The 288,358-nt window shown below is 35.2% G+C and overlaps 11 protein-coding genes and 1 non-coding gene across 17 annotated transcripts in view; 8 read left to right on the forward strand and 4 right to left on the reverse strand.

Moving 5' to 3' along the window:
- The first annotated feature begins 63 nt into the window (after window positions 1-63).
- LOC144440645 (dnaJ homolog subfamily C member 2-like) lies at window positions 64-15,813 on the forward strand. The gene is made up of 17 exons (XM_078130034.1): window positions 64-210; window positions 1,436-1,629; window positions 2,871-2,946; window positions 3,439-3,540; window positions 3,924-4,068; window positions 4,645-4,725; window positions 7,550-7,707; window positions 8,283-8,404; window positions 9,174-9,242; window positions 9,597-9,677; window positions 10,275-10,363; window positions 10,827-10,893; window positions 11,437-11,606; window positions 13,110-13,210; window positions 14,239-14,352; window positions 14,694-14,878; window positions 15,490-15,813. The coding sequence occupies exons 1-17, from the start codon at window positions 153-155 to the stop codon at window positions 15,565-15,567; spliced, it is 1,890 nt and encodes a 629-aa protein (XP_077986160.1). The 5' UTR covers window positions 64-152; the 3' UTR covers window positions 15,568-15,813.
- Window positions 15,814-17,364: 1,551 nt separating this feature from the next.
- On the reverse strand, window positions 17,365-17,555 carry LOC144443362 (U2 spliceosomal RNA). The gene has a single exon (XR_013481686.1). It is a non-coding gene; the product is annotated as a U2 spliceosomal RNA (small nuclear RNA).
- Window positions 17,556-22,706: 5,151 nt separating this feature from the next.
- LOC144436938 (tumor suppressor candidate 2-like) lies at window positions 22,707-92,830 on the reverse strand. The gene is made up of 3 exons (XM_078125809.1): window positions 92,585-92,830; window positions 74,606-74,726; window positions 22,707-24,103 (listed from the first exon to the last, which is right to left on the reverse strand). The coding sequence occupies exons 1-3, from the start codon at window positions 92,791-92,793 to the stop codon at window positions 24,035-24,037; spliced, it is 399 nt and encodes a 132-aa protein (XP_077981935.1). The 5' UTR covers window positions 92,794-92,830; the 3' UTR covers window positions 22,707-24,034.
- On the forward strand, window positions 32,083-109,064 carry LOC144436901 (uncharacterized). Of its 5 annotated transcripts, XM_078125776.1 has the most exons (3): window positions 32,083-32,378; window positions 33,042-33,086; window positions 105,419-109,064. In XM_078125776.1, the coding sequence occupies exons 1-3, from the start codon at window positions 32,336-32,338 to the stop codon at window positions 106,705-106,707; spliced, it is 1,377 nt and encodes a 458-aa protein (XP_077981902.1). In that variant the 5' UTR covers window positions 32,083-32,335; the 3' UTR covers window positions 106,708-109,064. The 5 variants fall into 5 exon arrangements, with proteins under 5 accessions (XP_077981902.1, XP_077981909.1, XP_077981925.1 ...); XM_078125783.1 differs by lacking the exon at window positions 33,042-33,086; XM_078125799.1 differs by lacking the exons at window positions 32,083-32,378; window positions 33,042-33,086 and adding an exon at window positions 92,369-92,564.
- Window positions 109,065-125,411: 16,347 nt separating this feature from the next.
- LOC144449752 (protein BTG2-like) lies at window positions 125,412-126,717 on the forward strand. The gene has a single exon (XM_078140359.1). The coding sequence runs from the start codon at window positions 125,800-125,802 to the stop codon at window positions 126,247-126,249; it is 450 nt and encodes a 149-aa protein (XP_077996485.1). The 5' UTR covers window positions 125,412-125,799; the 3' UTR covers window positions 126,250-126,717.
- A 5,428-nt stretch (window positions 126,718-132,145) lies between these two features.
- On the forward strand, window positions 132,146-147,035 carry LOC144440656 (inositol-pentakisphosphate 2-kinase-like). Its single transcript, XM_078130044.1, has 13 exons — window positions 132,146-132,296; window positions 133,493-133,558; window positions 135,844-135,948; window positions 136,741-136,926; window positions 137,381-137,476; window positions 138,505-138,563; window positions 139,711-139,783; window positions 140,600-140,733; window positions 142,083-142,240; window positions 143,141-143,153; window positions 143,229-143,354; window positions 144,343-144,510; window positions 145,814-147,035. The coding sequence occupies exons 1-13, from the start codon at window positions 132,234-132,236 to the stop codon at window positions 145,971-145,973; spliced, it is 1,407 nt and encodes a 468-aa protein (XP_077986170.1). The 5' UTR covers window positions 132,146-132,233; the 3' UTR covers window positions 145,974-147,035.
- A 132-nt stretch (window positions 147,036-147,167) lies between these two features.
- On the reverse strand, window positions 147,168-171,212 carry LOC144440635 (uncharacterized). The gene is made up of 25 exons (XM_078130023.1): window positions 171,074-171,212; window positions 169,631-169,846; window positions 167,785-167,957; window positions 167,143-167,361; window positions 165,144-165,275; window positions 164,420-164,548; window positions 163,776-163,901; window positions 163,381-163,506; window positions 162,369-162,500; window positions 161,762-161,905; window positions 161,433-161,622; window positions 160,770-161,020; window positions 160,216-160,354; window positions 159,870-160,051; window positions 159,415-159,481; window positions 159,203-159,258; window positions 157,769-157,955; window positions 157,022-157,080; window positions 156,337-156,471; window positions 155,883-155,952; window positions 154,679-154,754; window positions 152,802-152,907; window positions 151,356-151,480; window positions 150,586-150,697; window positions 147,168-149,038 (listed from the first exon to the last, which is right to left on the reverse strand). Exons 1-25 carry the CDS (start codon window positions 171,100-171,102, stop codon window positions 149,025-149,027), a joined length of 3,195 nt encoding a protein of 1,064 aa, XP_077986149.1. The 5' UTR covers window positions 171,103-171,212; the 3' UTR covers window positions 147,168-149,024.
- A 3,636-nt stretch (window positions 171,213-174,848) lies between these two features.
- Window positions 174,849-197,819, reverse strand: LOC144433538 (uncharacterized). Its single transcript, XM_078121850.1, has 16 exons — window positions 197,780-197,819; window positions 196,252-196,390; window positions 195,542-195,604; window positions 194,721-194,799; window positions 193,849-193,993; window positions 189,907-193,164; window positions 189,139-189,246; window positions 188,744-188,905; window positions 188,056-188,134; window positions 187,028-187,211; window positions 186,561-186,641; window positions 185,978-186,135; window positions 184,956-185,121; window positions 176,151-176,242; window positions 175,363-175,445; window positions 174,849-174,976 (listed from the first exon to the last, which is right to left on the reverse strand). Exons 2-16 carry the CDS (start codon window positions 196,382-196,384, stop codon window positions 174,899-174,901), a joined length of 4,869 nt encoding a protein of 1,622 aa, XP_077977976.1. The 5' UTR covers window positions 196,385-196,390; window positions 197,780-197,819; the 3' UTR covers window positions 174,849-174,898.
- LOC144442610 (toll-like receptor 2 type-2) lies at window positions 180,428-184,090 on the forward strand. Its single transcript, XM_078131992.1, has one exon. The coding sequence runs from the start codon at window positions 180,428-180,430 to the stop codon at window positions 183,212-183,214; it is 2,787 nt and encodes a 928-aa protein (XP_077988118.1). The 3' UTR covers window positions 183,215-184,090.
- Window positions 197,820-201,912: 4,093 nt separating the features above from the next.
- On the forward strand, window positions 201,913-212,675 carry LOC144433546 (centromere protein P-like). Its single transcript, XM_078121863.1, has 8 exons — window positions 201,913-202,015; window positions 203,220-203,510; window positions 203,892-203,973; window positions 204,721-204,885; window positions 205,734-205,946; window positions 209,189-209,268; window positions 211,498-211,589; window positions 212,554-212,675. The coding sequence occupies exons 1-8, from the start codon at window positions 201,960-201,962 to the stop codon at window positions 212,673-212,675; spliced, it is 1,101 nt and encodes a 366-aa protein (XP_077977989.1). The 5' UTR covers window positions 201,913-201,959.
- A 12,449-nt stretch (window positions 212,676-225,124) lies between these two features.
- Window positions 225,125-240,886, forward strand: LOC144451039 (uncharacterized). The gene is made up of 2 exons (XM_078141840.1): window positions 225,125-225,994; window positions 235,980-240,886. Exons 1-2 carry the CDS (start codon window positions 225,809-225,811, stop codon window positions 239,154-239,156), a joined length of 3,363 nt encoding a protein of 1,120 aa, XP_077997966.1. The 5' UTR covers window positions 225,125-225,808; the 3' UTR covers window positions 239,157-240,886.
- A 13,367-nt stretch (window positions 240,887-254,253) lies between these two features.
- The window catches only part of LOC144440244 (isoleucine--tRNA ligase, cytoplasmic-like), a 38,484-nt gene continuing 4,379 nt past the window's right edge, over window positions 254,254-288,358 (forward strand). The window contains exons 1-25 of one of the 2 annotated variants that reach the window (XM_078129580.1): window positions 254,254-254,276; window positions 256,270-256,408; window positions 257,326-257,482; window positions 257,940-258,059; window positions 258,527-258,661; window positions 259,993-260,077; window positions 260,434-260,650; window positions 260,967-261,027; window positions 261,352-261,447; window positions 262,217-262,336; window positions 262,563-262,753; window positions 263,246-263,446; window positions 263,981-264,073; window positions 264,903-265,007; window positions 265,330-265,500; window positions 266,123-266,267; window positions 266,967-267,087; window positions 267,378-267,469; window positions 267,854-268,053; window positions 268,952-269,054; window positions 270,008-270,091; window positions 272,211-272,495; window positions 272,936-273,031; window positions 275,005-275,181; window positions 278,762-278,872. In XM_078129580.1, coding sequence (XP_077985706.1) covers window positions 256,290-256,408; window positions 257,326-257,482; window positions 257,940-258,059; window positions 258,527-258,661; window positions 259,993-260,077; window positions 260,434-260,650; window positions 260,967-261,027; window positions 261,352-261,447; window positions 262,217-262,336; window positions 262,563-262,753; window positions 263,246-263,446; window positions 263,981-264,073; window positions 264,903-265,007; window positions 265,330-265,500; window positions 266,123-266,267; window positions 266,967-267,087; window positions 267,378-267,469; window positions 267,854-268,053; window positions 268,952-269,054; window positions 270,008-270,091; window positions 272,211-272,495; window positions 272,936-273,031; window positions 275,005-275,181; window positions 278,762-278,770 — 3,183 coding nt within the window. In that variant the 5' untranslated portion in view covers window positions 254,254-254,276; window positions 256,270-256,289 and the 3' untranslated portion in view covers window positions 278,771-278,872. Of the gene's footprint in view, window positions 254,277-256,269; window positions 256,409-257,325; window positions 257,483-257,939; window positions 258,060-258,526; window positions 258,662-259,992; window positions 260,078-260,433; window positions 260,651-260,966; window positions 261,028-261,351; window positions 261,448-262,216; window positions 262,337-262,562; window positions 262,754-263,245; window positions 263,447-263,980; window positions 264,074-264,902; window positions 265,008-265,329; window positions 265,501-266,122; window positions 266,268-266,966; window positions 267,088-267,377; window positions 267,470-267,853; window positions 268,054-268,951; window positions 269,055-270,007; window positions 270,092-272,210; window positions 272,496-272,935; window positions 273,032-275,004; window positions 275,182-278,761; window positions 278,873-288,358 lie in introns of those variants that run through there. The other variant, XM_078129571.1, reaches the window with a different exon arrangement.

Here is a 288,358-nt window from a genome sequence, read left to right on the forward strand (position 1 = left end):
CAAGATCCCATAACCTTTGACCTTCCCTCAAACCGGAAGTTTGTTAGTTCGTCACACGAGGTTGCGAGATTGGAAGTTTGGCATATTTCTGAAAGATCTCGGCATTATATACATCGTTGATTTGTCGTCCATACAGAGCAATAAAACTAAATATGTTGCTTCCAGAGGCAACCGAAGAAGACTCAACTATAGTCGTAGGGAAGATTGGGGGTAAGTCACGGAAATATAACGTGTAATAATTATTGCGTTGTTCTCACATGTGTCAATGTCAAATGGTGCTCAGGAACAGTTTTGTTGAGACCATTGTTTTCATAGCTTTTACTTTCAATACCCTGTGAAGTGGTAAGACTTCAGAAATGGGATATATAAGCAATGATAGGGTTATTAGTGATGTATTTTAAAACAGTTGTTTAAAATGTTAAGAACTGTGGAATGCTGACAATCTCGATTCTTGGCACATTTTTGTAGAACATTTGCTAGCTTGGCAATGATTAGTTCATTCGTGGAGGATCTATGGTTAATCATCATGATGGTATCGTTAGTTAGATCATGGATAGATCACCTTCCTACCCTCCATGGCTAGATACAGTTCGTATATGACGTAGGTGATCAAATCACCAGTCCAAAATTTAACAAAGCTGTCTCACTAATGATGAAATAATTTACAATGTGTTACAGGTTAAATCCGATAACATTTTTTTAACAATAAGGAAGTGTTATCTATCATTATATTAAGGGCTCGATAGAACATAATTATTAGCAGAGTAAGTTGTGTAAACTTTGCTGCAATAGTTCTTGATATTATACGTCAGACATAAAACTCTTTTTAGACATTAGTTTTTCTCATTACATGCGCATATAGACTGTAAGATACGTCGTGACGTTTCGCCCTCACCAGCCTCCTCTCTGTTAGGGGTTGGCCGATGGTTGAGGGTGCCCCGTCATGGCATACTTTACAGACTAATGCGCATACAGTTAATATTTTACACGTTTAAGTTTGTTATTAGAGTAGTATCTATTTTATAACGTGACCATGGCTTTGATTTTGTCATTTGATTAGAAGATCAAATGAAGATGTATCAGACATTAACACAAGATTTAAAGAAATGTATATGAATTATATGTTCAATGTAAATATTAAATCACTTACGAATAAAGAATTTTCTCTAGCAAATTTGAAATACCACCCCTTGTTAAAAATTTTTTCATCAATTTATATTTGGATTGATTCTGTGAGAATACACGGACCTGTTTAATCAGAAAGCAACATAGATGGATCAATAATATGATATCATTGACGTCAAGTAAATGGAGATGTGGAAATGTGATCGATGTATTGATAGATTTGTTGTCAATTTGTATATAGCACCAATATCAGTGAAAGTAGAACCAGTAGGTAGATGTATTGATAGATTTGTTGTCAATTTGTATACAGCACCAATATCAGTGAAAGTAGAACCAGTAGGTAGATGGTACCAAGCTTACATCACCAGACGACATCACAAGAAGACATTATCTCACAGTGAAGCTGATTACACTTCTAGTAGTTCTGATGAAGAAGAAAATGATGACTTTATCGAAGAAGAGAATGAAGCATTTCTACTGTCACTAGATCCAGGTGAATGGAAGGTAAGTATAGCATTCACCCTAAGCAGAATTTACAATAGAAAAAAAAATGTAATTGTTTGACTGTTTATCTTTAGAAGGCATCTGAAGTGTTAACATCATTATCTGTTTACATTTTTATCTGTGCCACTAAACAAAACAAAAAAACACCAAATCATGTACAACAAATGTAAATTAAGCTGTTGTTGATTTGAGAAATGATGGTTTGCTGCTGTTGATGGTTCAGTGATTGATTTATCATTTTGTACAAATCACAGACAAGGAATGTGTCTGTGTACAAATGTTTTGTCTCAGTGTACATGTATATTGTGTACCGGTAGTAATGTAAGTGTGAAGACGGTATAATGTGTGCATGCAAAATACAATATTTATATATAATCCCATGAAATCAATGTTAGTTTTACGTCATAATGCTCCGAGTATGATTCCGCGGACTACGTACCACTACTTCATCGCGTATTAAAAATTGGAGCCCGACGGCTATGCAAATTACATAATCGCGTGACCTGTCGCGAGGTCAAGCTTACCATGGTATCGGTCGGGCCGGTCGCGGTTCTGTGGTTTCTCAACCAAAATTATCGGTTATAACCTTGCGATGTACATGTAATATCGAATTTAGTTTAAAACGTAAGTAGAATTTGTCTGAATACGACTTTTGTGCCGTCATTTTAATCATATTTTCTCGGGTTGTGTAAGTTCGGAGATCTGAGCGACGGAAAATCGTAAGTAAGCTTGCCGGCTGCTACATCGATAATCTACGTGATTTTTAAATATAATAAAATGTATCAAATAAAAATAAAAGGACTTCTACGTATCAAACTCATGCCATCCAAGGATATATGTAACGTAATGTATGCATTTACGTTTTGAAAGCACGTAATTATTACGATAAACTTGATCGTAGCGTAGGATTGACTCGAACAGTACGGAGAAAAAATAGTTCGGTAGAACAGGGGTGATATGCTCTGAAATCACCCCTGTTTGACGTCACACAGTAGAAGATATGCACGTATTTATGTGATAAAGTTAAATACACAAGAAGTTAGAATCTACTATGGTTAAAGTAATGTATGTGACATGATTAAATTTTGGAATTGATTTTAAATTTGTAGTTGAAGTAATGTATATTGTAATGTAGGGAGATTATATGGATAGCTTTTACAGAAACAAGTTCCTTCTTCTACTCATATGATAATGATCTTTAGACAGACCATAATGTGTTCAATGTTGTTCTATCTTGCCAGGATCAAGACCATTACAAAGTTTTAGGCATAAGTAAATTGAGATACAGAGCAACAGCAAACCAAATCAAACAAGCCTGTAAGTAACAACTCTTTTTTCACCCTCAATTTACACATTGTAGACACAATGCCAGAGTCCCCTCCAAGATGATATATATAGTACTCAATGCAACCCCACATTTTAAATCATAATACTAACAATGTTTACATCAATCCAGAGTTGGAAAATTAGATATTATTTTTCTTTGTTCAGCCAAGGTTAATACAAGTGACCTAAGGGGCCCTTGTCATTATGAGTCACTAGACGAGTAGTGACAACCCTTAGGTCACGAGTATTTTCCAGCTGAATGAAGAAAAATATTGGAGAATAATATAATTATACCATCGCCAGTAATATTGTTAAAAAATCAGGGAAAGTAATGGCAATTTTGAGGATTTTGACTCATATTTCAAACACAACAGAAGAATCAGTGATGTCATGACATAGATGCATAGAATGACCAAGGTATATATTTCATATTTTATGTTGAATCTGGCTCATGTATGTTGTTTTTACTGTCCTATTTTGTAGATAAAAAGAAAGTTTTAAAACATCATCCAGATAAACGTGCATCAGTTAAAACTGAACCTAGGAAAGATGGTGATGATGATTACTTTACGTGTATCACTAAAGGTAAGATTTTTTTGTCATGAGGTAAGATTTTGTGTTATGAGGTAAGTCTCATGAGGCAAGATTTAGTGTCATGGGGTAAAATTTTGTGTTGTGAGGTAAGGTTTTGTGGCATGCGGTAAGTTTTTGTGTTGTGAGGTAAGATTACTCCAATATCACCGTTGAATACTTTTGTGTCATGGATAAATCAAAAGTGTCAAATATTTGGTATAGCTTATCGTATGATGACTAATATGTATACCCTACTACTACAACTACTACTACGTACCACTACTATGGCAACTACTACTACTACTATGACTACTACTACTACTACAACTACTACTACCACTACCACCACCACCACCACCAATAAACTGTATAAATTTATGGGTTTTGTTCATTAGCATATGAAATTCTTGGAAATAAACAAAAGAGAAGAGCTTATGACAGCGTAGATCCAGAATTTGATGATGCCATTCCATCAGCAAATCAGGACTCTAAGGACAATTTCTTCAAACTTTTCACAGATGTAATTGACAGAAATGCAAGGTAAGAACTGTAAGAACAGTGATTTCAAGTCATTTTTGTGTAATAAGGAAAGGTAAGAGCTATTCTTGACTGCAGAGTGACACCATGGTCAAGTACCATAGTTCGCTGTACATTTGTACAGGCCAGCCTGACTATAGGTGCTGTGAAAGACAACAAATCTCATTATTTAAATTCTGCAATAATTCGTTGCAGTAATCCTTATATCTAGCAAGACAGGTTGATAGTACAATTAATTATCAAACCTGTACCTGCTGAGCTGAGAGGTGTTTTGGAGAGTATGTTTTGGGCAAATTTATATACCTAGATGACCTGTGGCTAGGCATGAGAGTAACAGATTACACATTTTCCTATTGAATTTAATTCTTGTACAGATGGATAGTTAGACAGCGTCCGTCATAACAATGGCGCTTGAGGATAAAATATTCACTGACAGTTTAAGAGATGTCGTGGCAAATTAAGAGTATTATTTGTAAAATATATAACATTCAACAAAAATCCAATTACCACATTTTTAATGCACAGTCTTTGCCAAATGTATAAAGAATGTTTGATTCACTTTGCCCATTGTCCTTTCAGATGGAGTACAACAAAACGAGTACCAAGACTAGGTGATATGAACTCTTCTATAGATGATGTGGATGACTTCTATCGGTTCTGGTAAGATTTATACTAGTAGCTTCTCAGTATTGTCTCTGGTAAGATTTATACTAGTAACTTCTCAGTATTGTCTCTGGTAAGATTTATACTAGTAACCTCTCTCTAGTATATCTGGTAAAATTTATACTAGCAACCTCTCTCTAGTATCTGTGGTAAGATTAATACTAGCAACCTCTCTCTAGTATCTCTGGTAAGATTTATACCAGCAACCTATCTCTAGTATATCTGGTAAGATTTATACTAGCAACCTCTCTCTAGTATATCTGGTAAGATTTATACTAGCAACCTCTCGCTAGTATATCTGGTAAGATTTATACTAGTAACCTCTCTCTAGTATATCTGGTAAGATTTATACTAGCAACCTCTCTCTAGTATATCTGGTAAGATTTATACTAGTAACCTCTCTCTAGTATATCTGGTAAGATTTATACTAGTAACCTCTCGCTAGTATCTCTGGTAAGATTTATACTAGTAACCTCTCTCTAGTATATCTGGTAAGATTTATACTAGTAACCTCTCGCTAGTATCTCTGGTAAGATTTATACTAGTAACCTCTCTCTAGTATATCTGGTAAGATTTATACTAGTAACCTCTCGCTAGTATATCTGGTAAGATTTATACTAGCAACCTCTCTCTAGTATATCTGGTAAGATTTATACTAGTAACCTCTCTCTAGTATATCTGGTAAGATTTATACTAGTAACCTCTCGCTAGTATATCTGGTAAGATTTATACTAGTAACCTCTCTCTAGTATATCTGGTAAGATTTATACTAGTAACCTCTCGCTAGTATCTCTGGTAAGATTTATACTAGCAACCTCTCTCTAGTATATCTGGTAAGATTTATACTAGCAACCTCTCGCTAGTATCTCTGGTAAGATTTATACTAGTAACCTCTCTCTAGTATATCTGGTAAGATTTATACTAGCAACCTCTCGCTAGTATCTCTGGTAAGATTTATACTAGTAACCTCTCTCTAGTATATCTGGTAAGATTTATACTAGCAACCTCTCTCTAGTATATCTGGTAAGATTTATACTAGTAACCTATCTCTAGTATATCTGGTAAGATTTATACTAGCAACCTCTCGCTAGTATCTCTGGTAAGATTTATACTAGCAACCTCTCTCTAGTATCTCTGGTAAGATTTATACTAGTAACCTCTCTCTAGTATATCTGTTAAGATTTATACTAGCAACCTCTCTCTAGTATATCTGGTAAGATTTATACTAGCAACCTCTCGCTAGTATCTCTGGTAAGATTTATACTAGTAACCTCTCTCTAGTATATCTGGTAAGATTTATACTAGCAACCTCTCGCTAGTATCTCTGGTAAGATTTATACTAGTAACCTCTCTCTAGTATATCTGGTAAGATTTATACTAGCAACCTCTCGCTAGTATCTCTGGTAAGATTTATACTAGCAACCTCTCGCTAGTATCTCTGGTAAGATTTATACTAGTAACCTCTCTCTAGTATATCTGGTAAGATTTATACTAGTAACCTCTCTCTAGTATCTCTGGTAAGATTTATACTAGTAACCTATCTCTAGTATATCTGGTAAGATTTATACTAGTAACCTCTCTCTAGTATATCTGGTAAGATTTATACTAGTAACCTATCTCTAGTATCTCTGGTAAGATTTATACTAGCAACCTCTCTCTAGTATATCTGGTAAGATTTATACTAGTAACCTCTCTCTAGTATCTCTGGTAAGATTTACACTGGCAACCTCTCTCTAGTATCTCTGGTAAGATTTATACTAGTAACCTCTCGCTAGTATCTCTGGTAAGATTTATACTAGCAACCTCTCTCTAGTATCTCTGGTAAGATTTACACTGGTAACCTCTCTCTAGTATCTCTGGTAAGATTTACACTGGTAACCTCTCTCTAGTATCTCTGGTAAGATTTATACTAGTAACCTCTCTCTAGTATCTGTGGTAAGATTTATACTGGCAACCTCTCTCTAGTATCTCTGGTAAGATTTATACTAGCAACCTCTCTCTAGTATATCTGGTAAGATTTATACTAGTAACCTCTCTCTAGTATATCTGTTAAGATTTATACTAGCAACCTCTCTCTAGTATATCTGGTAAGATTTATACTAGCAACCTCTCGCTAGTATCTCTGGTAAGATTTATACTAGTAACCTCTCTCTAGTATATCTGGTAAGATTTATACTAGCAACCTCTCTCTAGTATATCTGGTAAGATTTATACTAGTAACCTCTCTCTAGTATATCTGGTAAGATTTATACTAGTAACCTCTCTCTAGTATATCTGGTAAGATTTATACTAGCAACCTCTCTCTAGTATCTCTCACAAGCCTTCATATGAAGTACAGAGTAATTGGCACGACAGCAATCACTGTCAGCATTGCAGATATTGCTGTTCATTATTATCACTGTCAGTGACTTCTTTGTAATACACAGTGACATATTTTTTTTTGCAAAACGTCCAGATATAACTACTGAGAGAAATGTTACATTTAATAATAATAATGCTTTCTTTTCCCAGATTCAAAAAGGGCATAATAATCAGATGCAAATATATAGGAAGAATTGTACAATAAGATGAGAAAATGGAAATTAGTTGTCATGGCATTTAAGGTTTTATGTACGCTAAAAGTGCTTTCTTTACTGATTATGAAACCATACAACATACAATACATGAGAATGTCTTAAATGTCAGGTATGTCATGGTAACAGAATTTCAGTGTGATGATATCTATGTGTAGTTTTTTTTGGGAAAAGAGTGTTCATTTCAACAAATCTAGAACACTTTCACCTGTATGTGAGTAATGAGTGTCTCTTTAAATTCCCTGTAGGTATGATTTTGAATCGTGGAGAGAGTTCTCGTATCTGGATGAAGAAGAGAAAGAAAAGGGACAAGATAGAGATGAAAGAAAATGGATAGAAAGGCAGAACAAAATCGCAAGACAAAAAAGAAAAAAGGAAGAAATGGCAAGAATAAGACAACTAGTTGGTGAGTAATGTCTAGGCCAGAATGAGTGAGTAAGAGAGAGAAGTGAACAAATGGGTAGATCAGGGTTTTAGTTAAGGGTGGTAAGTAGGTAAAATCTACCAGAGTTCCCCAGTCATTTTACCAAGGTTCCCACCCAATGTATTGGAATGTATATACAGTGTATTGGAAACTATGCCTGTTTTACCACATTCTCCCATATTGTTACCAGGGTTCCCCAACCATAGCAAAAACACTGGTAGGTGGATAGATTGATCAGTCGATTGAGATTGATTGATTGATTGATTGATTGATTGATTGATTGATTGATTGATTGATTGATTGATTAATGGCTTGATGGCTTGATGGGTAGTAGTAAGGTTGGTAGTGATTGGGATATGGTGTATCAATCCATAGTCATTGAATATGTATCCAAAAGGTGTCCACGGATTGGCCGAAATATGGAACATTTTGATTGAATAGTTGTGTAATAGCCAATAAGAGATGGGATTATGGCCGTATGACTATGAACAACACCACACAACAAAAGTTCTGAAATTGTTCTAATTATCATAATGTCCATTTTCTTTGTTGAACAGACAATGCATATACATGTGATCCAAGAATCAAGAAATTCAAAGAAGATGAGAAGAGAAGGAAAGAAGAAGAAAAGAGAGCCAAGCAGGAGGCTGTAAGGTTAGCAGCAGAGGAAAAAGAAAGGGTAGGTGTCCAGTTGATAAGACTAATGACAGGTCATTTTAGTAAATCAACTTACTTGAATCATTCCTCTGAGGTGCTAGACCCATCAAAAAAATTCAGCCTGTGTTTTGTAGTCATTACCGACAGAGACTCAAAATGACAGGATTGTTTCTCAAGTGATGATAATGAATGTAATGAGAAAGATAGTTGTAATATGGTAAATATTTTGAAATATGTTGATATAGTTATGAAATTTTGCATCAATTACTAATGATATGAAACACGACTGGAATAAAGCTTGCCTACAGTTTGATCAAATAGGGAACTTGCAAACCAAACTGAGCATGCTCAGATGCAAAGCACTATCGGATTATCTGTTGTTATCATAATACCTAATCTGGCAATACTGATAAAATAAACCTTCCACAATGATCAGGGTGACTATGAATTGATTATTTGTGGTTAAAAACAATGTCACATTATTGTTTACAATACTATTTGATTAGTATTTATTATCACATTTCCCATGATGCAACATTCAACATGGTGGGTTTGCAAGTTCCCTATTGTGAAACGTAACTTGAACTAAAATTTCTAAGCAAATGAATTGTGTAGAATCTAGGTAATATTACCAGTGTTGAAATCTTTGCAACTAGGGCTGTTTAATACTTATAGTGTGTAAGGAACACTGTGGTGGGGCGCCCTCACACATGGTGATGGCATAGCGACACACATATCTTACAGTCTATATTTTACGTACTGATATCTATATTGTTCATGGATCATTTCAGGAAAGAAAAGCTAAGTTGGAAGCAGAGAGATTAGCAAAAGAGAAAGAAGAGGAAGAAGCAAGGGTGAAGGTTAGTCAGATTTACTAAGATCCTGTGATGTGAACCAGCAAAGTGTTTGAACTGACTAAATAAGAATGGTAGAGGTTAACTGTCCTTTGTATTATGGTCATTTAAATATACTGTTAGTGAGCAGTTTGCCATTAAATGACATTGCCCAAGAATTAGTCTGCAAGATACAGACATTCATGCCACACTATCAGCCAGAACTAAGAAGCTTGACAGGGCTGAACAACACGACGTATCGTACAGTCTACCCAAGAATGGAATGAGCCTGTATTACAAGCAATGTGGCTGCAGAGAAGCACAATAGAGTAACTTGTAGTGTAACTTTTAACTTTATTGTTGTTTGATGACTACTACTAGGCACAAGCAGCAAAGAAGGAAAAAGAAGCTCTGAGGAAAGCACTGAAGAAAGAAAGAAAGTTTTTCAGGGACACTTGCAAGGTGAGATACGTGTTGATCAGTCACTGTATTGAAAACATTGAAAAAAGCACCTACATACACTTCATTGAACAGTAATGGCCATAGACACTTAACTAGGAACAACCCTAAAGCTGTTAAAATGTCCTAACAAAAGTGACTGCAAAAAGATGGGTTTTGAATTTCTCAAGAGTGAGTGACTGATGTAGTTTAACCAAGATAAAAGCCAGTACATGTACACAAAAACTGCTACCACAGGGGACAAAAATATTCATGTTTGAACATCAACATATGAAAATACAATTGATTACAACAACCTAATACACTATAGACAACAGGATTGTTTTCTTTTTGTTTGGCCCTACATTTGAAGGTGGAATCAGAAGTGGAATCAGATCCACGACATAAACTTTAATTAGGTTTTTTCTGTTGTCGAAGCATATCTTTTGCATTGGCATGTGTATTGTACTTATGTTGAATTGGGGTTGAAGATTCATTGTATGATTTAAATATCAACATGACTGATTTAATTTGAAAAATATTGGGACCCATTCCATGATGTCAACCATTTAATCTCAGTATGTCTATGTTATTGATACATCTTTGTTCTTACCTCAACAGAAATATGATTATTTTACAACAAATGAGACCGAAGCTGTTCGGCAAATGCAAGAAGTTGAAAAAATTTGTGAAAAACTTAATTTACTTAGGTATGTCATTCTAAGTATATTTATTTTGTTATTCTAACAGTGTAGTTCCATTCTATGATAATGTGTCCTATACAATCATACATATTATTCCACATCTTGCAATGAATTATTTTACATCCTCAAGTCAAAGGTAATTGGGTAGATGACAATTTTGTGAATTACCAAGGTTTATGATGTGTATTATTGTAAGTTAACTCACACATATACCAGTACATTGGTAGTATTATGTGTTGTGCATGTTTAAACATTTTTAAAAAAAGACACGAAACTTGTTTATATTTGTTTACAAACTTACTAGTCTAGTCGGGTTTATTAAATTAACAACTTTAAAAGCCAGCAAAAACAAAAACAGAAATGTATGAACCACTGAATCCTGTGACATAGTATCTCTGTTTATATCAGTTATCGCAAGTTTTACTTGTTGCAATACCAAGTTGAATATTTTGTATTTTTGTTTGTGTAGTTTACAGCAACTCAATGCATCTCTAAAAGGTTCTGAAGAAGATGCCAAAACTGCATACTATGAACAGGTGAGAGACACAACAAGTATATATGTGTTTCTAAGTAAGCTTTTGGTATTTACAGAGCATTACTGTAGCTTTTCCTCACTGTATAAATGTTCATGCTCTTTCATTTGTATTCATATGTAGTGATTTGCATGGATAATTGCTAAAATGAAATCACATACTGATTCACTGGATTTATGAATGCACTGACATAACAAATCAGTGTGGGAACCTTATAACTAATAACAACAAAATGATTTGCAAAGTAGATTCATAAAATAGTTTGCATGTAGTATGTTAAGAGCAAGTGTTGTCAAATTTATTGTACGTTTATATTAACAAAGACCCATTTTATTAGTTCACAGTTCTTTCATAAAAGTTCTACAAACTCAGAAAATTGACCGAACAAATTCTAGACACTGTTAACACAGAAATTACATTTATTTAAGTTTTACAAAGTCATGACGTATAGACTGACATGTATTAAACTGGTAACAGAAGGAATTAATGATTATGAAGCAACACTAAGATAAAATTGTTAATTTTAAATATGTTCTGTCTGTACAGGTAAAATATGTAAATGATGAAATTGAAAAAGAAAAACAAGAAATGTTACAAACTAAGAAAGGATCTTCAGCATCTGGTGGACGTCAATCTTCTTCCAAACAATGGACTGATGAAGAATTACAACTTTTAATTAAAGCTGTTAATTTATTCCCGGCTGGAACTTTGTCAAGGTAAATGAAAGTGAAGTGGTACATCCTTTTTAGTCCCCGCGGACGAAGTCCGGAACAGGGACTTATGGATTGGGTTCCATCTGTCCGTGCGTCCGTCCGTCCGCAGCCGTTTCTTGGAGATGCCTGTACCGATTTTTTTTCAGACTTGGTACAGGGTCAACATGCTATGGCATACATATGCAAGTCAATTTGTTTTATGATACGATCCAATATGGCCGCCTAGCAGCCATTTTGTTTGCGAATTTTCCCTGTCTAAAGCAACAACTCAGACATGCTCAAACAGATCTCATTCAAAATTGGTATTAGGACAGTGTTCTATGGCATATATGTGCATATTCATTGTTGTCATGATACGATCCAATATGGCCACCTAGCAGCCATTTTGTTTGTGAATTTTCATGTCCAAAGCCATAACTTAGACATGCTTAAACAGATCTCATTCAAAGTTGGTATTAGGACAGTGTTCTATGACATACATGTGCATATCCATTTTCATTGTGATACGATCCAATATGGCTGCCTGGCAGCCATTTTGTTTGCGATTTTTCTAAGTCCAAAGCCATAACTCAGACATGCTTGAACAGATCTCATTCAAAGTTGGTATTAGGACAGAGTTCTATGACATACATGTGCATATCCATCCATTTTCGTTGTGATACGATCCCCCATACCCGACCCATCCTTTATTGTTGTAGGCATGTTCCATGTCCAACAAGCAGACACAACATATCTAAGTCTGTTTGATTTAGGTTCACAAGTGTTGTTGCGTGATCAGAGTAGTGATAATTCCTTAAAACCCAATCATAGCGGGGACTATGTCATTCTCAATGACTTGTCTATACAGTAAAATGTGTGTAGAAAATAGTTATGAATGTAGAATGCACCTTGGAAATAAACTTGTGCTGTTACTTTGCTCAAAAAAACTCCAACCTATTCTCACAATTACATTTGTAAAAAAAAAAATCATTGAAATAGAGGTCAAAATGATATCAAAATTGAGTCATTTTAGAATCCAATACGGCCACCAAATCCAATATGGCTGCTGAATACTGTATTAACTCTGGGAAAAGTAAATATTTACAATTTCCTTGAAAACAAGGTGATGAACCCCAAAATTTCTTTTATTATTTCACAAGGGCCAGACACAAATTTTCAAATGGCAAAGTTTGGAAATAATTGAAGAATTTTGATATTCAGGGAATGGTTCCCAAAACACATTTTACCTTAAATCAGTATAATTAGCATGGATGTTACAGCCATGAAATATCACACGTGAAACACAAGTGACTCCTGTCATAAATGACAGATGCTAAATCTTCCACCAAGCATCTACTGCAATCGGGATACTTTGAAAACATTTTCCAATGTTTGCTATTATTCAGCACATTGATAATATGTGTGATACATAGTCCCAGATGGGATTGAACATTTCCCATTTAATAATAATATTAGCAATACCAAAGTAGTCACTCTATAAGATCATCCATTTTTTCTCTACCATAGATGGGAAACTATTGCCAATTTCATCAATCAACATTCCTCTACTGATGTTAAACGGAATGCCAAAGATGTCATTAACAAAGCTAAAAATTTACAGAAGTTAGGTGAGTTGTTTGCTACATACAGTACTTTGGATGATGGTGGCTAATTTGCATACTAATTAACATATACATGACATAGTAATTTGCATATTGGTTTGCATAAAGATCAGCATATGGGAAGTTATCAAGATAATGGATTTAGAAATGGTACAATATCAAATTATAGCGTTTCATGATGTGCACCATTATAGGTGTTTAAGCCTTCATGAAATGGACACTCTTGATATTGTAACATCTAAAAGTTAGTACACAGGAATGAGATTTATGGAATGTCCACAATGCTAGAATTATAAAGAATGTACATGAATTGAATGTTACTGGGGCATACAGTGTATATTTTATCATCAGAATATTAACATGTGTGTTCGAAGGACAATTTTAATACCAGACTTCAGAAAGGTAACTTTATTCCTAGTGACAACTTTCTTACTATGCAATAGATGTTTAACTTACAGGATTTAAATCTACTGTAATTCGTTAATAAATCACATGTGATTGTCAACAGCTAAGTAACCATGGACTTATAGTATACAGTAATAGGGTCATGCAATAACTGCTGTATGACAGGAAAAATAAGGATGCCTTGATGTTTCACTCATTTTTTTTTTTTACACACACACAGACAACTTGAAATGCAATAGAAATAATTCTAGAGGTGCCACTCACAATGGGGATGTAGAATTAGACTGTTAAATATGTTTTATTATCAAGTTGGAAAATAAACAGTCGAAGCAATTCAAATCATCAAGTCCATTTTTCAGCAGAAGCTTGTTTCTTCTGCACTAATTGAAGAAAAGCAATTCTGTATCACTTTTCAATGTGATTGGGTACAGGATCGTTTTGTGTGTGTGTTCAGTCACTGTTATTGTTTGATATTCTAAAGTTGAATTGTGTCATATCTTTGTGTTGTAAACACATCATGTCTCATGAATGAAAAACTAAGGTAACTTCATATCTCCTGTAATAGCATGTCTTACATTATCTATCAGACACAGTGTAAAGCTAACTATCTGTGTATCTGATCTGTACAGATCCATCATTGAAAGATGAAGCCAACAAGAAAGCGTTTGATAAGTTTGAGCAGTCCAAATCTAAGAAGGATCCAGCATCTGTAGACAATGCAATGCCATCAACACGTTTCAATGGTAAGTGTTGGATATGTCAGTGTCCATTTTGTACATGTAAGTTCAATTAGTTGTAACATACTAGTGTTGCACACGAAAAGCCTTTCAACTCCTCAGGTTGCTTTATTACACATCTGTTTGTTGTTTTGTTGTTCACCACACGATGGTTGTCCATTGATTTGTTGTTTCATGTTTACTATTAGATGGTGGTCCATTATTATTTTGTTGTTTACTACATGGTGGTAGTCCATTGATATGTGTCATTCACATGGTGGTAGTCCATTGGCATATATCGTCCACATGGTGGTAGTCCATTGACATGTTCTGTCATTGTTCACTTTATGGTTTGTTGTTCCTTTTAGGTGATGGTACTCCAGTCAAAGGTGACAACCCAGTAGTAGAACAAGAGAAACCATGGACTGCTGATGAACAAAAATTACTAGAACAAGCACTGAAAACGTTTCCTGCAAATATTCCAGAGAGATGGGAAAAAATTTCTGAAGCTGTCCCTACTAGGTCAAGGAAAGAATGCATGAAAAGATTCAAAGTAAGATTTTGCATATAAATGTTGAAAACCACATCAGTAAAAAATGTATTAAAATAACAATGCAAAGTATTTTTACTCGTCAAATTTACATGTCAAGCAAGAATCCAAAAAATCTAAATGCTTGTACTGATTGCTATTAGACAGACAACTTGATGAATACTTCACTCAGAAGATTCCAGCACTCAGAATATGGTGGTCTGTATTTAAAGTGCATGTGACTGACTGACTGAATAACTGATTGATTGATTGATTGATTGATTGATTGATTGATTGATTGATTGATTGATTGATTGATTGATTGATTGATTGATTGACTGAATGACTGATTGATTGATCGGATGATTGATTGAATGACTGATTGATCGGATGATTGAATGAATGAATGATTGATTGATTGGATGATTCATTGATTCATTGATTGATTGAATGAATGAGTGACATTGATTGATCTAATACTAATTCAATTTTTGGCTATGTAGTACATGGAAACCAAGACAAAGTCTTATCATTCTTGATTGCAGTCATAGCAAAATTAGCCAACCCATGTGATTTATTCATAATTACGTGTACAGATATCCCATCCAATCATCATTGTCACCATTCTTTTGTAGGTTTTGGTAGAAATGATCAAGGCCAAGAAAGCTGCCCAAGCACATGCACAGGCTACAAAGTCTAAGAAGGGTGAATAACTAACATCCCAACAACCATCATGAGAATGAGTTTCCATGGCAACAATGTAGTGGTTTTTTCCAGGCAAAACAATAAACATTATGGTGTTACTATTCACCATGCTTTTGTACTTTGATAGTACATGGGTACAGAACTATGTATTATGATGATGACACATTCAGTGTTTTGAACTATTTGAGTCACATATTATAATCAGCTAGTCAAGCAGTAGTAAAGCTGTCAGTTCTATTGACATCCATTTATGCAGCGTGGTTATTTCAACCATTTTTGTGAACTTGTACTGTAAACAATAGAATTGTGTTACCATAAATGTTTGAATCCTTCTTTAGTTGTCTTTCTTCAGTGGTGCGTATGTGTGAGTACTGTAGTTGAATGTTTTTTGGCGCTAGATTTGTTGTTATAGCTGATTATGTGCAAAAGCTTTCTGCAAAAAATAACTCCTGCTAACTTAGTTAACAAGTTGTCATATTTCTATATTCAATTGTTGTTAAAAGATGTCAACAACAGTTGCACTAAATAGGGTGGACTGACTGAATGAGTTATTTACAAGTCGTGTCTACTTTTCACTTGCGATATCTCATTGTGGCAAATTAAAGTGCACCTGATGCTTCCTAATTGCCATCTGCCAAATTTTTCATACACCAAAATAGATGTGACTACAGTGTACACCTTTTAGTGTTAAAGAAGGTTTCATTTTGTGTGAGTGCATTATATATAAGTGGAAGGAATGTCTGGATCTTTCAGGTGATGTGTGTTGATGTACGGCTGCAGTTTGATTTCAACAAGTGTCATCTTGTTTGTAAAGGTGTACACAGATAGTAGCATTAAGACAACACAATAATTCATTCGGAGTGTGCTCTCGGATGAAAAACAACAGTGTTGGTCAAAGTGATCCAGACCAAGAAAGAAGCACATGCACAGAAAAGGTGGAGTTATGGCCAGTTGCTATAGAAAAAGTTGACCCAGAGTGACAATAATCCTATCTAAGCCTCATGGCTCCACTGATAAGATATAATATGAGAGCCTGGGATTGAAACCCTGGCCTTTAAGCATTAGCTGGCTAAACTTTGAGCACTAATTTTTTTCATGCCCCGCCCCTCCCCAATTTCACCCAAGCTCCCCCCCCCCCCCGCCATAAAATCTGATCGCAGCCTATCCTGTTATTAGAACAAACGTATTGACAATACATGATATGGGTTTTTCAAATCAGAAACAGCTTTTCAACGGTTATGAATATACTCTAGTAGCTTATATCATAGACCCTCCACCAGTTATGAATATATACTAGTATTCTAGTAGCCTATGTATTCTAAATTTCAGCCCAAAGTGGTTTTGGAATTAAAAGATTTTTGACCAAAAAGACGCAGTTTTAGCCTTAATTTGCATATCACGTCGTGAATAACTCTTAATCTAAACACCCTTAAGAATGTTCCCACTAAATTTTAAACCGATCTGCCCAGTAGCTTTTGAGCAAGTTTTTTGACCAAAATCACGTGTTGACCCAAATTACACACCGGTGGTAAGATTATTTTGATTTGAACAATTTCCCAACTAGATACCCACGGTAATACACCCACAAAAATATCATGGCAATCAGTAGAGTGGTTTTGACTTTAAAAGTTGTTTACACACAACCACACAGACAAACACTTTGCCATGCATATAGCACTACTGAACATTATCAGTTCATATTACCAAAAACATGTTTGATGGTTGTGTTGCTTCTACAGTATTTGCCAACTTTACAAGGGGAGCAGGCATATTAGGAAAGACAGTTTCTGATTTCAGTTTTCAATAAGAGGTGGACCGTTCCCGGAGGTACTGCAATACCGGGTCGATCCGTGGCCAGGACGGAGCAAGCCCCTATTCCATGGCCCGTTTCCAAAAATCAGTTTAATATCGAGCTGCTCGATGAGCAGCGTATCAGATATTAAGCTGATAAGAACAGATACTACACATGATCTTAGCCAAAAGGCCGAGAAGCGATAACCGTGGAAGGGTGGCGTCAAACGACCCCATCTGAGATAACCAAACTTTTAGTACGGTTTATACACGCTGTACTTTTCAATTCATGCTATCCATATGTTTATCCTTATTTTTCCAGCTCATAAAAACAGGCTACTCCTACAGTTATATAAAATGTGTAAATATTGGTAGGTATTGTAATTATTTATAAATATATCCGACATTTAATGAAAATAACTTGCCATGATACGCTTTTCACGGTAGCGCTATTGATATGCAAATATAGTTGTGTCCTCAAGAGGGCGCTTTATACGAATTTTCGGACTACGATCGAAGTCAATGTCGACGCGTCGTTTTGACGTACGTACCACTACCAGCAGGGACGTTTAAACGGTATCCAGTCAAAACGTCCCCGGGTCAAAACGTCCCCGGTTTCCATAAGTCAAAACGTCCCCGGGTCAAAACGTCCCCAGGTCAAAACGTCCTCGTCTTTCCATTTTCCTCGACCCAAACTATTTGTGTGTGAGTGTGTGAGTGTGTGAGTGTGTGTGTGTGTGTGTGTGTGTGTGTGTGTGTGAGTGTTACATTATATCCTTATTTCTTACTATTTCTTACATCACAATACAGTAATGTGACTGCGTACCCACCTCAGGTGCCCAAAATACGTTTATGCGGCTCCCATGGATCGGCTAACACAAGTGCTAATTAGCGACACAAATGAAGAGGGCGGTAAGGTTTGAAGTCACGCGTGGCGACGCTTCAAATACTTGAATGTTGCGATTGATCAATGTATTTAGCACATCATGCAAATATAGTTAATCGTGATGAACGAAAGTAGTATGCACTGGCAAGTCGGTGAAAACTAAATTGTATCTTTCACGGTAAATCACGAACAGAAAATGGTTCGGAATATGGGTATCGATACTTGACCGTGTTTTAGGGAAGGAACGGAAACTGTTACACAGTCAAGTCTCTTGGTTAAATTTTGGTCATACCCGAGGACGTTTTGACCCGGGGACGTTTTGACCCGGGGACGTTTTGGTCATACCCGGGGACGTCTTGACCCGGGGACGTTTTGACCCGGGGACGTTATGACTGGTAAGCGTTTAAACAGATAGACTCCCTGGTACCAGGGACTATTAAATATCAACTGTTTATACGTCCCTGTACGTACTAACGTAACAGTTAACTATAAAACAATCGCCAATAATATACAACACATCTAAAGAATGACATAATTCCAGAGCAAAACGTCATTGTAGGTTATATGTAAGCAATACAGTCTTATGACGGTTGCGTATGATCAATGCAGTCGTGGGGACTTGGGTTCAGGGACAATAATTATAAAATAATACTAAAATGAATTCGAATGGCACGAAACTCTTCAGGTATAAATGAACTAGCTAATGGTATACTTTTACTCATCAACATAAATCACAATTCCTACGAAGTAAGCGTTCAATACAGAAAAGTAAATATCATCGAATCCGTTCCCAAAGATTAATTAATATCGAGCTTACAAAAATTAAATATTACAATAAATCGTCCTAAGTTGATTTATGCAAATGAAATAATATTACAATAAATCGTCCTAAGTTGATTTATGCAAATGAAATAATATTACAATAAATAGTTCTAAATTGATTTATACAAATGAAATAATATATATTTCGTTTGAATTATACTATATACCGTTCGACTCGTTCACAGAAATAAGCTTATCTACAGTACTGTAGCGGTTTCGCTATGCCGCTCTCGGTAATACGCTACATACGCTACAGATCCCGCAGCAACATGTTATATTTAGACGAAATTATAAGTAAAAGTAGTTCAGAATTTCTAGTTTAATAAAAGTCACGACGCGAGAGAGAATAATTAACCGAACAATTCATGGACTACATACACAATATCACGTACTTCTAAAGTCACGCCCTTTACTTTACCTTCCTTCATTTCCCTTAGTTTGTTTCATTGTCACTTTATTTGGTGTGCATTTCGAAGCAAATTTCAAATCCAAGTTCACAATATCCACATTTCCTTAAAAAAGATACTGTCATAAATTATTGTGGCTGGACCAAGTTTAGAGTTACTTTTTCTGTACTTGCCAATTTTGTATTCTGCAATGTTGGAGAATACTTTCTTTCATGTTTTGAATTACCACACTTCTTTGGACTAACACAATGTGGAGATCCATTTAAAAGATATGCTGACATTACTAGGGGATGGGTCACACCTTTTCAACCTTCGATTGTAGTTGTTCGTGTTTGACCATTATAGCGCCCTCTTGTGACAAACATAAAGTTATAAAATCAAGTTCTATCTTGATTGTATTGACTTCAGACAGTTTACCATTACATTTGAATCCTCTATATAGATATATGTTCCGTATAATAGTTTTTGAGTTGGTTTTTAGGATAAAAATGGAGTCATTTGGAAATATTTCCCTTACAATAATCATAATATTTGTAGTACACCATCTTTGTACATTTTATAACGCTAGAAAGTCAAAAGGCAGAAAAAATATTCTGGCAAGGGATTGTTGAGTTTGCTCTGATATTGAAATGTTCAAGCAGATACCTATGTAAAATTTTCGTCAACACAAAGCAAGGGCAAATAATTTTTTTAGCTTCTTCATACATCACCAACACTGCTGTACAGCGCCATCAACGGCATTTAATTGTGCAACTTTATTGAAATGGACTTGTTGAGATCATAGAAATATGTTTGATCCACATTTTCTATACAGTCATTTAGGAAAAGTGTGTAACAATGTATCCAGTGTTTGATATGATAGAAATAATACCTATCTAACAGTGTGATGAGTTGATTCAGTTTATTTGTATATAGACTAATATAGTGTAGTTTTTTAAATCAGATCTTAAAATTGTCATTTCAATGAGTCTCATGAAAAGGAGTGTTCTATGCAGTCAACACTATTTTGACTAATTAAACAATTGGCTGGAAAGTGTATCAAATATTTTGACGTGTTGCCACCTCATACCTTACTGATAGAAATGTACTGACATGTGAACATCTAGAATCAGAGATTATTATACTAGAATAATTAAACCATAGACGCTGGATAGACCTCTCCCCAAAAGTCTATGGCTAAATTGAGATTTTATTCCTATGAAGTATTTCACCCAGGCAAAAAAAAAGAGTTTATAACCTCAGCCTGTGCTGCTGTCAGCAGTGAGTGGGGTAGGTAAAAGTCTACAATGAGAGATCTCACAATGTATGGTCTCAAATATCTTGTTTATTGCTGATCAAATAAAGTACACAACTACAGAATACAGGTAAACAAAATAAACACAGATACATCATTATTTTATATTTGACAAGCTGAATTGAAAGGATCAAAGACATTATTTCTGAATATGAAGAATTGTATTTTATTTCTGATATCTAAACACATACAATAGTACAATTGGCAAGAAAGAAACACTGGAATATATTATAATTATTAAGTCACGTCACTTCATAATGGGCCAAGCTTTTAGAGTTTGTCAGGATGTATTACCAAATGTAAACTGAAATGCCTTCCGTAAGGGTAAAACCTGAAAGAATTTTAACTATCATACATGATGTACCGTTTTAATTGGCAAATTGTAATTATTCCAAACTATATGACATTTGAAACTTGCATACTTATGATATTGCTAGTACTTACCGAAAAGTCACCAATTATGCAAATGAATCATTAATCATTAAAAGCTACATCAAGTTTTCTAGGAGACATGCACTTTGTTATCATCAATGTATTCCCCAAATTGTATCAAATTTGAAGTTTGCTTTCTGAAGATATTGCCCAATTGTATAGCCAAATTACCATACGTCATCAATAATGCAAATCAACACAGCTAAATTACCATAATTCATTAATTATGCAAATATGGAAAAATTACAATGTATTAATTATGCAAATTAATGTAGCCAAATTACCATAATTCATTAATAATGCACATCAATATAGCTAAATTACCATAATTCATTAATTATGCAAAGATGTGTAGCACTTTGCATTAGAATTGATGCAGATAATAACATAACCTTCCCTAATACGGCAAGTAAACCTGAAAAACACTCTGCCAGACAGTTTACACCAGACAGACACAGGAAGAGTAATTTTCTTTGATGAGGTATAGTAAAGTTCGTCAGGCAAGTGAACCATACTGAACCATGCAAGAGTACTTTATACTTTGAAAGACTTATAGCTTTAAATTAGATTGCAGTGGAAGTCTCATTTTCTTCTTTCTACCAAAATCTCTTTGAAGTACATGATTAAGACGTTTTGTCATGATATAAATTGAAGGCTTCATAAATCTTGTGTACTCACTTTGATAGTACTTTGGTTTTACAGCAGTGTACATGTACATGGTTAGCTCAAATAATTTGCCGTGCTACTCACTTATTCTGATTTCAATCTCTGACTTGCATTACAACAGGCCTCCTGTTAGTTCTCCCCATACAATGCACTGTATTCTGTACACACAGGGAGTTTCCACGCCTAAATCCAGGGAATGGTTTTGTCACATGACCGTATCCTGGATTTACCAGTGAAATCTAACTCTTTCCTTGATGGCATTTAGTCCTAATCACTCACAATTAAAGAGGTCAATATATCTTTCCATCATGTAATGATCAAAATATTATTGTAAATGTAATAAAGACAAAACAAAACATAAGCATCCTGAAACTGGAAAATCAACTACTGGTTGTACTTTAGTTTTCGTCTCTGTTACAACCTTTATTTTTTATACAAAATCATTCATTTGTTGTGTGACGGTGCACTTCTATGATCTGCAAAGAATCTTACATTTCTGACGAGAAAATACTCTCATGAACAATTTGAGATCACAATTCTGCCATTTTTACAGATTACAAAAAAAAATTCTGAACAAAATCTAACATTATATATAATTTCACTGGTACTTCTGGCGTAACAGTTATTTCTAGAAGATGGAAGATAACATGAATTGAAGTCAATGAGTTGAAGTCAATTCACGGGGACGAAGGAAAGGTGTGAAAGACAACAAATACTGTACAATTGGAAGCAATTTACACGGTTTGATTTTTAAGAATCCATTGGAATTAACAAATACATACATTTACTTACAAGTTACATATATATGAGTGCATCACAACCATACAAATAAATTGAAACTTTTCATCGTTTTCAGGAGGGCTGTTACAGAATACTAAATCTATAAATCTATTATTTCATCAACATGGACATTACAGCTTCCATTTTAATGAGTACTATGACTATAGTCTTTATTGAATTGCCGAGATGAATATGACACTGGGGAATTCAGTTAATGCTAGACGAAAGGAGAAAATCATCACATCACAAGTATGAGAAATTATTGCCTACTTTTCGCAGTGAATGTCTTAGAACACATGCAGTCACTGTTTTCATTCCCTAGATTAATCTTGATTTGTTCTTTTCCTTGAACCATGGCACGGTTCGTTCATCTGTTGTCATGGGAACCGACATCAGTTGTAATCCCAACACCTACATAGGAACAGCTAGCTATTCAGCTCTCAGACTTAAAACACTGAGATGCACAAGAGCATGTTTCCGACAATGCATGGTAGTATAGGTAAAGAGGATCACTGCAGTGACTACTTCCAAGACAAATATACTTCAATAGAAAGATACCCAGAACCACACCACAAACACTGTAGTATGCAGCACATTCAACAAATTGACATATTCTGAGATTGTATTTTAATAAGTTAGATTTTTCAAAACTTTGTGACAAGGTAACAATGGAAGAAATATCTATCTAACAAAGTACAAAAAAAATTAACAAAGACAGTTGAATAATGTTCAGTTGAAGAACATGTCAGGAACAATCTCAAATATCTCAACATGGATGGAAAGTATGTATGGTAATACTGTATGCATATATGTTTACTGGACGACAAACTGTTAAATTCTGACAAGTTTCTCTTGAATGTGATTCTAAAAATCTATTGGAGTGCATGTATTGGATAAATTGACACAGAAAAGAAACCTCAAATTCTCTTGCCAACTAAACTCAACCATCTAGGTTTGAAAATTTATTTGCCATATCTGATGTCCTAAAATGTGCATTTCTTGAACCTTGTAAGTTGTAGTGAGTCACTTGTACAGAGAAAGTAAATATTGTTACTTCATAGACAAATTAAACATTCTGACAAAAGTCACCTAATTTGATACGTATATGCAAATGAGCTCATTGATATGCAGATATATGTATACAAATTAAACATTCTGACAAAAGTCACCTACTTGTATCTGATATATTTCTGACTAAAATAAATATACAGACAATAGACCATGTCAGATTGTTTAACTTAAAGTCCACAATTAGCAGTATCTTGCTTCTCATCTCTCCCATTGGTTGGTCAGGTTTCTTAGGTGAGGTCACAGGTCACATCTTCCACAATAGTTCAAAGATAATAGTCATGATTACAGGTATCAGATTCTATACAAGCCTATTGGTTGAACCACTGTCATGTGATTTGGTATATCACTGTTGGTATATTGGGGTGCAATCGGGGTACTTCATATTCTATTGTGCCCTGAAACAAAGCAGAGAAGCAAACTGACACTTTAGTTTGGTTTCAAATCATATGATGCGTGTGTAATACTTTGATACTTATATGCAAATTAGCTCATTGATATGCAGATACATGTATACATGTACATGTAGGTGTTCTTTCATGACTAAACAGTAAATAGAAATACCTGATACTAACTATGCAATACTAGATAACATTTACAAAACGAAGCATAGCAATTAACCATAATTTATAGTTTCATCTCTGGCATAACGATAAACTATACTTTATAGCTATAATCTACAACACTCGTCACTCACACGGTCAGCATTCTGGAAGGATAATAATGTATGAAACGTGTTTTCAAAGCACACTTAGTAAAGCTGACCATTAACAATTTCAATAAGGGTGAAAGAGTCTAGGAACCATATGTTATCATCCAATCTGTTATTTCTATATGTTAATTCACTCATAGCAGTAGAAGGGAAACACAGTCTACGGTGATTGACCGAAAGATTAAAATTGATTACTATTATACTACTCCTGTATAGCAAATGAAATTTGTGTTTTGCTTGCAATTGCTTTTCAAAGAATCCTCATCAAATTGGGACTTCTGTTGCTACATGCTGTGCTACATTTTGTGTATTGAAAATGTTTTGTATGCGTGTCCATGTTGTATGATTAGTGAACGTGTCAAAACCAAATACAAGAACAATATATATACAGTGCCAGTGATAGAAGTCACAGTGTAATCTGAGGGAGAATTAATGCCTGCAAGATATACCACAGAAAGCACTCACTGGAGTCACATACAACTGATAGTTTACCAGCTGGATGCTGTTACCATGGCAACACATTAAAATTTAAATTGTGGGTATTTTGTGTATAGAGCACCCATATCTTGTGTTTCTGTTGGTGACCTTCATAATACTCCATATCAAAATGAACATAATACCTTCACTTTTATTTCCAATCTTTTTACCATGGGGTATACTGTGTTTTCTGTTTCCTCTGTACCATCTTTGTCTGTTTCCCAGGGTCTGTTTTTGACACCTGGGGTCCTAATGTATCATGCATTATCTATGCATGATGGATATGATATTAACATACACTGTACATGAACAACAAAAATGTAGAGACAAATCTGCATTGACCTTTCAAATACCTTTTTGCATATTGACAGAATATGACGAACAAGAATACTGAAATTCATTTTTAATAATTTTCAATGTTATAAACATTGTATTGTTTGCCTTCTTGTCAAATACAGTCTAAGGGGTTATCCCATCACAACCAGACACATGTTCAAAAATACAACTCCATTTTTTGTGACATTCTCTTTAAATGTGATTACTTTCTACCAACACTTGATATCAACTCTTACATAAGGATAATATTTAATATGTACATTCTTACCATCATTTTAAAAACCATAGACTTGTTTGTGTATTTGGGGTTTGTTACAGCACTTTATCATTGTTAGTTGAGTCAGTGGAAAACATATGCTCGCAAGAACGATTCTTACAAAATGCAAAATGAAGTTGTACCAAAAAAAAAAAGTTTAGTGCATCGTAGTTCAATGACCTCAATATAGGTTTGGGATCACTTGTTTATATTTCTATAATAACATCTGGACTAGTACTGTTTATTTTTAATATTCAATTCCACTCACTGATTAATACGTATATCATATATTATTCATATATGTCACTTTCAGTCTACTTCTAAAGAAACAATGACTTCACTGCTGTCCTGGTGTGAATGAAGATGATCAATGTGTGGTTAATTTCAAGACTTACATTTCCCTATTAATCGTGACGATGATTTGAGTTGTCTAGCAAGATCTGTACAGTATTATGACCCCCTCAGGCATTGCAATATTCACTTTACATTATTCAGTATTTTTACTATGCTTTAGTGAACCTTGGTAACATGGGGGGGGGGGGGGGCCACTTGGCACTTTTAAAACATTCATAGATTTACAGTCTGATTTAGATACCTTGTTCTGTAGTTTGGGAGGAAAGGGAGCCCAGCAAAAATCTGTTTGTGTGCTGGGCTTTGCATTGAGCAATTTCTTTTTTTTTTACTTTAAATAACAAACTGACATACACACAAACACATTTCTACAGAATTCAATTCAGGTTTGGAACAATACAATATGACAGGGCTATATTTGCAAACTGACTATCACATTAGTCTATGGAACTGCTAGTCAGTCAGTCCACAGTCTATTCCAGAGTCACCCAGGCCCAGTAATGCATAGAACCTGTGGGCTATGTGTGAGTAATCATCCCCTATAGTATTCATGTCAGGAATAAACCCAATGGCCTCAGTGCCCCCCCCCCCCCCCCCCCACTGCCTATATAAAAGAAAACAGTGTGTCATTCAAAGCATTACAAAACAATATTATCATCATTAACAAATTAATATAATATAAACTGGAGATGGAAAAAGAGAGACAGTTGTCTGAAGTTTATTCCCGTGGGAAATATAGAAATTGTACTAGGTCTATTAAAACTTTTGTGGTGATGCTACTTAGCATTGTGGGTAATGAAATTTTTCATTTGAAATATTGTGGATGAAAGTCGTAAACCTACATGAAGGACAGAGATGAAAAACTGACTCTAAATAAGTCATCTTGTTTGTAAATCCTATTAGTATAAAACCTAGCCTGTCTATGTTGCTGACCTGTAACTACGATAAAAGCTGGCCAGTGTACATTGCTGATCTGTAACTACGATAAAAGCTAGTCTGTCTATGTTGCTGATCTGTAACTACGATAAAAGCTAGCCTATGTTGCTGACCTGTAACTACGATAAAAGCTAGCCTGTCTATGTTGCTGACCTGTAACTACGATAAAAGCTGGCCAGTGTACATTGCTGATCTGTAATTACAATAAAAGCTAGTCTGTCTATGTTGCTGATCTGCAACTATGAAAGCTGTCACCTCCACACATCGTCGCCAACCACAGCCTGTTTTACGGCAACGTTCTTAACGAGCCTCCCACAGAAATATTATTTCGAAATGAAGTGGTAGAAATAATAATGTTGGAATCATAACCTGTACCTGCCCTTTTTTATACATCCAATCAGCACTGGTAACATAGCTGGTCCATGACTGTGAAAACTACCTGTTTAAGTGATACACACAATAGCTGGTACATGGCTGTGGGTAAATCTGGAATGTATTGAATATTGGTACAAAATGCAAACCCTGAACCACGACAAGTGGATATAGTCTTTCAAAAAAACTACACTGCTTTCATGTTGTGTAATTGCCAAAAACTGTCACTGTGGAAGTTATGGTTGATAAATAATATACGTATTACCTTGGTGATGTTAGCTCAGAGACTATCTGACTTGAAAATGTAATTCACCAAAACTTTCAAGCCAGTATGTTGAGTCAAATAGCAAGCTCACATGTGGTTCAGTCCCTGGACTTACTGACTATGTTAACCCAGAGAGTAGACTGTAAGAAACGCTGTGTCGTTCTGCCCTCACTGGTCAAGAGGGAGAGAGGTTGACCAATGTGTGAGGGTGCGTTGTCACACAGGGGCGTGTAATATTTCATAGATTGTTGTTTTCCAGGTCTACAGACTAAATATAACAACCTTTTGATTAATATATATTCCCACATGTAAAGGGAAGAGACGTAGTATAGAGATTGATACATTTATAGCAGCAAGATTCGTACGATATTTTCCTAAGAAAACGGCATTCTAAGCAATAAGAAAACAACAATCTATGAAATATTACACGCCCCTGTGCGTTGTCATGGTGTACCTTACAGACAACCCAGAGACTTGGCTATTTCACCACATACCATTCTGGCAAATGACATTGTCAAGTCAAATAGCCAAGTCCCTGGGCTATGCTGAAGTCAAAGAGAAAAGTTATGAATAAAGTTAAACAGCATTAATTAACTTCCCCTCACAGTTGAAAACTTGACATCCAACCTGGTAACGAAGTACCTTTTAAATAAATCTTCTATCACAGGAAATGAACGAATCAATATGCATTTTAACTCTTTCCAAGAGTCACGACTCTCCTTCACAATGTACACAAGTAAACTAAAAAAACATTACATTTCTTCACAAACACTTAAGACACTGACACTTTAAAGTATCCACTTTCATCATAACATGACACAGTGTAAAGCAAGTGTAAATGTTCAACATTTACTTTTTGACATTAAAACCTAACACTTGATATCCCTATTAGCTGCATTTACCACATTGCCTACATATTTACTGTGTACATAACCAGGGGTCTATGAAACACTAGCTGCATCTTCCTGTTAGGACATTTCGGGGTTTTTAATCAAAATATAGCTCCGTTATTCACACAGAACCGATACTTGTATTTGTGTTGCCTTGGTAACTTCAGGACACTATAAACAACCAATGTGTTCTATGAACAATATATAGTGCTAAAGGTGTTGTGCACAACTGATATAGAAATCCCAAGCTGTTATTTTATGGAGAAGGTTTTCAGGTGAAGGTATTCCTTTTAAACAGATCTGCCAAGTAGTTTCGAAGTTTGAGTTCTTTACCAAAATTCAGAAATAATATGCATATTAATGATTGTAATTTGTATAACTTGTTTCATCAACAACTCTTCATGTACACCCCCAGAAACATAATCACCAATCTTCAGAAAATTAGCCAGGTAGTATTTTGAAGCTTTCACTTTTTGACAAGAAATCACATTTTTTAGGCTTCATTTGCATATCAACAATCAGGTCATATTGTCTTCAATAATTCTTCATCTGGACACATCTGCGAACATTCTCATCAATTTTTCAGAAGATTTGGAGTTCAAAGTTTCAACCAAATAACACATTTTATAAGTTGTAAGTGCTATAGTGTAAACTGTCATCAGGCCATCATCACAATTGAAAATCCTAGCTGTATCACTCCAGCTCGTTTTACATGTCTCTTCTGAGATACATGATAACAACCTACTGTAGTACATCGCTGATGATGTCAACGATTCACTTCCAAGATTTTTTGACTGTGAGTAGAAATTTTCATTTGATAGTATGAACCATCAACATTCATTCTCGTTCTATTCACATGTTATACTTTACATTGTAAGAAAGTGGACAAATAAAATCACGCAATTTCTGTTCACTGCTGGAAGGACTGACTAATAAATCTAAAACTCGAGAATAAATATATGAATATTACATTGAAATTAAAATTTTTGAAAATCCATCATCTCTCAAAACATTAAAGGTAAAAAGTACTACCATGGTAAGGTCAAACCCTTTCCCATAGACTTCATAGACATAATGACAAAAAAAAGTAAGTCATTCAACCTCTCAACAACCAAACACTTTCCTGCAGACAATTTTTTACAAAAAATTGGGGTTTTTTCATAATTTTGGACAGATTTTGCTCTAATTTTACACTGGAATCAAAAAGATACACCAGGTTAAGATGTTGATACCAAAATTATGGTTTAAAAAAGATAACATTCACGAATATTATCATAAATATGAAATTTTACACTCTATAATACTGTGCAGTTATAGGAATGATGGACAAGCTAGAGAATGAGACTATAAACTTATGCCACTCTTGAACAATAAATTACAACTGCTAATTTAATATTTGTATTCATACATCTGTTCTCCTAACAATGCTGTCAGGCTAACCTAGTTTCCCTTGATAAAAATATCTACCCTTCCATATCTATATCAAGAATTCCTTTGATGAGGAAATCAATATGCATGTTTTTAATCATACCACGCATGAATGCAATTTTGTTGCAGGTAAACAATTTTTTTCATTATATCATGTGACTGTGAACTGTACATGTTGCAAATGAAAAGCAAGAAAATTCAATTGCTGACCCGTTTGATTGAAAACACAGTCTGATGAATAATCCAATTGGAAAGTAGTTAGTTGTCATCCTATTCGATAAGAGAAAGAAGACCTTGCAGCTTAATACTTCATTGTATGGTACTACTTGGTAGTATTGTTCCCCTGTTCCCATAAGAACCTTGGCTTTCTTTTCATTAAATTGAATTTCAATGACATATATCGTACTCTCAATTAGTGCTTGACACAACAAATACTCCACAGAGGTGTTAAGCATACTGGACTCTCTCTGAAGTTTTAATACACAGGTAAGTGTGGAGGGGGGAAAAGGGTAATCTTTTGTTGTGTTTTGTTTTCTTGTGTGTTGGGTACTATTAATACTACATTCAATAATTGGAAGTGGTATGGAATGTCAAGGAAGTTACACTGGTTGGATATTTATTAGTGTTTATGTACACTTATGTTGGGGTATTAGGGAGGACAATAAAATAAACAGACATGGTTGTTAAGGCATACATATCAAAGAACCTAAAGTAGTTGGTTTTTTTGTTGTTGTTTTTTTTGTTGTTTTTTTTTTCCCTGGGGGGGGGGGGGGGGGGGGGGGGTTGATTTTTTGTTTGTTTTTTTTGGGGGGGGTATTTCCTAGTGTTCACAGGACAATAAAAATAAACAAATGTAGTTGTTTAGGCTTGTGTGCATGGTGTGATGAAGGAGAGCTATTTACTAGATTTCACTTACACTATTATATTCAAGTCTGGGTACAAGAGCAATAAAAATAAACAAACTTGGTTGTTAAGGAGTGGTATGAGATTATGATTGGAGGTGGTGGGAGGGGGGAGGAGTTATTCCAAGTGTTCACTGACATAACTACATATTAAATTGATGTTGGGGACTTGGGGTACTACAGCAACAAAAATAAAACAAACTTGGTCATTATGGAGTGGGTGTTGAAGAACTTTATAACTTTTGCTGACCCAAGCAATTTTTAGTACAATTGATATTTGCATTAGAATTCTTCCTTTCTTTGACAAGTTCTTTGAACTGTTATTCAAACAGGTGTGTGGAATTGTTGAAAATGGTGAATGAAAACTGGATACCCATATTAGTCCCAACTTACTGCTTATTTTCAAAGCAGCAATGACACTATGACCCCAAGACAACAAAAAAGCCATTCATCTTTTCAGTAACACACTTTCCCACCAAAATTTCTTAGTTACATTTTCTGTAAAAAAAAAAAAAAAATTTACACAGCTCATCTTTCTTTTTGACAAGTATCATAGAAGTGGTCATCATCAACACATTACTATAAATTAAACTAGAAAAATAACACAAATAAAATCCTAAAAATAGACAGACTATATACTTGTGAAAGATCTATTTTAAGTGCTACTTCATACTGTACAGGCATTGCAACATGAATACTACAGAATCATTGGTATCAGTAATAGATGTACACAAATACATGTGCTAATATCAGTTCATAGATTACATCAACTATAGTCAATGGATGAAAAAAAAACAATATTACTACCACAAAAGTTGAAAAACAAAAGAAATAGTATAAAAATTATGACGTTACAACAAAAATGACAGATTTTAAAAAAAATTTAAAAATTTAAAAAGACTACATTTACATGTTCTGATGTCTTGATCCAGCATTATTGTAAGCCTAGTGTTAAACAAGATATTAACATAATATTACAAGCATTATTACAAAGTCGAAAGGCATTGTCATGGTACTTATATAGTTACCAGGTCTATTGTTGTCCCCTAACAACATAATAGTATAATAAACAATGTCAACAGCTTGCTTTCCATATGTAGCTTTGCCAAATTTATTTCTCTATCGTTCCATAAATCAACCCTTCATGTTCAAATACAATAGATACATGACATATGGACTGTACCACTCATTCATATTTCAGGGGTGTAAGGCTATGTATTGTGAGGGACCATGCTTGATGGGTATAACAACATCCCCATCTCTTGTGCGTTGACAGTGTGTCCTTTTTATCAAAATCAAAGGCACTCTCAACGCGGGAACTGTATCATTTGAAAGGGTTTTTTGTATACCAAGGGTGATTACTTTAAGGCGAATTTGGAACGGACCTTGTTAACTGGTTGTGTATTATAGCCAAGCTGTATTCATTACTACTATTCTTGTTCACTGGGTTGCGACACACATCACTGCTCTACCGGTGTGTTTTCCACGACTTGTTTTGGCTGGTAACATATACCCTCCTTCTAGATGTTACCACTGAAGCATTCACACTGAGTGACAGCCGGGGTACACCGAATACACTGTCAACATACCACAGATTAAAACTAAACTAGATACGTATTGTACAGTGACAGAAAGAAAGAGAGAGTGGAAGACAACTGTTTACATTTGATGTTAACATAAGACCAGGGTTGACCGGACTGCCATCATGTTTCACCACTCTCTACCTTCAGAGCCGTACCAGCGTAAAGGTAAGAATTACTGCACAACTAAATAATACTTCACTTGTCAATTCTACAGTATGAACGATGACATGTTGAAGACAAAGATGACCCTCAGTACATATCATATTACATCATTGTCTTGATGTGTGTCACCTACTCCCACTCTGTAGCAAGGTGGTTTTTGAGAGACCTCCACTATCAATATTGACTCTACTTATTATTGGCTCTGAGTTGCAAAGAATCTCTCTAAACATGAGCCCTTTCACTGTGTTACACTCACAGATCAAAGCATTTGCCATCTTCCCATTACCCATACAATTGACAGATTCGTACACAATCTGATTGCATTGCAATCACATAGTGACACCAGAAAAGAAATATTAATAACAGTTTCCATGACAACTTCATATCCATCTCTCCAAATATCAAACGGGTTATAATCATATTACTTTGCATTTCATGATTTGAGAACATGAACTATAAAAAGTACTACCTTTGCTATTTCCATACTCCAGAGGCGATATTCTATTTGTATACAATTTTGTGCACAAAATAAAAACATAAATACATCACATATTTGTCCCTGGTTAAGAACATTTGGCATTTGTCGACGTGATATTTTTATCTAACCTATATTCATCAAAACATTCATATTGGGTAATGGAGTCAATTTTTTACATTAAATTGCAGAGTATCCTCGGTTCTCGCAAAATGAGCCCTGTCAATCATTCACGGGTACGTGCTCATGAATTTATTTCTATGCAAACTGACACTTGATAGCCGTAGTAGTGGTATTAAAAATTGGGTATGCAAATAATTGCATGCTAGTCGGTAATCCTTGAAAGTGTAACCCCCTTTATAAAGTAGTGCAATAACATCTATGTGTGTGTGTGTGTGTTCGGAATTCTTGCCCTAGTTCTTAGACCGCAATGAATTCAAAACAAGAATTAATCCTTAGAAAGCCTTTTCCTACTAGTAGTAGAAATAGTAGTAACAGCGTCCTTGTGTAACATTTTTTTTTAGTAACATTTAACTGTTATATAACTAACAACCTGAAAGGATGGCTTTTCTTTCCAATGATTAAAAACTCACGCCACATTTTAATCACCACTTATTAAAATTGACTGACTCTTATCTGTGGTAGCAATATGGTTATTAATGAGCACAAAGACTAATTCGCTGGTTGTTATTAAAAGCACTAAAAATAAACAATGACCAAGTTCTACAGATGCTGGCAGACAATGATACAGAAAGTCAGCGAAAGGACAGCTTGAGATTTGTCCTCAGCCATGCATGCAATTTCAATAATCTATTGAGATTGGACTTTGCAGCATAAAGAGGCTTTTATAATAGTTCTCAAATTGGGTCAGTTTACTTTTGAAGATTGTCAAAATCGTATAATTGGAAAGGGGAAAACAGTTTGAATTATTCATTAAGAAACACAAGTGACAATGCAAAAGAAGAAACCTTCACACTCTGAGGCGATATTGCTTTGACATTTACAAATCATAATATTCACCAAGCAAAAATTAGACTAAGGTCAGCCCTTTATCAAAATTGCCGAAATAAATAGACAAAAAACAGCCATTTCTAGTTATGACACTTTATCACAGTACCAGTCTCTCTCATTTTTCATTTTCTCTTGTAACTTATAGCAACATGTTCATATATAAAGATCTCACCTTTTCTTGAAATATATGGATACAGGGAATGTTATGAAAAAAATTCCCAAGAGATGTATACTTGTCTTCTATCTTTTAAAAATGATAAAATTGGTAAATACTGCTTTTCCAAAAAATTTTGAAAATTTGTATAAAACTGTCTTTTCTCACTTTGTATATACCATCTTCCCCATGTTAGTAAAATAACAGACATACTCAAAACCTTCAAACAGACTACATTTTTTTACACTAAAACTTCAGAACAGACATATTTTTGTACACATATTCATTTATACTATGACATCTGCAAGCATCTCTCGCCAACATCTATGATGCAAGTGGTAAAACACTGACAGGGAAATACAAGAGAGAGACAAGCTTTCAGTGTAGCAATATCTGATAAAAAAATGGATGCATTATCACTTTTTAAACAAGGTATCTGATGGCAAACTGCAAATGGCTGGCTAATACCGAGTACAACCTGTGAATTCAGTGTACATGTACACACTTCCTGGCTAATGCCTGGTACGTCATGTAGCTGTGAATTCATTGTACATGTACACACTTCCTGACTATTGCCTGGTACCTTGTGTAGCTGTGAATTCAGTGTACATGTACACACTTCCTGACTATTGCCTGGTATGTCATGTAGCTGTGAATTCATTGTACATGTACACACTTCCTGGCTAATGCCTAGTATGTCATGTAGCTGTGAATTCAGCGTACATGTACACACTTCCTTGCTAATGCCTAGTACGTCATGTAGCTGTGAATTCATTGTACATGTACACACTTCCTGGCTAATGCCTAGTATGTCATGTAGCTGTGAATTCAGCGTACATGTACACACTTCCTTGCTAATGCCTAGTATGTCATGTAGCTGTGAATTCATTGCACATGTACACACTTCCTAGTACGCCATGTAGCTGTGAATTCATTTTACATGTAAACATTAGCAGGCAGATTGACAAGGTAGCTTTCCATCAAATTACCAGGCTTTTGAACTACTTTTATCTTCATCTTGAGGCCTACAGATATAACTCATTGTTATTAGTTCAAGAATTATATCCTCCTTAATCTCCATGGCAACAGTGGCCTGATGGAAGCCGGCAATCTGGGAGTCAGACCACCTGACGTCGTTGCCATGGCTTTTGTTTCAAGTTACAAATTATGTGTGATGACTATTAAAAGGGTGTTGATTAGGCTAATAAATGCTACTAATTGATCCTTGAGTGTGTTAGTTTTCTCTGTCATCTTGGCAAATAGAATGCAAGCTATGCTATCTCATAGCTTGCAGGCTATGAAGCTTGCTGTGTTGCACAGAGTAAGGAGATGGTGATACATTTCCACAAAGGTGACAGAGAGTTAGACACTTTATTTCTCCAACAGTTACTTACCACAATGGGATGTTTATAACAGATTCTAGAAAAGCAACAGACTGTGAGACAATGATTCTAGAAAGGTAACAGACTGAGACAATGATTCTAGAAAAGTAACAGATTGAGACGATGATTCTAGAAAATTAACAGACTGTGAGACAAGGATTCTAGAAAAGTAACAGACTGTGAGACAAGGATTCTAGAAAAGTAACAGACTGTGACACAAGGATTCTAGAAAAGTAACAGACTGTGAGACAAGGATTCTAGAAAAGTAACAGACTGTGACACAAGGATTCTAGAAAAGTAACAGACTGTGACAGACAAGGATTCTAGAAAAGTAACAGACTGACAATGATTCTAGAAAAGTTACAGACTGTGAGACAATGATTCTAGAAAGGTAACAGACTGACAATGATTCTAGAAAAGTAACAGACTGTGAGAGAAGGATTCTAGAAAAGTAACAGACTATGAGACAAGGATTCTCAATGATATACGGAGAAGGTTTATTTTTTGTACAACTTCATTTAGTAGGACATTAACCATTTCTATCTTCAGTTTCAATGAATTAATCCATTTCTACTACCCAAACTCAGAGAGAAATTGTTCTTTTCTAGAATGAAGTTACTTTAAATGATGAACTAGTCCCTTGTTAAACAGTTCAACTAAGATAAAAATAGCAAGTTCAAACACTTCCCATGGTGATAAATCTGTCACGCTGTAAAACAGTCTATTCTAGACATGCTGTCGTGCATGGAGTAAACTACTTCTATTGTATTGCAGCTAGGTAATAAGGCTGACTTATTTATGAGGCCACAAATCTCCACTCTCCACAGACAGCTATATTTTCAAAAGTAGAAATTATCCATCAAACCACTAATTACTTTATCAGAGGGTTATTCAACTGCTAGATTATATCTTTCTAGCCACTAATTACTTGATCACACAGAGTCCAAACTCATCTTAAGAGTCTATTACTCATACCACACAAAGTGTTGAATTCATCAAGTAAAAGATGAAATAATTTCATAAGTTGACTCGACCAACACATCACATTTCTCCACCACTGTACATGCGACATTTCACACACAAACATGAAGGAAGATATTTTCATTTTCAGTTTTGAAGAGTGAAATACAACCCATAACATAACATCAAAGTAAAACATTTTCTGTATGTACCACAATCTTTTTATAGCAATCAAACCAAGTGTAAAAGTATACTGTTTCATTTGCTAGTTGACAACACTAGAAAGGCCACATGCTAGGCTTGTAAATAAACCAATTGAAACAATATACTTTTACACTAGATACGATTGCTATAAATGAGTGTAGCACATACAGAAAGTGCTTTACTTCAGTATTACTTGTTGTTGTAGAATTTCACAGAACAACACCTAGACAGGCAAGGTTTATGAAACAAAATCTAAGTTGTTTTCTTTTTTTTTTAAAGTTGTGAAACTCTTGTGATATTAATACCATACCTTGTTCTTCCATGGAAACTCAACAATATGAAATGCAAAACACATGCACACGCATGCACACACACATACACGCACACACACACACACACACACACACACACACACACACACACACACACACACACACACACACACACACACACACACACACACACACACACACACACACACACACACACACACACACACACACACACACACACACACACACACACACACACACACACACACACACACAAAGCCAATTTTCTGACCAAAGACTCAAAAGAAAGAGACTGAAACAATATTTCCAGGACCACAAGATTTTGTTCAATTTAGAAATGTATTTTGCATCTGGAGTTTCAAAAATATTTGAGATACACATCATTTTTAACGAATCAAAATGATACTTCTTCCAATCTGTAGATTTGAGGTCATCTAAATTGAGGCTACATCCTATATTCACTGCTTGCTCACAAGAATTGAAAATAAATTTGGAAGCTAACAGCGGGAAGGCACTTGTTACAACATACAAGTATTTGACAGTCTATGCAAATCTATTTATTACACACCTTGGACAAGGACATCAACCTATCACAATAGATCATATGATGTCATACTAAGACCAAAAATTCACCTCAATAGAGAAAAGTGGGGAATGGGCTGCCGTCAAATACTGGACAAACTTCATTCATTCAAAGCAATTTAGTTTTGCTTATTTCCTTGGCTAATTTAACAACATTCATCAATAATCAATATGTTATTAGCAAAATATTAAGATCAACATCATCAATATAACATGTATCAATTAATAAGCGACAGCTCGTGTAATAAACTCTTCATTTCATAACTCCCCTAAGAATACTTGAGAAAATGTTGACTCACTTTTATAATGGGTTTCATCAACAGAGTGACAGCCTACAAGAAGCATACTTGAGTGTTGCACAACTAGAAGGGTTTTCATACACTGGTACAGATACATATACACATATCGTGCTGAACATTTCAACCATATATCAATGTTACACTGCTAAAAGGGGCCGTCATAAAGATATAGTAATACATACAATGCTGGACACTTGAGCCATACGTCAATGTTACAGAGTTAGAGAGAGTCTCATACATATAAAATATGTAGTGCTAGACACTTGAGCCATTCGTCAATGTTACAGAGTTAGAGAGAGTCTCATACATATAAAATATGTAGTGCTAGACACTTGAGCCATTCGTCAATGTTACAGAGTTAGAGAGAGTCTCAAACATATAAAATATGTAGTGATGGACACTTGAGCCATTCGTCAATGTTACAGAGTTAGAGAGAGTCTCATACATATAAAATATGTAGTGATGGACACTTGAGCCATTCATCAATGTTACATAGTTAGAGAGGGTCTCATACATATAAAATATGTAGTGATGGACACTTGAGCCATTCGTCAATGTTACAGAGTTAGAGAGAGTCTCATACATATAAAATATGTAGTGCTGGACACTTGAGCCATTCGTCAATGTTACAGAGTTAGAGAGAGTCTCATACATATCTAGTGCTGGACACTTGAGCCATTCGTCAATGTTACAGAGTTAGAGAGAGTCTCAAACATATAAAATATGTAGTGCTGGACACTTGAACCATACTTCAGAGGCACGCGCAGCTAGAAGGGGCTGTCGTACAGATAATACACACAGTTCTGGACACTTGAGCCATACTTCAGAGGCACACTCAGCTAGAAGGGCGCTGTCGTACAGATAATACACACAGTTCTGGACACTTGAGCCATACATAAATGTTAGAGAGCTTAATAGAGACTCAGAGGTTCTCATATAGATAATATATGTAGTGCTGGACACTTGAACCATACTTCAGAGGCCCACTCAGCTAAAATGGTTCTCATACAGATAACACAAGTAGTGATGGACACTTGAACAATACTTCAGAGGCACACTCAGCTAAAATGGATCTCATACAGATAACACAAGTAGTGATGGACACTTGAACAATACTTCAGAGGCACACTCAGCTACATGGAGAAAGGATCCTATACAGATAATATGCATGTAGTGCTGGACATTTGAAACATACTTCTATTAAGGCACACTCAGCTACAGAAGGGGTCTCACACAGAAAATACACATGTAGTGAAGAGTTCTGTTGCACAGCTTCTATGGCACATGAGCTGTGAGGTTGGTCAAGTTCAGTATCAGAGGATGTCTCTTACACAAAAAGACATAGAGCTGGACACTTGAGCCACATTTCCATACGATTTATTTGTAGCCAGCCATTATTACATTACTTCAAAACTATGACAAGGAAAGTTACAACCGCAGCTTTAGAGAAGAAGAATCTCTTTACAAAAATAAGCGTGTACCCTGTTTACAAATATATATTGCCTGTTTAAATATACTGGTAGTTTGTGACTTTCAAATACCTTTGCTTGAAGAGCAGGCACCTCTAGACATCACATACAATATGCATGTACATGTACATCACTGAAACCATACGGTGAGCTCAACAAGGGTGAAATTGCCAGCACTATCAGATGAACAGTTGATGAAAACTTGCACTCAAGCTATACAAACTGCCTTCCTCATCTGTCAGTATGACAGTAATCAATCACAAACCATATGGGAAGTGAATGTTGTATCTACTATCTTTGAGACAAGCATTGTCAGTTTAACTTTTATAATCATTTTGCTGCTTTGTTTTGTTATACTGTTTCCTGATAAAGCATATTTGCAATCAATCTATTCACCATGTCAAAAAATATCACCCATCCTGATTTTTCTTACATTTTTTAATAAATGTGAAAATCTTACAAAATCAAACCTATCAACTTACTTACCCCAAGTCCTGATATCGTTACATACAGAAATATATCATGTCTTGATATTTTTCATAATTTACCTTTTATTTCACCATATGTATCATACTATAAAACTTATATTTCTTGATTTATAATATTATTGAATGAGAATGCTAAGCCATTTTACATGCATGAGACACAATAACATGAATATTCCTGTCAACATATTACCTTCAAACCATTAGCAAATTCCTTCTTTTTGCTTCCACTATTAAAGTAAAACTTCACCCTATGACATACAGTTTTATATCTCTGCTGAGTAATACAGGTATATATACTAGTTATCTGTGAGTCCAGCTTACAGACAGAGTAAGGCATGACTGTATGCTGACATTGACCAGTCTACACCGGCTTCAAAATAGAATCAAAATAATGAGCCTGATCCTAACACACCAGCATGGTGCTTGGTATGCCATTAATGAATAATATCAAGTGCCGTGGTCAAATATTAGCGATCAAGTAACTACTAGTATCTATTTATTTCACATTTCTTACAACAATAATTCCCACTTGGATGACCAAGAATGTCAAAATCTGATCTTTTCACAAATTTCAAACATCCCTCCTTTCATGTGAGTATATGCCACCATATATTGGAATATGCTTTCCAGTATACTCTAGATAAGGAGGGGCATACGGACTCAGCATTTGAAATTATGAAAATGTCCAATGTCATAACTCTGGTTATCAGAATGGGGACTATTATAGTCAAAGAGATGTCAAATGAGTAAACAATCAATCATTTGCTAATATTTGACTGCTGGACCTATTAATTCTATGATATTAGGCAGTGCTAGGGTAGGTTATGATTCGGTGTACAGCTTTTTTGCAGGACGGAGAAGAAATGGGGCATTGTCACACTCCAATATTCTGTCAGCAAGCAGGACTAGTAATCTATATGTTGCCACCTACAGTTTACCAGTATCATTCGTTACTGTCTTGTAAACCAATCACACGGTATCTTGTTTTGTGTTATACCGCAGGGATATAATGTAGCTTTATTGAGTTAAACTATTGATAAACTTTGTTGGTTCTTCTGTATTGCATGGGAGCTGTCAAGTAAACAGTACATTGTATTTCACTTGACAAATACTTCCCTGAAATTCAAGTGCTTGGTACAGTTTGTATGTACATGTTGAATGGCAAATGTGGGTACATTTTGGAGCATGTGGTACAGTATCTGCAATAATTGTAACATTTGTTGTGATTTTAAGGTTGTTTTTTCTGTTTTGTGCTATTTTTCTTTCGAATGTTCAACTGGAAGCAAATGCTACAATTCCTGTAATGTTAATGCAAATAGACAAGATCACAATGAAAAGTTGCTACTTTTGCCAATTTTGAACATTTTGAACCTCTGAACATTTCGTGGGTCCTGAAGGCTACGTAATTAATGTCGGAGCTAAAAAATGTCTGAGTTTTTGGCAGATACGGTGTAATTTAGCAGCACCCAACTTAGCGATTCAGATCTGAATCGCTTCTGTCTATTTGCATTTACATTTAGAATTGTAGCGTTTGCTTCCAATTAAACATCTGAATGAAAAAAAAGCACAAAAACCCTCAAAACCACAACAAACACTACAATTACTACAACTAGTGGTACTGGTAACAGATGTGTTCTCCATTTTTATAATATAACAAAGGTGTTATTTTTAATAGCCCTCTTGTCATTTCTGAATATCTGATGAATAACAATGAAAATTGCTCTCAGAAACCATTTCATCTTGTACCAAAAACGATATCAAAACAACTACCAGATAGCCTCTACCTGGTATTACCAGTCTCTCGTGAGAATATTATGAAGATTCTGTAAATATTTTAGTGGAAAACGCAACACTTCCAGAGAAAATGTGCTCAAAGTAACAAAATGTTTGTATTTATAAAGAAGTAGGTTGTTGCCTTCGGTATATACTGGCTTCATTATTGTTTTCTTATATTCATGATGCTTTTAAGCTATACTGCTTTTTTATTAGTGTAGCCATGGCAACCAGCATTCGTCAGATATGCAAGAATTGTAAACACAAAAAATCAAACTCATGTAGACATTAACATTAACTATAACATTACATATTGGTGCTGTATATGAACCAGTTATGAAACGAATTAATTTTCTACTTTGCACAGGTCACATCCAATCTCTCACTTAACATAATCAAACATTTATTTTTCATCTAATGAAATAATAATTGGGAATAATTCACCCTAATCAAATAAGCTTGTGGATTTACAGTTTTAACATAGTCATAAAACTTAAACTGTGCTGACACAAATGTACTCCTGTATCAAAAAACAAAGATATAAATTCATTTGGTATCAAATTCTTGCTGATTTGCCAAACAAATGTGTTTACTCAGACAGAGTCTACAACTGTACAATTTCCATTTTTAATCTAATAGTTTAATGTCAAAGTTAATATTGACCTGGTCACATTTGTCACTTTCTCAGTAAAAGCACTTGTCAGCAACTGATTCAAGCCGTCCTTTCTTCCAAACTCGATTATAGCAATGCACTTCTTTACGGACTACCATATGAACACATCAAACCATTACAACATGCACAGAACACAGCAGCTAGGATCATCACACTGGTAAAGAAACGTCAACATATTACACCAATACTAAAGGAACTGCACTGGTTGCCGGTACAATACAGAATTGATTACAATGTTCTCCTGACCACCTATAAAATATCGCATGGTCTTTCACCGCCTTACTTATCGGACACTCTCCGTGAGAAGCCTAACCTCCACACACCTCGGTCATCGAACAAATATTTACTGTTTGAACCCAATTGCAAACTTAATTCCTTTGGTGGCCGTGCTTTCTCTTGTGCCACACCACGTCTTTGGAACAAATTGCCACTGGAGCTTTGACAGACACCCACAGTCAATGCCTTCAGGAAGAACCTTAAAGCATACTTGTTCGTGAAAGTTAACTGTACAGCGCCTCTGAACTCTACTTCGTATTGGATACAGGCACTCTATAAAATTTCTGATTGATTGATTGATTGATTGATTGATTGATTGATTGATTGATTGATTGATTGATTGATTGATTGATTGATTGATTGATTGATAATATTGATAGTTTACCATCAAATAATTATGTCTTTGAATTATTTATTTATTCATTATTAATTATTTATTATAGTTGCAACTGAGAGTTATGTAAGAATCAGATGACGATGGGTAAAATAATCTAGGTACATGGATAGGAAACTGAAACGCACAGAAAACCATGAATATCTCTTACAGTAGTACCACCCTGACGGTGCTCACAAAATGTCGGCAAAATTTTGGGATTCGCTCCAAAGAAATATTTTGACTGAGTAGAAATTTCATTACAAAGTATGAACCTAGAGTCCCATAAAACATTCCTTCTCATATATCTTGTCATTTTAATTTTAATTTTTCAACAATAAAGTTCACCCATGATAAATTTCAATTGAATAAAATTGTCAAAAAGTTCCCATTGATTTGCTATTTGTTGCTATAAATTTATACAAAACATATTTCAAGAATGATCTTAACCTTTCGGGGAAGTGAAATTATATTCTATTTCATATCTACACATCACACGTGTCACCTGTCATGTCATATTTGTCCTATTACAAAATGCTATCAGTAAGGATCAAGACTGAACTCTGTGATTCCTACTCTGCTAGACTTAAAGCCCTTGCAATCTATGGATCGAGACTGAACTCTTGTGATTTCCTACCCTGCTCAACGTAAAGCCCTTGCAATCTACGGATCGAGACTTAACTCTATGATTTCCTACCCTGCTCAACTTAAAGCCCTTGCAATCTATGGATCGAGACTTAACTCTATGATTTCCTACCCTGCTCAACGCAAAGCCCTTGCAATCTATGGATCGAGACTTAACTCTATGATTTCCTACCCTGCTCAACTTCAAGCCCTTGCAATCTATAGAATACCAATACCTAAGTCTTCAGTGAGCACAAACACAGATTGAACCCCTGACTATAAAATTCATACCACAGCAGGGTTTTTTTCACATATTTCATCCCATATTACTGAAACCGTCACCTCAAATAATCATAGCTAAAGAATACCGATCAAACGCTTTCCCCAAATACTAACGAATCCAAATACTATGTGATATAATCCTCACTCCATCTGTTATGATAGGTATATATTGATTAAAATCGTATGACCTATACCAATCCATGGATTTCCTGCAATATTCAACCGACTATTAAAATGACAGCATATTTATTGAGGCCGAGAACTGAATGGTGTTTAATAGATCTATTAATTTGATTGTAGTGTTCATGAACTAATGACTATCTCCACACGCTACACATCTATATGTAAATGTACGGAGGATACAATAACTATGTACCAAGTGTTGAATGTTTACTGCACCAGTTATTACACACGCAATAGAAATGTCCTCACGCTGTGTGTGAGTGACATTACTATAGAAATGCTTACCTACATGCAAACATTAATGCAATGCATTTTAATCTCATTCTCTCATATCAGACTAATTTGACAGTAAAAAAGCCCAGTGTGTACACGTATTAAGCTTTATGAAATAGCTTTTCAGAGAAAAGCGAACAGACCTGCATGTTGGTTGTTTGCCAGTGGCTTTATGCGTATGCACCATTATCTATCAAATATTGAAAACATTAATGTCACAGGGTTGTATAAAATATGGTCCAAATTTAAAATCATATTTTTCTGTTTGTGTATACGTTCTTCATCATTTTTCTCTATTTTGTGGTTGTGCTTTCATGAGCATATTTGTCCAAATTTGGGTAACACTGTAATAACAACATCCCTGCACTTTGGTTTCAAAACTTCGATATTTCTATCATTTTCTGCACTCATAATTTCCATAACAACGTATACATCCTAATTTATAAAATTAGAGTAGATGGGGAATCCTGAAAAGGAATAGTAACATCTACTGTGTACATTTTTATCTTTCTTTAGTTTCACTTTTCATTTTTTGTTAGTCAGGTCCAAATATTACTCACATTACTCACTAATTTGGCTCTTTCAATATCCAATAAAATGAAAGCAAACACAATGTTCAAACACACTAAATGCTCAGTGCTGTGACAATAAATTTCAAAAATCACTATCATAACATGATGGGATGAATATTTTTGTTGTCATGGTAACCAACCTACTTTTGGAGTTTATGCTTGACATCAAATGAAAAGTCAACAGTCTTTGTGTTTGTTTATCAAAATCATCCCTTCCATCTCAACAAAATATCTTGTTCAAAGCAAATACAAATATGGTGCCATTTTAATAGATAAATGTATTGGAGTTGTACAAACATAATATGTACAGGGTAGAAGTCTACAATGACAGAGTGGGTATAGAAAGTTACAATAAACTGAACAAGTACAGTGAATAATTTTTGATGTTTTAAGTTCGGTGCTAAAACAGACTCATATCTTGACTTCATACAATTTTATCATTGTAGAAATAGGTACAGTTGTTCCAACTGAGATCCAGGACATACACATGTATTATTATTATTATTAGTGATAACAGCCTTGCAAAGAAAGAGAATGCTTCCCCCTCATATCAGAAAGGGTATTGTTCAAAATCTATGCAATAACTGGCAGCATATAAATCATAAAACCCTAAAGCATTGTGAAATTGGTCAATTATTTCAAGCTACGGCATGACATTTGAGATACATAGCCAATTTCATTAAAAGTAGATTGGGCTCTGATTCAAGCAAATACAATAACCGTCTCATATCATTTTCAAAATCTATCATAAGTTTTGCTTTTTACAATGCCTTGGCAATTCTAAAATCAGATATTAGGATAACTTCGCCGCAATATCTAACTGGTGATACCAGGTTTGTTTGGATTTTGATGTCAAATTCTTGTCTGAACATACAGCAAGATGATGACGCATGCAGAATGAAATCGATCTTAATCCCTTCTCCAAAAAAATATCAGCTAGGCGTCAACTTTAATAATTGATGATAAACCCTGGATTCTAAGCTTCTCAACAACAGTCTACTGGGTTACTGAAAACAGATTATGCAAATCAGGTAATTAATATGCATGGCATGCAATAATCTACAAAATTAGCTAGATTTCTAGTTTTAGATTAAATTGGAAACGTACAGATTTGAACTGTGTGTATGTGTGTGTGTGTGCATGAATACATATCACTACTTTTAAGCCACCTGCTTAGAAAAATCTATTCATACTATCTCTCGATCTGTTTGTTCTATGATGTACAGGTTGAAGTTTGTTATTTATGCAGACACTACATAGAAAAATATGGTGATTTGAGGCAGGTTAAGTATATATATAATGCTGCCACAATACTGCACTGCTTGTCTATAAAGATTAGATTCTGATGTGCCCTGAATTTTGATTTTCACAGAATATTTTCTACATAATCATAAAACTCCATACTGCTAAGTACATGATACCATATACATGTAAAATATGTATGTATGCAAATTACCTATTTTGAATAACAATGTGTCCAACTTCACTGTTACTTCACTGTCATAGCTTCAGATGAGATTTTATGCATGAGATACATGCATCATAATCGGATGAGTAGACACTTTGATAATGTTAAAATTCTTCAAAACTTCAATAATCTCCTCTGATCCCATAATCATGCCATGTTATCAAATTTTAGTTAAGATTTATGAATTAGAAGTCATCAATCAAACTAGACATGTTAGAATTTTGATTTCTGATTTCTGATTTCTGATTTCTGATTTCTTGACACACAGTGTTTCATTACCCCTAGCATGTCCCTTTGGTCCATATCAGATACTTGTCAGCATCAGTGAAAGTTCAGTGCTACGATACATATCTAGTAACCAGCTGTCAATACATGAAATGTACAACTCCATAAATTTTACAGTTTCAAATTCTTAATTAATAAAGTTGGCATGTTTTAACAGCTGTTTTTACAGAAAAGTTTGATTTCCAATACAGTAGTGAAATTAATGCAGAATCATTATTGATTATAACACCTTGGAGATTTGCTATATCAACCACAGTTGGATGGGTTTGGGTTTCATTACGGTGTTTTCACTCTGAGGATCCAACTTAAAGAGTATAAACTCATAATGCCGTTTTTAGCTTCACATGATTGAGTAACTGTCGACGTTTGTGACTTTTCAATAGCGATTGCATCAAATAATTCCACAAACTATAATTTATAAATACTCCTTTCATGTTCATTTTCACTACTTTAATTAGATTTTTGATGACCTGGTGATGCTGTGTCAACTGTCAACGGTGGTGAAAGCTAGCCCAAAACTGTGGAAACCCTTTGCGATGAGTTTTGTTGAGACCATGCAACCCTAACAATTTTCATTTGTGTTTTTGCACTCCTTTCAGTTTTGGTAATTTTGCAAATACTGAGCAACATGTTTACATTGACTGTGATTCCAATATCTGGTTAGAAATATGACGACAATGACAACAATGACGACAGCAATGACAACAAGTTACAACAATCAGAGTCACAGTATACACTGTAAACAGGCTAGTCTAGTAAATGCTGTATTACATGTATATTGTAGTAGTTAATACTAGCTTGAATTCAGCTACTTTCAGCATTCCATTATATTTTTCTAGGACACTTCATTTTCCATTAAAAAAACAAGTGAAATCAAATCGTATGATATGAATAATCAATACTTGTAGAATGCATCATAAAATGAAATTAGCATACTGTAAAAGGAATGTCAATATCTGTGAACCACTGCACTGGTAAATAATTGTCAGTATTTTAATTTGTCTGTCTGTATTTAGACTTCCCTGGGATATTATTTTTATCTTAATTTTCCTTTATTTGAAGTTGTAATATCGTAGAAAGTCAAATTCTGATAGTTCAAACCACCACTGTGATATTTCTTTTAGTATGCTAAAATCGAACTATACAGCTCACAGTACTGTAGACACTGTGAAAACACACTTTTGTAATATCGAAGTAGGACTTAATATTAAACAACTGCTGATCAATGGTCTATACATGCATTATTACCACAATACTTCATGGCATTATTACATACTTATGTTTTGGGACTATGACAATCTTGACAAACAATTAACGCATGGGGTTTCAGGGCTTCAAATCAACAGTCCCATGTCCACAGACTACACCAATTCTTGTCACGGACGGAGCTACCATAATTTGCAGCTGGTAACCCACTCAGGCTACCACTGATTCTGCAAAGATTTAAAGGATGGAAGATTTACGGACATGAAAGTATTTTAATAACACACACATATTTCCAATAGAGGATATATTTCAGTTCAGGAATATCGGACTATTGGTCACCATCCTTGAAAATGGTAGCTGACTGGGACTACCAAAAAAAAGTGAATTTCAAGCCCTGGGTTTTCATACACACAAATGTTCATGAAACATGTTAATAATAATATATAGTTTTTGATATACAGGTACAAAGTATAAACCCCACACTATATGCTACATATTTCCACAAAGAATATAAATCTGCTATTTTTAATAAGTACATTAATATTATTGGATGAGTAACCATAAGCTCATACATTTACAGTATAACATAAAATTTGAATACAACCTATATCATTCTATTATAAGTAGAGAGATATATATTACACAAAAGGTCAGGTAATTCTCATATATCCTGGTATTAGCTGACACAGCTATATAAATTGAAATATCATTAACCAACAACAGCAGATTAGACAGGTCTTTATATTGGGCCTCTACATGTAAATTGATATAGGGTACCAGCTGGTATTGACTTTAATAGATGGTTTACATGTATTGTATTCTCCTTATACAAATCTGTGCTCCCCCCATACACATGTTTATAACACCAGAATGCGGCATTGTCCTCAATGAACTATTTTTTTTTTTCAAACCATTGACATCACGTATACTGTAATTCCATCACCATTTTCTATGTTCTAGTCATGCACAGATGTACTGTGTGTGGCTTGCAAATAAGATTATTAGCTCTACATATGTCATATCACGATGTACAGGTGCCCCGAAACTGCTGCTGTAAGTCTTGTGACACATTAAAGGCTCACGATTCAATCCCAAGTTAGTGATATCTTGTCAGTAGAGTTTTACAGATTCGATAATAGTTATCATTCTGCTCTTCAAGACCAATTTTTTCTATACGTCTGCCAGACAACTTTTTCTTTAAGTCTACCCAACCTTGGCCAGGTATACACATGCTAATAGCTGCTATAGAAAATATCATTATTTCAGACTATCTGAAGATATATATGTATATACTCTCAAAACAAGTGGGGAATTTTTAGCTAGGGGCTCTGAATACAAGAGACACTTTGGTAAGGCAAGTCTCTGATAATATATAATTTTATGTATCCTCTCCAAGACATACTCTGTAACATTGGTCTAATCAGGGAAATGACCAGGGCTTTGAAACCTTTGAACAACACAGGACTGTCAATTCATAAAACTCTTTGCAACTTCTCTGACAGTACAGGAAAATGACCAATACCATAACTGGCACTTGGATATTGGAAGAGTTAGTAACTCCCTGATCTTGAAAGATGATTTCCATTTATCTACTCAATTTGGCAGTGTTTCCCAAGGCTAGGTAATAATGTATTCAATTTGAGGAGGCGGAAACAGTCTCCTTATGTTCAATAATACACCAAAATCCATGCAATAATTATACATTTTTTACGACACACCTCCAGCAAAATTCTGTGTCTTAAAACTGTACAGATGCACCAATTTCATTTACAAGCATGGCTACTTATATCTAGTATTACCAAAATACATTCAAACATTTGAAGTATTAAACAGAATGGTGTGTACAAAATAGCTGACATTTTTATTAATACCAAAACTACAAGTACTACACAGTCTGTACAGGTCACACGACACAAACTCTATTATTTCATCCCATTTTTTCATAACTCAGCTCGCGGTATAACAGCACATTTCCACCTACACAGTCTATTTCTACCCACCTACACACTGTTCAAAAGAAAAGGATATTTGATAAAGTACCACAAAACCATATGCCCTTTCATATGCAATACAATAATTAAACTACATACATACATACATACATACATACATACATACATACATACATACATACATACATACATATACACATATGCATGCACACACACATACACATACATACATACATACATACATACATACATACATACATACATACATACATACATACATACATAAACACACACGCCCATACACACACACACACACACACACACACACACACACACACACACACACACACACATACACATACACATACACACATACCTATATTACTTCAGACAATAAATCTGCAGTGTTACAATTCATTTTTTCTGTATAGATAAATTCAACCTTTAAAGAATGGTATGAATTAATCTATAATAAGTTTAATATACAGCATCACACACGTGGGTGATATTCTTCAGACCATAACTTTCCAACAACACATGTATTTCCTAGCAAAATACAGCTATATAATTCTGATGTCTTTCAAAACAATGATGAGTGTGTATGTGGGTGTAGTTTTGAGTTAGTGGCTGGCAAGTGGCTTTCAATTATACTTGATAGTATCATTATCTTCAGATCACATATTTCACAGATAGTATCATTATTTTCATGTCACATATTTCATCCACAATTTGGCATACTATTCCATTGTCACATTGCAAGATACATTGAATATTTTGCAAAACTAAAAATATGATACAGGTTGGAAGGAGTACATTCCCTAGTCCAGTATTTGGTCAGAGACAGTTTGTCTGATACTAAAAAGTCCTCATGTTATACTTTATTACTAGACTTCCATCATATTCAAGACCTGCAATGATAGTAATATTTAGAGATATGTAACAAAGCAACTTTTTAAGGTGTCCAGCAACTTGAACTGGTAACCTAATACAACAAGTAACACTGAAGTAAAGCACTTTCTCTAACATTCATATAAAGTGTAAAAGTATACTGTTTCAATTGGTTTATTTACAAGCCTAGAATGTGGCCTTTCTAATGTGGTCAATTAGCAAATGAAACAGTATACTTTAACACTTGATATGGATGCTATAAACGATTGTGGTACATACAGAAAACACTTTGGTGTTACAGGTTGTATTGAGCACAGAAGTGAGGGCCGGAGTGCAGTCACACTGTCAGAACCTTTATACATATTTTTGTTTGCCTATCAATGTATGTATTAATGTGTCTCATGGTTGTGATGTCCATTATCATAATCAATTTATAAAGGCAACATAAAATAATGAACTTATTACATCACTTTTTGTCATAAATTAGAAAAATTAATGAGTTGGACAATTATTTCTCAATGCAATTTCATTTGGCACAATTTGAAGTAGAAAGGTACCAGCATAATTAATTTTATTTATCTAAGTCTGAATGTAATTAGCTTTATTATGTATGTACCAGAGATTACTTGCACCGGTATACATGCATACTAGTGACATTGCACTGCAGTGCAACACCATAAACCATTATTATTGCATACATTTATGCAAATGATATAGCAAAGTGAGGGTATGTTGTTTTCTGTACACAAAAGCATGTGATCACCCTGTATCGTTTCTATGGCAATTTGCTGTTTCCAATAAACATATATGTAATTTAATAACATAATCCCATGCCACATGAGTGCCAGCGGACACTCAGGGATATTTGTTTTGCAATCGTGTTTGAAGTGTTTTTGTCTGCACTTTCACTCGCTATGCTCATGAAGGTATAACTGCTGAGAACACTGCAATCACTAGTACAAATACCCTGAGTATGCCATACTTGCACTCTTGCATCATGGGGTTGTGTCATATTAATTTTCCATCTATTAAACAAGTCCTTGAAGCTTCATTGTACCTAGTATTCATAAAGATAATTAGTTACAATAAACAGCCATTGAGAAAGAAGCTTCAATATAAATATATTCATGTTAGTCTGTGTACCCTACCAGTAGAATTTCATCTGTTGTTATTTTTAAATATGTAATTCGTACAAGTTCACCTTATCCTGCCTGCTTCTGGTACATATACCTATTTTGGATTTGAACATTTTTATATATTAAATAATATACTGAAAATTAAATGTATAGTTTTACTCGCAATTTCACTGACTTACAAGTTATACCACTTATACTAATTGAACAAAATGTATATTACACAGCTCTTTCCGAGTTCTAAAGCTTCTATCGTGACTCGGCACCATGGTGTCAAAACACACACACGCATGCACGCATGCACGCACGCACGCACGCACGCACGCACGCACGCACGCACGCACACACACACATGAAGAAACCATTCTAGTGTGGTGGCACAGAATTTACAAACCTTCCCCTTTGACCATACAGTACATGTACATCACAGTATGTATCATTGATACACATTATTATGAAGGCAAATATTGCAATCAACACCCATGGGAACAATTTCATCACATTGACAATGTATACCTACCCCTGACCGAGATCCATAAAAAGGTGATATCGGTACATCAATGGTTGGATTTTCAGTATGCAGAAAAGAGAATATCCGATATATGGTGTTCTCCTATACTGGTATCTTTCTGATCATCAAATTATCACAACTTGTTGGTTCAAAAAAAATATATGGCAGGACAAAAACAACTCTTCTAATTCTGTGGGTAGACTTTTGTAATTAAGTATGCCTTCAATCATAATGTTAAAATGATGTTTTTAATCATTTTCTAGCTTACAAACCAGTTTTAGCTCCTGCTGGTCAAATTGTACTTAATTACAATGACTGGAAATATCACGACCTACGTTTCATATATGTGTAACACACTCAAGATACTACGAGGATACTATCTCTTCCCCCTCCCCTCCCCTCCCCTCCCTCCTCCAAACCTGGACACAATCAGACAACTAGTACTACCCCATCACCAGATGGTTACATTTAAACAACTTCAGCTATGATACATGTATACAGTGATGGATTCATTGTCTGACAACTAAGAAAATCAAGGGATGGAGTAACTTCCTTTTAAGGAACTAGGAAAACCCAAAGGTGTTCAAATAACAAGTTTAGGCTCTTCTTTCAGCTGTAGAAAAAAGATACTTCAAAGGATGCCTACAATTAGCTGGTATAGTTAAAAGAACGTTATGACATGGCACGCAAGGGCTATTAGGAAATTAGCCTCCTCAGTATTATCGCTCTTTTCAAAAGCGACACTCAAAAGAATTCCTCTTCTTAGTTTCTCGGGGTAAAAAATTGATGAAATAGTTGAATGACTGAATGGCTGAAAGGTCTTGAATAGAGAACAACAATAATAGAAGTCGGTTAATGAAATCAATTTTCAATATCCAACAGCGATAATTTCTATCATCTAAGTATTGATAGAGATGCTATCAAACTATTTATTAAACTCTTCTATTTAGGAAATCTATAGACCACATGTCCATGACTCGTAGTCTTGATACCAATCATTCAACCTAGCTTTTCATGCTAAGTCTAAAACATACTGTTGTTCACTGACTACACAATTGCGTGGAAACTAATGGACTTTTAATCGATTGAGGAACAAATTCTATCTGAGTCACATAATAAATGACATTACAGTTGATTGGGACTCAATTAAGCATCATGCAACTGTCAACTTTTTTTCGTTTTCTTTTTTTGGGGGGGATGTACTGGACAAAGAGTTCCTGCTGTATAGTCCATATGATAAAATAGGTAATTCTATACACATATATAAAAATACCATCTCATCAAAATGACAAAATACATACACATCAGACAAGATAGATATATACAGCTGTTTGCATACATAACTTGGTGACTGTCTGCATCAAAAATTTAATTTGAGCCTTGAGCAAGTATGGAGAACTGCCACCGCATTTTCTGGTTCAGCAGGCTTGAAACTATAAACATTGTCTAGGTATGTATAAAATCAGATTTGTTCTCATCAAAAAAAATTCAGATTTGCTGGATTTGGTTCAGAATTTTTCATATGTGCTACCCACAGGCGATACTGTTTTATTAGCTATATCAGCCATTGTGACACAAGATGCTATACTGACACAAATTTTCTATGCCGTGTCTAATCTTTATGCAAGGTTTGAAAGCAATTGAATAGGACAAATGAAAAACCTAAATGTGACTTCAAAAAAAAAATGGCCAGGCACAGAAAGAGACAGAGAAACATAACTCAATTATACAGCACACGTTCTGACAAACCTCAAAAAGCTTGAAGTCTGTTGGTAGCCAATTAGTCATCAATATACTTACCCCTCTAGTTAAAAAGAAACCAATAATCAATTTTAAAATGTACTTTTTCTCTGTATTTAATGAAATTGTTCTCAAGTACTGCTTAAAACTCATCTCGGCATATTGCAAGTGGCTTGAGGCTCTGGCTACTGCTTGCAGTACAGGATTTTCAATAGAATTGTAAACCAGCTGTTAATAATACATGTACTATACATGACTGGTTGAAAACTTTCCTTCACTGAACCAAGAAACTTGTGATGCTGTTCACCCAACACACCAGGCATCATGCAATAGACTTCAAACTGTGTATATGCAAATATCCATAGTAAAAGGGTGTGACACTGTCAAGCTGGTAATCCATCAAATATTGACAACTGCCTGTGAGATTTTGTTGTTGTTGTTTTTTTCATTCAAACAATCTTTAATATTCAGTATAATAGTCTGATTGTGTTTGTTTTTTATGGCTCAACTCCATCCCTTGTTTCTAAATGTACACTAAGTAAGGTGGGGGATGTGATGATGTCATAGGTTTACATCTCAATGCTGCAATTGCAGCTTTTGGTTTCTGATTTCAACATTTAGCATAGATTTCTCTGTTTACAGTGTCTTGAGGCTTGGCTACTTGGATGAACCACAATGCACACAACAGCAAAGTTTCTCTGATTGGTAGGGATGGAAGAGTGGCATTAGATTTATGACTTACATCACATAACCATAATTGTATATACAAATTAATAGTGAAGCAAAGGCACCAAGAGACTGTTGTAATTAAGTCTAGCATATCCTAGTGGAACAATTTAATGACTATGATCCAAAACAAGTAATAGCAGATTCTGAAAAACAAAGGACATCACTCATAGCTTGCTTGTCACTATGAAGTTTAAAATCCATCCACATAGGATATACTATATACTAAATGAAGGCAAATAATCATGTCATGTTCTGTACGTCAAATATGATTAATAACACATCATAATTGAAATTTTTTATTGATGATGATAAATTGTTTATTATTAATCTTAAAAAATGTAACAATACAATATATTGCTACAGCTGGATATGTTATTCAACCATCAATCATTTCACATTTACATGTTGCTTTGATTACACACAATGTAAATTCAACAGAACTCTGGGGCTTTTCTTTCCACCGGTAATTTGTTATTCTAATATTGGTAAATTACGAATCAAAATTCCCATAGGTGTCTCTATCAATTATCGATCACAATGGTTGACATTTTATGTTCATAAAGTTTTTACCCAATTCTATTTTCCTTTTGAAAAACTTTTTGTGGAAATGTATTCGTCAAGAATGATTGGGTTTAAATATATAATTAACATCAAAAAAAAAAAGGTCCTGTTTACACGATGCGATTTTTAAATGAAAACATGACTTTTTTTATGCATTTGTATGTACATTGTATTACTGTTAATACACGGAGAAGTCAAAATGCACATGAAAATGCAACAATTTGAAAATGCTGCCACAAGTGGATCACTTACAATATAATCTGTTTTCAGTTGAAAACTGAGTCCTGGTAAAAGTGTGAAAACAAAGATTCAAATATGGAGAATATATGTAAACATATGGTGAAAATGCAACAAAAATTCATAAATGTATATAGGTTAATTCAGGGATGACCCCGCCCCCCACCCCCACCCTCTCCATCAATGACATACTTACGCTTGTACTATGAATGAATGAATTCACAGCCAAACCAAATTTTAATAAGTTCATTAGACTGATGATGAGAACAAACGAACCTGAACTTTCTGACTTTGATATATTTGTTCATTTCTTACTTGTATTTGGGCCGGAGGCCTTGAAAAGCAATAAACATAATAATATAGCATGGATGTTATGCATGTGCTTAAACTGTTATTACATGTGTACATGTGCAACAGCATCATTTTCAAAGTGTGCCATCTGTAGTACTTTCATGTACATTTGTAAAATGGTGAAACATGTTTGTTGGTTTATCATGTAAACACGTGACAACAAAAACATTATTATTAATTTTTAGTGTTTTTATTTGAAAACATTCTCAGGTAAATGGAGGCTTACATATACTGTATAGTACACAGGGACCATACATATAATTTGAAATTGTTATCTTGTCCGTTAAAATCATTGTCGCAAACCATGGCCTGTTTTATGACAACGTTCTTAACGAGCCTCCTACATTTATTTCAAAATGTAGTGGTAGAAATAATAATTCTGGTTTGCGAGAATGGTTAAAATCTATGGCATAAGATTAAAAGGTAAAGAAATTAAATCAAAACCATAATCATCATTTGTGTTTCAATGGTAAATTTGGTGTATGACCTAATTTCAATACCGGTACTCACATCAACTTTGTTGAAATCTGAATATTCAAATAGGATTATTTCCACTGTATACAATGCGATCTATTCCACCATTGAGTACTTATCAGTAATTTTTCTTGATTTCAAAATTACATTCATTACATGTATCTGAACTATATTCTGTATCAAAACCTTACAACAACTTAAAATTTATTCAAGTAAAATGTTCGTGTCTGTGTCCATTTCCATGTCCATGTCCGTGTCTGTGTCTATGTCCATGTCTGTGTCTGTGTCGTGTCCGTGTCTGTGCCCATGTCTGTGTCATGTCCGTGTCTGTGTCTGTGTCTGTGTCCATGTCCGTGTCTGTGTCCGTGTCCGTGTCCGTGTCCGTGTCCGTGTCCGTGTCCGTGTCCGTGTCCGTGTCCGTGTCCGTGTCCGTGTCCGTGTCCGTGTCCGTGTCCGTGTCCGTGTCCGTGTCCGTGTCTGTGTCTGTGTCCATGTCCATGTCCATGTCTGTGTCCGTGTCCGTGTCATGTCCATGTCTGTGTCTGTGTCTGTGTCCACGTCCATGTCTGTGTCTGTGTTCGTGTCTGTGTCCATGTCCTTGTCCGTGTCCGTGTCATGTCCATGTCTGTGTCTGTGTCTGTGTCCACGTCCATGTCCATGGACGTGTCCGTGTCTGTGTCCATGTCCTTGTCCGTGTCCGTGTCTGTGTCTGTGTCTATGTCCATGTCTGTGTTCGTGTCCGTGTCTGTGTCCATGTCCATGTCCATGGACGTGTCCGTGTCTGTGTCTGTGTTCGTGTCTGTGTCTGTGTCCATGTCCATGTCCATGTCCATGTCCATGTCCATGTCCATGTCTGTGTCTGTGTCCATGTCCATGGACGTGTCCGTGTCTGTGTCTGTGTTCGTGTCTGTGTCTGTGTCCATGTCCATGTCCATGGACGTGTCGTGTCCGTGTCTGTGTCCATGTCTGTGTCATGTCTGTGTCTGTGTCTGTGTCTGTGTCCATGTCCATGTCTGTGTCTGTGTCTGTGTCTGTGTCCGTGTCTGTGTCTGTGTCTATGTCCATGTCTGTGTCCATGTCCGTGTCTGTGTCCATGTCCGTGTCTGTGTCTGTGTCTGTGTCTGTGTCTGTGTCTGTGTCTGTGTCTGTGTCTGTGTCTGTGTCCATGTCCATGTCCATGTCCATGTCCGAATAGAACTCAACTCATGGCCTTATAAAACTAACCAGTTAGGACCTACACTGGCTCAAAGTAAAGTCTACATAAACCTACTCAAAGTTCCATTTCTAATAATCATGTTTCTACTTGCATCACTTTTGTAATAATCTAAAAATGAAATTAGTTCCATTGACGGAATAATAGTGTTTGATACTCAGACCATGCATTTTTTCAACTTTTGATATCACCAGCTGTCTCATCCTTTAACAACTGTGAGTTATATTCTTGATTCAACCATAACGCCCGCTGTTTATCTGAACTATTTGTCATATAATTCCAATTTGAACGATAACTGCTAACCAATTCATGCATACGATATAGCAACGATACCAGCTCATGGCCTTTTTACACTACTTATTTCATGAGCTCCATGGGCTCACAATAAAGTCTACATAAATCCAATCAAAGTACAATTTCTCATATAATTCAATTTCTGATATTGAGTTCAAATATGCCAACATCAACTTTAGTGGAATGATACTGCCACCATGTTGTGAATAACTTCATCGCTATTAAAACTTTTTTTACCGGGGGTTAGAAAAGGTTAACGCCAGTTGACATAGTTAGATAACTGATTACAGAGTCTTAATCCCAGTTCAATGTGACAAATCTCCCCATTAATTATAACATCTTTAAATGGATAGAAATCATACAATGTAATTAATGGCAAAGGGTGAATGGATCACTAGTTGACTTTCATCCTTAAATCCACCCTGGATTATCTCCAACAGTAGTTGGTCTAATGATCTGTCAACCTCACTTGTCATCATCTGCACTGTTTTTGACAATGCCATAAAGATTTCACATTTTGACAAGTACATCACAATTTCAATGGTAAATTTTGACAACTCCATCAAGATTTCAATAAATATTTGACAACTACATAAAAAGAGTTCTGTAGTAAATTCATGTAATTCAAATTTCAAAGGTTGTCCCCATTACAAAGTAATCAAACTACGAAGGCTTTTAACATTTCACATTTAAATGATATTGCTGTAATCTGAAATGAACCACTGGTCTAATTGATATGCAAATTGCAATGCAAGGTAGTGGGTATGTAAAATGTGTATGTACCATTTAACGTGGGCTCCCCATCAAAATATGGTTTCATGAAAAAAGTGCACACTTTTAGTAGTAAAACCAGAAATACAGGTACATGTACATTTGAATGTTTCCAATTTACGGTAGACTTTTCTATTGGGAGATTTGTTATCTGTAACCTACAGGAAAGCTGTATGCTGGTTCCTAGCTTGTCTATAGGTATCTAAATACACTGTTTTTCCTCTCACTATAGACAACCCATCCTGCTAATGCTATAGACTGCAACAATATCTAAACACAAAGCTATATAGATATTGGTTGTCATTACAACAGCATCCTCCCTGAACAAAGTTGCAAATTTGTCCGGTAATTCCGTCATAAAAACCCTATTTCAAATCACTTCTGAATAATTACATCAATGTCAGTGGATCAAAATAGTCACCATGTATTGAGATCCAGTAATGTTGGAGTTTCTTTCCAAAAGTTTGAACACACTCAGTCTTTTTTGTCAAGGATGGGTATGAATCAAGTAAAATCTATCTGACCTGAGTTCTATAGGTATTTAACCGGAGATCCCCAGTCAAAAATTATGGTAAAAAGTAGACAGAAATCTATGCTTATTTGACCAGATTTCTCCTATCTGTTACCATGGCTCCCTAGCCTTAGCAAAAACACTTTAATAAACACCAAGAAGATACCATTGCCAACCAAGGATTACTGTAGTGACCATTTCCATTGGAGTTTAGTATTGTGGTATTTACTGTTGGAAAACATTGTGATCTGACAGAAATATCAAATACTTGTTTCTGTTCTATAAAAGCCACAGATAGAAATATTTCTGAAAATAAAGTCTTGTTCTTTCAAATTTACAATTACTTGATTGAAAATATCAAATGTTTGTCTCCGATGGCATTGTAATCAATTTGTTATATAGTCTAATAGCCGTGTTTTATTCCCATCAGTAATCCATAATCCATACAATGATAATATCTTGCACAAAGATTAAATTTGATTTATTTAACACTATTATCATTTTATTACTTTCCTTCAAAGATTCTATGTCAAAATCATAATGTAATTGTTTTCTTCTCTTTTTAAAGTATTTGATATGCACAAAATGTCAGCTGCCCCCACTTACCACCATCACCACTCAAATCAAAGATGTTAAAAGTCAGTGTTTATGGGTAGTAATGTACATGATAGTCACTCAAATACCCCAGGGTACCCCACCAAATTATAATAATGGATAGAGAAATCTATGTTTTATCAGATACCGCCATTCTACTATCGAGGTTCTGAGAACAAGCCAACAGACTAGTGTATCAATATATGTAAAACTACAACACAAAGCATGTAATATTTACAAATATGGAACTAACTGGACAGTGTACATACCCAGTATGTGGGACACTAATATAATATTTACATATATTGTTTCATAGGTTTTGACTGTTAAAACACATTTCAACCAAGTCCATACATGTATATGTATATAACATATACAACAAATAAGAGTTTGGGCAATGTTATTACAAGTTAACCTCCCAATATGGTACATGCCCTCAAACAGACTATATGAGAAGTCAGAGACAATATGAAAAGGGTTAACTACACATATATCAAAATATGGTTACCAAGGTAACCATTAGAAAATACCACTCATTACATATCACAAATCAACATACATGTTATTGTATATTGTATACAATCTATAGAAAAAAATAGTAATCAGGTAAATATCATCATATGATGTAGCAATCCCTATCTGTTACCTAGGTTACGACTACCAAAACACCATCGTCTATGAGTTTTTAATAAATGTTGCCAAGCTCTGTCAAACCTTTGCAAAGCCATTGTATTGTAGCACTCAATCGTTATAAATTTAATTAAAATAATGTATGGCCATCTGTTTACCGATAAAATGCACTTTCAATCATTATACCAACAGAAACCAAAACCATACGTATTTTTGATAACATCGCTGGCAACGGAAATAAAGTGTGTTTCAATGTGTAGCCATAATCATACAATGACTGCACACATCCATCCATCCATCCATATCGCTGGCAACGGAAATAATGTGTGTTTCAATGTGTAGCCATTATCATACAATGACTGCACACATCCATCCATCCATCCATATCGCTGGCAACGGAAATAATGTGTGTTTCAATGTGTAGCCGTTATCATACAATGACTGCACACATCCATCCATCCATCCATCCACAAAATTGAGTCTGAACTCTGTAGTTGATGCCATTGGTATCTCTAAATGGTGTTGACATATGTTATTGCAACTAATACACACAGACGTGTGACCTACTAGCGATGAAAGTAGTCAGTTCACACTCTGTCTCTACCGGGTCATAACAGTCCACACTTTGATGTTTATTTGTAGTGAATATTGCCACTCAATACTAAATTACCTCAGACAAGGCATCATTACCTTACACTCTTTGGGGAATTCACTGAAATACAGCAAATGGCACTCTCAATTTTTTTCAAAGAAAGGAAGACATTGTCCACTTGAAAAAGTCATCTCAAAATATACACTATACGTGTATCACAGTGTATATTTTAACACCAAACTTTAATAGCTGGATTTCCATGTGGACAATAAACCAGTCTTGACATTTATCTAATCTGCTGGTAGAAAAACCTTACACAAATTTGCAAATAAATCATTTTGCAAAAGTGAATTTGTGATTCGCTTCCAACAAAATTGTTTGACTCTGTGAGTAGTAATTTATTCATAAATATCATTTCTTAAAGTATTTTCAAGTGGCTGATAAACACATCCTGAATTTTACACAAATTGGCCAAGAAAGATCATTTTCTTCAGTATTAACTTGTGAATAATAAACCAATCTTCTTCCAACAATTCCTCTCGTTTATTGGTGGAAACCCTTGCACAAATTTACAAAGAGATTATTTTGTACAGTATACATTTATTTTGTCTAAATGAGCCATTACTTTGTAAATTACAAAAACAATACCACACTGAAAATACACATTAAACCCAGTAAAAGGCATTCATACATGTATATTTAGTCATTAATTATTTCATCAAACAATCATTACAAGGAGATCTCTTCTTTCGTATCAGATTAAGCTAGATATAAAGTTAAATGCAACCTTTCCGATGGCTAAGATGAAATGTGACTTATTGGTAAATAGAGTAAGCCTGGATTAGCATGGCACATAAAAGAAAATTGGTCACTTTGACATTTGACTCTAACTTGCCCTACTCATCTCCTGATATATAGTGGTTCTTATCAGATTAGAACTACAGATATATTTTATAGGTTCAGTCACCCTGATTTCTTGGTAAAAACAGCAGTTGTAACTTCAAGTTAGTGAACCCTTTCACTTTTATTTACACATGTATCAGGATTACTTTCACGTCAAAATATTGGTACACATGTATGTGGGTAAGTACCGTACAGTGTTCATACATATATATGAGCACACAGACACAGAAATGTATGCTGTGCATGTATGTATGTATGTGTGTATGTGTGTATGTATGTATGTATGTATGTATGTATGCATGCATGTATGTATGCATGTATGTATGTATGTATGCATGTATGTATATGTATGTATGTATGTATGTATGTATGTATGTATGTATGTATGTATGTATGTATGGGGTTGTTAAAACATTGTAGAAAAGTGTGGTTCATTTGTCCACACATAGAACATGTTATTGCTGGTACAGCAAGACACTTTGGATTATTCTAAATTGACTAAAATTGATCAGAAATTCAAAAAGAATAATAGAGTCAAATTGGCAGGAAATGTTTAGTCATATGTGGTTGATTCTTGCCTTGTATAATCACAGCCAGGTCAATGTCAAAGCCTTGGTATTTAACAATCAAATGTCTTCTGAAATCTAGCCTTACTTTCAATCTCATAAAAATAAATGTTTTTATGTAGGAACACTGTTTGATTTCTTCTATTTTCCATTTTTTTTCCCTTCATCTAATGTCATTTGTTTTTGGTTTTGTTGTGTTTGGAGTGATTACCTGTTGGCTCTATGTATGTAGGAAGAGGAAATCTCTGCACAAACACCAAAAATAAATGACAATACACAAACAAATAAAGGTATAACTATTAAAATAAAGGAAATTCCTTCATCAGGTTTTAATTAGATGGGACCTACTTTGATATTCCAGGTGATCATTGAGGCCATGAATTTTAAGACGGTTTAATTCCTAATGACAACATAGATAGTTAATCTCACATCATGAATTATGTTATACATCTTTTGTGTATGTTGTCAAATCTGCATTTAAGCATATTTGTACCTCTGTCCACAGTAAATAAACTAACCCTGTCCATTGTAAATAAACTAAACACTATCTAAAACACATTTCAGGATCTAACTTTAGTTTCTTAACAGACAAGCTGACTTTTGAGGTGACATCTTTTCTCACCCAACATCTCATCTTCAATCTAATTTCACCCTTAAACAACTTTATCTTATTATCAAATATTGATCAGATCATTGAAAACTTTCCATGATCAAGCCATACAAGTTTTATTCTTAGTTTCTTATAAGAAAAAAATATTCATATTTGACTCCACATTAAATGTCAATAAATTCTTGCTGACTTGAAGTGCTGTCACAAGTTTAGGCAGTTTCAAAATGGGTGTCTTCACTGAAGACAAAGTCCAAGCCACACTCAGTATAATTAATATGTGTGCTTGTAATAAGAGACAGACAGACAGACAGACAGACAAACAGACAGACAGACAGACAGACAGACAGACAGACAGACAGACAGACAGAACCTACTGCAGTATCCCATACCTGCATCTATGAAAATTATTTCACCCTGCTCATGATACAATGATAATGAAAACTACATTTTATAACAAAAGACAAAGATTTGAAAGATAAAATGGTAGAAGGTTCATTTTTTGACATTATTTAATTTAACTTAATATAGCTGAAGGGTCAAGGCTATATTACTGAATTGATTGTTACATGTATCAAGGTAAATTGAACTAATATCAGTAATTACTGGGTAAATCTATGCCTTTTTACTTGTTATTTCATGTCTCTTGTATTACTTCCGCTGTTTTCATTAAACTGTTTCCTGAATTACTGATAATGGCCCTGTGTCAACAATCTTCTTAATGGAATGATATTTAAAGAAGTGGTTCAACCGAGAGCCTTAATGAAATCTGTGCAACCATGTATTATAACTGGAGCCAAGTCCATTTCTATTCCAGGGTAATGCCTTAATTGCTTCTACAGATCAATAATTGTCTTTACACTGTATTAATTGAGAAACATTTGTTATCAAGACCGTTTAATACATGGAAAAGGTTACTTAAGATAGTTCAATCTGTCCTGTTCAGTTGCAGTTCTACGGTAAGTTTAGGTGGTGAAATGTCCTATCGTATCTTTAGGTGGTGAAATGTCCTGTTGTTAGCCTAGTGTCCAATCTGTCATGTTCTACAGTAACTTAGGTGGTGAAATGTCCTGTTGTTAGCCTTGTGGCCAATCTGGCTTGTTCTACAGTAACTTAGGTGGTGAAATGTCCTGTTGTTAGCCTAGTGTCCAATCTGTCATGTTCTACAGTAACTTAGGTGGTGAAATGTCCTGTTGTTAGCCCTGTGTTCAATCTGTCATTTTCTACACTAACTTTTGATGAAATGTCCTGTTGTTCGCCGTGTGTCCAAGTCGTCCTGTTCTATGGTAACTTTAGGTGGTGAAATGTCCTATAGTACCTTTAGGTAGTAAAATGAATAATCAATCCTGTTCTTAAGCAACTGCATTAAAGTGAAATATCCAATATTTATGTTGTTCTACAATAATTACGCGATGCAAAAAATGTAGGTAGTAAAACTGTACAGAAGTAAGCATGGCATCTATATCAGATGTTGTCCTGTTCACAGTAATTATAGGTGATGATGAAATGCCCTGTGGTCAGCCTGGATTTCAATCAGACTATGTATCATTCTCAAGTTGTTTCATTAACTGTTTGATTATATGTTAGTAGCCTAAATCTACCCATTAATATTCTACTACATTGTAATTACTGCAGTAATTAAACTGAAATTGCAGATATGATATTAATGTAGACGTACTACATATTACAGTACTTATTACACCATAACAAATTAGATAATATTTCATAAAATGTATGGGATACATGTATATTCAAAATGTCAATTTTTTTGAACAACTACATATTTCACTCAGTTGTATCTCATAGTAAACGTGGATGACACTTTAACAGTTTTAAGTGACTACATTAGTATCATATGTTAATATTGAACAATATGAACAAAGTTGTTCAAGTTATTTTGTTATAAAATGCACGATATACATGATGTAGTCACATAGAAAGTGCTAATAGTCTATGTGGTTGGTATTGCATCTCTAGAAATAGAAAACGCAATTTTCTATTACATTATGTACACTGTCATGTTATCACAATAGAGCATGCAATATTTCTTTTCATTCAGTGTGTCACGAACCAGTTTTTAAGTTCTCAACCTAATCTGAAAGAAAACAAGAATTCCTCATTCACGATGTAACACGACAATATTTTCACTTCTCTCTCAAAACCACTCAATGAAGAGCAATTATGATATATGATCAAATTTAAAGTGACTGCAAATTAGCTAAATTTATCAAATTTAGGTACTTAAAAAAAGAAACATCTACAAATGCATCAAACCGATAAATTAGGTGTAATACAAAAAAAGAAATCTAAAAAAGCCCTCTTTTCATACAATTTTTACTAGTTACATTCATCACTGACAATGCTTGCATAAAATTTTATACCAAGATTCAGAAGATCAAACTATTTGAATCTTAGTTGCCATGGATACAGTGACAGAATATTCTTTCAGGATCATGACTAAAAATAACCTAACAATTCAACGAAACGTGGTTGCCACGGATACAATGACAAAATGTTCATTTTGGTTATTTTTATCCTTATTCCAATATAACATCAGTCATCCAGATACCGTACGTTATTACATCTTTGTCCACTGTACTTATTTCCACTTCATGTTTCCAATTTTCCATCACGCGTCGACACCATTTCCCAACGGACAAAATGAAAATTTCATCAGAGTTTAAATAAATATAATTCAATTTAATGGCATGAATAATTCTGAATCAGTTTGTGATGATTTCCCAAAGCACTAAAAGTGGTGTCCTTGTTAATATATCATGAGAATAATCTTGACAAAGTATCAACCCAACGTTCTTTTCTAAATTCTATATATCCACAATTTTCAAGCAAGATGTCGGGGGTGAATTGCTCAAATGTAAATTCTATTTCTAGTCACCAAAATGTTTCTTATTGTCACTTCATGGTGCTCAGTATTCAAATGATTTCTAAATAACAAAATTTCAAATCCTTCATTTCAAAATGCCAGACAGTTTCTTTCCGAAATAATTCTTCGGTGACTCCTTCAACATTGGAATCAAAACGCATTAAGATGAATGTACCTATAGCATTTCTGTTGTCATCGCATCAAGATGAATGTACCTATAGCATTTCTGTTGTCATGGTTACTAAAAAAATTACCCAAACATCTTATGATTGAAGACAGTTATTAAAGCCTCCTAGCTGTAACCTCTTGTTATTCTTTCATTAATTTTGACCTATCTTTAACACTGTAGACCAAACCTTTGCATGAAACGGTTCAATTATTCTAATTAGCACAATTACCTGCGTATCAGAATGACTATTCATCGATGGTACACATACTGTGTACGCTAGGCTGGATGTCTATATTAAACACAGTCATGTCAGGTGTACAACCATTCACTCTTTTATCAACAAACTGTAAAATTGTGAGACAGTGACATGGTCTGATCACTAGGAAAACAAACATGCTTTGAACATAATATATACCAGTAAGTCAAAAATACACAAACCATTCTCTAAATTCTAAATGCAATTTTCTGTTTTCATGTAGTTTCCATGTTTATACATTCACAGACAGGATCAAATAAGTATCACAAAATACAACAGGTCTTGTTTACTGCCATCAAGCTTGATGATTGAAACTTTTCTATTCTTTTGTTTTTCATGGCACAACATGCATATGTTAGGAGATCATCAGATGGCACAGCAGTTTGAGTTCTTCATAGATTGCAGTATAGAATTTATAAGTTGAGAACAGTAATTGAAGAAAACAAATGACTGCATTTCCTTAGGCACTAGATCAAGGAAATTAAGATTGCGTTTAGTCGTGTGACTGCAGGCAATGCAAGACCATATTAAAAACCCAATATTGTTGCAGGGTTATCTCAACTGATCTGAGAGAACAGAGCGAATGTATAATCATTAAGTACAGAATGTATGCAATGAGGTATGAAGCTTTCAAAATGAAATTATTTTTGCTTGAGGGAAGAGTTACAAATATTAAAAACATGAATAATGTGTTGTTGGCAGTCACAAATCATACAGTAATTATAAACCTTCCCCATATCAGATTCACTTTCAACCTATACATTGGCATCATACTACAACTCTTCAAAATTAATAAAAACAAGACGGAAATTTCCATCCCAGTACAGCCCAAAAAGATAATACTCTGACATCATACCATTTCCCTTTGAGAATTCAGACTAGCTTTTAATAGACAAAATTAGAACAGAGTACTTAATAAAGCTGATGATGCCAGGACTCTTATTGTCCACAATGCTGTAGATAAATTCACTCCTCAATCACAACAATTGCTGACACAATATGTTACTTGGATTTTAAACAGACTGCTTTTGATTACATGTATGATTTATGGTGTAGTAACAACCCGACACGTGTACAGGTCATCAAAATCACAATCAGGACATCTCACCCCCATACTGATAAGAATGATCCCAAATTTTTTTTTATGTTTTCATTACTTTTTAATGGCAATCGATTTAAAATTTTAAAAAAAAGTGAAAAAATCAAAAATCATCTTCTTCATGTTTCTCAGCCTCTCCTTTTCCTCCTCTCTATCTTCTTTTTATTAGATTCTTGGTAACAAGCCCTTTCCCAGCTTCTCTACACAATTGGCATTTTCTCACCCCCACCCCCCCCCCCCCCACCCCCTTTCTAACTTCTGTCATGAAAGAAATACTCCATTCATGAACATAACAATTTGAAAATGTTCACCCAACAGTTTGGTCAATGACAGCGTGCAATCTCTTGAACCATGACAACTCCTCCGACTTAGTATTCATGAGCAAATTATGCAAATATACACGCGTTGCTAAAGCAATGCATCATCAAGCACATGTAGTGGACATGTGATAATTTATGTTATTTACATATGATTTTACGGATTTTAATAACATAATGACTTTTAGGGGTGTGGCTACATTAACCTTTTGAAAACGTAGTCACGACAAGTAGAGATTACGAGGGTTAACGATGTATCTTGGCTGTGTCATAAACAGACTTAAGTTGAAGACTATAAAATCACAAAATGCTCTAGTGACAAAAATATCTAAGTTTACAGTAATTACTCTCGCAGTCCAAACTGTTTGAAAATAATCCCAAATTTTCACTGAGATGTTGGCAACATCAAAGGTGTACTAAAGAAAGATACATATTTTTTTGTTGCTGGTCAAACTGATAAGAACAGTTTTTCTGTCTTGTGTCAGAGTCACCTCATACCAGACCATAATACAAGGATAAGAGAACACTTGGTTTTAAAATCTAGCCGTGACCACTAGATTCAAAAGCCAATGATGAAGCTCTAAGATATACAGGCTTTGGTGTAATTATTGTGATTAATATCAGTAGTTACGTCAAATTGACTTAGAGGGCGCACTTGATATACAACAATAATTGCACAAATCTGCAAATGCTGATGAAATGTTGCTGTAAATTTGAGATTATTCTCAACAATTTTTGACTCAGTGAGTGACTGAGTAATAAATATTTTATGAAAAGTGTATTAAAATTCATACCCACATTGTCCTTATGATTTCCCTTCAATAAAACAAATTATAGATATCATATTTTTCTATAACTACGGTACACATATACCAGCATTTTTTTTTTTTTTTTTTTTGTAATGTCAGAGATGAATACCCCATGCCAAGAACGCAATCCAATTCATTTCATTTCATTTCATTTCATTTCATTTCATTCCATTCCTGAAATTGATTTTTTTAATTTCACATAAATGCCCCTAAGTGATCCATTAATAGTTATGTACTAGATGACTGGTGATAGGAATCCATATTAAATTGTAGGATTAATATTACAAGACATACACTACATTTTGTAGATCTACAACACAACATAACAATTTATTGATTCAATAGCGGGATAATTAGTAGCTTAAATTCCATCGATCTCTCTCTTTGTAAATTTCATCATACAAAGTAAACATTTATATACTAATAGCACAACCTGTAGTGGTGACAGATATGGTTTCTCATCAGGTAATTTCAAGATATTTTTAGTGCCTTCTGGTCAATAAAACTTTCAATGGTACTGCTGTGTACAAAGTTATGTACTTGCCATTGTTACTAGCTGGTAAGAAATATATAATGCCATGCCTAGCATTTCACACACACTTTGTCCAAATCTGGAAGATGGAATGCAAAACCAAGTATCATGTGTATGATGCAGCTATATGGGAACATATATATATGGGTGATATAAGATTTCAAAACATAAAATGTTTTGTTTGTATGCCTATTTTTTTCATCTTTGAAAAAGCACCTACAATCTGTGCTCTAGCTCCGTGAACAAAGTAGGTGCTGATCCCTCTAGTTAGAGTAATTTTATCATGTGGTCCTCGAATGAAATATTAAACAGGAACTGGAACAGGGTCCTGGGACGCTGAGCCCTCAGGTAAATTGTAATGTATGTGTTCACCTGAGCAAGGTAACAAGTACACTGAGTTCTCGTGTACATGTAATGTATGTGTTCACCTGAACAAGGTAACAGGGTCACTGAGTCCTCTAGTAATGTCTGTGTTTTTCCTAGACAAAGCCACAGGCAGGCACTGAACTGACTTTAATATAAGTTGTGGTTATCCCTGAACAAATAACTCAGTTACTAATAGTAATCTGTATTCTCTCAGCAGCCACTTGAAAAAAAAATATCAATTTTTTTTCTAAACATGGATATCAAATCACAATCATGGCACATTAAATATTCTCTTGACTATATGGCAGCAATCATTCATTTCAGCTAAATGTCAAAAGCACCAACTCCTTCCTGGCCTCTGAGCAGAGACCCCCAAATGTGATTACCTGTCTTGGAGCTCAAGTAGAAAGATTCCAGAGGGACACTGTATGATAAAATCAACTATAAATAATGTCTCTTGGTAAATCTGTTTGACTTGATATGAAGAACTCAAGATAATCAAAACTGTCATCTGTCAGATCAAAAACATAGGTACACCACCACCAGCATTGTCTTGAGATCTGTCAAGCAGCGAATGATGCAGTGGGCACGTCGGGTTTCAGACAAAATGTCAAAGGACCATGATCTGTCAATTTCAGTCCTGTCTAGAGATGATTATTGAAAATTCACCTAATTACATTTTAAAATTTCAACACTGAAAAAAAACTGGGACTTAATTACATGTCGATTATCTAGACTTGTTTTTGAACTACAATAAAATGATGACAACTTTGATTTGAAAGATTAGGAATCTTTGATTATACTACTAGGTTGATGTAATGGCTGTTTTAACTGGATTACCAAAATTGTGATCGCTTGCAAGTCTGTGTTCGCTAACCTTCCGGTGCACTCAATCAATACACTGAGAGAAAAATAAGGTATGATATATATATATACAACTGTGCACAGACTGTTAACGAAAACATAGTTCAGCTGAATTCATCCTTACAAAAACACTGTCAGTAGGCACATACTTTGTATTAAACTACACTGGTTGTATTAAATAACATGGATTATGTGAACCTATGTGTCAGCTTGAATCAGTAATACATAGACTGACATGGCCGGCAAAGGGGGGACATATACCACAGTACACAGAATAGGAAACTAACTACACAATAGATATACTGCCATTCTCTCCTCCTTGCCATCTCAAACATTCAAACTCAATCAATTCCTAAAGAAAAACAATGCAAACAATGGAGATAAAAAGGTAGGCACATTCAAAATGTGTGCAGAGAATGGTTTAGGGTAAAAAGAAAGTATTGATAGACTACTGTGACATGAGAATAATACTTATATGTTCATGAAAGCACTGTCATTCACACATATTTGAAAAGAAACATCTGGTCTATCCCCCTGAACAGTCTGCCCCTTTCACCAGCTAAGGTCACCTAGAGGTAAAGTAAATATACTAACAGTTCTATGAAAATACATTACATGTACGGCAACTACACCATTCCTACAACATCACTGGTAGTATAAACATTCCTGCCAAAAATATCACTATAATTATTATGTAAAAAAACAGTCATTAAAACTAATAAGAGAAACAAGTCTACAATGTGTGCTAGTTAGTACATTCTGACACTTGGTAATGTTTCACAGTATCCAACCCCTACACTACCTGACATAATGATACAAGACTCCATCTTTGAAATATTCTTGGTAAATTATTACAACATTCAAAACTCGTCATTTTTGCAAATCAAATGATGAGAAATTGTGACTGAGATGTGTAAAGAAGAATTAGTGCTATAATTCTTGCCTAAAATAAAAGTGAAACGTGAAAGTGAAGAATTGTCGTACAACATCCAAGTCAAGTCATTGTCAACTGAAATTTTGACAAAGATCTGTAAAGAGAGATTATTGGTATAAATATAATTCCCGCCTAAAATAAAAGTGAGATGTGCCAAAAAAAAGTTACAGAAATGGAAGAATTTTCATGTAATCGATTTTGGTGGGAAAGCCCTCAGCAGACTTGGTACACAAGATACTACATGGAGACCTATCATTCAGACAGTAACATTTCACCACAGAACTTCAAACATTACACATTTTCAAATTCAGGTATCAGAACATCTACCTAGAAAATTGAATTCCGTGTTTCTCCTTCAAAACGTAAGATGAACCATAATCAAATTTTACCTGACTAATTACACAGCTAGAGACATTCAACTCAAGTTCAAAAGTTTAGTAGAACGTACGGCCTCATATATCATATGACTTGTCAGAATTCTATTACACATCAACATAATCAGGATAATACAGAAACAATTCCCTAATATTGACTCATCCATCAATGTCAACTTCATCACTTTCACCAAACACAAAACTGTTTGCAAAATACTTTTCCGGATCACTTTTGTGTCAGATGAGTAAAACAACTGTTTGAATAATGTCACGAGTACCATTAAAATCAGGTACTTGTATCCAAATATTTAGTATACCAGGAAGTGAATTAATGCAAACAGTAAATACAACTCTCTTCGTTTTTTCGCTAGGTACAATGTATAAAAGCACACAAGAGACTATGAATTTATCAAATTATCCGAAACCCCTGAAATTGAATTAAGTATGTGACATTTTATTTAGCATAATTGATTTTCTATCACCAGAGGGCAGTGTCTCTGTACATCATTGGGGTGACAGTCACTGTGTTAACAAGAAGGCGGGCTCAGGTTGGGTAAAATCATTCCACGGCAACTCACACAAAAATACCTACATTTTTGCTATTGAATCATTTTGAAATTTACAGCCACCACATGACTGGTTTTCAATTTCTATCAAATTTTCATTTTGGCATTCCATGTAATAATTCACTTTTTATTTTGTAATTATTTTTTAACGACCTCCCTTTCAGGCTCTGCATGTGTATAAAAAGCATTATAGAGAAATAATTTTTTTTTTATGTTGCACTGAGCTACATATCTAAAAATCAACCCACAGCCAATACAGCTTAAGAACATACACACTTTCAAGTGAAAAATTAATCCCATGATAAATGAAATATAGTAGATTTTATTGGCAAGTACTGCTCAATAAACTTGTGGAATTACACACTGAAATAACAAGTTCTAGAGAATCCATCCTCCCATAATTCATGTTGGCCATCATGCATGTTATATACTGTCTGGGTGTGAACTCAATAATGATTTCATAATTTGATATAAGTCAGAGAGTAGACGTAGCTCGAGGCTGTAACTGGCAGCAGTGAAATGAACAGTGAAATGAACACTCGTGATTTATGCAATTGTAATAGTGGTGAGCAAAATAAGCCCCATTATTATCAAGCCAGCTGATTCTAAGTATCAGATTGCAAAATTCTCTGTATGTACCACAATTGAGAATTTATATCTGGGAGCGGTGCAAACTCTGCGGTGATAAATCATGACAGGTTTGCGTTATAATCCAAGACAAAACTTGTATCTCATGGCAACTAAATACTGAAAATGACTGCAATCACTCATTTTGTTTTCCAATTTTATGAATAAACCCACAAATCGCAAGATTTATATGCATGCAATATGGTAACAATGTCATACAGTTCAAACTCTGACAACAGGTTTCTATAATGTCTATCACAGTTATCATATTCGGGTGGATGGATCCCCTTTGTACTAATGGTTGGGACATGTTGGTGTTTATGAGGGGGGATTATTTCTATGACAATAAAAAAAAAAAATCGATACCACAGCAAGATAATGACAATGTTGCATTATTTTCGCTCATTCCTTTTGTCTAAAAGAATGTACTGATACAGCTGTTCTAATCTGCGTGGTATATTAGCAACAGGTGCTAGACCGCCATGAAACATGAATACAGAGTGTAGCAGTCATTCCATTTTGGTATTCACATGGAATGCTAGTAATGATACACCATAAATCATCACCAAGAGAGTGACAATGAGGAAAGTGAATACGGATGAACAAATGGGGCAGTAAAGAGAGACAAATGACAAGATGAACTCAAGTCAGGATGTTACAAATAACATTGTTATTGTACTCGGCCAGGATGTGATCACCAAGGTTTTCCTAGAATACAGCCAACTGACAGGAAAACGATATTTTAGTGCTGACGATGAAATGTTACTCTAGTTCTAATCACATTTCAATGCTAGCTAATTCATGATGATTCATCTACTAGAAATATGAATTATCATCATCACAGAAATTCCTTGATATTTTTATCATAAGAATTGCATCACAGTTTATCCAATGCATCTTTATACATAAGAACAGGGAAAATTCTGCATTTGCAGCAACATCAGCTGATAATTATGTTTTTACTCGTGATAGTTATATCCTCACTTACAACACAAGACTCAAGTGTAGTAAAATCTTATTTCTTTTTAGTGTTTCCTATCCTTCATCATTCCTTTTAGTGCATATAAATATACTTAAATCCAAACTGCAAACACGGTGGTTCAAACACTGGAAACTAAATTTAAAATGTACACATGCACCGACATCTACAATTGCGTTGGTTTGGCAGCCTACCAGTACACATGGATTCACCAATTGCAATATTCATGATGTGTGGATGTGTGCATACACATATGTGTGTGATGTACATACGTATGTGTATGATGCACATATGAAGTCAGTGTAGTCCATCGCACTAATTTCCTGTTACAGTCATTACACTTCATTTCCGTGCAACCTTTGGTCAATTACAGAGACATGGATGGCATACTCACAAAGCCTGAGTAACAGTTCATGTCTATTGACTCAACAAAAGAAAATACTGCAAATTAGGTCAGAGTGATAACAACGTCTACACTTTATTTTAGTATTACCTACACTTTTTGAGACCATAAAATATAGTTTGCAACAACTTCATTTCAAGAGTTGTGTGTATATAACAAATAATTATTGATCAGAGGTAGGGCGGGATGATTTGTCAGGTGATGTAAATACTAAATAGGCATCATTATCATTTCCTTAGACCTTACTTAATAGCCTGTATGCTGATAGTGCCAGAATTAACATTAGTTACCAGTTAATACATGTCATTGCTCAGTAAATCAACTATCCCAGATAACTCTGCACTCAGAATACTAACACTATCTGTAAATACTTCTGAACCATATGATACAGACACATACTTAGTAACGGTAGAATAATGAACGTTTTCACATGTCATACCATCTTGACATCATTCTGTGTTGTTTTCTGATATTAAAGTCTTCACCTACCTGAGGTCTGAGATTTCTGTAAATTTTTTTCATGTAAGATTTCTGTTTACTGCTCGCAGGTACTGGCATTTCTTCGTAAAATTCATGTGCTAGGTCTCCATCTTCATCAAAATACATAGAACTGTGACAAGAAAGAAAATGACAAACATATTTATTTCAAAAAGTTGTTTTTTTCTTTTAAACCTGTCGAGTTTTTGCTGTGTTGACATGTATTCCTTCATTAGATGCCATATGAAACCTGATATACAATTTTTTTTTTAATGTTGATGCGACTTGTCAGAAATTATTAAGCTGGTTATTTCCGTGGGGTACACCCAAGTAAATTGAACACCTGAGAACTGGCAGTCATTTAACTGTGGCATTCCCAAAGGAAATATAACAATAATCGCCCTGTATTGTGTATTAAACGTCGTCAGAAATATTATGCAAATTTTCTTGCGGGTATAACGGTACAAGTCTAAAGCACTCCTCATATCCTATTTATACAAAGAATCAACTCTAATTCTATCTAACATATAAAAAACTGAATTCTTAGAATTACATTATTAATCATGAAGTGAAACTTATACTATACGTATCGTTTCACTACAAAATACACCAGTATAAATTTGTCACAATACAATGCCATGGTAGTGGTTGACTGACTGTGTTTTCATCAGCCATTTTTCCACAACGCCGAACATGTCAGCTTCAACATAATTACATTGTGCATTGTCTGGGCACTACAAAAATAAAAGTAGAAATGCGACACAAATGAGCCTTTGAATATAAAATGTATAAAACTACATCAACAGGTTGACACTTTTTAGTATATTAATAACATCTATTAATTGTCTGTCAAAATTCCCAAGACATAAAGGTGTAGTGAAAACTAACATGCTATAGGTTATAGCAACTATTATCAGCTAACAATATAGGCTGTCTTCTCCTTGTAATAAATACTTGTCGGTTTAGTATTCTGAAGTGTTTATTATAGTGAAGCATGTACTCTACTGGAAATGTAAGTTTAGGGGACATGAAAGGGTGTTTGTTTTAGCAGAATATTCAATATATATACAGAGTTTGTTATGAGGAGGTTACAGTGTTGAATATTGTTATGAGAAGATTACAGAAAATTTACATGTAGATATACAGCACTGAAATTTTTCTAATCAACTAAACATGGAACAGAAAGATTATCTTGGGGTGTGCAAATACAACGTTTTCACACAGCACTTGTAAAAATATGATGGATTTTTAGGTAGGTGATTGACACAGCTTTTTCTCTAAGGCATTTGGCATCAGTCTGTTAATGTTACCAACTCTGATTCAGCTGTCTGACATCAATCAAATACTCATAATGCTTGATTTCAAAAAAAAGCAGACACAGTGAAGTCATTCGTTGTGACATGCTGAACAAATGCAGAAAGAGTGTTTGTATAAGTGCTACTACTGTCAGTCAAGTAAATTACCAGCTAGAGGAATACATTCAAATAAGATTGACACAGACAGATTGTGGCATCAACCGCAGCAGACAAAGGAAACCTTTAGAACGACTACAGGATTTTGTTCCGGGGCTAAAAAACAGTGGCAGAAACATCTACTAAGGGAATCTCTCTTCAGTTTTGTTGAAGAAATTCCATGCACATGATAATGTATGAGAGATGTTGCCCTTTGAAGTTATGAAAAGGTAAGGTTGGATTACAAATTGAAATTACAACTAACAAAACATAACTACATAATAAACAACAACAATGTAGTAAATGAAAATTTCAACTCACAAAAAAAACACTTTGGAAACATCGACAGGGATGTACTTCACTCATTCATTTATTTATTCTCGCAATAGCAATGTCATTTAAAGTTATAGGTGGATGTTTTTCAAAAGGTCATAACAAACGGAATGTATAATTAGAAGAATAATACATCTTAAGTGTTTTGGACAGTCAGTTAATTACTATTATTACTATAACAGTATTAACGTTCCTTTCATGCTCACTTTATATTTTCAGCCTAAGACATGAAGTATGCATTTGACTGTACTGGTGTGATACAATGTTTGTTGTTGTTGCTGTTATTGTTGCTGTTATTGTTGCTGTTGTTGTTGTTGTTGTTGTTGTTGTTGTTGTTGTTGATGATGATGATGATGACGATGATGATTTTGTTGTTGAGATATTTCTGATACAGTACTGTGTACCACGAGATAGGATATTTCTGATACAGTACTGTTCGGCACAATATAGGATATTTCTGATACAGTACTGTGTAGCACAAGATAAAATATTTCTGATACAGTACTGTTCGGCACAATATGGGATATTTCTGATACAGTACTGTGTAGCACGAGATAGGATATTTCTGATACAGTACTGTGTAGCACAAGATAGAATATTTCTGATACAGTACTGTTCGGCACAATATGGGATATTTCTGATACAGTACTGTGTAGCACGAGATAGGATATTTCTGATACAGTACTGTTCGGCACAATATAGGATATTTCTAATACAGTACTGTGTAGCACAAGATAGGATATTTCTGATACAGTACTGTTCGGCACAATATGGGATATTTCTGATACAGTACTGTGTAGCACAAGATAGGATATTTCTGATACAGCACTGTTCGCCATAATATGGGATATTTCTGATACAGTACTATGTAGCACAAGATATGATATTTCTGATACAGCATGCAGCACTGTTCGGCACAATATGGGATATTTCTGATACAGTACTGTTCAGCATAATATACAATATTTCTGATACAGTACTGTGTAGCACAAGATAGGATATTTCTGATACAGCACTGTTCGGCACAATATGGGATATTTCTGATACAGTACTATGTAGCACAAGATAGGATATTTCTGATACAGCACTGTTCGGCACAATATGGGATATTTCTGATACAGTACTATGTAGCACAAGATAGGATATTTCTGATACAGTACTGTTCGGCATAATATACGATATTTCTGATACAGTACTGTTCAGCATAATATACGATATTTCTGATACAGTACTGTATATACTATAGTATATTTCTGATGTAATAATCTCATGTAAGATCACATACATGTAGTAGCATGACTTCTGATACTCCAATGAACAGCTGTTTCAATAAGGCAATGTGATAGGATTTGTAAAGCAATGTACAATCAACAAATACCTGCCCTTTAACCAAAGAACAGAAAGAGTAGTAACCCTGATTAAAAATAGATGTACAAAATAATTTACAATAAGAATGCACACAGTGAAAGTATGCAAACAATCTAAGGCATGACATTGCATATTTGGTGTATGTTAAAAAAAAAAAAGAATTCACAGCAAACTCTGCTAATTATGTTCCTTTCACAATAATTCACAACTGTTGCATTGTAATTATATCTCAATGGATTGCCTGCCTTACATTACCACAGAGTATCTCCTATTTGCTTTAAGACAGGGGACAACACAGTAATTTGCAGACAAATTTCTTGTTTCTTGACTTAAATTTTTTTAGGCTGTACTCATTGCAATGGTTACCCAGTACATTAACACTATGCTAAGGTGGATGTTGCATAAATGGATTAGGTAAGGAGAGGAATAGTTTTTCAAGAGCAAGCTACTCGTACTAGGGTATGGATACTTGATTAGTAATCGGCAGAATGTTGTATCCTTTGATCTAGATGTACTGTCTTCAAAACACAATCTAATATAATATATTATTTACATTCTTATTTATTAATCATTGGGTGGCTCGTTAAAGAACTTTTTCTAAATTGGCAAATTATAGCTGTGTAAAAAATAGCATACTGATGGTATTAACTGGGTATGCAAGACTATTTATAGTTTCCTTTTACCTGGTTATTAGTAATTTATTACTTACTGACTGGAAATAGTACAAAATGTTCCATCAGAAATCCATATTTCTATATTTGTAATGGACACTATCCATCACAATGTTTCTAAAACATTAGAATGTCTTATTCATGTCATTTTAACAGATACTTCCTGTCAGAAATAGATGTTCAAAACATCAGAAATCCATATTTCTAGAGTTACCCATCACAATGTTTCTAAAACATTAGAATGTCTTATTCATGTCATTTTAACAGATACTTCCTGTCAGAAATAGATGTTCAAAACATCAGAAATACATATTTCTGTCATCTCAAGTAGACATATTTTTAAATCATCAGAACTCCCCATTTTTAACATCTGTAATTATAAGATTCTACCCATCATCATCAAAATAGATTGTTAAAATATCACATTCCGTACCTCTACCATATTTAACAGGCACTTTCCATCACAACAATTTTTTTCAACAGTTTTATATTTCTGTCATTTGTAATAGACACTACATGTACCCACCACAACATATTTTGAAAACATCAGAAATCCATACTTCTATCATTTCAAAACAGACATTACCCATCATAATATATTTTCTAAACATCAGAATCCAAATTTTCTATTATTTCAAAAAAATCTTCCATCAAAATAGATTTTCAAACAACAGATTCCAAACCTCTATCATTTTATCAGACACTACCCATCATAACAATTTTTTACAACAGAGTTTGATATTTCTATCATTTGCAACAGACAATATTCATCATAATAAAGAATTTGAAAACATCAGAAATCCATATTTCTATCATTTCAAAACAGACATTTCTGATCATGTTAATTTCTAATCAAAATGGTAATAGATTTTCAGAAACACTGGAAATTCATATCTTTATGATTTATGAGACACTGTCCCATCCTAATGATGATGATAGCATGTTAGATCTACACATTACGCTCAGCATGACATTATGTAACACCGCAGAAATCTTTCATGTTTCATGTATCTACAGCGCTGTATGAAGGCATTTGTACAGAGAACCATACAATCTATGAGATCAACAAAGAGACCCAAGGTTAATATGCAAAATAAAATTTATATGTGATTTCATCTATCACCAAGGAACCTTCTGGGATATTTTTTCAAACCAAAGGAAGATTGTTTGTTCCAGAATGACAATATCTGTGACACACACACCTTTTAAAATGATCTCCATTCCATTTCATTTCATATTCATTACTATATTTCCAATTTTGGAATGTACATCATATTGAGAAGCACTCTGAAATGATACAACCGATATGTATGATTTAGAGATCAACTGTCTCTCTGTTTTGTTGCTAACTATTATAAATGGAGTTTATACAATGATGAATGCTAGTACAGAGTGGCATGTTAAAATATAAATCTTGCACTTTTAAAACTGAGATCTTCCCACGTGGTAATTGGAATTTAATCCAACACCTTTTCAAGCACAGTGCAAGGTTTCATAACCTAAAGTGTCAATTAGTACACATCACCTGGTCCAAGTAAGCTGCTGAACACACCCAATTCAGAATGTGGCAATAGGGAAAAAAAATGTTGCCTTTTACGCTGGAATTTAATCAAACATCTTTGCAAGTCACAGGACAACATTTGAAAACCCTATAGTGTCTGTTGCCACACAGCATTCAGTAAGCCATTGATCACATCCAGAGGGAGGGGGGGGGGGGTGAAGTCATCTGCAGTAATCTAGTCTTTGGAGTCCACTAATAACACCTCACACATGATTTACACATCATACTTCAATACTTGTTCCTAACCTTGTCATCTGTCTTATCCTATCTCTCCATAAATTCCCCCTATTCACAATCCAACAAGTCTTCAGAGCATTGCACTTCTTACACAAGTACCATCAAAATCTCCAAATTAACCACTGTGACTTGTTTTGATGTTATCTCTGCTGGAAAGAACAACCTTTTGGCATATCAGTTGTAATTTACAGTGAAAATGACAGTGGGAATATATACCGTCACACTAGAGACGACATCCTTGTCTGCCAAAAGATAGTAAACCTATCCGTTGGTAATTTGTCAGTTAATCTAGTAGAACTAGTGCATGAAATAAATGATGGCAGGTGACATCAGTGATATCATCAGTATCATCAATACAGTACCATCATTCTACTATAACACAGTATTAACTTAATAACAGTTTTGTCATTCCCTCTTAATTTATTTCCCCCATACCTAGATTTTACTCGGTCACATGGGCACTCCTTTCTTCAGCAGTGTCTATTCAAGTGAGTTTTCTATGTTCAAGATTGTTACACCGGGGTCAAATATCCAAGTCACTTCTTGAGATCTGTCTTCTAAAAAGACCTACCAGTGAGACACTCCAGGCTACTGCCTTCCTAGGTTTCACCCATAACATATGAGCTCAATATAGAAAATACACCAACTTTGCTTCGGGCTTTACTTTCATAAATATAGCATATTGCTACAAGGAAGAAATCCAAGAAGTTTGCATCTACATAATACTAATAACTTCTGATTTAGGATTTAGTTGAACTGCCATTTCTTCTTGCATATGAACAAGGACCAAATGTTTTGCATAAGAAGTGAAGTTTAATTTGATACGATTTAGGAAGTTATATATGGGGGGGGGGGGGGGGGGGGGGGGAAGGGGTTAGAATAAGCCATGAGAAGGGTAGTATTAGTACACTACTTTGAAGGTGTATAAGGTCCAAACTGTCATGTTGGCATAGCAACAGACAAAATAACACAACAGTTCATAAAATAACACATTTGTACAAAGAAGATTCATGCAATATACACAGCACTACAAGCCAAGCCCTGTGTACTTGAATGTACCATAAGGTGTATCACTGTATGTAACAGTGACGAAATCATGAACAATATAAAATTACTTTAACATGTCGGTTATACATATGTGTTGACAAACCCCATTCATTACCACACCCATTATTCTAAAAGTGTGGCAAAATATTTTCCCTTTATAATGTCCACGTACAGAGAGTCAACTGTACATAAAATGCAAACATTAATCATTATCAAATCTATATAGCTCTTTATTCTATTTTGGAGAACTTCACAAACAGTGTGTACAGCATTGCACATCATTCCTAAGTTTACAGACTTTGACAATCAATGACTCAAACACATATATTTATGATTATTAAAATGATTACGTCTTAAAAAGTCAACCCATAGCTATAACTTGTACAGCCAACACTTACACTTTTTGTCATATAACCTTAGCATTTGGGTGTTTGAGACACACACAATTCTTGTTCGAAACACACACAATCCTTGTTCGAAACACACACAATCCTGGTCATAAGACCTTAGCATTTGCCGTTTTGTGCAACAATTTACTCTAAAACAGGACACATCAAAAGATGCGGCAGTTCCAGGCGACAAAACAAACACTCCAGTCGAAACCACACCAACTTGTGTCTGCTTCAACTCTCATTGACGGAACCCTTGATGTCTTCTGTTTTAGAGTAAATTGTTGCAGAAAACAACCAAATGCTAAGGTCTTATGACCAGAATTGAGGTGTTCGAAACACACTGAATCCTGGTCATAAGAGTTTAGCATTTGGGCATTTTCTGCAACATTTTACTCTAAAACAGCACATATCAAAGGGCCGTCAACACGGATTGACAGTTCGGGTAGTCTACAGGACGGGTGTTTTCGGTGACCAACAATTCTGACTCTCCGACGCGTCGCGACGCCCCAGCAGTGGCAGTCGCTAGATCATGGATTGGTGGGTACCTTGGCTTGTTAGCGAAATTTCATATGTACCCCTTTTCCAGTTAATATTTCAATGAAAAAGAACCCCCCCCCCTTTTTTTTTTCATATAGTGAATCTGGGAGAAAATCACTTCAAAAACCCGAAATCCGGGAAGTTTTACCTTCAACTAGCTCTTGATTTCTATGCTACGGGGTTTCGACACGTCGTGTCATAACGTAGCGTATAAATCCAGAGCTATACCTTCAACGACGCCTAATCCTTACAGAGAGAGAGAGAGAGAGAGAGAGAGAGAGAGAGAGAGAGAGAGAGAGAGAGAGAGAGAGAGAGAGAGAGAGAGAGAGAGAGAGAGAGAGAGAGAGAGAGAGAGAGAGAGAGAGAGAGAGAGAGAGAGAGAGAGAGAGAGAGAGAGAGAGAGAGAGAGAGAGAGAGAGAGAGAGAGAGAGAGAGAGAGAGAGAGAGAGAGAGAGAGAGAGAGAGAGAGAGAGAGAGAGAGAGAGAGAGAGAAGTGGGGCATCGTACCCATATTCTCGGAGGGTGATCTGAAAAAGTACCCCCTTTTTACGATTCCATGGACCGAGATGACCGACGAGATGCGAAACATCCATTGGACCGCGACCAAGAAAACAGGTCGTAAATTGTGATATTGCGATTTTGAAGAGTCACTTTCACGGTAGTCATGCTCGCAGACGGTGTACGCGTTTCGCTCAAGGGACGACTTACTCCGTATGCAAGCAGGACTACTATCACGGCAGAGTACCATATATATTAAATTTGGATGAAGAATCATTGAAGTTTGAGCGTATCATACACCACTTTTTAAAATTTGATGTAGACACTGGACGTACGTACTCTACGAAAAGACACAGCGAGAGAGGGGTGAAAAAGGAGACACGAGAAATATCAGTGGAAAGCGGGATGGTCACCGAAAACACTGGACATCGCGTAGTAGACGTCTACTGACTGCTCGAGCGCTCTCTTCAACGTTGAAAGCGGCATTTGAGAGTTAATGTCAACAATTTACTCTGTTCGACAGACCAGAAGTTGGTGTGTCTTAGACACCACACGAAATTGTAACAGTGTGTAAAGCAGGATGCTTTGAAGAAGTCACCTCCGACTAACGCATCTTTTGATGTGTTCTGTGTTAGAGTAAATTGTAGCATAAAACGTCAAATGCTAAGGTCTTATGACCAGGATTCAGTGTGTCTCAAACAAGGATTGTGTGTGTTTCAAACAAGAATTGTGTGTGTCTCAAACACCCAAATGCTAAGGTTATATGACAAAAAGTGTATTAATGTTACATTTGATTTAGGAGTAACTTGATAGAAATACAAAATAACAAAGCTAATTAAGAACCTCTTGATCCACACCTGGGAATTTTATCGATTCCTTATCATTCTCCTAGCATTCCATCATAATTACATAGATAATAGGTAGTTTGGCAGCTGTGATCAATCTGTTAGCATAACCAGTTGAAGTTTTTGATTAAAACCAACTGCAGGTCCCTTTATTCTTTAGAAAGTAATCACTAACTCCTATGACTGGTTCCATTCTTCAATTAGGGCAAACTGCCAGACTTGCTCTCTAAAGGCAATCACAAACTCCCATGAACACAGGTCACTTTTCAATATTAAAACAAACTGCCAGTCTTGTGTCTCCATACAGCAATCAGTAACTCCTGAGACCCACTTCCGGTTTTCAATTAAAACAAACTATAATAGTACTAGTCTAGCGACTCTTTGAAGGAAATCATTAAGTCATAAGTCCAATTCCCCTTTAACCAATTAAAACACTGCTGGCAGTCACAGTCTCTGAACACAATCACTGACTCCCTACACGGAATTCCAGTCTATGACACTGACCAAAGAAAGCATGGGTAAACACTTGACACAAGAAAGGAGTCACATAGTTACCACAATGTTGTTCCATTAATTTCAGACATATATCTTTCTTTTTTTAAACTTTTGATAGTTAATATCAGACTTGATGCCTAATTTTAAATTAGACATCAAGTAAATTTTACCAAGTTTATCTGCTACAACCTCCGGTAAAACTGCTACCAATTAAAGACACTTACAACTATAACTAAGTATTCACAAGGACTTGTGAAGAGTTCTTACATAGACTTGACTTCATTCAGCAATATTCATAAACGTATACTCGACAAAGTTTTCGGTTCCACACATGGCAACCTATTACACCAGCAACAATGTTTCAGCAAGTAATACCATATAAAAAAAGTCAACCTATAAAAGGTCTATCGTATTTACTTCAAAATATCAAAAAATAATGCATCATTAATTAGCTGTGTCATGTCCAATCTGATTAAAATCTGATGTGCAATGTAGTGTACATGGCGCTTTTTGGCTGTTACGTTTACTGTTGCTTGTTCTTTTGTGAGCGACCGTTACATACATCTGACACAATACCATAGGTTTTCCCAGGCCATGTGAGAGCACTGAGTGAATTCATTCAATGAATGAGAATGTGTAATGCGCCAAAACATACAGGTACAGTACTTCAAAGTGCTCTGTTCGAAAAGAGCACAACCACAGAACGCAGACAATTATGTTATCATTACTGTTTGGGGTTCTCTTTCTTTCAATTTTGAACGTTAAGTGTTATATTGTATGACGGATTCTGGTTGGCTAATTATAAGTAGATTCAGGAAGATCTATGGTATTGTGTCAGATTATGTAACAGGCGCTCACAAAATAACAAACAGCAGTAAACATAACAGCCAAAAAAAGAAACAGAATCGTGTGTACACTACATCAGATTTTAATCAGATGGTGTCATGTCCTGAGATAACAGATATTGCCAAGACCATTAGCCTGGAATCCATCTGTTGTATAGAATTAGAAACTGTATTAATGTTGTGTAGTACATATGGGTTCCTGACAACATGCCAATCAACGGACTACAGCAATCTCTGCTTTCTGGTATGACATCAGTATACTAAGGAATGCTAGTAACTTGTTGTACTTGGGCTATAAAACTATAAATACCCATCAGATAAAATACCACTGATCTACTCCAAAGAGATTTCCCACAGCATGATAGTGGGTGAGAAGGTCAAAAACAGGCCAAAGCAGTCACATCTGTGTTTTCAGAGCATTTCTATTTTCATAAATATACATACAAGCTACATGTGCATTTACTAATACAATCCACAAAAGCTTTGCATTTCTAATAATGGATATACCGTATTACCAGAATGAGATGTTGCTGGATGTTGGAGTAAAGGCAATCAACTAACAAATCATAAACACACTCGCTCCGGTCCAATTGTATGCTATTCCTGTTTTATCTTTATTCCTATGACTCATGTGTTCATTTCCTGCAAGGGGTACTGATATACTATAAACTTTTATTGCGATATGAATCAGTAAACCAAGAATGAGAGTGTAGAGCACATGTCAAGAAATTTGTCACAGGAGGGGCATACACTGTCAGCTTACTTGTCCATCCTTACTAGACAGATTCTTGTCAAGACAAGACAAGATATACATAAGGATAAATAAGCAGTACAACTTCTACAAGTGGTAGTAAAGTACTTACTTGACAATACCAATAATACAGCGAGTCAAAGTACTCATAAACTACACAAGTACATGTCAATAACCTTTTATTTTTTTATCTACACAAATATTGCTACTGGATGTGTAATTATTACACCTTATAATACTCAAATATTGAGTGTTTTCTAAAAATTAACTGAACATTACTGTATTAAATGGTCTCAAAATCTAATAACCTCCATCATCTCAAAATATTTGCATACACACACCCTTACACAATATACACATACACATACACATACACATACATACATACACATACATACATACATACATACATACATACATACATACATACATACATACATACATACATACATACACACACACACATACATACATACACATACAGATACACACACACACACACACACACACACACACACACACACACACACACACACACACACACACACACACACATACATACACATATACATACATTTACAAACTTCAGTCATAATGTAATGTACTTTCAAAAAGCCACTTTAGCTATCAAGAGGCCACTGAATGGTTGCTTCCGTACTCAATACTCTAAAGGATATGGTACTCATATGACAATCTATCCTGGGGCTACTAGTCATACAAACTATATTATATACTTCTGTAAATGGATAAAGTAATCAACTTAGTCAAACTATTAACCCTGACTACATGTGTACATGTGCTTGAGAGAACAGCTGACACAATGTAATCGCTATGACTACCAGTAGTGGTATCCCACAACAGTTACCCTACATGACAATGGATTATGTAACCGAGTGACAGTGATATCCTGAAAATGAAATATAATTTGCACTGTTGTTCTTCTTGCTAACTTTGTTTCTATTTCAACAAGCTACCCCACCCCTAGTATTCAGTCTAAAAGGTAACAAAGTTAAGTTACCATAATGCTTGCATAGTCCGTTCTTGCGACCAGTTAAAAGTACTTGTGCAATGTATATTTTTTTCTTCCTCTATTCACCATTACCCTCATAAAGTAACACAACAAGCAATATGTCACTGTCGAATCCCAACTTTACTGGTACCTCATGACAGATATTATGTAAAATGACATCATGCAATATTCAAATACAACTTTTGCACGTTGTAATGTTTTATCAATATGAAACGTGAGCAACAAATTCTACACATCAAATTATTCCTGAATTTCCATTGATACTACTGGTAAAAAAAAAATACATCCATAGAAATTCTCCACATTGTACATTTTCATTTGTCAATTGTGGATGTTATGTTTAGTGCATCAACACACATATTCAGTTACCATAAACTAGTGTTCAGCAGTCTATTTTTAACACCTTCTAGATTTTACCACAAAATCCTAACCAGCTAATTGTCAGAAAGTCTATATCATTTACATGTATAAATACGACATATCTTCTCATTTTTCATTCTGCTTCATCTCATATTTTAACCCCCCTGGAAGTTTTCCTTTTTCTCTTTTGACAGCTAGCAATATTTTCTTGTAAATGTGTTTGCCTTTTTGGAACAGACTATATTTATATGACGCCTAGTCTGTGTGTATATATATATATATATAGTCTCTGGTGTTTCTCTCCTTAACTGAAAGACACCCCTATATGTGTAAATCTGTTAGCCATCCACCAATAGAGTCTTGCCTCTGTAGCTGTTGTTATTAATAGATTATGGTGTGCTGTAATGGCTTTCTCTGCCAGTCACATATACGATTAATCACTTACTAGGCTATCTCTACTCCATTAGAGGATGACAGCTTATGATCTTAGACTTAGGTAAGCGTGTGTTTTATTCGTTATTTTGTCACATCTGCAGTATATGTGCGCTGTGTAGAAGGACTAGTATCCATACTATAGCTGTTTTCATTTAGTTAAAACTAGTATACATGTATGTAATGCCACTGGTAGTTTCAGACACTTGGTATCTGTGCATGAATGTTTGTATGTTTTTTATGGCGGTTCAGTCTCCCTGTATTTGATAGTGGCATTGTAACTTTAGTGAAACAGTTGGAGGTCAGGATGTATAGTGATTGCCACACCACATACCGTATAGTCACTGCATTCCAAGTACTAACTGTAGTAATATGTACACAACAAAGAGATAGGGATAGCTATGTATGTAGGTCAACCTGTATACATTGCCTTCACTTCACGTTTGTTTTGATGAAGTGCAAGAACTTTTGTACATCTGAACTGAATAACATTCTAAAGTTCATTACAAGGATTGAATTACAGTGCAAAGCGCAGAATTTTAACTGCTGTATGTTTTTAAGACTTTGCTAAACGTATAAAATAAGTGTAACTAAAAGTTCTCAAAGTTTGTCAAAACTTCAAATCCCTAGTTTTGTTTGCTATTGGTTAAAGCTTCTCTGAGTTAGCCATCCCATTCCAACCCTAAAACTTCCATACAGAAATATGAACATGTTTTTCATATTGAATAACTGGAATACAAACTCACCATATAAATAACATATAATTTACTAGAGTTGGTTTTCCGCTACTCTTTGAATTACTATAAACTCATAACCACAAATCAAACTAGGCAATTTATCTATATGAACTACCTTATGCTACCACTTGAAATTAATATGGAAATTTAATGTATAAGGCAACTCATTTGAAATCTGTTCTTTGGAGTTTTAATACATATTGTGTTTGAATGTACCGATATTACATTATCTATCTAGTTAGAGTTTGCATGGCACAATACACTCAAGATCAAGATCCAATTATGTGTACTTTAATACCAGCAGAATTAAGTTAAACTAATGATATTGCACAAATGTCATGATGGGGGGGGGGGGGGGTCTTTCACTAAGAACAGCAGCATACAAATGAACTATGAATTCCATGTAAAAAAAAAAGTCATACAATGGAAGAGATATCAATCGTAATACTTGGTGTCAATAGAAAAGATCAACACACTACATGTAGTCTAGATGCAATCCAGGGCTCAAATCTCAAGAGATTCGGATAGCATGCAGACTACACAAACTATCGTTCTGTACATTCACTTACTTATTTATGAAAAAAACGGTGCACACTGTCGACAACAGTGAAAACCATTCCTAAAAAGATAAATGAAAATCACTTATGTTTTGTTAAAACTCTTAGGTAGGAGTTATTTATGAAAAGTTGGACAACCAGGCTTTGAAAACACACATTCTGCTCTTAGAATATTAATAAGATGATACTAACTTGCAGGTAGTAGTAACTACATGTATAGTGGAAATATATTACAGGCCATTGAAGAAATCAACTGGGACAAGTTTAATACAGCATAGGAAGTGTGACATGATATGTATGTGTATGTGTACTACCATATTGAAAATGACCTTTGCTAGTAATTATATACATGCCATATGCCCTCAGATGGGCCATGAATTCACTACTGGATTATGATCTACGTCAGAGATTAGTGTTTTGGAGGAAAGCCGAGGAGGTGGTATTTTTTACAAACTTAATCTATTGACCTGATCATAATAGTCACACAAGCAGAACAAATTTGGAATTTGATTTCATAGCAGAAACACTTCAAATATGTGGTATGCACGCACCCAATATTTCTTCGGATATGATACTGATATATCTTCTGTCATCGGAGAGTAACAGACTTTGCTTTTATTTTATGTCACCACTGTTTGTTATTTAGTCCATTAAGTGCAGTACTGGACTGTGAATTATTTGCACCGGATTCTGTTTTGGAAAGTGTACAGTCTAAACAAACCATATAAAATCCATGTCAGTGGTGATTTATTGATGGATAAAAAAGACACCTTAAATAATGATTCAATGGCTACTTTTGCTGATGGAATCTTACTGAAACATTGAATACATACACACATCATGATAGTATTCCACTTACAGAAAAACAAACATCAAGACATGCCTTCAGTACAGCTGGTGACAACTGGAATTCTTGACATGCAATACTAACTGTTGCCAACTGAACAAAAATAACAAAAAAGGAGACATGGACACTCAAAAAGTTTCAACGCAAACTGACTGTACAGTAGATACAAATCTGTATTCATATCACGGAGTAAAAGGTTGGGGTTAGGTTTAAGATAGAAATACTAGAAGCTGGATTCTACTCCCTTTGATTTGTATCATACACCACAAGTGACCACTGTTCTACACATGCCAAACAATAGCTATCAACTTTATGCCAAGTATCGCATTGCCAGGCTTGTCCTACCAATATGTAAACCCCCTCTAGCTATTCAGCTGTCTCACACCAGTTACGATGTCTTTGGGAATGTTTTATTACATTCTACCACACAGAAGCAGCACTGTTGGAGAATGTGTATGTAAACTGATGGTGGAGTCTTAAAATATTCCAAGGTGGTTTGTTTCACTGTATCAGCAGGAGCTGGTCTAAGTGTTTTCTGCTCATCATATCACCAGCAGCTGGTGTTCGATCCTAGTGATAGGAAAGGCATAATATGCAATCATTATCAGTGCAAGCTTTATCATTCCGAAATAAAACAAATATAAATAAATAAAAGTTGAAATAATCAATTGAAACATGGGCGTTATCCATTATTATAATGGGATTGATGTTTTCAATACAAAGATATACTTTCAATAAAATAGGAAGGTGATTTTTTAAAAATCCAGTCTCCTAAAACTGTCCACTCCTAATGTACTTAAATACCACAGTGCGGTGTTGAATAGCTTGGAAAGAAGTTCATCTACATGTACAATGTTATAATGCAGTGTTTTTACTAAAGTTGGGGAACCCCGGTAACAAAAAGGGGGAATACGCTAAAAGTGGGATAGTTTCCAATGCATTATACTATAATTTTGGTGGGGAACCCTGTAAAATGACAGGGGAACTCGGGTAGATTTTACCTATTTTTATCACCCTTAAGAAAAACACTGATAATGTCTTGGACAGTTGAAATTCATATACCATAATACACATAGCTTGAATAATATCAACTATAATAGTATAAAGGCTGAAGTGTGTGACTTGTAATATTCTGTCTAGACATGTATATCTATATACACAGTGTATATCCTTACAGTACTACTATACTACATAGAGGTAAACGAGTTAGCAAAGCTGAAATTCTGATCTCCATAAAGTGATCTAAAATAACGTTCATTAACTTTGTACTATGTCTGTCACTGCTTGTATTACCTGGGTTATTTATAGATCAGGATTTGTGTGTCAAAGTCACTTAGAGTCACTGAAAGCACACGGAATGTTGTTAACGTTGAATAGGCAGCAATCTGAACTGAGTGATAGTAATTATCTGACCAGACCGAACCGCATTCAATTTTATCTGTATAACCTTTGTACATGAATGGTGTATAATGTTCAATTTATCATACTGTATTGCATTAACACGCTTTCTCACAAGTAGATCCTTTCATATATACAATATACACTGTTGAAGAAATCAGCTTTTCCACTCAAATATGATGTACAGCTCTACCTATTATTGGATACAGCAAGATTACTTTCTCAATTTACGCTGACCCTGTTACCCTCTGCCGATGCACTATTGACAACTAATCTAAAATCCCACATTAAAAGAAAGTGAACCCAACCTCGTTCATACCCTATTGATTATATTTTCATTACAAATGTAATTTTTTCCATCAAAATCATATATTTAGTTTTACCAATATTATTAGATTCAATCAATGTGGTTTGATACTTTCCCTTGATGCTAATACTTTCTTAAGTAATAGAAATGGAAACAACGTTATCTTCCTTAGAACTTCCATATTTGAATTAAATCAAGTTCTGAATATATTTTCATAACTTTTAAAACTTATATAAAAAAGTTTCTTGTGTTACTAAAGATAGGACAAAATACTTGAATGCGTGTTCATAAATGAAGACATCCCCATATTATATTATATGAATATATTATGAAGAGTCTTTAGAAATTAATATTTATACCAAGGGGTGGATAGGCAAATCTTGGTGAAATGTTGCCATTATAGCAAGAACAATAACAAGTTACTAGCATGAATTTCCTATACCCTTCTCTTAAAGGAAATAGCAGAACTTAAACTTAAATCAGAAGGTCAAATTGATCTCCAAGTTCAACATCAGTGTTGACATCATATGTTCTTGTGGTTATCATATCAATGTATAATACCTTAAACCCCCCCCCCCTCGTAATTTGTAAAATGACAAATGCAAACATGGTCATGATCATTAAAAGCTTCTTTGACAAGGTCAGTTGAGGTGACATTGCATCTGTTCACATCCCTGACCTGTCCACAATATATAGCTAAGTTATGTAGTGTCTCAACCCGGAGGTACATTTCTCCAGTATTCAATATTCAAACGCAAGTTGCAAGCGGTCATCGATTGACAAACAGTATACACCATGTAATTATAAATTTCCACTGATAACCTATCGCTCTGAGCACTCAACGGGATAGCCAAACTATTGCAGCTTGCTAGTGACGTCAAACTATAAGTCGCGGGGCCTTCAGGGGGCCTTCTCGCTACCGTCAAACGACAAGCACGACATTTGATGCCGACTACTAAAACTGAAATTATCCGAAACACTAGCTGGCCGATGGGCGGAACGCACGACCTGCTACTCAACTCAGTGGGTCTCTACGTTATTTCTACATTCATTCTATAACTGCGTATGTGTTATGAGGCAAGGTCGATCCTTAGAAAGACCAAGTGACAACCTAGACTTCCCCGTTTCGATTTCAGCGGACCCCTATCAAGTGATTAACTGCATGCCAGGCGCGCCGTTCATAGTTCAGACTAAAAACAGTGTTGTTAACATGGCTGCGCTTCGCTGCATCAAAACTTTGTCAAAATATACAAAATGGAGCCACATAAAAAGGTAAGAAAATAGTGAGTAACCTTGTACGAGTGAGGACAAACGGACTGGCCGTTGTTTTGAATTGTCGAACGAGCGAGTCCGAAGAAGTACCGTCAACACTGCTATCATCATTTTCTTGTGTATTTCCGTAGAATACTTTGGTTACAGGTGATACCAGCTTCCTGACTCCACGTGCAGTCGAGTTTCCCATGGTTTCAAGTACAGAATATCGTAAATAACGGCAAAACATTATATTGTCGACTGTGATTTCATTCGATGAGCAGCCATGTTGTCGTGCCGTTTGTTTGCTGTTTCTCGACTCCAAGAACTTCGTGCTATCCTCAGAAAAAAATCGCTCCTTTTCTTGGGATTATGAAACTTTAGCCTGGAATCCATGTGGATTTGGGATTTTAAAGTTTGCTTTCCAAAAAAAAAAAAATACCAATCCGCATAGATTCCAGGCTAACGAAACTTACACTGTGAAAAAGTTACAATCGATCGATGCGTATAAATATTACATGTTTCGCTGACTCTAAAATTTCAATAACAATGCGTCTGAAATCTAAAGCAAATCATAGCACTCTGGATTTAAAGTCGTATTAAAGTATGATTTAAGCTATGGCGACCATAAAGCGACCAACTATTCCCGTCAGAAACAGCAACCGCAAACACGTACCAGAAAATTGTAATATATACACCCAATTTTTTAATTACCATCTCAAGTTTTTATATTAATAATAATACTATATAGCATTTATAAAAGAAGAACATCTGTAAAGAGAGAGATGTGTTAAGTTTATCTTCTCGAGAGGAGTTGTCTATTAAATTAAAAAGTAAACAAATCGTTACAGGCATACATGCGTACACAGTGACCCACATCTACCCTTCATGCTACACAAAACAAAACATCGAGGTCATATTAAAATGAGAATATAACATTTGATTAAAAACAAGAGTAAGCAGTGGGCACTGAACCGTTTTCAGCCTATTTTCCCCAAATTTCATGACAACTTTTTTCCCATCCATGTGATACTTCAGAAATCAGAAAAGACATCTATCTAGTAGCTGAGGACCTCCGCTTGGTTGATTTCGACTCACTATGTGCGACTTTGTCCTCGCAACTCAAAAGAGTAAGTTGAGAGGACATAGCGAACTCAACCAAGCGAATGCAATGTCCTATTAAAGTTCTAATGTAGTTATACATCGTTCCTATCCAATTTGTATTCTTCATTGTTTGACAGAAGATGTATTAAAGACACTCTATACCCGGAAGTTTGATTTATTTAGCCTCTCCACGAAGCATAAATGAGGAAAATAATGATTAGTAGATTAATAACGATTAGTAGATTAATAACAACCCGAATAAAGGACCTAGACACAGTTCCATTCATATATATTTCATTTCTTATTCATAAATTATGTAGTATTATTGATGGAGGTTGTCCATCATATCCAGTGCATAGGGGCGTTTAATATTTCTTAGATTATTGTTTTCCTGGTCTACTGGCTAAATATAACAACCTTTTTGACTATATATTCCTACTAGTAAGGAAATGTTCTTTCTACTAGTAGTAAGCCTTATAGAGATTGATATATTTGAAGCAGCAGGATTCATACGATATTTTCTTAAGAAAACAACAGTCTGAGCAATAATACGTGTACCCCTGTGATCCAGCGATCGTTTCATTACAAATAATTATTAAATAATAATTATTAAATTGGCAAAAGTGTTAGAATAGGAACTGTACTATTCAGATGGATAGCGATATGGTTTAGTTGTGATTCCTATGTTGTTTTATATAATTATTATATATCCATCGGGCTTTATAAAATAGAGTAGTGTATCCATTGCACACAGACAAGCAAACAGGCAGGCACCCCACCCACGCACGCACACAGACAGACAGACAGACAGACAGACAGACAGACAGACAGACAGACAGACAGACAGACAGACAGACAGACAGACAGACAGACAGACAATTTTTATATATTGGGGATTTTGACGTCTTACATTTGTAGTTTAGTTTAAGTCAACGTAAAAGTATCAGGTATCACGACATTTACAAGTAGTTGAGGTGTTGTTTTCATATAAGACATTCGCACATACTATCGATTGCAAATATTGCTATAAGTCAGGAATCCACACTGTCCTGTCCTACTGTAATTTTAGGAAATAAATACCGGATAGCCAATCGCGGGAATTCCAGACTACATTCCAATATGATTCATAGGGTTTAGCTTATATAAGGTCATTTCATAACCTTTGTCTTGTTTGAAATCATTTATGATGCACTACATATATATGTAATTTTTTTTATTATTTACGACCAAGACAGTCTTCCTAATTACATGTATTAAAATCTCAAATCAAAACTTTTCCTACAATCATTACGACAATATATTCATCTCTTCCCAGAATTATAAATATATAAGACACGGAGTAAAAAGATGAATTATATAACATGATAACAGGAATAGTGTTTTAGTAACAACAGGAATTCCACATACGGCATCCTGAATTATACAAGGAAATAACTGTACAGCGATATAACTTTAGAATCGCTATGGACACGACAACCATTGAGGAAGGCGCTTTATGAATGTGTACTTTACTATTACAATTTATGAAATCCGATTAAAAGGTTTGAACGCACAACTTAAAAAAAATAATATGTTGTGTGACCTTTCACCTTCACTTTTCTCTCGTACGTTTTCTTCTTCCAACCCACACCACCCCCGCGATTTGATCAATTTCCGACGGCTTTCCTTTTTTTTCTGCACCTCCCATTTCTCGAAAATGTAGTATTAAGCAAAATCTCACCACATTGACATTATATTTGGCAAGGAATAATTTAACAATGCGTGAAAATATATAAACTAATGTGCAAACAGAAATTTACATTAAATTGACAGTCTGTAACTGGGATTCTGAGTCCCGACTAAAGTCGGTGTACAAATATATTTATCATTTACGGATTCCTAGTAAATGCTTCTTCCTATACATAATTGAATATTTTTTTGGTAGTTGGTATTTCAAATAACCACGATAGCCATGAAGATAAAGAACTTGCTCCTTTTTAATAACACAAACTAATATCATGTAATGTAATAGGGATTAAACTGTCTATATCACATCAACACAGAAATCGTATCACCAAACATATAAACGATACCGTTTGGCATTACGATCATGTCAAAACATGTATATTGTGAACATTTTAGTTGACTTAAATGTGAAAAAAGACAACTACAAGAATGTTGGTGTACCCAATCGTGTACGATGAAGAGTTGATATCCCTTTACATGTAAACACAGCCTATCGTTATTTCTATAGATACAGTGAATAGACAAGTCCGACGTAAAAGATGATTGCTTACGGTTCAATAGCCCCATGTCAAAGTTCAACCCAAGGACATGCATGCATGTATATGTGACGATATTCATAGCGTAAATACTGATAACATTTTCACTCAAAAACAAACTTCAAATTTCATTCACCCCAAAATATTTGAAAATTTCACTGATTTCAATGTTATTTTGCAGTTATAAATTTGTGTAGATTGCCATATGGGCAAAATATCAAGTGTGACATATGAAACCACACGGAATTAGTTTTGGTTGACTCGTTTAATGTAAGACGCACGTCCCACCTTTTTATAAAGTTTTTCATTAATTAGCGTGATAGTTTTTATGATATTCGATAGTCAGTAATGAAATACAATGGTGAAACAAACGGAAAACAACAACATGCCATGGCGTACATTCTGTTATCAATTTTATACCACCAGCCAGCCAACCCACAGAGTGTTAACATTTATTAATCAATCATCGGTTTCGGCACAATGTTTTGATCTTGGAAAGTTAATTCACGAAGGTTTATTATTCTCTTTGAAGTTGTTTGTCGTTAAAATTAGTGTGTTGTTGTGACATATGCCGAGATAATATTGATATTAATAGTTTTATTGTCTGTGTTTGTAAAATTGTCTGGTAGCGGCACATCTATAAAGAAAAAACCACACAAAGCAATAAAATATATAAATTATTAGAGTGGGTTTTTGATGATAAATGTTACTATTGAATACTAACGTTTTACCGACTAGCCATCAGTCTTTCAGTAACGTGATAAAAACAGGTTTTATATAAAACCACAGTCGCTTGTGGGCCGTGGGCCGTGGGCTGTGGGCCATGGGCTGTGGTCCACAGGGACGTGTATTTAATTGCTTTAGATTGTTGTTTAGGAAAATATCACACGAATCCTGCTACTATAAATGTGTCGATACATTCAGGTACAGTTTTCAGATACGGGTAGAAGAAATATATTCAACGTTATTATATTTAGCCTGTAGACAAGGTAAACAACAATCTAAGAAACACTACGCGTCCCTGTGCTGTGTAAATTATAGTCAGCCGATATTGAACGTCTTGATCGATTGTATGAAGTCCTATATCTCGCTTACCGTATATTTGTGTATTACCATATTTTACTTATTTATTTAATTAATTAATTAATTATCTATTAACTTATTTATTTTATAATTGGCATATTTACGTTCAATGAGTGGTAAAATTATAAATATCACACTTTGATTACAAACTTGTTCAATATATGATCACGGTCCACTTCAAGTGACTGTGACAGAAACTCGTAGCTTCTCGTAAAGCACGTTACGCCAGCAGTGCGAAACTGGTCCCGATATTGGCAGCTATTGTGGTAGCGATATCCGTTACTTTCACAAAATTGCCACTGTAGATTCGTGCCATATGTAAGCTTACACTTTACTTGCCGTTTTACATGTTTTAGATCGCTGTAACCTTTGACATCGTGTTGACATCATGTAACCAACAGCTGGGGTTTGTCTCTATAAAGATACAACAGAACTTCATCGTAACTAACCGAATGTTAACATAAATGCACTTGAAGTTGCCCTGCAAGCTTGAATGCCGGACATTTTTTTTGTAATGACAAATTGCAGCAAGGACATGTGTCAGAAAATCATAATACTACCAAAGGCTCAATGCAAATAATTTGCAATCATTTACATATATCAAAATGTACGTGTGTATGTAAACGTACCAGGATACATATAAATGGGTCATATGCATATGGTATTTGGGAGTATGTTTATTGTCAATGTGCAACAGCGGATTTAGTGCTGATAATTTACTAGATATGGTATCCTCGATAAAACCCACTTGAGTTGTGCATGTGACCAAAAGATAACATAATTACATTTACAAAGTAGTAAGTACTCGAGCTTCGGCATACATAATCAATAAAATTAAAACTGAATATGTATTTTCATAAAAGGTAACAGATAGCATTCTATGTATAGCTTATTATGTCATACAGTTGGCAACATTGCATTGTTCGGGTGTTACACTATTGTCTAATTTGGAGTCATTCTTGAGTATCGCTGAAGTATCGATTTCATAAAAGGCTTCACCAGCTCGACCAGCTCTTATCACGTGGTCTCTTTGTGTGAACTTCCCCGTTTCTCCACGTTGTTGAAAATCGTTCATAATTGATCCCTGTAAGTTGTTAGAAATCGATAGTCATTCTGAAATAAAATGTCAACATCTTTTCTTAATTTTGTGCAATCATTGAGAAATCACGATTTTTTAAAAAACATGAATAGAAGAAACAAAAACTTTGACTCTACAATCAGGTTTTCAGATCACATTAGTGGAAAAACTAGTTCACGAAATACAAAGAAATATTTCATGAAATATGTAAGCTATTCGGACACAAGATTTCAGAAATGGTTTCATCACACATTGTCACCATTGCGGTTGTTTTTTTAATTTGAGAAGAACGAAATATAGATTACAACTTAACGGATTTTTTTTTTGTTTTTAAGAGATGATGTTTATTGGAGTCAGAAGAAACAGTTAACATCACTGGAAACATTTGGCTGTAAAATGTTGCATTTCAGAAATGAATTCCTTTACATTTCCTTTATACTGTCACTGTAGCAACTTAACGTAACCTAGAGTTTGCATACTTTTAAGAAAGGGAGTAAGAAAATAGGAATAAAGTGGAAAGAAAAGACGAAATATTTATCCCTTCTTCCTGTACTGTAACATTCTATACATATTTGTCTTCGTGCTTCACATTCATACTGTACTAGTAGTGCTACCAATTCAACTCTACCACAGCATTCTCTCCTAGGGTATGTCTAATATGTAGGGCGAACAGCCACAGGCATTTCTCCAATTCAATATCATCAGTGATATGATATTGGTGTCCATGAACTATATCAAATATAGTTGGTGGGGAATCTTTTCAAGCAAAGAAAAGTGAAAGAGTGATAAAAAAAAAACCAGTCAGATCAAAAAAGAAATACGGACGGTGATATCACAGTTGGATTTTGACTGAGAACGTGTGGATAGATCAGAGTGAGTATAGATACTTCATACTCTCTGCTAGTGCCCTATCTAAATTGGACGCTGATGGTAAAGTATCGATGGATAATTCATTATCTCTATGTTACCCCGTCTGCCTATATAGTACTTCGGCAAGACGACGCCATTTTAACAAGTATCCAGACAAGTGCCTTCCCTTAAGCTTAGAGAAAATAGTAATTTCCTGCGATGTCTGAAATATTAAATTGTTCAATATATATAAGTCTTAGGTCTCCTACGTGAAGAAGTCTCCTGATAGAGTACAGAGACATCGTTAACCACGAGTTCACAAAGTCGTCCACGGCAGGGAGCAGTCTTATTCAGTGAATACAAAAAACATATTTTCGTCCAATCCGTCTCGTTGACATTGCCGTATTTTGTAGTCAGATATGCGTGATTAATATATGCTAATCACGAGAGCAATGTAGTCTCTTTTGACCCCTCTGTTATCTGAGCCGCTCTTCATGTCATGGATAGCGCACGCTTTTTTTTCAGTACGTTCAAAAAAATGAAAGTTGTATCGGGATCAAGACCCCAATAAATACGGACAGAACGTACTGCTGCATTATTACTTATAACTGGTGATCTAATTCAATCATAGAAAATATTTCAGGAATAAATTATAGATTCTTTTCTCGTTAGATTTCTTTTTTCGTCATTTCTTTTGACAACACAGGTTGCGTTGAACAACTTGAATAGAAAATTGCCAATTTTGTATTCATCGCGCGTTGTAAATCCCAAATAATATTAAATACAATGATCGTTACTAGCAAATATAGCTATAGGAAAGACGTAAACTGCACGTTTTTATATGGTAATCTGGATTATTGTATGATACATCGCATATGTTATCAGAATATTTGCATGGAGGTGTTAGTATGGGGGTCAAATTTCATTTATTATGTAGATTTGGGGGTAAATGTCTAAACATCAATCAAACTACTCAACGGTTAATCAAATAAAAAGTACATAAAAATGACACGTTTTGCAAGTACACGTACATCCACAATGTATTATTTTTTTTATTAAACCCTGGACTTCCAGGTGCCAAGGTTGTCCATATCAGATAAGTTATAGTCACGTGGTTTACAGATGACATAACAAGGTATGAATGAATGAATGAATGAATGAATGAATGAATGAATGAATGAATGAATGAATGAATGAATGAATGAATGAAAGAGTGAGTGAGTGAGTGAGTGAGTGAGTGAGTGAGTGAGTGAATGAATGAATGAATGAATGAATGAATGAATGAATGAATGAATGAATGAATGAATGAATCCAAATATACAGCAAAGTTGAAAAACACATCCAAATATACATTATTTACATATGAATTCAAGTATTAATGTACGTTAAGCCTATACATTAATTAACATTTCTTCTGACTAACGTGATTTGAAGTTCGTGACACGTGTGGAAGTTGGGCCTTTATTTCCTGTTGCATTCATGTCATTTATACGAAATAAACCCGAAAGTAGAATAGTGTCAGTTGGAGACATGTCACTTATAAAATATATTATGATGACATACAGGGGATGTAGAGAGACTCAATAGGTCTTCATTAAAGTATGATTTTAAGTGTTGTCTTATCGGCTTTCCGCCACCTGTCACTCAGTATTCCCCAATCAATCTGACTTATCAGAAGGTCACCATAAATGTCCGTAATATTAGAATATTAATATTCTATATATGAACATAGAATGACATATATTTTAATAGAACACGTGACTTACAGTTGACATTGCCCAGTGTGACGTTGACGTTCAGGGTAAATTGGTTAACCCTGTAAATGCTGTCAGATTCAAGAAAAACAAGACCTCCACCCCACCCCTACTGGTGACTTGTATCACTTACATCATGATGTCAAAGAGTAATTGTGCCTTGTTTCATTCCACAGGCCTTGATCACGTGCACCTAGACCCTACTTTTCTTATTGTTTCCCCGGAGGTCGTGGATAGAGTACTTGTAGTGGTTAGTCCAGGACTACATTAATGTATTAGTAATCAGAAAGTAGTTAATGACCAGTGGTAGATACTTATGGGTGTAAACTCTTTGCTCACAGCGTTTTAATTATGGTATTTATTTATTGTACACTAAACCTGCCATGATATTTGTAACCACCCCTCAAATGAGTGGACAATGACTGAACTTATATTGTAAGGAAACTATTCCCTTGTCTATCTTTGTATGATTCTATTATCTATGAAATGGCAAGTTCCCACAGGAAAGAAATGATACGTCATAGGAACAGGTGTATTATTGCTCATTAGATATAAACAAAGTGCGCAATTAAAGGTCTTCAGAGTTCAAAACGGGAGGATGAGGCAAGGGTGGGTGTCAGAAAGCCAGGCTAAAACTACCTTGACATTCCAATGCCCAATTAGACAGGACGTAATCGTTTGTTGATATTGGTCTTGAGAACACTTTGACCTTGGTCAAGTTTAGGGTGTCTTGAAGATACGGGAGCCAGCCCTCAGCCCTCTGTCAAGAAAACTGAAAACTGCAGGATATGATCAAGAATTCTACAGACCTTGATTTGAATGGTACAGACAATATTTGTGCACTAATTATGCGACTGAAAGTGAAATTACTGGAGCCCATCTACTACATATCAGCAACGTAGTATGAAGTGGATCTGTAATAATAGACTCTTGTCTTCCTCGGTACATATCAATCAGGAGTTGAACAAAAATTAAGATTTTTGTCTCTGAGAAGGATTGAAAACATCAAAGTTTGACATGTCTGTCCGCGACGTCGTTGCTAAAATATCCACCATTACGGGACATCCGGGACAATGCATCGATCTCAAAACATTTTCCGAATCCTTCGGACATCAAACAGAGGAAGGAGAAAAAAGTGAGTACCTGCAATGTAAGAAAACCGTATTAACATTATTAAAACATTTAAATACTGTACACGACGTACAGTTCTAGGGGTTATTTTAAAAGTTTTATGGGGCAGTTTATAACACCTTTAGTTTAATTTCCACCTTGTTTCCTAGGAAAAAGAAAATTTTTGCCACAATCTGACTTTTGTTTTCTATCGATATGTGTCTTAAGTGTTAACTTTGGGTGTTGGCCCTTCATTTTTCATCAAATTATAATTACAATTAGGAATAACTCGAAGATTCAATTATGAAATTATCGACTTAACAAAATCGTGTGTACTTTATTAGTTCATCAGAATTGATTAGTTTTATTATTTACACAACGTGTATGGATAACAAGCATTGTAATCAACCACTAAAGATAAACGCTACTTTAGAAGCAACCACTCATGAAGAGAACAGAATTCTTATTCGTCTGCTAGTCTTTTGCCAACTTCACTTAGATACAGAGAAGAAGAATGAAATATGCATTTTCATTAAAAGAGGAGTATTGGTTTGTCTGATCATTAAAAAAGTAGGCTTTGAATCTTAAAAAGTCATTTTCGTTGCCAATATTTTTGACAACGCAAATGTCATAGAAGTGTACGGGGAATGAATGCGGTAATTGGTCTTAAAACTACACATAATGTGTCACGTTATAACACATGATAACAAAACAGTTGTAAAATAAAACACATTAATATGTAATTGATTTTTTACGTTACACCTGAATTGACCTTTGATATTGTTTTTTGAAATGACAGCAACTTTGCAAACAAGTCTTGTAATTTTGCATTTCGCATCTTGTAGGAAGGAATGGAAAAAACTAACATTTCAACCACGCACAGAACATTTCGAATGTACACAGTATACATAAATGTAGTGTTTGCAAATAGAAATGGTCGATGAGATCAGCTTATACTGTGAGTCATTTTGAAAAGATAGACTGACTGACTGACTGTATTAAATACTGTCCTTACAATTCAGTATTTTTAATGAACTTACATATGTAAATGCATGTAAGTAACTAGATCCGCGCTTTTACAGTCAGTTGTTCATATATTATCCATTTTTCATTTCCTCGTTTTAATGGGGTCATAATGTCTAGCTGACACATTACTATGATGAAATATGACGTCATCCAGTGTCTAGTCACATATGTTATTCACAGTCAACGATTAGCAATGATATAACGATTATCGTGGCAGATATGTAGATCAGTTACGATGACGCCATGACCAGACACACAAAATTCATGACGTCATCAAACTACGTCATCGGCATATGTGGGATTAATCAAACGCCAACTAAATCCATCTGCTCTCTCGCTGTGCACAGTACGGAGGCCGTGAATCGACAGATGGCTACAGTCAGTGCTTGAAGTGAAGTCATTTACCGTTCTAATTCCATGATCATCATGAAAGTGCCCCGGTGACATTGTCATCAGTAAACTACATAGCAGTCAACACTCGAGGTTGGGATTGCTATGGAAATCCCAGGGTAGTTGTGTAGTTCGTTGGAGTTGTCTCTTTGATTAGCTATACGTTTGATTTCATGAATTGCAAGGAAGGGAAAATCGGCACTAGATTTGGTAGCATGAAGACCGCTAACGAGCACTGATATTAACAAATGGAATACGTAATTCGTAAATTGCTTTGTAGCTGTATAATTTTATAAAAGTACTTCTTATAGATATATAGAAATGCAATTCTTTGCGTCATTATGCCGACAAAACACTACACATGATCTTTGAATACACTGATAATTTAGTTCGAGTATAGTAGCATCAGTGGGTTTCCTATCATTTCTGTTTAACTCTATAGAAGGTTCATTCCAATGTCATCGCTAAAATGCATCTGATACTGTGTCTTTTATTGAAAACTTAATGGTATCAAAGGTGAAAACATTCCTATTTTATACACTTTTTCATGATTGTATTATTTGTTTGCAAAATAAAGCATATTAGTTTTAAAAAAAACCTAAATCACTAACGTTTCCGATCTTGACTATGGCTATGTACTGAACGAAAAAGCAAAAGCCTTCTTTATCTCACGTTTGAAATTGAAACTACTACATCATAATAAATATACGACTGTCGTTCTCGGTGTCAAGTTTTACATTTGTAAAACGGAGATCTATTGTGAGGAATCTGATTTTATGACGTCACAGATTTACAAAGATGTCTAGCTACCTGTTTGGGGGGGGGGGGTAGTACAACGTGTTGTAGTTGTTGATCCAAGCCACAGATAGATAATATATTGCTGATTACCAACACCTGTCCACAAAATAACGATCTTTCCTACATGACTAATAGTCTTTTCTATTTTAGACTTCGAGTCCAGTATCTCAATAATCATTCCAGTGTCATTGCACTAAAGAGGCCGTAGAAATTCTCCTATGCTCCTAGACTACATTTTTAGTGTTTATGGTCATTTAAAAATCGATCTCAGTATATTACGTTCTGACTTCTATCCTCGTTACATACAACTGGCACACGTAGACAGTTGTCAAGTATTTATTAAACCACCACGTCCCCTATCCACATCGTGGTTTAGCTTACCACACACACATTTGACCCTTCGCCTATTTACATATTTAGATGATGATGGCTTGTCATACGCGATCACAGATAGAGCGGCTGGTCTTATTCGCGACAGGTCCACTAATTATGTCGATTTGACGACTGCCATACATGATCGAGATCAAATGACGTCTACACAATGTTGTATGTCTACATGACCATAAAAACATATGTGACCAGCCCCAGCCTAGATAAGAAAACAATAATGTGGTAAAATATTCCAGTAGTCATGTGAGTCCGGTATTCATTTTAATATGGCATGCGCTTGAATGTGTTATGTCGTGGTTGGTCTGCGTGTTTACGCCGTTCTACTTGTCGTTGTTGTTGATATTGTTGTTGTGTTTGGTGGAGTTTGCATACGTTATTAGTCAAACATCAAATATATTATCCATTTGTATATTGTCATCACTAAGTGGATTGGTTTTCTATTATGGTTGTTGCTTTCTAACTTAATTAATTCCTGGCATAATGAAACATGCTGAAGCGTGTTCGTAATTGACACAACTAGCACTAATTCTCTTCTTGGCTGTTACTTTTAATGTCGTGTATTTAAATATTAATAATCATTTTACCAGATAGCTTGAACGAGAGTGTTCAAGCATGTTGCAGCTCCCCACTTCGGTTGCCCGGAAGGGAGATACCCTTAAAAACATCGGACGGGTAGGAGTTCTGGCAGCTTTAGCGCCTGCAGGTTGGATGTCATCATTTTAACAATGGTTCAATTTCTCTTCTCCCTTCATGTACAGCATCCATGTCATTGTAGAGTATATATCGACTACGTGGATAACGTGGGCTCTGTCTGTTTACTTCAGATGTGCCACAGATATATTGACATTCAGATCGTTATTACAAATGCGAACATGGTGTATAGTATTAACTATGTATCCAGAGATGACACAAGTAATCAACTGACTATTGATTGTACCATTTTCCGTTCCCACACAAATTTAGACAACTCTTCTCTCTTTTCGTCGCCATTTTTAAAAAGTGTCTCTTTTGTTTGTTTGTTTTTCTCTATAGGTATGTTGTCGATACCGTCGAGAAGTCCAACGAGGACGAATTTCTCCAAACTGCCATTCGCGCGGGAAATTAGTCGAGTGGTTGAAGTTGACGACAGTAATACTGATCATACCACAGAAGGCTTGGTAAGCAGAGACGATGTCTTACCAATGGCGTCTACGAGTTCGTACGATCCTGATGTGTGTCAGGAGACTCTGTTATTAGACTTCGATTTCTATTCGAACGATCCCGGTGAACATGTTCGCGGTATATTTGAACGTTTGGTTGGTGGCTCCGAAATCCAGAAAACTGTACCACTTATATTGGATTACCTGGATAAATTATCTGCTTCGGATATCTATTCTCAAGTCGTGCAACGATTAGCCGAAGGCGGATTAGAGTATTGCTTATCGAGATTAGTGGATAAATGGGATCAGGTTTTCACTGAGGATACGTCTCAAAATGACGCAGAGGTGGAAGTATTAAGTGTTATTCGATTAATGTGGACTATGAGCCCCTATGCAACTGTTTTGCGGAGGATTTTAGGTCTTAAAGAAGACCTTTTTCCAGTATTCAATGAACTTCTACAGAGAGGTCAGAGGTTGTGCCATCGATTGGAGAAAGATGGGGATAGGAAGAGGCAAGTTATGTTGTTTGAACAAGCTATAATGTCAATTTTACAGAATTGTTTGTTAGTATCCGGCAAACAAGACGATGTTAATATACTTTGTCAGATAGGACTGATAGAAACCATCGTCGATGTCTTGAAAAGGAGTAAAGACAGGATGACGGGCGAAGCTTGCATCAAATCCATTCTATTTATCGCCGAATATGGGCCGTTAGCTGCCATGGTAACGTTAAGGGACTGCTATGTGACTAGGGCATTAATGAAGTTTTGGGAGTTTGTTCTCCACGACAATAACCCCAGGGCACACCGCCCAGTAGCCCCCATCGGGTTAATGATCGCTAGGATCGCACAATTACTAGGGCAACCAGAAACAGTGCACTGTAGCTTAGTTACAACATTGCCAAGAGAAAAAAGATTAACGTTAAGATGTACAGAATTCAAAATGGTGACGTGGTGCTCATACTCAGAATGTGGTCGTTGCCAAAGGGATTTCTTAGAACGTTTTAAAGTATGTTCACTATGCAAACTTTGTCGGTATTGTAGTGAGGGTTGTCAGAGACGTCACTGGGAGTCGGGGCATAAACAGGAATGTTTCCAAATAGGGACGCTACCCAGACATTTTACAGACAATAGTGACGCATCCTATGCCACCTGTTTTGACGACGGAAATGACAACATATGACAATCACCGACAAATTACTATTTTCTTGCTTTCGATATAACTCCCACGACAGACACATCAAGTGAGCCAGGGTCATTCCATACTACCAGTGTTTAATTTATTTTACAAATTTATATATCGAGATGGACGCTGTCTTCTCTCTTATGACTTCATTGTCAATTGTTCCACTTCTGTGAGTATTTTCGTCTCGCCTCAGATATTAAATGTAACTCAAGAGTTCGACAACCTCCCTCTGACCCACATGGCAGTACATGATGCTCCGCCATCTTTCTATGCAATGTATTCATAAACACTAAGTGAGTCAGCGTTGTGTTATATATACAACAATTTTCACCATCAGACATGTATCGATGTGAGACCCATATATCGCAAAGGTTCTTAGACAATACATATTTTAATTCACTCTTCTTACTATCTTTTCAAAATCGATTCGTTTTCCCCTTCAGTACAAAACAAACAGGAATCAAAGTTTTTTTTAGTGACATTTCTTAATAATTTCATAATTACAATACCAAAATTTCGCAGAAAACTTTTGTAAGTTTAATTCAATAACTTCTCAAATTAAATAGAGTTGAGAGGTGCCAATAATTTACAAATGAACTCGAGATTTATATTCAACAGAGCTTCGATGGGAAATATTTCAAATAACTTTGGCGGGGATATGATAGTGCCCCGAGGCTAACCAGCCAAATGAGAAAATGACGAGAAATAGTTGTGCCTGAGGCATGTGAGGCCGAAGAGACAACATTTAATGAGAAAGCGATATTCGGCTTCCATATTCTTCCAGTTAAACATGCCTAAACCTGGCAATGTATGGCTAGACAGAACAAAATTGTCAATTAACTAGAAAAGTGACTTCGTGACCTTATAATAGGTTTCTTTTTCTCTCTTTTACAAAAAAATGATAGACCCTGTTATTATCCAGGGTGGCATATTTCTATAAAAGAACAAGTATAAATTCGTACAATGGAATACATATTGAAAACAAATTTGATATTACAATGTAAAATCCCCCGATTATTTCTATATATACATGATGCAAATTTACCACATTGCATTATATAACAATAAAAGAGGGAGGCCAGTAAGTGTCCCTTTTACTTCAATCTTAATCAACGTAGCCATATTTATACTAAGTCTTGTAGTTACATGATGTCACCGAATGACATAAGACTCGTTGCCCCGTGAATGTCGAATGCGTCACAAGGTCTTATCACATTATGTGCTCGGGTTTCTAATTACTTATTTGCCTTCTTGGACTCTCAATAATTTATAATGTGCCCCATTTCAAGGGCTTTGTTATTTTTTTATGAAATATTATCAAAGTTCAAAAGGGTAAGCTAAATGATATGGAAATAGTTTTCATAAGTGTACGTATTTGTGGTGTCGTTCTCACGCTTCTCAACGATTCAAGGTACACTTGGGTAGTTCTATACTAACGACAAATACGACAGAGTGTGTGTAAACTTTTGACCCAGAAAACAAGCCGAGTCTTGAATATGACAATAGATCGATCAGCCGTGTACTCTGTTACTGTAATTAAGCAAATTTTCAATTTTGTGCCGTAACATAACAAGATTTCATATTTATTAATTAAAAAAACGGTAGGAAATTACCGGTCCATTTATTAGACAATGAAACTTAATGTAAATGTATTTGAGATGTGTTTATAACATATCCCCCCCCCTCCCATAGAAAAGGGTGTCAATTTTTTGTCAGGCACCTGCTGTGATCATACAGGCCTTTTTCGGCATCGATTTTGTAAAAAAATATCGAACTTTGTATATATTAAAAAGTCTAATGGTGAAATTTGTACTTATTGGTTGTAATCGGTACTAATTGCGGTGGATGAGTGTCTTTCTCTTTAAGCAATACTTTCAAAACGAGTAAGTTAAAACCATTACAAATGTATTAACGTGAAACCTACAGTTATGTTATTTCCGTGCTTTCCGTTTTAATGTGTCACTCGTCTGTCGAAGGCAACATTAATTATATTTACTCAAGAGGAGATTGATTGGATTTCGACAGTAATGACTTTGAAGTCGTCATGTACATTTCAAATTTCTTGAAATGACGTATACCTTACTTCCTCCATGTTGCATTTGAACGTTCACGTACGTGCTAGTTTTAAGACTTAAGGGTCATTGAAAAGTTAATACGAGAAAATACATTTGTATGTTGTTTGGTGTACGTGATGAAATCGAAGACATGTATTCCGTTTCACATTCCTGGGGTGGTATCTGAAATGACCACAGCCTGTGTTCTATGTCTTTACTTTCTGATTCTGAAATTGGACTTTTTTTCTTTGTTCTGTCAGTCTTTCAATATATGTCCATCTTGTTTTGAATCTTCCTAATAAACACGTGGATGTTGTCCTTTATGCTGCGTGCTGAATCTGCTGCTTGCTGAATCTGTTCTATATGCTGCGTGTTGAATCTTTGAGTAATAGACCCAGCTTTTCTATTTTTATTTCTCCTCCAAATTGCAACTATAAACAAACTACCTACAGAATACGACCTTACTCGCGATATTGTTACAACTCGGTGATTTGACGACGAAATTGTCACGATTCCATGGGTTCATGTATTTAACAACTCTAAATTATTTTTTATTAATATTCGTCACACAGTAGGAAAGTGTTAACATACAACTAGTAATCGTTTAAAAGTGTATCAACGTCTTCTTTTTTTAAAACCACCAAATGTGTTTCATTTGTGTCGACAAAGGCATTCTCCATTTCATGGGATTAGCTCATACACGAAAACACAATATTTAGTTCATTGACAAAGAATGTTACATAGCGTATGTCACGCCCCCACCCCACCCCCGTCATAAAAAGTCATAAATAATTCACCCTACATGTAAATATGTGGTTATTCAAGGGTGACAATACTTGTTCGTGAACTCTTTATTAGCAAGTACTGAATATCCCATTGAGACGTCTCGTTTCTACGTGCCCATGCATGTCTATCATACAACCTATAGGTGATTGTGGTCAGATGAAGAAATAAAACACATGTATATCATGTCAGTATATACAATAAATTAGTAGAGTGATATGGAGCTAGATTTCACTCATGTATATTGTATACATAACCAGGGAAGAAACTTTTCATCATCTATCATACTGATTCTCACGAGCGAGAGCAGTACTCGATGCAATATAAGTAGCATAGCATTGTCGGCCAAAAAAAGAATAAGGAATAACTCTGAGTAACGACTTATAACATCATTATTATTTTGGATTAAGTATATGTATATATATATATATATATATATATATATATATATATATATATATATATATATATATATATATATATATATATCTGTGTCTGTGTAATATACCGTATTACATACATACATACATACATACATACATACATACATACATACATACATACATACATACATACATACATACGCACGCACGCACGCACGCACGCATGCATGCATGCACGCACGCACGCATGCACGCACGCGCATACATACATACATACATACATACACACACACACACACACACACACACATACATACATACATACATACATACATACATACATACATACATACATACATACATACATACATACATACATACATACATACATACATACATACATACATACATACATACATACATACATACATACATGCGTAAGTGTATTCTGATCTTGACCAACATTCTTTGATAATCACTTTATCTAAAAATAACTAGCTAGTCTGATATGATAGGAAGCAGTCCAGTAGTAAATCACAACAATGGGCTCAAGGTCGCAATAACTTTATTCGATGCATTATATCAATGTGGACTTTATCTTCTTGATGCTCTTCTCGCATTTATTGGCTTCGTCCGAGGAATGACAATCATCATTCCACTCGAACACTACATGCCAAATATGTACTTTGAACTGGTACCCACAAACAGTCTGAAGAAATAAGTAAGAATAACCCAAACAACGGTACTGATAACATGCCAAAAATGGAATCATAACAAAATAAATTGAAAATTGAAAATTGTTTTCTTCTAAACGTGAAATGCACTCTTTCCCCAGTATGTCGTAATCTATTTTGATACTGCATTATTTGCTGTTCAGGAAACATGTCAACATATTTTTTAAAGAATTAAAGATATTTTACTTGCAGTAAATGAGCACAATCGTTGACCAGTTTCGCATCTCGGTGGACTCTCCACGAAGTTTGACGAATAAATCATAATTTCGTTTCAAACCTTTCCCAAAAGCCCCAAGAGCGCGTATCGCTTTCAATTCATTGGATAACAAAATTATAATTTTATTGACAATTTTTTTCTATATTCATAAGTATAATTATTATTCGGGATTATTGTCAGGAACGTAAGTATTCCCATTAAACGAAAGGCATACTCTGATCACAATTGCCACTTGGTGGCAGTATTTCAAGATAAAATACCCATTATTACACCCCATCAACAAGTTTCTGCTTTGTAGTTTTTAACGGGAAACTTGTTGTATTTCAAATAACCATTACTGTTCAAATATGTGGACGTAGCTTATTGTTAAGAATGTGCTATGCAAGTTTCACGCATATTTTGTTTCACTATCATCATGGCAAGTCATTGATTCAGAAAGCCGATGAGCCTTGTATTGTAACAAGAGTGGTTACATTTTGATTAGAGCACTAACAAAAGTAATGAGAAGCTTGTCATTAACCAAATTCATGTTTGTCGCAATTTCGAGGGATCCATGCTGATTTCCAATTTATAAGTTTTACCCCTGCCCTGGCACGGGTCTATAACGACACAACGGCCCTTTAAATTTCCTCAACTCCCTGGGGAGGTTCCCAATTATACAGCTGGGTTGACTGGGGAACAAAGGCGATACTCAAATCTTGTCCATTGACTGTTAATAACCAATGAGAAACAAACGGCAGTGACGAGTCTCGAACCTGCACCGTACATATTCAAACCCGGACACTCTAACCATACGACCATCATGGCTGTACGTATGTAATGGTGAAGAGGGATACTGAAACACATAACTACATTATAGTTAACTAACTATTCATCTGGCTAAAATGTTGTTGATTTATGTTTCATACATAAGCCGAGTCCACAAGGAGATAGAATTGTCCTACAGTATGTACGTAAAAGGTACTATGCCACACACACCATGTACACAAATACTGCATATTACAGTGTAGATTTTCAAATAGCCTGTTCGTGAAGTGTTACGTCTTACTGTCAGGTGAGTAAATATAAAAATACATGTACAAACATTCTACACCCCCGTCCAGACTACCACCCCCACCCACCCCACCCAGCCCTTCATCAGACCACCACCCCACCCACCCCGCCCACCCCTCGTAATAAGAGAAAATCAAACTACATTTATTTGTACAAGTTACCTACTATGTTATTAAAGCAAGTCACGTGGTTCGAGAAGGTACAACTGCAAGAAAGGTAGGATGAGACTTTCAAAGAAAAAATATTGTATGTATCATTGAACATTTACTTGAATTACACGAACACTGCAGCAGGTCTATTATTTCTCTGCAAGCCAATACAAACAGTATTTATATTTTCGTTTTTCACTCATTAAAAGACGTCGAGAGAGGGCGGTCTTCAGTCGATACGATGCTTGCAGTAAGCTATTTCGTCGGGCACATATGTTTATACGCGGTGTACACGTATGTACATCGAAACATTTCTTTAGGTATCGAAGTTTCTAATCCTTCAAAGTTTACACAACACTGGCTAGCTACAGATCTGTCTTACAAATACCAATACTACGTAAAGTTGACATCATTATGATCCCATCCGCAAATAAAAAAAACAATGTTACTATATGAAAAAACGAGTCCTTAATATTCGTTGGTTTCAAATATTAGTTGTTGATTCTTTGAGGTTCGTACGTTTTCTATCGACTACGTTTGATAAAATGGGAAAGACGGATTATTTACGTTGTAATTTTTCTGCAGCAGAGAAAATAACTCATTTCGTAGGATACTCGGACTCGGCCTACAACCAACCCCGCTCGGCCATGAAGTGAGCCCTCAACGGTGAGGCTGGGTAACTGAGACTAATTTCGTTTTATCTAAAACTAAAGTCGTCGCCTCGCTCCGATCCGGAGCAATACTATAACCGCATACTGATCAGTTCGTGGCAATTGCAGTTCCTATCAGTACGCATTAGTATTCAATGCTACGGAGCGAGGCGACGACTTTGTTTTGGATGAAATGTAGCAAAAAAGGCACTAACGACTGTCGACAGTCTAGTGTTCGGCAAGTGTGTTCGGCTTCCAATATGGGAGAGTGCGCCACCAACGGTATAACATATATGCACATTTGTTTTTTAGCTTTCCCCAGTGTGGCAATAGTTGAACAATTATGCGTGTTTGCGTGCATGCTGAATGGCACACAAATTTTTCCATAAATATAATCCACATAAAAAGCTCATTAAATTTGAAATTTAACTTTGTAAAGGTTCGAAGATGTCCGGTTAATTTCTGGGCAAATCAATTAAAACTCAATATGAGTTCCTCTAAGGTTTGACATGTCGACGATGCGTCATAACTAAAACGCATTGTGTGTGTGAATCACATGACCATGATATGATGTATTTCTCGTCAACCAACTTGTCAAAGGAATATATCAATTTGTACTATAAAGTCCGTTTTAAAACCATAGATAAGACCCCATGGTGGAGGGTCTGTGGTTTTACTTATCAAAGCAAAGTGTGCACGATTGAAATGGTCCATGGCATCGATAGTGTACTATCCTTGTGACAACATGTCAATTTTTCTGCCATAGTTTCCATAAGAGACGAAAACAGTCGAACAATTATTTCTGTTTAATAATATTGCGATTTGTTAGTGAGGGCGCCACCAGACGGTGGAATTACTAGAAGCTTGTGTTTGAAAGCTTGTACAACAGTACCACACATGGAATAAAAGAAGCTCTTTAAATTTGTATTATGAATATCTTTATATTGCTTATTGTATCGTCAAGGAGATCTGGTCTCATTTGTGAATACATACAATAACACGTTACATGTTTATGATTGATATGTGTGTATGTTATATGGATTTTGATATGTGTGTACATTATATGGAGTAGTAAAAAGACACTACTACAAGCTGTTGTTCCTGTCAATGACACATTTCCTGATCAGCCTGCTGGGAAAAGTACGACTTGAAACGGATTTCAGAATTTATGGTTTACATTTATGAGTTTATTATAGAATCCGTGGGTGTATAGGCCGCAACCAGATATATCAATGGTGTACATTCACTGGTTTTCATACACAGTCACTTATGAGCTAATATTCTTTTCCAGGATGGTGATATTCTAGTCTAGGATGGTCTAATACAAAATAATGACGTTATTAGGCGATATTTAAAAAAAATACCGTTGTCGGTGATTGCTCCGGAATATTAGCTCACAAGTGACTGTGTTTTCATACGTTTTTTGGCTACCCAAAAAGTAGTTGTGTCAACTGATATGACATCTGATATTGACTATTATGTTCCAACTGGTTTTGACAATCCTCATGCTGTGTATTTTATTACATGTTTTGTTTCGTCGTGTTTTCATAGATGTGGCCGGGTGTGGTATGGTTTTGGTTTTTCGTAGACAAATTTAATTTCACGGAGTCATGAAATCCGTGGAGGCGTTGACACACGACCTCATATAACTCTCATACAACTGCGATTTCCGAGTCACTATTTCATATTTGTCAGTTTTTGCCTAGTTGTGAAATGAATACGCGAATTCTACCTTAAAGTTGATTTACCCCACTCCCGTCCTCCTTTACTCCCCACCCCCACCCCTATCGAATTACACCATACAGAGATGTAAGAGATGTATACATAAATAGTAGACGGGTTGTGCCGGGCCGATAAGGAACATTTTTGGGAATACACGTATGTACAGAGACAAAAGTTTCATTAATATATTTTTAAAAAAATACAACATCTGTGTTTTATTACATTGTATATGTAAGAAATGAATATCTATGACCTGGAACCCGAGACTCACTACGAACCTACATCCATGCATGCACCATGAAATCCAGTTATTCGTTCAACTTCTACACAATAGGTAGAGTCTGTCATCAAGTGAGAGTGTGTTTGTTTGTAAGTAATGACTGTAAATTATCAGTCAACACACCGGAAATAAAGCTTTTTATATACAAGTGTGTTCGATCTGGTCGCTGACCGTAAAAACTGTATCCAGCGATTTGGTTCACAGAGTTGAGAAGATAACAGAGAGAGAGATGTGGAAATAATTTAGTGATACATATATATATTCATGAGGTTTCATCGTATGTTGCTATTGGTTCAGACCATGATGTATGTAGTGATCGGAGGTATTGGCTTCATCCCAAGGAGTACGGCCTTCGTAGTACTCATTGTAGTCTGGCGTCATAGGTTAAAATCTTTGTCGTAAATTCTTTAATGATAAACTTGACAATAATCGATATCATCAATATCTCAGCATTGTGTATTTTGTGGTCATTTATTAGTTTATTGTTGTTGGAAATAGACATACTAGCAATCGTAATCGCAGCAGCAGCAGCAGCAGCAACAACAACAGATAAATCATGCCATTTCATTCGCCCAAAGTTCAACCAATATTGTCACCGCCTCCTCGCCTCAATTAACTCACCTGTGTGGCAAATTGTATGTAGTCACCTGTGTTCTGATGAACCCCAACACAGTGCCATTTCGTCCGTTATTTATAAATATCTAAACATTTCTCAGTTTACATTTCCATCACCATTCCCATATTTGACAATATAGAATTACTCGTAACATATATCCCCTTATTATTTTAAGTTTGAACTTGTTCTCAAAATGCCCTACGTTAGTTTCACTCCACCATATCTACGTGTATATAGGTCCCTATTTTAGAATACGTCTGTTGGCTATTTCTGATCACAAGTTGAATGTACCGGCTGTTCCTGGATACCACTACCCCTTGGCATGTAGACGACTGATAATATTCGTAGGCTGGTTTATAAGTGGATCGAAAAACAAGTAACCTAACCCAATGTACAAAATCCCAGAGACGTGCCTGACGTCAAGTATTCGGTAGGCGATAAATATTGAAAGACCAGGGGCTAACAAACCCGATGAACTGTGGACAGACCTATATGGACTAATTACCAACGTTTGGCTTGACCCCCAAGGTCATACCACAGGCTGCTGCGTTCAACGAAAACGTGTGTGACGTCGTAATTGGCCAAGTTCCAATCAATCACGTCATCCGATCTCATCGACTTGGAGTAGTGTGACCCCCTTTATGCTCACCAGATTTTGTAAATAAAGGAACAGTTATAACGTTGATATATCACGTATCACGTCAAATTTCTTATCTTTTTTTTCTTCTTTTTTCATATTGTGGCCTTCATACTATATCTGTAGTGACATATGTGACGTCATCGTTTACAAATATTTTATGTGATTCGTAAAACTATAAACAATTTCCATCGTTCTGAGCAGAATTTGTCCCCAGGAATTTGTCTTCACACTCAGTCGATTTCATAGACTGTTGCTATTGTTTAAAGAAAAAAATTTAAAAAAAACGCGAAAAAAAATTCACTGGGCTAAACTTATTATTGATATTAGGACAGAGTAAGCTGTCATTTGAATAAACTGAAATGTTGTTTTAACAGACAATTCTCAACTTCACGACTTACAGTAATAACCGACATAGTTGAGAGTATATTCGAGTTGTTTGGAATCAATCCAATTCATAGCGGTAAAGCTGTACTGTATATGTTTTACAATGTAATTGAATGATGAGCCAGGGTTGGTGTTTTAATTGATCAGTAAACTCATCTTTCAACTGTGTAAACTAAAGAGAAACTTATAACACAGATATGTTATAGAATACCTATATGATGGGTATGTCTGGCGATAACTCCAAGCCCATACGTGTAATTGGTTTTATATTTCATCGAAAGATTATTCTTCAAACAGCAGTGTTTATAATGCAGCATATATAAGGACCTTACTACATTATCCTAGTCCTAGAAGTACGATGGAGCACAGTAACCTACAAAGAAATGCACCATTTGTTGGCGGTCATGATGTATTCTACCACGATGCCGCGAACACAGTGACATATCAGGACCTATCTCAAATGGAGAAGTGATTATGATGACAAATAAATTAAATCCAAATCCGACATTTGATATGTTTTGAATGATTGCAAATGACTTTTCATCAATCACAATATTAAACTCTGCTATTGCTCCTTCCCTACTAATATCAACTTTTAACTGACAGTGTCGCTGATATCCCTCGTGCCTATCTCTTAGCCGAATGGACGTCGAGTGTGAACTTAGAATGACCTTGCTATGCACGGTTCAAGTACATTTACGACCGCTGAGTCACATCGTTATCAAAGCCCAAACTGTCGTACTGTGGCAGTTCACAACATTGAACCTAAAAATAGATTTATCACATAATAATCATGATGATTCATGACGGTACGGCTGATCAACAACAGAAATGAAACTCAGAAAAATCCGATATTGGGAACACCGTTTTATTTCCCAATACTATTATTATTTGATTTTATATAGACAAAGCGTGATACGTACAAAAGATAAACGCTACTGAAAGTTCGGATTGTACAAAAATTATATCTTGTGTTTCATAACATCTATATTACCACGACCCCATATATAAACTAGATACATAATTGTTATTTCTGGTTTGTTGTGTAGATACTTTAAATTTGATAATATGTATATAAATAAACATGTATGTATGTATGTATGTATGTATGTATGTATGTATGTATGTATGTATGTATGTATGTATGTATGTATGTATGTATGTATGTATGTATGTATGTAAATGAAAACTGGATGTTCTCAACAAAAGTCGACTTAAATGGTTCACCGTGTTAACAGAGCATCATCAGGTCAGTATGCATATAACAAAATAACGTCTGTTTATACATTACTTTGGTAATACTATGGTTAGACCAGGAAGTCTTTTGTGAAGACATACATGGCTGTACTCTTTCCACGTTCTACGGTATGCAGTATACGGTAAACGGCTTTGATATGGAAGTATAGCTATTCTTTAATACCGGGTAACCCTCACCCCATCTCCTTCTAATAGTAATGTCACCTAGAACTTAAAGTGACCCATTGAATTTCCAATGCTACGAACTACGTACGAAGATGCTTTATAAGATACAAAACATTAAACTTGACATCGGACATCAAATAACAAACCTTGACATGAATACAATTTTCAATCGTTAAAGTTCACGTTTGTGATAGGTCACCATGGCAATGGCATCCGTATATGGAAGCTTGAACACTCCTTTGGAAAGAATTAAAGTTGCATGTATTAAAATTTAGTTTTCTTATAAAATACGTTGTTTCCATTGTAGAATACTTTAAAGTGAGAGAGAGAGAGGGAGAGAGAGAGAGAGAGAGAGAGAGAGAGAGAGAGAGAGAGAGAGAGAGAGAGAGAGAGAGAGAGAGAGAGAGAGAGAGAGAGAGAGATAATCTCTTTGAGATCAATCTGTAGGGTAGGGAGATGATACAACTGTATTTCAGAGAATGTCTGATGTGGGAATATGGCTCGATCTTGTAGGCAATCATTCCCAGAACTACAAAATAAAAAAAAATCAAGGGACAATATACAAAGGAAATCGAGCCGTGTTACCCCGATCAGTACTAGTTTTAATCAGATTGGTCCCTTCCCAGACTGCTGATATTCATGATGTTTGTACCGTTGGCCATATTGCTAATAACTATTATAGCAAATAACAACAGAAAAGGATAATTAACTGAAGTCATGTTTTCCAATAAAACGTTAAACTTGTATGTATGTGCGGATGGAAACCCGATAGAACCTACGTCAATATAATGTCAAACGTAATATTTAGACAAGTCAACTTGGAAGTTAAACAGCATTATCAATATCCTAGTTATACAGAATATCACAAATACATGATATCGTACTACCCACATGTCTGCGCAAAACGCTAAGGAGCAGAATTTATCGTTTAAAACGTCCAACATAAGAAGCAGATTTTTACATTGTTTTTCATTAACTTTGTATAATTTTGTAAAAATTTTGTTGTTGTTGTTGTTGTTGTTGTTGTTGTTGTTTTTTTATCAAAACGGTAACATTAGAATCATAAGCTTACAAGCTAATGTACAAGATCGGTAGGGTGTCTGAATTCCTGGACTTCCTATAGTATCAGAAACGCGTTGTTGTCTAGTAGCATATATCTATGACGTACAACGTAGTCAACGCTGACTGTGACTGACAAGCATACGTCACAATATTTAACTGATGTCATAACAACAAACATGTTTATTAGTAGTTTCACGTCGCATTCAACGTTACTCTTTATACATTTAAGTGCCCGGTGAATCAAATTTATGCTTTGCACTTTTATATATGTAACTGTTTATAGAAAACCGGATATCAAATATTCAATGATATTTATATAGTTCACATTAGACTGAAGGGGTGAAATACATGTACAAAACTAGCAGAATGAAATGAATTTTGAGACGTTTTGGGAAAGATCATGTTCACAGTGAATTCTAAAATTGTGACTTAAAAAAAATTCAGAACACATTCTCAATATTTAAAAAATGGACAAAATGTGGATCTTCTCGTAAAAAAAAATGACCTCTTTATGGTACTATCCACGAAGCACCGTATTATTTTTCCGAGTCGTTGCCTCGGTGGAAAAATATGCTGTCGTTTGGGAGACTGGTATGTGGTTAACCTTTTCGTCGTGTCTTTTATTTTCTAAATATTGCTTCTAATGTTATTTTTTCTCTCTCGAGAATGTCACATAAATACAATGTTATAGGTATTTACGCATGCGTCAGATAGGGTGCTAAGGTCCTACATGTAAGATAGAGTGTAATACAGTAAACAAAATTTATTTTATAAACGCCCCCAGTGATATCCTTTCACTGTTAAGTTATGGATAGTCAATTGACATAACTATAGCGACATGAGCTATGCATATATGGAGATATCGTGACAATGCACTTGCAACGATCAACACATTCTGAATTGAACGGATATTAATTTGCAATTTGATAACTATGGTACGAAATTGTCGGTGTGTGTTGGGAATGAGTGGACTCCAAATTATGTCGGCGAAAAAAAAAAAATGTTAGCATGACATTACGGTGATTAGAGACCGGTGATGTTATTCAGTCACAATTTTATAGGTTAGCTTAGTCTCAGTGGATCGATCGCAATCCTCAAACAAAGTCGCCATCTCTGCCTACATCGTGTATACGCCACATTGTTGTATTTCCCTACAGGAGTTTTAATCAATGAACTACTGTTTTGCCAAATGTTATGAATAACGCACTGTGTTGAACTTGACGTTGAACGGGGAATGACCGACCTTGACACGTGAGTGTCGACTCAGTCTCGTTCATCCTTCGTTATCACCCAGGTCACGCTGGTCGTTGCACTTGTCATCTTTTTTGTGAAATGGAGATTTAATTTGGTAATCTTATTCAAGACAAGTAAATAATTTACAGTTGTTGTGATTACTGTTCCTTCTGAACACCTGTACCACAACTATTATCACCCTCCTCCTCCTCCTCCTCCTCCTCCTCCTCCTCATCATCATCATCATCATCATCATCATCATCATCATCATCACCGTCGTCGTCGTTACTAACCGAAGTATTGTAACATTATGTTCAATCTGAACAATCTAACAGTAAATCTACAATTGTGTAACTTCAAGAATACCGCCATTAGCATCACAACCACAACTATCATCATCAACGACGACGATAACAACAACAACAACAACAACAACAACAACAACATCCAAACAATAACATCAACATCGTTATCTTCTCCTTCTCACAATCATCATAATCACTATCTTCCCGATTTTCCCTCCTCCCTTCTTGTCTTCATGCAATGTCCATATACTAGTATCACCACTGTATGACCACGATGCTGGTTAACGTTGTGTATCCCCCGGGGTCTAACATGACAAGTTCATGTGTGTCATTGAACCATAGTTCTCTCATGCAACCATTAATAACAAATCAGCGTGGGCATTATTGCCGTCGTCGTCCTCCTCTCCTTCTTTGCCTTCTGATCGTTGTCATCACTCATAAACGTGACATTGCATTGATAATGCACCGATTTTTCTTTCTTTGCTCGTTCATTAGCATCGATTTCTCCGACAAGAAATTGTATTTGTTCTTTTATTTGCTATTTCTTACCGACAACTGTCACTGTGTGAAATATCAATAATGATGAAAGTGTTTTGGTAGGTTCGGCATTTCAATGTACTACATTAAAAAATGCGCAAATTAATCCTTTGGGTATATAACATTGTAAAGACTGAAGTACGTGGCAATACTCTTTCTCTTGTCTTTGTATCCATTTTCTACGGACTTTCAAATACATATTGATATTGTGCTTGTGTCGTTTGTTATATGCACGGAAAGTTTAGACCATACATCGAAGTTTCAGATCAAAGAATAGGAATACCACTACAATGAGATCTGCAAGGTTGAATTAATTAGAATGTATTATATAACACACATACCTTCTATATTTACCTATGTAACTTGACCCGATGTCCCTGAAATATTTCAATTCCGACGTTAATTCAGACAGCATTCGTGAAATGAAGACTGTGTTGACATAATCAGATGGGGTAGACGGCCTTGTGTTTGAATTTGGCTTCGATCCCAATAACCCATGTAGGAGAGATATCGGGGCGATGAACTCAGGTCTGTGTTATTGTGAAAGAATCGAGTCGTTGTCTCTGCGTTTAATAATAGGTTCTACTTTTCAATGCCAAACCCCTCGATTGATTGAAACAATCGCAAAAACTAGAAAAGGTGTTATGAAATCGGAATGTACATACACTCGAAAGTAAGCACGTATTTTTTTTCGAGAAAAAAATATTCTAAAAATTTAAAGAAAAAAAGGCAATGATCGCAAGAGTCTTGTAACACAAATTTCGCAAACCCTCACACGGCCAGAATAGTTGTAGTCTAGTGCTATCCATGGCATCGAATCTCAAGATCTATCTTGGGGTGAAGAAATGCTTCGATACCACCGTGCTAAATCTAGACTAGATATTGTTGTGGCTGTCCGAGTCAACCCGATTGGAGTAATTACATTTTCCTTACAATGTTCGATACTTTTATTTTGGTATTCATTTCTCTTGTTTCAGTAAAGACATTCTCGCAAGCAGAAGCATACAATCATGAGTATTTCTGCTGAAGCACAGACAAGTAAGCTGAAGTAACGAAATATGAAGCATCTTTAGCGAACTCGTACTTTCCAACGGTGCCGTAAAGAGTGCTGCAGTTTACGACGTTTAAAACAGATCATGTCATTGAGTCACTTATCTCCCTCTCATGTCACCGTTACGTAGAAACGAAAAAAACAAGCATCTAACGAAACGTCTGTTTTAGGTACAAGTTTCATTTTAGTGGTGCTTAATTACGATGCAATCCTCTGCTCGAGGATTTTTTTTAGAGATTTGCTGTACTTTTATAAATACTTGAACATGCTCGTCTGTATTTTTCAATGTCCTTTTTTAAGTTCTAGTCAAGTTCTAGTTGTTTTATAATGTTGTTTTTGTGTGTATTTATATATTTCTTCTGTTTCAAGTTGTCACTTTAGCTATGGGATATTTTTGAGCGTTGTTGTGTTCTTTCTTTCCCGAAATAAAGTTTAATAATAATATTTGCAGTTGGATATATGTGTCATCATTTGCACAGCAGGTAGTGTTAGAGGGAGTGTGGTCGACTACACCTTGGATTGACCATGGGTGTATTTCTATTAGTACATATGGATAGGCGTAAAGTTGGTTATTTACTTCCATTAAAAAGCGGTATTTCATACAGTGTCGATAATCATATTTTTTTACAATGGTAAATATACAACTACTCTGTTTACGTTCAATCCGCCATCTGTGTCACGATGTCCCGAACAACGTAAACATTGTACGAAATGCAATTGTTTGTACGGGTACGGTGTACTTGCCCTGCTTACCGCGTGGAAGTGTAACAGACAGACGCATAGGTGCGTGTAGTTCTTCGTGGAATGCATGCACAATGGACAGGACGTGATGGCTGTACGATGCGATGCGGCAAACTATCAACAACAATACAGAGTGTAGATTGTATACAAACTCTTCGGCAGACAAAGTCCACATTGTCGTCTGTGCTAGTGTCTTTTCGCACCATAACAAACTAAACAAGAAGCACAATTCCTAGCAAAACAGCCTTTATTCTGAAATACTTCTAAAGCTGGTCCATTCAAAAACATGTTATCAAACATCTTCTATGGGAAAAAAATTATGGTATACACCGAGGAATTTCGAATTGACAAATACATGTATGTACTCCTAGTATATTGTGGTCAAGATTAACAATTATAAAGGTTGAAGCATATGCTAGTACGTAGTACTGGTGTGTTGTTGTTTTTTTTATCTGAAAACAGGATAGTGGGAAAATATTTCTATTATAGCACAGTTACTAAGAAACGAGACCAGTATCTTTATAATCGTCATGTTTTCATACATTGCTTAAAAATCACATGATCACACGATAGCATGCAATGTGGTTGTTTTTCCTTCATTTGCGGGTATGGTATACGACGTACCGCTTTTATCCGTTTTGGACATTTATATGGTGGTGCATAAATTTGAAGTTGCTGGTTGCTGCTGTAAAAAGAAGCCTATGACAAAGGGAACAGTGTTCAATTTACAGCCATATAAAAAGCAAGTGGATAACTATTGCTATGGAAAGTAAATATTGCCCACTTTTGAAAATTGCTCATTGCAACCATCAGCAAAATACTGTTGCGCTCGAGGAATTGAAATATCAAAAAATCTGATAGCGTCGGCAGCGTTCTACCTTTAAAAAAAAAAGTTTTATTATCTATCTATCTATAGTATCACTTTTCAATGGTAATGTAACGTCGCGGGCAAAAGTAGATTCTTGCCTTCCGCAAACAAACGGGGGGGGGGGGTGTTAAACTTTGATTCCAACGGCATATCATGGAAGTAGAACCCCGGGGTTCTACTTCCATGGGCATATCATCACAACGATGGACATTTCATCTCGACAGACTTTACATATACAATGTTTCCAAGGAAGTGCGTTATATGTAAAAAGTTTGCCCAGGGTGGTGAACATGTTACATGTACAGTACACGTCCTCTGTCTGATGAATCATTTTGTATTATTGGAAGATGTATACTAGCGTAAAAAATGTTTGCCTATTTCATAGTTCATACATATGGGGTCTTACACATGTAAAAAAATGTTCATAGTATAAACACAAAGTCCCTTTCAGACAACCAAGCTCAACTCCCATGGTATAGTTATATTGGAAGAGGCATATTGCTAACAATGTGGCGAATACAAGGACACCCCGTCCCTCTCAACAATAAAGTTTTCCGACCGAAAATAAATCAAACTTTCATACCTGGCGGTAATCATTGTAAAAACTAGTCAGAACTGGATGCGTGGGTGCTATGAATAGGACAAGCTTTTTAGCGTCACTTCTTTCGTTTTATCCCCAATATCCCGTAAATTGCACATTATGTCAAGTAAAACTGACAAGGAAATAATAGCGTGATTTATTATTTTGGTTGTAATTGCGTTCTCGTTATCTCACGCCATGTTTACTTGTTTGGTGTATTGGCGTTTTATTTAGTAATATGTTGGTAGAAAAAACTTATAGTTCATTTGAGTGGATCGTAACAGTCAGAGAAAAGAGGGAGCAAATCTCCAGAAAATAGTTTTGTGAACATTATTACATCCTCAGTTGTAACTTTACGATAAGTTTTACCCTCCCCCTTTTTTTTAGAATGTCCGCGTAAAGTAACTGAAAGAAACGAGAAGTGTAATCATTGAATGTCCAAAACAAAGGTACAAGATAACACGTGCCACAATTCTCACGTGTTTATTCATTGTCCTTGACTTCATAATAATTTTGTTACGTAAACATTATTGGGAACTCCGCAAGAGCGTGAATAGCCTGTTGACGCAGATTTGCGTTTTGGACGAATCCATTAATTTGGGAGGCTGAATCATGAGTCTAAAAATATTACATTGATAACGCCAGAGATATGTCGTTGATGACAAAAATAGTGGTTACAATATGAACGTATGGAATTTAGTGAAAATTTAGTATCACACCAAAAAGTGGGGAAAAAAGCAGAAGTTATCTTTGTGGAAGAAAATGTTACGAGAGTAGGCTCTCACCGGACACAACCAACCGTGTGTCCAAAAATGGAAATGTTGTGTGTACGTCACACCACTGGAGGTCACTGAGACCATTCGAGTTGGTGTGGTACTGCACACTGGTATTACACCACCCGAGAACTTCCAATGAACGTCGCAATAATTGTCAGAAAAAAAAGATAATCATTGCAAAGTAACTATATCAAAATTGGTTTTGCAATTCCAGGTTTAAAAGAAGCAAGAGACATTGCAATTTGCAGGAGTTGAGGATTTTTTGCCAGTGCTCGTGGCCATGTTATGAAGCCCTGGAAGACTTGTTATTGTGTGAACTTCAATGGATGACTATTGAATAGGCGCTTGTTGTTGATCACTTATCCTCCATGATTGGTCAATTTTCTGACGTCACCAGTTATCGCTTCTACGATTGGTCCTGCTCAGTACGCTTCTGACGTCATGGGTGTTTGCCCACTCAGTTGATAAAGAAGCTTCGGTCAGCAGTTGTGAAATACAGACCCAAGCGAGCCGTAGTATCAGGTGGAAGGAGACCATATTTTACATTTTCAAACTCATTTGGGGGTATTTGGTGCTACATCTCAAACATCAGGGATTTCACAACTTTGAACGATTTCACCTTGTTGAATTTGTAGACGAAGTAGAGCAGAGAACGAGCGACATTTCCTGGAGAAATCGAGCAAGAGAGACATTCAGTATTACGCACGTACACTGCACAACGTTAACCGTTATCACATTGAAACCAGGGATTTTCCAAACTATTTCGGGCTGTTACTTCATCGTGCCATTCGAATTTATGTGATCTTGGATCTACAGTTGGAACATTTACTTTGAGTACTAATAGCCAAAATGAAGAAGGAAATACGCAGTGCCGTGAACTTTCTCAAAAATCTATTGAGATGCAGGAACGTAAACGATCAAAATATCAACGCCTTTGGCAAGAAGCTTCAAGAACTCTTGAAACAGCACTATCAACATCACTGGTTTCCCGAAAAACCTCAGAAGGGCAGTGGTTATCGGTGCATCCGTACATTTGGCAGTCGAGTGGACCCACTTATTTCAAAGGCCGGAGAGGCTGCAGGTCTCAGCATTTACGAACTCGGACATATTTTACCACAAGAGTTTACAATATGGATCGATCCCGCCGAAGTATCGTATCGTATTGGCGAGGAAGGCTCAATATGCGTACTGTTCGAGCTCACTGCCCCGTCAACTTGCAAAAAGGAAGTCGCGGACCTCTCGAGTACATCATACAGCGGTGCAGAGTACCTCACGATGTATGCTGCAACAATGGCGTAACGAAATAAAGGACTTCAAACGAACTTGAACATTGGAACTTTTACAGTACATAAAGAAGTGCCAGTCTTAAGATGCAATAAGTAACTATTTCTGAACTTTTCAAGGATTGTAATTAGTAGATATGAATTGAGTTACTTGTATTTAATGAGAGTTGTAACCCATCCACAGTTGATGTAATTTAGGATTTACATGGAAGTTTGACTTATCGACTGATCATGGGACCGTCGTGTACATTTTTTTGTGAAAACCTGTAAAGTGTAAATCAAATATTGGCTACTATGTTCCTCGTCGCATTGAGTGCTTTGTTAAAACCTTGATCTTTGACGAGCTTTCTTGAGCGAAGATCTCTTAGTTTTATATCATATATTTCTATTGAGGATTTACATTCCGAAGTATTTTGTTATAAGAAACACACTTGTAAACGAAAAAAAGGTTTCACAGAAATAAAATTTCCAGAATTTTTTGAAGCATTAAAAATGGCGTCTGGCGTCTATTATACAATGACTCAATAGCAAGCGATGAGATGTAAACAACGTTAGAAAAGCGGCGCTTTATCGTGATGCATGTTGGGCCTGAAACTAATGCGCGTTCCCTCAACCATAGCGTTAACCCTCCATGGATTTGGAACGGTTAGCTTTTCCATCGGGCTTTTTCATGAAAAGAATTATGCCTAAGTTCTCCTTACGTTCAGATTGATTATTTCTCTGCACAACGGGAATGTTGTTTCTTTCACCTGTTGCGAACGTTAATCATATTGGCGCTCTAGACCATCATTGTTCCAGTATTGATTTCAAAAACATCGACTGTTCCATTTTTTCTCCTGCTGTCATGGCATTGTACTCTCAAAATTAGTATATGTGAAATGAATCTGCTCGGTCGTAACATGAAATGCACGGAAACAAAGTGTAGTATGGTTGAAGAGTGCCTGCATAATTCAGTTATTTTGCAGGACCTGGGCATACCTTACATATGCCCATTCCAAATGTACATAACAACAGGCCAATTTTAGACGCCATTAGTGGAGAGCAAGCCGTATGGACGGTTCCATCTCCCGACATCCATAATTGAAATTTTCAGAGCAATTTATTTTTCTTTTCAACGAGTCTGACTGGTGAAACCCTCATAACTGAATCAATATTCACTCTCTGCATTATTCATTAACCAGATCCGATACAACAATAAGAGACGTACATGCAAATTGTGCTGTCCGCCAGCGCTATATTTAGATTCTCCGTGACGGTACAGACTGGGAACAATGGAAAAGCAATACAACGGAGCGACACCTGATAGTTGAATCACATTCGACCCACACCCTTGTTACACAAAAAACACCCACCCGAAGCTAGATGCATTATTGGCATTGATGTAAAATTAATTGTAGTCAAAATTTATGAAAGTGACTTCCTCTGCGCATACACAGTTTATTGTCAATGGGACAATAGATTTGCGAGGGCACTAGGGAAATGGCTTCTCTAAACTACATTGTGTACTTTTCAAAAAGTCGTGCATAAGCGATGTAGTCTAATGTATAACACTCATTGTATTGTTGCAATGATTATACCAATTTCTTTCAATGATGGGATCGTTTGATAAGTAAGCTTATAACGCTTCTGAATTAATTAATTTTAATTTGGACCGGGTCTTTCCGCGACAAATCGTCAAGTGAAATTATGTCAATGGAGGTACTTGATTTAATTTACCCCATGTTTCATCATGACAAAGACATAATGAAAAAAAATCTAACAGAAGTCGATTTTAATAGCTGGAATGGAAGTACCCTTATGTCGTACACCATAAATCACTTGATTGGACCTCCGCGTTTTTCCTGCCGAGCATATGTCCTTTGAAATTACACTTTTATTATGGAAACAATGGGTGTAATTTACTGACTATATACCTAGAAAATACGTTGATGTAACGAGTTGCGTGTACATACAAAATGTATCGTTAATACAGCCACTCAATCTGTGGACCATAACTTTCCGGTTTAGTACAGACGTGCTGTGCGTGGGTATTTCCATTTGTAAAATGTACAGCGTCACGGAGTACGTGGGTGGGAGAAACTATTCACATCAGATCAGAGCATCCGATCACTCTCACAAAAAGAAAAGTAGACTAATATATGTAACTGTACTTATGTGTATATGTATGTCCGTGGAAATTTAGAGGAAAAACGAATTGCGCAACATGTCCGTTTTTGATAATAATTTAGCGTATGTAGGATAGTGGGGATCAACACGTTTCCTTTTACACGTTTTCCTAATATGTTAGTTCTACGAGGTTCGACACGTCTTCCCAAACAGACCAATAAAAGATTATTTGGGGGGAAAGATAAATCACCAGTAAATTTAACACCAAATTCGGTAGTGGACTTGGTTACAAACGTGACACACACTTTCACATGTTTCAAAAAAGAACGTTTTTAATTTTGTTGCATAATCAAGTTGAAACATCTACCAAGACCATATACATGTATTACATGTAAACGAAAGCTAAATTACCCACCCTGAAAGCGTCAAATGCCTATTTGATGTGGGTGTGTTGATGGTGTCATACAAGATTTCATTAGAAAGTGATTGTATGTATATGAGAATCGAAGTCATCGCATGCAGATACAAGTTTTTTTGTTATAATTAGCAAATATTTTATTTTTCCCCCAAATAATTTGGAGTACATTTATGTGGCAAGTTTTTTATCGACGATTTACGAATAAAACGGGCAGAATGAAATGCTGAACTGTTTTAACTCAAATTTTAATTTCCGTGTCAGAAATCAGCAAAGATGTTTTCATATAGAATTATATAAATTTATATCATTATATTCCATTCGTGCACTATTCGCCTTTGAATAGAATAGCCACAATCAAATGACATTTAATAGTGATGACTTTTTTTTTGCAAACTGTTGTGAAGTTACATCATGCGAAGCACAGTCATGTAAGCCTTATGTCACTGCGGAAAGGGGCAACCTGCCACCAATTGTGATAAAATTCAGAGACAAAAAAAACCACAACTTGTTCGACTTGATTTCGCTTTATTCTATTGCTTCTTTTCTTTTACTGTAATTCACCATTGGAAATGCATGTTGAATATGTATCATTGTATGGAGGGATGGGGGTTAGTGATATGAAAACAAAAAACTTTCTACTCGGAGTCGGACTCCATAACACAGACGGGAACCGACGCGTCCACAGAAATATGTCCATCACATCGTGCATCATTAACATTGATCAACAACTGAACGCCCGGCCGGGGTCGGTCTGGTTTTGTTGGTCTTCCGAGAAGGGAGATGAAAAATATCCCTCCCTGTTCGAACGGAAATATCGTTGTAAAATACGTAGGTACAAATAAAGTAAAATACGTTACGTTTTAGTAATCTATTAGGTGTCCATTTATTTGTACACAAGACAAGCCATACCGAAATTATTCGTAAACTTAAGTGTGCGTGTGCACCCTAGGAGAACTGATATACATCGATAGCAGTTGCCATACACGTTTATTTGCCATTATATTATTAATCGAAGGTATGTGCTGACAATGTGAATTTTGCATAGGATTGATTGTTCATGTCTTGTTCTATATATATACATTAGAAAAATAAAATGTTGTAGTCAGCAGCATGTACTTCTTGCGAGCTTTGGCCATGATTATGTCAAGATGCTTGCCAACGAATACATAAAACTGGTCGCACGTCATTCATGTCAAGCTCTGATGTCAAGTTTACATTTTAGAATAGAAACCATACATTTTGCATGTGTCACATGATGTGATCGCATGGGTCTGCCCCCATGAGAAACCATACATTTTGTAAGACCATGTATGATTACAAAATATAGAACTGTGTTCAGGCCTTTTGCTGTTTGTGAAGTCGAATATACTGTACTGTATCATGTGTACATACATGGATTAGATAGATTCATTGTACGTACGACATTTGGCCCTGTGTTTTGGACAACGTACCGGTAGTTTTTAAGTTGCTGAATTATTCCAAGACTTCTGAACATCGTACTTTCCACAGACAAGGAAGGACAGACAAGGAAGAAACGTTTCTTCCGTGTCTGTGGACTTTCCAAGTTGCCGATTTCCAATTTTCCCGCAGACTATTATAATGACCCCTAGTTTCTGCCTGACATGTAGACTTTTGACCCCTATAGTACCAGCCTATGCTCATGGGCTTGTAAATTTGAATTGAAAACACCTGTACCCATTTACCCAGCTCCCCCCCCCACCACCACCACATCTACCCATGACTGGTATAGTGATAGCCAGACTAGATCACTGAATCTGTTGCTTGTCTAGTACTAGCATAGTTACAGTCCTGCTTGCAGATGGTGCACACGTTTTGCTCAACAGGATTTACTCTGTATGCAAGCAGGACTAGCATAGTTAGAGATGGAGAATGACTGAACCATGGAGATAGGTGATTATAGACAATGCAAGTCAGAGTTTTAGTCACGAACTTCCCCATCTACAGTCAACACTAGTCACATGCTGTTAATCACGTATCAGACACATGATTTTGTTTGATTCCGGCATATCACTCCAAAAACAAGACAAGTTGCATGTGCACGTGATATTGAACTTCGGAAATGATGTAATGCTGTTCACATGTGATAGGCCCTCTATTGTCTGCGATAGTACCAGGATCCTGGTACCATCATAGACAATAGAAGGGTGGAGGTAGGAAGGACTGAGGTAGTTTCTAAGGTTATGGCAAGGCCTTGGTGATATCTGCAATTTCAAAGATTACCCTGATTACATATTGCACAAGACTGTAGATTACTATCCAGTGAACTCTATATGTATATGTGCTATGTATAGGGCCCGAGCAAAGTCCATGGTTGGAGGGTAATAACTAATATATTGTGTCATGTCAAAAATGAACTGTAATTTGTTTTAGTTTACCAGATTTCCTATCATAATCTTCCCCAAATTCTTTGTAATTAAGCTTTTACTGATGTGTTTCAGATTCCACTGACTCAGTCAATTGGATATGTTTGTAATTTCTTGAAATTTAATTTGTTTTGAAAAGAATGCAGTACCCCATTGACAGACAAATTCCATGTTGTCATAAATCTACTTTCATGGAATTTGATGGTATTGTTACCATGTTACATTTATCCATCCTCTCTCATTAGTTATCTGAAATGACATTAAAATATAATCCACATCATATGATACACATAGCCATCCATCCATCTGTCCAGTTCCATCCAACTAACCATCCATCCATCCAGATCCATCCTTCTAACCATCCATCCATCCAATGAAGCCATCCAGATCCTCGTATGTATGTATGTATGTATGTATGTATGTATGTATGTATGTATGTATGTATGTATGTATGTATGTATGTATGTATGTATGTATGTATGTATGTATGTATGTATGTGTGTGTGTGTTTATGTATGTATGTATGTATGTATGTATGTATGTATGTATGTATGTATGTATGTATGTATGTATGTATGTATGCATGCATGCATGCACATACATACGTACGTACATACATATTTATTTATTTATCCATCAATCCATCCATCTATCGAGGTCAACGTATTTATCCATCCATCCATCCATCCATCCAGATCCATGCATTTATCGATCCATCCTTCTATCCGTCCAGATCCCCATTTTTATTCATCCATCCATCCAGATCCACATATTTATCCATCCATAAATTATGATTCCACATCGCATATAGATCCAGTAATAGTACCTTTGTATGACATCAATAGAATCCTTCCATCTTGTATTCCCAGGATGACTGGCCACCCCCAAACCCCAATAAATACATTTGTAAATACAGTTACTTCTGTAACATCTCTTTAAATTACCATAACCATAGACCCTACATGTAGGGTCTATACCATAACTTGCTGTTTGAATGATTATCATTGTCCTATTATTCCTAGACATAGTGAGTAGCTTGTCATTACTTGAGTATATTACTGGGAACTTTCTGAACTATGTAGTAACTTTGATATGGAGAAGGAATGGAAGTATAGAGGTGAAGGGAATGCAAGTCTTGTTATAGCATCAGAAAAGGTGAGTTTGTGTACTTAATCAAATTCTTGTGATTAACTGGCTCCTATTAGCCATGAATTGATACTATGCTATGCTAAAGTACTTCAGGAAATGAAATGCCATGGAGTTACAGGATAATTCAAGGCTAAAAATCTCAAATTCCTCTCCTAGGTAATAATAGTACTTCCAGTACACAACACTCAGCATTGGTAGGCACTAGAATCTGTTGGCCATACAATATCAATCAATCAGCAAAGTTTATATAGCGCCAAAATCCAAAAACATTGTTTTGCTCTATGACGCTCAGTGGCTAAACCACACTGTATGCTTTGGAGAATAAGTGCGTTTTCAGTTTTCTTTTGAAAGTTTCCAAGTTTGGAGATTCTCTGATGTCGAGTGGTAGTACGTTCCATAGTTTAGGCGCAGCATATGAAAATGCACGACCACCATATGTGATGGTTTTGTAGGTTGTAGATGTTAAAAGTTTCTTGGTGGATGAATACCAATAGGAAAAAAAAAAGTTTAAAAGAAGAAATTAATTTCATGGACCCTGAGTTCATAGTTACACAAATAAAAATTTATTCACACAAAGTCAAGCAAACTTTTGGAAGTAAATCATACATTTTTACAAACATCTTGACAAAAAGTTTGGATCTAAATTGTTTTTGGCTTTTTGAGCTGAAGTTGGTCAAAGTATTTTACTTCGTGCTCATCTAAAGTCCTTTACTATTTCTGTAAAAAGGGAGATATGATAGAACATTGTTTCAAATGTTGACTCAGATCTTCACATGGCATCCAACTCTGTAAACTTTTTACTGTAACTTCGCTCAAGAAAACTCCAACCTATTCTCAGTTAAAATCATGAAAAAAATCTTGGGTCACCATAGAAATATTTCAAAATAGAGGCAAAAATGATATTAAGATTTGGTCAATTTAGAATCCAATATGGCTGCTGAATACAGTGCTTACACTATGGGGAAATGAAAGATTGACGATCTCCTTAAAAACAAGACAAAAAAAACCTTTAGTTATTTTTTATCATTTCAAAAGGACCAGGAACAAGCTTCACATGGCAAAGTTATGAGAGAATTGAAGAAATTTGATTTTTTTAAAAAAATTTTCCCCACGGTGCTTTGTACTTATCTTACCAATTACATCCTACAGTGATGTATGTAGTTTGGGATTATTGTTATCACCTGTGTTCTTGACATCTGTAGGAAGGTATTGTATATCGCTTACTAAAGAGAAGACTGATAGAAGACAGCCAAGGTAGTAATCATGGGGTGAGTTTATCTTACAAGGATCATAATGATCATATAATATTTGTATTCAGATTATTATCACTGTGCATTGATGATGTTGGACTAAATTAGTTGGCAGACAACTTTTTTTCTATCCCTTTCCATTTATTTATGTAATCGTTCATTCTCTCTTTACGGACTTGTATTATTTGTATCTGGGAATAAAGTCATATTATTATTATTTAGTATTATCAAAATCACAAAAAAACTCACAAAAACTAAGAATGGTAGTGTAAGTGAAGCATAGAGATAATATTGTTGATATGTGATGGGGGGGGGGGGGGGCTGATTCTGGATGTACATAAACAGCTATCAATTGGTTGATTGATATGGACTTGAATGAAATATCTATAAAAAAAAATAAAAAATAAAAATAATAAGCTGGGTATTTACTTTAGAATCATACTGATAATCAATTTAGCTAATTGATAGTCCAGCACAGGACCCAGTATACTGTCAGGAGACTTCTGAGGCCAAATAGAAAAAATATGTGGTTCCAATTACATGACCCTTCCTAGAATATCTCTGCCTGCCAGCCCAAAATACTTTATTTAGTTTGAGACAAAATATTATGAACGTGGCAGGAAAATTGGTTGTTTTATTTTTTGTGAAATAAATATTTCATGAATCATCCCCATAATAATAATAATTATATAAATATTATACAATGATAATAAAATAATTCAATACTTACCCAAAATATCTTTGAAAAGAGGAACTATAGCATTTTTGTTTTGTTTTGCCAAAATATAGTCTGAAAAGTGAAAACTAGTTAATAGCAAATGCAGGTCTTCAAACTTCCTGTTTTTGTTTTCACTGTGAATAACCGATATAAACTGTCTACATTCACATGACGTCAATAGCCATTTTAATATACAATATAGTGTGTGTGATTCAATGAGATCACCTTAGGTATGTCTACTGCTGGGTCTGAGTGCTACACAATAGATAATTCAATATTTTGATAACTAATGGAACAGCTTGCCGTATTTTAACAGGAAATTTGAATGTCACATCAACAGGCCAGTGCCATATATATTATATGTTTACAAAGACAGAGTACTTATTTCAAAATGTAGTGGTAGAAATAATAACTCTGGTTTGTGAGAATGCAAAGATGTGGTGTACAATGATATGTGGGTACAATGAAGTGTAAATAGTTCTAGGAGGTAGATTTAAGAAAAAATTGTGTTTCAATGTTGTGTATGAAAATTATTGATATTGTGTGTTTAGCATTTAGACCAAACATTTTGATTCTTGACCCCTTCAGCATTAGACATGTTACAGAAATATTTTCATATGTTACATATTACAAAAAGAAAGTATTTTCAAAATGGGGATTTTTTCAGTAAATATAATTTCTAAACTAAAATTTTGAGAGTTGTACCTAGAGAAAGACTGTGTGCATGATTCCATTGTAAAATAAAGTCAAGATATTACAAAAAGTTAGAGTGGCAGGAAAATATTCAAATGAATTACCAAATTACTTAAAGTTATCGAATCATGTCTAGCAACTGTTGCTATAGAGCTCTAACCAGGTATTCAAATCTGACGTCAAATTACATTATGACATAATTTTGGGGCACCAAAATATTTGACAAATACCTCACTCCTGGTAATCAACCCTCTTTGTGCCTACTAAACTATCTCAAACGCCTTGGTGTTACTATCTCAAGAAGCTCTCCACACCAAGAGACTAAATATCTTGGTGTTACTATCTCAAGAAGCTCTCCACACCAAGAGACTAAATGTCTCTGTGTTACTATCTCAAGAAGTTTTCCACACCAAGAGCTTCATGAGATGGTAACACTGAGACTAAGTCTGTGGGCTAAACCACTCCAGTCAACATCCCACTTCTAGTTTTGTGCCTTCACAATACTTCTTTTTGGTTATTGACACTTGTCGAGTCTACCAAACATATATTATCACCAGTACCAGTACATAACTCACTAAAAACAAACACTTCATTGTCACTGACCTTTTTTTTCATGTCCCCAAATAAGGTTATGGCATACTTAGATCTAACTTAGATCACACTGTAAAACTTTATTGATTTACCAGGGACAAAGTGTATCTAAGTACAAATAACAGTTACTGCTGTGAAGCATTTTGTCTTGAACATTTTTTTACCCATGTATGAAAAATCCAAAATGTCTTTTTGAACATTGCACAAAATTGATGTAAAAATAAAAGAATTAATACCTGTGAACTGTTCTTTATGTACAAATGAAGAAATTAGTGAAAATTATTTCATTTACTTTTTTCAGAAAGAGAAGTCAAAGGAGTACTTTGAAAAAGTGATAAGATATAAAATGGGTTACATCACACATGTAATGACGCCTGTACTGGGTGAAGAGTACGTCAGTCCTTGGGTAGGTTGGTTATGTTAGACTTCAAATTTTGATAACATAGACAGTAGATCTGGTATTTGTACAAAGTGGCAGATGACAGGAATCTTTCTGGCGTTACTCATTTGTCTGTCAACTGGTCTCACTTTTCATTTCAAAGTTCGAATTTTCAGACAGAATGGCACCAAAAAGTGTGTTACAGGGCATAGACAAACCTGGCATCTTTTTCATATCAGTAAACTTCTCTGACAGTAATCTTTTTGTAATGCATAATTTTGTTCTCAGGAATTTTGTTTTTTCCAGTAACAAGTGCCAATTCCTGAAATACATATTTTCCTAATGTGAATTTCTAAAACTTTCTAAAGAAATTTCTTGGAAGCAAATCCCAAATTTTCATTGACATCTTTTCAGCATTGTCAGGGGTGTACCGGTAATACAATGGGGCTAAATAAAAAAAATTGTGTTTCCGTTAACCTGACCGACCCCGGTTTAAGCCTCTGACCCTAAACTATTTTTTCAACATTTAAAACAAAAAGATAAGAAATTCTTTGTCTTCCTGATCTTCATGCACTCTGTTTTCTTTCCCTAGCGATGTCTACATATTTCATCAAACTATCAGACAAGGGGTATTCTGACCGACCTTTTGTTTGTTTTATATACAATAATGTAAATAAATAATATCCCAACATACCTACCCTATTTTCTGAGGCCATGATATCGGAAACACAATTGTTTTTTTGTCTGGGCTAATACCACATTTTAACATTTTGAAATTTAATTTCATAATATGACATTTTGTCCTCATTTTTGTTCCAGAAACTTGTTGAAGTTTCCAGAGATTTTCTTCAACAAATGAATGAAAAGTTCCAGTATTTGAGACCACAAGCACGTCTAAATACTGAAGTGAACACCTTATGTAGCCATGTCATACAATTACCCGATTTCTGTCTACTGCCTGGTTTACAAAATGACAATGCACCAACTTTCTGTATTGAAATCAAGGTAAAAAATTTTATTAAAAAATAAAACAAGGCTAAATCTTCATAGAGTAAAGACTAACAGTGTTATACTAACAGGATTTGATTATCAATGTCAGAATGTGCTATGACATGTGTCTGTTATTGGTATATACAGCATCTACCTTTGTTATAATCTACAGTTTGTACATGTAATAGATAATACATCAGAAATTACACCCCAAAAATGTATAAACTGAGGTTGTGCCCCTTTAATCAATCATGCGTACAAATTAGTGTTTAGCTATAAACTTTCCATTCCACCTTCTCCATGCACCTTGTTTTTACAAGTTAGTATCATCAAAATAATATCCTCACCAATCACCTTGATGTAAAAGACCAGAAGACATACTTGACAACTGTGAATCTTTAACATGCACAATTTAGCAAAGATTTTAAATTTTCCACCTTACTTATCAATGTTGTTGATTTTGTTTTAGCCAAAAGCAGGATTCTTGCCAACATCAGATCTAATTTCAGAGGACCACCAGATCAAAAAATCTGTTTGTAGATTCTGTATGCATCAACGCTTGAAGGTGAGTATGATTTATCCAAACCCTGGTTACCTAGTTACTGGAATATTGACTTGATATCCCTATGGTAGCTTATAGTAACTAATGATGGAGGGAGTCATGATCGTTGAATGGTTGAAGATGGCTGACTCTGAATGTGCAAGCTGCCAGTTCAAGCCTTACCACTACTGCTGTTGTTTCTGAATGGCTAAGGTTCTTTCACAAGATTTGAACCGCGATTGTGCCTCAGTCAACCCAGCTTTATAATTGGGGATCTGGTAGGATAGAGGTTGCAATGTGAATGCTTTAATTCTATGCACTTACAGGGGCTGCAATGGCTTGTATACTCCCCAGGGAGTTGATGGTGTTATATAGGGTTATTGTGCAGTTATGCAGGGGTAATGATGTTTTTAAGGCACTGTGGCCTTGACACCCATTTTGTATATCATTATGATAATGCAAGTCATATGTTCACTCAATTCAGTCAGTCAGTGGGTCGGTCAATCAATCAATCCATCAATCAATCATCCAATCAGTCAATATATCAATCTCTTAATCAGTCAATCAATCAATCAATCAATCAATCAATCAATCACTCTCTGTTTTAACATGATAATGCTAGCTTCAGTGTGTGTTGTAATCTGAGTATTAAAGAAAAAATCATCACACCTGCTAAGACATCATAAATTCAGGTTCAAATAGAAAAACTTCAATTTATGGAGCCAGCAAAATTTTCTGCTGTATTTATCAAGAATGTTGTACTTTTACAGTCATACATTATAATGGCAATGGTATGGTTTTTTTCAATAAAATGTGTATGTTATGTGAATGTAAAAGTAAATCTTAAAACCTGTGTGTGTGTGTGTGTGTGTGTGTGTGTGTGTGTGTGTGGATTTGTCAGACTTGTATTTTGGGCTGATGGCCATGTATGTACAATAAATGACTTACAAGTATATTTGTAAAAGTATAGCTAGATTTGACATAGGTTGTATCAAGAACAAGAGACATTTCTTTCTTACGATATCTCTGTTTTGTTTTGACTTGAAACCTAGGTGAAGGAAGGGAAATGGAGTTCTCTTAGTGGGTATTGTCCTGTTGACTTATTTTCAGGGTAAGTCTCTTTAAATTGATAATTCTGTTTGTCCAATCCCTAGCTGTCAGCGCATTACCTGGAAATCCCAACAAAAATGCATCATAAGACATTCTCAAATTAATAAGTATAATTTGTTTATGAAATGAAAGGTTATTAGTACCTTGAGGGGTATTTGTGTGTTTTATGTGAGTGGGTTGAATGTGATAGTGGACTATTAAATATGACAGGTCTAGTATATCCCACATCAAATGCAAACATGGTTCTCCGGAAATGGCTATCGGGGGATTTAGTCAGTGAAAAGAAATATAGCAGCTTCAACTTTATCCTGCAGATAATAGGGTAACTTGAGTTGGATGACATTTGCAAAAAAACTCCCCCAAGAAACAGCAAAAGGTTATAGTTTCGAGACAAGAGAATACATGTAATTCATGATTTCATGTCCATGCCGGGGGAGACAGGGTGGGCTGTAAGTAAGTCATACGTGGATGCTAATAGTTATGTAGGATAGAAGTAACTTTAAACAGTTTAAACTTTAAAGAATGCAAACATCCAGTAAGAATATATTGAATGTGTTTGTACCAAATCATAGTCTGAGAGATTCATTGTTGTTTCTGTTAAACCCTGATTGGATAAAGATGTGTAAATAGCGATGCCCTTTCAGCCAAATCTCAGACCACTGTAGAGAATAGTGGTCTGAGGCCAAATCAATGAGTAAATTTACATTATTATATGTCAACTCTCTCTCTCTGTGGGGGTGGGATCCAATTGACAATATTCAACCTATTAGTTAACACAGACTTGTACTAAATTAAAAGATAACAAAATTTTCTTCCTGAAAAAGTGCTTCGATGTGATACCTGGAAAACCTCCACTGTGTTCATCATCCAAATATGTGTGACAGGTAACATATATGTACATGTAATACCATAATAAGTATTACATAACGTGTGACATCATCAGCATCATCAATCACCCTGATGATGCTGCTGATGGGATATCAGCAAAAATATGAGATTCACTTCCAAGAGATTTTTTTGGCCTTAGTGGGTAGAAATTTATATTAGTATAACTACCATGTTTATGTCCTGAAATAGATTCTAGTAATATTTTTTTTCCAGATTCTAATAATTTCCCCTTAAATGTTAATTTCATTTTTTTTTGACAGGCAGACATTGTACATGAAAAATGCCTTATCAGCATTATTTTCAAACCCACAAAATAACCTGCGTATATTCAAGGTTAGTCTGTATACAGTTTCATTTAAGTTGACGGCATCCTGTTTCACAGAAATGACGGTGTTTATTGTGTATGTTGCGTCATGCGTGTTAAATATAATTACAATTCTTGATAATTAAATGGTGTTCATTTTCATCAATGCCTCAATATCTGTTCTGTCAGAAATGCAATTAAGTCTTCCTTCTTGGTAATTACTGTAACCATAGTACGGTTATTTGTTGCAGCGTATCCTAGCAACACAGTGAGTATTGGACAGAAAGAGAAATATCCCTTTTATATCTTGAAGAATATGTTGTCTCCTGTTCCCCTTAAATTTATGCACAAAATAGTGTGTGACTGTAACAAGTGGCTTTTAAAACTATATTGGGTCGAATATATATGACATTTTCTAAATATTTATCTATTTGTTTTTGTTTGTTTATTTATTTATTTTTTCATATTATCATATATTTATAACTGTTTACATAAGGATGATTTTGATGTATGAGCTGTTGTTCTGAAAGCACTATACAGAATCTTTTCATGTATTTTTCACAGAGAGCGCATCAAATCACAGAGTCAGCAAGAAAAAAAAAAGTAGCTATGACATTTGAGTATGATCTTTAAGTGACAGAGTTTTACTTTTGGCCTTAGGCATTATGTGATAAACCCAAAAGAAATCTTGTTTGTCCTTTGTGATTAGACTGCAGTGTATAATGCTCTGTAAGTCAGGCACTGAGACAGTCCAATGCCAAACACCAGCCATCCTTGATACCGTATAGGAACTAGACTATCCTTGTTGTAATGCGAGAGTTTTCTTGTTTCCTTCGTTACTTTAGAATGGTGCCCTTCTCTATGGAGTTTCAAATAAACATCCTCCCACCAAAGATGATCAGATCCAGTTAATGAACCACTTAGAGCCATGGTATGGTGAATCCACTGATGATGACCACTGTGAAACCATGGCAACAAGGTAATCGTCATGGTAACTAACACTCTGGGAGAGGTGTGACATGTAAATGAGGTTGTTCACCTCCTTCAGGCTTGTTTGTTGATTGTGAAATCTATTTTAGAGAAATGAAATGATCACGATTTCTTTGAGGTGTTTACTGTTAATTGGAGATTTAGATCTCAACAAATGTAAATCTGCGTCAGTATTTCAGGGGGGCAAATCAATGTGTTTAAGGTTTATCATAGTTTTTTCTGTCGTCAAAATATCCAAATTGACAATAGTTGAACATTACACTACATGTCCACAGTGTACTTACATTGTTTTGAACATTGTAATGTCACTTACATATTCTGTTGAATGTCCTGCAGATTACATTTGATCTGATTTCTTTTTTCTGAAAGTGAGATCACTGAGAAAGAAAAATGCTACATTATCCATAGTAGGCCGATATATTTTTTCTGTCAACAACGATAACACTATATATGCTAATGAGTTTAAACAATAGAATATGAATATTAACATATTGTCACATGATAATTATATAATTATTCTATAATTAGATGCAAATATTTAACTGTAAATAATTAACAACAGTTGGTTTTATAATAATGTCCACCGTTATTAATATTTACTTGTCATTACACAAACATAAACAAGACGCCTACAAAATATGATAATTCTGTTTTTGATTGTGTCTTTTATGAATGTGATTGTTTTTATCATAAATTTTGATAAGGATTCAATTTTAAGAATTATTCTGATGATTTGTGTCTAAAATAAAGTTGAGATTTTGCAAAAAATTACAGAAAAATATTACTTTTGTCCAGACATTTTAACTGAAATGGTCACACAGAAAAGTTATAGTCTCTCTATTGTCATGAGGGACTGTGTTTTTTCACATTTCCTGATGACGTAATTGTTGATGGTCCATCAAAACATGTTTTGAATCTATTATTATTTTGTCATAGAAAAATGACATAACAAGTGTACACAATTAACAGTAACATGAATTTGAAATTTGCAACTATTAGATAAGGGATGAGAGTAATGAGATAAAGGGTGACAGTATTTACATGTTACTGTATCAAGATAGTTATGGTGGAACTTTGCAAGATTTGATGAAATTTCATGATACAGTGTATTTTGTTTATGAATTCAGCAAGAGATACAATATTAAAATAGATTAAGACGGAACTTTTTTATAAAATGAGAGAGAGAGAGAGAGAGAGAGAGAGAGAGAGAGAGAGAGAGAGAGAGAGAGAGAGAGAGAGAGAGAGAGATGGGATCACTCAATCACATAGAAACTCAGCAAAGAAACAAAAAAAAACCAATGTGGTAACTGCATGTGTTAATTTCTAATTTTGTTTCAGTGCACCAATCCTATCTCTACAGGATGTGATCATTAAAGCATTGTTAAATCCATCCCAAGATAACACGTTTCAAGAACCAAGAAGAAAGAGAAGAAAACATGATAATAAGACTCCACAAAGGTGTGCAGCAAGTAGAAGTCATTCAAAACAATTTACAGGTAATTTATTCTCAAAAAAACATGTCAGATTCTTTTATGTGTTTCACATCATTGTCATGTTGAATAATTATCACCATTGACCACAACAATACCACTGGGGCATCTGTACAAAAAAAAAACAGTGTCCATCAATTGTGAACAATACAATTGGGATTAATGGCCCACTTTGGATTAGGGTTAAAATCTTGATGTAAAAATTGGCTGTTTTGCAGAATTATAAGAAAATGATTGGGTCAGAACAAAAGAGCTAACTTCTGTTCTTGAACAAAAGTATCTCTCCCCTGTAATCAGTCCAATGCTTTGACACTTTTTGCATTTTTGCCTTGTTTGTATTTGACTTTCAAAACAGATAGAAATCCATTCATTTCATAATAACAACATCTATGTTTGAGTATATTGATAATGATATGTAAAACCCTAAAGAGTACTAGCTATAGTTCCAATATTTAAAGTTGTCTTTACAAACATAATATAGTGAACTACTCTGTTTACAGAAAATGAAATTTCCATGACACACTATTTTTGTGAGATTTTGTTTTTAAAAAAATTGAACACCTTCGCCACTTTTTCACAGAACTTCTAAATCATTTATGATATTAGAAAAAACCTTTATCTTGTCCTGTAATTTGAACCCTCAAAGTTTTGTTGTTTTGGTGGAAGCATATTTGTTCAGCGTAAAAAATGTGAGCATCAAGTGTAGCGGGTACTTGTTGGATGTACTTGAGAACAGCATTGTCATTGAATGTGAGACTACTTCAATTTTGAACTTTGAACCCACATCTGTGTGATATATCCTTCCTGTGCTATACCTGTGATGTAATGATGTTATTCAAGTGGATTATTTGTGAGCTAGAACTCAAGGTCAAACTTTGTTATCTTTGATATAGACCACAAATTGAGACTCTATAGTGTGGTAATAAAATAAAAAGACATTCATTTTGTTTTGTTATTTTCGTCTCTTTTGATACTTCAACCAAGATTCGGGAAGCCTACCAGAAGGCTGTGTCCTTTACAATATGCAAAAACTTCAGACATTGGATAGTTTAGATATAGAAGGCATCTATCCATTGTATACAAGACTACAGAAACACTTTGAAGACCATCCTTCAGACAGGTAACTGACTACACTGTTACTTTCCCGCCAAAATTTAGTGAACACAAATTGTAGTTTACCAGCTTTTATTGGTTTATTTAATTTCAATTTTAACTAGATTCTGCTAAATAATATCTTATAATTAATTCGTGTATGAGTGGTTGGTGTAAAATGATCATATTTTATAATTTTGCAATTTTTTTCTAATCTCTGAAGTAATTTATTAATGTCCAACAAGGAAAAGAGTAATACCCTACCTATTGTTTGACTGAAATCAAAGTCCCCATGACAATATTGCACTGTTTGTTCTTAAATTTACTACATCATCAGAATAGGACCTTAGATTTTGATATCAAGTATCAAGGGTTAAATGGCATTGTATTATCAAACGTCCAAAGAAAAGTCCTGAGTCTACAAATATTTCATATCTCCAAAACTCCAACCATAGATCCTCCACCTTGAGAGTTAGCGTAAACCCTTCAACTGGAAGTTGTTATCAGTAAATAGAAGATAGAACAATCAACTAGATCACAGATACAACACAAAAATAACAAAAAACCTCAATGTCATTGACCCTATTATGTACGTTCTCTTAACCCAAATATTGCATGGCTTCATATGCAAATTAGTCTAAGAGACAACATTGATTGCATTTTCAGTTGTCATTTAGATGTTAAATTTCCATTGTTTCTTTAGCCACCTCAGAGCATATCTGCATAGTAATTTTTATCGCTGGTTGTCCACAACAACAACTACCTACCTACAGTGGTGTTTTTGTTCCAAGTACAGCAGCTTGGAAATCTTGATATGTAGGTGTCATACTGTGTATTAAAATTCTTGACATGCTCTTGTTGCAAGGGCAAGGAATATTTTTGCTGATTAAATTTGACTAGGTGTAGTTAGCACTATAGAAAATAGACTGCCTGTTGTGTGTGCCCTGTGTCAATTTACAAAACTAATAAGCTAGGAGCGTGGTTATACCAAAAATAATCTTGGTTTTGTATTTTAGGGAAGCTTGGAGGCTCGATGGCCCATACACTAAAGGTTTCTTGACAGAAGACATTGATTCTGTTCCTGTCTCCCTCAAGGAAAGTGTGAGGAAAATCAAGGAATACCTAGTAGCAATGACTGTAAAAGATTGTTCAATTATGCTAGCATTACAACCTATCAAGGAAAAGTAAGTGGAGAAAATTTGAGTAAAGGAATTTTCGAAAACGTCAATATTTTCCATCAGGCAAACCATGGATGTATTATAGATCCATGGGCAAACAAAACGTAATTTATAAAGAATACTTAAAAAACATTTCTTGGTCAATTACAGTTATTCAAACTAGGTACTTGGAAAATATTGACAAAGAATTCTACCCAGGTCCATGGTATGACAGCTGTAACAAGTACTTGAAATGTTGACTTTGTGTACATACAACCCCCCCCCCCCCCCCCACTATGTATAATTTATGGTATTGACTCAATTGATTAGTAAAACCCAGTGATGTAATTTTCACCCAATTAACAAGTTTTGGATGAGACCATAGACAATAGAGGGGGGTATTGTCTAGGGTGTAATATGTTGTGTTTACTAGATGTGTGTATTCATATTGAAATCCACAGCTACCCTGGATAGTGTAATGCTAATAGGCTTGTGGTAAACCAAGCCTTCAAATCTTATTGATTGTCACCATTCATTATAATATATGTATGTACTAGTAGCATACCACACTTCAATCAAAATAGACACAAGAAAGGGCTTGTCATGTCTTGCTGGTTCCTTTATAATTACGTCAAAGTATCAGGTTTCAAATTAACTAACACCAAGGAACGACCTAGCCATCGCTTTGAGTTGAGTCATAGAGAATGAACCCAAGTTTTTTGGTTCTTTCATGTTTGTGAGTGTGTAGTATCAGCTGGCTAGCAATAACAATACAAGATTTCTGAGGCTACCACCTCTGTGATTGTGAAAAGTAGCTTGGATTATATTACTTTAATCCATTGTAAGGCTATTCTAAGGATTAAATAGAATAGAATAAGATTATTACTGGGACTTATGGAAATCCTGCATTCACACCAGTTCGATCATATTGTTTTGTGTGTCTTAATCAAGACGGAGATCTTGGAGAGATCTATGCTTGAGACAACAAGAAGTAATGCAAGATGCATGAATTATATCCCCGTCTTTCCAAGGACAATGGGGGTGCTGCATGCATATATCAAGCAATTGTTACGAAATGCATAGGCATGCATTCCCAGAGTTTTTGGTGACTAGCTCATTTCCATAATAAAACAGGGTTTTATTTAGAGGCAGATCTAAACATTCCCCTGGCACATGCCACAACAAAGAAGTGAAGTCTGCCAACAAACTGGAGACAAAGCAGCAGCTTGGGTCATACTGAAAGTGAATACCCCCTGCATATAAAAGAACCCACACTTTGATTTGTAAACATTGGGCTTTTAATAGTTGACATCCTGTGTTTTTGTTTCAGTCAAGCGTCAGAAATGGCCTTTGTTGAAGACGGATACCACCACAGGTACTGCTACAAGATTCAACTTGCAGATCTGGATCCAAAACCCTTTGATAACATACCAAAGTATTACCAATTAGACAGAGACATTGTTCAGAACTACATCCAACAAACAAGTTGAGACCTCTAAAACTGACTGACCAAATAAAGTCAAACTTCTGTGGTTCACCGAACAAGAGGAAAAAAATACTTGAGATATATAGTGATACAGAGTGGCGATATCACGACTCCCTATAGATATGTGGCATGCCTGTATTGCTGAGTTTTAAGCTACTTCAGATGGTAGCAAGGTCACCCAAAGGTTATCAGACACATTACAGGAAGTTGCTCTGTAGGACGCTCATCAAGACATGTTGTCCAACTACAGTTGTAAACCATTCCATGAAAACAATATACTCAGTATAAATGCCAGGTGTTGTAGAAATCACTACTTGGGTTGCCCACTTCATGTGTATTTAACATTTGCATTTTCATGAAGTCACGTGTGGGATGAAACACCAAAATCCATCAAATCATGACCTGTGGGTTTTTGTGTCTACCCACGCCACCGCTACTTCCATCCCACTTGACTGTCTTTCACGTACACTCCGTGCAGTTTCACAATACATGCCAATAATATGCCAGCTGTGATTTCAATAACCGAGTTTACCGAAAACAATAGAACGAAGTCTACTGACTACAAAATAGTATGTATTTGGGCTTTAATAATAACAGCCCCCTTTTTAGATGTAATTTACTCCCTAAAGTACTACATTGGTACTAATAATGCCAAGGGCTTACAGAAATCTTAATATCCTGCATTGTAGACCAGATTGTTAGATGTTTTTCTTTAGCCACTATAGCTGCCCGGGGATAGTGGCTATCTGGCTTGAAAATGTCATCCACTCACTAGCTACAAGTCGAGTATGTTGATTGATATAACCAAGACTCTGGGGCGAACATCACTGCTAGACAATCAAATATGCTGTTTATAATTCTCTCTCAATCTATAAAATAGACAACACAGCTGTACTTACTTCAAAATAGCAATACATGACTGACATTTTTTCTGACTGTACAAAATATTGTTATGTTCAGTAAAGAGACTAAAATGTCAAAATGGCATAACAAAAATGACCAATTTTGAGTATCTGAAGGTTTGATCTGTCGTATGAGGAGATCATGTCAAAAGTCGGTGGGGGGGGGGGGGGGTTATAATTATTTCTTTTATTGCTTTTGTTAAGATGTAAGTTTGAGAATATGATATTTTATAACACAATACTTTCTACTTTTCAAAACATACCAACTACATCACGATAGAAAAGATCAACAGAAAACACTTATTTGTATATTATCTTTATTATTAACATATGTGTGGACACATTTCACTACACCTCCCTACAACAGTAACACTTCCAAGATATAAAATAATGAAGATTTATGTATCTTCATGTAAGTTTTATGACATACTTGTGTCATTGTTTTTTTATGCTTAATAAAAATATTCCATAATTTGTGAGAAATATCCCACCTCAAGTGTGACCTTTGTGTTGTGTTGACAATTACTTCTGACCAGGGTACTTAGCAATACTACAATCAAGCGACTCTCATCTTAATATTTCATGTTGGGTCTATGATTTTAATAACAACTGCTGGTACATTCTAATAAAGACTTACTGTGTGATGTTATTGATTAAACATAATCCTGTGTCATCTTCTGTCCTGCAGCGGTATTTACAGGCTCACACTTGAGATTAGATGCCAGCAGCACCACCACCTGCCAGCTTGCATGGCTTCTATTCATCAGTTTAATGACCTCATTAGCATACAATAACTCCCAACATGACCTTGTGTACCCTGGTCAAATCTACTTCTTATTAGAGATACCAGCTCATCTGTATTATACACTTGTTGACAAAAGATTGTGTCAATAATGGCCATGTTCAAGCTCAGACCCCATTTAGTGGTCTGAGATTCAAGTCATCAGGCCTCAGACCTTGGTGGTCTGAGAGTAGGCTAAAAGGTAACAACGTACTATTTATTGTCCCTTCCAAGTAAAATGTCTTTGGCAAAATTATATAAGACATGTTCACTTTGGTATAAAAATGACAATCTAGTATAAAATATATTTGGAAAAATATACCAAGAAACTATAACATTTTCCAAGTAAAAATATATAACAAGAAATTTTCATTTTGATGTGTGTCTACTAATATAAAATGTATTTGGCAAAAATAATATAACTACGAACTTCTCTCGTATGTCCCCTTTAAAGTTAGGGTGTGTTGTTGAAAATTAATGTAAAAGAAATGCTGATCTGCTAGTGCTATTGTTATATAATATACCGAACCTGCAATCTCAATTTAAAAGTTAAACATAGTTGGCAAAACACTGAGAACACAAGAAGTGAATCCTATCCTGGTCAAGAAATCACAATACATGTAGATCTCCTTTTCTTGATACAAATGTAGTGAGTAAAATGTACAGAAGAAATGATGACATTCTAGTAAAACTACAGCCCTGTCCCCACCTCAATTTATTCCTCGATTCAATTTGGTTCGAACTGATGTCTGTCCCTATGAAAAAATGGAGCAATGGATTTCAATTGATTCACTTCTGCTTTTGCATCGGGTTCGAACTGATTTACTTTGAATCTGTTTGAAACCATCCCGTCCTAGATCAACTAAAACAGTTTTAGTGCATGTGATGGGGGGAAAGGAGCCCAGGCTTTGATTCAATTTTGAACTGATTAAAATTCCACATTGGGACACATTGCAGGAAAAGTATTAAAAACTTGAAACATGTCACTTCCAACTTCCAAGTACAATATTTTCGGCAAATTATAATATAAGGAACCAAGATCCCTGGGCCATGATCTTGAGCTAGAGCTTGCCAAATACATCAAAAGTCATGAACTTCCATCTAATTCTAGTAAAAACATATTGGGTAAAATACAACAAGTCATCCACAATGTCATCATGATCTCTCCTAGTCGAGATGCTATCCTTGGCTTAAGAGAGCTGTGAAGATTTGAAGCCACGGATAGCATTTAGACTAGATCTCTCTCCTCATACTGAACATAACAAATAGTGATAATTGTACTAGAATCATGGGTACTATTTATTTACATTCCCAGCAGAGAATGCATTTCAATATCACCTTGGATTGGTTCGGTCAACATTCTTTACTTCTTCTAGTGGACTCCAACTGCAAAAGAAAAATAAATGCCATCAGTTTGTATATTATTTTCTTGAGGCATAAGATATTTACTGTTTATACCCAACAATGTTTACACGAAAGGTTTAAATATTATTACAAGCAAGGAATTGATGGTGTACTTGGACAAAGTTTTGTTGTTTTGAAAAAAAAAGTAGTCGTGCTATTCTTCTCCCTTTCATGATGATTGGATACTCCTTTGACGTCCAGACTAAAAAAAGTAACAGATATGGTGAAGTAATTTTTACTGTTTTGTTTGCATCAAATTTAGTTTCCTCAAAAACACCCATGTAGTTGCCAAACTACTTGGAAAGCCCAACTATTTTCACACTCTATTATTACTGAAGTAAATTCTACTGATCTTTCTAAGTAGTTAAGTTTCTAAGTAAAAAAATGCAAAACCGGGAAATTTGATTAACTTTGAAACTTCTAATTTCAGATTTTGAATGATTTACTTTGTTGATTTGTTAATCTTTCAGTCAGAGTTCAGGGTTATTTCACCCACTAAATCTAACAGTTCTTGCTATCTGATCCATATGTTATCTGTAAATCATACAGGTTCTAATGGCTACCATCCACCAAGACAACTCAACTATGAACAGCCTTGAATGTCTAACTTTTAAAACATGTAGGTTGGCCTGATGTGCTTTCAGTGTCATCATATGTCAGTAACCAACGTTTGTTAGCAAATTTGTTGTATGTTTGCCAAACGTTGGTTACTATGGTGACACTGAATTAGGTCAAAATAAAACAAGTTTGTGAGTTTCATGATTTTACTGTGCTTGTTTGCTTTTTCACCACAAAAAATTCCTAAAGTTGTTTTTCTTAAGTTGTTGGGTTTTTTTTTTTTTTTTTTTTTTTTGTTGTTGTTTTGTTTTGTTTTTTGGGGGGGGGGTGTTAGTTCATGCCAAAATATTTGGATAAAAAATGTACAAATCTCCATGGAATTAAGTGATGTTGTGATTTTATTCTATTATCTTTTGGAAAGCCTGGGTGGTCACAGAAAAAAAAGAATCAAAGTGGAAAGGAAGAGCAAAACAAAACCCTGATTTTGTAAGACATTTTATTACAAATATACATGCATTAATTCAGCTCTACTAACAAGATTTCTTTCCTTTGGCTGAGGTAACAATACAAATAAGTATGAAGTGATTGTATTTGAAGAAAATCATCCACAAACGAGTCTTTTTTCCAACTTTTTGAGATCTACAGAAGTTTACATGCAAAGAATAATTTCATCAGTTACTCAAGACTAAAACTCCATATTGAAATTTTAAAACTGGCTGGTTCTTGTCACAATCCTTGCATGAAAGAAATACAAGCTCATTGACATTTCAGTGACCTGTTGAACTGGAAAAGGTTAACCGTTTGGGTTAGGCTGTACAAATCAGTTGCACCGAACAAAGAGAAAGTCCAGACTGAATATACATTAGTCTGTCAGAAAAGTATGCCTCAAACAACAATGAGTAATAAACACAACAGTCAATCACACATAAATTTTGGTCATAAAAGAGAAAGAATGAAAAGTAGATATATACCTATGAGATCCTCTTCAGGCAGGATGTCACCTCTTCGTCTTCTGTTGATATTCACAGCGATGGCATTGATTTGAGGCAAGATGGAAGTTTGGAAACTTTCCAGGGAATCAACCTACAACCAAATAATATATCACTTTACGATTGTTCTATGATTTCCTGCCCAATGACAAGCTGACTACAAATAAAATGTCACGCAGGACACTGCAACCAGACACTGGCAACCTGTCAACATCCTCTCAGTTGAGACATTTCACACAAAATGTCAGACAGCAGCCGTGACATTCAGTTCAAAAGTTCATAACATATCTAGTGATAAAGTAGACAAGCTACATGTCCACACATGAAGAAGAATATAATGTCAAAACAAACAAATTGGCATTTTCATATCTAATTTCTTTTTTTCTTTTGTCAAAATATAACACACAGTCAGTTGATAGATAACAATGAAAGAAAGATATAACATTGATCAAAGTTAGGGGAAGGATAAGCATGTTTTGAATTCAAAATTTGTAGTTAATTATAGCATGGAAATCACTTTAAAACATTGACAATTGATGAACAGCATGTAGGCATAAAGGAGAGTGTTATAAATTTGATCCAGCTCCACTGAAAAAACAATATATTTCGGTCCGAAATTTGATTCACCGACGAATAGATTGAACATTTCACTGTGCAGTGGACATGTTTGATCGAAAAAAACTGCATTACAAGTGTTCAAAAACTAAAAACTAAATTCGTAGTAAAAAGAAATACCAGTGACATCTTCCCACCTTATTGTTAAGTAGTGCATTCTCTTTCTTCAGATTAAAAACAGTTATCTGTAATTCACCTATTGCTTGCTCCATAGATTCAAGGGTAGCATCCAACATATCAAAGTCGGCACAACTGAAGCATGCTGTCAGAAACAAACAAATACATACAAATTTTCCAATTTTTTTTCAAAAAATAAAATAAAATGTACTCAGACCGTTCAAATTTTTCCATTTTTTTTTCAAAAACAAAACAATTACCCAGACCCTTTTCTTCTAAACTCAGATATTACAACTGTTATTGGCAATTGATGTAACATTTCAAATTAATCCCCATCTCTGTTTCCTAACTAGAAGATCAGTGCTCTAATCATTTTGTTACTTTTTTTTTCAAATTGTCACTTATTCATACTGAAATCATAGTCTGGGACTTTCATTCATTTACTTGAATGGTCGCAAACTACCAGACATGATGTTAGTAACAATGACTATGGATACACACAAACAACGTGCAGGGAAAAGTAATGTGAACATGTAAATAAAATGCATTTGTTTCCACAAGCAATAGCTAGTAAAACTCAACAGAATGAATTTGTACATCTACCGATTTACTGTTCTAGGTTGTTGACTCGAGATTCTTGCATACATGGGATGAAGTGAATAGAAATCTTGATGTATTACACTCAGAATAACATTATAAATGAGAAATACTTGATTGCAAGACACATTTTTTTTAAATTCGGGTGAAAAGTTATAGTTGTTGTTTATATTTTTTTTTTTGCAGGAATTTAAATATTTTATTCAAGACTGGTACATTATTAGGTGATAACCACTAACTTATTTCTGGGTCTATGCTTATTTGCCCTCTATACAATAGACCTTTGATGTGTCATCTCTTAAAATAAGTCATATCATCATGACTGCTCACAGTTGTTTTTTAATATTTCATGGTAAGTTTATCACCACTTCTACAATTTCAACAGGTCATTTTTTTATAGTATATTTTACGAGACAGAAAACAACCCATTGTGACTTTAGGCCTGGTTTAAATAGTACACTGGCCTAGGTCACAGAAAAGTGATAGGGTGATAAATCCTTGAAAGATGAGACCACATGCAAATTAATGCTCGCTTCATTTTGCAAAAATAACCTATGTTGTTTATGAATTTGAACTGTAGAGGGCGCTTTACCGATGTGTGGAGATGGAGTAGATAATATGAACAGATGTTAACCACACCTAGATGAGTCAGTTAGCATCCTTGTGGACAATATGATGACTTCACCTACATTACGTGTGGAGTAATAGTGACAAATTTATTTCAGTCACACGTACAATGTGGTTTCTATGAGTAAGCACTGGTCAGTTCATTACATCCTTACAAAAACATTGACAGGGAACCTACAAAACAGTTTGGTTCTAACTCCTAGATTTCATCACTCTTCTCTGAGTCTATCACCACTACTTACGTTTACAGGTATGATGGTCATCAGCTAGTCTTGTGTAGTTTGACTCACAGCTACATTCATAACTTCCATTTGTATTCTTACACAAGTGGCCACATCCACCATTGTCCTATGATGATATTAACCACAAATTAAATATTCCACTTTAGGCAGAAATAAAAAAAAAGGTTGTTTCTGATAAGATGGCTTCAGAAAATAGGGTAGGTATTAAAGGTTGGAATTTAATTTTTCTTCTTCTAGTTTTTAGTTGTTGTTCTTGAGAATGTGCTTCAGCCCTAAGAAGACAACATACCCTTTGGTCATAATGCTTCTATGATAGTTTGATGAGATGTCAAAGATTCGTAAACGAAGACAATTATGTATGAAGTAGATGAACACAACATACAGACTGTACTGTATACATTCATCTTATAGTCTGACATGACAAGACCTGGTTTCTCTGGAACAGGATTTTTATTTTTTTTTAAATTACTACAGATACTTTCACCAAAAAATGTACACGGAAATAGAAATATTAAAATTGTCACCATTTTACCATTTTGACTGTAAAAAAAATGTATAGGGTTGGTGACTTATAAAAGTAGGCTATCGGAAACACACAATTTTGTTATTTGGCCTTATGACAATTATGCAATTTTATATTACTCAATTATGCAATTTTATATTACTACTTTACAAGACTATCAACACAAAATGGGTCCAATATAAAATTCAACCTGAGCTAGAATTGTTTTTATATCTACATACATTAAACTAACTGTAATGAGTTTTATGAAATACAGTTTATCCACTTTAGAACCTCTGACAGCATACATATTTTCCCACTAAAATAATTTCAGTAAAAATTATTTTTTGAGAATTTATTGTGCCATGTTACCTTTCTTTTTGACTGATCTCAACAAAAAGGACCCAGGGTATTAATTCAGTTCAAAATTTTAGTTTAAATCTTTACATAAGTTGGATTTTATCGTGATTTATCATCATTCTTCTGAAAAAAAACTCAATACTGTCAATATCTTGTCAAATTTTTAGTGGTTGAAAGCATAAAATGAATGTGACCGCATTGCTATTTCCATTGTGAGTTTAAGAATATCATTGTTGTTTCAGTTTTATCATCCCAAAACAAAAAACATTACAAATGCAGCACTATCTGAATGAATTGATGATCAACAAATGAAGAATCAGTCATTAACAGATACTACCATAGTTGAATAGTAAGCAGGAAATGAAGAAATCACAACATATTAGGTGCTAATAGTTTTCACAAATGCTAATTTTTCCACTTGAGAAAAGGTTGTGAAAATATAACAAAGCAACACATTAAGTGAGGGTGCTGTAATCATAAGTCTATCTTAGTTGTCTGTGGTCTAGCTGTGTTATAATGGGTGGTAAACAATAGTAGTGTAGTGAAAGCAAAACAAAGCATCACCAGTTTAGTTATCATAATACAAACTATAATATATGCAGTGAGAATAGGATATCACAGCTATACTGGAGACACTTGCATGACTGTCATATCTATTGTCAATTACTGTAGCATTGAAACTGAACAATGTGTAAACAGTTTGTCAGTTTCTCACATGTGTGACCTTAATCAGCATGAGAAAAAAAATCCCATCAGTTGTGTGATAAGATTGAAAGGCTGGTAATTTAAATATTACTCTTCAGCAGTTGAGTGTTTACTTCCATGTGTAGCGTTAGAACACAAACAAGGAAGTTCCTTGTCTGTGGTATAGAGACTTTACTCTAAAGACTGGGTTTATCAACGCTATTATCACATCCCTTTCAATGAAAGAAAGTGCTAAAGGAAATCAAAATATAATCCTCAAAAGAGTCTCAGGTTTGAAAAGGAACGAAACTTGCATGTTAATTGATCTTACCTGAAGACATTCATTGATGTCATGACACTGTTTGAAATCCAGCTGGTCTAACGCAAAACCAGCTTCACACAAACAACTAGGGAAGTAAAGAAGATAATGGCATGTTACTCTGGAGATGTAATAAATCATGTCAAGTTTGAAAATAATCTTTCATCAAAGTGTAAACCTGATGGTTAGGAAATCACATTGTTTTAAAGGGACTGAAACATCTCCTTTTTTTTAAGTTTTACTAGTAATACATGTATACAAAGCAAACACCGGTATTTTTTATTCACTTTGATTTTGTTACCCTTTCTACACTAGTAAAAAGTGTAGTATGGTTGGAAAGTTGTCAGTGCTTTGGGTTGGACCATACCGGGAAGTATAACCCATACTCCCACGGTTGGACTGAAAATGGTGTTACAAGTTGAATACAACTTTTGTAAATTTCTATCAGTGTGACATCTGGTGTTATTTTATTGTCAAAGCTATTGTATTAGAATACTGTAAACCTGGTAACTTGAACTAAAGACTTATTTAAAACATAAAAAACAAGAAAATGAGTAGTGCCAAAAAATGCCTTCTTGTACATAAACATAGTGTGCTAGTCTGTAACTACTAAAAATTAGTCTTTGAGAATGTAGAATCACAAAATTTTCAAGGAAGGAAAATCTATAGGTTTACAGTAAGCAAGAAATTCATGACTGTGGGTATCTTAAGAAGAAATAGTAGTAGAAAGATTGTTGACTACTTTGCCTCCAAGTTTAAAGATATAACATCAAATCTAGGTGTGAACAGTTTTTTTGACAGCTTTAGAATGATCCCCCATGGGATCCTTATCAACAAAGCACTAATGCAAGGACACAGAAGTCTATCTATCTCTATAATACCAGCTAATCTCCTTATGGATATCACAGCTTGGGGATGCACATAATACCTAGTAATAATGTTTATGGAGTTTAGTCTTAGAAGCATCAGTGTCCTGATTGGCTTTCATATCATGACTTAGTGAGTTCCAGTCCCTAACAGTTTTTAGGAAAGAAACTATGTTGATACGCTTGGTGTCTGACTGAAACATAGCCAGTTTTCATACCAGTTTGTCCTCAGACCACTAACGAAGAGGTTTGTCTAAGCATGGATGTATCTGGGGTGTGTACTTCCATGGTTGGAAAGTGACCATTTACTAATTCCCTTTCTGTCTACTGTACATAATGGTATAACTTACTGGTAGCTTCCTGCTGTGTTGTTACAGTCATGCTCACATCCACCATTGTTCATAGCACATTCATTGATGTCTGAAAAAAATGTAGAGGTGACAATTAATGTATAATTTGTTAACAGTATTGTTACTGTTGTGCAACCAGTTTCAAATAGACACATGAATGGCACTATACAAGTTGTTTAACTGGAAATTGAATGTTTTCATTTAGCTGTGCAAATCATTTGCATTTTTCCAATTTTGAAATAACTATCTATGTACTATATCTTCAAAATTGAGAAAAATGTGTGAAAAGTAGGAAAGATAAATTTGGGGACCAGTAAAATGTTGCCATGGAAACGGCCTTCTGAAATTCAACTAATAAACCAGTAAGTTATCAATTGATGAGCCGTAGACTGTCAAAACATGTCAATGTGTCCATCCTGATTAGTTACTTTTTGTAGTACATGTATTTATTTACCTCGGCATGTACAGTTGTCAGCTTCCATATAGTAGCCTGCATCACAGGTACAGGTATAAGTACCTGGCTGATTAATACAGTTATGTTCCTGGTTACAACATGACATTCTAGCTCCGGCTGTACACTCATCAAGGTCTGAAAAAATAAGAGAAAAAAAAACATTATTACAATTAATAAAGTATTTTTGGTGGATTTGACCAAATGGTGTCAGAAAATTTACAATTTTCTCCTGTAGGTGTGGGAATATCACAAATAAAATTAATACAGATTTTACAATATTGTGATTTTTAAAAACTGATACTGACTGCCATCACAAGGAACCACTTCTTACATCATGACTACTTAGCAGCAAAATTACACACAAAAACAGAGACAATTTCCACCACATTCTTTAAATTTCAAAGATTAGCTTTAAATTTCATAGGCTATCTTGTGCTTTCATATAATATTTTAACATGATAATTTAATATTTTCCTACAATAAATAAATAAATAAATAATTTAAAAAATATATATATATATATTTTCATCATTCAGCTGGAATCTACTTCTGATACAAGGATCATTTTTCTTGATGAGTGAAAAAAACGATGCCACTACATCACTTGTGTGTGTCATGGCTGAAACCGTAGTATTATGATTTGAGTTGATCAAACCTGATAAACAGATAATCAGACACTATTTACCTAAACAGCCTTTGTTGTCTTCATCTAGATGGTATCCAACATCGCATTCACAACGATGTCTGCAAAACAGAACATAAATATTTTTGTATCAGTTCCTAACTCAGAGCGTTTTATATACGTCAGCTAAATCACTAAGCCTTCTTCAGCTTTTTATATCGTATACAAGTCAATGTGCACATATATGTCAATGAAATTCTTACATGTCTGCAAATTTTAAGAAGGTCGACATACATTCTTGAAAACTTTCTATGACAGAAACCATCAAAGACAAAAAGTTTATCACCTTTAATAAGGAATTATGTATAAGGAGAAAGTTACATCTATATGATTGTAAGGCTACAGTTATTCCTAATAAGTCAGCTGTACTATTTCCAAAACCAAAGAAGGGCGCCCTCAATGGCTGATGCGAGTAATGCCATGGCTTCACTAAAATCTGTACAAAAAATGCAGATCTAGAATCAAATCTCCACTAAAATCTAATAATTTGGTCCTTGTCTCATATAGGAAATCTTTCCACAAAGTTTTATTTACAGTTATCTCTCATTTTTTTTTAGATTTGTCACTAATTAAACTGTCAAAGAAACAGACTGCATGACAAATGACAAACAAAGGTGAACACATAACTGCAATCCAAAACTTCACATTATGCAAAGTTTCAAAGTTTCTTCAATTGCAAACTATGTTTTCTTAATTGCGCCAAAATCAGAAATGTACAAACTGAGTAATAACGACAATAAATCAACATACCCTCCCTTGTCATTGATACACTGATGATCACAACCACCGTTATTGTTGATGCACTCGTTAACATCAGAACATTCTATCCCATCAGGCATTAAGAAGAAACCGTCATGGCAACCACAGGTGAAACTGCCGTCGGTGTTGTTACACTGATCGGCATGGTCACAGGGATTGTCCAAACATTCATCAATATCTGTGGATAATAAATAATCAAATACCATCACAAAAATAAAATGTGGTCCATTATTTTGAAAAAAAATAATATTACTATCTTGTCACTATTTATTGTAAATTCATGGCTGACAATATTTTACAGATTTGTTTGTAAGTCTAGCACAAATTCTTATGAACATTCTGAAATGTACTTCTGTAATAGTGGTGATAATGTTAATAACTCACTAACAAACGAACAAACATTCAACTAACTCACCATCAAACTAACAAACACTCAACTAACTCACCATCAAACTAACAAGTCATTGAGAATGACATAGCCCCGCTATGCTTGGGTTTTAAGGAACTGGCAGTTTATGTTGTCATTTTCTTGATATCACTACTCTGATCACACAACAACACTTGTGTCTGAGTTATGGCTTTGGACATGAAAACTGCACCAACAAAATCACTGCCAGGCAGCCATATCGGATTGTATCACAACGAAAATGGATATGCACATGTATGTCATAGGACACTGTGCTAATACCAACTTTGAATGAGATCTGTTCAAGCATGACTGAGTTATGGCTTTGGACATGGAAAATTTGCAAACAAAATGGCTGCCAGGAAGCCATATTGGTTCGTATCATGATGAAAATGAATATGCACATGTATGTCATAGAACACTGTCCTAATACCAACTTTGAATGAGATCTGTTCAAGCATGTCTGAGTTATGGCTTTGGAAATGGAAAATTTGCAAACAAAATGGCTGCTAGGTGGCCATATTGGATCGTATCATGACAACAATGAATATGCACATGTATGTTATAGAAAACTGTCCTAAAACCACCTTTGAATGAGATCTGTTAAAGCATGTCTGAGTTATGGCTTTAGACAGGGAAAATTTGCAAACAAAATGGCCACTAAGGCGGCCATATTGGACAGACGGAACCTAATCCATAAGTCCCCGTCCCGGACTTCGTCCGGTGGGGACTAACAAACACTCAACTAACTCACCATCAAACTAACAAACACTCAACTAACTCACCATCAAACTAACAAACATTCAACTAACTCACTTTTCAGACTTTAATAACACAGTTTCTACAAATACTCTACAATTCAACCACAAAAGTCAAAGCTGATTGAGCAACCTACTGAGCCTTCAAACACAGTACTGGTTGCCGTAGTTACAAGTCTAGAGTTCAAACACAGTACATACTAATTGCCATAGTTACAAGTCTACAGTAGCTATTGATAGAACACGACAACTTTTCCTTACCAGCACAGCTTGTCTCACTGATTTGTTGGTAACCACGGTGACAGGAACAGTTGTAACTGTAAAATGAAATAATTTTGTTTTTAAACAATGTCCCTTTGCCTGGTACAAAAATGTATATATAGTAAGAAAATATATGTAATCACTGATGCTGAGTTCATACGAAGTGAGAATGAACAGTTTCAGAAAAGTTTACGGTTTTACAATTATCTTACCTTCCCTCCAAATTGATACAGGCTTGTTGACAGTTATTGAGAGTCTCATTCAAACACTCATTGGTATCTGAAATAATTCAAAAAACAATAATAATACTTTTTTTAGCAAGTGACATCACAAATTATATGCAAATGTACAATGTCATGCAACTGAAACATTCAGATGATTAATGTAATGATGATGAATGCAATGATGATGGATGCAATGATATACTCAACAAAACCTTTGACATGTATTATCAAATCAGTCATACTGACCTGTTCTTCAATCGGGGGGGGGGGGGGGGGGGGGGGGGGGGGGACAAGCCCCCCCCCTCCCCACCTCACTTTTTTTTGAAACCCAGACCTATCATAAGTTTCTAACCATGAAATATTTTTGTTATACATTAGCATAACAAGTGTTTACAGTTGTACAACTAAATGAGAAGCTGTTGCCATAGCAATACTACACTTACCTCGACAGTAGAAGTCCTGGTAGAGTTCAAAGCCATCTGGACATATACATGTATAATTGCCAGGTAAATTCACACAGATAGCATCATCACCTGATTGACATTCATGCAGACCCTCTGAACATTCATCAACATCAATACAAAAATCAACATTTGGATCGGCTCGTTTATAGCCATTGTAACATCTGTTCATAAAAAAGAGCAACAAATTGAGCATCAGAGATATATAGGAACAAATGTGGTACACTAGTTTAATGAACATAATTGTAATTCATATTTTTCAAGTTTTTTTTATGTAAGCTATCAATTATTATGAACATCTATGATAGTTTGATTTTTGATAGTTTACCTGCAATGATGACTGCCAGGAGTGTTAATACAATCCTGGTCACATGCACCATTGTTGACGGAACATTCATCGATGTCTTCACAGGTTTCTCTGTCGTCAGACAAATAGAAGCCTTCTTGACAAGAACATTCATATGAACCTATAAAAAAATATGACAACGTTGATGTCAGGTGATGTTGATGTATCTATGACAACGTTGATGTCAGGTGATGTTGATGTATCTATGACAACGCTGATGTCAGGAGATGTTGATGTATCTATGACAACGCTGATGTCAGGAGATGTTGATGTATCTATGGCAACGCTGATGTCAGGAGTTTCATCACAGAAAATTTTTTTTTTTTTAAAAGGGACATTGTACGTTGGTTATTGTGATCAAAAGAGGACATCCATATTAATATTTTATGGCAGTTGTACAAGTACTTTGTTTAATAACACATATTTGTGACTTTTTAAATATTAAAATGTTGGGTTGATTAAATGACCACTTTTTGTTTTGAGGCATTTATGTCTGACATAGTGAAGAGTGAAAAAAAAAAATACATTTATCATACCATCTGTATTGGTACACGAATCACTACATGGACCTCTCCCACCATTGCTAGAACACTCGTTAATATCAATACAAATCTTATTGTCAGAAGTTTTACCACGGTAACCATTTCGACATAAACATTCATGACTTCCTAGTAAGTTACCACAGACATGAGAACATCCACCATTGCCTTGAGAACATTCGTTAATATCAACACATCCAGTTTGATCTTCAAAGGGTTCATATCCACGGTTACATTCGCAGTGGAAACTGGAAAATAATAAAAACAAAATAATAATAGTATTTGTTAGTTTTTTATAACATTTGCCTACACTCTGCTCAAAGCATTTTATAATAGTTACAATTGACACAGACCTATAGTGGCACAACAGCCTTTTATACTTCTTTCAATTTCCTTGACAGATTATAATCCTGTCTCTGTAAGCGAATAGGATTAAAGCACATGCAACCTCTATCCTACCAGGTCCCCAATTATACAGCTGGGTTGACTGAGGCACGATTTGTGGTTCAAATCTTGCCCAAGGACTTTAGCCATTCAGTAACAGATGGCAGCAGAAAGACCCACATCGTTAACTTGCATGATTCCAAGCCTGCCACTCTATCCACTCATAAGGATGTGTGTTTAATTCATTATGAATCACAATACAAGACAACTGCCTACCTTCCCGGTTCGTTAACACAGGTATGACATGTCTCTGGTGCATTATCACATTCATTGATATCAACGCACTCATCTGCATCCTCAGGATCGACTCTGTAACCATGGCGACAACTACATTCAAATCCGCCAGCAAAGTTTTCACACTCCTGGCTACACTCTTGTCGTAGACCAGAGGCACATTCATCAATATCTGGTCAAAATAAGGAGAAGAAAAAAAAGAGTTCAGATTATGATTGACTGCAAATACTGTCCATACCAAATATTATTGTAACTTTCAAATGCAAATATTATAATAAATCAAGAGTACATTATTGTACTTTGTACTTTACCTTTGCAAACTCTACCATTAGCACTGAGTTCAAAGCCCTCATTACAGTCACAGTAATAGCTGCCTTCAGAGTTGACACAAAGCTGATTACATTGATGACTATAGAATGCATGACTACTCGATGGCCTCTCACATTCATTGATGTCTGAAAATAACAGTCATTTTATTTTTGATTAAAATATGCATTATAGTGAAAGTTTTGAAATAAAAAGGTTTTTTTTCTATAAACAGAGAGGGTGTTCACATTTTTTCTTCTATGCCTTTTGAATCATACTACAGGGGATGCTTCAAAATAGCACTCCTAGTGGCCAAACTATGAAATCTTTTGTTTTTTCAATAAGCAACCTGGGTACTAGTATTTGAAAACAATGACATGAATTTGAGCCAATTTAAACTTTGCAGAAATTACGGTTCAAATATCAATTTAGACTTTACTGAGTTGTGCTTAGATTTATCATCACAATTTTTATGTAACTTTGTACGTACAGACAATAATGTGTTGACAAGTGTGCATATCTAAGGCCACACAGAAATAGGGCCCTCTTCCCTGACCACGGCAAATTCTTTTGTTTTCAATTTGATATGGCTTTTAATAGACAATACACTACCTTCACAAGCATGTCTGTCATCGGATAACTGGTATCCAGGGGGACATGTACAGTAATGATCACCATTTTCCATTGGATGACACTGATGTTGACATCCACCATTGTTTTCATAACATGGTTCTCTCAAAGGGACTGTCATAAAAAAACACAAAATATTCATGGTCAGATTTGGCTACTTCAACTTTCAAGACAGGAAAGGTGAGAGAAAAAAATGCTCACCTTCCAATAGATGATTACTTTTTAGATAGATTTGGTCAAGATTCATTAGAAATTTTTTTTTTTTTTAAATTTTAAATTTTGGCCATTTTCAAAACCAAACTATTGATAATTCTACGATTTTCTTATTCTCCATACTGTAGTTAGCATGACCACAGTGACTCCTAAATTTTTACAAAACTAAACTAAAGTTTGTCTAAAAATCATCAAAATTCTTAGCTTTTCTTTTCCATCGGGTATAATCTCACTCTATAATCTTGTGTACATTGAACTGTTGTTGTTACACATATGACAATTACAGAATATTGAATAGAAGATATTTCCAAACTACATTGATATGGTTGTGAATATAAAAAATACTATATTTGAAAGAAAATAGCACCAGTGAAGTTGTAAAATAACTGGTACAATATAGGCAAAGGAAAGAGTAATCTTTCTCAATGTTTGACTACATCTTGTTACTGTTATCTTAAATGTCATAAAGACCACTGTTTTGTTGGGGTTTTTTTTGTTTTTATTTGTTTTGTTTTTTTTGTTTTTTTGTTTTTGTTTTTTTTGGGTTTTTTGGGGGGGTTGCTGTTGGTTTGCTGGGCATATACTAGTATATGTTTATCTTTTAAAATGTTTATTCACTTGCATAACCATTCCACATGTTATCATGACAATACACACCATTACTTTGCTGTTGCTATGGGCATGGTCTTATTGGCAGGCATACATGCTAATATTATTAACCTCAGTTCAGTTGTGCTAAAAAAATGAAAAAGTTGATGTTTTATTTCTGTACAATACTTACGAACACAAGTACGCATATCTGGGGCAATCTGGTATTCAGAATTGAAGCATTCACATCGATAGCTACCAACAGTGTTAATACAGACATCAGAACAACCACCACGGTCCAGTAAACACTCGTTTTTATCTGTTGATAAATAATACATTTTAGATAATATATTTGGGGGTGGTGGTGGTGGTGAAAAGTTGAGTTCTAAAATCTATTTCTGAAATTCAACTTGTGAATTCCAAAAAACAAAACTGAACTCTGCCATTCAAACTATGTACTGTGAATACTGATTTTTCATCCGTAACATTGGAATGGTGCCATCACAACTCTGAAACACAAATGTACTATTGCTAGTATCAGTTTTCAAACTTCAAATTTCAAACATGTATAAATCTGTCATTGCTTACCGTCGCAATTTTTACCATTGGAAGATAGACGATAACCACTAAGACATGAACACTGGTAACTACCGTCTGTATTTAAACAAATCTGATCACATACTTTGTCTTCACCAACCCTACATTCATCCACATCTGAAAACAAAACAGGTGAGTAAACTTTTAACTGAATGATAAAACTTTCCTAACTGTTATCCTATTTAGATCTTATGGTATGTATACTCAGTACTACCGGGTATATGGATTCAAAATTTGAATATGTCACAAGAATGAAAGTGAATTGTTTTATTTGTAGCCCGAGGAGTCCACTGATTGTGAAAAGTTACACGGAAATTCAACTAAAAAATGTTGTTTCCTTGCACTGGAATCATCTTTTGTATTAGTTTCAAAATCAGAGCGTAAATAATTTACCTAGTTTATGACAAGTCTATGTCATGGAATTGTATACAATAACAGCTGAAAAAGGCCGAATGAGCACTAAAAAATTGGTTAATTATTTTAATAAAAGACATTGTATCTGTTAGCTATTGGTCAATATTATCTGTATAAAGTAGTGTAGTGGCAAGTTTGAATCTTGAGTGAAAGCTCGGTTTGGAATCTGTAACCATTTCAAAACTGTACTAGGTGTAAACCGAAGTATCACAATTTGTTACCTTGACAACTAGTGTAGTCTCTTTGTAGAGCATAGCCTTCCCAGCAGGTGCAATGAGCCTCACCATTTAAGAAACTACATTTCTGTTGACATCCACCATTGTCATTTTCACATGCATTTCGTAACCTTGCTGTAAGAATACAATCAAATAAATAAAAGTTTAGATCAAGACATTCCTTCGTAGGAATTAATTTGTAGGAGATTAAAGTCATTGGATTAGTGTAATCCTATCAGTTGAGCTATACAGATTAAATAAGATAATTCCTTTGTTCTGGATCAACTTTAGTCCAACTGTTTTTCACAATTCTAACTAATCCAAGTTGCTGTGTTGTATAAAAACAGTACCAGTCTTCATTTTTTTGTGAGGAAAGATTCACGTGATCAGCATTTTTAACAGTTACAAACAGAAAGTACCTCCAAACTTTACATTTAGCCAAGAACTTACTGTCATTAAAGAGGAACAAGCCGAGTTTACACACTTTGGGGGATAATTTTTGCTGCATATTCAAAAAGGTATACTCAAAGTAGTCTACTTACTGACTTAACCATCACTTGCAACTGACTGAACTCAAATCTGGTATGTAGATATACCTTGTAAATGATCCAATGACGCAATTTTTCATATGTATAAAAAATGTTCAGTAAATCCATGCCCTGCTATGTGAATATTTTTGTTCGTTACCCTGAAAGTGTTGCAAGCATTTTAGACGAAAAGTTCACCTTACCTTCAGAATGATATTCTGCTACAAATCCTTGACCACTGACAGACCTGTCACTGATAAACCTCACTCTCACATTATTAGAACTAGCTGTGACAGTACTGGGATTCACATTACCACAAAACCGATTTATGTAGCCTATAAAAAAATACATAAAAAAGTTTTCATCTAATATAATACAGTATACATATCACAGTTTGCAATGACCAAGCACACAGCAAAGGCATCTAATATTCATACCACAATTCTCAATTAGGTTTCAAATTACAAGACTATACCAATCATTTCCCGCCAAAATTATGTGATGAATATTCTTGATTTTCTGTAAATTTTTGGTTAATCTGTACTTAATTTTGAACTGAAGTCACAGAAATACTGTTTCTTAAGTCCATCATGTGAGAATTTTGATTTATAATTGACCAATATTTACACAATTTTGATTAAAAAGTGACTACATATTTACAGAAAATGTGTTTCAAATTGGATTGTATAGATTTGCTGACATATGGTAGACAGGAGGGTGGCATTCTACCATTAACATCTACATTTAATGTAGTGGTATCCTTCATCTTATGCTCTTTCAGACAGAGTTAGAAATGATTCGATACCACATTGGCATCCAGCCTCCATCCACATGGCCACACAAACTAAAATTGCAGTGTTTAAGACAAAGTGATATCATTGATGAATCAGTTATGATTAGCCTTTGTATATAGAATATCTAAAACTGTTGTTAATGCACACCCCTGCTTTGACCTATAACCTTTCTTTCTGTAAAGTTCCATATTTTATGTTAGTCTCAATACTCAGGGTACTCATTTCAGGGACTACAGGTCAAAATGGGGGAGGGGGGGTCGAGCTGATGCTAATTCTCTGACCTTCCCTCTGGCACACCCAAAGTCTAATAAATAAAATTAATGATTTATTTCACTTTCAAATCTACTTACATCAGTTGAATATAATCCAAGTATACATCCTACACAAACAAGTTTATTCGGTGTAACTAAACACAAGACACACCTAAGAAAACTGACCTTTTCCTCAACATAAAACCATCCCTTTCACTTCCCAATAGTTCTTTTTGACCAATATATATTATAAATCACAACTAAAGTATTAAAAGTTTGACCCTTGAATTTAACAGTATGATAAATGTGAATAGTAACTTTAATATTTCCACTTCTCCTCTGTTTTAATTGTTGTACAACACATACTAGCTATGAGATTTATGACAGAAACTAAAGATGCAATGTAAAAGCAACTAACATATCTCACGAGTATGCTGACAAAAGTCCTCCCAAATCTAATTAATCCAATTAAACTCATGAAATTTTATAGATTATGGTTGAGCCAAATGGTAAAATGTAGTGCTGTTGGTAAGATTTTGTTGAGCTAGAAGGTAGAATTTAGCAATGTTGGTAAGATTTTTGTCAAGCCAGATAATGTTTTGTTTCAGGTTTCATGGTTTTGATTGTACCCAGCAAGTAAAGTATCCATAACACATCCTGAGTGTAGATACAACTGCTGACATCAGACCATGGATGAACAGAACCTGTTACAAACAGGGAAAGTAGATAACTGAATTGGATTAATAATACTTGGCACAGCATGTTTGAAGTACAGAGACTTGAACTTACATTCCATCATTTGATAAAAACAGTTTTATGGTCAAGTTACATAATAGTCCCCCCCTCCCCTTCACAAAACAGATTTCCAGTTCCCCTGCCATTTCATGTACACTCAAAACTGTTCTTGTCAAACCATGATATGTAATACAAGTCTCTATTGTTCCATTATGCTGAGCCAAGTGTTATTAATCCAATTCAGTTGTTTACTTTCCATGTTGGTAACAGTTTCTGTTCATCTACGGTCTGATGTCAGCAGTTGTATCATGGCTAGTGTTAATCCAGCAGCACATTTTTTAGGAGATTGTAGAAAATACACAGCCATGAACAACAGTGCATCGAGTCTAAGTCAGGATTCATCTCTACTGATTTATACTTACTCCATTGTTGTCCACTTTTCTCCCAAACCTCGATATAATCATAGTTACACTGCTCATGAGTGTCAGCTCCCTCCATTCTAAACACAGGAAAATTGATCTGAACGTTGTGATTTTCCGGAGCAACAATTGAAAATGTGCAGTTTAAATCTGCTACGTAATTGCTAGGGTAATTTGGGGAATGAAAAGATCCGCTGCGACCACGAAGAGTGCTAGAACAACCTGTAATAAAAGATGACAAGGATTAGGTAGGAGTTAAACTTTGAAAAAGTCATGCATGTATGACACTCATAATGTCGTCAGTGAATTTTTGTGAACCAAGTTCAATGACCTTTTATATACCCTGTACAGTTATGGAAACAGCATAAGGAAAAGGTATACTCTACAATGTATTATGTAAAGTTGACAAGCTGTCTTTCCCTTTAGGAAATAAACATAACCATTATCTTAAACCACGTGTGTCACACATATCATTATGCAAATAGTATACATGAAGTATGATTTTTTTTTTAAAGTTAGACAAGTCAATATGCAAGTAGTAGTAGTAGTAGTAGTAGTAGTACACATGAAATTTTAAGTTAGACAGATGTTAGTATTTAAATAGAACACACATAAGTTCAATAAAACAAACTTAGACATTCGTACCTGATACGTAATTTGCCGAAAATCCTGTCCTTTGATCGGCATGATCTGAGACAAACCTAACATAAAGTAAATGACCACTGGAAGTTATCACTGGAGGTATATCAGTGCCACAATATCGACCAATCCGGTTAGAGCCTTCATGGCCTCCGTCACGAATCTCCACATAGTCAAACCTAGAAGAAATAATGAGTTCTGATTGTCAGTGAAGCTCATAAATACAAACCTGAAATAGACACAGTTTTGAACATGATGTCGTAAACTATAGACCTGGCTGTCTGGGGCAGGGGGTGGGGACTTGGGTGGGGGTGGGGTGGGGTGGGGTCACCCAGGGCTGATGTGAATGCTCTATGAGCTAACTTTTTAAACCATTTTGTAGATTTGTACAGCTGGGTATTGCATAAACAGCATGGATTCCAAGCTAAACACACACTGGTCATTTTGTTTCATGATAATAGTATCAATTTCAAGAATCGTGAGATTGTAAAATACAAACAATATTAATTCCCTGACTATTATTAGAATCCAACCCTCTGTTATCAGATTTACAGGAATTTCATTTCCTGAAGTAGACTCTACAATTCTATTTGCGGGAGGAAACGTAATGCCCTGTATTGAATGTGGGTTTTGAAGGCCACATGTAGCAGTGAAAGTATAATATTTATTGTAGGTATTATCTGTAACTGTAGTCTAACTTGAATACTTGCCCATTTCAAAACATTTAATATCTTTCCACCATAGATTCCTGTACTTGTGACTTTTTATGATGAAACCGTCACTTTCAAAGGAATTACAATACTTTCAATGATATAATATACCAATACAAAATCAACCCTCTTGCCACTTGGGGTTAAATCAACCCTTTTGCCACTTGGGGTTAAATCAACCCCTTTGCCACTTGGGGTAAAATCAACCCTCTTGCCACTTGGGGTAAAATCAACACTCTTGCCACTTGGGGTAAAATCAACCCTTTTGCCACTTGGGGTAAAATCAACCCTCTTGCCACTTGGGGTAAAATCAACCCTCTTGCCACTTGGGGTAAAATCAACCCTTTTGCCACTTGGGGTAAAATCAACCCTCTTGTAGTCTGGATGCCAACTGTGGTTTCTAACCAAATGTGAGTGAAGGTATAAATCATAACGATACTGTATAGGAACTAGACTAACCCTCTTGCCACTTGGGGTAAAATTGGGCTAATAAAAACTCAACTCTCTTGCCACTTGGGTTAAAAATATTGTGCCAACACAAAATCAACCCTTTTGCCATTTGAGGTAAAATGTGCCAAAAACTTCTGTTGTGCACCCAATGAAATAATGAAGTACACAATATCTAAGAATTAGTCATTCTTTGCATCTATTTTTTTTAAAACTAATTCTGCTGAACTGTCTTAATTATTCTTGAGTACATTCTACAAAATGCTCCATTCTGTTTTATACATTTCACTGCTGTATTTCACTATTAAATTGAACTCACTTGAGAAGCTGACATCATCGTCTAGAGTAAACATGAATCCTTGTTCACTACAGGACATTTCATTTCCTTCCCTATATACATGTATACTGTGTAGAACTTCGTAGTCTGGAACTATATATTTCAAGACATAATCCACGGGCTCCACCTTCACTCTCACTCCCAGGGGACACAATACTGAATGGTCAAATAATCCTGTGGGTCCACCCTCACCCCCAGGGACACAATACTGAATGGTTAAATAACCCTGTGGGGTCCACTCTCACCCCCAGGGACACAATACTGAATGGTCAAATAATCCTGTGGGGTCCACCCTCACCCCCAGCGACATAATACTGAATGGACAAAATACTGAATTTGAAACCAAATGATGTCATACCTGCATCTCCTACTGTCCTCCAATGAGAAAGCATCAAATGTGAGCGTTACATGATGGGACTGCTCAGCTACTATAATCCACTCACAGTCACTAAATCTGTTGTACATCAATGGGTACTGAGGACTAGATATAGTACCAGATCCAGCACTCAGTCTCTGTCGACAACTTCTATCAGCTAGTATAATCTCACTAACATGGAGGAGAGAAACTGCAAACCTATATACACAAAAAGTCCAACCTTTAGTTCACAATTTGGATATCAAGCAATGACTAGACTTTATTGGAATTGAGACTTTTACTTCCATCATATAAAGCAATAACACTTTTTCATACTCGAAGTAATTTTCCTTGATACCTATAATTTGTGTTAGTTTTTACTGTCTTGTCTGTAGCCAATCTGTAGTCTTGAAGGACTATTAACACTACTACACCATTTCAGCCATTTTGATTTTTAAAATTTCATCCGTCCCAAATTTCAAAACTTGAAATCAAAATGGCAGTTAGGATATAACTGAAATAGTCTTAGTAATGTTAGTCCTTCAAGACTACAGGCTATCTTGTCTACTATTAAAAATGATATAAAGCTAACATTCTTTACACTGTCACTCAGTGTTTTATCTTTTTGTGGTTTCCTCCTCTATAGGTGTCTAAAATTTGAAAAACCATGACTCTTTTGAACAGTTGGAAGATTAGCCCTGATAATGACTACAACTGTTTTCAAACTAAAACAGCATGATTTTAAATATAAATTAAGAATGGACCACAAACTTTAACCACAAGTTTGCAAAACACTTATCATCTTTATCTTGAAACTCAAGTACAGCATCTTATATTACCAATTCCACAAGAAAAAGTCTATTATGAATATTTTTGAATGCTGCACAACAGATTTGGATCACATATGACGGAGCTGAAATCATAACCTTTCTGAAAACATATACATTGCATCATGGAGACTCTTTATACATATAAGGTTACGAAAACATTTGACAATATTAAATGACAATTTTTTCCATGGTTGAGGGTAGTATAGTCCTACTTGCAGACTGAGTAAGTTGGGACTTGATTCTGACAATGTCACTTTCAGTCCCAAGCAGGACTGTGTTGAGGGTAGCTCTGGATGTATACACTACGGGAGGGGAGAAGACGTGTTGAAATACCATAGCATATACATCCAGAGCTATGTTGAGGGATGCCCGATAAACTGATGAGTGTGCTTTTACTTTGTTTTATGTGAATACATTGAAAATTACTCAAAATTCAACCAATCATTCTTTGCTATTCAAACAATTTCTCTAAAACATGTGATGTGTTTTCTTTCTTGCAAACAATTTGTTCAAATCGACTACCCTTGACCTGTATGCATCCACGTCAGTAAACAAGGCAACTGTCACAAATTCAACTTGATCCCATACATAAAACAACTATTAGTATCATACTCACAGCAGTATCACAATGGAAACAGAAGCCATACCAACTAGATGTCAGAGAGCTGAACAATCACGATGCGATGTGTCTTTCTTCTCCTACACACACTTGTAAAAAGACAGTTTGGAGTGGACTTCCTACTTTATCCCTAGCACCAAACAGGAAATGAGTGTGGGTAGATTACTTCATGTAACAGGATACATAGCATGATGTCAACATGTGACAAAATCAACCAGTAAATGTATATTTAATTACAAGCACAGTCTGGCAGTTCTTATAAACAATCCACTAGTCATCTGATAGTGCTTGTTTTCTCAGAAACAGGTCAGTGTGTGGTTTAACTTCTACATTCAATGGATATGAAATTCTAGCAGATATGTTCTCATCAGTGAGTCATTTTCTCACATAAAAAGTCTCAGCGAAACATATGTTGTACTCAAAAGATGCCTGCTAGTTTTTAATACCTCAATCAGCTTATCATGAAACCTTTACCGTAAAATAAATAGCTGGCACCCCGACTGTGTGTCCTATTTGCTTCTGTATGGCCAAGAAAAGAAGTGCTTTGTTTTTCATCCCAGCATCACAGCTTTTTAAAAAATATTTCTTTTAAAACCTGCGAAGTACACACACAAGATTATACATGTATTTGCCATGTGCACTGTATTAAACTATATCAAATCATCTAATTTATTTAATCAGCAGTGATAGATTTCTATCTCTGTTTTCTCTATATATAATCCCATTTATCAGTATGGTGGAGCCAACAAAAAACAAACAAACAAAAATGAATACTGCATCACCATATCACTTTTGCATTTTCACTAGGACAAAACACAATACATTTTTTTCTTGGCCTAAGACATGATTTATTGGGTAATAACATTGAGTAATAGCATAGTTTAGTATGCAGTCATTGGTTGAACCACAGTCACTTATACATTAAGGGAGGGAGTGTGTGGTTAAACTTATGCTTGGTGACTGGTACTGTGAGATTTTTCCATGAAAAGTTGAAACTTCTAAGAAAGCAGCAGGCTACCTGTACAGCAACCTTTATTATATAATGTATTAATTAAAAACACAACATATATATCACATACACCTACTTGTAACATCCTCTGTGTGAATACAGCTGTCTGTAATATTTGTTTACTTACAGCAGGAAGTAAGTATCACATCCTTTGACAGCATACAACTGATGACATCAGACCGGTGACAAAATGGAACTCTTACAATTAGGGGAAAGTAAGCAACTAAGATCACTAATAATACTTGCCACAGCATGTTGGAAGTAGCAGAGCCTTGTATTACACTCCATTATTCGATAAGAACAGTTGCATGATCACTTTACATAATAGTTCACCTTCACTAACAAATTTCCAGTTCTCCTGACATTTCCTGTACATATAAAGTGGCCATAAAACTGTTCTCATCAAACCATGGTGTGTAATACAAGTCTCTGCTGTTTCAACACGCTGAGTAAAGTGTTATTAATCCAATTCATTTGTTTACTTTCCCTGTTTGTAACAGGTTCTGTTCGTCCACGGTCTGATGTCGGTAGTTGTAGATCTCTACAGTCCTTGTATCTATCTATATAGACAAGGACAGTGTCAGTATTATCAATATATTGATTTTGATGAGATTCTTCTTGTCCATCAACAGATTTATTTATAACACATCATCTGCGTGAGTCGTGTTGCGATTGGTCAATGCCCTGTCACATGGTATGCGTAATTTGAATACTGTTGCCCGGGAAATGACGATTTATTGCCCCATAGGGCAATAGTTCCATGAATGCATGAAAAGTAGAGTGGACTATTGCCCGCCCATTGCGCATGCATGAGCGTCTTCCTTGCAGACAACAAATATTCAGACGGGTCAACGGCCATGGCGGCAAACGATAATTCACGTTTTTGGAAAGTGTCTGAAGAAGATCTTGCAGAACTGGTGTCACACAAAGATGCTAGGAGCACAAAGTGTGTTATCAAAAATGCTGTGAGTAGTTTAGAAAAATACTGTGTGGAAGTAGGAACGGTATTGCCTGTAGTGGAGGATAATCCTACACTGTGTACGCTACTGCGTAATTTTTATGCAGGCAGTTCGACGCTGTGAGATGTGTTATAAAACAAATGTCAACTGGCCTCTTGTTCGGGCAATAGCATACGTCAGTTCCCCCCTCGGGCCTGTCGATCACCTCAACATCAACCTATTTCCCAAGGGCGAAGCACATATGTGTTTATAATTGAAATGGAACAAAGTAAAAAGCTAGATAATTATACAAATAAACAATGCTTTATCTCCTCAACACAATAATACTCCACAAGCAAACAAAGTTATTCCCCTCACATAATAAAAGTTCCAAACCCTACACACTCATAGATTACGCTAAAATACCGAAACACACTATCCCAACCCCTTGCATATAATGTCAAATGCACAACCCCAAACCCTTATTCAGGTTTTTTGTATTTATGTGCGACTTACACATAATTTAGTCAAATAAAACTATGTATGTAGTCAAATACCTACAATGCACTGCCCCGCAGCACTGTCACCACTGTACTACACTACTGTACACTACACTGAACTGCCCCGCAGCACTGTCACCACTGTACTATACTACTGTACACTACATTGAACTGCCCCGCAGCACTGTCACCACTGTACTATACTACTGTACACTACATTGAACTGCCCCGCAGCACCGTCACCACTGTACTATACTACTGTACACTACATTGAACTGCTCTACACTCTACACTGCATTGCACAACATTTCACTGCACTGCACAGCACTTGTATTGGACTGTATTGTACAGCACACTATATTATTATATAACACTATATAACACTATATATAACATAATAGAGATATATACTCACATACATGTATTCACACACAACACACACGCACACACACACACACACCACACAACACAACACAACACAACACAACACAACACAACACAACACAACACAACACAACAAAAACACAAACACACAGACACACAAACACACACACAAACACACACACACACTCCTCAACACAAACACCCGTGCACAAATGAACACAAAGACAGAACAATATCGAATGACATATCTTTATTGCAGATATGAAATGTGACTGCTTGATTTACCACACAATAATAATATTACAATATATCTACTTGATTTTAAGCGGATCGAATTTTACAAAATAAAATCTGAAGGTAGTGAAAGATTTCTTGCTAACTATCTTTTACCATCATTTTGTCAATCTCTTCATCAGACACTATATCATATCTGCCATCTACATTATCATGATTATAGTCTTGCAATAAACGGTGGAAAATGAAATATTACTAGTAATAGTTTTGTACACATACCGCAGTAGTTTTTGAGTGTAACTTTTGTCAAATTCATTTCAAAATTTGAGGAAAAATATTCCAATTCAGAAATTCTGAAAATTTTAGCTTTAGCTACAATATATGAAAAGTTTTCATTTTCAATACAACTGAAAATAAGTTTTAAAAAAAAGTACCCCAACTTACAGAATTCGAAGTTAAATAGTCAATTCATTCATCTAAAAGTAACTCCCACGATTCAAAACTGATTTCCAGATATAACGCTTTCTTTTGGCAGTATGTAGGCAGTACAATTTTTTTGGAAAACATCACATTTCATTTCATGATAATATTTTGTATATTTTGAATGCTTACATATCAAATTAAGGTCAAAAACTATAAGTAAATTACTGTTAAGTTAGCTATCCATTGTAATATCATTACACAGTACACATTTGAATGTTTTGCAAATATATTATCTTAGTGTATGAATATGCAAATATCGTAAAGAGTTGTTTGTCTACCATTTCTTTCCTCTCCTATTGTTTGCAGCTTTTCTTGACAGCCGGCGTGCTTCTCTGTGTTGTTTACGATAGTCCTGCAGAAAACAAACAAAGTAATATTTCTATCAGAAAATACAAGGACTTGTGAGTAAAACGTTTCTATGACAACAAAAGGAACAAATCATACATAATGCTTGAAACCACGGTAGTTGTACATAAGTAGTTTCAATGATACTTTGTAATATAAAAGTTAACCTCTAGTTTTTTTATTAAACTTGCTTGCTTGCTTGTACAATTGCATATTCACTGCGATATTTTTAATAATTTACTATTTAGTAACTGGTAATTTCATATTACTAATTCCGAAATACTGGCAGGTCAGGTCAGGTCGGGTCAGGTCAGATACTACAAATAAGAATGAACCTGGGAAAAACAATTCTGAGAATATTTTACAAAGTAAATCACAAGTGTACTATCTTACATTTTGCAGGGTAGGTTTCAGTTCTTCCCATTTACTCTGCAGTTCATCTTCATTTGGCGGCCTACAAAACAAGCTAGGTCCTTCTGTAATCAAAAAACAATATATGTCTCTCAAGATAAAAAAATTCTGTCGGAAAATGAAGACAAGAACAAACCATCTTCTAGTAACTGTGTTTTAGCAGAGTTTTGGAACATAAGTAACAAAGAAGGGAAGTCTGGTACATTTTGCATCAATTTCTATATACCTTGTGTCATAATTTTGGTAGGGAATCCTGGTATACTACCAAACTAGAGAGATTTTAGAGTTTCAATTACGTGACACAACATTTTTTTACACCTTAAATACAGTGTTTTTTTGTAACGACTTATACAACGAATATAGAGACTGAAAGCAGCCCATGCACATAAAATGTTACATTTTATCTGACCGTGAACACAAATAAACAGGTTTGTGTTTGAATCTTTCTTGATTCATCCGACAGTGATATTGCTTTGTGTTCACAGTGACATAATATGTTATATGCTTGTGTGCTATCAGTGTCTGTATTTTGGAATTCATAACAAAAAACAAGTGAGGCGTAAAAAGAAAATGTCACTTTATTTGAAACTCTAAAGTCTCTCTAGTTTGGTAGTAAATGGTGAATCTAGATAGATTTTACCAACTTTAAAACAACCTTTCACAAAAACACTTGCCAAATATGATTTACTCATTCTTATAAAAAAAAATCTTTGTTAAAAATGAAATTTATATATGCATCACATGTCAGCTGTAAACAAAGTAACACTTACCTGTTAATCTTGGGTCACTTTCTTGGAAGAAAAACGTTGGATGCTTTGGTGTAGATTTCATTACTTTCTGTTCTTCTGTTTTCATTTGAGATCTGGAATAGACAATACAATTGATGCGTGTTACAATGATTGCATAGTCTAATCAAACTAAAACAGGCCGTATCTGCTCAGATTAACTTTAAATCATTCATTTTATTTCACTGCATGAAGTTACAAATTGATGGCCTATTTTGTTCACCTGCTCAGCATCATACTCCCCATTTGTTGATTTACTGATATGACACCATCTTGAGAATCTGAAAATACAGCTAAAATGATGTAGGCTTGGTGTTTCACTCATGGGACATGACAATTAAGTAATGTAATTGTCATTCAACCAAGTAAAGACAGATATCATTTATGACTTGCTCTCAAATTAACCAAATTATTAATTAAAGAAATTATTAATTACAGCAAATTGTAATGATCACATTTTATTTATTTTTTTTTTTTTTGCTTTTGCCTGGAGTAAAGACTTTAACTTTGTATTTTGTTTAGTTTACTATTCTTTTGAGTATGTTTAATTTTGTATCCATAAAACTGTTCCTGTTTAAAAATCTTGGAAAAAAGTATTAAATTGATTTGGTTTTGCTTTTGATTTGGTTTTTACTTTGATTTGGTTTTACTTAGATATTTTGGTTACACAGTGGGAGGAGTATAACAGAATTATGGGATGCCGAACAAGTGCGAACATGATTGTATAAATTAATCTTACAGTGATAGCTGTGGCTTGATAAATCCTTACAATCTATGGTTCTGTCTAAATACATAATAATGCAATGCCAGACATCTATCCTTCACCTTTGAGCTGTAACTATCTACAGAAACTTGTATAAATCTACAACAATGCATCTCATTGTTGAGAACAGTGGATAGACTTTGTTCCTTAGTCTATTTATCTTCTTAAAGAGTGGGTGGACTCTCTATGCCTCCTGTCTTTCATCTTTGTTACAGGACATTTACAATGAGCATGCAGTTTTGATTATTTGTGGTGTAAGTTCCATGACACTTTATGGTTTCATGTTGTAAGATAGCACACAACTATTGTTTTTAATCTATATTTGGTTCACGATGTAAATCGTAGCAGCATGCAAACTCAATCTGATTAAAATCCGATGTAGTGTACATGGCGCGATTTCTTTTTGGCTGTTACGTTTACTGTCGTTCGTTCTTCTGTGAGCGTCCCTTGCATACATCTGACACAATACCATACGTTTTCCTAAGCCACTCGAGAGTGCCAAGTGAATTCACTCAACGAATGAGACTGTGTAATGTGACGAAACATGTGGGTAGAGTACGCTCTGTTCAAAAAGAGCTCGAGTGCAGACAACGTTGTTATCATTTTTGTTTGTTGATTCTCTTTCTTTCAATTTCGAACACAGAGTGTTATATTGTAAGACGGATTCTGATTGGCTACTCGTAAGTACAAGATTGGATTCAGGAAAACCTATGGTATTGTGTCAGATGTATGTATGAGGTGCTCATAAAAAGAACAAACGACAGTAAACATAACAGCCAAAAAGAAATCATACCGTGTAACACTACATCGGATTTTAATCAGATTGCATGCACACTATAGTAGTTATAACATAAACAAATAGTAGACTTGGTAGAATGTACATTGTTCAAACATTTCAAATATCCACCTTTGCTGTGACCACACCGACAAGGCAATGAAATGCTTTCACAGCAAAAAGGACAATCTACCTTTAACTTAGTTTACCATAACATGAGACTTTGCAGTTAGTTTCACTGAATGTGATATCTCACACCACTGAAACTGCATGCTCATCTTGAATCCCCGGTATACTCGGCTCAAAGTATGAGTCATCAGCATCCCGTCATCATGTCATTTCCTGGTCTACAAGATATCATGTTTCACTGTTAAAACCTGTTTCACTTTTGCACAAAGTTCGGATTGGGTAACCCTACATTGTTGGCACAACACTTACAAATACATCAACTTGACCAGGTAGGTAAGTAATATCTTGAAGGTAGCATCAATATGAAGCTACGGGCCATCAAATACATTTTTTTTTTAATGACAAATGATTTGTCTACAGTACAGGTCTTTCAAACTGAAACAAACACTTAACATGTAATTTATTACAGTACAGTGAATAAGATCACATGATACACTTTTCTAATAATTCATAGTTTTGCAAACATTCATTTTTTTGTGCGTACTTCCTGCACACCATACTCTGACAAGCCCATTTCATTGAAACATTTCAAACACCCAGTTGACAAACTAGTCAATTTCCAAATTGTGTGGAAATTTTGTTTACAACAGTGGGACTTGGATGGCAAAGAAGACCACATTCAACGACATACTGTGTATTACATAGTTTTGTACCAAGAACCTTTGCGATAACGTAAGTGTAAAACACAACGCACTTCATTTAAACTTTTTAAATGATTACCAAAAGTTGAAATATTTGATTTTAAGTTGCAATGGTTTGCTAAGTTTCACATTCCAGTGAGTGTGTTCCGAGTTTCAGATCAGTAAAAGTACACATGAAAATCACAACAGCTATCAGACCTTCCTTCTCTTCACTGAGACAACATTGTGTCTATATGCTGTAACCATTTCTATTTTGTTGGTATTTGTAAATATGCAATTCAATAAGTATTTATAAACATACGAAACCATTGTACATAAGATTCTAATTCAGCCATCTAATCAATTTATTCAAATCCTAGAAAATCTTTTATTTACCTACACCCCAACCAGTATTTGAGATAGAAGTATGTCCTGCAATGCTATTCATCTGTACTGTTTGTTAGTTTGGTTGAGTTTTTGCAATATTTCAATCTGGTTAGAATTAACCTTCAAAAAAAGTGTGAAAGATGTTTATTTTATCACAAGCAGGAAATATTTATTACATTTCGTCTAGACTTGATTGACCTTCTTCAGTGGACTGAATGTTTTCACCTGGTCTTAATGACATCACATGGTTATTGTCAAGTACTTCAGAATTGAGAACGTGATGTGTGTGAAATCCCCCCCCCCCCCCCCATCAAGGTTCATGGTAGGCTTCTCTACACGTGTGATGTCATTATAAACACTCTGCGAAAACATTAAGTAAACTGAAGAAGTCAAAAGACAAAATATTTTGAAAAGGTAATATTTCCTGCTTGAGATAAAATAAGTTTCATTTACATCATGAATCCAATTCAATGAATCTCTTCACTTCTATTCAAAAACGTATTTCACAAAAAAATGTCATACAAAATTTGATTTTTGTTTCTAAAATTGTCTATTGGTACAAAAGTGTGGATTATTTCTAGGTATGCATCACAAAATGTATTTTATTACTTCCTCCTCAGTGTTCTGAAATATGTGTCTGTCAGCTACGATACATAACTAAGTAGATATCTTATGACCATTCAAATGAACTTTGAACTGCTTATGCATTAAATCACCTGACTTTTCTGCTTTGTCACAAAGACTTTCCTGATTCGATATCTGTTACAGAAAGTACAGTTGGTGTATTATCAGTTTGCAAGAGAAGCAAAGTACTGTAAATGTGAAAAAACAAAAAGGTAAGGTTTTTATCATGAAGTGTTTGAGTGCATGGTGATTGATATGGGAGCAACAATCAAAATTTTGGTTTCATACTAAAATTGACACAGATTAAAGCATTGTTACAACATGTCGATATAAGCTATTTACAGTAGGTTGGACTTCCTGGTGTTGTGTACATTTCTTGGGGACTTTCAGTGTTTGACACTATCTTGATCACAGGGTGATTACATCCATACATTAGAGGCAACGATGCTATCACCCACTTGTGTAGTCACCACCACATCTAACCACAACAGTTTTAGTTTGTGTTTATCTTAGTAAGCCAAAACCTTGATTGCCACTGTTGCAAGATGGTAAAATCTGCTTAACTTCAGTGGGTATTTTACAAGGGTTCCCCACCAAAATTGTGGTCTGCTGTACGAAAATCTCTACAAATTTTACCAGATTTCCAATCTTGTTATCGGCGTTCTGAAAGTTTAGCAAATACACAAAGATGGACCATTTTGTTTGTCTCAAACAACAAGTGACCAGTCTAAAGCTACTCTTCATGATCCTAATCTCTCAAACTGAGCATTGAGAAATTTGCTGAAGTACGATCACAAAATTCAGCCAAAATGACATGTTGTGTTTATACATATCAAGTTTCAATGCATGTCACTGACATCTGAATTGACAAACTCAAAAACTTCTGCTTTCCAGATTCATCGAGATGGCCAAACACTTCATATTTTCCATTCTGTTTGGGATGTACATGGTTTTCTGCTTCAAATCGTGTTCATCTGAACCAGTCTGTAAAGTGTACAGCTACACTAAAGTTGACTGCGCAAATCGTAATTTCAAACATGTACCACCAAAGTTGCCATCAACTGCAACACATTTGGACATATCTTCGAATGTCATCACCAGTCTGCCATCACACAGTTTCGAAATGCTGACGAATCTGATAGAACTTGACCTCTCCTCAAACTGGATTGCACAGCTTTCATCAGATTCCCTAACTGGATTGTCGTTACTGGAAACACTTGACCTGCGATCAAACCGATTGTTCACCATTCCTGATCGTACGTTTTCAAGCCTCAAAAACTTGAACTCACTCAACATTTCAGTCAACTTGCTTGTGAACTTGTCCCCATTAACATTTCATGGTTTAAGTAATTTACAAACACTTGAGTTAGGTTCGAATTTCATATCTGAATTATCAGATGATGCGTTCCAATATCTGACAAATTTGAAACACCTCTACATGGAAAGTAACATGCTGTCATGTTTTCCATACAAAGCACTGCTAAGATTGACAAATATTGAAGTTATCTTTTTCGATCTGAATGTAAACTTGGGAAACTGTTCTGCCATCAAACTGCAGGGTTTGCGAAAACTGCGTCACCTATCACTAAGTAGCTGCGGCATGCACGACGACAGTCTGCTTACATTCGAACCTGGGGATGCTCCCCTTCAAGAACTTGACCTGACGTACAATGACATCAAAGGTATAGCTTCTGGAACATTCACTAAAATACGAAATATACCAGCACTTTACCTGGCACGGAATACTATGACAGCAGATACCATAGAAACATCACTGTACGACTTCCAGGAGTCTGACATCAAGGTCCTCAGTTTGGATGGACAAGTTGAACCTATGCTTGTCATCACAAACACAACTTTCAAAGGACTAGAAACTACATTATTGGAAGAACTATACTTTCCATCCAATGACTTACTAAATCTTCCTGATGGTGTATTTCAATGGCTACCACAATTGAAACTGTTGGATCTCAGTCGTAATAATTTCAACAGTCTATCCAGAAGAGTATTTGCAGGGCTCCACAATTTAACCACTTTAAGAATGGAAGTAAACCATTTTCAGAATATTACAGAATTATTACAGAGTTTATACGAATTACCATCTCTACAAGAGCTTTTTCTGCTGGATAACCAACTGAAAGGAGAGATTCCTGCCAAATCTTTCGCTAAACTTGGATCACTTCGCCAACTTGATCTATCCTATAACACACTCACTCTCAACTCCGACAGTTTCAATAATTTATCACAACTTCAAACTCTGGATCTTTCTCAGAATTCTTTGGCTTATTTACCACACAAAGTATTTTCAGATTTGGTGTCGCTAAAATCCCTCAATTTGAAAGGTAATGAACTGAAGGACAATGACTTTGTGTATACCAACCATCCTTTTGACAACCTAGCAAGAGTTACGACTTTAAAGTTGAGCAATCCACGAATACAGTTTCTCCATCTAGAGGATTTACAATCTCTTCAGGTGTTGAACATTTTTGGTAGCGATTACCAAATGGAATTTTGTTATGATGATCTGAACTTTAACGACTTGTCAAAAGCAAACTTGTCGAATCTTGCTGAACTTTATATTCACACCATGTGCATAACCACAGTCTCTGGTTCTGGTGTCACAGACATGTTTCCAAGCATGCGTGTTCTTTTCATGAAAGATGTACCACTACATGACAAGACCACAAATGATTTCTCAACATTTCTTGGTACATTTGAGAACTTACAAGAGATTTATCTTAAATATTGTGAGGTTCGTCTCTTTGAAATGATTCCGTACACATTGAGTAAATTACACACACTCGACTTATCTCACAACAGTATATCGCATATCACATCAAAACAAATCCAATCTCACCCTCACCTACGATTTCTAAATATCCAGAACAATCTCTTCCACTGTTCTGATTGCAAAATGAAAGATTTTGTGGAGTGGATGAAAACTGATGATGTTATACAACTAAAAAATGCCCAACAATATTCATGTGCATCGCCAATCAGTAAAGATGGCACTTTGCTCTACAACCTAGCTTTTGGACTAGAATGTAATTTAATATTTATGGTAGCCATTCCTGTATCAGCTGCTCTTATATTTCTAGCACTCTGTATTTCTCTCTGTATTTACTTTCGTTGGCGGATAAGATATCTCATTTTCCAGATCAAACTAAAATTCGGTGGTTATGAACCACTTCCCAATGAAGAATCAGCTGAACGGCAACCACTCGACAAACAATATGATGCTTTTGTTTGTTACAACAAAAATGACAGATCCTGGGTCATGCAACAATTAGTTCCAAATTTGGAGAAAATTGATCCACCAAATTTCAAACTCTGTCTGCATGAACGTGACTTCATACCCGGCATGGACAACTTTGAAAATATTCTGGAGAGTATTGAGAAAAGTCACAAAACTATGTTGATACTGTCACCTGGCTTTGCACAAAGTGAGTGGTGTTATTTTGAGATGAGAATGGCACTAGACAAACTATTCACTGGCAACAGAGATGTTCTTCTTTTGGTGATGTTGGAAGATATCCCAGACGACAAACTGCCAAGAGTTTTACGAACAATCTTTCTGACCAGGAAGTATATAAAATGGCCAGAGAATGAGTCTGGAAGACAATTATTCTGGGAGGAACTGAAAGTTGCACTAAGAAGTGACAACAAGGTGAACAGAGTGACCGATATTTAAAAGATTGGCTATCAATGTCTTCACTCTTTACCTTCAAGGTAGTACTCAAAATATTACTTCAAGCACAAAGCTCAACTTAAAACAACTTATTCTTGATTCCAATTTTCAATAGCAAACAAAGTGATCTAAAGACACTAGCGATTGCTCAAGCATCACACAAATTTTCCAAATATGGGCATCACTTGATTCCAAATATGGGCATCACTTGATTCCAAATATGGGCATCACTTGATTTCAAATATGGGCTTCACTTGATTCCAAATATGGGCATCACTTGAATCCAAATATTGGCCTCACTTGAGAGCAAAGTGTGTTCAGAATATATATGACACAAAGCACATGGAGATATTTCAGTTTAGTCTGTTTTTGTAATCTATAAGATTGCATCACATTTTATGTACAGTATTTCATTTTTAAGACAAGCTAATTTTACTAGCACTTGTCTGCTAGTTAAAAACTTCGAAGTCACTTCATGCTCTACACTGTATATACAGAAGTTATGTACTTGTCATTTTGTAGTCTGTTAGAAAACTTTTGCATCATATAATACCCCAGTAGCAAGTTATGCAAGTCAAAAAATCAGTAACACATCAATACGTCAACAAGTTCAAACCAGTCTACTCTACAAACAGAAGCTGGTATCTTTATTTGAAACTATGAAAAATTTCTGAAAATTTTCATTACTATTATCAAATTTGACAAATTGGAAATATTTGCTTTTGTTTGTAAGCAGTATTTCTCCTGAGCCAGATTTCTTTCAGTTTTCACTTTGCAGAGTGTTTCTTTTTAATAGTGGATATTTTTACACAATTCTATTAGTCTGTAAGATACAATGTGTCATGCTGCCATATCAGCCAGCACTTGTGTAATGACAGTCAGTCATGATTTCGGCTGATTGACACTGATGAGATGACAATAAACTGAGACTTTCAGGCACAAGATCAGTTTATCCACTGAGTAATGTCAAATACTGTATGACAAAACCCTAGGATGTATGAGTGTAAGTGTGGCGTACTTGAGGTATTGACATGAGTAGTTGCAGTTCTCTGTGGCTGTGTACTTTTCTCAACCATAATTTGGCTTATTTGCACAATGCCTATAATTTCGCAAGAGGCAAAAATCTTTCATAAATTGTGTAAGTTTTGCTTCAAAACATAATTTTGTTTGTGTGTCCCTAGTTACTGGCTAGGTTTATGTAGTGTGGGAACCTAGGGCACTAAATGTGTGCATCAAACAATTGCTGCACTTCAGCACTGCAGCAATTCTCACTATTAACCCTCTAGGTGTTAGACCCTTGAGCAATTCTGCTGAATTTAAAAGCGAACATAGGTCGAGGACTGGAGTTGTGCGCAAGAGGTACACTAACAGTCATACTTTAGTTTCTTGTTTGGCAACTTTCCAAGCACAGATCCGAGGTCTTACTACACAACTACCCTGAAAATTTACACTGTAATTGCCACTATTTACCCTTTACTTCCATATTACAGCAACTGAGTGTAAACCTAGATATTTTCACTGCTAGAAAATTTTGTTATTTTACCGTCTTCAGCTAGTTCTCAGAGACTAATTTTTAAAAAATTACCAGACTAGCATTGTTTTCATGTACAAGAAGGCATTTTAATCACTATTTATTTTTGCGTTTTTAGCAAAATTAGTGAAAATAAGTTTTTAGCAAAAATTTCCAGTTTTACAGTATTAACACCTATGACTACCACAACACACATCAGTTTAAACAACTTACTTGTCAGTTCCAGTTTCCATAGTTTCTGCTATCTCTTTATCTACATCTTCATCATCATCATCACTACTACTATCATAACGGAAAACTTTCGGTTGCCATGGTGCTTTCATCAAGGGAACAGAAACAGGTGGTTCTTCTTCCTTCAAGTTATTATCAACGTCAGCTTCTATGGAGAAGACAATATGACATTCATAATGTATGGTAGTATGTCAAACGTCCTTGACTGGTTTCTAACCCATCAAGAAATTTGAATACAGTTACCAGTATGTTAAAAAACACAAATAATGACTTTCAGAATAGTATTTCTGTTCCTACTTTGGTTTTTGAACCAATAGAAGGAAGGATTGACACTGTGCATTACAATGAACGTGAACAGATTCTGAGTAGTTTATCAAATTATTACAGTTCAAATAAATTGGGATATGTAACTTACAACTATGTGTGTATGAAATCATGAATGTAATATTCTCATGTTCTAAAAGAAATGAAAAATAAAATTTCAGGGTTGCGAGTTTTAATAGCTAAACTTTCTTAATATCAATAAATTCACCTTTGGAAATTTGGACTGACAATAATGTAATCTACTTGACTAACAAGTAAGAGTTTTTGAGAAGAATTAATGATAATAATAGTAATAATAACCTATAATTTGTCCAAATAAATTCAGTAATTTGTTGAATGGTCACCATAAGAGCTGCGCCCTAGTGTTCAAGAAGCAGGAGGAACCAGAATACCCTGGGAAAACTTATGTTGTTCGACAGGGTGAAACTGAGCATCACCCTTCTTACATGTAGACTTGGTTATACATTTTAATCAAACCCAGCCGACACTTCGCAGGTTTGAACCCCAGACTGCAGAGGCAAGAGGCGTACGTGCTAACTGCTCGGCCACCAACAACCCTTGTGGTTGAATGTACAGAGAATTTGTAAAATTTAGTCCTATTTTAATGAAATTTTGAATGCCTTAAAATGTGGCAAAACTTGGCAAAAAGTCAACACGAACGAAAGCCCTGCAGTTTTTACCAATAGTTTTATCTTTGTCGTCGTTGAAGAAACCAAAACTGAATCCTTTGTCTTCATCAAAGACTTCTTTCAGATTTTCACTGACTTCAAAAAATTTCTCTTCAGACACTTCAGGTAATTCCTCCTCCTTTTGTTCCTTCTTGTCTGCTTTCTTCTCACTTAACAGAAATTAAAACAAAACAATTGAACAGAAATTCATGAGGATTATTTATATGAAACTACCCTGTAGTGCGTGTATGGAAAACAGATCTTTCTCACCCAAAAATATCCAACTTATGGAGACCAAAAGACTTGTAAACTTATTTCACACAAGCAGTTGTACTTATGATGAATGCATGCCTGAGCTTTCGATGATTCGTCACTTGCTATACACCTGATCCACCCAATTGTCATTAAATATACAAGCTCTGTATTCTTCTTGTTTTCTGTCATCCAAAATAGCATCACACAAGAAGTCACTGAGCAGAGGCACACAAAGACCTAACATGACATCAAGAATCGCTTTGAAATCAAACCAGGAAAAACTGCATGATTACACCATCTTGAACAGCGCCCTCTATCCAAATATGTGAGAAATACCTACCTCATTTTCTGATCCTTTTTGCCTGTTTCATATTGTTCATGGTCTTTCTTGGTGGGGTCAAAATGTAATTTAGTGATATCCCTAGGAGAAATTCAGATAGAGTGTTAAATTGTTTTCCATTGCATCATATGCTGTACTTTTATATGCTATAAACTGTGTTTAAAATACAGAAGACTACATCCATAAGTGTACATGGATGGTTTGTAGATACTTTAGCATATTACCTCATAATCTGCATGTAAGCTTTGAGGTCAACACATTTTTCATTATTACATATTTTGTGTAAAAAAAAAATACTACTTCGTATTCAAAGGAAATTTTCAGAATCAGCTGTCATACATGTGTAAGACAGTATTTCACAACAAAAGAAAAGAAGTAACTAAATCAAGAACAAACACTTTTTGTTGAAAATATAAAAAAGATTCTAAATGTTTATCAAGTTTGGTCCAACTGTTCATGTGTCTTACTTGAAATTACTTTTCTTGACAGTAGTAGATGTGCTAAGGAAGGCTTTAGTTCCTATAACTTGTTGTAAAATTGACATTTCTTTGCTTTTTTCTTCTGCCAGGTTGTAGTCCTCCATTTCTGCAGTGCTATCACCATCGTCATCATTTGTGTCAGTTTTAGTTTTGTTCTCATCAGACTCTGAATCTAGTTACGTAAAGACACGGATGTAAACGTGATAATTTACAGTCAATGGATTCAGAGCATGAGAACAGAATGTCATATACACAATATTAAACCTGCATGTGCTGTAACTTGGGTGTTATTCTTTGATCAAACAACCAATAATAAATTCACTGAAAATAGTTAAAGTGGCCATATTGGATGAGGAATGGGCATTTATTTTGGATTTTTAATGTATAAAACAATTTTATCATGGCTTCTTACTTGAAAAATCAGTGTGCAACAACAAAGAACAAGTCTGTGTTTGTCACTCATTACACAGTAAAAAGCTAAAAAAAAATGTGTAAAATGTATGTTATTATACGTACAATAACAAACATTTTACCTATTTATTGATCTTTTGTAATTTATTGAGTTACAAACACAGACATGGCATATGTTATTTCAAATTGATTTTTCAAGTAGGACGTCATGATAAAATTGTTTTATAAATTAAAAATCCAGAATGAATACCCAATTCTCATCCATATGGCCACTTTAACATATCAATAATTAGACACTGTATGTGTCAGTTAGAGATCTACTTTAGCTATACGTGGTATGTTGAAATCGTGATTCACTGGGGGCACTGAAACCCAAAAATCAATTTGACTGGATATATTACACTATACTATGTATACAGCTACACATATGTTTTACCAACATGTGATTCAATACTGTGCAGGATTTATGATATTACAATTTAGTCATTGTATCTCACAAAATTTTTCCTCCAAAAAATATTCCAGTTGCAGCTAGTGCAGCCTTAAATACAAATAGCTGTAACTGACATGTTTTAAATTTAATGTAACTATTAACTGATTCTCACCCTCTTCGTCACTATCAAGGAACCGTTCATCTAATTTGAATCTTTCATCTCTGGAAAAGCGTTCTTGTAACTTCATAAGCTGGTGGAAAAAGAGGACAAACCATACTTTACAAAACAGCATCTTTGTATATTACATCATCACGTCGTCGTCATAGCAGCTTGGTATTTAACAAACACAGAATATTGATATCTAAGTTCTAATCACGTTCTCTGTCACAAACATGAAGAAATAGTTCATTTTCATAACAAGGTCTTCTTTATCAATTGTACCAGTGCTATCAGGAAATGGTGTTCTTTATTACTTGTACCAGTGCTATCAGAATATGTGGTTTTATATCAGTGTCACCTGTCAAAAGTTGTATATTTCACCATAAATAACTGGAATTCTAAATGCTATTACGGAGTGGCACTGGAATGTCAACACATGCTAAAGAAAGCATAACCCTCTCCTTAATATCACTTCAAGTTCATACTGTAGATATCATGTCACTTACATTTTACATCTTAAAGTAGTTTAATACAGAGAGGCCAGTTCTTACACTTGGTTGATTAGACGAAGTATAAATACTTGCTTCAAGACAAACATACATTCAAATAATTTCAGGCACTGTGTAGAATTCTCTACAAACAGTGATTGCATCAGCCATTGATGATTGATAAAATTACCTTCTGTTGAAACCAAACATACCTTTTGACCTGATTTGCCCTCGTACTGAGCTTTGATTTCAAACCTGTCAATATCACTATGGTTACCATCCTCATCACTGTTATCATCATCACTATCAAAGAGTGTCATCTTTTCCTTTCCATCCTTCTTCAGCTTCTCTTTCTTATCAGATTCCATTGGTTCCTTAGCAACAGAAAAAAAGGGATGAAATACACTGTAAACATCTAATAAACATAAAATAAGAACAGCAGACACTTTTGGAGTTTTTTGAGATTTTGATGTTATGGTTGCCATGGACACTTGTGTTCTCAATTCTTGCTTCACTTGTACACAAATAAATCTTCATAGCATTCTCTCACTGACCTAATACATAACAAAACATGAATTTTCGATCTACAAATGATTCTACTTCTCACCTTGTCTGCATTTTCACTACTCTTCTTTTCTTCTTGTCCTGTGTCGTCTGCACTGTCTTCACCATCAGAACCAAAAAAGACATGTTTACCTGAACTCTGTTTGGAATCCTACAAAGTCAAACCATACAACACTTTAATACACAAATTTACTTGTAATACAGGATTAATTTCAACATTGTACAGATTTTTGTAAAATATGGAAGAGCAATTTTGATGTTTTGAGTTTGAAATGGGCATTGACTTTTATGCATATCTCTTTTTTTCTGTATACCTTCCTTTCTTTAGCAAATGGTAAGACAAATCACACCAAAAGTTTATGAAATTTAGACAAATAAAGTAAACATCCAGTACAACAGAACTGATGACATAAACATCCACTTTAACGATGTACAACTATAGAACTGATGACATACATAGAAACTGTTGTGATGCAGAACTACAGAATTGATGACATAAACATCCACTTTCATGATGTACAACTACAAAACTGATGACATACACACACCTTACTTGAGTGACCAATGTGAGTACAAATCTAAAACTTTTGGCTTGACCAGTTTAACGTGCTATCTGTTTGTCACTACATACGGCCCAAGGACAACATTTAAATAACCAATATAAAGACTATTATAATGCAAGGTACATCTCATGTGACAGTTAGTGATAACAACCTAAATCTCAATTTACAACCATTCATTTTAGAGAACTATGAGCAGCCTCCTATCTACATGACAAATTTGAGAAGATGAAATAAGGTTGATGACTTACCACACTAGCCAGAGCTTCTTTAATCAGCATCTTCTGTTTTTGTAAACTTTCTTGTTTCTCACGTAAAGATTCCAGACGTTTCTGATTGGATAAAACATGTTTGTCTTGCTTAGTTTTTATCTTCTTTTTCTCCTTCTCTTTTGTTTTGTCTTTCTTTTTCTTTTTCCCTTTGTCAGCTTGATCAGCATTTTCCTCACCTTGTGTTTTATCACTAGTATCATCTTGTGTGCTGCCAGCATCTGATGGTTTGTCGACTTCTGTTTCTGCTAAATCGTTTGCTTCATCGGGTGTTTCAATATCTTTCTTCTTAGAAACTGGTGTTTGTAAGTCTTCATCTAAAGTTCGTCTCTGATCTTTAGTTCTTTCAATCAGGTTCTCCTCACTGTCCACCTTGTTGCTAGGTGAAGTGTTTTGGTTGCTAGGTGGCACTTTCTGGTCACTAGGTGTATTTTTTGTGTTACTACACACATTTTTGACTGACTGACAAATGTTGTCAGTGTCAGCAGAGCCAACAGATTCAACATCAGATTCCTCTAACTTCTCTGTATGACTTTTCGTAGCCTTCTCAGAAGTTTTGGTCTTTGGTGTAGCTTTCCTCTCACCAGGAGTCATAGTCATTGACTCACTGATTTCAGAATCACTCTTTTCTGTCAAGTCGGATTTTTTGACAAGCTTTGATTTCTTTTCTTTCTTTTTCTTCTTAGTGTTAGTTTCTGGAGTGTCATTTTCAGTAGGTACAGTTTTAATTTCATCTGTATCTATTCTTTTTTTCTTTTTGACACTTTTTACAGATGTACAAATTTCATCAGTATCGGCTGATCCACATGATTCAACATCCGAGTCTTTCCCATCAACTCCAGTTTTAGTTCTTTTCTTACTTTCTGATAATTTACTTTTCTTTGGTTTCATTTCTTTAGGTGTAACATTTTCACTAACAACTTCAAGGGAATTATTTTCATCGTTGTCATCTTTATGGATGGCTGACATATTTTCAAGTCTCTCCTTCAAAGACTTGTCATATTCCAACCGATCTAACAGATCTTCTTCTCTTGCAAAGAAATCATCTTTGAAATCATAAAACTTTGACACAGATGACACATGCTTCTCTTCAGTTTCTTGAAATGTTTCTTTTTCAATGTCTGAATTAGTTTGTCTCTGCACATCCTCACAGACTGTTTCAGTAACCATGGTAACATCTTTATCAGTTATTGTCTTGTCTAGTATCAGAAAGTCACTTTCATCTAAACTTTCACCTGTTTTCATACTTTCTGTCTTTCTCAAAGTTTTGGTTTTAGGTGTGCTTTTATCAACATCAGATTCTTTCAGTTTTTCCATACGACTTTTTGTTGTCTTCTCCAAAGTTTTGGTTTTTATTGTAGCTTTACCCTCACCTGGAGTCATAGTCACTGACTCACTGATTTCAGCATCACTCTTTTCTGTCAAGTCGGATTTTTTGACAAGCTTTGATTTCTTTTCTTTCTTTTTCTTCTTAGTTTTAGTTTCTGGAGTGTCCTTTTCAGTAGGTACAGTTTTAATTTCATCTGTATCTATTCTTTTTTTCTTCTTGACACTTTTTACAGATGTACAAATGTCATCAGTGTCAGCTGATCCACATGATTCAACATCCGAATCTTTCCCATCAACTCCAGTTTTAGTTCTTTTCTTACTTTCTGATAATTTACTTTTCTTTGGTTTCATTTCTTTAGGTGTAACATTTTCACTAACAACTTCAAGGGAATCATTTTCATCATTGTCATCTTTATGGACTGTTGACATATTTTCAAGTCTCTCCTTCAAAGACTTGTCATATTCCAACCGATCTAACAGATCTTCTTCTCTTGCAAAGAAATCATCTTTAAAATCATAAAACTTTGACATAGATGACACAAGCTTCTCTTCAGTTTCTTGAAATGTTTCTTTTTCAATGTCTGAATTAGTTTGTCTCTGCACATCCTCACAGACTGTTTCAGTAACCATGGTAACATCTTTATTAGTTACTGTCTTGTCTAGTATCAGAAAGTCACTTTCATCTAAATTTTCACCTGTTTTCATACTTTCTGTCATTCTCAAAGTTTTGGTTTTAGGTGTGCTTTTTCTCTCACTTGGTGTACTTTTAACTGACTCAATAACATCTTCAGTATTGGTTGATTTCACATTATCAACATCAGACTCTCTCAGTTTTTCTGTACGTCTTTTTGTTGTCTTCTCCAAAGTTTTGGTTTTTATTGTAGCTTTACCCTCACCTGGAGTCATACTCACTGACTCACTGATTTCAGCATCACTCTTTTCTGTCTTGTCGGATTTTTTGGCAAGCTTTGGTTTCTTTTCTTTCTTTTTCTTCTTAGTTTTAGTTTCTGGAGTGTCATTTTCAGTAGGTACAGTTTTAATTTCATCTGTATCTATTCTTTTTTTCTTCTTGACACTTTTTACAGATGTACAAATGTCATCAGTGTCGGCTGATCCACATGATTCAACATCTGAGTCTTTCCCATCAACTCCAGTTTTAGTTCTTTTCTTACTTTCTGATAATTTACTTTTCTTTGGTTTCATTTCTTTAGGTGTAACATTTTCACTAACAACTTCAAAGGAATCATTTTCATCATTGTCATCTTTATGGACTGTTGACATATTTTCAAGTCTCTCCTTCAAAGACTTGTCATATTCCAACCGATCTAACAGATCTTCTTCTCTTGCAAAGAAATCATCTTTGAAATCATAAAACTTTGACATAGATGACATATATTCCTTTTCAGTTTGTTGAAATGTTTCTGTGTCTGAATAAGTTTGTCTTTCTACATCTTCGCATGCAGTTTCAGTAACCATGGCAACATCTTCATCAGGAATTGTCCGGTCTAGTATCAAACAGTCACTTTCCTCTACATCTTCACTTGACTTTACCCTTTTTGGAGTCTTTTCCTTTCTTAAAAGTTTTCTTTTTTCCTTTGTCTTCCCTTTCTTGATCTTCTCTCCGGTTGATCCAGAAACACTGAGGTCTTCATCTTCCCTCTTTCGAATTCCAGTATCATCCTCAGACATGTCAACTTCTTCCACATTTCCATTTTCTTTCCCATACCTTGATTCCCTGTCTTCTAATTCCCACGTCAAATCTTCCAGGCTGACATCAGTGACTTCCTGGCTATCTAGTTTTTTAAGTTGATGTGAATGCTGAGATGGGTCGTACTTGAAGATTTTCTTTTTGTCTTTTCTTCTTATATGAACAATGGGAAGAACACGGCCAAATTTACCAACCACCCAGTTCTGTATAAGTAACACAATAAAACTAAAAATTAACAAATTTACAATTGTAAATTCTACCAAATTCAAAAAATTAAATCAAAAAAATTTGCAAAGTAACATGAGGAATAGTGCGATTTGAAGACATCATCGCCTCATGTGATCAAAACAACATGGTGGAATGCAGAGTACCATATAATGTCTTCTGCATACAGTACAGAAAGTGTGATCACATCAATGATTTAAAAAAAAAATCCTACCTACTCATCCTATTTTGAAATTGAACGTTATCAGAACCACACATTTTTTTTATATTTGGCCTTATTGTTGCTAGAAATTGATACTGTGGCGGTTATCACATCACTTGTATGGGTAAGCAGTAACATCCCTACAATTTCCCAATAAGACTTTACATTCTGCAGTCAACACATAAGCCATCACTGCTTTAAGACTATGAAGAGAGTTCCTTCTGCAGCTAACAAAATGAACAATAAAAGAAACCTTGACAATTGCTTGTTGAAGTATACTAAATCAAACAAAAGTGTATTTGCATGACTATTTGTGAATCATTTTGCCACAAAATTAAGGTTACAATTTCATCAAAAGGGTGCTCTGAAATGAACCCCTGTTACCTCACGGGGGAAAACTACAGACACTTTATCACACTAGCTGCTTACAAACAACAATATTAGGGATATAATCACCAACCTTTTCACCAGGAATTGGGGTTCCAGGCACAGCTCCTTTCTTGACAAAATTGTGTACACCAGCTGCTGCTAAATTCTTCTCTAGTGTTGACTCAGTAACTTGTTCTGATGATTCTGCTAAAGCAGACTGTCTTTCTTTTTTCAATCTGTCAATCAAAAATATATAGGGTAAGTATACAGTAGTCAGTATATACAACTGTGTGATTCCAGGAAATGTTGTAAGGGGAAAAACATACAGGCTTTAATTAAATACATGCCTCAATCAAACATGAAGTATTACATGTAAGTGAAATTTTTAGAGACATTAATACATGGGTAAATTTCTCTTTACCACTCAGAACTCTATAGGGCCAATTTTTTTCTCCAGGCTCAATTCTCTTGTAATTTAACATCTACCCATCATACAGAATCAGTGGAGTTTTGGAAATTCACTCTTCCTATATATGACCTAAACACCATCATCTCCAACCCAATGGGGTGCCCACCTGTCATCCCTTTCTCTGACCAATTTGTTGAATGTACATGGTAATTTGTCACTTTCACTACATGGCATATTTGACCATCTGATGTAATTTTCTACCTGAGTTCAAGCTATTAATTACTGCATGTATTGACAGACATACAAATTCAAAATAAGGCAACTAACGATAATTTTGAAATAATTAACAGTTAATAACAACCACAACATCAACTTCTACACTTGGTACTCAGATTTTCAAACTTAACCAAGTGAACAGTTTCGGCTACAATTTTATATTGGTTTTCTATTGGTTTAACTTACTCCAAACTTATACATTTGGTAGTATGTGCCCTGGACTACGGCTAATTCAGTGCCCTGAACATGGAAATATAGATGAAATCAAGTTCACCTACCTTGATATGAAGTCTTCCTTAGCTGTCTGAATAACCATCTGATGTCCTTTCCACTTGGTATTATTATACACAGAAAAACCTACAAATAGGATATAAAAACAAATTACATTGGTTACTGGGGGTAGTGTGGTAAAACATGATTTCCTAATCAAAGTAAAAACCACTCCATACTTTTTAATTTAAAATGAAATTAAAGTGTACCTGGCACTGTCATATATGCATTGCGAATGCTTTAAAACATGTTTTGTGTTTGTGCAATGCATATTTTTTCTGCAAAAACAGTAGTGCATTTGGCTTTTTGTGAAAGCTGACATTCTTTAGACTCGTCAGCTAGTACTTCATTTGTATATCTGCTCTCTATCATTTTTTTGTCACCTACACTTTTGTTTTCAAAGTTTCATAAAATCTTTTTACTAATGTATATACTATATTTATAACTTGTTATAAACAAATATATGCTAGCTAAGATCAAAATGGTACATGTATAAGTTTGAACACCTGAATTACATCAGAATTGCAACAAAGCATTAAATGCCTACATTTAATGGCAAAATTTACTCCTTGTTCTTACAGTAAATATCACATAAATGCAAACTAACACTGTTCCTACATTTTAAAACATCCTTAATATCCATGTATGACAGTTGTAGCTAAATGTTAATTCATTCTGTACACAGAAAAGAGTTTCTTACATGTCCCAATATGAACAAGAAGAGATAGAAATCTTGCCAGAATGTTACAATATACTATAGATACAAGATACTATGGCTTCAACTTGTATACTGAATGTAATAGTACGGCAAAATTTATTTTCTACTTACACTTCTTGAGATCATTTTCTGTTGTCTTCATGCTGACATAGGCAAATGTCTTTGCTGTCTCACCTAAGTAGAGTAAATAGAACATCAAAGAGTGAAAAATAAAACAGGTCATCAAATTCCTTCTCAAGAATCACTATCTCAATTGTCATGTGTGATATTATTGTCATGTGTAATATTGTTTGTCACGTGTAATATTATTGTCTTTGACAAAACTAGATTTACATTTTGTACTATTCATATCTAGTGTATGACCTCACACGTTATGTACAGTGTTCTCCCCAGACAGACTACAAAGAAGGTGGCTAATTTGCATAACAATCTTCATATCAGTAACATGGTAATTTACATAATGATTTGCATAATGAGAATATTGGACTATTTGCATAACGTGTGCAACAGCTATCACTGTATCAGAAACATTCCCACCTTCTTGATTCTGATCATACAATCATTTCTGGGTGGGTTGTGAAAGAAACTTACCATGCAACAGACTAGTATGCAGGAACCATAATTTTGAGATTACTGGACCATCAGACATGTATATAAATGAAATAGTGATGATTGCCACATGGGAAATGTGCTAATTTATGTTGCTTACAATCCCTCTAATATATAGTACACTTGTAATTCATAGATTGGGGATTATCTAAGTTTTGAAGATGACAAATCATGCAGCCAATAATAAAATATTAGTGCGATCTGTGACTTACCTGTGTCATTTTTTCTGGATTTAATTTCAACTGACAGTACTTGACCGAATTTACCAAACTTCTCATTCAGATCATTTTCTTGTACTCTGTCAGATAATCCACCAATGTATAATCGCTTTTCTATATTTGCCATGGTGATCTAAAAACAAAAAATATCACATTTTAAAATTCTATCTCTCAGTATAATTTTTGTTAACTACATGAAACCATAGACAGTGGAGGGCTTGTCTGGATTGTAACATGGTCTATAACTAAACCAGAGTGGAGGTGTAAATCATAACGATATCATATAGGAACTAGACTAGTGTAGTGGAGGGGATACCAGGAAGTTAATCCATTTATGAGCTAGGTGATAAAGGGATCCCAACAGACATTATTTCAAACACAGACAAGCTTTGTTGTCTGTACTTCAAAGGATATGCCTTGATATATGTTGAGCGTCCTTTTCCCCTCCACTGTCTATAACAAAATATCAGTCTGTATTGATGGCTGAAGACAGACTCAGTACTACTTAACTATTGACAAAGTCATTTATTTGAGGAACTCTCCTTCACTAAGTCATGTTTCAATCGACAAATTTTTAATAACAGACTGATTCTAACTCAATAAGTGCCAGAATTAAATCTCTAGTATTTCATTTACAAGCAGTCTTGTTTATTGACTGAATCTGTGACTATAGGGCACTCAAATATTGTGAAAGGGTTTAGCCAAGTCACAGATTCAGCCAAGCAATGTACTATGGTTTAATGATTTCCCACAACTACAGATCCTTGGGACTTCATGGGTTTTATGCAATGGGAAACAGCCGTGTCCAAATAAATTATATACTAATGTACGCATAGTAGTGTACAATATCTTAGATACTAGAGAGAACAAGACAAGAATTGTTCTGTACCTTGGTATTTTATTTGCACACAATGTAGGTCAAGCAATTCATAAAATTAAACCGCTATAGAGTAGACACTTGACATTATTCAGATGTGTACTACACTCTCAAGAATTAAAGATGCATGGTGGTCTTACATTGTATATAAACCAAATGGGGGTTGGGTGCCATTAGAGGGTAATTTATAAAATGGGGTATTGGGCAAGTGTTCTGGAAGGCTGGTATTTTTAGTAAAACACACACTGGTATTTTGTGAAACATACTCTGGGAGTTTATACATCCATACAATATTAGTACAATTTGTAAATTGAACTGCCAAGTTGTGAAACTTTCCTTCTTCCTCTCGGTAAACTGCACCACCACATACATAATAGTCCCCAACCTTACAGTTACTGGTTTCAAGTGAGAATGTACCTCGATTGTTATAGAAACTAAACTTATAGTTATACAGAATTGTGTCGTTGGGCCTTTTAAACCTCGGAGTTGGAAGCATGGCGAGGTACACCCATATCCCTTGCACTATATAATTCCTCTTTCGCCTTCATCACTTTTTGGTATACAGGTGGCAAAAGCTGTTAATCTTTTCCCTTCAAATACATTAACTTAGTACGTATAATAACAGACTAAGCTTAAAATATCTACCTTCTTCGATAACACACGTGGTGTCCGCTATCCCCTAGGAAGCAGCCATATTGTAAACTTCGCCGAGAGCGACGCCCTCTACGCTCATACAACAACATACATCTCCTTTCGTTCTTTGAAGTTGAACGTGTATTCCGAACCGTAGAATGACAAGTTTTTTTCATGCTCTCATCGGAACCCCCTAAATGGTTTGGCGGTTGGTTGATAGAAAATTTTTTTCAAGAAACAGTCGCCCTGCCCAACTTTCAAATCACAACTAGAATAATGCTTCTGTAGCCTAGGCTTCTCTTTGATTGCTATTATTCTTCCAAAATATATTTCTACCCATGGGATACGGGAATGTAATAGTGTACCATACTTTACTTGTCTATAATGTTATTTTTGGCCAAGAAACATTCCAAAATTTTCTCTACATTACAGATTTTCTACTCTCTGTTGACATGACTATTTTATACTTCAACAGATGATCATTCCCTGCATGAAACTCTGTCCAAAGTAACAAACATTCTTCACTGACATGTATACACAACATTCTACAGAGACTTTGTTCAAAGTTTGGTCATATGTTTAATTAATAACAAGAACATGATAGTAAGCAGCAACATCGAAAAAAATCACTGAAAACAGTGAAATAACAAATTGGAATATTTGGTATCCGACAGTATATACTACCACACTGAAAACTTTGTCAACTGTATCAGCCTTAGACTTTTACGGTAGAATGTGCCTTGGGAACAATTCCCTTAAAAATTAAAGTTATCTAAATCTTTAATAAAAAAAATGAACGTAGCCATATGAAAGCTTGTTCCTGTTTTTTTCCCAACATAGTATTAAAGATTCCCCATCTTGCTTTCAAGCAAATCAAAAATCATTTATTTTCCCCCCTTTTGTATTTAGCAGCCATATTGGATTAAATGGCTTGATTTTGATGCATTTTTGTCCAAATGATGCCAGATTTATTTCTTCTTGATTTTAAATGTGAATGGATTTGAGTTTTCTAGACAAAAGTAACAACAAAAGTCTAAGACACATTCTATTTCAGATAAAAACAAATAACAAAATATCATTACATGACATTTCACAACAGAAGTTTCTGCTTCGTTTCCAGATTTTAGGTTTCATGATGACTTTGAGCTTCAAAGGAATGAAAATGCTGTGCTTACAAATTACAACCTATAACCCAATTGATAAACCATACTTCATATAGTCAGTACTTTTAAAGTAACGAAAAAATACAAAATGAACAATAATGTTTCAGAGTGAAAACAATCTTGTCTCTCAAATAACTCTCATAATTGTAATAATCCTAGGGTGCATTAACGTCAAGTGTTTCATTCACAAGTCCAGAAGTTTTTCAACTAAAACCCAAAATGTGGCAAGCCCAGAAAGTGTACAAATAATAAAATATACTTGTACTGGTAACACAATACAGCAGATAAATAACAGAAACAAATAAGAAAATAACAATAAATATCTTTTGATCTAGTCTATTAAACTGAAAGGTTTTACAGTAAAATTGTCAACTTTCTTTCAAAAAACAATATAAAGTGACAGAAAGCGTCAAACAGATGGACAAACAGCCAAATGGACACAAACACACACACACACACACACACACACACACACACACACACACACACACACATACACACACACAGATAGGTTGACACAGACAGGAAGACATGAGATGGCTCTCTTTTGTCATGAAATCAAAGAAATCGTTTCACATCATTCTAGGAGTACGAGATGAAGGCCATTTGCTCTCTTTCTTTCTCTCCACTGCACCTAGCTGACACTCAGAATCTGAGATTTCTCTATCAGTAATTGTAAAATCACCACTCCCAGTTGTGTTGAATGCAGCACCATGACAACCATGTCCAGAGACTCCAAACTTCTGGGAATACTGAACACTCCCTTGATGTGGATGAAGTCTTTCATCTTCCCCAGAATAATAACTCTTCTTTTCATCATCAGTGTTTCCATCAAAAGATTGCTTGACTGGCGGTTTTGGCCATTTGAATGGTGTTTTCTTCTCTGGCTTCATATTCAACCTCTCGATAGAACTTTCCAGTTCTTTCAGCTCCACAGGGTTAGGTTCTGGTAGACAATTTTTGAACCTCTTTTCATCAAACTTTGGTAAGAAGCTTGTTGCCATGTACAACTGACATAATCTTTCCATAATTTCTTTCTTGTACACCAATATTTCACTTGCGTTGTTACCATTTCTGACCATTTTATCAGCAAAATCACAGCAGTGGTTGATCAGACTCTCCCCCACATACATACTATGTTTCTCAACTTGCAAGTACTTTTGCTTCTGATAACAACTTTCTTGGATTTTCAGTACCAATGATTCTTCATACTTTTCTAACTCATGATGTAACTTATCAAATGTACTCTGGATTTCTCTAATCTTTACCTGTTTTTCTTTCTGTAGTATCTCTGACACAGTTTCAATGTCTCTGGCAGTTTTTTGCAAGGAATCAATTTGATGCTTACACTTCTCAGTGGCTTCCTTGATGTCACTAGCTGCGTCCCCACTGCAGTCTTCTATGCCAAACACAACATGCTTGTCATGGGCTGACTGACAGTCTTGACAGAGAAGCTCATCACATATTTGACAGAATGACTCACATGACTGGTAATGTTCAGAACACTTTAATGTACACTTATTAGTCTGGTTTCTGCCCAGGCTGTCATGAGCTACAAAGCTGTGGAGTGGGTTGTTGTATTTGTGTGTGACCTCACAGTTGCTGCACAGCTTCAAAGCACAATCAAAACATTCATAAATGGGTGGCTTTTTCTTACAATCTTGGCACAATGTTACATCCTTGGATTTCACCACAGTGTTGTTTTTCAGCGCTCTCAATCCACCATCTGGTATAACAGTCTTGTGATCACAGACTGGACAAATAATTTCCCTTTTCCCCTCAGTACTTACACACTCTTTCAAGCATGACAAGCAGAAAGTATGGAGGCAGGACAGTAGTTTGGGAATTCTGAAACTGCCAAAGCATATACCACACAACTGTTCAATGGTAGCGGGTGTCTTGAAACAGATGGCCATGGTGGTCTGAAACAATCCAACAAATCAAGGGTTACCCAATATGGTTTTTGATATGCTTTTTCTCTTTCTTTTTAAGTTGCATGTTTCTTCTCAAAGATGTTGTAATTGTCTGGAACAGTGAGTTATAAGATAAAAAGTGTATGAATATTTGGTGTTGTACAATATGAAATGACAAAACTCAAAACTTTAATCAATGAATGGCATCCATCTATATTTCTTTTAACAAACAATGTGACTGGGTGTGCGTCCTACATCTAAGATTAGGCAATGCACTCTTTTTCTTGTCCATGGGCAATGTAATGACTACAAATAAGGCCAAAATGTTCCCCAAATCAAATGAATCAATTTTTTTTAAGGTGGAAATAATCCATAAAGACATTTGTGTGATGTCATCACATTTTCCTGATATACTATGATGTATGACGCAATTTTTAAAAGTTATAATCCGTCTGCAAGTTTTATTATTGCGTATGGATCTCCAGGCCCAGGGTCACGAATGTCCCTGTTAAATGCCAGACATATATAAAATACAAGTACATTTTGTAGTTACACACATTAGAGTGAAAGTGACGTAATCTAGAACTTTAATAGAAGCATTGTTTCCAAGAAAGTGATTTCGTCAGTTTGACTTATCTAGTAAATATAGAGCTAATATATTACTGTATTACTCGGCTGTAGATGTAATGCTCATACTGCCAAGATAACTGGACAAACTTTCCGACATCAACTCTTACCTTTCTTGAAACAATGATGTCTTCACTTGAAATGGAAGTGACTGCGTTCACGCACATGTGAAACAACCGCCACGCCTCGCATCTGTGAGCAAAATGAGTGCGCCCTCACACTTCACACTTCAACTTTGCAGCTTCGAGCATTTCGATTCCCCAAAACTCTGACCATTTACAGGATTTAGTCTGTATATATTGTTTCTATTTTAGTGGACTGAAAATGAACAATCCAAACTGGGTAAAAAGAGGAGAAAGGCCTCAATCGATTACATTATCACTGGAGGATTGACATAACAAACACACACACGCATTACAAATTTTAATGGCGGACAGTTTGAAACGTTAGTCGTCGACTAAAATAGTGAAAATCTTGCAGATTGGTGACATGGAGGGCTCTTCTGAAGCTGATCTCATCTCTCATGTAAATAAATCGATCCAGGAGTAAGTATGACTTTTTATTGGAGTAATTTCTGTACGAACGTAGAAAGTGTAACTGATCGACTGCGCTGCTGTGCTGGAGAGGGAGCCCAGCCCAGGAACCGTGTTTACATGTAATAAAAATCAAATGAGTAAAAATAAACCTACGCAAGCAAACAAAACTTGTGTGGGTAAATGAAAATACCATAAACACATGAAAAAATAAGTATACATGATGTATATACGGGCCTGTATCCTAAACTAAGTTTCCATTATATTGCGCCATATCAAAACTTATAATAATAAGGGTAGTTACCCCAGTTACTGGTACGGGCTAACCATAGACCCTGACGTTCGTGTAGGGTCTGTAGGCTAACGAAGACGTGTCGGACTGAACGGAGCGCATATTTCCAGAACTAGGTTTATAGGAAAGGCATGAATATTTCGGGCAGCTGATTAGCAATGTACACAGATAAATTATTCCTGACAGAGAATTCAGTAAGGCTTTAATAATAGGTATCACTTAAGTTTGTCAACATTGAACACAACCCCCAAAAAAGACAAAAAACGAAAAGAAAATCACCCTGTAGCAATCTGATTAAAATCTGATGTAGATGTCGGCTAATCGAAATCGTTCATTGCTATTTTACCTTCGTTATTTTGCCTGAATTGACCTTCTTGGTACATGTTAACATTTTTTAGCCTGAACAATTACGATTAGCCGACATCTACATCGGATTTTAATCAGATTGCAATATGAGGAAACTCTTTGTGTCACTGTTACTAAGTTACCATTGCAGGTGTTTTCCAGTGCATATTACATGCATATTACGTATACATAGGTCCCCTGTACACAATGAAAATCAATACATGCACATAGCTCTGTGTGAAGATCTTCAAAATCATGTATTAAATTCTAAATGGTCCATTGTGATGTCTCTTGAAGGGTAGCAACATTGTTACAGATTCATGTTGGGTCCTTGCATTACCCTCATCATAATCATCGTCATTGAAGTTAGCAATTATGTATGATCTCCTGGCATATGATGAATTATTTATTTCTGTACTTTAGCCACATGTAGTACAAATAAGTTCTGAACAAATATATATCGTCAGGCACAGAAACAAAAGTGAACTATGCTCATTATTTCAAATCGATGTCACGTTGTGTAGTATTGTCAGCAAAACTGTGTTTGTGAAAAAAGTTATAATTTTTTTTTGTTTCCAGTTTTCCTGTGGCAGAATCTGGCAGTGAGTTGGACTCTGTGACCAAATTTATTGATAGCATCACCAAACAAATGTCCCCACAACGTGTAGACTTAGGGCACATACCAAATTTGCCATTGGAAGACAGTGACCAAACAGCAACATTGTCAAATCAAGACTTGGCTACCTTGAAGGAGCAATACAGACAAGAAATTGACAAATTAACCAGGGAGATATCCATGTTAGAAGATGAGGTACAGAGACAAGAAGATGAAACACTGGAATTCAAGGATACAGAATTACAGGAAATCATGTAAGAATATATTGTAAAAAATTTGATGAATTAGCCTTATTGAAATATCAGTTGAATTGTTGACTTGATAGGTCCTCTGCTGTAGGACAGAAGATTCACTCAAAGACATTGATCTGGCATTTATTTTTATTATTAATAATTTACTCTTAATTACTAATTTGAGCTGGGTGAACTATAGTCTCGTTATTTTTGTTAGTTGAGTAAAGACTCTTATGACATTGCCAGAAACAAATAAATGTTTTTTGAGTACAGGTGTATTTCTGTTTGAAGTACTGATGCACACAGCCAGCAAGGTAATGACATGATGTTTTTACAGTACGAAATGCAATGAAAAATAATGAAATGTGTGGTTTATTTTTTGCTCATTTTGTTTTACCTTAGGAAACGTTTGCATGATGTTGCTGATTTGAATGAAGTAAGCAAAGAAAGTTCTAAAGTGAGTACTTGTAAGATTGTAATCAAAGTAGGTAGTAGGGCTGTACATGCCTCTCAGGTTCCAACCAACTTGAATTTAGTTTAGTAGTATATGCATTAGAGTAGAGTTCACTGTAGGAAAGTTCTCTTTGTTGGTTTACTGCAGCCATCATTTTGTGTTCAAGTAGAAATTTACAAATGACCTTTCCCCTAATGAACTCTGACCCTTTGCATATTGCAAATACATGTACTGATGATCCCAGACCTGAGAGACATGTGTCTGTGTTGCTCTAGTAATACCCCTCAACTAGTAGTACCTAACTGTACTCCTTACTACCTGACTTGAAGAAAATGATGTGTCTATTGCACAATTATGCTTTTGTTCCCCCCTCCTCCCTTCTGTACGAATACACCCTAGACTATCTCACCAGTCCTCAGGAGCATCGCTATTAGCTGTTTTGTATGTACCAATATCTACCGAATAATTGTACTAGAATATCCTTGTACTGTGGGCCTTCATAAACTACATAGGACTAATCATTTGTTGATGTGTTACTGCGACTCCATGGTATTGCGATGCCCAGCAGCAACACGCCAACAAATGATTAGCCCTGTGCAGTCGATGAGGCCCCACAGTATAAGGATATTGGAGTACAATTATGCGATGGATAACAGCATGTACAAAACAGCCCTTTTAGCGATGCGATGCTCCAACTGTGAGAGAGTGAGAGAGTCTAAGATACACCCATATACACTCTTAATTTACTTATTCCATTCATTGGTTTCTTTCTTTCAGTTGAAAATGACATCCATGTTTACAGAGATACACCTGACAGATGTGACCAGAAAAGTCATACAACGTTCAAAGAGAAAAACTAAACAAAGACAAACATTATGGGGTCAAAGTTATGGCTTGACATTTCAACTTGACTTTGATGTACAGGAGACTCAGGTAAATATTGTTAGAACAAAGAAGGTGTCAAAAAATGTAGGTTATACAGTCCTGTAAGATGTTAAATGTGCTTCACATTTTGAGCAATAACTCTTTCTTGAAACAGAAGTTAAGGTTAGACAACTAAAGAGTCAGTGATTCCTAACATAAAGCATTTTCATGACGTTAGGATTGATTGACTTTTTTTTGTCTAACTTTAGTATCCACTTTTGATATAGAGTTGTTGCTCAAAACATTATGTGACTGTACATCTTAAAGGACTGCTTTGTCTGTTATTCTCAATCTCTTTTAATACAGTCCTAGCAGCATTTATTTAACTAAATAATGTTAGAATAATATCCCTTCTCAGTTGCAAGTACAATTTCTTTTACAATTTAGACATTTAACAAATTGTAGAACTTGAATCCGTAAGTTACATGTATAAATTATGAAATCATGACACACTGTCCAGGCTATTTCACTAACGTTTGCAATTCTCAGTATTTGTAATATTTACCATTCCTCACCTCATGCTAGAAGATCTAAATAAAATAAGAAGGGTCTGACTGGTCAACTTATTCTGACAAACCTATAGTTGCATGTGTCGTGCATAGAGCAAAAAGAAATGTTATTTCTATGATGTGCCTCGGGAATCATTTCAGGTAATAATAAGTATGTATTGATTGTTCTAGTGTATCTGCTTTACATACCATCTCAAAATAACCATGTACATGTAGCACTTGTTTCTACCCAGTACTGTAATTGCTATGTTTCATCACAAGGGGGCGCTGTTCATGTCATATTTGCCTAACCATTACAAGAAATTTATTGATAAGTTCAATATCTAATTTCTTTCTTTCTTATAGATGAAAAGAAAGAAAAGAATAGATTCTGAATCTTCTGATGACATCACTCACAGTAAAGCTTGCATCACAAGATTACAAGTCACTGTTGATAATCAAATTGAAAATGAAATGAGAGAATTTATCCAGAAAGTCCAAGAAGAGAAAAATCTGCAATCGTTTTTCCGTGGTTTTGAAAGTTGTGCACAGTGTTTTCAGTACAGGCAGAAGACCTTTGAGTATTTTAAGGTATATGTTATGTTTTTACTGTCATAGAAAATAGGATTTTAGTATTACTGTCGTCTGATATTTTCTTCAACATTACCAATGTAGTACTAGGACATAATGTACATCAAATAGGGTCATCATTTATTGCTGGTCCAGTGACATCGATGGCTTATTTTGCCTGCATTTGTTTTCATGATTATATTCCAAATGTAAGAGCTATGTGTCAGGTTGTTGCATTCTCCCCAAAGGTTATTTTGTTCATGGATTAGAGAATGGCTTATTCAGTTACTGAAATTCTTGTTCACATTGGCCACATTTTTTCTGTTAATGTTTAGGCTGAAAAATGATAATGTCAAAATATCACATCCATCAAAGATGCACTTGCCAGCCATATGGCATATACTTGTAACACTCACTGACCAGCACAAAAAATATGAAACTTAATACGTGTACTATGTTACTGAATATGTGGGTCAGATTGAGAGTTCAAAATCATCAATTTCCGAAGAAAAAGTTTGACATTTAGTGGAGAACTCTCATTAGTAGTAATACATATGTAAATTAATTTCAATTAGAAATGTGCAAGCTTTCATCATACTGGCCATTTTATATTACAAAGAGTTATGAAATTTCATTTTGGTAAATAATATTGTAATATGAATGAAAGAGATAGGTATACCCTATAAGCTAATGCAATAACTTGACAAGTGGTGCAAAACCGACATACTTCATGTATACAAATGAAAAATGTTACCTCCTACATTCCTCTTATTATTATCAATCTCATGTATGTGATACATTATACCTCACGCAAGCCAAGTTGAACATATTCAAACTAAGAAATATTGGATTTATGCCCTGGTTCTATATCACAACATATGTCTGGTTCTGTGATATTCAAAATATGAATCAAAACATTACAAATTGCTAGTATCTTCCTAATTTTTCATAATTTATACATAGGAGGTATAAATTATAATTATATTATTTCCCAATATTTTTCTTCATTCAGCCTAAAAACACTCATGATAGAAGTATTTTGTCACTACTCGTCTTTTGACTTGTAGTGTCAACACCCTTAGACTTACTTAGGTCACTTGTGTTTTCCTTGGCAGAACAAGAATGAATACTATCCTATTGTAACAGCTGAGACTTGGTTTATCCAGTCAGACTGTTCTCATTAAATCATCTCCCTCTTCCAGTTCTGTATTTCTGTATAGTTTTATATACAGGTAAAAGTTGTACAAATTTAAACATATGGTCATTTTCATATGTCCATACCATAGGACTTACTGTCAGAAAAGTTCAAAACAAAAAAAGTAAACTAAAATAAACTACATAGTGAAACACACAAACATCATATTTTGTTTTCCCATGTGGGGCCCCCTTCATCTAAGTTATGATCTAATAAATAGTCTCCTGATATGCTCTTCCTTTCTTTAATCTTATCTCCCATGTACAACATAGACTAATAATTCATTGAGAAATATAGAATTATTATTAACAAATGTGAAATTTGATGGATGACCAGCTGTATAGTCTTAGCAGTTTTCTGATGATGACATGGAAGTATACAGCCATTTGAAATGAATACTGTTGATGAACTTTTTAGACAGTGCTGGATAGCATATCTATAATGTACATTGATGTAATGGATATCTCACTTTCTCTCCAAAAACATCTGGAGAATTTATCAAGAACTTATGCTGCTCTGTCATACATTTCATATGAACATTTCAACGACAGAAAACAATATATCTGTCTTGTGTAGACATTTTAGCGCTATCCATGTATTCAGAGATGAAGTATTTCCAAATTTTTTCATAAATCAAATCCAAGTTTATTATCTTGCAAATGTGAAATCTTAAGTATATATAAAACAATATATCTGTCTTGTGTAGACATTTTAGCGCTATCCATGTATTCAGCAATGAAGTATTTCCAATTTTTTTCATAAATCAAATCCAAGTTTTTGTATTTTACAAATGTGAAATCATAAGTATTTTTTTGTAAATTTGCGGATGAAAATAATTCTTGATTTTTCACTGTCTTGTTTCAAAGTAAAAGTGTAAAAATGACAGATTTGTAATGCTGTGAGACAGACAGTAATTCACAGAAATAACAAAGCATTAAGCAATTTTAGATATGACATTAGCTTTAAATCAAAACTTTGTATTTGTGTGGCCATTGAGATATTCAGACAGACAACCTGACATCATATTACTATCAATAAAACTGAGTGTCATTTACGTGACCTTAGGGTGACCTTTAGGTGTATAGCTTACTTTCTTCCCAGGCTGTGCAAATTAATTATCACATTAACTAGGGGTATCGATTGTGATATCAGGTATTAAATAGTCAAACTTAGGAAAAGAAAAGAAATGTGAGCAAGTATCACTGATGCAGGAGTTGCAGCTATGTCTGTTCAAATTCTACTCAAAGTGTCCTGCTGACAAAGCAATTGATTCAACTGGTTGATGACATGACTTTGACCCATTATGGCATTATCCTCCCACCCTCCATCCCCCATGGACATCTCATCATCCAAGGAATTAGCCTCCTAGAGACTAGCCATTGACTTTCAAATCTGTCAATCCATTCCCGGTCCAAGAGATCTTCAGATTTTAAAAGCCAACAGATAGCCTCTAGACTACCAACAGATCACAAAGTGATCATCATGGGTAAATCACTAAGGTTATCAGATTACAGTTCAGAATATGAAACCTAACAAATCATTTCTAGTGGATGGGATATGCATCTTAATTTTAAGTTCACTTTCATACTTGCTTAATTAAAAGGACTTTTCCTTTGAAAATTTTTCATACAAAAATGTACATTTACCAAAGATGTTGCTGCATGTCGGGGGTTGGTAATTGTACAGTGAAACAACTACCAAAAAACAAAAAAATATTAAAAGTTGCCAAAAATCAGTTGCATTGAAACGCTATTGGTTTACTTGGACAAAATAAAACATTTTGTTAATTGTCTCCTGATGATTGTCTCATTTGCTGTAACAATCAACAATATTGTCTGTCTGTATGTCTAGTATTCTCATACTACCAGTATACCTGTCAGCTTTTGATTTAATGGGAAAGGGTTTTATTCGAAATGAATGATTTTCACTTCCTGGCATATGTGACAACCCCAGACATAACTTACATTATTTAGCTGTACTGATTTTAATATATGAGATAGTTAGCATAGTGTACCCTAGAGTTCAGTGTAGTTGTATGTTTATTCCTGTTTATCTTCCATGTTTACAGCAACTTTACCCTAAAGTGGTGAGGTTGGTTGGTGGTCCGGTGAGCAACACACTACAGTTCATTCATCCAACACGTCCAGGGTAAGCTAAACGTCTACTCAGCTTCTTCAAAACTCATGAACCGATTAATTGTGAAAAATGAAATATCTGTAAGCATCAATGACATTGTTAGTCATCACTCAGTTACCATGTATATTAAGATTAATGAAATTTCAACAAACTAGTAACTACACCAACTTCTTTCCCACCAAAATTATTTTGACTACACATTGTTTTCATGTAACATTTTTACCAAATTATTATGACATAAAGTTTTGTTTTCATTTAATTTTTTGGCACATCTCACTTTATTTTTAGACTGAATCTACATATATAAAGTTTATGTATAAATTTGTACCAAATTATGTTGAAAAATATGACATTTATACTAAATTATTATGAAAATAAAATTACAATATTTTTTTGCATGTTTCTATGATTTTGATGAGGTTTAAGTTTGCCAAAAGTTCTTTCCCGCCAAAATTATTTTGAATACACATTGTTTTCACGTAACATTTTTACCAAATTATTATGAAAATAGAATTGCAATATTTTTTTTCCATGCTTTGAAGGGGTTCAAGTTTGCCAAAACTTTTCTTTAGATTAAATAATTTGTGTTCATAATGTTTCTTGTCATTAGAAAAAAAGAAGAAACATAAACAAAAGAAAAGTAGAAGGACATTTACAACCAGTGACAGACAAGCATTTACAAGTGGAACTTGTTACAAACAGGGAATGTAAATAAATGAATTTATACCACTTGGCTCAGCATGTTGGAAGTACAGAGACAAATATTACATTCCATCATTTGATAAGAATGGTTTTATGGACTCTTTACACAATAGCTCACATTCACAAATACATTTCAAGTTCACCTGGCATTTCATGTCCAAGTAAAGAAGCCATAAAATTGTTCTTATCAAAGCATTTACTAGGTCTCGGCTGTTCAAACATGATGGGCCAAGTTATATTAATCCAATTCAGTTGTTTACTTTTCCCTGTTTGGAACAAGTTCTGCTTGTAAATGCTTGCCTGTCACTGGCTGTATTATTTCTAGTTTCTCTCACACACACAAAAACACATCATGATGCTAAATCCGATAAAAAAATTGTTGATATAAATGTGACTACTAGTATTTTACTCTTTTAGTTCTACTTATTAGGGTTTATAGTGCTATAACCAGAGTGTTGTGTAAAAAGCAATGAATTACAGTTTTTATTGTAGTAGTTTGTTATTCAATGAAATAAACAAAATATAAAACTAGAGCTGCAAATATTTAGGAAGTATTTACTTGTCAGTTCCGTTTTCCATGAAGTCAAACTGAATACTCAGTGATGTAAATAAAGGCTGTTAGCTGACAAAAACTTGCGACTACTCCACACTTGCTTGCTGACTTCACTTTCAGGAATTAGGGTTCCAAAATTCTTTGGTTCATCCATTGTTTTTTAGATTCGTTTGTCTCCCTCAGTCATACTGGGTAGATATTACTGCCTGCTTTTCCAATTTTACCTACATTGTTTAGCTACATCCCTGCATGCTAGAAGTTGTTAAAATCCCTTTTGAAGTAATTTTGTATCAAAGCTTACCATGTCATTTATCAGAAATATTTTTTAAAAAAAGAAATAAATGTCACCAACATCTTCTTGTCCTGGTAAATTGACAAATTTGGCATTGAGTAAACAGTTAGTTGACCATTTTAATCAAAATGAGAATATCCTTGAGCAAGTATATTACTTTTATCCATGAATTGCAAGGTGACATCTGAAACAAACTAAAAAACTAACTACCATTAATAGCTCCCAAAGTTGACAAAACTTATAAAACCTCACTTATTGTGATGTCCTGTTACTCAATTTTATTAATTCCAATATCATCAGTTATTGTGACTTCAACGAGTACTAGGATGCTTCGAAGACTCCAGGGTCTTTGCAACAATTTATCACGGCTTCCTACTTGAAAAATCAATGTGAAATGACATCGACAAAGTTTGTGTTTGTAACTTAATACCAAGCAAAAAGCTAAAAAATATAATGTGTTTGTTATTGTACGTTATTGTACATTTAACACATTTATTATGCTTTTCCAATGTATTGAGTTACAAACACAGACTTGGTCTATGTTGTTTCACATTGATTTTTCAAGTAGGAAGCCATGATAGAATTGTTTTATTAATTAAATATCCAAATTAAATACCCAATCCTCATCCATATGGCCAGTTTAATATAATATTTGTAATAAGTGACTATTTTTAAAAAATTATTTTCTGTACAGACCTATATTCAAAGTACAATGGCAGACAACCCTGACATCCAACAACAGGCTGGTACCCACCATAGATCTCTTCATCAAAGTACCCAAGGAATGTGAGTACAACTATTTCTATGAAATTCTAGAATGTTTTCCTCATTGACTGCCTTCTCTATAACAGACTGACAGGAAACGATGCGACACCAACTGTCTGTATATGATATATGCTTGTTTTTCATAAAGGAAATGACCCCAGAATTGTAATTTCCTTGTAAGAATGGTTTGGTTCACCACAAAATATACATCAGATGTTTGGGAGTAAAGATATCACTTTATCGGTCAAGACCAACTGATTGCTCTGATAGCAAACAGTTTCTTTGTTTTTCCAGAACTATTTTGAGCTTTATGTCTGCATTTTCAGTATATTACTAGGGTTTAATGTATTCCGATTTTATGAAAACTGAAGTCAAATCAATTGAAATCAACACAAATGGAGAAAAAAATTCAGTGTAACTATTTTTTTAATTAAAAACTTATCACCAAAACAAATTATTATCAATAACTGAAATCAATGAATAAGGAGTAAAACATTGTCAAGTCACATTGAAATATTGAGGTTGATCCAAGACTTTTTATTTCATAAAACTCATAAAATAATAATAATAGTAATAATAAAGCTATTTGTGTTCCACTGGAATTTGACAGGAGGATCAGTTACAGTCTGCTGCAGTATTGAAATCTTGATGAGAAAGAACACTCTAGAAGTCACAGTGTGACACATATTTCATGTGTCATAAACTACTCAATAACTATTTATAACTAACAAGTACTTTCACACCTGAATTTACATATATTGAAGCTAACCTTTTCACACCTCTGGTTTAATACTCAACACCTCCAGTAAATTTGGATCATTCTGTCAGATCCAGTTAGACACTGAAGAAGGACAAGTGATTTGTTTCAAACATGTATGTTTCTCAATCAAAAGTGGAAGAGAACTTGTTTATGAACTATTTATGTACATGATATCAATTTATTGATTTATAGATTTATTTTAAAAATCCTATTTTTGTATTTCAGTAGGTAGACTTGATAGGAAGGGTACGCTGAAATCTGCACCGGCTAAGTTTAGACATATGGTGAAACATCTTGGTATAGAGAGAGCTATTGATACAATGGTTCAAATGACATGTACATACTGAAAAGACGTCAGTGAATTACCATTTTTATGTGTATAATAAAGAGGGTGATGAGTTGACCTCAGAATATATACTGAAGACAGTGATATGGAGCCATGATGTGGACTTGCTGAAGACAGCCATGTGAAGCTATGTGTACATACGACAGACAGCCATTTGAAGCTATGCACATATACCATAGACAGCCATTTTGAAGCTATGTGTACATACTATAGAGAGCCATTTGAAGCTATGTGCACATACTATAGGTAGCCATTTGAAGCTATGTGCACATACCATGGATGGCAATGTGAAACTATATGTACATACTGGTGAGCCATGAAAAGCTATGTGTACATACTATAGACAGCCATTTGAAGCTATATGCACATACCATGGATGGCAATGTGAAACTATATGTACATACTGGTGAGCCATGTAAAGCTATGTGTACATACTATAGACAGCCATTTGAAGCTTTGTGTACATACCATGCATAGACAGCAATGTGAAACTGTACATACCAGAGAGCCATATGAAGCTGTGTGTACATACTGAAGACAGAATGTGAAGCTATATGTACATACTGAAGACAGAATGTGAAGCTATGTGTACATACCATAGACAGCAATGTGAAACTGTAAATACCAGAGAGCCATATGAAGGTATATGTACATACATTACTAAAGACAGCCATGTCATGATGTGAAGCTATGTGAAGCTGTGTACATACTGAAGACCGAAATGTGAAGCTGTGTACATACTGAAGATAGCCATGTGAAGCTGTGTACATACTGAAGACCGAAATGTGAAACTATGTGTACATACCAAAGCCAGTTGTGAATATATGTGCACATACCAAAAAGAGTGGTGTGCAATCATGATGTATACATAACAAAGACAGAGATGCTAAGCTATGTGTACATACTGAAAACAGCTGTGGGAAGCTATGTGTAAATACCAAAGCCAGTTATGTGAATCTATGTCCACATAGTGAAGACAGTGATGTGTAGCCATGCTGTGTACTTGCTAAAGTTAAAGTAAGGCTATTAGTATGGAAGGCAGCCATGTGAAGATATGTGCATATATCTAATAGAGGCTGTGAGCTACATTTGTATGTGAAGCTATGTGTACATATAGTGAAGACAGTCATATGTGGTCTAATGTCACAGTCTGTATATGCTAAAGACAGCCATGAAAAGTCACGTGTAATTACATGTTGGTGTTCAAAAGTGATGTATACATATTGATTGAATTATAACATGTGGTGTACTGTATTGAAGACTGCTACCAGTATGAAGTCTGTTACAACAGTATGTGGTTCTTAATGTGTTTATACTTGAGAGTCTGCCTTTGTTGAGCTGCGGTAATAATGATTTGAAACCATAATTTATACAAATTTATACAAATTTATACAAAACATGAAATTCACAGACATTTTTTAATATAATGTCTGGTATACTGACACATCACCAGTCTAATTTTTAGAAAAATAACTATTGTTGAACTATCTTCTTGTTTTAGTATTACCAACAGTACTGTGATGAGCAGCCCAATTCAGTTCAATTGAAATCTGAGACACCACCATCATTCATTCAAATATAACAAAGTGTTGTCTCCGATGCTTCTTCAATACATTATCTTAGAACCCAGCAATGATATCACTGCCACTGAAACACTGAGATTTAAGTATGAGATACTAGTAACACCCCTAGGGTCCTCTCTCTCTCCTACTATTTCAAGGCCTGCAGTACAAACAATACATGTGGCTCACCCATTAACAGCTGTTATCTCAAGTGAATAAAACAAACACAGCACAATAGAATATAGAACACCACATCCTAGCAATATTTGAAACAGTTGCCAGCATGATCAAATTTCTAGTCTCATTCACTCATCCCATTCCTTTCCAAAAGACAATGTGATATTATATATTAAAAAGTTCAGAATAAAATATTTCATCAAATTTGGTGCTTTAAAGGGGAACCCCACGCCAGAAAATAAATGTACTTTCATAAACTTTGGGTTGTGTAGAATCATTTCATGATTTCATAGCGCGTAAATTTTACATAATTGCTGAGACACACCAAATCGAAACTCTATTTCACTGTTGTTGTTCTCACAGGTGCATCATGGGACTTAGCAAACATACATATGTATTAGATGCACAATGAATATTCATGACCCTTTATATCTAATGGTAATAGGCATTTTAGGAGTCTAAATGCAGGAGTCAAAATTTATGTGATGTGAAATTATGAAATTACTCTCTTTCACCCACAGTTTATGAGAGTGCCTTTATTTCGTGGAGAGGCATTTCCATTTAATATAGAATTTGTTTGTTCCCAGATTACATATAATACTTGAGTGTGAATGTCCAACTGTAATATATGTACATATGTGATAATACAAATGTAGTAACTCTATGTAGTAACTCTTAATGCTTAATTTACTATATATATTGATAATTATTATTAAACTTTAAAGAGCCTCAGTGTGGGATTTGCACTGCAGTTACAATACTGAAAACATTATTGCATGCCCTGTATGCAAATGAGTTTGTGAGTAGTAATAGTGAAGTTACCTTATTGAAATCTAGTTTTTGAAACGACTACGTAGCTATTGTTCGAATCACTCAGATGTGTGTGAGTGTTCCATGTAAATGAAATCTTATGACTGCATAGTTATATTTTTATGAAATTTGCTGTTTCAGATAATCAAATGTTATAATAACAGACCCCCATGACCCTTGATCTTGAGTGCGAGTAGAGGGTATTTGCATTTGTGCTTGCAGTGTCTTCTGCCTCACTTTCACTCGTGATATTAAGAATGGCACAATTTAATAAAATGAAGACAGTCTAGTCTAGTCTTACAGTATTTATCATGTCATTGTAGTGTATTTTTTATATCCCTGATCTAATCAACCTGAAAGCGTCATCCAGAGTTCTCTGATCAAATGACAAAATCCTACTTCATGTACCACGGAGTAACCAGAAGACCTGTGGTGATCGTGCTTTCTCGCGCCATTGAACATTACTAAGTAGTGGAGTTTGGCACTATGTAAAACTCTTTGATTGATTGATTGATTGATTGATTGATTTATTGATTGATTGATTGATCCCTAATGAGAATTACACATTTACTGTCAGTACTTTAGAAATCCAACCGTTACTGTAATTCCATGATTTTAAAGACAATGCTACCAGTCCCAATATCTTGATTTTCCCATCTAACTCTCATGGCCAATGTACTGTGGTAAGAGTGTTAACTTTTAGTCATTGATGACAGCTATAAGGCCTTAAAAAAATAATTGTTTGGTTCCGGTTAAATCTACCTACCCCACCTATTCTAAAACTGAGTGTAATCGGAACCACACAGGTTTTTTTATTAGGCCTATCGGGCCCATGTTATCGGAAACATACAACTATTTTTTTCTCCTTATGTGTGTATATATTCAACTTATAAAAGAAACCTGGAAAAGAGATATATAAAATATAACTCAGATAACCAAGAATGTTGTACACTGTATTTCATAAATGGTTATAGTCCTCTATCCACTACTCTGTCAAAAAGTCATTTTTCCTGACTGATTACCATTTTTGATTTTTGATGACAGATATTTCCTTTTGGTATGTTTTATGACTTCCCTTTTATTAAAAAAAACCTCAAATTAATACTTAATCATGACTGTGTCATTCATTTCACTTAAAGACCTAGTCATCCATGCCTACATTGTCTTTCTTTGGAAATTCCACGCCTACTATCTCATATACACATTCTATATTGAGGGTTTCCTAAATAGTAAATAGTGGTCTGGTATGAAATTACAGCTATTTTTGTCAAAGGTCAAAGTCTTATGATCCATCAGGATGTTTGAAATAGAATCTGGGTTATACTTTTTATAGCCAACACTTCTGACGTGTGTGTAATGGTTCAGAGATCATTAATATTTGTTTTAGATCTATGTTGCTAGATTTTAGCATTTCAGCACCTATTAACACATTCTCGCCAAAATTATTTTTTTAAATGTTAGTTAGACTTTCCCCCCTCCCCCTAGGTGGCTATAACAATGGCTCCCTCTGTGTGTGTGTGTGTGTGTGTGTGTCTGTCTGTCTGTCCCTAATATTTCATTTCTCTGCTGACATGCAACATCCCATTTCATTCAAACCTGGCGCAAAGGTGACATATCATGTGGACACTATTTACTGCATAACTCAAAACCTTTAATACATAGAGACGCCATTCAAGTGTTTCCTCCATATTATCAGGGGCAATCTTTCTTGGTGACACACTGACCTTGACCTTCAGGGTCATTTCTCAAAATTGAGCCATTTCTTGCCTATCACATACACTTTGTCATATTTGTCTCCTTTTTTCTTTTAAGTCATGTTTACAGGTAATGTAGAAGAAAAGAAATACACACAATATTATTAGGTGCAATCTTGCTTTATGGCTTTTTGACCTTCAGGGTCAATTATCAAAATCAATCTATTTCTTGCATATTGCAGACACTTTCTGGAATTTAAGTGTGACTAATCTTATGTTAAATCTTGGGTGTACATATGCACTTATTTACGCCATTAGTCACAGAGAAGTAAAGTGGGGGGGGGGGGGGGACTGTGTCTTCTCCAAAGACTTGTTTTATGTAACTCATTACCAAATCTCAAATCAGTTTTAGACTAATTCTAGAAATGAATCTTTTTAAATTCATTATATCAAAAGTTTGGATTAAATGATTATATGAAATTTTTCATAGAAATGTAGCAGGCATATTTCACCAGCCATGTTTTGTCAGCTCATGTTGGGTGGTGTAAGTGGTTAATATACTCTGTAAATTGTAAATATTTTTAATAAACATTTTGATAGGCTTCAAACATATCATGTTTTCTGTGTTTTCTTGGTGTTTTTAGCCCCCAACAGGCACTGCCAAGAGGGCTTATAAATATGCTGGGTTCTGTCCATCTGTCCATGAGTGTATTCACCCTCATATCTGTAGCATGAATGAACTGATCTTAACCAAACCTGGCACAAAGGTAACATACTATGTGAGTCATATGCACGTCACTTTGTTTTGTGACTGAATCAAATATGACCAATGGCAGCCATATTTGTTGTCAAGTTTCACAATTTGCATCATAACTTAGGAGATATAATATGTAGTGACACCCTCCAAGTGCCTACACCCATATTATCAAATATATAAGCTTTCTCTTAAGACTTTGACCTTGAAAGTCTTCTTCAAGATCATATAGCCAAATTTGGGTTATCTTCACAGCTTTTTGAATCAAACATTTCAAGTCATGATATTTTAATCATGACTTGAGTTGAGTATGTGAAGCACATCACTTAATTTCATGACCTTGATCTGTTTAAAAAAATGGTGGTCATATCTGTTCTAAAAAGGCACATTTTACCCATTATCTCCAAAAGTGTGATACATATATATAGACACCATTCAAGTATCTACCCACATATTATCAATGATGATCTTTCTAACAAGACCTTGATGTTTGACTTTGACAATCACTTTCAAGGTGAAATGACCAAAATCTATGTTTCTACATTAAGTCAAGAAGTTGAATACACAAAGACTCCAAAAGATAAGCTTTCTTTTTTACACCTTGACCTTTGACATTGACCCCCATATTCAAGGTCACATAGCAAATTATCAATAAATTATTTAAGTTTTGTATCTGGAGACAACTTTGTCATACAACACACCAGTTGGGGACTATGTCTTTTATGAAGGCTTGTTTTGTTGTTTGTGTACATGTTTTGGGGGAATTGTTTTTTATCATTGATTTGTCCTTTTTACCACAAATTAAAACAAAGATCATTGATCAAAAGTAGCAACACCTTGTAATCAGTATAATACATTGTCACCTTTATATCCTATCTTTGGATTCCATTAAAGTAGCCTACATAAATTGGAAGCAGTTACTGAAATATTTCTAAAAAAATCAAATGCCTAACATTCTCGCAAACCAGGGCTGTTATTTCCTTTACGACACTGCGAAGCGGTGCGTCTTGGACGGTGCCGTAAAAGAGGCTGTGGTTTACGACGATGATGCCTAATGAAATCAACAGTATGAAATGGATAAGTGCCGTAAAAGGGGTTGTGGTTTACGACGATGATGCCTAATGAAATCAAAAGTATGAAATGGATAAGTGCCGTAAAAGAGGCTGTGGTTTACGACGATGATGCCTAATGAAATCAAAAGTATGAAATGGATAAGTGCCGTAAAAGAGGCTGTGGTTTACGACAATGATGCCTAATGAAATCAAAAGTATGAAATGGATAAGTGCCGTAAAAGAGGTTGTGGTTTACGACGATGATGCCTATTGAAATCAAAAGTATGAAATGGATAAGTGCCGTAAAAGAGGTTGTGGTTTACGACGATGATGCCTAATGAAATCAAAAGTATGAAATGGATAAGTGCCGTAAAAGAGGTTGTGGTTTACGACGATGATGCCTAATGAAATCAAAAGTATGAAATGGATAAGTGCCGTAAAAGAGGTTGTGGTTTACGACGATGATGCCTAATGAAATCAAAAGTATGAAATGGATAAGTGCCGTAAAAGAGGTTGTGGTTTACGACGATGATGCCTAATGAAATCAAAAGTATGAAATGGATAAGTGCCGTAAAAGAGGTTGTGGTTTACGACGATGATGCCTAATGAAATAAACAGTATGAAATGGATAGATTACAACACATACCTTGGACTGGTATACATATCTGTTTTGATACACTTTGCACTTAAAATAAACCTTTGATTTCCATTTATTTGAAAATAGATTTGGCTATTACACTCTTCATATTGACAGAAAAAGACACATAAATAGAGTGGAAGTATTTACCGACTTCTACCCGCAAATGTTATTTTTACAGAAAGAGATATGAGTTGAGATGGAGTTCTCTTAAAAATAGAATGCCAGAAGTATTTCATTTCTGATTTGATCTCATATTTTTGTTGTCCATAGAAATTTCAATAATCGCAATTACCATTCTGAGCCTATTCCAGTGTGTTACTTCTCTCTAAAGTGTTCACTTTATGGTGTAGAACTACTGTTCTTAATTTAATATCGACCCAGATATTTGTTTTCGTCATGCATTGAACCTTCTATTAATTAGCCCTATTGAATGATGTATATATAGCATAGGTCATACTCTGACTTGACCCAATGTGACACCAACACCACGTCAGTTATCACTTGGTTCTTCGTCCTCTACATTCCTCGTTAAACTAGGTTTCTGTTAATATGCAGCAGCTGCGACGTACTTTTGACACAGGGTTAGCGGGAGTTCTAACTTTGATGACTCAATATCATTCTCTCATCGTGCCGTTCATTACGTATATATATATCAGCTGGTATATGTCTTCAGAAAAGATAAAAGTACATAAACGTAACTGGAACTCAATGTCACCATCCTTAGTCCTCGATGTCACTATCCTTAGTCCGCGATGTCAGCTATCATTGACGAGGTTGACATTACTTTATTGGTTTATGAACTTTCCGTTTTATAAGGAAAAGATGTGAACAATTCACAAGATATATTACAAAATGTTTACGTATTTGCTTTTACATTCCAAATGTCCCCTTTACTTCACTGTGGCCATTCTTTCGTTCAACGATATTTTCAATTATTGCAAACGGTTTATTTTTAGGGTTGCGTAAGCTAAAATAAACTAACCAACTATGTTAATTTACTAAACACTTAACAGCTTCCGCATTTTATTTTGACACTCATCAAGATTTTTGTCGTTATCAAGTAGTTTCAGTATTTTATTCAGAATTGAATGTTTTTTAATAACAACGTTACTTCACGTATTATGACAAAAATATAGCTCTAGAGAGATTGTTGTTGATTGTAGCTGATACAATTCCAATATAAAACTCAAATACTATATTTCATGAGATTTGATTTTCACCAAAAGAGAATTTTGCTATTTTTCCTGGACCTAATTTACACTGAGATAGGAAAGTGTGCATGGTATCTATGCATCTATGTATGAATGGAATGTATTTCAAGTGGGTGAGGGTATTTAGCAGAAAAAAAACACACCGGTGAAAACTGAAAATAAATTTCTAGTGACAATTAAGAATTTAACTGTAGTCTGTGCGAGATGTAGTATCAACCACGGCTTCCGACGGAACTCTTATTTTTTTACGGTTTGATTTTGTCTCGGTGTTGTTGAATCTTCAAAAGAAAGATACAAATTCAAGGTGGAACTTCCGTTACATTTGTAAAATGTGAATAAAAAGTACAACATGTGTTGTACTGTAACAATACTACCGTCAAACCATCATCGATTAGTCACAAAACCAGACGAATATTTCTTTCAATGTAGTACAATCTACAATACCACAGTGATTAATTTGATTATGATAGAATTCGTTCATCAAACATCACACTTTCTTAAATCACCGCAATTTCTCCCATGACCATTACAAATGACTAATTGTGTTGATTCAACGACACCTTTAAAGCAAAGCGGTTGCGATCAAGATTGATTTACAGTTTATCAGGCTTATCTACAATTTCTCTTCTTTAAAAAAAATTGCGTCAGCTATAAACTTAACTATTAATGTTGTATGCGCCTTAGACATAAGAATTTTTAACATTTGCTGCATTTTAAATAATCTTTGCCTTATTTATAGTATCGATACCAAGGTATCGTTCTAGAAAACCCGAGCCTATTCTCAGAGAAAACCCGAACCCATTCTCAGTTCAAGAAAGAAAGCTGTCACGTGGTCACCGTACAAACTTTTTAAAAAAAGAGATCAAAATGATATTGAAATAAAAGCCGTTTTAGAATCTAAATATGACCACTGAATACGGTGTTAACTTTGGGAAAATATAAAAAAGACCGTCGATTTCCTTGAAAACAAGCCGGCTGACCCCCAAATTTCTTTTATAATTCAAAAAAGAGGATTAAGAAAAATCTTTCATATGGTAAAGTTTGGAGATATTTAATATAACTTTGACTTTCAGATAAATTGATCCCCGATACGCATTCTACCGTAAGCATATCTACCGCAATCATGCAAAATTTCGCTTATTCCTCCGTCCCCAACAAAGTTTTGTGAGTTTAATATTCGGTGTTGTGTGACTTTGATATGTGATCAAAATATTTTCAAGGACCGGTACCGTTGTGTTGTATATATCATGGAGTTGTGTTGTTTACCTTACTTAGTTTCGATACCAAAGTAAAGTTCGGGAAACACTGTGTCTGAAGTACTGTCTACCGGACATTCCAATCGTGGTTTTGGCAACCACCGGCACAATCGCAGGAAGCCATCTATCAACGCGGGAATAAAGGATAGATGTTTCACATAGTCTGCAAAATAATTGTAATGTTACGTACCGTTCTTATTGTATGTACCAGACGATTTAAATTCCATTTGTTAATTTGATTTCTATGCGTTGTTCCTATGTCAAAAACTGTAGTGGATATTTGCAGGTGGGGCGTCGTTTTAACCTTTGAAGGATCTGAAAAGAATCTCTCTTGCGGTGTGCCGTTTTCCGGTACCGCTTCTACAAAACGATTCGAAGTATTGTTGTAACTTGTAGATGTTTGAAGATAGCAATTTAAAGGAGCCCTAGGGGAATGGTAAATGTCGGTTACAGAAAAAGGGACAAACAGCAAAGAGACAAAGTCAGAAAGTGTTATTTCAACGATGCACAGTAAACATTACTCACGACACTATAAAGCGGTGAACGAACGAAGCTTGTTACTTGTAAGAGAGAGCATAGTTTGTCTCTACGTCAGTTTACACTCAGGTAATTATTTGAAATAAATATGATCTATTATAACACCATAAAACAGATTACAAGAAAACTATACGTTAACAAGTTATTTGAAGAAAAGATTATTACATACGAGAGGAAATACTTGGTATATCAACGGCGAGTGACAAGACGTGCAACTATGCGTTAAATTCGCATCCTTCTTAAATAAACGTCGTGTGAAGTTGACCTAGACAGTTGCTCACACACGTGGCCCATGTTAAGTTGTAAACGACCTTATGGAAACCGTGTCGACACTGCTAATCACATGGGATAATCATCATCATTTTTGTGAAGTGAGTGTGAAGAACTTTGTCAACAAACAAGACACAAATAAGGGAGGAAAACTATGCTCTGAAAAGCAAAACAGTCGGATATACCAAACTAATGATGTGGCTGTTGCGAATATTTCCATCTGCGAAGCTCGTATTTGTGATAAGTCGTTCATCTAGATGTACTTCTAAATGATGACCCAATCATCTGGTCTTCAATAATTTTGAGAATGCAAAAACAAAACCGTTTAACCTTCCAATTAACTAGGTTAAAGGGCTTTACACAGTTTTTTCATATTTGACAGATTATAAAAATGCCATGACCGAATTACTTCCTAGCGTTTCTGAACTTTTAGTCCCGTTGTCATCTTGCATTATCCATTCTAGTGTATGTTGATTAATTTACTGTCGTACGCTTTTCATTTAGTCCCAGTCAACGTTCTCAATCGTGACACGTACCAGATACATATTTATATCTAAACACACTCCTCCTTCGTCATAACAAATTCGTAGATTCAATCAGAATACCATTCCGACCATTCAATAATTCACCCAATAATTCATTCAACAATTCATTCATTCATTCACTCACTCATTTTTCTCGTCAATTCGTCCATCCATCCATCCATCCATCCATCCATCCATCCGTAAATTCTGACTATCGTGATCTACGAATGACAACAATCTGGATTGACCTATAACCTCTAGGTGTCGTACAAAGAACTAGTTACGTCACACGATTTTCATATATTATTTTGATTCGCACACTAGTCAGAACCACAGGGCACTCAAGCTTGGTTAGTTATGTTTTACGAAAACAAACAAACAAACAAACAAACAAACAAATAAATAAATAAATAATACATAAATAAAACAAGCAAACAATAAATAAATAATTGAATAAATAAATAAATACTAACAAACATCAACAAAAGGGTAATTACAAATCATTATCAACTACCAGAATTACTATATGTTTTCCTATATGTGAAATGGTCACAATGGTATATACTGTGGTGACTATATCGCATATAGGAAAACATATAGCAATTCTTGTGATATTAACACATGATTTAAAACTACTCACTTCAGTGTTGATGCGTATCAGTATTTATTTATTTATTCATTCATTAACTTATTGTTTGTTTGTTTGCTTGTTTGTTTGTTGGTTTGTTTGTTTGTTTTTGTTTTTGTTGTTTTTGTAAACAAAATTAACTAAGCCTGACTGCCCTTTGGTCAGAACTGTCTGAACTGATTCTTTTTGAATACCGTGGATCATCTGATCCATATTTCCTTTGGTGAGTTGTCGTAGATCTGTTGGACGGATATTCCCAGGGTAGTACTACCGGGAGGTTAACATAACTATACATGGAAGTATGAGTATGGCTATGTAGGAAATTTTGTGGTTTGATACTTTTGTTATTTGTTATTCCCAACTGTGAATCTAAACATTGTTTGGACATACTATGGAGGACAATACTTTGTCTGTGAAATGATTGAACAACGAAAGATTTTGATCAAGATGTATTATCACTTTCACATGATTGTATATATAATTTATCATACATCAAAAGATGTTCTACCTAAAGACCAACATACGGGATATTTTGACCACTATATGTGCTTTGATGATGCTTGGAGCGTTATGTATTTAAAGAAACATGACGAGTTTATACTTTAATACAAGTTAATACAAAGCTGCATGTGCATTCAATAAAAGTCAGTTTTAAAAATACAGTAAAGACATGAAGTCATAACTCTCATTAGCTTATACCCGATGTACATGTATATACATATTTTGTATTAGTTCTGTACTCAGGGTGTCAATAATTTACCTACTGGATACTCTACTAGGTAATTATTTACGTTCTGTAAGAATTCGGAACTTATACAAAATATTATTCTAGACCAAAGTTTTTTGTTGTATATACATACTTCTCCCGAGAGTACATTGAGAGACCTGAACCGGGCATAAACCCTGAGGTGAATACGTCAGCTATTATGATGGAAACCCGTTGTTTTATGTTCCAATAAACCAGATATTAAACCCTGGGTCGTGAAACGACCAGTCTACACAAAAGTACCAAGGTGTCCTTGTCGCACTGGATCATGGAGACAAAACGCTCAGTACTTTCCCTCTAACATTGTCATTTCACTAAGACCGACAAATTATTGCGTCAAAACTATAGTTTTTACACGTAACAATGACTTGGCAGTACAACAACATGGCCTTCCATATACGTCATCGACCGTCTCGCCCTATGTTAAGACCTATCAACATTACCATGCTGGGTGAGATGCCATAAGTTGAACAATGTCTGTGACGCATACAGTTCTATGCCACATTTGTACATGTCACATACCTTCACGTATTGTTGCTGTTATTTTTGCTTGAACATTTAGATGAGAAAGTGTCGTACATTGCTGTGGAAAGTTTTGGAACACTCCACTTTCTTACGTGCACTGAGTCAGAAGTCTGTGTTTTCAAATCTCGGTGTTTTTTTTGCGCAGAGTGTTTCGGATGACGGGAAGGCATCCTTTGTGAGTAAGCCGTTTGGGTACCACCTTAATACTACACCGATCACTCACATTGTTACAATTTTCTCGCTCTACGTGAAGCCACAGATGCAAAGCGATCTGCCGTGACATCAGCTGCCAGTAATATTTTATGTCAAGCAAACAGAGACAACACAGTCGAGTTCAGTTTAGAGCAAAATAATTTTGTGAACGACACGACACGTGTGTATTTTAGAGCCTAGAGAGTGGATTTACAGCGACTCTATTGATTGGAGGATTGGTGTGTTTGTTGGTGTGAATGTATTAATGCGTGAGAGGCGATTCCTACCGGATTACTCATTGGGTAGTATATCAGGAACTGGCGAAATTGACACGCCAATTGGTCTGAAATAGACATCCAATGCTGATGCATTCTCCTCACGTCTTGGGCCCTAGTCAGCTATGCCAACAATTTTAACCCGTTGAAAACATCCATTTTACTGGTGTTGGCTTTGAATTTCATTAGACCTAACTTACTTGAACGACATTGTTTGAAGACCACTACTCTGGGAACTTCGGTGACTTGGACACGAGAGAAATGGCAGACGATAAAAGCAGAGAAGAATCTCTGACTATACTGGACTCGCCAACGACAGAAACCCAAGCTGGTGATCTGATTAACTATAACTACGAAAGTGACTCAGAAACATCGCAAGACTACAACAAATATATGTTTCATTCGTCCAAGATGGATTTATCACTAAAAATACTAAAAGAGGAATTGGTAAGTGTCAGAATATTTTCTCACGGTATGAACTATTCCTAATAATTGAGTACTTACGGCATAATGGCATTATTATCTTCTATATTGTATTCAGTTCGATAGAAGAGAGGCCTACCTCGGGTCTTTCAAGTTAAACTTCTTCGATGTCATACATTTAATGAAGTGTATTAATCTGGAATTCAACATTTACTTTTTTTATTGATGCTTCGTTAACATGGTGTCTGAAACCAGACATTAGTTTTGTGAAACCGACATCTTTAATTGCACCGAAACGAGACCATTTTCTATTTACTTTCTACCATTGTGGTCATATCACTGGACGGAAACGTCCCGGGACTAAAACCAAGATACTAACTTGTATGCTATTTATAAGACCTTCCAAGGCGTGGAAGTCCACACTCGTGGTGAAGATCACGGAACTAGGAAGGAAACCTATCCTGTGAATGGTCCCATCAAAGGTTATTATAAGTGTCGAAGGTTTATAAAACTCTGTGACCTACGTAGTGAAAAGTAATATATATTGGATAAACAAGTCTGTCATACCAGTGTTTAGACTGAAAGTTATGCTTAAAATATATACCGTTCGGCTTTTACAGTAAAAGTCTTTGCTAATTGACTTGATAAAGTGTCTACCCGGTTTAACTGGGATAAATAGGGCATTTGTAAGTTCTATACGGTGGCGTTTTTCTTTAGCATTTCAAAGGGGTATATGTAATGGATCATATGCCTACTTGGTATGGACCAACCTTGGTGTGGGGTATCATGTTTAGGGTAATTATGTACGACGAGGGGGTCATGATCACGACCAGTTTGTGGATTTCTCTGCTCGACATCCAACACCATGAAAACGGCAGAAAGCCAAACGAATTCTCTACAGTGAGGACTTTGACACGAGAGATGTTCACGGTACAGCGATTTTCTACAAAACGGGGCGAACAAATTACAAAGTTGACAATAGAGTACCTTGATCCAGGTGGATCAATCCCGTAAATGGTCAATCACCACTTGTTGTGTAGGCACCGCTGCTTTAACTTCACTTCACTTTAGGGGCCAACGCCAACGCGCATATTTAATAATTTAATTGCGTTTGAGTTTTTCACCTAAGTTGATCATTTACCTCTAACTACCTTGTAACACCTGACCTGTCTTAGTTCGCAGACAGTATACACTGTCGTCAACTGTTTGCAATCAATGGAACACCTTTGATATAAAGAGTATGCGTCAGCAACAGGTCCACAAAAGTATTGAATGTACGGCTTTGCGTCTCAAATTGGTGGCAGTGCTTTCTAAATGTGTTCTTTGTTGACTTCAACATAGAGGATATCCCAGGCTTTATCTACTTTGTCTACCCATTCAATTCACCTCTGTGTATAGTGCATTTGGAGGGGTCTTAAGGTTTCAGTGACTGGCATTGGGCAACTTCTCCGCTTTGCAATTCAAGTGAACAGTGGTATTATATTTACTGGCCCAAATTTACTACTGAAATAATGTGTACTGGGTTACAAACTCGTAGTATGCCAAGTTGAGAGGCATACTCTGCTGCCGTCTTTAGAAGTTTTCAGTTGAACAATGCATATGTATACTAGTATCATGTTTATACAAAGTATTCTCCTTGTGACGAAGTTAAATTTGACAGGCAAGAATCAAACTTTTCACACAAGACATCTGCGCGTCTGTTAAAACAAATTGTTTGGTCTCCTTAAGTATGAAACACATCATAAAATTTTCCCATTCAATTTAATTTCAGCATAATGCAGGGTGACCCATGCGTGCTGCTTCAGTTGTATCAACGATGGAAATTCGCCATACTGTTACTGTAAATAAGATATGTTCATACATAGACCTAAATATTAGTATAACAAATTCTAATTGGCAAAATATCAAGAAACAAATGAAAGGTGATCCCCCGCGGTGCACCCTTCCTTCCTATTAAAAAAAATCGAAAATTTGTGAGTTCATATGATGAGCAATCGTCAATTTATGGACCACTAGTCTAAACTCCTCAAGAAATCAGAACTGAAAAAAACGAAGTCAGCTTAGATGTGTATGTGCTAAGGTCTACTAATAACTTTAAGATGTGTATATTTTGTAAAAGCTTCTTGTAACATCAATTGGGTCATAAACAACGAAACTATGACTAAATTGTAGATGTTTATAGACAGTTCCTTTCTTTTCAGTACGGGTATCTCATTTCTCATCATAACCCAGGTTGATATCATCATTTCCCTTAGACGGCCCCCTTCTCCCGTTACATGTAAAAGATATGAGGTGCGTCTATGAAGACACATATACCCCGCAGTGTTTTATACAATCATAAAGTACAAGCCCATAGTGAGAGTTGTGATTTACAATTGTGTCATAAAGAGAATTGGGTTTTACCCATAAATCAATTCTGGTGATACAGAATGACGTATTTGGAGCACACACGTCACAATTAAAAATGTCTGAATGTGAAGGTCGTCGGTATTGAAGAAATCTAGCGAAGAAAATAACTGAATGAAACATAATACATTTACATTGTAACAGTAAACAACAACAACAACAACAACAACAACAACAACAACAACAACAACAACGGGTGTCAAAGACTAAAACAAATCGAAGTAAATGCGAAATTCCAACATCTTGCATGGTATACTTTTTACTTTGTGTGTGTTTTTAGATTAACATGTAATTAAACTGTTTAACTGGATTTTCAATTTTCCGTATTTTCGGTTCTAATCGACTTGTCCATATATTGTTGTAATTGCTTCTTAATGGGCATTTACTATTGCTTTGTGATCAAACCTTGTATCACCCCATACATTTATAATTTGTTGACAAACAAGGAAATGATCGGTACCTTTGTCACAACTGTTTACACAAGGACATCAAGTCGCTGTAGACAGTACCGTCGATGACGAGTAAAGAGGCAATTCAGCCAATTAGAATCTTTCGATCGTTTCATACACATTATTGATTTAGTTCATAAAGCAAAAATTCAACAACATTAGTGAAAAATTACTGATATAGGGGTTTAAAAATACATAATGTTGATATTAGTGTTTTTTATCACAGTGACTGATGACACGTTGATACTATTTCTTCATCAAATCATTGATAAAGGGGACGATGGTCATGGCCATATTGATGGTGGTTTGGTATTCAATGTATAGTAGTAGTACTTGGTGATATAAAGGACTTGTTGGACTTGCACAAGGAAATAGTTGCCGAGTCTGAGGAAGTGTGTGTGTAGTATTAAAGAAGGAACAGGGAAGACATCTTTACATCCGGGCTATGACAACACAAAGTTGCAACTGGCCTAATTTCAAAATTGTTCTTATACTGTGCTGCTGTTACTATATGTAACTGCTGTAGCCATGATGGTTGCTGTTTCTGCTTCTGCTTCTCAATAGTCACTGGGGCTGGTTTTGGTGGTCAGCATCTTGTTTTTGTTTCATTCTTGTATAAACTGTCCTTGAGTAAATCATTAGGCAGAAAAGCATGAAAAAATAAAGGGTTTATGAAAATATCAAATGTCTGAGTTTTGTGACAAATAATATATCACATGCATTTATTTGGAGAGTTGTGCACTCTACATTCCGAATGTAACAACCGTGACATCTTTCACGTGTTTCTGGTTGTTGCATTTCTAAATCGTTGAAACTAAATCGCCCATCTACGTCAATCAAGAGTGTATTTTTTTCCATTCTTAAGCTTATACTGTCTTCGATCTTCTAAAGAATCTGGGTTGGGTTGTATGATGTCATTAAACTGGAGAAAACAATATCCATTTAGGATTAATTGATGGCACTAATCAATTTCATGGTCCTTGAGAGTTGAAACGAGGCGGTGTTCATTTCGTTGTGAATTCCATGTATTAATCAATGTGATATCGCGATACCGATTATCAGTTGACAAGGAACAAGCAACAAATGCGAACACGAAATGGATACGAAAGACAGTAAGCAATTTGAAATCAACCAACCATTCAGTGGCCCTCAGTAACGTTCGCAGTTCATCAAAAGTTACCAACAAAAATATGTTGATGTTTTTATCTTTCTGAAGGAACGTAGAAATGTCTCCAGTCTGGCGGTGTAAAAATTATTTCTGGTATTCACAACAACAATGATTTTGCCCACGTAAAATGCCTTTGTAAACATACCATGACCGCCATCTGCAAAGGTATTCAAGGTAGAGTTATGTGTGGTTACTCACCGCCCCCCAAAACTTGCAACACTGAGTCAACCTTCTTGTACCTTGCACTACAATATATCAAGACTTTACATGATAATCTTGCGGAGGTTGGAATTTGTTCATCGACCAGCATACTGATTAACCGACGGATGTCAATCAGTTATTGTACGTAGTCTGGAAGTATTATTGAATAGGTTGTAAGGGTATGAACCTTTTGAACAAAGAGATTACACATTCTTGGGAACACTAAATACGCCATCCAAAGCTTAAAAGTACATTTGCGTTGAAAGACTTACTGTATGAAAATGAGGTTTTAATTCCAACCTTAGATGACATTGTTCCTATTTGTTCCCCATGTATTTCAAGTACCTATGTTTACTTTTTACATCGGATAAACTTCCACAGTGACTCATTTCGGGTCAAAACGGCGGTTGATTTTTTGTCCTACAGATATAGCAATTCACAAAACCAAAGTTTTGTGAAAAGTGACAGAAAATAGTATCTCATTCCATCAAATCCGTTCCATAAATATTTAAATTGGAAGAAGCAATGAACTAACGGCCCATGAATGCTTTCTATGGATTCTGATTTGACTTTGAGTAGGGTGTTTCAGTAAGAAAATAGATTAAATTATTTGTGAAAATTATTACGATCAAAAGTAAACAAAAATTACTATCCGAAGTATCTCATCCGTATGCATCCTTAACCACTATGAGTATTTCATATTCAAAAAACTTAATGTGCATTTAGTATGGGAAAAGAAACTCGTAGGTGTTTCTGTGCTTCTTGTCTTGTTTGTAGTCCAGAAACAACAAATTTTAGGTTTTCCATGCATACTATAAAAGTCAACGTTATATGATAATTTAAAAGGATAAAACAAAATATTCCCCTATCCGCTGTCCGTCTTCAAATTCTCTACTGTTCTTTAAGAAAAAAAAGGTCACATTCTCAAAGTTAGAAATATTTCACTTATCCACTCCTGTAAAAGAAAAGATAAATCAATGTAGTGGCACTAACATGGATTTCTCATTACTATTATCTACAGCCTATCTCCCCCAATGTTATTACATACTTCAACTCTTAGTCATTTAATTTATAACACCTCGTAACACCTGTGTCGTGCACCTGTACAGGGGTCAAAAGGACAGTCAATTGACACTTAAAAAAGGACAGCCGAATTCACGAGATGTCTTGATGTTTACGTCTGCGTTGATTGACACATAGAAATGTAAAGATTGCGTGAATTACATGATCGGTACTCGCCAGACAATATTGTTTTTCGTTGTTGATTATAGTTCCACGGAGGGCCAACCCAAGCATGACTCTATAGCATATAGTATCATATGAGTTTGCCGGCGGTCATTTTTAGCGCTTCGTTGCATGTATTTAGTTGGGCCGATACTGTTTTACTCTTAATTTATAACATTACACAGCTGTAGCATTGTGCAGTTCTACATAGACCAGGACAGAATTTGTTTGCCGACAGGCTCGACTAATTACATCTCCTGAAAGAAGAGTTCGCCGACTAAAAGACACACGCGACACCGACGTGGGAGGTTTTATACCAGCCTACCTCTGCCAAAATATTGGGTTAATATATAAATTCAACCCACGAATGGATGCTTCGCTACCACAAATGAATACGAATGCGTACTTCCCATGTATTGTTATTTCGATATACAAGAGTACCGACTGGTGTAATTGTCATGATGTAAATGTTTACCGGTGTGACTAAACTTTCCCAGTGTACAGAAACAAGACCATACTGTTTTAACTTGTAAAATAAACGCACGTATATCCATTATTATGGAGATTATGCAACACGGATAACCCTAGAGTTTGAATAAATTCACTCACCTGTCAATAGTCAAAGTGTGAGCTTGTGTTTGCAAGAAAGACCAAGAATCCGAAACAAAACAAGACAAAAAAAAACGATCGACCATAAACCTATCTGGAGGTAAGTATTAGACTTCAGAGTACGTAGGAATAATACCATATTAGGCTGACCTTAAACCAGGTTTGAGTTTATTCAGAAACTCTGAGAATTTAATTTGGTTTATTCTGTTTGTCTAAATTTAGTCGCCTGTCCTTCGACACCGAAGTCTTGGCGAAGAATAAAGCAGTCGCGTCCACACATGAAGAACTTTGACATTGAACTCAACTTTGGATATGTACTTTTACATAAAATTCAAACACTTACGATTAAAATCTAAAACGAAAAGTTTTTGGTCACACAAGTTTGTCAAAATATAGATGTTTATGCGATATATTGGAATTCAATCAGACGGGCATGGTCAGTGATCCGACATCGTATATCAGTCAACAGTTTGTCAATTAGATCAGTTTGTGCGTGTTACTTGATAATCTTTCACCTTTATTAGCCATCACGGTCTTCCGAAGTCTGACCCCTTACTGATGAACAACATGGTGCTGCATTCTAAATATATACTTTAAGTTTGCATATGTCGACTGTCTATTCAGCTGCAAATCCCCGAGGTGGTAACAAACAGCCTCGAATCACAATCAAACTAACGATCCGTGGCCTTGGCTAATAACGTTTCTAGATAATCCAGATACAGTTATTACATTGTAGCTTTTATAGACAACGGACTTGTTGAAAGATATTAGAACAGTGTTTGTGAAGTATGGTATGTTGAAAATAATGTACATTTTATTTATAAATTGCTTGGGAAAACGGTAAATTAAAAAAAGTATGGACTCAATCTACATAGTTCTCACATCACTGGAGCCATAAGGATTACATAGGGGCCATTCTTTCGTTCAGTACCAATTTTTTCTAGTTCTGCCAGACAATTATTTAAGCAAAAATTTAACCAAAATCCAAACTAGTCCTTCAAAGTTATAATTCAAAAGTAGTGTTCACAAATCAAAGTTTGTTAATCAAAGGTTACAAATGTAAAAGTATTATCACGAGAAAGGTATTTTTTGATTCTTGACCTAAGAAATAACAGAAATACATCGCCAACTTTACCACTATTACCAGGACGTTGACTTCCTCCATAATATTCTTTTTTACCAATGTTCGGAACCTATTACCTATCGGAAAGTACCGCTTACCCGTCAGACATTTACACATTGAAGTACTCCTCAGAGGAAGGCCTCACGATAAGAGGCTCTTCAAAATGGTCACGAAATCACTCTATTTTAGGGAGGAATTTGCGCAATTACTTCTTGGATGTCATTAACCCTTGTTAAGAAAAGCCTGGGAGTAAACCTCTGCAAATAACAAAGTCTGGCAACTGTAATAGGGTTTCATTTGTAAAAATTGGCAATCAGGGAACGAGTGATGTGGTGTGCGCATGGTTAACCCACTCTGAAAGTAGGTCATGTTTTTAGGCGAAAGGGGATAACTCATTTGAACATAAATATAGTGGCTTAATTTCAGACTAATATAGTTCAGAGCACGGAGTTTCTCATCGAGTTCAATCGGTCACAGTTTTCACCAGACCATCCGACCCCTCTTTTGTCTACAACTTGTCAAGTTTGTCGACAGACGTTGTCAATTTTGTCTGAGACCAATCCATATGTCTCTCACTTGCAATTGTTGTGTCAGGTTGACAGCATAAAAAGTTCTGTTGTTGGTAATCAAGCATGAAACGATTTGTCTCTACACAAAACAGATGTTTCTGTTATCAACCAGAGAGAGAGCGTGGTGACAAAGTAGGGATGTCTGCCAATAACCATTAAAATACCAATGTATGAGGTGATGACTCCGTCTGTACAATCAAACACATACCGGTGTTTTTAACATGAATCATCGGTGTTATGCATCAACAAAATTGCACGTTATAAATTCATGCAACTATTAAAAATAAAAATCGAGTCGATATAGGTGTATTACTCATCATATATATTCTAAAATTGTCATTTTGTTGTTGTTGCTATCTTCAGAAGTACACATTCTTGCATGGAAGTGACATACCATTGGTCTTCTCAATTTACGATGAACTACTATATAGCCGCCGGCTTCATCCGGGCTTCGACCTGGATCAACTTATATCTCAGACACGTCACGTCAAATCGTAAGGGGTCAAGCAGTCCATTGACTTATTCAACAGTTTACGTTTGGTACTCGTATCTCACCAAACCATTTTTCTTTTTGCGAAGAGCGAAATGAAACATACCGTCGACCGGTGCATGACAGGAGACATTTCATGGAGGTTGCATGTCACATACATATTTTGTTTGTTTGTTTGTTTGTTTGTTTGTTTGTTTGTTTGTTTGTCTGTCTGTCTGTCTGTCTGTCTGTCTGTCTGTCTGTCTGTGTGTTTGTTTGTTTGTTTGTTTGTTTGTTTGTTTGTTTGTTTGTTTTTAACAACTGTGATGGGCATTGAGGGTGTATTTTATTTCTATTACTGTATAATCATGGAGAGTTCACGACTTGTCCTGTGACTTGTGACGTCACAGGTAGCTATTTTTGTCCAAAATATTGATACAGATTCTGTAACATGTGTTTAGGTCATAACACGACAGAAATAATGCTATTTCCACTTGTCATTTCTGCTATAATACAACTCGGTCGAATTTCTTCTATTCCCCATCTTCTTACATCTAACAGCAACCTGCCAAGTACATGTAAATTTAAGGGATGCAACCAGTGTGGGATATAAACATACCCACACGTACACAGTTATAGATATTAGATAGATGTCAGGTATAGTCACGCTATCATTTAACTGTGACGGTTCTCATTAACTATGTATGCTAAATGTCAATGGTAAATGGATATTTCCGTTCAGTAAATGATAATGTCACTTTGGGTCAGAAATATATTTTGGGTCAGAATATACATTTAAATCGCGTGAGGTTTAATGTGCATATATACAGATGTAAAATATTTCGACACAATTTAGTTCTTATACTAGTAATTGATCAAGCAATCAACAATAAGGAAAATGAAATGACAGGAAGAGGAAGAAGGAATACATTCATCTAGATGTGAAGTAATTCTTTGTGATTACATGTAAAACGAAGCTTAGAGGTAGACGGTTTACATTCTAAGATTCTGAATTTACTTCAACATTGAAAGTACGCACTGTCTTTCATTTACATGTAAATACATGTAAATAATATTAAATGATATAATGTTCACATGGCGCCTTCACGCGCAGTGCTGAAAGTGCTTAACAAATTCCAAATAATCGTGACACTGGAAGTAATGATTTCTACAAACAGTCACTTAAGTAATAAGTAAGACAGATATTGATATGATTTTCAGTATTTCAAGGTGTAACATTCATGTTTTATTGCATTCCAAGGTCTCTGACCAATGTCCAAAATATTACAAAACAACACACAAACAAAATATTTTTAAAAAAAACAATACTAGTTTACAGATCAGTGTTTTATAATTATCTAAAGTACATGTATTTCATTACTGGTCTTTAAACTTGAAAGATTTGAAAACAAATTTGTAAATTATTGAGGACATCATCAGATGACGAGCGTAATCAACAAACGTTGAAATTAGTGAAGAATTAGCTGATCAAACATTCATGTGAGATATGTCTGGCTCTTATTGTAAACAGGACATTAATGCAGAAGTTATATTTGTCTTCAACATTAAAAAAAATAAAAAAATAAATTTGACACTTTAATTGGACAAACAAAACTGATTATTAGAATTGTTACTCCTGGCAATATACATGTATCTATAACGGCACATCTACATGTAAATCGCGACAGGTTTAATGTGCATATGTAAAGATGTACAGTATAAACACACATTACTGTTATTTCGGTTGTTCTTCAGATCTAATTTTGATCTTTCCTTTCTTTAATCTGATAGGTTGGATTGAGATCATCGGGTGACTCCCTTTCAAGAAAAGTTGCAACGATGTTCCGAACCTTCAATGAGATGAAAGATTCGGGCGCCCTTAGTGATGTCAGCGATGTTGAATTTGAATATGAATCTGATGACGACAGTCAGACAACGAATCCAAGCTCAGCTGGATCACTCGAAGATGACGAAGATGATATGATAGGAGATAAAAACCGTGAGCTAAGGAGGTCAAGCTGTCCAACAAATTCCTTGGATTCTGGATACTATTCACGTTCTTCGGAATTGTCGTACGGACGACCCATGCGACCTGGATCGTTGATGACATCACCACCAATTAGCGGCGAAGAAGATTTCGAATCCAGTGAAGATGACAACGAAATATCACATCACAGTCGGTGTTCATGTTGCCCGCCCTCACCGACAGAAAGTATTTCAAGTGCAGAATCATTTTGTTCTTCAAGAAGTTCTTCAACCTCATCACTGTCGGACAGTGATGATGAAATAAATAACCGATACGAAGACACCTACGTCACCGAAACCCAGAGTAGCGAGGTCGCAGAGACAGAAAACGACCGAGAGGATGAAACCACAAAGGGGAAGACGAAAAATGTGGTCAAGGGACCCAAAAATACTGGCAAACCTTGGCGTACACGAAGACTTAGTCCAGTTTATGAGCAACCACCAGATACTTATGAGTCAGAAGAAACTCCTGTGATACCAACACTGGTTTTTGAAAGATCCAAGGAAAACAACAAAGATCAGGGGGAGGAAGTTATCAAAACCCCATTAGGCACCATCGATGAAAGTATGGAAGAAACCTCGCTTGCAATGAGTCCACTCCCAGAACGACGTAGTCCAGAGGGGTCAGCTGACGATGTTGAAACAAGTGACACTGTCGACGAGGAGTCAGTTCACACAGAAATTGAAGTAGACAACGTCTTTAGCGAAGATGAAGTCGAGAGAAAAACTGTTCAACAACTGAAAGAGGCTTTCCAAGCCAAAAACGACAAACCAGTTGTGGCGAAGCAGAAAGAGTCATCTGTAAAGAGAGCCAAGAAGGAAAAGAAACGTCACACAAAGGAAAAGGACAGTAATAGACAAGAAAGAGAAGATGCTGCAGACAAGTCAGCTTCTTCAGATACATTGGAAGAAAACTCTGATGGAGAGAAAGTTCTAACAGTCTCGGAAGGCAGAAAACTGTTTGAGACTAAAAATAATAAAGCATCGCAAGATTCAACTGCTAGGAAACTCGCTCCAAAGAAACAGATCTGTCCTCATCACCATCGTCATCACAGTCATAAGGAAAAACATGGAAAGGAACAGGAGAAGAAAGAGGAGAAGCCTACGAATCGCGACGCAAAGAACATTTCAGACACACGAAAGCCAGATTTGCAGCAGAAAAGTGGACAACTCGAAAGCCGGTATCAGGCAGTCCAAGAACCCGACAAAGAAGAGTTGGCATCGCAAGTTAGAGATCTTAAGAAATGGTGGAAGGAACAGCAAGGTGGTAAGAATAATGAGAAACACGAGAAGGGACATAAAATAGAGAAATTGAAAACATCTAAAAGTAAAGGATTCCAGTTTATAAGCGACGAAAGTGAACATGAGTTGGCTAAATCACGTTTGTTGGACGAACTGACCAGATCTCAAAACTTCTCTCGGAGCGGCGATCTTTTCTCTGAAAATGAAGATCTTGTTGCTGTTCAACCCGTATACAGTCGAATACAATACGGAAAGCCAGGATCGAAACCAAAAACAGCAATTGTGATTCCGTCAACTTCTACTCGAAAGGACGATGAAGAAGTTGGTAAAGAACCAGAAAACTTCGTCCTAATGAAGCCTGTAGTTAGTAAGAATCGTTATCCACGTGAGGGACAAGAAGAGAAAACACCTGATTCACCAAAGCACGAAAGGTCTAGGTCATTAGATGCAGGATTCAAGTTAATGGAACCTGTTAGGGGGATCACTAAACCATCCAGACCGACAATAACATCGAAAATAAGACAACGTGTGGGGCGTGAGCCTTGTCGAGTGGCCAATATTGTGTCACCAGAAGAGCCAGTACACAGCCAGGTATTTCGACGTACAAACAGCAGTCCGGGTGATCCGATGGGAATAGTGGACAGAATACTGCACGAACAGGATCGAAGATGGAGTCTGACTCCAGAGGATCTCGCACGTGGACGAAATGTCTCTCCAAAACGACGTCACTGTGTTGGCAGCGACCCGTATGCAACTATGCCGACAATACCATTAACCAATCCATCCACTAAGCCCGAACAACAACTTTCAGCAGCTAAAATTGTTTTATCGGCAAAACCTGATAAAGTACGGACATTATTTAAAGAATTGCAACAGATGGCCACACCTCCGGCCAAGACAGAGGAAGAAAGGCGCACTTTGTCAGTAACACCACGAAAGGGTACTGATGTTGGAAATTTCGTTTTTGTCAAAGAAAACAGAGTCATACAAATGCCTGATGGAACAACCAAAGATTCAAAGTGTCTTAAAATTGTAGTTACAAGCAAAAAGAAGCCAACTGACAAAGTAGATACAGGAAAACAGGAAGGGACTGTGACACAGAGTGTCGTGAGAGAAGGGGACGTTTTAGGCCAGAATACGCAAAAGCGAGTGACATCGACTTTCAGGACTGAAATGAATATTGAAAGTAGCCAAAGAGAAACTCCCGCGACAACCAGAGGTATGCCATTCATAACAAGAGAAGTGCCCTTCGTAACCACAGATATACCGATGATAAGCAGACAAATGCCAATGACAACCACTGATGTCCAAACGATAAGCGGAGATTTTCCAACTTTCTCCATAGATATACCAATGATGACCAGAGAAATGTCGCCAACCTCTCGCGAGATTCCCATGGTGATGAGACGCGTTCCAGCTACACCAAACGTTGCTAGGCAACAAAGTATTGAAACACACACAACGTCTTATCAGACACGCATAGGAAGTCCCGATGGAAACATCATTGTCATCCGGCGACAGAAACATTTTGAACCACGGAGGGTGACAGCAAACTTCCAAATCGAGGTTCCCAGTCAACCAGGTCAACGCCCAACAGTTCACCACTTAGAATTCGATCCAAACAGTAATCGGACAATCACGCGACAGAGGGACAGTGGTGGGCGTGTGAAAAGTACATACAGATATACATTTGGTTCATAAAATATCCGGATAAAATTTTTGCGACGCTACAGACCTATAATTGGTGACCGAGAGACCAATGTCGACGGTGCTATATTTACTGTTTCAATAATCTTCCCAAGCACTGCTCATCGTCATTCTCGGAATTCATTGTTGAAAGTAATTAATGATATTTCTCAGAGCCCATTTCTAAATGTCCTTGTTAGGTCTGTGGTGCGAAGAAAAGCGAATATGAACTGCGCCCTCTAGCGATCACTCGTACCTCACGGGTCAAGTGCTATCGAGCGAGGAGGGGAGCGAATCCTGTGATTATCACCAATACATCATAATACTTTCAAACTCCGATTAATATAAGGGTATTTCTCCATATTAATCGTTTCGTCAAAGTCAACACTATATTTAAAACTTCAAACTAGAAACGAATAACGTAATTTTTGTTTCACGGGTCAGGTGCTATCGAATTTGAAACTCGGGAGGGGAGCAAATTTCGGGATTTCAGTCCTGTATAACTATCTCCAATATCTATCCAAAAGCGGTTAACTAAGGTATTTCTCCACATTTATGTTTTCGTCTAAGTCAACACTCTATTGAAAATTTCAAACTAGAAACACTATGTTTGTATCACGGATTAGGTGCTATCGAGGGAGGGGAGCGAATCCTGCGTTTAAATTATCTCCAATATCTATCCAAAAACAGTTAAATTCCGATTGATATAAAGTATTTCTCCACATTTGTGTTTTCGTCAGAGTCAACACCGTATTTAAAATCACAAACTAGAAACAAATGACACCATTTTTTGTTTCAATATATATATAACATACATGTACATGTACATCGTCAGAAGCCGAACGAGTCAGTATGATAACACACTTACAAGGAAAATCAAAGACACTGTAAAATATTTTCTTAGCAAAAAACGAAAGAAGTTGTTTGTTTTGTCTCGAGTCTCCTAAGGAGACGATATATCGAAGAAAAAAAAATACAAACAAAAATGTAATTAAGAAGTGTCAGAGCGACTACACTTTTGGTTCTGACGTCACAGTTTTCATAAGTTGTATAAAAGACAGTGCACGTGGTTGCATCATTTACGTTTCTTTATTGTTTTAGTTCAGTGACAGTGTACTATTTATGTTTCATATTATTTAAAACTTTTGCGGGATGTACATTCGGCTTCACACATCTCACGCAGTTTATATATTTTGTGCAATATTCCAACGTTGTTATTATCCTGTCGTCGTGTACTTTATTGATAGAATTAGAGGCGTGCCATCATTCTCGCAAACCAGAGCTGCTATTTCTTCCGCGACATCTTTTGGCGGTGCGTCTTAGACGGTGCCGTAAAAGAGGCTGTGGTTTACGACGATGCGTGCCATTGGATTGGTCTTGCATAGTTCGACAGTTTCATTCCAAGTATTTAGAGGATATCCAGCCGGGACTACTAGTATCATTGCTGTTTTTAGGGGAGGGAAAGGCTCTGGTCGAAGTGAAATCTTAAAGATATTTACAAGAAATGATACCCTGAACTGACCTAGCTGTACAATAACGACACATACGTATATGTTAATATTAATATTTCAAATATACTACTTTCTAAATCGACCACTCCCTCCCTCCTGTGTGGTAATCACCAGCAGTAGAAAACGATCAGTTATTGTGACCTGGCTAGTCATATTTTCACTGACCATGGTAGTATTTCTCGCAAAGGCTGTATTACATGAAAGTGTTAGATTTTACAATTCGAATAAAATAGAGCATTACAATAATATTGATATTATATTGCTGGTAATATTCTTTTTGTCGCTTTTAAAATACACTGCACACCTTCTAAACGCATGCACCAAACACATATTCAACAGTATACGCAATGAGTTGTGTGTCTTGTAACCGACAAATCAGTTACTTATATTAGTATGAATGAAGCAAGTTGTGATATATGCCTGGAAATTTTTGAACAGTTAATGGTCGGATTGGTCGTGTGTGTGTGTGTGTGTGTGTGTGTGTGTGTGTGTGTGTGTGTGTGTGTGTGTGTGCGTATTTTACATTATTGCAGTTTAATTTCACACAGCATATTTGTAAGTAAACCTCAACACTGATGAAGCATCGAAAAGAAAAGTAAGGTCTAAATTATGTATGTATGTATGTATGTATGTATGTATGTATGTATGTATGTATGTATGTATGTATGTATGTATGTATGTATGTACGCATCCATGCATGCATACATGCAATTTGTTTGTTTGTTCGTTCGTGTATAATCGTTCGTTCGTTTGTTTGTTTGTTTGTTTGTTTGTAACACTGGTCCTGGGCGCCCTGTCGTATTGCATATATACACTCATTCGTTTAAAGACAGTCGAACTTTTTGATGTCAAATAGATCAATCCAATATCTGAATCAACGAGAGCTGGAGATTACATTTTGCTATGTAGTCAACCATACTCACGTTATGGCGCCCCCACAGACCAAGCCATGGCAGCTTTGTTGATTTATCTGAATTCAGAAACACATATTGCATATGCACCAGAGAATGAATTTAAACCATTTACATCTTTCGATATCAACACCAGAGGGGGCTATACAGAAATATCATAACATGCGTAAATTATATGAAAAATGTCATGTCTCCGTTGTAAAAGACTTATATCAATGATCTCTATGTATAGTATTTAATAGTGACTCTTGTGTGCCACTACTGCAAATGCAGTTATTTCATCGTTTTATGTGTTTTCAGAGCCCGTGAACTGTTGGGATATATGCTGCTGTACAAGTGCACAATGTCATCTTTATTTGACAAGCTTAATCATGTTAATACGTAATGAAAAAAATCTGGACACTGTGTGCAGAGAGGGTTTATTGAGTTGGATGTAATCTCACAGGCTATTCAGTATTACAATTTACTTGTATTTCACCGTTATGATAATGGGAGGGGGTGGGAATCGTCTCAAGGCATAGCTGGCTCGGTCTCGTAACAGTAATGGGCGCCAACTATAATAGGTCCTATATCAACCTCAACATTGAGCGATGAAGCGTCCAAAAAGATGAATTAAAACCCGCCTCCATATCAATATGGCATTCAGTGAACGTCTCCAGTAAATACCATGACTTAACTAACAGGATAGCTCTGACCCCGATTTTCTACTGTTAGATAGCACTTTCCTTTTTCTTGCATCCGTGATAAATTACCATTGTGGTCCATTTCACATGACCCAGCAGTATTCATCCGTTACACTCTGGTGACAACAGCACTCAATGTACGAGATACTTACACTTTGTTTATTGCTTTTAGTCGAGACATGATTCTAGTATTTCGTTGACGTCTACTACTGCGATATTACATTGTAAGAAGACTAAAGCATTATTCTGCACAGCATTTAAAGCTAACATAAACTTTGTTTTCAAAAATAGTCGACAACACAAAGAGTACTAGCATTTAATAGTTGCTAAACGTCACCCCCCCCCCCGGTGACTTCACCCACACGATTTGGTATACTACTAGTATATGACAGCACTGCTTTCATCACGTCACCATAACTCAAATAGTTTTTCAACGCCATTATAAACTAACGTAACCATCAAAATACTTTTAGTAATTATTACCACTTTCTTCAAATCGCTTAATGGATCCCGGGTATGATGTATAACATATGCTTAATGTGAACGAGACCTCCTCTTGGCGTTAAACATCTGTCGAGCGTCGAATATTTGCAAGTGATATGCGCCGAGAAAGTTGTTTGTTTTGAGATAGAATTTTCAGCTGAAAAAAATGGATGTTTGTACAGTATATTGGTACAAGGATGAAGAACTATACGTAATCATTACACAGTTTGAGAGAGAAATGCCGACGACTGAGTCGATCCAGGCCACAACAATGAATGAGTATGGTCAACCATAGAATCATTAAAGTCCATTACACCACACACAAATCATTTACACTAACAATCAACAGGCCATTATGTTGACTAAAAATCTATTCTCTCGGAACACAATATGGATACATCGGCGTTTTAAACACTTATAATGACTTCAATAAACAACATGTAAGTGTTACGTGCTCTTTTCAATGGAGGAAAAAAGAATAGAGTAGAATAATATAGCAATGATGGTATGGTAGTTACTTTGACAAACTCCTGGCCATTTTGAATATTGAATGCTGGAGTTAAAATGCGTTCGAATGTAGCAGGTGACCGAAAACGGTAGAGAATGGGGAGGATGTTGGGGTGGTGTTAGGTAGGGTTGGGGTATAACAGATCAGGTACAGCTGTCATCAACTTTAATATAATTGAACATGAAAATCACATTATTTACTCAGGGGTCTGATCTCAGACATACATACCCTGGATTTGGCTTTATCACATTACACAATCATGTATATGTGGGTCTTAAGCCTATTAGATGAAAACTCGAAGCAAGAGCTCGAGTGCAAAGAATAGTAACACCATGAAGTCCCCAAAATGATATGTCAGAAAAAAACTAATTTTCGGTTGATTTTTGTAATCTGGTCACTACATGTTGTTTATTAGGTTGAAAGATCAGCAAGTAAATAGACTTTGGAATAACCAAGCTTAAAAGTGCTTGGTATACCCTGTTCTATTGGTACGGGAGATGCATGTCAAATTTGAACACGATTTGGCGAATGCACTTGCATTCCGACGTAAATAATGTAGCCTTGTTGGCAAATTCAACAGACTGTGACCATCAGACGCTGTAGCACCGAAAGTAATTGGATTTTTGAAGGCGGAGAAGAAACGATAATAGATCGAAGACAATGGCTCTCGACTATGAAGCATCCCTTTTAATGTTAGAAGGCCTATATTGACCGATTGTTCCAAACTTTTGTAACATCGCGTCCCTTTTCTGTAAACTAAATCGCAGCAACAGATTCCAACAACATTTAAGAAATTCAGGCCCTTTTTATTTTGGTGAACAATGTGTAGACTGTGCCCAATAATTATCTCGAGAATGTTCCGAAAGAGAGAACCGAAGTCTTGAATTTCAACATAGACTGTAACATTGAAGACATAACCGTTTAGCTATATTCCCTTCGGTCATTGTGTGGTATGTGTATTCGCTATACCAAATCAGAACCCCCTTCTGGGTATATATCGAGTACAGACCACTGGAATAAACAAGTCAAAAATACCTAGCATAACATGGCAATTAAAACACAGTAGAGCTCGATTCACAATTAACGATGAAAAATGCAATATTTACATAAGTTGTTAATGAATGTCCTGTACACTCAGGAAATTCGATTTATTTAACATAAAATATAATACTGCTCTCGCCAAATGGCTTCCTTACTGTTGACACATACAAGAAATGTTAGTCTGTGCTGTAAACCTGACTCGATTTCAACCCGAAAGCATTGCACATTTAGAAGAACAGATATCTTTGATAAAAAGTCGTGAGTAAATTAAAAACAATATAAGTTTTTTTGTTCCACCATAATGCTAGTTTTCCATTCTCTGTGTAACCTTCGACTGTATACTGCCCAATTAGTCAGGAGGTATGCAGTGCCCATTCTGTTACAAGGGTTAGGGCCTCCCGATATAATACAGAGACTGTTCTGGTCTCTGCTGTACCTATACTAACCCTACATTTGTTAACAGGCTCTAAACCTCATTAGCAAGCTAAATGTGGTAGATCGCCAAGTAAATAATTACCCCAGTAACACCACCATGATCAAGAAAGGTTACGCTTGGCTTGTAATTTTATATGTTTTGACTTAAATATGATATTTTGTACACTGTGGGTAGTTATAGACTTCAAATAGGAGCTTTAACTACACATGGGAAATATGCAATGAACGGTACGGTCACATTCCATATACATTTATCTTAAATACTGTTACTACATTTCAAACCCCCCCCCCCCCCGCAAAGGTTAAAGGTCAGTTCACGGTCATATTTTATGACTATTAACATATCGGAAATAAAGTAGTACGAGTATTATTTCAAAAGGAGTATGTAGTATGTCAAAATCGTTTCAAAATTCCTTACATTGTTTCATGTCATTTTTCGCAGCATGAGTCGATGAGTATAATGGAGAAATCCCAATAAGATCCAGTGATGGTCTTTGGTCGATTTACCCTCATATAAACATCGAACACACTGGGTGATGCTTTGATTATCGTATGATGAACCATTTAACCATGATGATAGAATCACGTGGTCCAATCATCTAATTGTAATGGCAACTATACCGGAAATGTAATCTTATTTGATATTTGTTAAATATATATTTGTTTTCGTGATGTTCAGCAATAAGTTGGCTGAAGTCTGTCTGATTCTGTCTGCCATTGTCTTTTATCACATGGGTTTTCAATGACGGTGAACCCACTGAAAGATCGTCTATTCCCTATACTGTTCATACTTGGCCAGGCGGCTTGAAACCCAGCATAACGCATACCACATAAACGCAGAGATTCTCGGCTTGAAAAATTACTACTTTCACTTTCTCCATCAAGCATTGTAACTCGGGTTCCTGGTTGTACACAACGCGACAAGTTCGACACAGATTTTGATGAACTGTCCCCGAATAATTTCTTACTTGGGCCAATATGCCCAGTTCCCTGGTATGGTGTCCTGTAGTCGTGTAAAGGATACTGGCCAAAAGCGTCATCTTTATTAGGTAGAGGCTTGTCACCTAAATCCCACGTTAATCTCCTGTCGTCAATAATAGAAGTAACATTTGTTTCAGGTGTGATTGTCGCATTTGAAAGATTATCAGAGCTTGTTGACTCCCGATGTCCATTCGATTCATGTCGTAAACCGAATCCCCGATTGTGATGGTTGTTGTTCATTGTCGGGGTGTCCTCGTCATTTACGGTACACGAATACTGCGATGTGTCCTCTTCAAATTCTTTATCGATGTCGTAAAATATTAATGGTCGTCTGTCGCCAGCGACTTTTCTTGAAAACTCATTATCAAAACAATCCTCATCACTCGCTGTGAAATATTCTATATCTGCATGGTCAAATTTTCTGGTATTACAAGCGGCCCTATCAACGTCACATACAGTTTTTGGTAACTTACTTTGAGCATGTTGCGGTTTATAAAACCCTGTTCTAACGATAGGTCGTTCACCAGAGGCTGGGTCAACTTGACCCCTTACCCTGACATCGACAATGTTGTCACGTAGCACCGGAACTTTCTTTGTGGGGTACTGCTCAAGTGACCCATTAGTAATGATTCTGTTATTTCTATTTTTGTAGTTGTTATTGTTATTTTTATCTTGTCTTTTCGGTTGAACACAATTTGTTGTTGTTGCTCGGACGTCGCCAACGCTGTGAGAGTGTGGACATGTACAAACAAGGTGGTCGTCGGTTTTTGAGCATTTGCGCTCGGCAGACGCCGCCTTCGTGTGTTGTTTGCGTTGTTTCAAATCTTGACGAGTCAACGCATCAACAATATTGCTTGATATCTTTCTGTAAAGTTTCCGTCGCTTTAAAATAAAAGGGTCAACGCTATGTATGCCCTGTTGTGATTGCGGTTGACGTGAAGTCAAATGCCGTGACGAATCCGGATGGTGATACATTGTTGGTACATGTGTTTTCTGGTGTTGATGACGTTGACGTTCTTTGGTGTTCAAATCACGATTTTCTTTCGAACTTGAGGCCACGTAGTTTTGAGATGTATGTGGTATAACTTTATGATCTTCAATACGATATCTTTCAATAATCGTTTGCTGTAAAGATTGCGAAGGTGTTTGACTGGAAACTTCATCTCGTGGCACACTGTTGTTTTCATCAGCGTCCCAGTCATACGTTAACGTGACGTTATCATCCTCGTCCGTAAAACTTTCCCAGTCATATTGGATAGTTTCCGCGCCGTGTTCTTTGCGTAATTGCTCCTTCTCGTCATTCGGATTGTAATGTTTCCCAGTCAACTGGAAATGGCCGTATCTCACCCATTCCTCGGTGAGTCCGTTTCTAACACATCGTCTTATCATTATTTCCTCTCCTTCGGTCTCTCCGCCGTCGTTTTCATCATCATCTTCGGTCTCATACCAAGCTCGTTCAGGCACATGATTATCCCGTGTTTTTTCAGAGCTTTTTATTCCAAGTCTTTCATTCTTTGCAAGTCTATTCCTGTACAAAGACTGTTTGCTCTTTAATGATTCCTCGCCAGTGTCTTCTGTCGCCATAGCAACACCACTGTCTCCATCTTCGGCCGCATCTTCGGGAATTTTCGAAGTTTGGTAACTCAAGGTGTTTTCGTACACCACCTCTTCAAATGTCTGATAGAGTTGCCACATCTTCTCGGATACCAATTCGCCCTCACGACAGAGTATTTTCTGTAAAAAAAATACATTCATCATCAGAAAACACTTTCAAAAGATGGCCAAAGAATATAAAGAATGTTTGTCACCAGGGAGGAGAATTCACCGGTTAAACTTTTCAACAGACCACGTGTTCCTTTTGATGAAAGTGCAAGCCTTGTCCATATTGATTTAATGAAGCCAGTCGCTTCGATTTGTTGACATTAAGCCAGTAAAACAAGCAAGTGGATTGTTGTGTTGGTGTTGTGTTAGGTATGTCCTTGATAATTGACCACTAATTCTAAAATTCATTAGACACGGTACCCCGGCGTGTAAGTGTGTATTATTGGTTCCTTGATTAAACACATTACAAGTGTTTATAACTGGGGCCCCTGTTGTCAGTTACTGTGATATATTCTCTAGATTTGAGTAACGTTGAACTGGGCATTCATCTATCGCTAGGCATGGTGGGCTGTAACAAAGGCCCAGATTTTTTTATTGACAACATTTCACAACAAAGGATGTTTTGTAGACCCACTGTTTCTACTTTGCTTTAGACTACCGGGATTTCCATCCAAAACAATGTCGTTAATTTAGGAACATTTTTTTTGCCTGACCTGTCATTCAAATTTGTTAGCACATTGTAACTTTGTCTGGGAAAAGACCGAGGGCTGCTTTCTATTATATAAGTTTTAACAAGCTAGTGCAAATGTGATGGTGACAAGTATAGGTACAAACATTCTGAATTAATTATACTGGCCAGCGAATTCTAAATTAAAAATAGCACATTGCGCATAGCTGGATTGCTAAAACACGATACATTTGTGAACATAAAACCATAACGTGGAAACAATTGCTGTCGTTTTTCCTTCAACTGGGCAATGTTCGGAATATTGACGTTGTCCAAAACATAACTGAAAACATACGTTACCTTTCAAATATTTTGTAATCTCCACGTACCCTTAACTTCTACTTTACAAACGTTGTAATGTTTAATAATTCAACGATTTTTGTCCATGACAGTGGGGTCATTCGATTTTTGAACGAATCCAAAATTCCTCAGAGGATTACAATAGTCGTCTCCCTCGCATTGCTGTGAATGTTAATAGTCAGCTGGTGATTTTGTTCATGGCGTAGGAGAACACGAACACACAAGCCATGTCATGTAACTGAAAACCCGACTACCAACACAAGAATTTAATTAAATACACTTACTATGTCCTTCTGTAACGTTGCTAATAGAGTGTCCATTCTAGACTCTCTATTTCCACTACGTGTTATTGGACCATCAGTCCGATGTCGTCCTGGCGACGTTTCGTCCATTCTGGTGGTGAGAAAAAACCTCGCCATCAAGCCTTCAGGCTTTGACCTAAGGGTCCAGCTGGAGTTCCTATTTCACGTCCGAACATATAGCATGTTGAAAGGAACTGTCAGAGAATATTTTATGAGTACGTGGTGGTAGTATCTTCCTCTCACACACAACCACTATAATAGATGAGTTTTACGACCACGGGATTGTATTAGCTGTTACATTTATTGGGCATACTCCCCAACAGGCGATGGCAAAATCGGCAGGCTGCAAGCGTAAATTGCACAGTTTTAATATCGCATGGAGACCATATGAACAGAATATACCTCATCGCTTAACTTTCACTAACGTAAAAAGCTAGCGCAATACCTAAACCAATTACCCTAGCATTATTAAAATGGTGTTCAAAGTAAATGTTAGACAGTGGGAGTGCACGCTCACGATGTAACAATCAATGTTAAGGCGAAAGACATTCCAGAGATAGTTAGACAATGGTGGAGTGAATGGTCCTGTCATACGGAACAATGGGGTTACCTGTACGGATAACGTAATAACTGCGCGATATATCGGTTTCACACGATCCCACGCCTGTCTGCTGCAAATAATTTAAATTGTAAATGTGGAAAACAGCTTAAGATACAATAAATATGACCTTGGAATATTGAGGAGTTTTGATTATTCTTCAGAAAGGTTTCATGGTAAATGGACGGATAAAAAAAATGGTGAAAAGGAAATACACTTTATCAACAGTAATTAAAGTGTCTACACCCATTTAGTATAGAAGATTTACACTAATTGCTCTAAATTGTACTCAAATAGATAACATCGAACGAACTTAATATTGGTTTACAACTCCCAACCAAATACAGACTTGCTAAATATAGACAATGGAGGGTGGCTATGGCTAAATGAGCTCCACGTAGCACACGTTCGTACCAACTAACTCGTTCATACTTTCAACATCTCGATAAATCTTGACAGAAGTATTTCGTGATTCCTATTTATAGTAAGTACTTTAGAGGAAAGATCAATGACAACACAATAGATAGTTCCCTTTGTCAGCTGGCAGGCATGATCTGTAACGGAAGTTGTCGAGGCATACATTATAGATGAAGTGACACATTGAAGTGACAATTACAAATGTACAATTCGTACCTAATTTTCAAGTTGGGAGACATACATCGTCCATGGTGCTGCTGGGTCCCCAGTACGGTACCACTGTATACAACAAAGGTCTACGGTGTCACACTAAGTCCCGTAGTTATTTATGTCTCCGCAGAATCAAATACTTCACATCGCTAGAAATGTTTCGAACGGTTGACAAATTTCAAAGGCCTCGGCAAGAATTGAAACTCGGAGATATTATTTACAGCCTATGTTGAAATTATTCACCAGGACGAAACATTAAGAAATCTTTTCTCGTCATACACGTCGTGATTTCCCTCCATTTACTCATGGTATTATAGGATTTAGTGTATCTCTTTTTAAGAAATGGAAAGTTTAACTTAATAGATAAAAAAGTTACAATAGGTAATGTCAATGGTATTTAGATCTCTTTCTTTGTCTACAATGGGATTCAACTGTGAGCTTAGTAAAATCCCAAACGTGGGTAGAATTTACATGTAAATTATCCTTTCAAACTAAGTAATGCCTTCCCCTACCGTGATGACTTATCCCCACGGGTGTGGTCTGACAGCTGACTCAAGGTAAACTACAAAGGCAAATTAGAATGTCTATACCTCTTTGAAGACAAAGACAATCAATCGCATTCTCGACTTCACCAACTTATTCATGTAAGTTCATAATCGACACTTTTGTATACTAACAGTGTCGTTAATAGTAGGTAGACCCGCATCACACACAATCTCATTAAAACAGATGGTGTATGATGATGGCGAATGTCCCACTCTCAACTTTTGATACTAGAACAAAGACCAAAATAGTTTTAATTTACCGAAAATTATCCTCTTTTTTTCACACAACGCTCCGAATTGACCGATTGTGGCATATCAGTAAAACGGATATTAGAATAGAAGAATCCAAATTTGATACACTTTTCATGTGAAAATACGACGGCTTATATAATAGAACATTTTTTTTTCGAAACGAGACAATATCATAGTAGAATAGAACCTGAGACAATATCAATTAATTGCATTGTATTAAAGCAAGACTTGGGGTGACAATAGGGAATACTACTGGTACCATATTTTGTATAGTTCAAAATTTTGTCATATGGAAGCACGGCTGTTGGCGCCACTCACCATTCTCATGGTGAAAAGAAATTTAAATATTATAAAATAAACAACGGAAACATATTTAATGTACAACAATTTTGGCGTTTTTTAAACACTGAGTATAAAAGAAATTAAAAATACGGGAACGATATACAGTCTCCGTGGATGTATTAGTGAATTATCATACAGCCATCCATATTCGGCTAATACTCAAACCGGGTACGGTCATACCGTTGACAGCTGTTGAGCTTAAATGTGGTTCCAGGATAGTTTTTGACAAGCCAGACAGTAGTATTATACAAACTACAAACTATATTTACACAACAGCATCCGTACAGTATGATTTCCAAATGTGTATGATACGAAAAAAATCACATGAAATTACTTCTGAGTGTATTCATAGACAATGGAGGGGGAAACTGGTTTATCATAGTTGTTGTATTCTGATAAGATTTTACTAATTTCGTAGTTGCGTTTTTTCAAATGGTTGCCCGTTTACAATCAACCAGCAACATCACTTTGTACCACACACGTTTCAAATACGACTCCTTATTCAAGTTCACTATATTCCGAACTTTACTGTAATATCAGCCCACGCAAGTTGTTTACGATTATCATAAAATAAACTTGTCCATCATCAATCTACGGGTATCTATTCTAAGCATTCTTTTACCTTTTGTATGTTTCACAGTCCAGCTGCTGCAAATGAAAAAGATTATTTGGTTATTACGTGGCTGTCTTGTCGCAGTCTAAAGTGATAGCTAGTTAACACTTATTGTGTAAATGTAAAAACTCTCCTCAACAGGGGTATTATAGAGGAAACAAAGAAATGCCCCGCATGTGCCTTGAAGAAGGCCTCGTTCGAGGGATAACCGCGATTCAGAAGTTCTTTTCATTGAATCAAATGTCCTTCAAACAGATTAATTGATTTTTCATCAACGCCGAGGAATTGGTACTGATTTACCCATGCTTCAATAGTCACGGTTGCGATACTCATTAATGGACACAGTCGACCGCAAGAGGGCGCACTATTACACCATGCTCTGCTGCAGACTCGGACTTGGAGAAATGTGCACCGCTTTAAAATAACACAGACTAACAATATAATTGCTTTGAATAATTTTATTTCTTCTTTAAAATCGTAATTTATCTACTGAATCATTGTATACCATAATTTGGCACCACCAAATACGCAATCATTCACTCAAGACGTTTATTGTTTATGATAAGCTTAGAAATGCAGTATGAAAATTTACATACACCAATTGAACCGAATGTCTTGTTTAATTATCTTTTGAGTGAATTATCAACAGATGTTACCACAAAATGAACGAATCGTCAAAGTTCAATCATTTGAAATAACTACAGACCAGATACATGAAATGACGTAAAGCTTAATAGCGTTACCATTATTCATAATGCTTCTTTTTACCAATGTAATAACACGAATGATAAACTAAGCCGAGTCACGACAAATTACTTTTTACGTACATCAATACTACTTGAAAATATCACAGAGTAAACTAAGAATAGAATGACTGATTAAAATAGCACAGTAACGGCGGAGTTGTTCAATTAATTTCTCTGATCTGAACTCGTAGTATTTACAATTTAATATCATTATTACATAATCGCCAGGAGCAATGTACAATTTGAGATTTTTGTTTGTAAATGCCAATTCATAATATTAGATGAAATTCTTGTACGTCTAATATGAATTTGTTTACCCTCCCTAACACCTAGTCGTGAACCTTTAACCTTATAAAAGTTAAATCAATGTTTTAAATTTTGAAATGCATTTAGACAAGGACGTTGAACTAAGACAAAATGCGCGATTCGGACTATTATTCAAGGCACGGTTTATCGCCTTAGTTCATTTGAAGGCAATCTTGGGATTCTTCAAAAAATACTTAATAATGAATAGTAATATAGGCCTACAGCATTTCCAACAATTACTACCCCCGGTGTACACCAGATACGTATACGTCACAATATCAGATTTGGCTAATATATTTGATCCCGAGGATGTATGGTATATCTAATCTGGAATGTTGTAATTCATTTATAAATTCGCTGGGTCCTGGAATCTCAGTTGCTGCCTACGATTACAAAATTGGCTAGCTACTAGTATATCAAAACATCATAATTTTACCGTAGTTCAAACTTCAACGTCATATTCTGTATGCAAATTATGTTCTACTTCGTTAATTTGCAGCCTGTCACTTACGCCCGGATGAAAGCTTACACCATCTATTTTACTATTGTAAGATCTTTAAGACATTTTGAGTTTTATGATTATTTTAGAATGCCCCTTGTCCCTCTTGACTGAGAATCCAACTGTAAAACGGTGCATTGTTTTTGTAAATTACATCAATTCCATGGTCTACAATCACCTGCCTTTGCTGGCAATAAAATACTTGTATGAAGGTGAAAACAAACAAAGGGAAGGGGGTATTATAGCTTTATCTATCTATCTATCTATCTATCTATCTATCTATCTATCTATCTATCTATCTATCTATCTATCTATCTATCTATCTATCTATCTATCTATCTATCTATCTATCTATCTATCTATCTATCTATCTATCTATCTATCTATCTATCTATCTATCTATCTATCTATCTATCTATCTATCTATCTATCTCTATCTATCTATCTATCTATCTATCTATCTATCTATCTATCTATCAATCTATCTATCTATCTATCTATCTATCTATCTATCTATCTATCTATCTATCTATCTATCTATCTATCTATCTATCTATCTATCTATCTATCTATCTATCTATCTATCTATCTATCTATCTATCTATCTATCTATCTCCCTACCTATCTACCTACCTACCTACCTACCTACCTGTCTGCCTGTCTGTCTGCCTGTCTGTCTGTGTGTGTGTGTGTGTGTGTGTCTGTCTGTCTGTCTGTCTGTCTGTCTGTCTGTCTGTCTGTCTGTCTGTCTGTCTGTCTGTACTTAGTGATGGGTACAAAGACATATCTAGTATACCCCCACGAGTATCTGTTTATTTGCTGGTTTATTTAATTATTTTATTTGTCCCTATACTTGTCGTTCATTTGCTTGTTCATTTGTCATTTATTTGATAGTTTATTTATTTATTTATTTATTTATTTATTTGTTTGTTTTGTTTTGTTTTGTTTGTCACACGATTCCTGGGTCCCCTGTGTATAAATCAATAGAAACCTACAAATAAATTTCACTGATACTAGTTTTGTGCGTAGAGGGCGCTATAATAAAATGTCGTCTGACCCAGATGTGCGCATTGACAATGCGCATTCGACCATTTTGCCGGCGATTTCACATGTGGACTTGCAGGTAAGTTTCATCATTCCGAATATTTACGTTTAAAAGGCGTGCGATTCTTGACGAGTGAAAGATTTTTACGGGAACTGTTGTAAACAGTTGAAAGCTGCAGACTCCAAGATTCTTGAATTCAAGTTATGTGAGATCCACAACGTTATCCATATGTCAACACTCGCATCGACCTGGGCATGCCACGATTTCACATGTCACTGTGTAGCACAGTCTGAAGTTTGTCTCGTACCAAGGCACAAGTCGTCAAAATTATATTTCTCACCATTACACGATTTTAAAGCTCCGTGATCAAGCCTACAGATCGACTACTAGATTTCCACATCTTTCAATTCAACGACCAGCAGCAGATTTCATACCGGAAACGTGTACTGTGAATTGACTGTTGTTGTCTCCAGTCCTATTTATTTGGTTTGTATATGGTTAGGTTTACACTACAGAAATTAATAATTTGTTTACAGTACCTTTCACTGTGTTTTGTCTTGTATAGTTTAATTTCATTGTTTGACTGTTTTTAAGACTGTTTAGTCACATAAGAATTATAGTTGTAGTGTATCAAGGCTCACAAGTACACATACAATATTGAGAGTGTTATTGTTGTGTCAAAACTGAAGTAAATTTTCAGGTCAGTACTTTCCAATTGAAAGTGTATTAAGTAAGCGAAACATGTTATAAACAACAGAATTCTTTGTTCATTCGTTGACAGTATTAGTACTGATACATCTATGGTTTATCCCAGTATTGTTTAACATTGTGATAAATGTCATAAAATTTGAGCAGGTTTCATCATGTTTACTAGAACAATAAAACATATTTTCAGTTTCAGCACTTATGTATTACATCCATGGTTCAATCAATCAATCAAAATCAATCAAAATAATTTGTAGAGCGCCAAAATCCAGGCGAAGTTCTGTTCAGGGGCGCTGGATGGTTAATCCACACCATAGGCTTTACAAAACAAATGTGTCTTCAGTTCTCTTTTGAAACAATCAATAGTTGGTGCAAGTTTAATGTCAGTTGGCAGTGAATTCCAAAGCTTTGGAGCAGCATAAGCGAAAGAACGTCCATCATAGTTGATTTGCTTGTAACTTGTTGTCGTAAGAAGGTTTTTGTCCTTTGAGCGTAAGGTTGGTTACAATGCCTATTTCAATCCACCAACCTTAGAATATAGTCACCACTTTGGTGTGCCACTTGTCAAATATTTATGGCTGGCTGTTGTAAAAGTTCATTTTTTACCTTTTCTACTTTGGGTTAACTGGCTACACCATGACAAATAAAAAAAGTGAAGTAGAAGGTTTCAGATAATTAGATATTAGAGGTAGAACATTTTACAAGAGTAGGTTATTAACCCAGAAATTTGGCTATTATGCTTGGTGATATGTTTGCTCAAATATTCTGGTAAATGACATTGTCAGGCCAGATAGCGTGTCTGGACTATTCTCTTCAGATCAGTGTTTCGCACAGTGAGTTGTAAAAATTAATTTGCCAGCATTGTATTTGTTTCCATAATTTTATATCAAAGTATAACATTGACTCGGGATGAATGGCAGTTAAGAGTTATTTGAATGTGTTGAGTGTAATATTTACAAGTGTCTGTTTACATCTGTGTTTTTGTTACAGAAGAAAACATGCATGTTTCATCATGGCATCATGTATAATTTACATATATATGACATCATCCTGGAATTTTCTTGTGCAATATCCAGATTAGTTTATGTGATTCCATCATTGGCACTAAGACAAACAAATGAATGAACAGCCATATACACTATACTACTATAGAAAACAACTTAAGAAAAATGTAAACAAACATAAAATACCAACTTGTATTGTTGTCAGAGAACAATACCTTTGTTCATGGGGGTTTTCATAGTTGTCATGTGATATATCGGTTTGAAAAAAACAGTGACTAAAGTCCATCATTATAGTAACTTTAATCACCATGACAACTAATAATTGTAGCGTACTAACTTAAAATCTTGTTTCATCTCAACAGACTGATTCCCACCAGTCATCATGGTCCAGCCTGTACCGGAATATATTAACTTCCCAAAGGAGGAGGAGAAAGTCATTGACTTGTGGGAAAAGTTGGATGCTTTCAGAACAAGTTTGAAACAATCCAAGGGAAAACCAAAGTTAGTCACTTTATCACAATTAATTCATAATCAAACAAAACTTTATCTGATGTGTTTGTAATTCTGAATGTATATCACTCCCCCTATCTCCCTCTAGTAATCACACTTTACAAATGGAATAATTGCTGGGTACCTTCATTCACTTTCAGTATTTTTGTATAGAATTTAACCTGTGGTAATTATTCCATTGTACAGCGATTGTTTAGTTTACCTTTCTCAAAATCAGTATGAGAAGAAAATCAATTGCATTGTTATTACATCAGAAATCATGTCATTCAGTTTGATTAAACAAATATGTCTGTCATTGCATAGATATTTCGATACACACACATATGTAATTTTCAAATTTTATTACTGAACATAATAGTATTTAATATATATAATATATATATGTACACACACACACACACACACACACACACACACACACACACACACACACACACTAACTTAGATATATATATCTAAGTATAAGTATCTCACTGGAGAGAACAGTGCTCGATGAAATATTAGTAGCAGATCATTATAGCTTGTAAGTGTGTATCTATAGTTTGTATCATAACAAACAGTGATATTCTGATTAATCCCTACACCATTGAATATCATGCGATCATGGATTCTGTTGTATCCAAAAGCCTATGAATAAGTACACAATTTACACATTTTATTACTGAACATAGTATTTGACATGATGTAATGGGATTGAAATATATACTGAATACACAGGAATGAAAATATTACCAGCCTTTGCTTGTTGATAGTCATGTTAGTTGACTGGAGAATATTGTGAAATACTCATAATATTTGTAATCATGCATATAATATTGCTATAAATATGGAATTATGTTTTATCAGTTATGTAATGTCATAATGGTAGTAACTGCATCTGATTATAAGTCATCACTCTATATATGCAGGTATACATTTTATGATGGACCACCATTTGCCACTGGTTTACCTCATTATGGCCATATCTTAGCTGGTACTATAAAAGATATTGTCACTAGATATGCACATCAAAGTGGCTTCCATGTGGAAAGGAGATTTGGCTGGGATTGTCATGGATTGCCTGTGGTAAGTGCAAGCTAGCTTTTGAAGTACTGGTGTGCAAATTATACAAGCAGGCCTGTCAGCTGTTATTGTTATACTTTTTTTTTCAAAGGAACTTTATTTCAGAGGATGTGCTATGAAGGAGCATAGCCTTCTCAAAGTAGATGTACAGAGTTGGTTAAATAATATAACTAGATCATTATATAATAATACTAATACTAATAATGTTGGTTTTTATATAGTGCTTTCCCACTTTGTGCTCAAAGTGCTTTACAATTATTACCCCTGGTACAGATCTATAGTGGCACAACAGCCCTTTATACTTCCTGAACTCCCTGGGGAGAATACAATATATCATATTGTAATGCAAACCCTAACATTGTAAAAGGTTACTTCATTGTGATTGTGTAGTTTTTCCAGCAATACTAGAGTTCTGTCAATATCAGTAACTGACAATGGTACTAAATTCCATTCATTACAGGAATATGAAATTGATAAAACTCTTGGAATTAAAGGACCGGAAGATGTTGCTAAGATGGGAATTGAGAAATACAATGCTGAGTGTAGGAAGATTGTGATGAGATATTCCACAGAATGGAAGGTGAGTAGCTTGACATATACATAGTTTATGAAGAACGACAGTGTAGTTCAAGTCAAGTTAGGTTGAAGTTGAACTTATACAAAGAAATGTCAATTTGTACTGACTTTCATTTCACAGTTTTTTGCTAAAGTTTGGAAAGCCTGGTAACAGGAGGAGTGGGAGAATGTGGTCAAACTTTTAACAGATTTCCATACTTTTAATTATTCTTTTATGGGGAACCCGTTATTAAAACACTGTTTCACTATGTTGTGATTGAACTTAGAAGGTGGAATATTGTACAAAGATAGTTACAAAATCTTCCTAACTATTCCTAGAATGACTGTATAGTCCTAAAATGAATTCTGAAGAGTTTTTAGTATATTGTTACAGGACTGGAGCGTGTTACTTCTCGATCTGCTATTACTTTTATAGAATTTGGAAAATCAAGATTTGATCAAATTTGATAAAAATCTGTACTTTGATTTCAGTATGTTGTTACAAGACTTGGCAGATGGATCGATTTTGACAACGATTATAAAACATTATATCCTTGGTTTATGGAGACTATTTGGTGGGTGTTCAAACAGTTATTTGACAAGGGTTTGGTATACAGGGGATTCAAGGTAAGGAGAACTGTCACTGTCAGTAAGGGTCTGACTTTCTAGTGCTTCATAATTTTAATAAAATGAATGTACAGTAGTAACAAATATACCGTACTTAAAGAATATTATGTGTCATGTTCCAAAATAAGGATCAGTGGAAGTATGATAATATATGACATATTACAAAAAATGACAAATGTAAAATGACAGTTAGTTGTCAAATCATTTTTTATGTGTATTATGATTCTAATATATTACAGCAAATTTTCATGAGAATTTGAGACAGTGAGAAAGTTGTTTGAATTTTAAAATATAAAAAAAAACACTAATGAAAGATACAGTGATGGCCATTGATATATTTTCATGATGGTTCAAGGAAAGGTTTGACATCAACTTTGATCAGTGTACGCACAATAGTTACGATTTAAGTTGTGAAATAGTCAAATCCATGGAATATGTCTTGTTACTATTCTTACTAGGGTCATGAGAATAGTTTAGCAGTACTTTCTTACATTAAAATTTTATTTGCTTGCTGTGTATTTCAGTACTTGGCAACATTTACAAGGAGTACTGTAGTCCTGACAACCATATGTATCTTTGCATATAAGGTTTTCCAAATTAGCAAGAATATATTCAAAGGCTGACTTTGTCTATAAACTTTGCCTACATTTTATTGTTTGAGTACAATTCAGTCCCTTTGATTGATGTAACTGACATTTTGATCAGAAGCCTTGAAATACAACTGTAACATTTACAAGGTGGCTTCTGTTGTGGCAATGACGTACAGATGACCATATATGGTCATACTGAAATGGAAATGAAAGAAGCACCACCAGTGACATGTGTCTTACGTTTCTTACATTCTAACTTCTAACTTACTGTTTTGAATGGGAAAGGACAGTTACCTCTGTAATGATACAATTCAGTCCCTTTGATTGATGTAACTGACATTTTGATCAGAAGCCTTGAAATACAACTGTAACATTTACAAGGTGGCTTCTGTTGTGGCAATTATGTACAGATGACCATATATGGTCATACTGAAATGGAAATGAAAGAAGCACCACCAGTGACATGTGTCTTACGTTTCTTACATTCTAACTTCTAACTTACTGTTTTGAATGGGAAAGGACAGTTACCTCTGTAAAAGGACAGTTACCTCTGTAATAATACACATCATACTTTGTAAAGTGTGTAGTTCTGCAGCTGTGGTGCTTGATAATAATGATGGCACTGTACAGCATCAAATATCAGCACTATGTCTGTTTTGAATCATAAGGTTATCCACCCATTATTGTACATTTTATTTGTACAATTTATAAAACTTATACTTTTGTGATTTTTTTGTTGAGGTGATGCCATATTCTACAGGCTGCCATACACCACTATCAAACTTTGAATCTGGACAGAACTATAAAGATACTGTGGACCCTGCAGGTGAGAACAAACTAACAAGTAACCATAGCAACATGTCATGTCATGTCGTCTGCCAAATTTGAGAATCCTTCTAAAGGTGTCTCATGAACTTGGTGAATATCAAAATTTTTGAAATTATGTTACATCTATTAAACTTTCATGAATTTTTTATTGCAAATTTTTTTTCCATACTGTGTTCTAGCTTGAAGATGAAGGCTTTGTTTGTATGTCCAGATATTGTCATGGCAACAGATGATCTTTGCTCACTAGTCCTAGACGAATGAATCTTCTTACACCATGGTATAATGATCAGTGGTATTATAACTGATATATTATAATTTCAGTTATAAATTTCATATCTGTCTTTATCTTCACAGTCATTGTCAATTTCCCTTTGGATGATGACCCTGATGTCTGCATGATCGCCTGGACAACCACACCCTGGACGTTGCCTAGCAACATGGCACTGTGTGTCAACCCAACCATGGACTATGTCAAACTTAGACATAAAAATGATGGCAAAGTGTACATCATGATGGAGGCAAGGTTATCAGCTCTCTTCAAAAAGGAAGAGGAATATGAAATCCTTGAAAGGTAGGGATAAATCCGACAGGTGTCAGGTGACTGATTATAAGGATACAAACAAATGTCAGACCACACATGATGTAAAACATGTAGTGAGATGAAAGGGGGAATATATTTCAAAAATTGAGTTTCACAGAAATTATACAGTGGTATTAATTTAGTTTACAAGTTCTGTCTAATGTTTGATTGTGATAAATTTGATGATATAGAATAACTACAATCCTATGGCTGTAGTTGTCAAAAGTGACACTGCAGTTATGACTGAAGCAAAATAAAATTATTGAGACTATCAGATGCAGGCACTGATCGGTTCTTTTGATTTCAGGTTCAAAGGTGAAACACTAAAGGGTAAAGGTTATAAACCCTTATTTGAATATTTCATTCAGGTAAGTTCTCTATTTATTCTTTTCAAATGGTGTTATAGTGTTTCTTGTTGTGGGGTAACCAGTATTTATTTTTAATTCAAATGATAAATTCATACATTTTTTGAAATTTGTGCAATACATCAGAAATAAACTTCATATCAAATATGTTAATAACTTATTCACTGTTGATAAAGAACATGTTGGAGTTGACCATTTGTACAAACAACAGCAAAGGGGTCAGAATTTCTTCAGGTTTTTAGTTTGGATGTATTCTGTAAAAAGTAAATTTTGTAAATCAGATTGTAGGTTGATATGTTTTTATTGTACGTGTAAATTACATTTCAGTACAAAGGAAAGGGAGCATTCCGTGTGATGACGGATAACTATGTGACAGATGATACCGGTACCGGTATCGTACATCAAGCACCATTCTTTGGGGCTGTAAGTATTGTTACTACAGAAAACATGCTATCAGCAAACGAAGATAGATACAAACAAAGAAGTTGTAGATTACATGAGTGGATGTTTACTCCAGGATATATGGTTATGTAGATACATTCTCCCTGTAATCAAGATAGTGTAAATACTGGACATCCTCTTTACACTGGAAATTTATGGAAGTCCGTAAATAAAAGAGATGCCACCCTAATGTGATTATATATATATATATATATATATATCAAAACCAACAGAGAGTTCATATTAACATGTCGCAATAATAGTTTAGTTTGAATTGGTATTACTTGTTAAAAGTCCATTTCCATTGTTATATTTATGTACAAAAATCATGGGAGGTTTAGAACACTAGTGTGTTTTTTATTGATGATACATATTGGGTGTCCACTAGGGAGTCTAACATTATTCCTAACCTTAGCCCCCTAGCTTAGCCACAAATGTTCGATCAGTCCACTGATGTACACTCTTGCCAAAGTTATCTATACAGCATACTTTAAAACTTTTTAACTGTAGTTTCTATGTTCCATATTAAATTTGACAGTTTGATGAAAGGACAGTATGACAGAATCTGTTAATGGAAATTTGAAAATCTTAGACAAGGCATACATGTAAACATCCTGATTTTTAGACAAAATAGCAAAAGAAAAAATGAATATTCTTGACAGATAATTAAAATTACTTTTAAAAAAAAATTGTTCACCCTGAATCTGTTAGAAGCCAATGTTCACACTGGAATATGAATTGAATTTGACAGGATGATTACCGAGTGTGTATTGAAAACCAAGTCATCACGAAAGAACAAATTATATGTCCAGTGGATGACAGCGGATGTTTTACTGAAGAAGTCACAGACTTTGCAAAACAGTACGTCAAGGTGAGTTTTGTTTGGAAAGTCGCAGTATGTTTGTAAACATTTCATTAGTTATAGTTTAAAAAGCATGACATTTTCAATTGCATTGTACTATACGAAATTTAAAACTTGGACCAGTAATGAAAACATGTTACAAATGTATTTCAAAAAGTGGTATTTTCAAAATGTAGAAAAGTCTTTAAAGTGAATCTGTTTGTTTTTATACTGGTATTATTTGTTCCTGGTGCAGGATGCAGACAAGAACATCATTAAAAGGTTGAAGCAAGATGGCCGCCTTGTAGACCACAGTTCCTATAAACATAGTTATCCATTCTGTTGGAGATCAGAAACACCATTGATATATAAAGGTGTTCCCAGCTGGTTTATCAGGGTAGAAGAATTAGTGGAGAAACTACTCAATAGTAACCAACAAACATACTGGTAAGGAAACCTTGTTGATGAACTTGTGTGTAAATGTGTGAGTGAAGATTGTAACATTTTGTACTAGTACTGGTGATAAAAAAAGGAGTCAACATGTCTACATTTTGTATTTTGTAAACTTCGGAAGACTAAATATGTCATAAACTCTAAATTGTCATGAACATTTACAAGAAAATGAGTTCACGGAAGTGTTGGGTCAATTCCCAGAACAGACAGTGAAAGAATACATGTATAAAAAATACTGGCTACTTGTTATTAGACTTTTCATCCTCTATTACATAGGTCTAACACCTCAACAAAAATACAGAATAAAAATGTTTGAAGTTTAGACTGACATTTTATGTTTCTGTACTGAAGCCCATTGCAGACTCTTGACTTTGCTTATTCTATTGCATGGTTTCAATTTTATAAGATATATTCATTCCTAGACACACATTTTGAAAGATAATTTTAGACATACAATGTAAACATGTCGTCATCTTTGTTGTTTAGGGTGCCTGACTTTGTGAAGGAAAAGAGATTTGCCAATTGGTTGAGGGATGCCCATGATTGGGCAGTGTCACGTAATCGATATTGGGGTACACCCATTCCAATCTGGATTAGTGAAGACTTAGAGGAGGTGGTCTGTATTGGTTCCATTGATGAACTTGAAGAATTATCAGGAGTTAGACTCAAGGACTTGCACAGAGAAAAGTAAGTTTTCTGGCAGGGGTTAAACTCAAAGACTTTAACACAAAGAAAAGTAAGTTTTCTGGCTGAATTATTAGGGCTTAGACTCAGAGTATTGCAGTGGACAGATTTTGGATCAAATATCAATATAGAGATGACAAGTTAAAACTTCAGTATTTCAGAAGTGTACACAGGACAAGATTGGTGAGGAATGCAGAGTATAGTTATTATTGGCATTGAGTTTTCAAAATGCAACTCGTACAATATGGTGGTGTATGTTTAATGTCCAGTTGTATTCTTTCACAAATAAGAGATTATAGTCTGTAAATTCAGAATATGCTCAATGTCTAGAGTGTATCATTATCTCTCATGCAGTATTGTGTAGTTCTAAGGTAATTTTGAAGGTGCTGAAGCATGTTTTCTACAGCAGATAAGTGCAATATCTTGTGCTGTTGACATTACATGTTCTTTAGGGTAAACTCATCACACTTTCAATTCATATCAATATTTTGATGTTGTGTTTTCTTTGACATACACCTTTCTGTCTTTACTGTGTAGTGTTGACATGGTAACCATCCCATCCAAGAGACCAGGACAACCTCCATTGAAGAGAATTCCTGAAGTATTTGATTGTTGGTTTGAAAGTGGCAGGTAGGTCTTAGTCATCTTACGAAATACAAGTATGTGTATTTACAACAAAAGTTCACACAATTAATTAGAGTCATGTTCTTTGATACAAGTACTTTTTTTATGTCTACATTTTGGCAATTTGACTGTTGCCTTCGTGAGCACAAACTGATGATGGTATACTGTTGACCACCTAAGGAAGGCAGCGGTCACGTTGCCTAAACGTAGGCATGAAAAAAGTAACTTGGTTGTTTATCAAAGGACATCATTCTAATTATTTGAAGTTCCAACCTTATGAACCTGTTTACTGAGAACAGTTCACACAGTTTGTAGAGTGCAAGTTTGGGGTTAATTCACAAAAACAAGGTCAACTGTTCTTGTAGAAATTTAAAGTTGATGACTTTAAAGAGTTGACCAAAGTATACAACCTAAATCAGGTGTCAAACATCAAAACAAGCACAACAAATATGTGATACTGTCATACTTGTATCGTATTACTGTGTTTACCAATACTTTCTTGCTGACAAAGTGTTGCTTTTAAACCACAGGGTGCAGCGAGCATGTAATTGATTGATCGATTGATTGATCAATTATATGTTTGCTGCACCCTGTGTTAAACTAAGTACTGTATTTTGACATACACTATCTACACATGTATTACTGTAAATGTTCAACTGTTGAAATGACAAAAGACTATGATTTGATAATTTCTATGACTTTAATGATTATCCATGATGACTAACTTGTAGGACAATAACAGAGTTGGAACGGTAAATTCACAAGTGTGACATTTTGATCCGTCTGCTATGGACCTTCATCACACAGACTAACTTGTAGTTGTGTTGTATTTCAGTATGCCCTATGCACAGCAACATTATCCATTTGAAAACAAGCGTGACTTTGAAGACACTTTTCCTGCTGACTTCATTGCTGAAGGTATTGACCAGACTAGGGGATGGTAAGTGATGGAACACCTGGAAAGAACACTAAATCTGAACAATATTTAGGGAGTTAGGTAGACAAAGTGCTCTATTCTTGCTACATATACTACTTAAGTTAGTTATAAAAAGTACAACTTTCATCCAGTAACAAATAGTAGATTGGATATTGGATATGAATATGATTTTAGAAACCGTGTTGATAAATTGTAGAAAAGAGGAAATAACTAAAAGGAATAAAGTATCATTTGGTTTGTGTGCAAAAGCAAGTCACAATACAAAATGTAACTTTTTTTGACTTCCACTATTTTAATGCATGTCACAAAATGTGCTGTCTTACAGGTTCTATACATTGTTAGTGTTGTCAACTGCCTTATTTGGTAAACCACCATTTAAGAATCTGATAGTAAATGGACTAGTACTAGCTTCTGATGGACAGAAGATGAGTAAAAGAAAAAAGAATTATCCTGACCCAGTAGAGGTGGTCAAGAAGTATGGTGCTGATGCACTCAGGTGAGTTATGGAAACATCCAGTGACCAATGTACAATGAGTAACACTGAAGTAAAGCACTTTATTTGCTGCAACTTGTTTATAGCATTAATATCAAGTGTAAAGGTATATTTTTTCGATTGGTTTATATACAAGCCTAGCATGTGGCCTTTCTAATGTGGTCAGTTAGCAATGAAACAGTATACTTTTACACTTGATATGGATGCTGTGAATAATGAGGTACATACAAAAAATGCATTACTTTGTGTTATGGGTTGGGTATAAATGCAACAGTGAACTCTAGTGCTTAAATAGTGTTGATCACAAATTACTTCACTTTTTGGACACTGGAGTATTGTCACGTGGTACAATTGATGAAATATGATACTCATTTATTGACATTACCATAAAAACAAGTGAAACACTGAGGTACACAGTGCAGTCACTTTACTTGGGTGTTATGGGTTGTAAATGAGTGTGGTCACAGTGCAATCACTTTACTTGGGTGTTATGGGTTGTAAGTGAGTGTGGTACACAGTGCAATCACTTTACTTGGGTATTATTAGTTGTAATTTAGCCTGTTTAAAATTTATGGAAGATGATGATGAAGGTGATGGTGACCTGATAATGACTTTGTCTTTTCAGATTGTATCTGATCAACTCACCTGTAGTACGTGCTGAAAACCTGAGATTTAAAGAGGATGGTGTAAGGGATATCTTAAAAGATGTCTTCCTACCTTGGTATAATGCATATAGATTTCTTATGCAGAATGTAGAAAGATTAGAAAAAGTGAGTTCCTCTTTATCACTTGTATGGTTATTAGATAGTCATGTGATAGTCATGTGATGTTGGACTTTCAATGCCTTGAAGTCATCATATACAAATTAATATGTGAGCGACATTCCTTCAAAGAAAGTTCATGTTTTTTTCAGACAATGTTTGCATTGATAGGAGCTATGGAATTTTTCATGGAAAATTAAGGTGTGCTCAGTAAAATATTGATTATGCAGCCTTGCATCACGACTCTCTATTCATGTGAAAATCAAACCACCCCCCCACAAAAAATAAACAACAACAAACAAACAAACAAAACAACAACAACAAACAAACAAACAAAATATGTGCCTAAGACTGTAGTATATAGCCTTTGCAAGTTTGAAAATATCATTTATACTATTAGGACATCAAATAATGACAAAAACCATCCTCATGTATCTTATGTGTAAGTGTACAATTTAAGATATAGTTTATCTTTCTAACGGTGGACATAGCACCATTCATGGATTGATACTTTTTCAACATACATCTACTATACTCGGACGCAGTGAGCCAGGCTATGAAACAGTCAATTATTTCTCTGACGTGATATGCATCTTAGTTGGAAGTGTTGGAGCAGTGTGGAACTCCAAGTGTGTAGTATTTATAGCAAAGATTATATGAATAACACAAGGTGTGATTGTGATTACACAATATTGTGTTTCTTTGTAGGAAGATGACGTTCAGTTTGTTTACAATGAAGATAAACTCAAACCAGTTGAAAACATAATGGATAAATGGATCTTATCTTTCACACAAAGTTTAGTTAACTTTACTAGGCAAGAAATGACAGGTAAGTTATCAAAGTTTAGTTAACTTTACTAGGCAAGAAATGACAGGTAAGTTATCAAAGTTTAGTTAACTTTACTAGGCAAGAAATGGCAGGTAAGTTATCAAAGTTTAGTTAACTTTACTAGGCAAGAAATGACAGGTAAGTTATCAAAGTTTAGTTGAAATCTTAGTTACACCAAGTATTTTGCTACTTACCAAGAGCAGAATTTTTTTCACTTATACGTACTTGGTATCATCATTGTTAAGCACATTGAATTTAGCTCACAATTACTGACTTTCCTTTTCTTCCAGCTTATCGACTTTACACAGTGGTTCCAAAACTTGTCCGATTTGTCGACAAGTTGACAAATTGGTATGTTCGATCCAACAGAAAGAGAATCAAGGTAAGAACATGTTTAGTCAACATGTTTGAATATTGTTCAACAACCAAATGGCCTAGACTCTTGGTTCATAGTTTCAAATGAACATTTCTACTCACACACACAAAAAAATTCTTGAAAGAAAATCCCACATTTTTGCTAATGTGTCATCAGCATCATGGCAATGATAACAACCCACTGTAGTACAACCCTGATGATATTGATGAGACTACAACGAAAATTTTGGATTCGCTCCTGAAATTTTTTTTGACTCTGTTAGGAAAAATTTTCATTTGTAAAAAAGTATAATTGTTTCCCATTTGAAATATCAAGACTTTTACATATCTTTCCCACAAAATCTCCATATTACAGTATTTGTAAGGTTATTTGTTGTTGTACTGTGTACAGGGAGAGGGTGGACCAGATGACTGTCTATGTGCTCTGCAGACATTATTCAGTGTACTCTTTGCTATGGTGAGAATGATGGCACCATTCACACCGTTCCTGACAGAACTGATGTACCAAAACATGAGACATTTGATTGACAGTGCAGCTAATAAAGGACAAGATGTCAACAGTGTACATTATCTGATGATTCCACAAGCCAGGTGAGGTTTGGATAGATTACCTTTAGTAGGCTAGCTATTATAACATTGGTAGTGGCAGTTACATGACTTTTGGTGAGTAAGGTTTGGAGTACAGTATCACCCCCCTCCCCCCCCCCCCCCACCCACCACCACTACCACCACCACCACCACCACCACCACCACCACCACCACCACCACCACCACCACCACCACCACCACCACCACACACACCTTAAGTACATAACCCCTGATCCGGAGAAAAATAATGTTGAATTTTGTTTGGATATTAATTTTTTATCATATATCAAAGACGAAAAGAATATTTTTCGTAGTATCTTACCATATGCTTACATAGAGAGATGGAAGGAAAGAGAGAAGAACTGTCTTTGTTAGTCTATCCATCCATCTAATCATCTGTTCAAATAGATTTGTCCAACATTCCATTTTCTGGTTATCAGAAAGATAAAAGATTTCAAGGTTTGGCCACTAGGAGTGCTGTTTGCAGGCTATTTTGGATCCAGAAGTGAGGGCCATAATAGTTTATTGTTGTAGCATAAAGATAGCAGACACAAAGTTAACACTCATTTTCAGTGTTGTTCCCACTGTACTATTATTATAGTACAGTGTATATTTCACTACTATTACTATTAACATTCTTATTTTTAAGCGTTGTATAATTTGATAAGTCTACATAGGACATAGGACATGTCAATAAACAATGACAGGACATGACTACCAGCAATCAAACATTTTAGCCATCACTTTGCCAAATCATGGGCGCCCTCTTACGATGTTTACCTATAAAATGGCTGGAACTTTGGTAACTTGACATATGGTGTACTATCAGTGTATATGTTCAGATACGGTGTAAAATCATTACAAACTGTATTCCAATTCCTGTTTGTTTGTTTGATTGCAGGAATGAACTGATTGACCAAACAATAGAAGATGCCGTAGCTCGTATGCAAACTGTGATTGAACTTGGTAGAGTTATCAGAGACAGGAATACTATGCCATTGAAGGTACGTGTGAGTGCGTGTGTGCTTGTGTGTGCATGTGCCTGTGTGCTCGTGTGTGTGTGTGTGTGTGTATGTGTGTCCGTCCATCTGTTTGGCCCGTTCATCTGTCTGTCTGTCTGTCTGTTTGTTTGTCTGTCTGTCTGTCTGTCTGTCTGTCTGTCTGTTACTGGTAAACCCATTCCAACAGGTCTATTTGTTTAGAAAGACAACATATTATTCAATGAAGTCTGATGTCAGAGAAATATCCTTTTGTCTATTTTGAATATAAGAGAATTGACAATAGTTGGGTTTTTTCAAGTTAATGCCAGTGTAGGAGTCTGACATGTCACAAAATAATTGCTGATCAGATAATGCAGTATATTTTTTAAAAAGTACAGTATCAAGAATTTGTCATAGTATGGAACAAAAAAAGACAATTAAAGTTTACAGTATATACTGGATTTTTCCAAAAAAATATGCCAACATGACGAGAAAATAGAGAAATTTGGGGCCACAGAGGTGAAGCTAAATAGACTCTGGGTGACCTTTTAGATGGGCATATTTTTGGACAAATTCAGTGTATTGCAGGCACATTGAAATATTGGAAGACTGATATTTGATTGCATTGTTGATTGATGAGACTAAGTTTGGTTGAGGTACATTGCTACTGTCACTTGGGCATGTAGCACACATAATTCTAGAAAAAGTGAAATTTTTCACCATCATGTGTGGAATACATCAAATCACAATTTTTCAGAACATTTAAGACATTGAAACAGACCGACAGCATATCATAAAATTGGTTGACTTGTTCTACTGTTCTTGAGTGCACTTGAGTCAAAAGACAGGAGATTTTTAATCCCCCATTGCTGTGATTGGATTCCCTCAGGATATCCAGAAGTGTATTGATTGTAAAAGCCACGGAAATCACTTGTAGATAGCTAGTTTGCTTAACTCATTTATTTTTAACTTTTCAGTATCCATTGCATGAAGTGGTCATCATTCATCAAGATAGTGGATGTCTACAAGACGTAATGTCATTAGAAAAGTATATTTTGGAGGTTAGTTCTACCAACGTATTGATCTTTGTAAAGGTTAACTGATCGATGTATGCATATGGTTTTGCTTTGAGATCACACTGGTACTCTTGCTACAAGTTACTTGATGGCGATAAGATGCTGTCTTTTTCTTGCGTTGTGTTCAAGCTCTTTTTTTCCCACAGCACGATTTCAACTGTAAACTCACTTTTCAATGTTCTAAAATCCACTAATTGTATCTGTCAAGTATTCATTACTGATACCATCAATTGAATTTGTCACATGGTTGTTGCCTGGTATGGCTATGTATCCTATTTTCTATAAGCTTTTATTTCAAATTCTGGAATGTGAAACCTAAAAAAAGTTGCCATTTGAAACAAAATTAGCAAAATATTTACCAATTTATAGCCATAGTGTATTGGTTTAATGGTTTCATGCTACCAAGAACTGAAGCATGTTTATAATTTCAGTCAAAAATTACTAGAAAGATTGTCATGAGCTTTTTTTTTTCATTTTTGAGCAAATTTTTGGTCAAAAAAGTGATATTTTTACATTCTTCATAATTTCAATTTTTTTCTTGGTTGAAAGAGATAAAATGTTTGATGTTTTATGACATATCCAGTTAGATTATTTTGAAAATTATTATATTTGCAAATGTCCATTGGTAACATGGTATAAGAAATGACATATTCATGTACTTGCTGTTAAAAACCTGCACTGCTCACAGTTGTGGGACATTTTTTCATCAAGCAACCAGATATATTTTCTTAGTTGTCAATATTTTTTATCTATATATAGTGCAACAGGTTTAAATCTTGATTGAAAACTCTGTTTTAAAACCATTTACCATGTTAGTTTGACTTGTCTAAGTACCCATATATGGTAGTGTTCTTACCAATATATGGTAGTAGTGCTCTTATCTATATATGGTAGTGCTCTAGTATATATGGTAGTGTTCTTACCTATATATGGTAGTGCTCTTACCTATATATGGTAGTGCTCTTACCTATATTTGGTAGTGCTCTTACCCATATATGGTAGTGCTCTTACCCATATATGGTAGTGCTCTTACCCATATATGGTAGTGCTCTTAGCCATATATGGTAGTGCTCTTTAATATTCAATATCAAGACACAAGGTAGGTCATACACTTTGTAACAGCAATTGCCATGGATTATTTCAAGGCATGTGTCATGAATGATTATATTTTGTGCACAATGCAACGTGTTCTGGTCGATTGGAGGCACTGATTTTTCTGTACCACAATATACCATGCAATGCGTACAGCTACACATACAAATTTACCGTTGGTGGCGCTGTGATAATCCTCACTACACTTAACAGATTATCAGTGTCACCATCAATTATAATTTATTGTATGTATGAAAAAAAGTTATGTCACATAACCCTCCCCCTTAACAATTGTAATTTACTCTCTGCAAAAAACAGTTATCTGGTCACATCACCCCCGCCTCCCATTTGTATGTAATGTAGTGACACCCCCCTCCCTCCCCCCCAAAAAAATAATTTACTGTCTGCAAAAAAAGTTATGTAGTGTTACCCCCCTCCCCACTGAACAAGTAATTTACTGTCTGCAAAAAAGTTATCTAGTCACACAGCCCCCCCCCCCCCCCCCCCCCCCCCCATCAGTGACAGCAACAATTCTGTCCTTTGATAAAGGGAGGGACTGTCTTGGGAAGCAACAACATTGCTCAGTAATAAAAGGAGAGATTGTGAAGGGACTGGTAGAAGCAAATATAAGAACAAATTGTGTGAAAACAAATGATTTCAGTGAAAGCTACCAGGGTTGTAATGGTACACTATACTAGTATCAATATGTTGTTATGGTTACACATGTTGACACCAGTATTTACTCCCTGAACGTTTTCAACCCCCACAGGAAAGCCACCAGGGCTGTAATGATACCCTATGTACTAGTATCAATATGTTGGTATGGTTACACATATCATGTGTGTTTTATTGTCTGTTGTGTCATTCTTTTATATTCTTAGTTTTATTCCCGATTTGTTTTTCATGAGCTGGTGTGAAAAATCAATTTCCAATGCTTTGTAAGCATGTGGCAAATAAAGTTAAGTTATGTTGACATCAGTATTTACTCCCTGAATGTTTTCAACCCCCACAGGAACTCAACGTACGTAAGTTGACAACATCCAAAGATAAAGACAAATATGGAGTACACTTGAGAGCTGAACCCGACTTTATGGTCCTTGGCAAACGTCTCAAGGCAGACATCAAGGTCGTTGCCAAGGCGATACGGGAATTATCAGACGCCCAATTAGAAGATTTTCAGAAATCAGGCGAGATGATAATTGAAGGGCACACAATCACGTCAGATGATGTCCGCATATTGTACGCATTTGATCAAAAAACCAACGAATCACATTACGAGGCACATTCAGATAACGACGTAAGTAGATTAGATTTCAATACCGACTATAAATGGAATATTTACCGCCGTTTAATTGAATTATAATTTTATTTGATGGCATAAATTGTGTTATTTGATTGTTTGGATTTCTATTAATGAATTTAATTGAATTAAAGGAATTCTACTCAATTTCTGAACTGTAATTATTAGAAATGGAAGGCACCTGAAGGTGTTAGTCATAACATTGCTGATGCTATAACAGTTTTTATGTCTTTATTAATTGTCTAAGTTTTACTCTGTGGTCTTCGTTTTAGACTGACGAAATAACTTATTTCTCCAATTTTACAATTTAGCTAGACTGAATCCAAAAAGTGTTAATGTGTTTTATATCTACATTGTACATTGATGTATTACTATTGATGTTGATATTTGATGGTAATAAATTGGTGTTTTTCTTCTTTCTTTTTCCCCGCTGTCAGATTTTAGTGTTGATGGATGTTACACCTGATCAGTCCATGGTGGATGAAGGTGTTGCTAGAGAGGTTGTCAATCGCATCCAGAAACTCAGGAAGAAGGTACCAGGTTTTAATAGTTAAATTTATAGTAAAACAAGTGATATGTGACAGTTATTAAAGTCGGCATTTTGTAGAGATTGAAATGATAGATTGAAGGTATTCGGAGTTGTGAATAATTGATGTATGATGAATGCATACACATAGCATGTGATAGACTCTCTCTCACAGTCCCCGCAGCATCGCATCGCTAAAAGGGTTGTTTTGTATGTACCAGTATCTACTGCATAATTGCACTGTGGGCCTTCATCAACTACATATATGGCTAATCATTTGTTAAAGTGTTACTGCGGGGTGTCGCAATAACACGGAGTCGCAGTAACATGTCAACAAATGATTAGACCTATGTAGTTGATGAGGGCCCACAGTACAAGGATATTCTAGTACAGTTATGCGGTAGATATTGGTACATGTGATGTTCCCGAGGACTGGTGACAGAGTCTAAGAATGTGGTAATACAAAGGATCCTAGTAAATTATAGATAGGCAAAAATTAAAAAAAAAATTTTTGTGTTTTCGAAAACATGACTTCAGAAATTAGGGTAGGTATTAAAGTTGAAATTTTATTTTATTTTATTTATTTATTTATTTATTTATTTGTTTTTTTTTGGGGGGGGAGAAATTGCGTCAACCCAAAGACAAGATACTCGTTGGTCACAATACTTCTCAGAATCTGTGATAGTTTGATGAAGTGTAAAAGGATCAAGGAAGACAATTACATGTGAATTAAATGAATACAATATTTATACTGTACTATGTGAAGTCAATTTAATTTTTAAAAAGAATTCTTAACTAAAGATAATTTGGCAAGAAATTTACACAGAAATAGAAGCAAATTCTCACTAGTTTTTGGATGTAAAAATGTTTATGGTCGGCACCTGAAACTATCTGTCAGTTGGGTTATTGGAAACATACAATTTTTTTCATTTGGCCTTATTCATGTTGTGTTCAGATTTGTGTAAAATTTTATTACTTCTGTGTCTTGAAATATTGTTATACTATAAGTTATAGGCTAATAGTGAGATTTGGATATCTGTACAGGCTAATCTTATTTAATATACAGGTGTCCCATTCCTTTGTATACAATACTTCCTGTGCAATGGAATATTTCAGATTTATGTATGTTTCAGAGATTGTTGGACACGTATGATTTCGATAACTCATTTAGATTGTCTAAGGTTTTATGACAGTAGGGCTAATAGTGTGATTTGGATACCTATTTCTCTAAGACTGACTATTAAATGTAATACAGTGCAGTATATCAGACTTTATGTACATATATAGGTAGGTTTCAAAGTGTTGAAAAATGTATGATTTTGACTTGTCATTTTTATAGGCTAAAGCATAGTTGGTTGAGGGTCTATGGCTTAACTTGGCTTAAGCTTTTACAGTTGAAGAAATAGGGAACTTGCAAACCCACCATGTTGAATGTTGCATCATGGGAAATTGTGATAATAAGTACTAATAAATTGGTATTGTAAACAATACCGTTACATTGTTTGCAACCATGAATGGGTCAATTCATAGTTTACCCTGACTATTATGGGAGGTTTTTTATCCGTAGCTCCAGATTAGGTATTACGATAACCACAGATAATCCCATAGTCCTTTGCATCTGAGCATGCTCAGTCTGGATTACAAGTTCCCTATTAGGCTAATTATGTGATTCGGATGTCTATTTCTCTCCTATTATGTGGATGTCGTATCTTTTGTATTTATACTTGTCTAGTAGAATGCAGTATGTCAGACTTATGTATTGTATTATTATGAAGATTTCAGGGAGAGTTTGAAAAATGTATGATTTTTGATGTCTCTTTTCTCTATAGGCTAAATGAAATTTTACTTGTTGATGACATCACAATGTTGTATGAAATGATAGTATCAGACGACTATTCGTCAAATGTAGATTCTAATCAGTGATTCAAAGTTTATTGAAAAAAAAAGTATGATTTTGATGTTTTCTTTCTTTCTTTATAGGCAAAACTTGTTCCTGTTGATGACATCACAGTGTTTTATGAAGTGACAGCGGCAGACGGTTATTTGTCAAACGTAGTGTCCAATCATCAGGAATATATATCAAACTCTATAAAACAACCAATTCAGGCATATCCTGTACCCAGTGACTGTAAAGAAATCGTTAAAGAGAGTGTTCAGGTTAGTATGAAATAACTTGTAAATCCAAAGGCTGCCGTGAAAGTTACAAACTTGATATATAACTAGAAAGTATGCAACATAAATAGGAAGGGTTACAATCATTAGATTTGATGGCACGTGTGTAGAATTGTGGACGGAAGTGTACATTATAGATACTGAATTTTACTCAAACTATGAAGGTTCTGGTATTGGATAGGGATAAAAACAAGAACAGAACCCTTGACGTGAACTGATGTGTACATTTGAAACCAGTGGTCACTGTACTACACTTGCCCCTAAATTGTTGTGTATCATAATTTGTAAATGGAGGTCCAACTTTGCAAAACTGTAGGTATTGGCATTTGAGTAATGGTTATTAGCCCTAGCAGGCAGGACCAGAAGGACTGTAGGAATTGGCTTTGTTTGTCCATTTGCTGTGTATCTGTATACAAGCTGTTGTATGTAAAGCTATGATGTAATTGTGGCCACACATGACTTAAATAAGGAGAAAGGGGTGTAGAGAGCTTCTAGAGATGGTAACACCAAGACAAGTCTCTGGGCTATGGTGTGGAAAGCTTCTTGAGATGGTAACACCAAGATAAGTGTATGGGTTTAGAGAGCTTCTCAAGATAGTAACACCAAGACAAGTCTCTGGGTGTAGAAGAGCTTCTTGAGATGGTAACACCAAGACAATTAGCCTCTTAGTGGGGGCTCCTTTAGCACCAAGACAAGTGGTTGCCAGAGTACTATTTCAGCCTACCCACCTGACAACATCATGAAGATGATTGTATCATATTTAACTTTAATAATTTCAATGCAATTCACTTCCTTGTAGTAAAAATTTAATAGCTTCCTTGGTGATATAATTTAATACCTCCCTAAGGTATCTAAACCATACAACAGTTTAAGTAACAGAACTAGACGTAAAAAGAGAAGAAGACATACTCACGATAAGGTTTAATAGATCATTTTATAGTCAGGAGTAGGTTAGTCTTAACTTTTTACTGATGTTCCTGAATTCTGTGACCCCCCCCCCCCCCATCATAACTAAAAACAGATTTATGTACATGTATTGGGTATAAGATTCAAACCACCACTGTGTCTGAGTCAACCCAGCTGTATAAGTGAGGACGTGGTATGGGTCTCACTGGCTGCAATGGATTACTATTATATGTGTCCTCGGTGGAGTAGGGGAAGTTAATGGGCCATTATATGTCTACACCAGGTGTACTGTTAAGTATACCTAGGAGTCTAGAGCTTGCAGAGAATTGACATGTTGACATTAATCATATCATATTTGACTGAAGAGAAAAAGTTGTAGTCTTCTTCAAACAGAGACATACAGACAGATAGATAGACAGACAAACGACAGACAGACAGACAGAGACGACAGAAAGAGACATACCATTAGTCAGACAGACAGACAGACAGACAGATGGACGGACGGACAGACAGACAGACAGACAGAGAGACATAGGCAGACAGACACATAGACACATATGGAGAAACATACAGACAGACACAGACAGGAACACACATACTTGTATGTAGACATACACACTCGCACACACACACTCAGATACCCATTCCATTATAACCAATATAGACAGGTCTTCTTTTGTCTTGCAGGCCACTCCAACCATAAAAAACTAATTAATTTATAGATACATGTAATTTTAATATCTTATTTCTGTTCAAAGTAATTATTTCAAATATGGATTTATTGAATTTTGAAATGATGTCACTTGAAGTCGTATTATTAGAGAAATTAATTGACATTATCAAGAGATAACGATTATTAATTGTCCTATTCGCTGATGAAAAATTGGAAAGTCTGACATTATAAATATAATTACTTTTAGACTGTGTTGTTTATTATGCACATACAAAATATGTGATAAATGCTGTACCATCAGGAGATATGTTGAAAAATAATTAATCAGGAATAGTGTTATTAATTAAGTTATTTCAAATAATCAGTTCTGAACTTCGACAAGACTGTATATTTCTTTTTGCCTGTATCGCCTTAATGAAATCTGTTTTCATAAGTGTAGGAGATCAATGTATACTCAATACCCAAGTATCAATACCCAATTTATCTGTAGGAATTGGGTATAAAAACAGCTTAAAATGTCCCAAATAGTATTTGCATCTCAGTATGTTTTTCAAGGACTTCTGAAACTAGATAAGAATTTGAAATCTTGGTAATAGGAGACGGGTAAATCATGTACAACTTGCAAAGATTTCCATACCTACTTATCATAATTGTGGTGTGGGCCCTGATCAATTCATTTTCCCTTGGCATTGACATTGTCTTTAGATATTTGAATACGAAATCTATATTTTATTTAAAAACCTCAAATTTTGGCAACAGTCCATAAATAAGGGTAATTTCTATAATATCTGTCAAAAGTAGTGCTGGGATGTTCCAAAAAAAATGTTGAAAAAATGGAATTACTTTCAACAATTTTTGCGGGAAACTGCTTGGTTAGAAACATCAAGTAATTGGTGGGAAATCAAATTGTATATTGTATATTGAATATGGGCAATGTATTCCTTCTGAAATTCCTTATCAAAGTTCAGCTGGGAATTAAAAAGGACGTGTGGGTTTGGAAATTTTAAACTGTCCATATTTGAGAAGTGTCTGTGAAGACAGGTTTCACTAGAGTTTTGATGAAAATAAAAATATTGAAATTGTTACAATAAAGCAAACCAAATTAGAATGAAGAACAAAATAAAAGAGGTAAAATTGAACTAAAAATACCTTAACATTGATGTTATTTGAGATATGCTGAAGTGGTATTATGATTGGAAGACATGCTGGGAAGGACCTTCACTTGATTGTAAATTGTTATTGCCATAGGCGTTCTTTGTCAGAATGTGATAGAAATGATACAGTGATGAAATCAAATTAACAACACCACAGGGACCAATCATTCTCTTTACATGTGTCTTCCCTTTCAAAACTTGAAATCTCTATTGAAATATCAAATGAGACCTTTGTGTGCCTGATTCAACATTGATGATACGTGCATTAACTATGATGTAACTGTCATTTCTGATTTTACTAAAAAACAGGAAATATGAACAAACTGGTTGTATCAAGTTACATTTTTAAGTATTTAAGATAAAGTTCACAAACCTTTTTTAGTAATCACCATTTTCCCACCAAATTTATTTAAAAAATTCTTCCTTTTTCTGTAAATTTTGATGCAAGACAAAGGTCATCACCCTTTTTTTTAGTCATCACCACTTTTTCGCCAATTACTTTTCTATAAATTTTAATGTGAGACAAACGTTGTTTACCTCTTTCATTCAAACCACAGCTGTGCTAGAATATTTGAACAAAATCTTTGTTTAACGTTGTGACAAATTTGAAGTTTATTTTGGATCAAAGAATTCATAGAAATGACCTTTGTGGTCATGAAATGTAACATGTTTCTGTGAAATTAGAAATTAAATAGAAATATCACTCTGAACATATTCTTGTCTTTGTGATTAGAAAAAATGGCCTAATTTGAAAAAAATACCATAACAAGTACCCCTGTCTTGTTACAATGAATTATTTGTCTTATTTTAGACAATTTCTGTTGAAATTAAGATGAAATGAAATTGATGAAGCATTCTAAGTGGCATATGTCAAAATTAAGAGGTTTACATACATGTCCTTTTACTACATGGAAAGTTTCCAGGAAGAGTGCTTGAAATTGATGGATTTACTCATAAATAGTGACATTTCCAAGTGATAAAAGCTACACAAGGTAAAACACAGTTTTGTCACTTTCCAAGATATTTTATAGTAGTACATTTATTAGTGTAGCTATGCAGTTCAACTGTATTGTAGTCATGTTGTATTAATAGTCTATATATGTGCATACCATGGGTTTGAATGCTTGTGTGTGTGTGTGTGTGTGTGTGTGTGTGTGTGTGTGTGTGTGTTTGTGCATGTGCGTGTGCGTGTGCATGTGTGTGTGTGTGCATATATAATGTGTTTTATTTGATAATCTTTCACAGTCTCTATTCGACTGGTTGATATGGTATTTGATGTGGTGGGTTATACCAAAATGACTGGTTCTGAACTTCTTGGCAAAATATCGAAGCAGTGGTTTGAAAGAAATAGCATTTAGAAATTGTGAAAGAAATCTGAATTTTAACCATTTTAGATTTGTACAGATATTGTCAATACAGTTAAGTGTGCTACAATCCAATCAGCCAGGTTTTGAACATGTTACTGTGAGTGTAAGATAAAATTGAAAACATTTTTTTTGTACATTATGACAATAACTGATTATAATCATCATCATTGTGGTTTATCACAAGAAAGATTTGGTAGATGCACCCCAGTCCTCCAGTCAGCATTTTACAATTGTTATTCTTTAAAGCCATCATGTGATTGTCACATGGCCTGGGTCATGTTCATTGTTGTCACATCAAAGTGATACTTTTTAAGTCCTAAGATCACATCTTTCCAAGATTTATTGATTGGTATGGAAACAGGTGTTTACATTGGTCATTTATACCCTGTTCAGACACACACATTTATGCCGGCACTGTACTGGCATAAAGTTACAACTGAATTCTATCACCCTCCCAAGTTTGCCTTTTTTATGCTTTCCTAAAACTATGTACAGTGTGTGACAAGCAAACTAGGTACCTTGACAGCATTCAGTTGTAACTTTATGCTGGAGCAGCACTGGCATAAATTTGTGTGTCTGAACAGGGTATTATTATTTTTGTTTTTTACAAGCACATTATTTAATTGGCATGGACTCAGGTGTTCAGAATGCTAAAATGGTAATGTAATATGTTAATTAGATAAGAAAATGATAGCAGATATGCAGTAGGTCATTTCATTTGAGGTACCTTGTGAGAGATTCTGAACAGATTTTTCAAATTGTAATCGATGTACAGTAAGCTGTACAAAATGACAACATATCCTGCTGAGTGATATGTGAGACTAATTGACCAGATATCTGTCATTTTGCAGTCTCTCCTACGTTATTGGGTACATGTTAGAAAATGTCAACATTAGTAAGGTTAATTGATGAAGTAATTACACCAAATCTAGTGAGATTTGCAGTCTTATTTAACTGTCAATGTTACAAGGATAGCGAGACGAGATCCGTCACGTTTTTTTTTCCATCTTGTGTATTCTGAAGTAAGCTTTACAAGTCAACAACAAGATAGAGGATTTCTATTTCAGAATCTTAACAGCTTCCTGTCTCTTGAGTCAAGTGTGTAAGGGTTATTTTTCCCCAATAGTTAATTTCTAAGTCAGCTTCAGTGTCAGTGTTCACATTTTTTGCAGTCTTTCGTAGCCTGGAATCCATGTGGATGGAGATTTTCAATTTTGGTTTTCCCCCTCAAACCAAAATTTAAAATCCTCATCTGCATGATTTCCAGGCTAAGTCTTTCGTTGTCTGCTTGTAAAAATAGATAGCCAATATCTTCAACCAATAAATTGTCATCTGTGCTAAGGCAGTATTTTTTCTCAGAAATTCGTCCTTTCTAGTCAGTAGGGAAAGCTGAGCCATTAATTTTTCTTAAAGTTTGTCGTTTCAGTCAGCAAAAACTAGGCCAATATTTCTTGTCAAACATTTGTGTTTCCCAATCGATAAAGTAAATTAAGCCAATGATGCCCGTCAAAAGTTGGTATTTCAAATCTGAGGTAATGAGCTACATGTAGAAGTTGCAGTGTTCCATTTGATATTGATCGTTTGATCAAAAATATCCACTGAAAATTTCCTACTGGCCTTTTACCTTAAGAATCCAAATAATGGACGGAAGACTGATAGTTTCCTCAAAAAAAAAATGGGAAAGAAAATAGAGTACATTTTCCACATATCTCATTTCTACTGATTCAGAAATTGTTTCCGAACTTTAACCAAATTATAGTTTTTCATTTCACTACACCTGTATATCAAATGTTGACATGGAATCTTATTGGAAATGTCTACAGTTATACTTCAAAAAGTCACAATATTACTTTGGGTGAGTGACAGATTTGATAAATGGAAGTATTTTAATTTGGAGAGTGCCTACAGGTCATAATTAGACAAGTCTGATGTTGCAGTAAAGCAGCCAAAATTGATGTGTTCGACGGAAATCTTTAACTGTCACAATCTGTGCTGTTAATTTAAGGCAAGACATTTAAAGCAATCTAAGCTAGTTTTCAGATTCCTAATGCGATGTTTGTGCCTAGAATAAAATACAGTTTCGATTCTCAATTTAGTATTCAGTGAAATATTTGCTGTATGGTGAAATTTGGTTCAAGTTGATATCGAGTCCAGGATCTACATACAGTGTTCATTCCTTCAAAACAAGGCAAGAAAAAAGATTTTACTTTGTATTCCGTGGAGAATTTCACAAGATGATGCATAAAAATTGTGACTTTTTGTTGACAAGATTACAGACTACACTAGGTGAATTAGTAAGCATCGGTGAAGTTTGATCACCCTTTTCGTTAATGGCGCACTTCACTCATGACGGATATATGAACTGACAAGTCAATCAGTGAATGCAATAACAAGTACATGTAAGTCTGTGATTAGACAGTGGCTACTGTTAACTGTGAATCAAAAGACAAAAATACCACTGCATGTACAATCTGACGTATCAGAGAACGAAGTTCAGACTCGTCATGTTTACTGTGTAACAGACAAGACACTTCACAGCAAAAGCCTAGTAAAATAAAAGCGTTAAAAAAAACTAAGCTATTAATTAAAAAGTAAGTCCACGACTTTTTGATATTTATCGAAAAAAGGATTAATGTGAATAAAAACTCCATTTTGATATGAGCCCCCTTTGGCATCTCACATCATTTTGAGTGTTGTTCAATTAACACCCTACCATGAATTATCACGTCGTCTAATAAATTATACCTTCAGTCAATTTATCTTGCTTTAGAGCAAAATACCTTGGCTTAGAACCGAAAATGATTTTGAACTAGACATAATACTGGTCTCTTATTTACGGAAAGACTGATGGATGTGTTATATTGTAATCAACAATGTTGTGAACTAATCCCTGTGTAACACTTCTATATGTTAATGTACCTCCATTTCCTCTCAATATATCAGAATATTTTTAAAAAAAAATCTTTGAACAAAATCTTGTAATGTTGTTATTCCTGTAGTGTTTCATTTTCGAGACATGTACATGGAAAAACTGTCAAGACATTTTCCACATTTTGTCAGATTTGAGAACGGCTAGATATTAATTTAGTATCGGTAAACAAAATTATCTTTCTTTCATGGAAGAGAGAGACCGTTGAAAGGTATTAAATGTCAAGTACATTTGTACTATAATATCTATTTCAGTAGTTAACCCAGAAAGCTAAGTACAGCTGAGTACATATAAGTTTGTCTGGTGAATGTTAAAAAAAAAGAGCAGGGGTAAATTCCAACTAGGTGGTATGATGACGACTCTATGAATTGTAAAGTGATGGTCAATGTTTTAAAGTAAGATGAAGTGATTTAAAGGTAAAATGAGGACTGATTCATTGACATTCTGTGTGTTGTAGATGACTAGAACTGTCAGGGGTATTACATTATCATAAGTAAGAGATAGCTTTTACATGGCTGGACTGCTAATGTGCTAGATTATCGTCAGATTAGAATACTGTTAGCTAAAACATACTGAACACCATTCGTCTGACCATCGTGTTGATTTCATGGCAAATTTCATGCCTTTCTTGAAGTTCGGAAAGTGATGGATGTTCACAAAGTGATTTAATGGTCGTTGTAACAGGCAAGAGAGGTGTGTTTTAAATTTAGGTTCACACAAGAAAAACTATTTGCATGTAAGCGTCATGCATTTAGGTATATTTTCAAACATTTCTTGAAAAGTGATTCAATTTCGTGTTTCTCACCCTTCTGTGATGAAAAAACTTCCATTAATCAAAAATGAGATAGTAGAGTAGTGTTTTAATGTTTTTCGAAAACTGAAAACAGGTGAAATTTATTCAAACTTTTTCACGTCCTTATTGTTTGTTCAGTCATAATTTTAGAGGATCACGTAATAATGGAATCAGTTAGGTTTTACCTGCTTATAAACTTTGACAATAATGTTGGAGAATTTCAAATGTTATACAATGCACAAGCCATTTAGAACAAAAAATATGGAATATATACTGTGGTCTTTCTACATCACAACAACGCGCATCTATGTCACGACAACACACGTCTACGTCATTGCTTTTGCTGTGTTTGAAATATGAGTTGAAACGTTCAAAATTACCATTACTTTCCCCTGATATTTTTTTGATATTAATGGCACTGGTATAATTATGTCATTCTCCATTCATACGAATAATATCTAATTATATTAATAACGTAAACACAACTCCTACTACGTCAGTGTATATACCTGCTTACATGTATTTTACCTGCTTACAAACTTTGACAAAAATGTTCGAGAATTTCTAATATTGCAACGTAAAGTTAACGCAAGTCTCACATATATCCTTATTTTTAATACCTATTTTCAAACTCTGACAAGGATTCACGCTAGAGATATCCAAGATGTAGCAATGTCAAAAACAAGTACCGGTACCTCATCAATGCACACCGCCTAATTGACATTCACGTTGTCAGTTCGAGGTCAATTTCAAGATTATTAGACAAGTCTTCAAGGAATTGTCTCGTCATGAGTAGATAACAGATATTAGTCATGGCACAAACAGGTCAATCTTTTAGAGTGTAAATGGCATTAATGTATGGAAATAGGACAGTAAAAACGAAGTAGATTGTGTGGACATCAGTGTAACCTAAACATGCAATAACTAATATCCATGTTAAATCATAATTCAATATTGCCTCTGAAATACTATTATTATTTTTGAAAGTCATAACTTTTCCATATCATAAAGTATTATTGTAACCTAAATCAAATTGTACTAGTCTGTTGTGGAATGTCAAACCAGTAACCTAGTAGAGTAGTTGAGAATTTTTTTTTCATATTGTTATAATACTAAGATTTTCCCAACAAAATATTTTCATTTTTCCGAAACTTTTTCTTGTATCTCATATTTCTTTTTTTTATTGAAATCATTGAAATTAAACTCTTTGATTAATTTATGTCAAAATTTAGTTGAAATTGATAATATCAAAGAGAATTTTCGTAAATATAGACTATCGTTTTTTTGTTTGAGGATGTGTATAACAGTCATTTAGAGGAGTCTCACTCACCGATAGTGTGCCAGTGTTAAAAAAATGGCTTTGCTCTTAGTCTTGCCGTAGTTTATGCACAAATTAGATGAGATAGGATCCTTGAAATGAGTAACTCATTTTGTTTATGCCACTTTTATCTTTCAACATGAAAATGAATTCGTTTTATCTTATGTTGTTAGTGGCATTGCCCATTCATCTGAAAACTTGTGTTGTTGATTGTAATTACAAGTCACGTTCTGTACAAACTTTACCGCTCTGCCGTTTGCTTTACACAGTGCAGACAACGGTCAGTTTATTCATGAGTTGAAATCAGAATGGTGATGTAGTTCATCGCTATGGTGATATACTTCATCACTATGGTGATTTAGTCCATCATTATTGTAAGTAGAAACAACACAGTTTACTTAACGATCTTATAAATCAGTTCATACATCAAATTAGAAGTTCATTTAAATCAAGAGAAAGAAGTCAAAACTAACTACACTGATTGAATACCAAAGATCTTACTGACTGTTGTAACTTTTGGACAAGTTGATGACATCTGCTTTAAAGAGAACATCACCCTGGGTTTCAAAGGTTGAAATAAGTTCGATACTATTACTAAATAGTGACTACAAGAGTATTGTTGGTGTAGAAAGTTAATGTGGCTACACAGTGTTTATTGTTGTGACTTCCACATTAGCTTTCATCAATCAGTGATACTACAAATTGAAAGTGCATGAGTGAATTGCTGCATTGTATCTTAGTGTGAATGTTAATGATTATTCCAAAGTGTCTAAATGTCTGATTTGGTTTTGATAAGTGACAGTAAGGTCGATATGTGTTCAGTGTGATACAGTGTCATTTTGACATGTTTGTGTGCTAAGCAGTGTCTGTACAGTTGGAATTTTGTTTTTGTAAAGTCATACCAAAATGATTGTGGAAGATGTCAAAACATTGAAATCTTTACAAAAACGTTTGTAATTAATTCTCTACACCAACTTCAGTTCAAACATTTAGTTTCCATGCAAAGTTGTCAGCACAAATGAACTAAAAATGGGTGCAACAACTGAGCTAGCTGTTCGTGCGAATCTTCATAGGAGCCGCCAAAGCAATATCGTAACACGGCAAACTTGGATATGATAAGCACTGAAAAGTAATACACTTTAGCGATGTCAGCACACACACTGAGTTTAATTCTACAAGTAATACAAGCTAGCCGGCTAAATTAACTACAAGTGAGCATGGAATGAATATCAATGAAACTGTCACCCACCGTTACTTTTTGATTTCTAAGTGCCAACATTTGTCTGCCATGTACATGTTGGTGGTTAACATCTTGTTCGATCATGTTTGAAAATGATATTCATCAAAGTCACGCATTTTCTACCATGTTTGAAAAATAACTTCATCAATTTTAGTCACACACACGTAGGGTCTAGTGAACTCAATTTGTACTTTTTCTTGGTCTATTTTGTCAGATGTAAATCAGAGGCCTAACTTTTCAAACGGAATCTTTTGGCTAGGGAATTTTTTAACATCTAGCTATAATATACTATAGTCAACAGCCGCCAGAGTTGATTAGATCTTTACAAATATGATGTGATAGCGAACAAGGAAATTGTTCCAAATCCAAACTCGTTTAATCAAGAGAGTTTAAAAGCTTACATTGTTTGTGTAATACTAAACAGAAACTCTTCAACTACTCTAGTTTTATGCTGAAATTTAATCTGGTGAATGTTTTCTAGTGAAAGAACAACAACTTGGACTTTGACATCAGGCTGATTATAATTTTACAGTCTTAATACATAAATAGTTGTCACTAGACAAATTAGATGAAAGAGATTAAGCAATCAAAATAAAACTTCAGGGCTCGTTAGTAGAATTTAATTGCTGAGATATGCAGCTTCAATCAAGTTATAGTGTATTTAAGTATTGTAAAGAAGTCTTGACTTTGTAAGTTATTCTCATACATGGTATGTAGAGTACTTGAGTTTTATTTGTAATGGAGAATTATAAAGCAAAATTGTACTCAATTTGTGCATGGAGTCTTTCTCATTCAGCAAAGCTTTTAAAGTTTATCTCCAATCGTAAGTAGAAGTCTTCTCCAGGTGTGTGTGATGTGAATGCTGATGTCATCTCTTATGTAAGCTGTGGAAGTCTAATGTGCTTTCAGTAATCACATCTCTGCAGTCATCAGCAGTACTGCATTGTGGGTAAACAGATCAATGGTATGTTGAATCAAAGTAGAGTTTTGAGACTTTAAAAAAAAAGTGAACATTCTGAGAATTTGTGGTATCAAGTGTACTTTTCTTGCCAGCCGTAAATTAGAGTACCTACTTGCTATTAAGAAGGATGAAATAAGGTTGAAAAAATGTCAAGTACATCTAAGCTCCATAATCCGTACATCATTCTATAAAGTCACTCAGAACTATTGAAAGTGCTTTACTGCTTAAAATGGTGGAATATGTGGTGGATCTATTTTTCCATCAATTATTTTTTGATCCAGATACTTTTGATTGATAATTTTGATATAGATTGATTCAGAATTATCATACCTTTGATTGTGGTCCAAAATAAACTGGAGATGTGCCAAAAACTTCCATAGAAATGAAAATTTGTGTTTCAGTCATTCTGATGACATAGTGCTTTGAACTAAATGGGTTGCAAGATCTGTATATCTATCAATAATAAATAAGTAAACTAGATATCAGGGTAGTGTGTTATATTAGAACTTATCTTTCCCCCACTTCATGTAAATGGGTTATCATTTATCTTTCTACTTGTTTATTACTAGGATGGCATGTATTGGCTGTCACTGTATCCTAGGTTTGAATACACAAGCTGCTCACCTCATTCTGTAGTGGGCAACATTTTACAAGTTTAGAACATTTTAAATCAAATTTTGTACCATTTGATATTGACATGTAAAACAATTGATTCATATATAGAAATCGTTGGACTGAAAATGTTCTGTATCTTTGAAAACAGTTCATTGAATGTGAGTCTGTCCTGTTGTGTTTGGTTAAATTTGATATGATATTAAAAACAATTACATCTTGTCCCATGCCTTGGATAAATAAGCGTGATGAATAATTGTCAATATTGTTTTGTCAATGAAGTAATTTAACAAGATAAAATTACATGGTACATAACACAAGGAACTCGGTTTATGTGAACTTTGACCTAACAGTGCTTATCATTCTCACTGGACTGATGTACACTATAAAATTAGATTACTAAATCAGCAATTTCTTTGAACGTGTAAATTTGCATTCATGTTCTCTGACAGTTTGCAGTTTTACTGTAATTTTTTTTTTTTTATTCCACCAGACAGTTTGCTTGGGTTTCAATTTACAAGGGTTGTATTGTCGACAGCCAACAAATCATGACATCATGAATGATGTTTGTTGGTTGGTGTTAGCTTCATCTGTGGAAATCCCAGATCTTCAGTAGTATTAAAGTGACTTGATTGTAAGATTTGTGACTTGTTTTTTGATTGCTCGACCTGTCTGTCTGTCTGTCTGTCTGTCTGTCTGTCTGTCGGTGTGAATATCTGTTTGCCAAAAAGGTACCATGGAATACGTAATAAAATGATCACAGAATGTCTACTTATCCGATCATTCTCCAACTCAAAACCAAGACTGCACTACACATTATTGTATTATTCCAAAACATACAATATTATAATTATCTGATGTTGATACAGAATTCAAATAAAAAGTAGTTAGAAACTCATGTATAGCTGTATAAAAAAAACGACCCAACTAACGCTATATTGGAAAACTTCACATCCAATTAAATCTTGGTATGCACAATCGTGTCATTTTGACTACTGTGTGAATTGCTATAACAAATGAAACTCTACTGTGTTGACACAGACAGTGTCACTATCACATCGAAGTGATGTTATGAATAAGCAATCATCACACTCATATATGTCTTACTATTAAACTTGCTAGCAAGTCATTACTAAATCAGCAATTTCTTTGAACGTGTAAATTTGCATTCATGTTCTCTGACAGTTTGCAGTTTTACTGTAATTTTTT

This window comes from Glandiceps talaboti, chromosome 1, assembly GCF_964340395.1.
Source record: "Glandiceps talaboti chromosome 1, keGlaTala1.1, whole genome shotgun sequence".
In the NCBI taxonomy this organism is placed as follows: domain Eukaryota; kingdom Metazoa; phylum Hemichordata; class Enteropneusta; family Spengelidae; genus Glandiceps; species Glandiceps talaboti.

Excerpts from the sequence above, each read along its gene's own strand:
- LOC144440645 (XM_078130034.1), top strand. The coding sequence starts at position 153 with ATGTTGCTTCCAGAGGCAACCGAAGAAGACTCAACTATAGTCGTAGGG. Across the intron at positions 4,069-4,644 it reads GTAATTGACAGAAATGCAAG|ATGGAGTACAACAAAACGAG; the intron begins GTAAGAACTGTA and ends TTGTCCTTTCAG. Across the intron at positions 9,243-9,596 it reads AGGAAGAAGCAAGGGTGAAG|GCACAAGCAGCAAAGAAGGA; the intron begins GTTAGTCAGATT and ends GACTACTACTAG.
- LOC144436938 (XM_078125809.1), bottom strand. The coding sequence starts at position 92,793 with ATGTTTTGCCGTTATTTACGATATTCTGTACTTGAAACCATGGGAAAC. Across the intron at positions 74,727-92,584 it reads TTTGTCCTCACTCGTACAAG|TTCTATGTATTTTGATGAAG; the intron begins GTTACTCACTAT and ends TTCTTGTCACAG. Across the intron at positions 24,104-74,605 it reads ACAGAAATCTCAGACCTCAG|GGCACAATAGAATATGAAGT; the intron begins GTAGGTGAAGAC and ends GCTTTGTTTCAG.
- LOC144436901 (XM_078125766.1), top strand. The coding sequence starts at position 104,999 with ATGTTGCAGCTCCCCACTTCGGTTGCCCGGAAGGGAGATACCCTTAAA. Across the intron at positions 105,090-105,418 it reads GGCAGCTTTAGCGCCTGCAG|GTATGTTGTCGATACCGTCG; the intron begins GTTGGATGTCAT and ends TTTTCTCTATAG.
- LOC144449752 (XM_078140359.1), top strand. The coding sequence starts at position 125,800 with ATGAAGAAGGAAATACGCAGTGCCGTGAACTTTCTCAAAAATCTATTG.
- LOC144440656 (XM_078130044.1), top strand. The coding sequence starts at position 132,234 with ATGGAGAAGGAATGGAAGTATAGAGGTGAAGGGAATGCAAGTCTTGTT. Across the intron at positions 133,559-135,843 it reads GCCAAGGTAGTAATCATGGG|AAAGAGAAGTCAAAGGAGTA; the intron begins GTGAGTTTATCT and ends TACTTTTTTCAG. Across the intron at positions 135,949-136,740 it reads AAGAGTACGTCAGTCCTTGG|AAACTTGTTGAAGTTTCCAG; the intron begins GTAGGTTGGTTA and ends TTTTTGTTCCAG.
- LOC144440635 (XM_078130023.1), bottom strand. The coding sequence starts at position 171,102 with ATGGCTTCTGTTTCCATTGTGATACTGCT. Across the intron at positions 165,276-167,142 it reads GAAAAGTGGACAACAATGGA|GCTACATAAATCGGTTTTGT; the intron begins GTAAGTATAAAT and ends ATTTTTTTATAG. Across the intron at positions 161,906-162,368 it reads TGACAGACATGCTTGTGAAG|ACATCAATGAATGTGAGAGG; the intron begins GTAGTGTATTGT and ends TGTTATTTTCAG.
- LOC144442610 (XM_078131992.1), top strand. The coding sequence starts at position 180,428 with ATGGCCAAACACTTCATATTTTCCATTCTGTTTGGGATGTACATGGTT.
- LOC144433538 (XM_078121850.1), bottom strand. The coding sequence starts at position 196,384 with ATGGCAAATATAGAAAAGCGATTATACATTGGTGGATTATCTGACAGA. Across the intron at positions 186,642-187,027 it reads GTCAAGAAAAGTAATTTCAA|GGATATCACTAAATTACATT; the intron begins GTAAGACACATG and ends AATTTCTCCTAG. Across the intron at positions 175,446-176,150 it reads AAGTGACCCAAGATTAACAG|AAGGACCTAGCTTGTTTTGT; the intron begins GTAAGTGTTACT and ends TTTTGATTACAG.
- LOC144433546 (XM_078121863.1), top strand. The coding sequence starts at position 201,960 with ATGGAGGGCTCTTCTGAAGCTGATCTCATCTCTCATGTAAATAAATCG. Across the intron at positions 204,886-205,733 it reads AGGAGACTCAGGTAAATATT|AAAAGAATAGATTCTGAATC; the intron begins GTTAGAACAAAG and ends ATGAAAAGAAAG. Across the intron at positions 205,947-209,188 it reads AGACCTTTGAGTATTTTAAG|CAACTTTACCCTAAAGTGGT; the intron begins GTATATGTTATG and ends CCATGTTTACAG.
- LOC144451039 (XM_078141840.1), top strand. The coding sequence starts at position 225,809 with ATGGCAGACGATAAAAGCAGAGAAGAATCTCTGACTATACTGGACTCG. Across the intron at positions 225,995-235,979 it reads AAATACTAAAAGAGGAATTG|GTTGGATTGAGATCATCGGG; the intron begins GTAAGTGTCAGA and ends TTAATCTGATAG.